This window comes from Canis lupus, chromosome 21, assembly GCF_011100685.1.
Source record: "Canis lupus familiaris isolate Mischka breed German Shepherd chromosome 21, alternate assembly UU_Cfam_GSD_1.0, whole genome shotgun sequence".
Classification (NCBI taxonomy): domain Eukaryota; kingdom Metazoa; phylum Chordata; class Mammalia; order Carnivora; family Canidae; genus Canis; species Canis lupus.
Genome location: NC_049242.1, coordinates 36,785,076 through 37,017,092, shown reverse-complemented (window position 1 = coordinate 37,017,092; position 232,017 = coordinate 36,785,076). Strand labels below are relative to the sequence as shown.

Sequence of the window (232,017 nt, the reverse complement as noted above, 5' to 3'; positions counted from 1 at the left end):
ACCCTGGAAATTCCTTATAAACTCTTCCTAATCACATCCCCTTTGATCTTCACCTCCTTACTTATACATTCATCATTATTTCCTTACTTTTCTTTACAGAAAGATCCTTTGATTAGATACATACTCTAATATTTTTTCAAAAGCATGCTGTTGCATAATATGGATTCTCTCTTTCCAACCTATGATATCTATTTTCTTACCGTCTACTATGGCTAAGCCCCTGTTCCACGGTTCTAGGTTTTTGCTAGTCAGCATGTCTTTAAATGTAAGTCATTTCAGGATTAGTTATGGTGAGCAAATTGCTGTAACAAATAGATCCCAAATGTATAACCACCTAAATTGAATAGAAGTTTATTTCTTATTCATATAACATGGGAATATCATTAGACAGGTTAACAGGTCAACAGAGTGGCTAGGGCCTCAATTTCTACCATGGTTAATATGGGGTTGTCTCCAGTTAGTTGGAAGTAAAAAAGGTAGGAGTGTCATGTGGAACATTTTTACCAGCCGGCCTGGAAACATGACATTATCTCTTCACATTCCATTGACTATAACATAGTTACATAACTACACCTAATATTGTAAAATGGAGTGGAACAGGGCAGTTTGAAAATGTAGTTTCTGACTAGGTAGGTACTTTTCAGTAATAACTGTATACTAGGAAAGCACAGGTTTTTGGTGGCAAGCTAGACATCTCTGACACAATTCCACACCTATGGAATCTCTTGTATGGATACATTTATATGTCTATATATCTATCTATATCTTATCCCATATATCCTTATATGGATATATCTGTATGTCTTCTCCTCCTATAGATAGATATATAGGTATGGATAGATATATAGATATAGACATGAATATATAAACATATAGCTAAAAAAAAAAAAAAAAAAAAAAAAAAAAAAAATAAACATATAGCTATATCCATGTTGTCACAATGGCAGGATTTCCTTCTTTTAAAAGGCTATATAATATTCTATTGGGTGTATATGTATGTGCATATGTAATATTTTCTTTATCTATTTATCTGTTGATGGATATTTAGGTTGTTTCCATATCTTGGCTGTTGTGAAAATGCTTCACTAAACATGGAGTGCATATATCTCTTCAAGATCCTGGCTTCATTTGTTTTGAATAGATACCTAGAAGTGCAGATTGCTCAATCGTATGGTAGTTCTATTTTAATTTTTTGAGGAATCTTTGTACTATTTTCCATAGTGGTTGTAACAATTTCCATTCTCATCAACAGTGTACCAGGGTTCCCTTTTCTCCACACCCTCACCAACACTTGTTACCTTTTGCCTTTTTGATAACAGTTATTCTAACAGGTATGAGGTGACATCTCATTATGATTTTGATTTTCATTCACTCCCCTGTGGATTAATGATGTTGAGCACCTTTTCACATACCTGTAAGCCATATATACTAAGGTAGGTCTCTCTCTCTATCTTTTTTAAAAGATTTGTTTCTTTATTTGAAAGAGAGAAAGCATGTGTTAGTTAGGGGAAGGGGCAGAGGGGGAAGGAGAGAGAATCTCAAGCGGACCTTGTGAGCTTGGAGCTTAATTTGGGGCTCAATCTCACAACCCTGAGATCACGACCTGAACCAAACCAACAGTCAGATGCTTAACTGACTGCACCACCCGGGTGCCCCAGGTAGGTTTCCTTTTGAGAAATGTCTTTTCAGGGATCCCTGGGTGGCACAGCGGTTTAGCGCTTGCCTTTGGCCCAGGGCGCGATCCTGGAGACCCAGGATCGAATCCCACGTCGGGCTCCCGGTGCCTGGAGCCTGCTTCTCCCTCTGCCTATGTCTCTGCCTCTCTCTCTCTCTCTCTCTGTGTGACTATCATAAATAAGTAAATAAATTAAAAAAAAAAAAAAAGAAATGTCTTTTCAAGTCCTTTGCCCATTTTTAAATTCGGTTATATATTTTTTGCCACTAAATCATATGAGTTTCAGAAGTCTTTTTATTTTATTTTTTTTAATTTTTATTTATTTATGATAGTCACAGAGAGAGAGAGAGAGAGAGAGGCAGAGACATAGGCAGAGGGAGAAGCAGGCTCCATGCACCGGGAGCCCGACATGGGATTCGGTCCCGGGTCTCCAGGATCGCGCCCTGGGCCAAAGGCAGGCGCCAAACCGCTGCGCCACCCAGGGATCCCCGGAAGTCTTTTTAGAAGGCAAACTAAGACAGGGTGATTACCAAAAATATGAGATCCAAAGAATTAACTGAGGTATCCAATCCCATAGCATTAATGGCCTTTTTCCTTTTTACATCTTTATTGAGGTATATTGTACGTAACGTTTATCTATTGTATGCAGTGATATTTAGTATTTATAGAATTGTACAACTATCTACCCATCCCATTTTTTTTAAGGATTTTATTTATTTATTCATGAGAGACACAGAGAGAAGCCAGAGACATAGGGAGAGGGAGAAGTTGATATCATTAATAAATAAAATAAAATAAAATAAAATAAAATAAAATAAAATAAAATAAAATAAAATAAAATAAAATAAATAAAATAAAAAAGGGAGAGGGAGAAGCAGGCTCCTCGCAGGGATCCTGATGTGGAACTCGATCCCCCGAACTCTGGGATCACGCCCTGAGCCCAGGGCACTCAACCGCTGGGCGACCCAGGCATCCCTACCCATCCCATTTTAGAAGGTTACCATCACTTCAGTATATTTCCTTGAGCCATTTGCAGTTGGTCCTTTGTTCCCACTCCAGCCCTTACAATCATGGATCAGCTCTCCTATCTTTATACATTTACTTTTCTAGACATTTCATCTAAATGAAAGTATGCAATATGTAGTCTCTTGCGTCTGACTTCTTTTCACTTGGCATCTTGTTTTTGAGATTTATCTATGTTGTAGTATGTATCAGTATGTCATTCTATTTTATTGCTGAAGAGTACTCCATTGTATGAATATATCACATTTATCTATTCATCAATTGATTATTTTTAGTTTTTGGCTACTATGGATAATGCTGCTATGAACAACACACATGTTTTTTGCGGACAGACTTTTTCATTTCTCTTAGGTAGATTCTTAGGAGTGGAGTTGCTGATTAGTATAGTTAAGTTTATATTTAACTTTAAAAAACTACTGTTATCCAAAATGGTTGTAATATTTTATGTTCACATTGGCAATGTAGGAAGGTTCAAGTTTATCCCGATCTTTGTCTACATTTGTCATTGTCTGATGTTTTATTAATAGCCATTCTAGTAGGCATGTGGTGGTATCTTAAACCACTGTGGTTTTAATTTACATTTACTTAATGACTAAAGACACTGAGCACCTTTTCCTGTTTGTATTAGCCATTTGTACGTCTTCATTAAAATGTCTATGTAAGTCTTTTGCTATTTTTTTTTTTTTTTTTTTTAATGATAGTCACTGAGAGAGAGAGAGAGGCAGAGACACAGGCAGAGGAAGAAGCAGGCTCCATGCACCGGAAGCCCGATGTGGGATTCGATCCCGGGTCTCCAGGATCGCGCCCTGGGCCAAAGGCAGGCGCCAAACCGCTGCGCCACCCAGGGATCCCCTCTTTTGCTATTTTTTAATTGGATTGTCTTACTGAGTTGTTAAGAGTTCTTTATTATTATGGACACAAGTCCTTTATATGATTTCAAACATTGCCTTTCAATCTGTGGTTTATCTTTTCATTCTTTTAATGCTGTCTTTTGAAGCTCAAGAAGTTTTAAATTTTACTGACTAAATTTATCATTTTAAATTTAATAATTAAATTTGTCAATTTTTTTAAATGGCATCTTTTGGTATCATGTCTAGGATTTCTTTTTAAAGGCTTTATTTATTTATTTATTTATTTATTTATTTATTTATTTATTGGAGTGACCATACCTGTGCTCTCTTAATTCATATTATAAGACTTTTGCATTTCTTTTCTTTTTCTTAAAGATTTTATTTATTTATTCATGAGATACAGAGAGAGAGAGAAGAAGGCTCCATGCAGGGAGCCTGACGTGGGACTCAATCCCGGGTCTCCAGGATCATGCTCTGGGCTGAAGGCGGCACTCAACCGCTGAGCCACCCGGGCTGCCCGACTTTTGCATTTCTATGTAATTTTTTTGATCACCATGTCAATCTGTACTAAAAAAAGCCTAACAGGATTTGTCAAAAGCTGTGAAAGTTTTGAGATTTTACCCTATTGCAAGCTAACAAGTTACAAAAAACTTTGCAGACCCCTACTTTAACCTAACATCTCAGGCCCTTGTGTTCCAATTCCATTATACTTTTCTTACATCCTCCAATGGCATTTCCAGTCACCCAGCCTTGCATATGCATAAACGGAGCACACAGTGGGCACACTTAGCTGATAAGTACACATTTTTTTTCCTCCCCTCTTCCTAAAATGGCAACTCTGATCATCTTCATGTATGAGCTTAAAATACAGAAAATGTTGAGGCAAATGGTTTGTAACTTTGTAAGTACTTACAGTATGGTGTTATCTTTTTGCTAGTGAATATTATGCATTATAACCCTTGTTTCTGTAGTTTAAATCTTTTTCTTGGTGTTAAAAAACAAACAAAAAACAAACTTCCTATTCATTCTTTTGAATGGCTCATTGTTGCCCCTACAAGATACACAGCTGAGCCATTTATATGCCTTTGTTGATCTCTCCGTAAGGTTGTCCTTTCCTGGGGCACCTGGCTGGCTCAGTCAGTAGAACTTGTGCGTAATCTCTGGGTTATGAGTTTGAGCCCCTTGGGCAATGAGCTTACTTAAAAAAAAAAAAAAAAAAAGAACATCCTTTACTACTATCTCTTCGTGCATGGATTCTATCTATCCCACAAGGACCCAGATCAAACATCTATCTATCTTCCCCCTTTCCTGCACTTTCATCTCTTCAGTTAGAAGTAATCTTTCCTATCTCTGACTTCGCACAACACATTATCTCTATCTCCTTATGACCTGGCTTGATTTCCCTTTGTTACTTACACATCTCATTTAAGTCAGTAGAACTTCCATATTAGTAATGCCCATATCTCCCCTAGTATTCTTACACAGTGTCTTAATCTATAAATATGTTTGATGCATAAGGATAGAATTCTTTGTGTTAATGTGATTTTCCTCTCCCAAGCCATTAGATGACAGTGCTCAAACCTTATAGTCACAAAGAAATCCCAGGCTTTAAAGTTAAATAGGGATTCTGGGTCTGTGACTTATCATTAATTTGTTGAGCAAGTATTCAACTAGAAGTCTATCTTATTCTCTGCTGTGAAACTGTCTTAGCAAGTTACAGGGTGCAATAATAATACAACCAAAGGAACGTATTTGTTCATTGCCTCTATATAAAATTTCTCTTTATTTGTAATCTTTTTGGTACCTATTGGGATTGAAATTGTAGAAGATTTTCATTGGGGTCTGAACCTTACCTCATTCAGTCAGCTAACATTTACAAATGATTGTACAGGCAGCTGGCATTACCTTCTAGACATATAGATGCTACCAGTGCTCCCCAAATTAATATTTGATAGGCTAACTTTTTAAAAGCAAATGGTGGTGATTGCTTTATTAGATTTTTAGACTTCCTGGCTTCTTCCCCTCTTACCTTCCTTCTTTCCTTCCTCCAATAACAATGAAATGAACTAGAGGCCTCTCAAAGCAGGATAAAATGTTTTGATTTCATTATGGAACAAAGTTTCCATATTTCATCTAAAATCTTTGCTGGCCTAATTCTTGCAATGTTTCCTGGAGATTTTCTGGAACTTGGACTAGAACTTGTGAATTTTGATAAGCAGAGCACCCAACTGGCCCATAGCAAGGTTACAACTACTTTTTATTTTCCTAGTAAGTGTTGGGCTTCTTTGTAGGGAGGATAGGGTGAGCCAAATGAAACTACTGCAGACATAAGTATATATAATAACTATGAAAACAATGTATCTAAAGTGAGATTGGTGGAAACTCTACAGACCACCAGAACCTTTGGTAGGAAATTATAGCTTGTTTTGATATAGGGAAACGATTCCTGTGTGACAGACCTCTCTAAACCTAACTTGGACTACAGAATCACCTCCCTTGACCTTAGCTTGCACAAGAAAATTTTGATACTAAATCAAGATTGGTGACTTTTTGTTGTTTTTTGTTGCCTGGGGGCTCTTCTGAAGCTTCTCCCTCAGAGTCCTCGTATTACAAAAGTTCTGTTAGATCCCTCCTTTTAGAAATCCTCAAAGATTATTGGGAATTTCCAACTTGGCAAAGGGTTGGCAATAATACTTTGACATACTGGGACAAAAACCTGTCTCCCTTACGTGTGTGATACGTGAGTGTCCTTAGATGAGGAAGAGGATAGTCACTATCCTGTATTGTGCAACAAGACTCCTCTCCTTAGCATAAACATGGGTTTGGAAAACACTTAGGTTATCGAACACGTGGGAGACTGGGAGTTTTTTTTTTTCTTCCTCTTCTGAAACAATGATTGCAAGTTTTTCTTTTTAAGATTTTATTTATTTATGAGACAGAGATGAGAGAGAGAGAGAGAGAGAGAGAGACAGGCAGAGGGAGAAGCAGGCTCCACGCAGGGAGCCCGACGCGGGACTCGATCCCGGGTCTCCAGGGTCACGCCCCGGGCCCGAAGGCGGCCGCTCAACCGCTGAGCCACCCAGGGACGGATCCCTGATTGCAAGTGTTTCAACCAAGTTCTTTCCGCGAGATCTGTTTTCATACCGAATTACCCAAACCAGGTCCTCTTTTCGCTTCCTGTGCTTGCAACACCCCCTCCCACGGCTCCTCCCCGTGCCCGAGGTCCGGCTGGGACCGAGCCTCCACGCGGCGGGCAGAGCTGCGGCGGGGCTCCCGCGGGTCTCTAACCTCCACCGCGGGGGCTCGCCGCGCCCGGACCGCCCCCCCCCCCGGGGGCTCGTGCGGCGGCTGACACCCGGCAGGCCCAGGGAGGTCGGACCACCTGTGGCCGGGCGACCTTCCGCCCACGGCGCACCGCGCGACCCGGGCTCCTGCCGACGCGGGCCGAAGCGCAGCTGCGGGAGCTCCCGCCGCCACCCCGGTTCCCGCCAAGCCGGCATTTAAAACCAAACCGCCGCGGCCGGCGCGCCTCGGGACGACCGCCCTGCGCGGGCCCGCGGAGCCGACCTCGGAGCCTGCCCGGCGCGGGGAAGCGTCCTCCGGAGCGCCCGGGGGTCCCGCGCTCTTGCCCTCGCCCCGGGCTGCGGACGCGGTCCGTTTTTTCCTAACGGTGGCAGGAAGGGGAAGGAAACGCGTGGGATTCAAAGGTTTGCGGGCAGGTCGGCTCGCGGCCCGGAGGCTCGAGCATCGCGTTCCGCCCCGGGCGGACCCTCGGCGACCCCGGCCCGCCGCGCCCCGCCGCGCCCCCCGCACGACGCCCACGCCCACGCCCACGCCCACGCCCACGCCTCGGCGCCCCGCCCACTCCCGGGCGTGGAGCCCCGCCATTCTCGCGAGAGCTCGGCGGGCCTCGCCTCCTCGGCCTCCGGGCTCTCGCGAGAAGAGGCTTCGGAGCCGGCCTGTAACCTGCCCGGGCGGCTCTGCTGGCCGCCGCCGCCGGAGCGGCCGCACCACACGCGCCTCCCGAGGGGTCCGGTCGAGAGGGGAGCGGGGGTGTCCCGGCCGCCGCCTTCGCCTCGGGCCTCGTGGACACTCAGGAGGGACCTCAGGTTCGAGGGTGACTGGACTCAGCTGGGGAAGTCGGTGGGGGCGGCGCCGGAGGCTGGGCTTGGCTGGGCGGCGGAGGAAGGGGGCGGAGGGCGGCTGTGGCGGCGGTCGGGGCGTCCCGGTCCCGGTCCCGGCCCCGGCCCCGGCGACGAGCCCCTGCGACGAGCCCCTGCGACGAGCCCCGGGGGGGCGGCTCCGGGCTCCGGGCTCCGGCCGCCGCCGGGCGCGTCGAGGGGCGAGGACGGGACTGGGGCTCCGCGGCGCCGCGCCTGGGCCGGGCGTCCCGCGGCCTTTCCCGGGGTGAAGGCGGTGCCGTCCTCATCCCTCCTTCCCCGAGCCCGGCGGCCCCGTGCCCCGCCCCCTCTGCTGTCACGGCGGGGCCCACGCAGCGGCGTCCCGAGGGATGGAGCGGCAGGTAGTGCGCCTCGGGGGCCGGGGAGCGAGCTCCCCTCAGGTGCCGCGTGCGGCTTCAGGCTGTCACAGCGTCGCGTACGGCGGAGCTTTTTGTTTTCCCAACACCGCCAGGAAACCTGCCTGCTTTTTATTTTCTCCTTCAGGTGCAAGGTCCCTAACACCTCTTTTTCTTTTTCTTTCCCCCCCCCCCGGGGTGCAGGGAGACCAGACGTCATTTGGTGACTTGTTAGCGTGGGGGCAGGGGGACCCATCCCTGGTCTCACAGACTTCGCACAGTACTTGTCAGAATTCAGAGTCGGTGATGAAGACTCACTAGTCCGCGCTTGCTGTGTAGCTGGAGCCTCGCTTGTCTCTTTGTGCCCTTAGCACGTGCAGGTTATTTGAAAATGTCTTCATCTTTAAGAGTCTTCGTGCTTTTTATTTCATCTCAAACAGCCCAGCACATTGACTTTTATTTGGACCATTAGGCATCCCCCACCCCTACCCCCCCCCCCCCCCCCCCCCCCCCCCACACTCAACACACACACTTGACCCAGGAGTTTTTAGAGACGAGGTTAAGGATACATTTCGAATGAAATAGACTGTAGAGATTGGGAGAATAGGTCTAATGAGGAATGAATGCAACTATAAGCCCCCCCCCCGCCCCCACCAAAAAAAAAAAAAGTTTCTGTGCTGGGGGAGGCCATCCAGGACTGAGGTCCAAGCCTTGAAAATGAGTATGCAGTTGTTTGAATGTAAAAGCGGAAAGCGGTGGAAGATACTTGGGAAAGGATTTGATGGTGGGTAAGGGTTAAAAAGTGCATGAGAATGATTTTTGAAGGTGTAAATGTGTGTGTGTGTTTTTTTTTAAAGTGGTTATTTATTTTTTTTAAAGATTTTATTTATTTATTTATTCATGAGAGAAAGAGAGAGAAAGAAGCAGAGACACCGGCGGAGGGAGAAGCAGGCTCCATGCAGGGAGCCCGACATGGGACTCGATCCCGGGGCTCCAGGATCACACCCTGGGCTGCAGGCAGGCGCTCAACTGCTGAGCCACCCCGGCTGCCCTGTAAATGTGTTTTATAAATTTCCGTGGCCTTTCTCAGAGTTTATGACCTGTCTACTATTGTTCCATATATATAAGGAGAAAGTAAAGGGAGAATCTGAAGCATGGAGGGTGGTAACAGTGCTCAATCAGGAAGGCTTTCAGTGTCTCAGCAATGTTTTGAGTTCCTTCCCCCCCCCCTTTTTTTTTTTTACCTTCCAGAAAAGGTTTCAGATAGGCTTTTTACCTTTATGCCACCCTTCTATCAGTCTGAATTTTTTTTCTTTCTTACTCTTCTATGCCTTGTGAAAAATTTTTTTCTTATTGACTGTCAAGTTGCAAACCAGCAAGATCTGCTTTGTGGTTTTTTTTTACGTTTACGTGACTTGGTGAAGTGTGAGAGCGAGCTGGAAAATATGCACCTTTTATAGAAATAGGTTATGAATAGCAAACTCGCATGCCTTCAAGTACCAGGCAGATGAAAATGAGTGAACTGCACTAGAGAGTTTATGCTTCATCTTAGACGGCCATCAGTTATCAGGTCCAGCTGATGAGTGCTGTACATGAATGTGGGTCCAGTTTTCAGCTTTATTCTTTTCTTTCTTTTTTCTTTTTTTAAGATTTTATTTATTTATTTACTCATGAGAGACACAGACAGAGAGGCAGAAACACAGACAGAGGGAGAAGCAGGCTCCCTGTGGGGAGCCCTAAGCGAGACTCCTTCCCAGGACCTGGGGATCATGACCTGAGCTGAAGTCAGACGCTCAACCGCAGGGCCACCCAGGTGTCCCAGAGTTTTCAGCTTTCTTAATAGAACACAGGAAATTTGATTTTTGCTTGAAGTCTCTTGCTTGTTAAAAATATTGACAGCTGCTTAAAAATAACTTAATGTGGCCCAACCAAACCCAAACCTGTCAGTTGTATCTTGTTTTCCAGTTTTGGACCCCTGTTATAGGTCAAAATGAATAAATTTTACAACTGGAAAAAAAAAAGATTTAAAGCAAATATGCCAATTAGTTTGAAATTTCAAACATAGGAGGAATTGAGAATAATGTCAAGTCTAATTGAAAATAGTAGAAAAATTTAATAGTTAAATTTAATAGCCTTGAAGTACAAATGGAATTGGTACTTTAAAAAAATGTTTTAATTATGGAAACAACCGCAGAAGAACTAAGGTTCTGTGTAAAGTTGATTTATAGGTATCTTGTATGGGAGTTGATTTACTGAGGGCCCTTATTTTACTTGTAATTAGTAAGTGAAATTCAGGAACCCTCTGTAACTCATCTATAGTTCTGAATGTTTATTGGTTGCTCTGCCATCCCACATTTCGTTCTCATTGACTTTTACTGGAAGTAATATTAGTTTCTTGAGTTCTGTTCCTGGCAGATGGGGTGAGGGGAAGGTATATAGGGGTAGTAAGAAATGGGATGGGGAGAGTATGATGTGAAGCAGGCACTCAAGTTCCTCTTCTTTACATTGTACATTAAAAAATTGATTCGCATTAGCTACTTTTTCTTGTAAGAATAGTAACTGACTAAACAGTGCATTACACATGGTAGAGCTTAGTGATATTTGTAGAATTAAACCCCATGGATTAAAGCACATTTACCCATTAGTGGGAAATACTTTAATCACATAATCTGATTCATATTTAGTTGGACTGAGGGGAACGGAAGTTTAGAGGTCAGATCAAGAAAGAGACCTTAGGCATATTGAAGGCAAGATGGAGGTCTTTGAAGGGGGTAAGGGTGAGAGAGGAGACTAGGTGAGGGAGAGAGCTTTGAAAAGGAAGATAAAATTGTCAAGTACCTTTTCATCTGTTGTCTAATTTTACAAAGAGCTCTGTTTTTTACAGCTAAATTTACTGTGACTCTTACAAAGACTACAGAGAATACTGGTTTTTCAAGAGGACCTCTTTGGTAGTTTGATTTTCTTCCTTTTAACCCAGTCTCCTCAGGTCAAACTAGTATAATCTCTCTTCATCCAATCCCTTCTCTCTCTAGTATGGGGAGTGAAACAGGAGATCTGTATTATGTTTGTGAGGTGTTGCTGTTAAGAGTGTAAAACATTCTGAAGAAACTGTTGTATACTTGTGGAGATTATGTTTATTGAAGGGGCAAACATCATTTTTCCCTCCCCATGTTTCTATCATGATTTGTAAAGTAGATCTTGGAAGTAGCTTTCCCCCTTTTTTTTTACCCTCTGAAATGCCTTCCAAAGAAAGCGTTAGGTGAATCTAAGAGAAGAGATTGAGTGTTTTTGCTCAGGGCCTCTTGGTTCTGTTTTTGGAACTCCCAGTTCTTAGGATATACATTCTCTGTTTGTATGGTGGATTTATCTGAGCAAGCTGGGCCTATGAGGGAAAGGAAAAGGAATATCTACAAATCTAAGTAAGTTTATTTGTTTTTTAAAGATTTTATTTATTTGATAGAGAATGAGCAGTGGGGAGGGGCAGAGGGAGAGAGAGAGAGAGAGAAGCAGACTCCCCACTGAGTAGGAAGCCCAACTTGAGGCTCCATCCGAGGACCTGGAGATCATGGCCTGAGCCAAAGGCAGACGCTTAACCTACTGAGCCACCCAGGTGCTCCTGAGTAAGTTTAATTTACGTTTGAAGTAATAGGAAGCTTTCTTTTGGCCACTGGTTTTAGCTGTATTTTTATCTTTATTTGTCTGACTCCTGTATTTTGCTTCTTTGTTGGTAATGAACCCACAGTGAGGGAGGAAGAGGTAGTTATAGATTAATAAAGGAAGAATTATTTAAGAATTTTTTTCTCCTTTTGGATAGAATGTTTATTAGAGTATAAGCTAATGTTGCATTTCTACTCTGGCTTGCTCTGGTTTACTTTGGCATCCTTGAAACACAATTCCTTGCTAAGCAGGTAGCAATCTAGAGCACAGAGATGGAAGGCAATCAGAATTCAGAGATCCTCACTGGGAGAGGATTAAGAGGTTTGTAAATGTTAGTTGTGGGTGATGGCAATACAGTGAGTTGAGTACTTGAAATAGTACAAACTCGAACATAGAAGAAGAAAGATTTTAGGTGGAGTATGTGATCTTATGTCATAGTAGATTGCTAAAGATGAGTAAGATGCTAAAAGATATCTTTGCCAGTGAAAGCATCTTTCTTTGTCCTTAATTGCTAGTTTCTATTTTTCTGTTTGAAATGTAGAATATCTGGTGCCTGGTACTTATTTTTATCTTTATAGTGAAATGAGTTATCTATTAACATTTTTGGTCACAAATTGAAATTAAGGTTTGGTATTTGGTTGGGGATGAGAGTCTCATACTGAATCATTGAAGTAATTGATTAGAAGGTATGAGTAACACTTCTGGGGTCATTTTAAATTGCAAATATTTCTGCTTGTAATACCTTATTTGGGATCATTTAGATCTGGATTTATTTACTTATTAAAAATCTTTTATTTATTTATTCATGAGAGACAGAGAGGCAGAGACACAGGCAGAAGGAGAAGTAGGCTCCATGCAGGGAGCCCGATGCGGGACTTGATTTCCAGACCCGGGATTACGCCCTGGGCTAAAGGCAAACGCTCAACCGCTGAGCCACCCAGGCGTCCGTAGACCTGGATTTAAAGCCAGTTGTTAGCTCTATGAGGTTACTTAACCTTTATAAGCCTTTGTTTCCTCACATGAAAAATGTAGAGAGAGCACAAATGTCAGGAGATTAAGAATGAAATAAAATATGTAAATGTACGATGTAAATAGTAAAGTGAATATCACTTGTTAGCACTTTGTTCTGTGTTTATGCTCAGAAAATAGCCTGTGATCTTGAAACAGATCATTCAGGCAAATTTGCTTGTATATCTGGCCATCTCTTGGAGGGAAACAAGTTCCAATGGCTGTTACAGCCTTGCCATATGACTCTTCCACTAGGAATTACTAATTTTTTTTTTTCTTTTTCTTTATTCTGGTCAACACTGAACGATAGAAAGCTCTTTTTCTTGCTTTTCTTGTTGGTGTCCATTGACCAATAGCTGGTATTCAATGTAATTTGAATGCCAAGTGGAATAGTGGCAAAAAGGGGAGGGAGAATACATTGAATGGGGAGATGATTTTTACACTTTAAAAGTCCTCTTGGGACGCCTGGGTGGCTCTGTGGTTTAGCGTCGCCTTCTGCCCGGGGCGTGATCCTGGAGACCTGGGATCGAGTCCCACGTCGTCGGGCTCCCTGCATGGAATCTGCTTCTCCCTCTGCCTGTGTCTCTGCCTCTCTGCTTCTCTCTGTGTCTCTCATGAATAAATAAATAAACTCTTAAAAAAAAAAAGTAATCTATTGGGATACTGTTATTCTAAATATAAAATTATTTTTATTAATTTGTATTATTTCCCTTTTGTTTCTACGACTGTTGCTACTATAGCAGGTGAGTAGAAAATTATCCTATGTTTTTATTTATGGACTACATTAAATCTCACCTTAAAAGTAAGCTTTAAAGTTCAGATACCTCAGAATCTGAATCTGAGATCTCAGGTGCAAAATTGTGCAACAAAATAGCATTTTCTTAATTCTTGAATGGTCGTACAAATAGTGCTTAATTATTTCATTCAGGGCAGTGTGCTTTATGCAATGCAAGATTGAATTTGATTTTCCTTACACCTAGAGAGCAAACAATACAGCGTGCTCTGTCCTTTTGGTTCTCATTTGTTAGAGTTTTCTTAAAAAGTTCCTGTAAGATGGTAACTGTGGAGCACTGTTGTTTCTTTCTAATGGGGTATTCCAAATTGCTTGAGTTTCTCCTTTGAAAAAGAATGTCGAGTTATTAGAAAGTAGTGGAAGTTCTAAAACCATAATACTCAAAGTACTTTAAATCACGAATACTCTAATTTTTGGAAGAGCAAATTAACCCTCTTTCTGATTTCAATAGAAGTTATTGGCTGGTAGTGGGGAAAGCTGAGACTAGAATACAGATCTGTAAGTCTCCTGATTCTGAGTGGTTTATATCAGCCATCTCCTTAATGGGCCATATGTACTTCTGGGAGTGTATGGAAAACTTATTTGTTGTGCCATTTGAAAGAATAAATAGAACTTCCATTTATATATTTTTTACTTAATCCCTTTTTCATTTCTGTTTTGTTTGTGTATTTATGTAGTATGTATGTAATACTGGTATGACAGTACATATGCATTATTTATATACATGTATATGTATATAGCTGTTAAGTTATTTGAAATCAAAACATAAGAAAGGAGAAAGTGTCATATTTTAGAAGAAAAGTGATATCTTCCATCATTGCTTTCATTTATCATTCATCAGTGAATGATATTTAACAGTAGTCTTGAACACTTGTTGGTTTTGAAATTGTTTTACAGTGAGTACTTTGAAAATTACTTATAAAAGTATATTTTTTGGAGTAATTTCTTTTCAGCTATAAAAGTATAATGCATTGCATGCGATTTGAGATATTTAGCAAAGAGCAAGGAAGAAAATGACACTGTAATACCATGGCCCAGTGATAATTGCTTCCATCCCCTCCCTCCCTTATCTCTCTCCGGACCCCCATCCATTCTCTTTTTCTCTCTCTGTCTCTCTCTCTCTCACACACACACACACACACACACACACACACATACAATTGGGATCGTTCTGTTTGTAGTGACTTAAAATTTTTATTTTGAGACAATTAAAAGAAAATTTGAATTATAGATGCATAGATTTAAAAATTAACATTTCCTTCCTCCTCTTTTCTCTCCCTTTCCTTCTATCATCATAAATGCTCTGATAAACTATTTGTTAGGATAAAATTTTTAAAAGTAGGGATTCTTGTGTGTGATATGATACCCTGTGAGTTTTATAGTTTATATTCCCACAAACTTGAGTAGCCATTTTCTCTGTACTTCAGCCATCACTGATTATCATTAAAACCAACCAACAAACCTTTGACAATTTGATAGGTTAAACATCTCAGATTTAACGTGGCTTTTTTATATTACTAGTGAGATTGAATATTTTTTCTTTTTCACCCACTCATATCCTCTTTATAAATTGCTAGTCCATGAACTTTGCTTGTAGTGTTCACATATTTTAATATGGATATGTAAATATTATATATTTAAGGTTTTAATTCTTTAATTTGTATTGTAAAACTTTTTGTAGTTTTTCATTGTTATTTTATTTGAATTTTTATATAGTCTAACCTAATGCTTTTTTTTTTTTTTAAGATTTTATTTATTCATTCATGAGAGGCACAGAGAGAAGCAGAGACATAGGCAGAGGGAGAAACAGGCTGCTTGAGGGGAGCCCAATGTAGGACTCGATCCCAGGACCCTGGGATCGTGACCTGACCCAAAGGCAGACACCCATCCGCTGAGCCACCCAGGTGTCCCTAACCTAATGCTTCTTGAAGCCTGTGTATAGTTCTAATTTTAATCCCTGATGAAATTTTCAGTAGTTTTTGTTGAGAATATTAGCATAATTGGCTGGCAGCACATTCCTGTTTCTCAAACTAGCAGTCTTTGGCTTGATGGTGTTTTCTTTGATTTGAGGCTTAGAAATTCCTTCTTTCCTCTGAGAGCTAGATAAGTATTCACTTAAATTTAAATTTTCTCCTTGATTTTTGTTTTGTTTTAAGATTTTATTTATTCATGAGAGATGCAGAGAGAGAGAGAAAGAGAGAGAGAGAGGCAGAGACACAGGCCGAGGGAGAAGCAGACTCCATGCAGGGAGTCTGATGTGAGACTTGATCCCCAGTCTCCAGAATCAGGCCCTGGGCTAAAGGCGGCGCTAAACCGCTGAGCCACCTGGGCTGTCCTTTTTATTTTATTTTTTTAATTAATTAATTAACTAATTTATTTAATTTATTTTTTATGGTTTTATGTTGTACTATGGAATTTTTAATGTGGAATTTGGGAGAGAGAACATGAAGAGGGAGAGGATGTTCTTTTTTTTTTTTTTTTTTAAATATTTTATTTATTTATTCATGAAAGACACACAGAGTGAGGCAGAGACACAGGCAGAGGGAGAAGCAGGCTACATGCAGGGAGCCCGATGTGGGACTCCATCCTGGGTCTCCAGAATCAGGCCCTGAGCCGAAGGCAGATGCTCAACCACTGCCACCCTGGCATCCCGGGAGGGGATGTTCTCCTCAAATAGTTAAGCAGTTAATTTATGTAGAACCTGTCTAACCTTGAATCTGTCTATAATCCACCTATGTATTTCTTATCGATTTGAAATGCTACAACCGGCACTTTTATTTTCTGGTATAGCATCTTGATGAGTTGTGTATTAAATTTGAGAGACAGTATAGTATGGTGGAAAAAAAATTGATTTTGACTACAGAGATGCGTATCTGTGTCTTGGTTTATTTATTAGTTATATGACATTAGGCAAATAACATAATCTCTTTAAGTTTAAGCCAATTTCTCATTGTTTAAAAAAGCTACCTCTTGTGTCTTATAGGATTGATATGTCGATTAGTATAGATAATATATATGAAATTCCAACTTATTACTCAAGATTCCCTGAATTAGGTGCATCTAGAAGACCCTGTGCCTCAATCCTACTTTAAAAACCTCACTAAATGGGCAGCCCGGGTGGCGCAGCGGTTTAGCGCTGCCTGCAGCCCGGGGTGTGATCCTGGAGACCCGGGATCAAGTCCCACGTCGGGCTTCCTGCATGGAGCCTGCTTCTCCCTCTGCCTGTGTCTCTGCCTCTCTCTCGCTCTCTCTGAATAAATAAATAAATAAATCTTTAAAAAAAAGAAAAAAAGAAAAATCTCACTAAATGTTTTGGAGTTCATTTAATGCTGAAACGTATTTAATCTACCGCCAGTCTGGTAAACTTCCCAAAGGAGGATGGCTTCACCATTTTCTTCATTTTGATTTGTTTTGGTCATTACTTACTATTCTAGATGGAGGTATTAAATAAGAAGAGATGAATGAATTTGAGTGACATGGCAGTCCTCCTTATTGCTATAAATCTGCAATTACATTTATAATGTACATCTACTGTTTATTTAAATAAAACCAAAGAAACACTAAATCGTGCAGTTTAGAACATGGTAGTTATAGGCTTTTTAGTTATTTATTTAGAATATATAAATACATGATTCAAGTATCAAAACTATATAAAATGGATACTCAAAAGTGTTGTTGCAGCTGTATTGCTTTCACTTCATTTCCATCCTGCTCCTGTAGGTAACTATTTTTATTAGTGTCTTATTTATCTTATTAGAATTCTTTTTGCAAAAATAAACAAATATGTGTATATTTGTATTTATGTATATATGGTTATATTTATTTAATTTATTCACAAAAGGTAACAAGCTGTATTACGTGTTCTTGTTTTTTTTTTCCCTACATAACAATATATCTTGGATACTGATCCATAATTATACATGGGGTCTCCCTTATTGTTTTTTGTTTTTTTTAAAGGTAGTGTGCACAGGGGCGGCAGAGGGAGAGGGAAAGAGAAAGAATCTTAAGCAGGCACCACCAATGAGGCAGGGCTCAATTTCATGACCTCAGCCAAAATAAAGAGCTTAACCAACTGAGCCACCCAGGTGCCCCTCCCTTCTTTTTTATTGTGTAGATGTACCACATTTTATTCATTTAGCCTTTGTTGATGCACATTCAGATTGTTTTCAGTCTTTAGCAATTACAAACAAGTCTACTGTGAATATTTTGATTAGTATTTGTGGAGTTGTATCTTCTGGATAGATTCTTAGAAGTGAGGCTGGTAAACATTTGTATAATTTAGATATTGTAAAATTCCTTTCCAAGGGGGTTATATCATTTTGTTTTTCATTAGCAGTGTATGAGAATGCAGAGAATATCTGTTTCTCCAGTCTCACCAGTAGAATATATGGTCAAAATTTGGGGTATATTCTTTCATTTCTCTTATGAGGTAGAATGAACATATTTTCATAGGTTTAAGGCTATTTGCCTTTATTTATTTTTAATTTTTTTTAGAAATTTTTTAAAAGATTTTATTTATTAATGAGAGACACAGAGAGAGAGAGTGCGGCAGAGACACAGGCAGAGGGAGAAGCAGGCTCCATGCAGGGAGCCCGACGTGGGACTCGATCCTGGGTCTCCTGGATCAGGCCCTGGGCTGAAGGCGGCGCTAAACCACTGGGCCACCCGGGCTGCCCTATTTGCCTTTATTTTTGTGAGAATTTCCCATGTCTTCTGTGTATCCTCTATTTTGGAGGGAGAATCTGTCTTTTTTGTTTCTCTTTTTAAAGAGTTCTTTATATAGTAAAAGGTATTTTTTAAGTTTTGTTATTTCCATCTATTTCTGGATGTTTTATCCTGTTCTTTTGGTTTGTCTATTCATATACCAGTACAACCGACTTTTAGTTTTTGAAATGAGCCTTAATCTCTGAATATAAGAAAATAAATTTTACTTTATTAAAGTTGAACACTACCTGTAATATTAAGACACAGATAGTGTGTATGTATGTGTGCAAGTATTTTGTCTCAAGGCAAATTTTAGATTCCTTAAAGTGAAGCATTTAGAGGAAAAATAACGTTTTTTTTTTTTTTCAGGGGGAAGGTGCTGAATTTTGCCTCTTACTGTGCTGGCATGTATGGTAGTTATAAGACACATACTGGTCTTTAAATTTAGAGTAAATAAAATGGAAAATTAAGAATTTCTTCAGTTGCAGAATATTCCAGGTGTTTAGCCACATATGGTTAGTGGCTGCTTTTTGAGTAGTGTAGAAATAAAACATTTTCATTATAATACAAAGTTCTTTTGGATAGCACTGCAGTCTACAACTTGAATCATACTTAGGGCCTTTTCTAGCCTATTGAGTTGGTGGCAGATAAACAAGCAAAAATTTGAAAGGAATAGAAAGTAATGGGAATAATGAATGGGCAAAATGGAACAGCACATAACTAAAGCTTATTTGAAGAAAATATGTAACTTATTTTAAAAGTCTCACGGAGGAAAAAAATTGATTAAAATTCTGTTTAAAGGGGTCAGGGAGGAAAAAAGAAAACATTATTTAAGAGTCTGACTTTGTTTAAGGATGCTGGTTCTTAGGAGTTGAATGTAATCTCCTTTGATTTAGGCACTTCATCAGCTTACTGGAGATTTGCCTATATTAAATTTTATGCCAAGGTGATTTGTTTCAATTAAGAATTTTCCAGTTTTGAAGGCAGTATTATTTGGTCAGAGAAGAAAAGGAAAAAGGGATGTAGGTACAGAAAACGAAAACTTAAGATTTCTTTAGAATATTAAAAAAAAAAATCATGTCTTTTAGTAAATTTAAAAATTCGGTACAGTAAACAGCATCTAGTGCTTTACAGTGCTATCCATGTAATGCAGCTAATTAGAAAATGGGTAAGATATGGAAAGATTTTCAAACATTGATCTGTTTAAGATGAGGAAAAACAAATGAAACATTTCTTAAAGTGTTAATATCTTGAATAATAAGTCAGCAAATTTGAATAGAAATTCTGTAAAAATTGTAAAGTTAGTTACCTCAGAGATTTTATCTCTGGGTCACTTCTATAAAAACAAGGGCTGATTGTGAGTTGACTTTGGAAGTCTTACATTTTGTTGGATTAGATAAGGAAGCCCTTTAAATAGATAATGTACCTTTAAACTTTTAATGAGAATTCCATGCAATCTTATTAAATCTCTGAGTTATCTCTAGCAAAATGCCTGAAGATGTGCTCAGTACTTAATGGATTTTGAATGAAAACATAAATCAGTTATACTTGATATCATGGAACTAGTTACACAAAATTTTGTCAGATATAATCTAGTATAAAAATATCCTGAATAAAGTTCTCAGTTTTATTTACTTGCCTTACTTTAACTTCAGCCAATCAGAAAACGACAAGCCTTGACAATTGAAAGAGCTTCTGTGAAATTGACAGGTAGCTTTGAGGAATATTTTGGGGAAATTTAAGGATCATTTGATAATATTTTTAAAAGTTTTTTAAAGATTTATTTATTTATTAGAGAGCGAGAGAGAGTGCACAAGCAGGGAGAACACAGAGAGGGGGGAGAAGCAAACTCCCCAGAGTAGGACCCGGATATGGGACTTGTTCCTAGGACCCTGAGATCCATCATGACCTGAGCCAAGGCAGAGGCTTAACTGACTGAGCCACTCAGGTGCCTTAAAAATGTTTTCAAGGATGTTTCTTATACTTTCCCTTTTTTAACTCCACTTTCTTAGTGTATATTTCCTAATAGCAGGTATTAGCATTCAAAATTGAATTGCTATAATTTTTGCACATTTGAGGGTGGGGTTCACATAACTGGTGCTCTTTACCATAACTAAAACATGGATATAATTATATGATACTATTCTTTTTTAAGACAATCTTCACAATTGGATTTCTTCACAATTTGGACTTCTCTCCTAGTGGATTGTGTTAAAATGAAATGCCTTTCAGTTTCTTTCATCTTAAATTTAATTAAAACATTTTGTAAAAGCTTACATATAAGTTATACTAAGCTGTGGGAACATAATGTGAATCATGCTTTGTTCTTGTCTTCAAGGATCTTACAGTTTAATGGGAGACATGTAGCAAGAAACTTCTACCAATGCGTAATGGTGTTTAGGACATGCTACCTGAGTATATGGCACCTTGGCATATTGAATACTTTAAGCTGAAGGAATTTGAGAATCAGCATATACAGCATGGACTTTCTGACTTGCCTCTGAAGCAGGTCAAAAACCCTCATGAGAGGTGTCCTCCCTTTACCCTGAGGGAAGGAGCATCCTTAGCTCTGAAGATGAAGGGACAGAGAGGAATCTGAGGAACAAGTCTTGCTATTGAGTTTCCCTTAGTTTGTTATACTCAGCTCATACTCTTTGTCCTGTTACATCTTTCCACAACTTTCCACTCTTCATCAAATAATAAAAAAGAACACTCAGGTTTAATCATTTCTTGAGGTTTTCATTTCCTTATGAAAGTTCCCAGGTCATGTAAAACCTTATTAAATAAATTTGTATGCTTTTCTTCTGTTAATCTTTTGTTACAGGGGTCCCAGCTGAGAACTTAGAACAGTAGAGGAAAAATATGTTTTTTTCTCTTCTACAATATGTATTCATTAGCAGTAAGAAACAAAAAACTACACTTAAGCAGTAAAATTAAATAGGGAAGAAAATTTCTGTAACAGTGCTACTTCCAAATACTTTATTGTAGATCCCGCTTCCATTATTATCATTATGCAGACAGCATGTGTTATATTCAAATAGTATAAGGAATACAATGAAAAGTCTCTCATTCCGGCCTTTCTGCAGAGGCAACCAGTTATAAGTTTTATGTGGTATTTATAGCCATTTTAAAAACATATGCACACATGGACGTTTGCATATCTATTTCATTTTATTTATTTTTTTAAAAAGATTTTATTTATTTATTAATGAGAGACAGAAGGGGCAGAGACATAGGCAGAGAGAGAAGCAGGCTCCATGCAGGGAGCCCGATGCCGGACTTGATTCCGGGACTCCAGGATCACACCCTGAGCTGAAGGCAAATGCTCAACCACTGAGCCACCCAGGCATCCCTCATTTTATTTATATTTTAAAGTAAGCTCTGTGGCCTACATGGGGCTTGAACTCACACCTCAAGATTAAGAGTTGCATGCTCTACCAACTAAGCCAGCCAGGTGTCCCATTTGTGTATATATTTTAAAAAAATCTTGGAATACATAACACACATCTGTATCTTGCTTTTTAGTGTAACTATATCTTGGAACATTTTCCTTATTAGTGTGCATATTATCTATCTCATTTTTACTGATTGCGTGATATTGTGCAGATTTTTAACCAAGTTTTTTGGAGTTTTTTTTCTTTTTTTTAAAGATTTTATTTATTTATTCATAGAGACAGAGAGAGAGAGGCAGAGACACAGGCAGAGGGAGAAGCAGGCCCCATGTAGAGAGCCTGACATGGGACTCGATCCAGGGTCTCCGGGATCATGCCCCGGGCCTGCGCCACTGGGGCTGTCCTGGAGTTTTTTTTCTTTATTTTTTTATTTTTATTTTTTTTCTGGGAGAGAGTGTGTGGGGAGAGGCAGAGGGGAGAATCTGCAAGCAGGCCTCCTTCTGAGCACTGGGCTCGATATTACCACCCATGAGATCATGAGCTGAGCTAAAACCAAGAGTTGAACACTTAACTGACTGAGCCACCCGGGTGTCCTTAACCAATTTGTTTTTGATGAATATTTAGGTTGGTTCTAGGTTTTTGCTGTGACAAATCTGTGAAATCAAAGAGAGAAAAGAGATTTATGCATTTTGTGTGTATGTCTGTGTTAGTATTGTGCTATGTATTATTAGAACCAGGGTTGAGCAGATCTTAAGGTTTTAGTGTAATACATAGAATGTATTGGACAATACAGGTAGTTCCTCTCATCCCTACTTGCTGGTGTTCATTCCTTTGTGTAATCTGCCCTTGTGCCTGAGCAGAATTTGTGATTTCCTTTTAACCAAAAGAATATGTTAAAGATAATGAGATGTTCCCTAATTACATTGCATAGAACTTCATTTTGCTAGCATGTTTGCTATATCTCCATAATTAGTTTTGCATCCTGCAACCGTGAGGAAGTAAATTATTACAATCTCCGTAAACTTGGAAGTGCATCCTTCTCTAGTGGAGCCTCCATATGAAGATCTAGTCACGGTTGACACCTTCATTGTGGCCTTGCAGAGGACCGAGCTAAACTATGCCAGATTCCTGACCAACAGAAACTGAGAAAATATATGTGTTGTAAGCCATTGTTTTTTTTTTGTTTTTTGTTTTTGTTTTTTTTTTTTAGCCATTGGGTTTGTGGTAATTTGTTATGTAGCAAGGAGGTTTTTCTCTCCAAAAGAGAAAAATTTTAAGCTTGGATATGGCAAGAATATCATGATAAAAATAACCGAAGGAATTTTTGCAGAGGTTAGAAACTAGGATGATTGTTTTTTCCATACATTAAAATTTACTTTTAAGCTAACAGTGAAATAAGTATTTTCATTTAAGCACTATAGGAATCACATAAGATTTCGACTTAGCTTCTAAAACTTATCAGCAATTGTGTCCAAAGTACATAGCTCTTTGATGACCCTGCATAGTCTAAGGATTTTTTTCTTATTAGAAAAAAGAGAAAGGGGGCAAAGGGAGAGGGAGAGACAGAGTCTTAAGCACACTTGCAGCCCTACGAGGGGCTTGATCTCACAACCCTGAGATCATGACCTGAGCTAAAACCAAGAGATGGATGCTAGGTACCCCCATCTAAGGTATTTTTGGTATTAAGTAGAATAGGAAGGATCAATTCCTGGAGAAATTAAGAAAATTCAAAATGTGTAGAAATACTATCCCTAATCATTCATATATCCCCTGCTCCTGTGATTGTTTTGAGGTTTTTTTTTTTTTTTTTGGCACCAGGACATGAATGATACCATATTTATCTTTTTATTCCAGCCGTCTAGCACATTATAGGTACTCAGTAAATCTTGAGCAACTATCTAGGAATTCTCATTGTCTTCTGTGATCTCAAGAGGCAAATAGAAAGTCATGAATGAGTTCATGAAATATTATACAAATTTTGCATTTAGTAGTCTGCTAGAGAAAGCAATGTGCCCAGCACTATGTTATTATTTTTTTTAAAGATTTTATTTATTCATGAGAGACAAAGAGAGAGAGAGAGGTGGAGACACAGGCAGAGGGAGAAGCAGACTTCCTGCAAGGAACCCGACATGGGACTGGATCCTGGATCCTGAGATCACGCCCTGAGCCGAAGGCAGATGCTCAACCACTGAGCCACCCAGGTGGGCGGCACTATGTTATATAAGGTTTCCTGACTCATCAATTTTTAAAAACAATTTGATTGGCAATTATAGGTAATTGATAAGATTATGGTAATGAGAATTATGTTATTTTCTTCTCATTTAAGGAAATTGAGGGCTTGGAGCTTATACAAAGTCATGCAATGTTGTATCTGATTCTAAAACCTTTTTGTCTTAGTCACTATTTTGACAGAAGTAGAAGAGTTCCAACCGGTTTTCATTCTCAAAAGTTTATGTGTACTTATGGCTGTGGGAAGATAGCTATTAAGTATCCTTGCAATGGTAATGGAGGCAATAGGATTCAGGTTTTTCTTTGTTTTACAGATTTTATCTATCTTTAGTAGAGAGGAGAGAGAGAGCATGCAAGCAGGAGCAGGGAGAAGCAGACTCCAGGCTGAGCAGGGAGCCTGATGCTGGGCTCCATCCCAGGATTCTGGGATCACCACCTGAGCTGAAGGCAGACACTTAACCAACTGAGCCTTCCAGGCACCTTGACTTACATTTTTTGATTAAAAATTGGTTTAAATATGTCATGCTGGTGGTGGGGGCAGCTGGGTTGCTTTGTCAATTAAGCGGCTGCTTTGGGTCAGGTCGTGATTCCTCTGTCCTGGGATGGAGTCCCTCTGTCTGATTCCCTGCTCAGCAGGGGAGTCTGCTTCTCCCTCTCCTGCCCCTCCCCCTGCTTGCTCTCACTCTTTCTCTCAAATACATAAATCTTAAAAAAAAGTCATGCCAATTTGATAATTGTTAAGTATTAATAAATATCTCAACTGATTTTTTTTTCTTTTTAAATTTCATTGTAAATTTAATCCAATAGAATTCTCTTTCTGGTTGATTTATAGGTCTTATGTTTTTTTTTTTTTTTTTTAACTCACAACCCTGAGATCAAGACCTGACTTGGTATCAAGAGTCAGATGCTTAACCAACTAAACCACTCAAGGTGCCCCCAGGTCTTACAAATTTTGACAAAGGCATGCAATTGCATAACTACCAGCACTGCAATCCAGGTATAGAATAGTTCCATCCCCCCCCCCCCCCCCCCCCCCCCCCGCCCCAGTTTACCTTGTGCTATCCCTGTGTAGTTCCCCAAGCCCTAATCCCTGGACCCCTGGCTATTCTGCTTCTATATCCCTGAGAATGTTATGGAAATGGAATTATCTGTAAGCGACCTTTGAGTCTGGCTTCTTTAGCTTACCATAACGCTTTTGAAATTCCATTTTGTTGAATGTATCAGTAGTAACTTCAATTATGCTGTCCTTTTTTGTGTCTACAGATACGTTCACTTGTTCCTCAGTCTTTATTTCTCTGTATTCTTTGGGTTGGATAATTTCTACTAACTTATTTTCAAGTTTTCTTTTTTATTTTCTCATTTTGTCTGCTGTTGTGCCCATTTAATTGAAGTTTTCATTTAAGTTATTGTCCTTTTCAGCTAGAGCTGAGTTTTTTCATTTTTTGATAGTTTTCACCTTTCTATTGAGATTCCCTTTCTGTTACTCATTAAAACCACCTTCTTATTTTAGTTCTTTGAATATATTCCCTTAATTGCTTACATATAATATGTGAAGTCATCATTTGCTAAATCTACATCTGGGCCTATTTGGAGTCACTTTCTATTGATTGCCTTTTTACTTTTTTTTTTTTTTTTTTGCATATCATAAATTTTTTTTTTAAGATTTTATTTATTCATAAGAGACTCAGAGGCAGAGACATAGGCAGAGTGCCAAGGGAACCTGATGTGGCATTCAATCCCAGGAGCCTGGGACACTTAACCACTGAACCACCCAGGTGTCCCTGTATCTCATAGTTTTTTTTTTTTTTGAAACCAGGGCATTGTAATGCTCTTATGAGCATTCATTGTTTTTTGTTGTTGTTATTGTTCTAGTGGTCCATTAACTTGCCTGGTCTCAGTCTGCAAACATTGTTTCCCAAGCAGTGTGTACCCACTGAAGTCTGTGCTCAGTTCTTCTTCCAGCTCCTTATTTTTTAGTTTAGTCTCTTGGGGAGTGGGTGGAGGAGAGTTTTCCCCCTCCTGTGTAATTTGGTGGTTAGCCAAATATTTGGGCTGACATTACATTCAGATTTTGGAGCTCACCCTCTCTGTGGTTCCTCCACTTCTGGGTGTTCCCTCTTAATTACTAGCTCCTCCGTCTCTGGTGGTTTCTGTCCTCTGACACCTGAAGCCAGTAAGACTTCTGCTGCTGCTAGGGCTGTGTATGATTGGGGAATGTACTCAGTTTAGAAAGCATCAAACTCCTAGATCTTATGCCCTGTAGCTTTCAAGGGTAAATTCCTCTGTAGTCTACTGCAGAGGCTACCTGGGGTCTCCCTTTCTTACATGTGTAATTTAGCTAAGCAGACCTTATGTGGAGATTTTGGGTCAATACCTCTGTGCGGTTCTTTCATTCCCAGTATGTATGACTTAAATTTCCAGCTGCACTTCCAGCTCTGAAGTCTTTTCTCTACTAGTTTGAGCTATATGGCTCTCTGGTTTCCTTCACCATATTTGTAGAGGATGGGAGGGCACTCAGCATAAAAACTTCCATCTGAACTCACAATTCAATTCCCTTTCAGAATACACTCTTCCACTGCTTTGTGCTTTAAGACATTTGCCAGTGCTTTTATTATTTTTTTATTTTTATTTTTAGAATTTATTTATTTATTTATTTATTTATTTATTTGAGACATGGAGAGAGAGGCAGAGACACAGGCAGAGGGAGAAGCAGGCTCCATGCAAGGAGCCTGATCTGGGACTCGACCCCAGGACTCCAGGATCACGCTCTGAGCCAAAGACAGACGCTCAACCACTGAGCCACCCAGGTGTTCCGTGCCAGTGCTTTTAAACAGTAGTTTAAAAAATATTTTATCCAGATATAAATGTTGTTATCTGCAAGGGGCTCACATGATCATTTCACTTGGCTGCCTTTGCAGGTGGTTTCTTTTCAAAAGTTGCTTCCACCTCTTGTTTTTCTTTCACAATCATCTGTAGCAGTATTCACTTTCTCCAGCCTCTCCACTTCTTGATGTAGTTAAAATATCTTCTGGATATTTGGCTTTCTGTGCAGCTGAAGCAGTCCTTGACTCCTAGCCCTGGCATCACTATGTGATTTTGTTCATTGTTTTCCCTCTTACTTATCAGGTCTTCTCTCTAGTTAGTAATCACCACACTTGAATTACTTTGTTTGCAAAGTTTGAGAGAGAAAAACAATTTCACATTATTAGAAAAGTTCTCATATAATGACCTTATTTAGAGTGAGATCTCAATAGGATGGATAAAGCCACAAGATGGCTAAAATTAAAAAAAAAAAATGTGCTGGCAATAGGAACAAACGTATGAATTTCTGTGTACCTAGGTTGGTACATTGGAAAGAACATGGGCTTTCTGTTAGACGTATGCAACAGGACTGTATCAGGTTGTTGCGACCTTTAAATAGGAGAAAATTAAACTTCCTAACTCGTTGATACATAGTAAAGACAGAATATATAGTTTCCATGTACTATCCTTTTTTTTTTTTTAAACTCTTCTATGGATGGTTGCCATTAATTAATACTATCTGGAAATAGTATCCCAAGAGCCACCTCTTTATTTATTGTAGTCCTGAAGATTCTGTTCCCCAACCCACCCCTTTTTAGATGGTAATATCCAAGAAAATAGAAGTAATCAATTGCCTTTTTCCTGGCTGACTTTTGGCAGTCTCCTGAATGCATGTCCTTAGCCAATAGGCCCAGTTGTTCCAGCCTCTACAGATTATTTCTAAATTATTTATAATTTGGATTATTTTTGTCATGCCTCAAAATAGCAATGAACTGTAACCTATTTTCTAAGAACTTTGTTTCCAGTAGTCCAGTAATTATCTTTTTTTTTTTTTTGATTACAAGATCTGTACAGTTAGTGTGCCTTATATGAATTAGACATTGGGGAGCCAAGAATCACATGTTATTTTTTTTAAGATTATTTATTTATTTGAGAAAGAGAGAGTGCATGAGCACGCACACACAAACAGGGAGAGTGGCAGAGGGAAAGGGAGAAGCAGACTTCCTACTGAGCAGTGAGCCCAACACAGGGCCGCAGGATCATGACCCAAGCTGAAGGGTCAAGACCAAGCTCAACCGACTGAGCCACTCAGGCACCCCAAGAGTCATATTTTAAAGGGACTTTTCATGGTAAGGAGTTTAGATCAGGAAGCGGAGAGCCATTACACCTTTTTAGAAAGATAATTTTGATTAAGGTGGAGAAAGTATGGACTGATTGGTTTGGTATAGAGGTCAACCAGATAGATGTTAAGGTTTTAATGAAGGCAGCAGCCTTACCAATAAAAAGGGAGAAGAGGAATCAAAACAAAGTTTTGAAGTAGACGATGTTGGGAAATGAGGAGTCAAGGATGACTTCAGGGTTCCTGATGTAGTAGAGATGACCCTAGCTGATATGGAAGGCCAAGATAGAGCCTGGCATTGTTGAATTTGAGATATTGAAGAACTCAGAGATAATAAAAACAGTATAGGTAGTATATAAAACCCAGTGTTATCAAAGGTTTGGTCCTCATGGTGTTTTTTTGTCTGCTGTCTCCCTGGACCCAGCAAATGACAATGAAATCCTAAAGAACACCCAAGCTTTGATAGACATGAAGAGTTGGGGTAATAGTGCAAGAACTATGTAGGTAGGAGAGAGACACAGGAGTAAATGGTATATGGAGCCTTTAACTGAGGCTTTTTTCCCTTAATAAGGTGAGTTTTGGAGCACAGGACAATGCCCAACTTGCTTTAGCATCTTATAAATAGCTCAGTGTATTGTATTTGGTGTTCCATAAGTGCTTGAATGAATGAATGAATGAATGAATGAATGAATGAATGAAAGAAAATGTCACCAACTATGGTGCAGAGATTAAGAAAGATTATTGGACATTTCAAAATAGTATATAGTGTGTGTCGTTTGCCTTTTATCTATTTGTAGTTTTATCTGTAGCTTATTGATAACATTTGAAACTACAGGAGCACATATAGGCAAACACAGACATTTTTTTTCTAGATAACTCAACTTGAATTTCACTTGTTTTTAGCATGTTTGTAGCCCTGACTATTGGGAGTAAGGACTGGGGAGAAATCTTTCACATGGTGATACCCAAGTTTTATTGACAATTGTAAATATGATTTTCCAGTTGACCTTTTTAATAGCTTTCATCTGAAAGTCTTTACTTTCTTGTGTCTAGCTGTAAAATACATGCTTATTAGGATTGATTAGTAAGACATATTGGTATTTCCATTCTGCTAGATACATGCTACCCATTATAAAATGCTGGAAAATGTGGATCTGAATTTACCTTATGCATTTTTTTTGTGATTGTATTTTTGTAGTCACTTCCTCCTATGGTTTAGGATCCTTCTTCTTTCAGTGGACATCTTTGGATATTCAGAGGGGTATGTCTTTTAGTTAAGGGTTAGGAGGAGATAAAATGCTCTTGTAAAGAAATATTAATGCCTGGAATAGCTTGCTGGATGACATAAAGAAAAAAATGCTCTAAATCTATCCTACACAACCTACTAAGCCTCTCTATATCTTTTTTAACTTTATATCAACTTTTCTTAATACTCTTTTTACCTTTTGTGTCTCACTTGCACTGTGACCACTTTTTTTTTTGACCACTTTTTTCTACTTCTTTATTTCCTATTTGTTCGTTCTCATCCTTCTCCTTTGCCTCATCTCTTCAGTACACATAACTAGATATAATATCAAGTTGAAGTTTTAAATAATTTCTTTTTTAGTAAGTACATTTTTATTTTTATAATTAAAAACTGAAGTGACATTGAGATTTTTTTGTTTTCAAAGTAATTTTATAGTTTTTATGTTCATCTGATATCTGATTGAATTTTTTTTTTTTTATTACTTGGTGATCCTTAAACAGGTCTCCTTTTCCAGGAGCATTCAGCAAATAAACTGGCATTTACTGAGCAATTTGAATTAGCCATTTTACAATTTTCCCCCTTCCCCTTTCTATTTTTTTTTAAGTTTACTTAAGTAATCTCTATACCCAGTGTGCGGCTCGAACTCATGACCCCAAGATCAAGAGTCTCATACTCTTCCAATTAATCCAGTCAGGTACTCCCTTTTCTGTTATTTTGATAGATCATTGATTTGCCTACATATTTATTAAAGTGCTCACTTATTGAAGGTTTTCAATTGTTTTTGGAAAGAAATTACTAATTAACCATGAAGAAAATTATAGCATTTCTCTAAAATGGAAATATTTATTTTACTTTTTATTTTTATTTTACTTTTTATTTTTTATGGGAGTATTTATTTTCTTTGAGCTCTGAGATAGACTCACAGTTTTAATAAGTTTACCTTCAGCATTTTTTGTGAAATCTTACTGGAATTTTTTTATGAAACTCAGTAAGATACAGTATTTTCCCAGTTCTGGATTCCTTTTGACTTTTATGCACAACTCCTCCTTTCCCTCTATCGAATGCATTTTGGAAAAGTCTATAGAAAGCATACAGGAATGGGTCAGGAAACCTGGGCCCTGGTCCAAATTATAGAACTTTGTTCTAATTGTTTCACCTTATTCGGTTTTTCTTTTGGTATTTGCAGTCTCTAAAAGTCAAATTTGACCTACCATTTCCAAATAAAATATTCCAGCCTGAGCATTTTTCAAGATCAACACTTCATTTTGTATTATATATTCTCATTGTTCTTTATAATCCTGCCATTTACCAACATTGTAACCTTTTGCAAAGTAACTGAACTACTGAGATTGTTTTCTGTTTATGGGGATTATAAAATGATTGTGAAGATTGTGAAGATTAAATTGGATAGTGAAATATACTTCAAAATACTTAGTTCAGGTATTCTGTAAAGCTATTGTTAAGTTAGTTTTCTTATAATTTTAAGAGAGTAGTAGAAATAACAGTCACAAGTCTCATAGGACAAGGCATGAAATATATGAATCCTATCAATACAATATTTTTGTGGTGACTACAATGTAAGGAAACATGATGTTACATTCTTTTATTTTTGAGCCCACACTAAGTTTCTATTCAGGGTCTTTTAACTTGGTTACAGAAATAACAACTTTATTATTTGATTATACTAGATACTTTATTAAGCCTCTTAAAACTTTAAGTAATTAAGAAATGTATTGCAGGTGAAATTCTGTCTGAAATAATAATTCTCTGGAATTGTTTTGCCTTTTTTGGTTTGATATTAGTATTTGGAAACATGAGGTATCCAGATGGCAATTAAGAATATTTATTAAATGTAAATAGCATACTATTAAACTGTTACATAGGGGGTTGCAGATTTAATAGGAGACTCAAATGAAAAGTACCTAAAAAGACTTCTGGTGTTTATATTAATCTCATTTGTGGCATTTTGTATGTCTAGTATTTTATAATCCTGTTCATCACTTTAAAAATATGTCACAGTAACTCAGAAAGTATGTAAAATTCTTGACTATTTTATTCTGCGTGGAATAGATTTAAAGGTCAACACTACTCTTTTATGTAGGTTATGGGTGCTACATATGTGCTTTCAGAGCAGTAGTGTGAGGAAGCTTGAAGTGGGATGGCAGGACGGCCTCATCCTTATGACAGTAACTCCAGTGATCCAGAGAATTGGGATCGGAAATTGCATAGTAGACCTCGTAAACTTTATAAACATTCAAGGTAGGTAGAAAATATGTATTTCATATATCAAAGCTCTGATAAAATGGACTTTTATAAAGAATCAAACTGCATCTGGTTGTGGCAAGTCCTGTCAGGATGGGGGCTGGTTTACAAAAAATAATGAATATTTGCATTTCTCCTTAAAAAAACTTTTACAGAAACATTTCTTCTTTTTTAATCTTCTTATATCTGTATTTATTTGAATTTTTGTTTGTTCCTCAGTAATGTTAAAATCTCCTTCGTCAACCTTAGTAATAAATGCTATAATTAATTTGACTCTGAACTCTGGCAAGACAGATTAGTTCTTTGTATTTAAAACTCTCTAATCGGAATTTATTTTGTGTTCTAAGTACATTGTGTGTATAGATTATACATAGTACTTTATAAGCTATGTCATACTGTGTTGTCATCTTGATACTAAAGGGAAAATCAGTCTTTTTGCAGTGACTCTTCTGGTTCATTTAAAGTTCGATGCATTAAATGAAATTAGTCTAAAAAATTTCTGCCCATTTTTATATTGTATGTAAAGCTTTCATTTTGTACTGTGTGACTTAATGAAGAAACCCTCATTTAGGACACTTTATGATTTAATATTTTAAGGTGTTAATTGACAGCTCATAAACCTCACATACTACAGGTATGTAAGCATGTTTTCATAGAGCGTTGTACTTTATAAATATTTACTTAGGGGATATTATCAAACATTTAACTCACTTGAATGTAAAATTCTATTCATTGATAACTGTTACCATTTTTCTTAAAAAAATAAAAACATGTGGTACTGAAATCCTTTTTGTAATTTTAAAGAAATAAAGTACTTTTTCAGGTACTTTTAAACTATATACCATACCTAGAAAATATGATTAACTGGTACCTTTTAAATCTCCTGACAAGATGTCTATCTTTATTGCGGAATTTTAATGTGGTGAGGAAAAACTTAAGTTGATGTATTAATTTATAAGTGCACACCAATGGTATGAGTGGTTTTGGTTTATTTCATTTTTTGGGTGTGTGGGTATGTATGTGTGCTTCAGCTGGTGCTCTAGTACTTTTTTTCCATCCTGCTTTATTATATGGATAATTTGTCTTTGAGATTAAAGAATTTTATCTGTGTAAGTGTAGGATAATTTTATCTGCTATGTTGTATGCATTTTTCCAGATGAACTGTTTATGTTATTCTTCCTAGTTCTTTTTTTTTTTTTAATTTTATTTATTTATGATAGTCACACAGAGAGAGAGAGAGAGAGAGAGAGAGAGAGAGAGAGAGGCAGAGACATAGGCAGAGGGAGAAGCAGGCTCCATGCACCGGGAGCCCGACGTGGGATTCGATCCCGGGTCTCCAGGATCGCGCCCTGGGCCAAAGGCAGGCGCTAAACCGCTGCGCCACCCAGGGATCCCTATTCTTCCTAGTTCTTAATACTTTTCTGCTAACGTAAAGTACTGCATTACATATGAAGGGATGACAAAGTGAAAATAAGCTGTTGTTTGCTTTATAAAAGGTAAATGCATACAATGAAGAAAATTTATAAAAACTAATAGTACTTTTTCATTCCTCTTATTTCAAAAATAACAAACATAGCTCTTCTGATATTTATAGCATCAGTAACTTTTTGGTGCTCTCCTTAGGTAGACTGCAGCAATATTGGTTAAGTAAAAAATATTAAAGAGAAATAGAAAATAAATATCAATACATTATTTGTTTTTAGTGTAAAGACCGTGAAATCCTTTGAGCTTATTTTAACCTCATTTATGGAAATTCTGCCTAAGGGAAAATAGCTTATTTTTAGAGACCTCTTGTTCTTATGCACTGATGATACTTTAAAAATATTTACAATTTGCCCTCCAAAAGTTTTTTTTAAGTTGATATTAAAATAATTGGGAAGTTTTAAAAACTAACAATTAACAAGTATTGTTGAGGTACTGCACTCATTTTAGGAGAGATTCAGAAATTTGTTGGTGTACCATCATGGAATGCTTTAATACCACATAGGGAACAATTAGAGGACAGCAGGGCACCAAACTGGTAGTGAGTTGTAGTAAAATTAGAGTTCAAAGAAGGAATCAGTATCAACTTGAGTAGATGAAAATGAAACTTGAACCTAATCCTTGAATGATTAGATAGATGACAGGTATTCCTGCCAGGGACTTTCTGGAGATAACTTTGACTAGATTTGAAGGTGGAGGTCTATGAATAGTATTAGAGTCCTATTGACAAATGAAAAAAAAAAAAAATGAGGTTAATAAATTTGCCCAAGACCATCCAACTTCTCAATGGCAAACCTAAAATTTATAAACAAGTTTCTCATTCTTTTTGTTAAGATTTTCAGTAACTTATGGTACATTTTAAATACATATAAAGTAGAGAAAACAGGTATAATAAACCTCTCTGTACCTATCTCTCAGCTTCAAGTTATATCAACTCTTGGCCAGTTGTGTTTTATCTGTGCTTCTACCCTTCTCTCATCCTTTATTTTTTATTTATTTTTTATCTTGTGTATTTTATTTAGGGCTATTTGAGCAGTAGAAGGCCAGATTAAACACTGGCTTAAGTTAGAGGTTTATTTTTCTTGTATGTAAATTCACAGATCGGCAATGAATGCCTGATGTGGATTTAGTGGCTTAAAGATGTTAGTATCAAAAAAATCTCTGATTTTCTTGGCTTTCTCTTGTGATCACAAGATGGCTTACTATAGCTCCAGGCATCATGTCTACCTTCCAGAGAGGAAAGGTAGAAGGGAGAAGGGACATTAAGAAAGGGGTTTCATTTATATTAGGGAATTAAATTTCTCAGAAATTTCCAGCAGGCATCTGCTTATAAATCATTGGCTAGAACTATGTTATATGGTCTTCTCTGGATCATAGAGGCTAAGAAATGTAGGTGGGCACATTGCCACCTCAAACAGAGTTGGGGATTTAAGTTTATAAAAAGAAAATGTCTCCATCTGTTTTGGCTGCTATAACAGAATACCATGGATTGGGCAGCTTATTTTTTTTTTTTTTTTTTTTTTAAGATTTTATTTATTTATCCATAGAGACACACATAGAGAGAGAGAGAGAGGCAGAGACACAGGCAGAGGGAGAAGCAGGATCCACACAGGGAGCCTGACATGGGACTCGATCCCAGGTCTCCAGGATCACACCCTGGGCTGCAGGCAGCGCCAAACTGCTGCGCCACCAGGGCTGCCCTGGGCAGCTTATAAACAAATTTATTTCATATGGTTCTGGAGGCTAGAAAGTCCCAAGTTCAGGGTTCTGACACATTTGATATCTGGAAAGGACTCGCTTCCTGGTTCAGATGACTGTCTTTTTGCTGTGTTTTCACATGGTGGAAGGGATTAGGGATCTCTCTGGGGTCTTTTTTATAAAGTATTAATCCAATTTATGAAGGCTTTGCCCTCAAGACCTAATTACCTCCTCACTTTCAAATACTATTATATTGGAGGAATACATTTCAGTATTTGAGTTTTGGGGGATACATTTAATCTTTAGCAGTTAAGAAATAAGCATACTTTATTGACTCTGTTTTTGTGCATAATTTTTGAAAATTGTTATGTAAATTTATATTTTGCTTTATTAATATTTGGGAATTTCCTGCATTTTCCAGGTTTTTAATTTTTTTCTTGTACTTTTCCTTACCTTCAGGGATAAAAATAAATTTCTTGAATTCTAAAAGTAATAATAATAATTACTATATATGTGTGCTTACTGTTGAGATTTGAGGGCTTGGTGGGTATTGCCTTATGAGTTCATTTCCGTCTAATAAACTTTAAGGTACTTTCTTTTCTGAATTTTTTTTTAATGTAAATTTGGTATGTATATAAAAGACAAGACAAGCTAATCTCAACAAAGATGGACTTCAGGGTGTCTGTGGTTTAAGCAAGTGCATACAAATAAATTAGTTAAAAAATTACTGAACTTTGTTTCTTTCTGAGTAGTTCTATAGTTAATACTTGTATGGAGAAGTTTGTAGCTTGCTGAGAGGTTAAGTATTTCAGTTGAAGTGTGTTTGGTCTGAATTGAAACAACTTTCTTTAAATTATAAGAGTTTTTGATATTTAAAAAGGAAAAAGAAAGCACCTTTTCTGTACAAGTGACATTACAATGGCTAGATTGACAATATGCTTAAAAGCTCTTGAATACTTGAATTGGGTTGAATACAATTATTTAAAACTCAGATCTGCAGTCTGCTCAGGTTACTAAAGATAAATGCATCATACATTCAATATCAGACTTTGCCGCAAGGTTTCATTCCCACATACAAGTACGCATGCTCCTTTCTTCTGAGACTGCGTGAAGATTGGGCTTTACAGTTTCCTTTTTAAGTCACTTGGTAGTTCCAGCAATAGTTTAGAAATAGAAAAGTTTGGTTGCTTTAAAAAACAGTTCTTGAGTGGATTCTTAAGTACAATATTTTTTCTTTGATTTTAAAGAGAAGCTTTACTGCCCAGAACGGGTGTACAATAAAACATCGAAAGGAAAAAAGAAAGTTAAGTTAGCTGCATCCTAGTTTTCTAAAACCTGGCAAGCTGGCACAGCTAGAATTAGCATTACAGATGGCATTTGGCAACATAGCTACATATCACTAAGCCCTCATCTCCTGAGTTTTCTTCAGCTGTCTATCAATTACAATATCCAATCGCTGCACAGAAATGGAGAAATGGGATGATCACAGCTCACACGATGCTGTTTGGTTAGAAACGTCAGTGCTGCACAACCCACGGCTGAGTCAGTGTCTGTGAGAAAATGAACTGAATTAATATATAGAGGGGGTTGTATCTGAACATTTACAGCCTAAATAACCGCAATAGCATTATTACACAGTAGAGGGAGGAAAGCTAGAGGAAGTCTCTGGACAGGGGAGGTAGGGGGAGACTGGGAAATTTTCTGATTGTTCAGAGGATTCTTGAAGATGATGGAAATATCAGATGTGCTAAAGTTTCCTAGTAATGCCCAAGGATGCTGACCTGGCTTTCAGTGCTGCATTGTTTGAAAAAGCAGAGTCCCTTTATACTCTGATTTCAGAATTTTTTTCTTGTTTCTGTGTGTCTACCTTGGCATATACTAAAGTAAGGTGTGTATTCATTTATTACAAGATATCACTGGGCTGTAATTCTATACATCTATGAATATGAGAGAGATTGAGAAAGATATGTTTGGCCTTTGTTTCATTATGGTCATTTACTTCTCTGGATGAAAAAGATCATATATCTTAATTGTCTTCTTCTTAATGGCAAATTATTTAAAAGAAATGGAGTGTGTTTTTATTGTTTTCATGGGTTTGATGCTTTGTTTTTTTTATCTTGTTTAAAGTCTTAGAATCTTCCTGTAACTTGAATGTTTGGTATTGTTTTTTATGAATATCATAAAAATTTTAAAGAAAGACTAATTTAAAATATTTTCAATATATTTGAAAATTTAATTCAAGATAGACAAATGAAATAGTTGAAATAATTTCCTAAAGAAGAGAGTAAATGTATTTTTACTTTTGGATGAATTAGTGATTAGTGGAACCACTTATGTAGTAGTATTTTACAGAACTGAATATATTTGATAAATTTTAATTGGTTAAAATGACTTTTTTCTTAGTCTCCTAGAATGTAGACTGAATAGATGATCTAGATGTTGCCATTGAACCAGAGAGTAAATCAGATAAGTTTTTGGATTATCGCAAATTGATTTTCAGTCAGACAGAATTTCTAAATAAAGAGAACTGTTTTTGCTTTGAGATTTTAAATCTTGACAAGTGACATTGCTTACTTTATTTGGAATTTTTAGCTCAATATTAAACACTTTGATTGTTTTCTTTTGTCTTTATCATTCCTGTCCTACTGACCCTTTATTTTGTAGGAATTTGGGAGAATATACATTTTAAAATTATTTTTAATATTTTTAAATCGTTCATAACAGCTTTTCCTTGAAATGAGAGGAAGTTCTTGTGATTTCCCCCATTTAATTTCTAGGAGTTAGAATGGTCATCTTGATGATTGTCACAACTTATTTATATGATTAAGGTATCTTGGGGTATGTTGTATTGGATTTTTAAAATTTTATTTTGTGGTTTGGTGTTCAGAAATGTTTTTCTAAGCTTGGTTTAGAAATAGTCATAAAAGCAGAAATCTTAAGCTAGACCTTTTTGTCTTATACTTTATAGAATATTTTTTCTGGTTTTGATTTTTAAAAAAATAATAATGCCTGTGTTTGTAAAAGTGATACATATTCATTACATGAATTTGATAAATATGGAAAGCACGTAAAAGAAAACAAAAATATTAAAGTATTTTTCTTTTGATTATAGCTTAAATATTTTAGCATATAACCTATTTTTTGTGTATGTATAAAAATATAAAATCACGTATATTTAAAACTGGTTTTGAAATATTACTACTATATGTCCTGTTATATAACTCATTTTTTTTACAATTAGTCATGAACATCCCCTATGTCAAAAAGTAGTCTTTTATAGCATAATTCTTAAGAACTGCATAGTGTTTTGTGTGTATATATTTTGTAATTTGCCAATTTGAGTTTTCCTGATTTTTGATTAAAGAGAAAGATCAGCATGATTCCACTGGGTAAATTTCTCTAAAAAAGGAAAAATGTCTTAGGGAATTAAGTAAAAATGTAATTTTGATATTTTTCGGGCAGAGAAAGATCCTTAGTGTGACTACACAATTAACTCTTTAAAGATATGCACTACTTTTAAAAGCAAGCAAATAGCTAAGGTTGCCATAATAAGTATAGAAAATAAACAAGAGCTCAGATGAGCTAATGAGACTTTTAAATATTGCTAAGATCAACCAAAAGAGTTTCTTATATTACATTTAAAAAGGTAATTAAGGAAAGTGTAATAATAATGCCTGACAATGAAGGAAGAAAAAAATTCCTCAGCTCTTATTTATAAGCTTCTTTGTTAAAAAGGAAGAGCAAATTACTACCACCAATAATTACAACAAAGTGGACATTGCGAAAGAGGACATAAAAATCAAGATAGAGATAGAAGATGAAGAATGTATCTAGTTAAATGAGTTTTCTAGGCCAGTTGAAACATATTTATAAAAGGAGTTGCCTGAAAAATGTTAAAGTTAATGTATTATTTATGATTTCTAAAGGTTTTAGGAGAATACCAGTGGAATAAAAGATGGGGGATTCTAGGTCTGATTTTGAGAAAAGTGGATTTTACAACAAAAAATGAAAAGGGTAGTTTATGACTAACTTGAAGAAAAATAGGTTAAAAATGATCCTGAATGGGTTTGCTAAAAATAGATTGTCAGAGCAATTTTCTGATATACTTAGTAGACTAGTAGCACTATAATGTATTTGGACTTAAGCTTAGTTTTTGGTAAAGTCTTTTTTTATATTCTTGGGTATATGGTGAAGGAAAAATGAATTGTTGTTTGTGTTAATCAGCACAGTTTTGATTTTGAATGACCCTACCCAAAGATTATTGATCTTGAAAGGTGGCTTTGTTCTTTGCTTTGCCTCATTGCACATCTGGAGAAGGCAAATTATCAAATTTATAGGGGACACTGAAAAAAGGATAGGAAATAATAAACTAAATGATCCAAAATGATCTGAGTTTGTATTGTTGGACTAAATTTAAATGAATTTTTTTGGAGTATACATAAGGCCTGAAAAACACTAATATACATTGTTAGCATGGCTTTACAACATCACACATGGAAAAGACCTGGGGGTGTTTTTTGGCAGTAAACTTGATACAAGAGTACAATATGGCATTTATCATTCCATTTTCTCTCCTACCCTCCCTGTTAAAAAGAAAAAAAAATCATAATTGATGGAAAAGATGGCTAGAGCCACTCTCTTGTACACCAGAATATTATTGTCTTTTTAGTTCTATGTATATTCAAAGGAAGGATGTGAAGAAAGTGGAAACCATATAAGCTTAAGGAACTGATTTGAGGTCTTGGGGACAGCTCTGATTGATATTAAGAAATTTCATTAGAAGACATATTTAGATATGTGAAGAGTTACCCTTTGGAAATGACACTAGACTTAGTTTGAGTCAAACTTGTTTGAGATTGAAAGCATGAGCTCTGAATTTGAACTGTTTAGTTCACATCTCAGACCTGCCATTTAATTTGCTATCTGATTTTAGGCGAGTTCCTTAGCCTTTAAGCTTCCATTTTCTCAACTGGGGATGGTTTTGAGGATTAAATGAAAATATATGTAAAATGTTCAGAATTATACCTGGCATGTATTAAATGCTCAGATCTTAGTGTTGTTGTTATTGTTATTTGTTCTAGCAGGGCAGTGGTTTTCAACTAGTGGCATGATTTTGCCCTTCATTGGGCTTTGGCAATGTCTGAGGACATTTTTGGTTGTTAACAACTGGGAGGAGGGAGTTCTACTATCTAGTGGGTGGAGGCCAGGGGTGCTACTACTAAACATTCTACAATACACGGGACAGCTCCCTGCAATAAATAATTAACTGATCTAAAACCCTGAACTAGGGTCCGATGACAAGGTTTATTTTTTTATTTTTTAAAGATTTTATTTATTTATTCATGAGAGACAGAGAGAGAGAGAGAGAGAGAGAGAGAGAGAGAGGCAGAGACACAGGCAGAGGGAGAAGCAGGCTCTGTGCAGGGAGCCTGACCTGGGACTGGATCCCGGGTCTCTGGGATCAGGCCTTGGGCTGAAGGCGGCGCTAAACTGCTGAACCACCTGGGCTGCCCCAATGACAAGGTTTAATTAAGCTTTAATGATAAGAAAAATTGTAGAAGAGTCAGAGCTTTCCAAAGATTGAACAAAACTGCTAAAAAGAAAAACCAGGTTACCCTTTCCTGTCATTAAAAGCAGTAAGTCAGCCAATTCATGGGGACCTGGTTAATGAGACTCAGAAATTGGAGAGGTATTTGGATTACATTTTCTAAAAGGGTTTTCTTAAACTTAGATTCTATGTTTCTGTGGGTATTTCTCAAGATACTCAAGTGTATTGAATGACCAGTTATAAAGTGTGGCCTCTGATGCAAATTCTTTGATTCTTTAATTTTATCAATCTAATTTAGTTTCACAGAGTAGATTTGAATTTTAATTGTTTTATTGCTTTTAAGTTTTAGTATGAGGATAGAGGAGGGAATTTAATGGAATAAGTTCAGTTTGTGTTTTTATAAGACCATTTAGAAGTACAAGTAATTGTGGAATTGCCATAATTTATTTCTAGAAACATGTTTTGTAAAACTAATTTGTTAAAATACTGATAACTGGACACATCTAAAATTAAAATTAAAGTCTTGTATTTGTATTTCATACCTTTTTTCCCACTGGTTTATTTGTCCCCCTTTAAGTAATAAGTAGGACAGATGCTCCAAAAGGTTTTTAAAAATAATTAAAATTTTTTGAAGCACTCTTAAATGTATATGATTATATATGCATTATATTCTCAATGAATAGCATATATAATATAATCATGAATATAATATAATCAGGAATAGCAACTTTCACGAAGTACCCAGTAAACATTTGAATGAATGACTATTGACTATTCAGTAGATACAAAATATATCTGACCATTAATTTAGATCTGTGCAATTTTTAATAGTGCTTAGCTACATGTATGTGTATATATATTTAAATTTGATTAATTGACATATGTATTACTAGTTTCAGAAGTAGAGGTCAGTTATTCATCAGTCTTATGTAACACCCTATGCTCATTACATCACATGGCCTCCTTCATCTTGTTTTGTTTTTTCACCCTCTACCCCTATGATCCTCTGTTTTCTTTCTTAAATTCTACATATGAATGAGATCATATGATAATTGTCTTTCTCTGATTGACTTATTTTGCCTATATTTTTAAAGAGTTACTATTTTAGAGGATATGGGGGCTAGAAGGGGTGAGGGAGAGATATTAATAGTGGTTAACTATCTATTTTTTAAAAAGATTTATTCATTATTAGAGTGTGTGTGGAGTAGAGGGGGGAGGGTGGAAGAGAGAATTCCAAGCAGACTCCATGCTGCCTGACTTGGGGCTTGATCCCATGGCCCTGAGATCATGACCTGAGCTGAAATCAAGAGTCCTGACATTGAATAGAATGGACCACCCAGGTGGTCCTAGTGGTTAGCTCTATTTTAAAACTATTTTAAAATTTTTTCTATGGTAGGGAGTTGCTTAATGTCACTCCTAAGTATTAGTGGTTTCCAATTCCCAAATTTTTATCCCTAACCTGGACCTTTCCCCTCAACTTTAGACTTACGTGTCTGACTCCTTATTTGATATCTGCATTTGGATGTTGAATAAACCTCTCTTTAACATGTCTTGATGTACCTACACTTTCCATACTTAATCTTCCCACTCTCATTGTCATACAATAATTGGAACTTCGATTATTCTGGTTGCTCAGACCAAAAATCAATCATACTCGACTTCTCTCTCTCACCTTGTACATTTAATCTCTGAAATTTCAAAGTCTTATTATTCAAAATGTATAGTCTAGTCCACTCTTTGCCATGTGCCCTGCTACGGCCCTGGTCCAAGTCACTTCTAGCTCTCACCTGAATTATTAGCAGTAGCCTGTAAATTGATCATTTGATTCTACATTTGCATCCTTTCTTCCATTGTCTACTTGATCTAACATAAGTTAGATTGTGTAACTTACACTTCACTGGTACCCATATCCTGCAGATCAGAAACAAAACCTATTTATTTATTTATTTATTTATTTATTTATTTATTTATTTATTTATTAAAGTTTTAAAAAAGATTTTATTTATTTAAGAGAGGGTGAGAGTATACACGAGTGAGAGGAAGGGGCAGAGGAAGGGAGACGGAGTAGCAGACTCCCCATTGATCAGGGAGCCTGACCTGGGGCTTCATCCCAGAACCCAGAGATCATGACCTGAGCCAAAGGCAGACATTTAATTGACTGAGCCACCCAGGTGCCCTGCAGAAACCCTTTAAACATTTTTTTGAAACCCTTCATAATCTGTTTCTAGTTTTATTTCTCTGACCTCATCTTTTTTTTTTAAAAAAAAGATTTGTTTATTAGAGAGAGAGGGAGGGAGGGTGTGTGAGCAAGGGGGAGGGGCAGCGGGAGAAGGATAAGCAGACTCCTCACTGAATGCAGAGTGCAGAGCCTGATGTATGGCTTGATCCCACAACTGGAGATCACAACTTGAGCCAAAACCAAGAGTGAGATGCTTAACTGCACCACCCAGGTGCCCCTGAGCTCATCTTTTAACATTGTCCTTGCTTTCCGTGCTTCTGCTATCCTGGCCTTCTTGAATGCCTTGAAAAAGTTAAAAATTACTCTTGCCATAGTGTCTTTGTACCCTCATATGTTCTCAAAGTTCTATTTCTCTCTTCCTTAGATCTTTACTCAGACCTCTTAGACAGTCCCACCTTGACCACTCTATGTAAGATAGAAACGTGTACTTCAAAATGAGTCTCTGTCCTCTTTATCTGCTTCATTTTTTCCTCATAGCACTTATCAGCATATAATATTTAATGTATTTATTTGTACATATTCTGTGTTTTTCTCCCCTAGATTGTATTAATTTTTAGGGCACAGACTTTCTTGGTTATATCCATCAGTACTAGATAGTAAATAGCATATTATTGGATAGGTTTGATAGCATATCCGCGAATATTTGGTAGATTGAATGCAGTTAAAACAAATTTTTAGGATAAAGGATAGAAGGGTAAGAGTACTTTTAGTTACTATAGTTTAGTTGTCATTGAATGTTGTAAGCACCTGATACCTATTGATGAATTAAAGCTATGCTATTTTTTAGAACTGAAAAAATTAGCAATATAACATTTAGATATAATTTTAATTCAGAGACTCCTCAGTTTGGAGAGGTGCTTGCCTAGCAACATCTTCCTTTATTAAAAAAGTTCAGGGGATCCCTGGGTGGCTCAGTGGTTTAGTGCCTGCCTTTGGCCCAGGGTGCGATCCTGGAGTCCCGGGATCGGGTCCCGCATTGGGCTCCCGGCATGGAGCCTGCTTCTCCCTCTGCCTGTGACACACTCTGCCTCTCTCTCTCTCTCTCTCTCTCTCTCTGTCTATCATAAATAAATAAATAATTCTTAAAAAAAAAAAAGTTCAAAAGCCAGGAAAAAAGTAATAGACATTTTGAAAGTCAAAAAATTTTCAAATTCCTTTGCTGTTTGCATGAAATTAGTTTTTATCAGTTCAAAAACTTTATTAGTAAAACGTTAAAGCTTTGCCCTTAAAGGGTACTTTCTTACAGAATTTTTAGTATCTAGGTGTTCATTTGACTTCACAGAGAAGATGCTCTTAGAATGGTCATGCAACAGTATACAAACTTTCTTTTATTAAAATTCAGGTATTATTAACATATAATGTTATATTAGTTTCAGGTGTACAATCTAATGGTTCAACAATTCTATAGATACCTCATTGCATGTCACGATACTCTCCTTTATCGATTTCTCCCATTCTCCCTACCCACCTCCCCCTCTGGCAACTACCAGTTTGTTCTCTGTATTTAGGAGTGGGTTTTTGTATTTTTTTTTTTGCGGGGGGGGGGGGTGTCTCTTTTTTTATCTTTGTTTTGTTTCTTAAATTCCACACATGAGTGACATCATATGGTATTTGACTTTCTCTGAATGACTTATTTCACTTACATTATACCCCCTAGGTCCATCCTTGGTGTTGCAAATGGCAGGATTTCATTCTTTTTTATATCCATTGTATGTATGTATGTGTATATCTATATACACCGCATCTTTATCTATTCACCTATTTATCTATTTATTCATCTATTCACCTATGCTTGGGTTGCTTCTATTATTTTGGCTATCGTAAATAATACTTTGGTAAACATAGGGGTGCATTTATCTTTTTGTATTTTCTTTGGGTAAATACCCAGCAGTGGAATTACTGGATAATAGTATAATTCTATTTTTAATTTTTGAGGAACCTTCATACTGTTTTCCACAGTGGCTGCACCAATTTTCATTCCCACCGACAGTGTACAACAGTTCTTTTTTTCTGTGGAACTTCCTTGCTTCTGCCTTACTAGAGTTGCTGACATGTCTGACAATGGGATTTTTAAGAAGAGAGAGAGGTTAGGACTAGTATTAAGGCTACTTTTGGGCTATATTTCTTGCTGTGGTTGTCTTTAGTGGGGAAATCTGGGATTTAAGTATCATTTAAAATATTTCTGTGGAAAAAATGGATCAAACCACATACTTACAGTTGACTTTTGAGAGCATAGTTCAGTCATTTGAGAGCTGCCCTTTTCAGTAATTAGCCTTTGTTCCTTGGGGAACTGATCATGTATTAAGCAGAACAAAAAGCTTATATAAAGGCTAACGGACAAAAAAGGGGAAAGATGAGAGAAGTTTGCATTAAATCTGTTGAAGGTAGATTTAGAAGTTTGATAGCATTTCTTCTATCATCCCAGTTACTGACATTTAACATAGGAATGGGAAACATTTTCTATAAGGGGTTGAATAGTAAATATTTTTGGCTCCGTGGACTACACAGTCTGTTGCAGCCACTCACTTTTGCCATATAGAGTGAAAACGGCCGTAAACCATGTATAAATGAATGGATGTAGTCGTGCTTTAATAAAACTTTATTTACAAAATCAAGTAATGGGTTGCATTTGGCCCATGAGCCATGGTTTTGCATCTCTTAACACCTTAAAAATGCTTATAAAAGCATATGCAAATTAAGTGCTTAACAATATATTAATATGAAATAAATTAAAAGGCTTAGTTAAGAATGCTAAAACATAAGATTATACTTGTTACAGTAATAAAAACAGCTTAATTTTCCCCAAAATAAAAATAGGATTTAAAATTGTTTAAGATTTTATTTATTCATGAGAGAGACAGAGAAGCGGAGACATATGTAGAGGGAGAAGCAGACTCCCTGTGGGGAACCCCATGTGGGACTTGATCCCAGGACCCCCACCCCAGGACCCCAGGATTACGACATGAGCAGAGGCAGATGCTCAACCGCTGAGCCACCCAGGTGTCCCAAAATACTGCTTTTTTTTTTTTTTAAAGATGGACTAATGGATAGGAACATGTAATGCAATTTACAAGGATGCTTACCTCATGTTAAAGAAAAAGTAGATGCTAAAACCTTGATTAAATGTTGAAAACAACTTGTAAAGCTCTGTATCTCAGTATGTGTACGCGCGCGCGCGCACACACACACGGTAGTGTTTGACAAGGAATAAACTCAAGGAGAAAATGCTTAGATACTATATATACCTCAAAACTTCAGCTAAATTCAACAGATGTTAGTAAGGTGCACCAGGTGATGACAGTTGCTGGAACTGTTTAAAGATATGTAATATAATTCCTCAAACTAGGAAAGTGCTACCACATATGGTACCATTTGTATTCTACATAAGGTGCCACATATAAGTGAATACGATTAACTTTGTAGGTATTTTACTTTTGTGTATTTGTTACAACTAGTGTCTGTTGGATAGCAGCAGTGCTTATTAATAGTTACTTCTGGAAATTTTTCATGTATAATTTCCTTCCATTTTCTCTGTTCTCTCTGACCATAATCATTTGAATGTTGAGCTACATTCATCAGTTCTCTAATTTTCTCACCCTTTCTTATTTTCTATTCTTTGTCTTTCTTTTATTCCCAATTTAATCTTTTGGTAACCTTCTGGTAACCTTTAAAAGCTTCTGCTCTTGTGTTTTGAATTTCTGAGAACTCTCATTCTCTTAACTCTCTCTCTCTCTCTCTCTCTCAACAGTATCCCTCTCCTTGTGTTAAGGAAATAATATCTCTTCAGATCAGAGTTTATTAATTGTAGTTTTGCTTTATTGTCTCTGCATTGTCTATTGCCTTTTTTGTTACGTTTATTAAACTTCTTCTTGTGAAACAGTTTTAGATTGACAAGAAATTGCAAATATTGTCCAGTGATTTCCTTGGTTCTCTTCACCCAGCTTCCCTTAATAACATCTCACATAAGTGTAGCACATTAGCAAACAAGGAAATTGACATTGGTGCAATATACAATACATATACTGCAGACATTGGTTTTTATATGACCTTCTTTTTTCTGGTGTATATTCTGTAATATTTTATCAAACGTATAGATTAGTGTAACTGCCTCCACAATCAGGATACAGAATGTTGCCATCACCACAAGCAGACTCCCTCATGCTGTCTCTAGAGGCACATCCTTTCCTCCCATTCTTAACCTCTGGCAACCCCTGATTTGTTCTCCATCACTATCAAAATTTTGTCATTTTGAAAATATTAAATAAATGTAATTAGATAGTGTGTAAACTTTTGGGTTTGGGTTTCTTCATTTCATATAGTAACCTTGTATCCATTCATATTGTTGTACATGTCAGTAATTCTTTTTTAATTTTGGAGTACTACTCCATTCCCTGGATGTACATAGTTTATTTATCCTTTCAGAGTGGCGTGGTTTTTGTTATATACTTTGCAATACTGGTGGGCTTTTCAATTCTATACTTATTACTTTACTATTTTTCCCCCTGCAGGAGTTTTTTAGTTTCATTGAACAAAATGAAGGAGCTCTTAAAATTCTCTTCAGTCCTTAGGAACTTGCCTGCCATTGGAATCTGTTGCCATAATTGGAAATTTTAAACAAATTAGGTGGCAGGGTCATAAGCAGAAATTCATACAAAATGAATATTCTGAAATTTGATATAAATAGATACTTGCTTTTGAGGGTGAACATTTTAGTAAGATTTAAGTATTTAAATCTCATTAAAGCAGTTGATTGACCTCATGCTTCAAAGCATGGTTTTAAAGTGAAAAATTGGTGTAAGATAAATAACATTATTAGCTTATAAAGTTGAAAGATTTAAAAATGGAAATGTTTTGATTTGGCGGTAGGATTTGTGGTTTATTTACATAACTAGAGGTGCTGTGAGTGATCTTTCTTATTAATGAAAATTGTGATTGTAAGAACTATTGGGTAATAAATAAATCTGTGAGGTTTTCAAGTGGTGATCAGTTGGAGATGGTAGTTGTTTTGAATCTTATTGTAGGAATGCTTTTGGTTTCATGAGGACATGAACAATATTATAAGAGGGAATGCAAGAATCTATGTTGGTTAGGGAAAGAGAATTCAAAATTTATTAGAAGAAAGGCATGACTTTTATAAGTGTTACTGAAATGATTACCTTTAAACTTCCTGGGAGAATAGCCTTAACCAAGCCATGTTTCAGCCAAGGGTCCAGTTCTGGTGTAGAATTTGGTAAATTTTGATATAGGTACCCACTTATGAAACTTCAGTGCAATCAGGAGATGAACATATTCATCACATCCAAAAGTTCCCCTGAGGACTTTAATTTTAATTATTATTATTATTTTTAAAGATTTTATTTATTTATTCATGGGAGACACACTCAGAGAGAGGCAGAGACAGAGGGAGAAGCAGGCTCTGTGTGGGGAGCCTGACGTGGGACTCGATCCTGGGACCCTGGGACCTGGGGACCACGTGCTGAGCCAAAGGCAGACAACCACTGAGCCACCCAGGCATCCCCCTTCTTTTTTTTAATTGAAGTATAATTAACATATGTTAGTTTCAAGTGTAAACATATTGATTCAACAATTCTATATATTCATTCAGTGCTCCAGGTACATACAATGTTTATATTTAAGATTTTATTCATGAGAGACACAGAGAAAGAGGCAGAGGGAGAAGCAGGCTCTCTGCAGGGAGCCTGTTGGGGAACTTGATGCTAGGATCCTGGGATCATGCCCTGAGCCAAAGGCAGTTGCTCAACCACTGAGCTACCCAGGCGTCCCAATTACTACAATATTATTGACTGTATTCTTTATGATGTACTTTCCATCTCTGACTTATTTTATAACTGGAATTTTTATCCCTTAATGCCCATTATCTATTTCACTCATCCCCCTTACTGACTCCCTCTCTGGGAGCCACCAGTTCTCTATATTTCAGTATCTGTTTTTTGGGTTATTTTCCATGTTCATTTGTTTTGTTTTTTAGATTCTGCATGTAAGGTATTTGTTTCTTTCTGACTTATTTCACTTAGCATTATACCCCCTAGGTTCATTCCTGTTGTTGCAGATGGCAAGATTTCATTCTTTTTTTTTTTTTTTTTTTTTTTTTTTTAAGATTTTTAAATTTATTTATCCACGAGAGACACAGATAGATAGAGAGGCAGAGACACAGGCAGAGGGAGAAGCAGGCTTCATGCAGGGAGCCTGACGCGGGACTCGATCCCGGGTCTCCAGGATCACACCCGGGGCTGAAGGCGGCACTAAACCGCTGAGCCACCCAGGCTTTTCCCAGATTTCATTCTTTTCTATAGATATATTCTGTTATATATATATAACCTGGGTGGCTCAGCTGTTTGGCGCCGCCTTCGGCCCGGGTGGCTCAGCGGTTTGGTGCCGCCTTCGGCCCGGGGCGTGATCCTAGAGACCCGGGATCGAGTCCCACGACAGGCTCCCTGAATGGAGCCTGCTTCTCCCTCTGCCTGTGTCTCTGCCTCTCTCTCTCTCTCTCTCTCTCTCTCTCTCTCTCTCTCTGTCAATAATTTATGTATTCATGTCTCTCATGAATAAATAAAATCTTAAAAAAAAGATATTCTGTTATAGTATGTATTACATTTTCTTTATCCATTCATGTATCATTGGATATTTGGGTTGCTTCCATATCTTGGCTTTTGTAAATGATGCTGCAATAAACATAGGAGTACGTATATCTTTTTGAATTAGTGTTTTAATTCTTCTGAGGAACATCCACCACTGTTTTCCACAGTGGCTGAACCAACTTACATTCCCAACAACTGTGCAGGAGGGTTCCTTTTTATCCACATTTTCAACAACACTTGTTATTTCTCAACTTTTTTTTTTTTTTTTTTTTTTTTTTTTAAATTTTTATTTATTTATGGTAGTCACAGAGAGAGAGAGAGAAAGAGAGAGAGGCAGAGGGAGAAGCAGGCTCCATGCACCACAGCCCGACGTGGGATTCGATCCCGGGTCTCCAGGATCGCGCCCTGGGCCAAAGGCAGGCGCTAAACCGCTGCGCCACCCAGGGATCCCTATTTCTCAACTTTTGATTTTAGCCATTATGACTGGTGCAAGGTGATATCTCACTGTGGTTTTGATTTGCATTTCTCTGATGATTAGTGATGTTAAGCATCTTTTCATGTGTCTGTTGATCATCTGAATGTCTTTGGAAAAATGTCTACTTCTGCCTATTTTTTAATCACATTATTTGGGGTTTTTTTTTGGTATTGAGTTGTCTTCATATATTTTGGATATTAATGCCTTATCAGATATATCATTTGTAAGTATCTTCCCCTATTCAGTAGGTTGCCTTTTTGTTTTATTGATGGTTTCCTTTGCTGTACAAAAGCTTTTTATTTTGGTGTAATTCAAATAGTTTAATTCTACTTTTGTTTCCCTTACCTGAGGAGGCATATTCATAAACATGATGCTGAGGTCCAATGTCCAAGAAATTACTGCCTATGTCTTCTTTTAGGAGTATTAATCCTTTTCACATTTTTTTCTTTTAAAGATTTTATTTATTTGCTCATGAGAGACAGAGAGAGAGAGAGAGAGAGAGAGAGAGAGGGGCTCAGAGAGACAGGCAGAGGGAGAAGCAGGCTCCATGCAGGGAGCCTGATGTGGGACTCGATCCTGGGTCTCCAGGATCAGGCCCTGGGCTGAAGGAGGTGCTAAACTGCCAGGATCACACCCTGGGCTGAAGGCAGCGCTAAACCGCTGAGCCAGCTGGGCTGCCCACCGTCTCGCATTTTGAGTTTTATTTTTGTGTATGGTGTAAGTAAATGGTTCCATTTTTTATTCTTTTGCAGGTAGCTGTTCAGTTTTCTCTGTACCATTTATTGAAGAGACTGTCTTTTCCCCATTGTATATTCTTGCCTCCTTTGTTGTAGATCAATTAACCATATAAGCATGAACATGTTTCTGGGCACTCAATTCTGTTCCATTGGTCTTTATGTCTGTCTTTGTGGCTGTACCACATGGTTTTGATTACTATAGCTTTGTAGTGTATCTTGAAATCTGGGATTGTGATACTTCCAGCTTATTCTTTTTCAAGATTGCTTTGACTATTTAGAGTTTTTTGTTGTTCCATACAAATTTTAGTATTATTTGTTCTGGTTCTATGAAAAATGGTATTGGTATTTTGATAGGGATTCCATTGAAGTTGTAAATTGGTTTTGGTAGTATGGACATTTTAATGATACTCTTCCAATCCATGAGCATGGAATGTCTTTCCATTTGTGTTGCTTTCAATTTCTCTCATCAGTGTTTTACAGTTCTTAGAGTATAGATCTTTTAGTTCTTTGATTAAGTTTATTCTTAGGTATTTTCTTTTTGGTGCAATTGTAAATGGGATTGTTTTCTTAATTTCTCTTTCTGCAGCTTTGTGTCATTAGTGTATAGAAATGAAACAGATTTCTGATACTGATTTGTGTCCTGCAACTTTATTGATTTCATTTATCAGTTCTAATAGTTTTTTGGTTGAGTCTTTAGGGTTTTCTTTTTTTTTTTTTTTTTTAATTTTTATTTATTTATTTATGATAGTCACAGAGAGAGAGAGAGGCAGAGACACAGGCAGAGGGAGAAGCAGGCTCCATGCACCGGGAGCCCGATGTGGGATTCGATCCTGGGTCTCCAGGATCGCGCCCTGGGCCAAAGGCAGGCGCTAAACCACTGCGCCACCCAGGGATCCCCAGGGTTTTCTTTATATACTATCTTGTCACCTGCGAATAATGAGTTTACTTCTTTTTTAAATTATTATTATTTTTTTTTTCTTTACCAATTTGGATGCCTTTAAATTTTTTTTCTTGTGTGACTGTTGCAGCTAGGATTTCCAGTACTATGTTGAATAAAAGTGTTCAGAATGGATATCCTTATTCCTGATCTTAGAGGACAAGCTCTCAGTTGTTGTTTTTTAAATATTGTATTTATTTGAGAGGGAGAGAGACCATAGAGGGAGAGTGAGAGGGAGAAGCAGACTCCTTGCTGAGTGAAGAACCCAATGTGGGGCTTCATCCCAGGACCCTGAGATCAAGACCTGAGCCAGAGGCAGATACTTAACCAAACTTAACCATTGAGGCTCACCAGGCTCTCAGTTTTTTACCATTAAATATGATGTTAGCTAAGGGTTTTTCACATGGCTTTTATTATGTTGAAGTTCGCTCCCTCTAAACCTGCTTTGTTGAGAGTTTTTATCCTGAATGGATGTTGTAGTTTGTCAGATGCTTTCTCTGAGATGATTATATGGTTTTTATCCTTTCTTTTGTTAATGTAACGTATCACACTGATTGATTTGCAAATATTGAACCACCTTCCATCCCTGGTAAACTTTACTTGATTGTGGTAAATTACCTTTTTAATGTTTTGCTGAATTCAGTTTGTTAATATTTTGTTGAGAATTTTTTGCATCTATTTTTATCAGAGATCTTGGCCTGTAGTTTTCTTTTTCTGCAGTATTTTTGTCAGGATAATGCTGGTCTTGTAGAATGAATTTGGCAGTTTTTCTTTCTCTTCTATTTTTTGGAATAGTTTGAGAAGAATACAAATTAGCTCTTCATGTTTGGTAGAATTCACCTTGGAAGCCATCTGGTCTTGCACTGTTCTTTGTTGGGGATTTTTTGATTACTGATTCAATTTCATTACTAGTAATTGATTTGTTTAGCTTTTCTATTTCTTCCTAGTTTTGAAAGGTAATATGTTTCTAGGAATTTATCCATTTCTCCTAGGTTGTCCAAATTTGTTGGCATACACTTTTTCATAATCTTTTATAATTCTTTGTATTTCTGTGGTGTTGGTTATTTTTCCTTCATTTCTGATTTTATTTATTTCAGCCTTTCTGTATTTTTCTTGGTGAATCTGGCTAAGGCTTATTAATGTTTATCTTTTTAGGGAGTCAGCTCCTGATTTCATTGATCTTCCTTACTGTTTTTTAATCATCTATTTTATTTATTTCTGCTCTAATCTTTATTATTTCCCTCCTGCTAGCTTGGGGCTTTGGTTCTTTTTCTAGCTCTTGAGTTGCTTACTTGAGATTTTTCTTGTTTCTTGGAGTAGGCCTCTGATGCTATAAACTTCTCCCTTAGAACTGCCTTTCTTGTGTCCCAAAGATATGGGCTGTTGTGTTTTCATTTTCATTTGTCTCCATGTATTTTTTAATTTCTTCTTTGTTTTCTTGGTTGACCTGTTCATTGTCTAGTAGCATGTTGTTTAGCCTCCATGTATTTGTGTTTTTTTCTGGATTCTTTTTTGTGATTGATTTCTAGTCTCATACCCTTGTGGTTGGAAAAGATGCTTAATATTTCAGTCTTCTTAAATTTATTGAGACTTGTTTTGTGGCCTAACATGATCTGTCTTGTAGAATGTTCCATGTGTACTTGAAAAAAATCTGTATGTTGCTGGTTTTGGATGGAATGTTTGTCCGTCTGGTCTAATGTGTCATTCAGTCACTGTTTCCTTGTTGATTTTCTGTCTGGATTATCTGTATATTGATGTAAGTGAGGCATTAAAGTCCCCTATTATTGTATTATTTTCAATTTCTCCCTTTATGTCTGTTAATAATTGTTTTATGCATTTAGTTGCTCCTATGTTGGGTGCATGGATATTTATAATTGTTACACCCTCCTGTTATATTGATCCCTTTATCATTTTGAAGTGCCCTTCTTTTTCTCTTGCTAGTCTGTTATTCTGTTCTCTTCTATTTTACTCTTATTTTACTTTACTACTTTTTGCTACAGTGTTTTAAAATCTTTTATTTGATATAAATAATGCCACCCTGGGTTTTTTTTTTTTTTTCCCCACTTCTGTTTGCATGGTATGTTTTTCACTTTTATTTATTTTTTTTTAATTTTTTTATTTATTTATGATAGTCACAGAGAGAGAGAGAGGCAGAGACACAGGCAGAGGGAGAAGCAGGCTCCATGCACCGGGAGCCTGACGTGGGATTCGATCCCAGGTCTCCAGGATCGCGCCCTGGGCCAAAGGCAGGCGCCAAACCGCTACGCCACCCAGGGATCCCTGTTTTTCACTTTTAATCTGTACATGTGTTTAGGTTTGAAGTGAGTCTCTTGTAGGCAGTATATAATGGGTCTTGTTTTTTATCCATTCAGTCATCGAGTGTCTTTTGATCAGAATCATTACTCCATTTATATTTAAAGTAATTATTGATAGGTATGTACTTACTGCCTTTTTGTTCATTGTTTTCTGGTTGTTTTTGTAGTTCTCTGTTTCTTGTTCTCTTCTTTCATCATGGTTTGATGGTTTTCTTAGGTGTTATGCTTAGATTCTTTTTATTTTTTGTGCATCTATTATAGGTTTTTGGTTTATGGTTACCATTAGGTTCATATAACATTTTACGTGTATAGAAGTTTATATTAAGTTGATGGTCACTTAAATTCGAACATGTTCTAAAAGCACTAGATTTTTATCCTTCGTCCACATTTTAGGTATGTGATGTCATATTTACATCTTTTTATTTTGTAAAGCCCTTGACTTGAGTTTTGTGGCTATGATTGATTTTATACTTTTGTGTTTCAACTTCCGTACTAAATTTATAAGTGATTAATCTACTACTTTTATTATATGTTTGCTTTTAACTATGAAACTTTCTTTGATAATGTTCTTCTAGTTGTGGCCTTTTCAAAGACTTCTCCTTGGGGTCCTTTCTAACTCTTTCCTTCTGCCTCATTCAGTCCCCATATCCGTGCTCATACAAGCACCAGTATATTTTCTGACACTAAACAGTAGTTTGTGTTTCTTAGAACTTGGTATAAATGTGTCCTTTTTTATTGTATGCATACAGCACAAATTATCCAGTTCATAAACATTTAGGTTGTTTCTAGTTTGGGCTGTTACAAATAAAGCAACTAACAGTGTTTGTATCTTTTTTGCGAGATATGCTTTTATTTCTTTTGAGTAAATAGGTCAGATGGAATGCCTGGTCATATGGATAGTATATATTTAACTTCTAAGAAACTTTCAAACTGTTTCCCAAAACAGTTTTTAAAGTTATGGTACCATTTTACATTACCATCAGGAGTCTGTGACAGTGTCATTTTATACAGGTATTCATCAACACTTGATATAGCATTCTTTTTATTTAGCCATTCAAATAGATGTGAAATGGTATTAAGTTGTGCTTTTAATTTGCATTTCCTTAATGAGTGATGATGTTCAGCTTCTTTTCATGTACTTATTTTTTTCATCTGTATATCTCAGATTTTTTACACAATGAGAGTGCTTTATATTTTAGATACACGTTCTTTATCAGATATGTGATTTCACTCTAACAGTGTTTTTTGAAGAGCAAAATTTTAAAATTTTGATGTAGCTCCAATTCATCAGTTTATTTATTATTCTTAGAGAGTAGAGAGAGAGAAAGAGAGAGAGAGAATCTTAAACAGGCTCTACACCCAGTGTGGAGCCCAATGTGGGGCTTGGTTTCACGACCCGAAGATCATGACCTGAGCTGAAATAAAGTTGGCTGCTTAACCTACTGAGCCACTCAGGTGCCCCTCATCTATTTATTTTTTAATAATTTCTGCTTTTTTCCCCCTCAAACTTGTATAATTTTAGGTTTTAGATTTAGGATTGTGATCCACTTTGATTTCACTTTTGTACAACACAAACTCTTCTCCTCTTGCCTGCAACACCTTCCTACCCAGATGCTGGAGGTGTAGTATGCATTGTATATTTGTTTGTTTCAGCACTATTTTATGAAAAGACTTTTAAATTGACTTTGAACCCTTGTTGGAAATGAGTATGTAGGCCCTTTTCTGGTTCATTGATCTCATTGTCATTACACCCATAATGCACTGTGTTCATTCCTGTATCTTTATAATAAGCCTTGAAATTAGGTTGTGTTAATGTTCCATATCTATTTTTTTAAAAAAGTTATGTAGGCTATTCTAGGTTCTTGCCACTTCTATATGAATTTTAGAACCAGTTTCTTTTGACTAAGAAACCACCAAGTTTTTTATTGGACTTATATTGTGGGTTTTTAAAAAAGATTTTATTTATTTATTATAATGATTTTATTTTTTCATGCGAGACAGAGAGAGTGGCAGAGACATAGAAAGGCAGAGGGAGAAGCAGGCTTCACGCAATGAATATGATGTGGGACTCAATGCTGGGCCTCTGGGATCACTCCCTGAGCTGAAGGCAGACACTCAACTGCTGAGCCACCCAGGCGTCCCAAAATTTTATTTATTTTATGAGAGAGAAAGTGAGAGTGTGAACACAGGCCGGGGGTGTGTAGAGGGACAAGCCGACTCTGTACTGATGGTGGAGCCCCAAGTGGGGCCAACCCTAGAACCCCCAAATCATGCCCTGAGCCAGTCAGTTGCTCATCTGGCTGAGCCACCTGGGTGCCCCTGGAGTTATATTTTATCTATAGGTCAACTTGGGGAGAATTGCTACCTTAATAACATTGAATTGTTTGTGAACACGGTAAATTTTTCTATTTCGTTCTTTTTAAATTACTCTCAGCAATGTTTTGCAGTTTTTAGCATGCAAATCTTCCACATCTTTTGTCAGAGTTATTCTTATATTTTTCAGATTTTGGTGCTATTGTAAATGGTGCTTTAAAATGTTAATTTCTGATTTTTTTTGTTCCTGGTATAGTTGATCCTTAACAGCATAGGTCTGAACTGCATGGGACTGCTTATATGTGGATTTTTTCCAAAAATACATAGAGTACTGTAATGTATTTTCTATTTTTTATGATTTTCTTAACATTTTCTTTTCTCTAACTTTATTGTCAGAATACGGTGTATAATACATATAACATGAAATATGTTTTAATCAGCTGCTTATAGGTAAGGCTTCTGGGAACAGTAGGCTGTTATAGTTAAGTTTTGGGGGAGTCAAAAGTTACGTGCAGATTTTCGACTATGCAGAGGTTGATTCCTCAACTCCTGTGTTGTTGAAAGATCAACTGTAAATGGAAATAGAGTTGACTTTGAATATTTATCTTATATTCTCTAATCTTGTTAAACTTATTAGTTCTAGGACTTTTTTGTACTAGAGTCTACAATCAGTGATTGTATTATCTTCAGATAAGGATGCTTTTGCTTCTTTTTCAATCTGGATGCATCTAGATCTTTTTCTTGATATATTATTTTGGCTAGATTCTTTAATTTAGTTCATTAGTGAATAAAAGTGGTGGTGAGAGTGGACATCTTGTATTGTTCTTGATCTTAGGTGGAAAGTGTTTGGTCTTTAACCACTAAGTATGATGTTGGCTGTAGGTTTTCCAGAGATATCTTTCATCTAGTTGGTGAAATACCATTGTATTCCTACTTCGCTGCTTTTTTATTTTTTAAAAAAATTAGGAATAGATTTTGTATTTTGCCAATACCAATTTTGTATTTTGTATGTATACTGAGATACAATTTTTTCATTAATTTGTTAATATGAATATTGATTGAGCAAAAGGTGTTTTTTATTGAAGTATAATTGACATATAGTAATTGATTTTTGAATATTCAAGCAATCTTGCATTTTTAGGGTAAATCTCATTAGATCATGCTATATTGACATTTTTATATACTGCTCTATTTGATGAAAATTTTGTTTAAAATATGCATATTCTGAGGGATATCTGTAATTATAAAGTCTTTGGTTTTGGTACTTGGATAATGCTGGCCTCATAGAAATATGTTTTCTTCAATTTTCTTTTTTTTAAGATTTTTTTTATTCATGAGAGACCCACAGAGAGGCAGAGACATAGGCAGAGGGAGAAGCAGGCTCCCTGTGTGCCTAATGCAGGACTCAATCCCAGGACCACGGGATCACACCCTGAGCCAAAGGCAGACAATCAACCACTGAGCCACCCCAGGCATCCCATGTTTTCTTCCATTTTCTTCAAGGAGTTTATGTAGAATTGGTATTATATCTCTCTTATGTACTTGGTGGACTAAATTTGTAAAGCCATGTGGGCCTGGAGTTTTCTTAGAGGGAAAATTCTTAACTACAAATTCAATTTCTTTAATAGAAATAGATCTATTCAGGGGTGCCTGGGTTGCTAGGTCAGTTAGGATCTGACTTCTGCTCAGGTATTGATCTTGTGGTCTTGGGATGGAGCCTTGGGTTTGACTATGTGCTCCCTTACTCTCTCAAATAAATAAAAACCTTTAAAAGAAAAATAGAGCTATTCACTTTATCTGTTTCTTCTTAAGTTTTGGTAGCTTGGAATTTGTTCAGTTTTTCTGAGTTGATGAACTTATATAAAGTTGTTTATGATACTCTTCTATTACTCTTTTAACATAGATGACCTTTGTAGTGATGCCAACTTTTTCATTTCTGATATTGGAATTTGTATCTTTTCAATTTTTCCCTCCAGTCTGGCTGTAGGTTTATAAATTTAATTGTTTTTTTTTTTTTCAAAGGAACTAGGTTTTGTTTTCATTGATTCCCCTCCTCCCCATTCTTTTTCTATTTTGATTTCTACTTTGGTCTTTGGTACTACTTTTTTCCACTTTGGGTTTAATTTAGTCTTTGTTTAGTTTCTTAAGGTGAAAACTGAAGTAACTTTTTCTTTTTTTTTTTTTTTACAACTGTCTTTTTTCTAACATAGGCATTTAATGCCATAATTTGCCCCCCAAACTACTGTTGTAATGTCATGCCATTCTACAAATTTTTATTATGTTGGGTTTTTTCTTCTGACTGAAGGCCTTCCTATAACTCTTGTAGTGCAGGTCTGCTCATGATGAATTCATTCATCTTTGTGTGTGTGTGTGTCTGTCTGAAAATGCATTTCCCCCTTTATTTTTGAAGGGTGTGTTTCTACTAGACATAACAAATATAGGTTCTCAGGGTTTTTAAAATTTGTTTTGTGTTTTATTTTTTCTCAAAATGTGTTTAGGATTTGTTGTGTGCAACAACACAAATTGCACAAATTGTGCAAATTTGTTACATGTGCAACGTTATAGTTCTTACTACGTTTCAAGATGTGATTAAAATATTTTTAAATTTTCTCTACCTTTCTTCTTTTATGGACTCCATTTATACTTATATTAGGGCATTTGAAATTGACCTGCAGCTCACTCATGCTCCATTTATTTTTTTATAGCGAATACTATATTTATTTTGGATATTTCTTCTTGCTGTGTCTTCAAATTCACAATTTTCTTCTATAATGTGTAATCTTCCATTAATTCCATTCAGTCTGTTTTTCATCTTAGATATCATTTTTATGTCTGGAAGTTTGCTCTGCGTCTTTATCTTCTTTATTTCTACATAACCCTTTGCAGGAATATGATTATAATAACTGTTTTAATGTCTTTGTTTCTGAGACATGTCAGTTCCAAGTTGATTTTGATTGAGTTTTTTCTCTTACAAGTTATGTTTTTCTACTTACTTACATGCCTCGTAATTTTTTATTGGATGCCATACATCCAATTTTACTTCGGGTACTGGAAATTTTTGCTTTTCTGTAAATATTCTTGAGCTTTGTTTTAGGATTCAATTTAGTTATGTGGAAACAGTTTGATTCTTTTAGGTCTTGCTGTTAAGATTTGTTAAATGTGACTACCTCAGTACCCAGTCTAGGTCTAATTTCCATTTCAAAGCTAAGACCCTCTAGATTCTTCCACTACTCTATGAATGAGGTTTTCCGGCCTGCCTAAGGGAAATAGGCCCTTTATGAGTCCTGGTGACTGTATTTTCTAATCCTTTAAATTGGTTCTTTACCCAGCATTAGGTGTTTGCTGATTGGTACTCAGCTCAGTATTCCACAAAGACTGCAGATCTCTGAGGATTTCTCTTTGTTCTGCTCTCCCCTCTCTGGTACTCTTTCTTAAGAACTCTAGCCACCTATTGTTCCCAAGCTCTTGAATTCCGTATCCTTACCTGAATCTACTAGGTTTTCTGCTTGTGTTTCACCTCCCTGTTTACTCTGGAAACTCTCTTAAGATAGTACTTTGGAGCAATTGTTGGGTTTATCTCATTTGTTTTTCATCTTTTAGGGTTCACTCTCTTTCTTACTGTGTCTTGCAAACCGCTGTTTTATGTATTTTGCCGTGTTTGGTGTTTTTTTTTGTTTTTTGTTTTGTTTTTTTTTCCAGATAGGAAAGAAAATTCAGTCCTGTTACTCTTTCTTGACTAGAAATAGATGTTGGGGCTGATGTAATCTTCATCTCCTTACCTGTTGTCAGTTCATGGATACCCAACTCTTAAATGAAGCAGACTTCTCTCCTCTGAACTTGCTTGTCCTCATTTTCTTTTACACGTATTATTTTTGCCCTTAGATTACTTTTCTGATCTAAAATTATTTAATTAAATAAAGTAGGACGTAATTAGTCTTCCATGACATCTGATTTTGAAGGTCTGTTTCAACGTGTATTCCATTTGGGAATGAAAAGAAAGAATAGAAGAATGCATTTATTTAAAATCTAAACAGTTTAGAACTGAAGCTAATATTTTAGCAGAATGAATGCTTGGAAGTATTTAATGTTTCAGTTATAAAATGTCCAGTGGAAACATTATTTCAATTAATCAGTCTCCTTGGCCCTTACTCAAACCGAACATTTGTCTTGCATATGTCTTAGTTGTAGTTGTGTTTATACCTTGTCCATTAGATTAACAGACTCATATTTAAGCTCATTTAAAACTTTAGAGCTAGAATAATTGGAGGAGTTATGTTTTTCAATATATAATGTAATCCTTTTTCTATTGGTGTAGATTGCCTTCTTTTTCCTACTTTTAGGACACAAACCAGAAATTCTGTTGTTTCTTCTCTGATGATTTTAACATAAATGGAGTGTAGGATCTTTTCTATTTGAAGAAAAAAATTGTGTTCCAAGGATGCAATCCTGTTCAGATCTTTTTCACTAGAAAGAAAGTGGGAGTAAAATTTTTTTTTCTCCGTAGGTTCACGAAAGACCAATAGGTGATAAAGGTTAATAGATTGCCTTTATTTCTCTGGAAGTAACTCATAGGGTAAACACAAAGTTAGCCTTATCTTTTACCTTTGTAGTCCGTTATAATGAGGTGATGACTGATTTCTATAATGAAAGGAAACGTTAGAATAACAAAGAATTGTAGATAATAAGCCAACAGAGGAATTGACCCAGAAGCACTATGGAATTTAAAATTGAATCAAGAAGATTTAATTTTTAACTAGTGTGGGTTTCAGTGATGGAGGGGGCACTGGAATGAATCAAGAGTCTTTACCTACAGTGTTATTAGCATATCCACTAAATACTGTGTGACTCTGAGCAGTCTTCTAATTGAACTTTAATATGTTCATCTGTCATAACTAAATAAACTAGGATTTAGTGGGTGATTCTGTACTGCTAGGTACTTTGTCTATTAGCATACATCTTGTTTTAATCCTCATATTAACCTTACAAAGTAAGTGGAACCTTTATTTTACAGATGAGGTAAAACTAAGGTTCCAAAATGTTAAGTAATATTCAACTTGTTGAACAATTAAGTACTAAAGTACAATATGTATTTCTGTATTTTTCTAAAGCCTTGAAGTTTCTTCTGTTTCTACTTATAAAAAACACTTCAGTATTTTTAAACCATGCACCATGGTATATGCTAAGATGGTAAATTTCCAAATGTATTAGGTCTGGCGCTCTCATTTTTGTTCCTGTCAGTTTTCCTACCTGCAATGTATTTTGATTATTAAAACCTTATCTGTTTTGGCAGCACTTGGTTCATCATTGATTAATTCGAGAGTCTACAGTGATGTCTTCTTCTCTGAGATCTTAAAGCATTTATTATCTATGGCTCATTTATTAGTTATGTATTTGAGACATATTTAGCCATTTTATATTTGAAATTTAGGATAACTTGAATTGTTTCAGTTTCTACATATTCATGCATTTACTAATGCACATGTATTACTGATACTGATGCATAGAAGTTCCTTGAGGGAGCTTCTCTATTGCATTGTACATATAGTACATATATATGACTTTATAAACAATTGTGTCTTAATTCTGTCAACTAGACTAGTTAATCATCATTCTCAGTTATTCACTTCTCCTGAGCAAATTTATATAAGAGGTTTTAAAATTTTAAATTCTGTAACTTTACACAGCACGATTAGTTAAGCTTTTTAGAGAAATACTTTTCAAAAAATATTTTTTTCAAAAAATTTGAAAGTTCAGTCAAAATAAGTTGATTAAAGTAAACATGAAGACTTATTTTATTTGGCAAGTAGACCAGTTACTTTGCCTCATAGCTCATTTTTTAAAAGTTCTGGAAGCTCATGTTCTTTCTCTCTGCCTCCCTCCCTGTACCCCTATCAAAGAGAGCAAAATACTTGAAAAATATTTAGGAGATCTGAGTGGTCTCTACTACTACTACTGCTATACTACTACTAACGCAAAAGTTAATTAACATTTCTGGGCTTTAGTTTTCTCGTTCTTAAAGAGTTGGATTAGGTGATCTTTAAAGATACTGTGTTCCAGCATTTGTAAACACGTTTAAGGTAATTACATTTCAGAATTGTAAAGTAGCATTTGATTCTTAAATTTCAAAATAGGTAATTATGTTTTTCTTTAAAAGCATTTGTGATCTCATGTTCTACTTTTATGGTTAATTTTCTCTTCTGACTTACCAGCACCCCCTCACGTGTTGCTAAAGGAATTGTTGACCACACCAAAATGAGTCTTCATGGTGCTAGCGGGGGACATGAACGATCAAGAGACAGACGAAGGTCAAGTGACAGATCACGAGATTCATCTCATGAAAGAACAGAATCTCAGCTCACTCCTTGTATTAGAAATGTTACTTCTCCAACACGACAGCACCATGTTGGTATGTAAAATCAGCTAATCTTCCTGACAGTTTTTAAAAGCATGCAATTACCTTTTGAAAACAGTAATGACTGTGAATTTTGCCTAGTACTTCAGAATAGAATTAACTTCTTACTTCTATTCAGTTGCTTCTATTTTAGCTTAGCTTCATTCTTGCTATAAAAAATTAACTTATTAAATGAAAGTTAGTGAATTTTTTAAGGTTCTAGGACAGTTTCATAAAAGAATTTGAGAAGCCTTTAAAACTGTGACACGAGATTTTAAAAATCTTTTTATTTTTTATTTTGTAATTTCTCAAAATATTTATTTGAGAGAGAGAACATTGAGTGGCAGAGAGAGAGGCAGAGGGAGAGGAAGAAGCAGGCTCCCCACTGAGCAGGGTTCCCAGTGTGGGGCTCCATCCTAGGACTCTGGGATCTTGACCTGAGCAGAAGGCAAACACTTCACCAGCTGAGCCACCCAGTAGCCCCTAAATCTTTCAAAATGATTTTTATCTTATGTGATACATAAGCAGTTTATTTTTTAAAATTTATAGTAAACTATCGATAGGAATTCTTGGTTAATTGTGCTAGAAAAGGAAGTGAAAGCTAGCATAACCATGTAATAATTTATTTTGAGTTTTGACAATATATTTAATTTAAGAAATAGAAGATAAAAAGGAAGGTGTGAGGTGTTGTTTTCTTGGCAAGTAGCTCAGTTCTTTTTCTTCCTTCCCACTGATTTATTATAAATGAACATTATTATATTTCAAGTAAATAAATTGACTGAAAAGTACCAGTCTGAAGCAGTGGTACATAAGCAATGTGACCTTGTTCAATTTCATTTGCTCTTGGAGAAGGGGCAAATTTAATATTTTATTTGAGGTTGTTTTTGATTGTTATACATCAAAATAATTCATCTTAGGGCTTAATTATACAGAGAAGTTGTCAGTTTTTAAGTAAGTCCTCAACATCAAACTAGTACTGATTAGCCAAAAATCCATGTGAATACAAACAGGAATTGACAGTTTGTTATATGCTAAGTTCAGTCCCTGGGAAGAGAATAGGAAGATATAATAAATGATTTTATTAATTCAGCAGATTTTGCTTTTGGGATGCTACCAGCATTCTGGAAACAGGCAATAAAATGGAGGTGTCAGAATATCTCTGGAGATATAGCAAACCTAATTATATAATCAGTAAAGCTGTACAGAGTGTTCTGAGTAGCCTGAGTCATGGAGGAATTTGGCAGAAGCTGATGAATCTGATGAGAGGAGGTACATTTTTAGGTCACCTTTAAAGTGTAGCTATCTAGCCTCTAAAGGGAACTTATCACAGAATCTTAGTTTTAATTCTCCCTTTGTAGAATATTGGAACAGCCAAAAAAAATCTTCTGAATTTTAACAATATTTCCTACCTAATTAAAATTATATATAGTAATTATATGATCCTCTAGAATTTGTGACAGTGCTTTTATTCCAACAAAAGTGAGATTGAAAAGAAAGCAGTATATCATCAGCTGTTGAAGCCATTTTATTTGGTAGACATTAAAAATCATTTGGGGGCACCTGGGTGGCTCAGTCAGTTAAGTGTTTGCCTTCAGCTCAGGTCCTGATCTCAGGGTCCTGGGATCAAGCCCCACATCCGGTCTCTGCTCATCAAGAAGCCTGCTTCTCCCTCTCCCTCTCCCTTTCCTCCTGCCACTCATGCTTTCTCTCTCTCTCTCTCTCTCTCTCTCTCTTTCTCTCTCTCTCTCTCCTTCTCTCTTTTCTCTCCCTCTCTCAAATAAATAAACCTGCTTCTCCCTCTCCCTAATCCTGCTTCTGCCTCTCCCTTTGCTGCTCCCCTTGCTTGTACTCTCTCTTTTGTTCTCTCTCAAAATAAGTAAATAAAATGTCATTTGAAAGAATAAATATTCCTTGTGTCCTTAGTGACCATTTTTTCTTCCTTTGGGATCTTGCTTTTGTGAGATAAATTACTAGTTTAGGGATGGCCTCATTAACATAGTGAGAGTCCAAAGTTTGTACTTTTGTGTTCTCAGGGTATTACTAATACTTTCAGTATTTAGGACAGTTAAAGTTGGCATTTTTAGGGATCCCTGGGTGGCGCAGCGGTTTGGCGCCTGCCTTTGGCCCAGGGCGCGATCCTGGAGACCCGGGATCGAATCCCACGTCGGGCTCCCGGTGCATGGAGCCTGCTTCTCCCTCTGCCTGTGTCTCTGCCTCTCTGTCTCTCTCTGTGTGACTATCATGAATAAATAAATAAAATCTTTAAAAAAAAAAAAAAAAGTTGGCATTTTTATTAATCTTTTACTAACTCAGTGCTTATTTGACTTGTAAGACTTCTGTTCCTTGGGTTTCATATATTTTTAAATAGAGTAATAACATAAAATTTAATTTTGATATTAGTCTGTTTAAGCATTAGTTATACATCTTTTTAAAAATGTACAAAAATTAATTTAGAAAACATTTCGACTTCTAGGTCTTATTCCTGGGAAATAATATCTATGGTGTTCTGTGAAAATGTTACTTTGAAATCAAAAAGCAGAAGTGCTGTGATTTGTTTATTTATTTCTTTTTATTTCTTTGAGAGGGAGAGAGTACAAGGGGTGGGGGTAGAGGGAAGGGCAGAGGAAGAGGGGAGAAGCAGGCTTTCTGAGCAGAGAGCCTGAAATGGGGCTCTGTCCCGGGACCCTAATAAGATCATGACCTGAACTGAAGGCAGACGCTTAACTGACTGAGCGACTCAGGCACCCAGAAATGCTATGATTTGAAACAACTTTTCTACATCGGAATTTTAAAAAGTTATGTATGGATCTTGAATTTTTTTAAAGGAAAATTTGCATAACTTTAACATCTTAATTTCAGAACGAGAAAAAGATCACAGTTCCTCTCGTCCAAGCAGTCCTCGTCCTCAAAAGGCATCTCCAAATGGTTCCAGTAGCAGTGCTGGGAACAGCAGCAGAAACAGTAGTCAGTCAAGTTCTGATGGTAGCTGTAAGACATCTGGAGAGATGGTGTTTGTATATGAAAATGCAAAAGAAGGAGCTCGGAATGTAAGAACGTCGGAACGAGTAACGCTAATAGTGGATAATACTAGATTCGTTGTAGACCCATCCATTTTTACTGCACAGCCAAATACAATGTTGGGCAGGTTTGTATAATTGCAGTTCTTTGCATTAAATTCTAAAGCACTTGCACATTATTTAAGTTTTAGAGTAACTCTTTGTTGGATGGTAGTATTCCTGTTTTACAGGTGCACTGAACTTTGGAGGTTAAATATAACTTGCTCAAGTTAATACAGCCAGAAAATGGTAGAGCCAGATCTTGAACTTGGTTTTATTTCTAACAATCTTTGCTGTATCAGCAGGAAAAACAAATATATTAGTTAATGAAGATAGGGTCCTTTTGTTTTGTTTTGTTTTGTTTTGTTTTTTTTTGAAGATAGGGTCCTAAATGATCTCCACAGGTTGAAACCTTAAATTGTATCTAACAAGGTGAATATAGCAGTAATAATATGCTTTCTTCACTTGGGGGCTCCTAAATTCAACCACCGAATATAGCAGTATTGTTTAAAGAAAAAAGTTTGGTTAGCTGAAAAGTCAGCAGAGTTGTTAGTTTGACATAGATACTTTAAAAAAGGAATGTTCTTAACAAGTAGTTAATAGAATGAAGGAGAGATACTTATAGTCATCTTCTAATTTCTGCTGGTCCAGAGTAAATGTTAATGTAAAGTTTATAGTTGTGGGAGCTGCAGTCTTAAGAATGATATAGGCAATATAGACTTGATTTTTCAGCATGTTCAAAACTAGGATCAAATACCTTTTCAATGTAAAATTATCTTTTTTGGTTCACTCTTAATATAAAATAGAGCATAGAAATGAAATAGAAGTTTATAGGATGTAAAAACAAAATTGTGATTTTTCCCTACATTGCATATGAGTAACTTTTTTGGATGCCTGTGTGTACACTTGTGATTACTCAGTATTTCTACATACAGAATAAAAGCTAACATAACAGCATAACATTTTGAATAAGTATTCCTTTGAACATTAGCTGTTAGACTTTACATCCGAGGCAAACAAGTAAGTATGGCTTTTATGTATTTTTAGTAGCACAGAGGAAGATTATTGATGGAAGGTGTCAGGAGGAGGACTTGACATTATTAATACTTCTAATTTTTATCTAAATTTTAAAGAAACACAGTTAAAAAGTTGATATTTGAAATTTTGCTTCGGTAGGCTATGTTTTCTTTAAAAGGAAAACAAAACAAAGCCCAAGAGATTTGTGTTTGTATATATCCATATTGATCTGAAAAGCCTAGCATTCTCCGTATTTTATCAAAAAATTTCAGGTATTTGAGAAAATTGCATGACATTTGGTTCCTGAAAGACTATCATTCCCCCCCCTTTTTTTTTAATCAGTGAAGTCATCTTTTCATGCCAGTTGAGTAAAGCATATCTTTGGGGATGAAAATTAATATTCATGGGAACTGTAAAAAGTAGTTGACATTCTTTTGGAAACTTTGAAATAAAAAAATGCTTTGTTCTTTATAGATTTCTATGTTACCAGCAAAAGAAAAACCTTTTTTTTTTTTTTTTTCAAAACCATTTAAATTGGGAAATTGTTGAGTAGAATACTTAGGAATGATGGTATCATTTAATTCTGAGATTCAGCTTGCTTTAACCACAATTTTTAAGTTGTCTTGAACGTAATGCATTAAACTTTTTTGATTTTGAAGAACATATTCTGTAACTTGTCTCTTTTCAAAATGGTTACTATTAAAGGGCCAAGAACATTACTTGATAAAGATTAGAAATCTGTATTTTCTTTCTTTTCTTTTCTTTTCTTTTCTTTTCTTTTCTTTTCTTTTCTTTTCTTTTCTTTTCTTTTTTCTTTTCTTTCTTTTTCTTTTCTTTCTCTTCTCTGCTCTGCTCTGCTCTGCTCTTCTCTTTCTTAGGATTTTATTAGAGAACATGCAGGGAGAGCATCAGAGGGAGAGGGAGAAGCAGATTGATTCCCTGGTGAACAGGGAGCTTTATGTGATACTCGATCCCAGGACCCTGGGATCATGACCTGAGTGAAAGACAGATGCTTAACTGACTAAGCCACCCAGGTGCCCCCAAATCTGTATTTTCTTATGTAAAAATTAATATTAAAGACTTTTTACTCATTTGTTTAAACTTTTGATTCATCTCTTAACTTCCTCATTCCTCTTTACTTAAGCATTTGATTGCTTATTTTTCAGTTTTAGGATGCAGGTGTAAGAATTTTGAGTGCTGTTTCTTACACTTATAGTTTATTTTTAAAGATTTTTTAAAAATTTATTCATGAGAGACACACAGAGTCAGAGACACAGGCAGAGAGAGAAGCAGGCTCCCCACAGGGAGCCCAATGTGGGACTCCATCCCAGGACCCCAGGATCACTGAGCCACCCAGGCGTCCCCACTTAATAGTTTAAATTGTAAAAAATGAAATAACCTAATCTGCCTATCTTTTTCCTCCTTTACTGTGTGTGCTGCACTATAGCATTAACTTTGCAGTGAAGGCAGCAGTTTTAAGGAAAAGGCACAGTTAACATGGCTTCCCTTTTCCTTTTTTTTTTTTTTTCCTTGTTAAGATTAGAATAAAAATCACCTTTCCCCTCGATTGATTGATTCCCCATTCCCCTTCCCCTGAGAAGAAAGGGCTAAAGGGATGCCTGCCTGGGTGGCTCAGCAGTTGAGCGACTGCCTTCCGCCCAGGGTGTGATCCTGGATCAAGTCCCACATCAGGCTCCCGCATGGAGTCTGCTTCTCCCTCTGCCTGTGTCTCTACCTCTCTCTCTATGTGTCTTTCATGAATGAATGGGTAAAATTTAAAAAAAAAAAAGACTAAAAACGTTCTTTAGCTTCTGAATTTTATCAGCTGATTTTGTTTGCTTGTAGGGAATCTATATTACTGTTCCCTCCCATTAGAAAGGAGGTATCTTTAATATTCCTTCATTTATTACATTTGCTGAATAAATTGCTGATAAGAATTTTTTAACTAATTTACTGATATATTGTAATTCCTTTTTACTTTTGTCCATGAGATAAGTTTTCACTTCAAAGGAAGTATCCTGTTATATTTCTGAATTGTTTACTAATATCATAGGATGTTTGGATCTGGCAGAGAACATAACTTTACGCGTCCCAATGAGAAGGGAGAGTATGAAGTGGCAGAGGGAATTGGCTCCACTGTGTTTCGAGCTATTCTGGTGAGTGCTTATTTCTTACCTGCATTGACTTAATCTTAACTACCTTTTTCAGTAGGTAGTTGATTGGAAGCAGAATTCTGTTTGAATATCTCTATGCAGAATATTGTTTTTTTTTAATTACCATTTTATTCATTTTTATTTTAGTACATAAAGATACAAATATAGGTTGGGGGATGATTCATCTCTTAGGCATAAATAGGCAGTTCTTTCAAAGGATTTAGTGGTAATAGCTCTGGAGTCGTGTTACTCTTCCTTCCCTAGTTCTCTTAAATAAGTTGATTCTTTTCTGCTGAGAATAAATGTGGTTACTTCAATTCTAATATTTTATTGCACGTAACTGGCAATGTGGACAGTTAACATTTAAAAGTCATCTCTGAAATGTATTTGTTAGCATCTTTTAAACCTTTTTTTGAGGTTTTTAACCTTTTATTTTGAGGAATACTTGAATTAGTATTATCGAGTTCCTACTTGTAATTTCAAATCAGTGACAAAGATTTGATTTATAGTGTGTGACATTTTATGCCACTGTCTGAAAATATTGTTAAAATTATTCCTCAAATAATTTTGAGGAAAGCAGGTAGGGGGGAGGATCCTGAGGTACAAGATAGGAATAGAAGTTGATCTTCATTGGGTTGGTAGTACTTGGCAAGTTCTAAGATGTCTTGCTTCTATTGGCATAGCAACTTTATTGTGTTATTGTGGCTCTGAATATCAAGAAGCTTGAGGCAGATCTTAATTTGTGAGGAGAGGGAAGGAGTGGTTTTTCAGCTAGCCATACTTCATTTAACCAACCCAATGGAGTTGACAAGTAAAAAAAAAATAATAATAATAATTATGACCCAGCTGTAATTTTCAGGCTAGCCCTTAATAATTTTTCAAGTAGATTTTGGAAATAAGCACTATTAATTGTTCATAATATGGGATACATCAAAGAATACTAGTTGGAAGAAGAATATCTGATTTTGTGTTCTGTTTGCATATTTTAATGGTTGGATATGACTTTGAAGTTCTTTACCAAGAACCATAAATTTTCCTTAATTCTTGAGGTAATGTTTAAGGTACCTTAGAATGTATTACTTAACTTTCTTAAGAATGTTTTGTTTTTAAGATTTTGTTTATTTTGACAGCACAGGGGAGCAGCAGGGAGAGGGAGAGTGAGAAGGGTGAAGCAGACTCCCATCTGAGCAAGGAGCCCAGTATAGGACTCCATCCCAGGACCCTGGGATCATGACCTGAATCAAAGGCAAACACTTAACAACTGAGCCACCCAGGCACCCTGAAAAAAGTTTTAAAATTTGATGGTAGTTATATAGAAAAATAACTTGTAGAAGGGAAAATACATATGAATTGGCATGATAGAAGAAATATATCAGTAATGAGAAGATCTGGGTTCTAATCTTTCCTCTGTATTAACTAATTATATGACTGGGTAAGTCAGTGAACCTATTTGAGTCAAAGTTTTCTTATTAGTAAAATGAAAAAGTGGTTAGGTGAACTGAGGTCTCATCTAACTTTAAAATTCCACAGTTCAGAAATCTCAGAGCTCCACTGTTTTTGAAAATGCTACCAGCTTAACCTTAATAGTAAGGTTTTGGCCACCTTGTGCTCTAGACTTACGCATTTTTTCCTTTTTTTTTTTTTTTTTTTTTATAGGATTACTACAAAACAGGAATAATCCGTTGTCCTGATGGCATATCTATTCCTGAATTGAGAGAAGCATGCGACTACCTTTGTATTTCTTTTGAATATAGTACTATTAAATGTAGAGATCTCAGTAAGTATGACGTTTTGGGTATGAGTGTTTTGTAGAGTTACATTATATTGGAATGAAAAGCCTGAAAGACTGATATTTATGTAGACATCAAATATTTAATTGAATTATAAAGCATTGTGAGAATGGTTTGTGGAAGTCTACAGAGATCCTTTTTATTTATTTATTTTTTTTAAGATTTTGTTTATTCATGAGAGACAGACACACAGAGAGGCAGAGACATAGGCAGAGGGAGAAGCAGACTTCCTGCAGGGAGCCCAGTGTGGGACTCCATCTGAGGACCCCGGGATCACCACCTGAGCCGAACATAGATGCCAACTGCTGAGCCACCCAGGGGTCCCTCTACAGAGATCTTTATAAGTTCCATGTGCAATTTTCCAAAATTAAAAAAAAATTGTTTATATATGTATGTATGTATTTTTTGATAGATTCTCCCAGATTTCCTCCTTGACCGCGTCTCTGTCATTTGTTGCATCTTTATCTTCCAGCTTGGGAGCCCTGGTTTTGGTCACGAATGGTATTTGGTTTCACTTCTGAGATCACATCAACCAAAAATTTATAATTTTCTTGTACTTCTGATGTAAAGTAATATCCAAAGCCACTATGGAAGATACAAATAATTCTCAAAAACAGTATTTGTCATTAAAGATCTTAGATTGAACATCTAACCCTTATTTGTACAAAGGGTTATGTGACTTTGTTTAAGAACCTCAAACAGCCTCAGAGCAGAGTCTAGAACTTTGGAAATTCTAACTTTTTGATCAATGTTTTCCCCTCACCAACCTGTTCCTCATCACCCGTCCCTCTCACCATTTTGCCATGCCTAAGGAAAGAAAGATGATTATACACAGATGTCAGAATAGGAGAATTTTCAAATGTTAACTTGGATGTTAAGTAGTTGGAGAAGTTCAGGAGAGGTCATTGTAGGCTAGAGGGATTGGGGAAGAGTTCAGAGGAGGCAGGTAGTAAAGAATAAATAGTGATTTAGAAAGAGTAGAGTAATGAGGTGATTCTAACAGCTGAGTTTTTTGGAATAAAGATGCAAAAAATATACTTTGGAAAGAACCTAGTTGGAGCAGAGACTGTCCTGAGCAGAGCAGGACATAAGGACATGAGAATAAACAGGTGGGCCACATCATGGAAGTTTTTTAACCCAAACCTGTGTTCTTATATTTTTTCCTATATGTGGTGAGAAGTCATTTTAAAAGCTTTCTACGCGTGGTTATAGCCTTATGTTAATCATGGACTTACAGTTACTTTACTATATTAACCTCAACTCAACAGTAGCTTGGCATGCCTTCTCAGAGATTAGTTTGTTGGAAACTGTGAATGGGAAATTTTTAATTATTTTTAAAAACAATTTTATTTATTAGCACAAGCAAGGGAGCAGGAGAGGGAGAAGAAGCTCCTTAGTAGGGAACCTGATACACAGGGCTCAACCCCAGGACCTCATGACCATGACCTAAGCCGAAGGCAGAAGCTTAACTGTCTGAGCCATCCAGGTGCCTTATGAATGGGAAATTTTATTTAAAATTTTAAGGCACCTACTGTATACTTAAATAGAACTGTTTTCTTCATGTTTATTTAAGAGCTAAAATGTGTAGTCTTATTAAGTCTTCCCGTAAGTACCACTTTATTATTGCTAAACATTCCGTAAAGTCTTCATAAAGATATCAATAGGTGGGATAAAGTGGCTGGTCCACCTCTGAGTATCTATAAATGATATTTAAAAGTTTAAAGTCAAATAGAACATACATAAGTAAACTTGAACAAAGTTTGTTTTTTCACATCTTAAAAAATGTCTTTATTAAACCATGAGCATTAATTATTCTGATTGTAGATCCTTGAGTTCAAGTTTTGTGGGTTTTTTTTTTTAATTCATGGGGACCATTTTAATTTCATTTCATATAATTAGATATTCTATTTTGGGGACTATCAGGTAAAAAATATGATGTGGATTTGGTTTTGTAATCCTTTGGACATAGACCATGTCATTATTATTAAGTCTCATTTATTTCTTATGGAACTAAAGGTGAGAGTCTTTATGTAAAGTATGTATAATGTTTTTCTAGACTTTTGGCTTTTAAATAATTACTTGTAAATGTTTCTAGAATACTTGTAATACATATTTTTAAAAATACAGAGATTCTCATAGACTTTATTAAAAACAAAACTACATAGAATTTGAAGAGACAAAATGGCCTTGTAAAAACATAAAAGGAGGGATGCTTGGGTGGCCCAGCGGTTGAGCGTCTGTCTGCCTTTGGCTCAGGGTGTGATCCCGGAGTCTGGGGATTGAGTCCCACATCAGGCTCTCCACAGGGAGCCTGCTTCTCCCTCTGCCTCAGTCTCTGCCTCTCTCTGTGTCTCTCATGGATAAATAAATAAAATCTTTAAAACAAAAAAATTAAAAGGATACTGTGGGTATAGACCTAGATCCAAAACTGAATTGTTTTCCTGCTAATATGTGCCTTTACTGAGAATTGAAATGGCACATTACACTAAGATGTCTGTGTCTATACCTTAACCTGAAATTCTACAAGTACTGAATGTTTATTGGATAGAGTCATGGGTTTGTTTCTTGGGCATGTTACTTAAAACCTTGTTTTAATTCCCTCATCTTTTTTTTTTTTTTTTAAAGACTTAGTACGTTTATTTTTTTTTTAAAGATTTATTTATTTATTCATTCAGAGAGAGCTGCGCCACCAGGGCTACCCTAATTCTCTCATCTTTAAAATGGAGACAATAATACTTATTTCACAGGGTTGTTGTGGAGATTAAATGAATAGTATTAAATAAGAGTTTGTTTTTTTTTTTAAAAGAGCAATATTAGGGGATCCCTGGGTGGCGCAGCGGTTTGGCGCCTGCCTTTGGCCCGGGGCGCGATCCTGGAGACCCGGGATCGAATCCCACATCGGGCTCCCTGCATGGAGCCTGCTCTTCCCTCTGCCTGTGTCTCTGCCTCTCTGTCTCTCTCTGTGTGACTATCATGAATAAATAAATAAAATCTTGAAAAAAAAAAAAAGGGCAATATTAGGAAATGTAAATTTTAAAAATATTCAAATATCATATTATACATGCTATTTTGTAACATTTCCAAGTGAATAGCTGTATTACTAAATACCCTTTAGTAACAACTTGTTTAACGGTTTCCAAGCTATTGAGAAAGGGTGATCAGAGGCAGATCCTGCCTGTGAAGTCACTGAAATGTAGAGACACTGAAATAACAGAGGAGTCACTTGTGTGTTCTCTCTCTCTCTCTCTCTCTTGCTCTATTTTTTAGTTTGTAGCATCAAACCAGTTTGAACTGGAGGATAGGAACTATCTATACCTTTTCAACTTTGTGGTTTTTTTTTTTTTTTAGATTTTTATTTTATTTATTCATGAGAGAGAGAGAGAGAGAGGCAGAGACACAGGGAGAGGGAGAAGCAGGCTCCATGCAGGGAGCCCGACATGGGACTTAATCCCGGGTCTCCAGGATCACACCCTGGACTGAAGGGGGTGCTAAACCGCTGAGCCACCCGGGCTGCCCTCAACTTTGTTGTTTTAAATTTTTTTTTTTTTTTTTTTTTTTTTTTTTATTTATGATAGTCACACACAGAGAGAGAGAGAGGCAGAGACACAGGCAGAGGGAGAAGCAGGCTCCATGCACCGGGAGCCCGATGTGGGATTCGATCCCGGGTCTCCAGGATCGCGCCCTGGGCCAAAGGCAGGCACTAAACCGCAGCGCCACCCAGGGATCCCAACTTTGTTGTTTTAAATAACACTTTACATATATATTTTTGCCTTAGTAAGTTGGCTAGAATATTTGAACAATGTTTAAAAATTTATTGGTAATTCTGGGATCCTTGTCTTTAAAGACATTTTCTTTAGGTGTCACTGTTAAGTCACTTCTTTCTTCTTGATTCTTCTTTTGGCTTTTTGACATTCTTCTTTTAGTCTTTATCTTTCTGTCACTTGCTCCCTGATCCTTGATTTCTTGAATGTCCTAAGTATTCTGTCTTAAGCTACCCACTCTCTCTCACAGAATCTATACATTTACTCTAAATGATGGCATTCATCATTGTGGCTTCAGACACTCCCTATACACTGTGGATTTCCAATTATTTTATCTCTAATTCTTAATATCAGCTATGTGTTTCTAGTTTCCTATTTAACTTGTAATCCCCCTCTCTTATTCAGACTTTTTGTTAGTTCCATGCATATAGTAAATATAGTAATGAATTAGACCTTATCCCTGCCCTTTATGGTGTCTACAGTCTAGTGGGGAAGATAGGCATTCGACAAGTAATGAAAAATGCAGTGAAGAAATAAGATGCTATTAGAAGTGTATGGTAAAGGGGCTGTGGAAAATCATTACCCAAGTGACATTAAAGCTGAGACCTAGAGCAATAGCAAGGGGGATAAGACACTGACCTTACCAGACAGTAGCAAAGGTATTTGCAGAGGCTGTCAGGTTGGAATATGACATGCTTAAGGAACTGAAAGAAGGGAAGTATGGCTAGAGTGGAGGGAGGAGTGTGAATGATGAGAAATAAGGCCAGAGAAGTAGGGAGAAAACAAAATTTATTAACTGAATAAATATCTGATGACTTAATTCTCTACCAGTCTGCTCCAGTTCTGGGGATACAGCATGAACAAACCAGGCAAAACTTAGTGTTCTAATGGAACTTACACTCTTTTGGGGAAGACGGACAAACCAGGTTAACAAATAACATATGGTATGTCAGTAATCAGTGCTGAAGAGGGGGGACATAAGGAAAGGACATAGAGTAGCCAGAGAAGCCTTAACTGGAGAGGAAAATTTAATTTCAAGCAGAGGTTAACAATGAGTATAAGGTTTGGGGTAGCTTGCCTGGCATGTATGAGAGCAGCAAAGAGTTGGAGTGAAGTAAATTTGAGTGTCCTCAGTAGAAGATGAGGGTAGAAAGGGATCTAAGTCATTTAGAAAGGGATCTAAGTCATCTAAGACCTTTATCTTGGCTTTCACTCTGAATGACATGGGAAGCCATTGGAGGGTTTTGAACAGAGGAGTGATGTGATCTGTGAGATTGCCAGGTTGTACCATTTCAGTTCGGTTCACACAGAATTCAGTATGGAGTTGTGCAGTGTTGTAGTCCTGATCTGACTATGTTTTAAAAGAATTACTCTAGGGCGCCTAGGGGGGCTCAGGTTGAGCGTCTGCCTTCGGCTCAGGTCGTGATCCTGGGGTCCAGGGATCAAGTCCCACATCAGGCTCCCTGCATGGAGTCTGCTTCTCCCTCTGTTTGTGTCTCTGCGTCTCTCTCTGTGTGTCTCTCATGAGTAAATGAATGAAATCTTAAAAATAAGAAAAATAAAAGAATTACTCTTGGCTGTTGTATTAGAACTGGATTGCAGTGAGGAGATTAAGCTAAAAGCAAAGAGATAATTAGGAAGCTATTGCCATAATTCAAGTGAGAGAGAGTGGTAGCTTAAATCAGAGGAGAAGCACTGGGAGGTGATCAAATTCTGGATATATTGGATAGTAGAGTTGTCAGGATTTGCTTGTTGATTGAATTATGGGATGGGGGAAAGAGAAGAGGACTTAATTAAATGGAAATGAACTTGCCATTAAGTGAGATGGGGGAGACTTCACAGGGAGCAGAAATTTAGAAGCTTGATTTGGGACATGTTAAGTTTGAAATACTTACTAGAAATCCAAGTGGAAATGGTTAGTGTGGCATTGGGTATACATGTTTAAAGTTCAGGAGAGATATATGGGCTTGAGTAAATTTATATGCAGGATATACACCCCCCCCACATACATATATACATATATAGGATTTATGTAGGATATATATTTATGTGTAGTATTTAAAGAAAATTTTTTTAGGGGACTCTACACATTGATCTATAATCTCCCTTTTCATGTAACAAGTCTTTATGGACCAAGTTGAGGATTTGGATAGTATAAGCCTTGAGAGAGTTAAACTAGTGGAGTTATATGATTTGGCTGCTGTGGGGAAGATGAATTACACAGGGGCAAAAGTAAATGCTGGGGGAATGTAATTAGTTTTATAGTAGTTTGGGTGAGAATTAAGGATGACTTGGACTTGGGGGCTTTGGGGATGGAATGTGTTCTAGTTAAGTATTGCTGTGTAATAAAGCATTCCAAACTTAGCATGAAGTATTTTTATTCTGTGGGTCAAGAATTCAGACAAGGTGGCTTGTGTCTGCTTCAAATATCTGAGATCTCATGAATAATTGAAGAGTTGAGATGATGCAGAAAGCTGTAGGATTCTTTACTCATATGTCTTCTGCTTTCACTGGGATGATTTAAGGGCTGAGTTCAGCTAGGACTGTCAAACAGAGAACCTACATGTGGCCTCTGTGTGCATCTTGGGCTTCTCTAAGTCTGTGTGCATCTTGGGCTTCTCTAAGTCTGGAGACTGAGTTCAGCAGGTAAGCACTTGGAGAGAGAATGTTACCCAGGACCAAGGCAAAACATGCACTCTCACCTCTGCCATGCTGCCCTGGTTACAAGCATGTCAGTATGACCAGCTTAGATTAAAGGAAGAGGAATTAGACTCCATCTCCAGGGAGGAGATGTCAAGGTCCCATTGTAGAAAAGCATGTGGTATAAGAGATTTTGTAGTTATCTTTGGATAGCATCTCCCAGAGAAGAAAATGACACAATTCAAGATGCATTTAAGAGGTGGACTTGATAGGGCTGGGGGAATGATTGAATTAAGAGATGAAAGAGGAATCGAGGATTCACTTTTATTTATTCTACAAATATTTAAGTTCCTACTATATGCCTAGTACTTTTCTAAGATGATTCTGAGAAATGAATGATGATGATGCTGCCATTTACTGATTTGGGAAACACTGCAGGGAAAGGCACATATGATTAAATTAACTTTTAGTATATTGAGTTTGAAGGTCCTGTGATGTAGCATCCCAATGGAGATTTCCAGAAGGCAGTTGAATATAAGGCATCTAGAATATAGAAGACAAGAATTAGAATAAATTTGGGAATTATCAGCATAAGGTAAGAGAAGGAAAAATTGTCTTGAGAAACATGAATATTTAATGAATAGCTAGAGGAGAAAAATTTGGCAAAGATGATTGAAGAAGAACATCCAGAGGAGAAAGAAAACTAGGGATAGTGGCATCAGAGATTCTTAAGGAAGAGAGAGGGTTTTAAGAAGGTGGTGGTCCCTATGAGAGATTGAGCCAGGAGGTCAGATAAGAACAGGATCAAAACATACTCATTATTTTTAACAATCTGAAGGTTAAAGGAGGCTATATTGAGAAATTTTGAGGAATACTGAGTATGGAAGCCAGATTGGAATTGGTTCAAAAGTTAAAGGAAAAAGACTATGTTGATATATCTAGGAGTTTGGCAATAAATGAAATTAAAAAGAAATCAGTGGGAATTAGGAATGCCTGGGTGGCTCAGTGGTTGAACAGTCTGCCTTCAGCTCAGGGCATGATCCTGGGGTCCCGGGATCGAGTCCCACATCAGGCTCCCTGCAGGGGGCCTGCTTCTCCCTCTGCCTGTGTCTCTACCTATCTTTGTGTGTGTGTCTCATGAATAAATAAAATCTTTTTTAAAAAATGGAATTAGCCAGCCTAGAGAGAGGCATGGTGAAATTATAACATATATTAATTATTTAATCACTTATATCACTATATATTATTAACAATTATTATATAATTAGTGATGTTTTAGGGGGAAAAGACTCTCCCTTGGGAGACTATAGCTTAGATTGAGTTCTAGTTTCTGCTCTAACTCTCCTTGTAATTCCTGAACTAGTAGTGCTTTAGGAGATAGGACATTGCCATTGTCATAGGAAAAAAAATTAGATCCGTGCAAGTGATTTTTGTGGCCCTCTTTGGGCAATTGAAGTTATTCACTGTGTCTATACTTAAGGAGGGTGATGTGAAATTATCTTTTACCCCTCTGAATTCTAGGGTCAGGTCTGCTACATAAGTCCTGTACCATCTTATATTTTGCTTGGCCTTTTGCCTGCCTTATCCCAAAGCCAATTCACTTCTTTTTCTACACTGAAATATTAATGTTGTTTGTGAATAATTTTTTGAGACAGAAAACATAGGAGAAGGAATTATGAGAGTTATTTTAGTTCAGTGGACAATCTGAAAACATCCTTAAGATATACTTTTAAGATATAATTGCATATATTGATGGAAAACAACATGAAATAATAAAAACACTACCCTGGGCTAAGTTGGGGGTGGGGACTCAATTCTGATTTTGCAAATTAATTTTGTAACCTTAGGTAGGTCACTTCCTAAAGTATAAAATGAAGGAGCTTATGTTAGATGCTTTTAATTTGCCCTTCTTTCTATAAGATTCGTTTCTGTAAAATCTCTTCCTAGGAAGTTTTGTTGACTATAGAATAACCACTGTATTTTGTCTGTAGGGCTGCAGAGTAGATGCCGAACTAATTTTAATATTTTGTGTGTGTGTGTTGCTTCTGCTCTTTTACTCATCAGTCATCAGAAAAATCAAGATATTTTTTGTTGGATTCATTTCAGGTGCCCTAATGCATGAGTTATCAAATGATGGTGCTCGTAGACAGTTTGAATTTTATCTGGAAGAAATGATCCTGCCTCTCATGGTAGCTAGTGCCCAGAGTGGGGAACGAGAATGCCACATAGTAGTGCTTACAGATGATGATGTGGTTGATTGGGATGAAGAGTATCCCCCACAGATGGGAGAAGAGTATTCACAAAGTAAGTACTGTGGCATGTTTTCTCTCTTAAATCGTCACAGATTCTTTATCTAATACCGATCAAAGGACAGTTTTTATAAAGAAAGTACATTGAACTCTTACCTACGCCAGGAGTCAGTAAACTATGAGCTGTGGATCAAAATCCAGCCTATTGCCTGTTTTTATGAATAAACTTTTATGTATTGTCTATGGCTGCTTTTGCGCTACAATGGCAGAGTTGAGTAGTTGCAACGGAGACCGCATGGCTCGCAAAGCCCAAAAAGTATTTACTCTGGCCCTTGACAGAAAAAATATGCCCACCCCTGTCATGCACAGAAATGGTTTGCTCTTTGTTGAGTATCTGGATCTTGATAGATTTTTTTTCTTTGCATTTAGAAAGAAGCCTTCTAGGGAAGTAGATCCTGGAGTAAATAGATTGTTAAAAAATCAGCTGTTTTTTTTTTTTTTTAAGATGAATTTGTATGTAAAATGAGAAGCTTCAACGCATTGATTTCTAGGGTGACTTGATGTTCTAAGATGTTCCTTTTTAGTATCATATGTGTTCCTGGAGGATATAATGACCCTTCAGAACGTTTTGTGGAACCATATGTATATCTGACCAAAACAGCTTATCTTGAACAACGATGATGACTTTCCTTACTACACTTTCAAACTTTTTCTGATTGGAGCCTTTTGATTTTTTGAGTTTTGTCAGAAAATTTATATTTTTCTTGATGAACTCTGTATAGTATTTTTGAGCTGTTTTATAGATTTGAGAAGATAGAGTTAAAAGAATGATTTGAGTAACTAGGCAAAATAGTCCAGCATCTTGTTCTGTATGCCAGCCTGTGTTGACTTGGTGAAGATGAGGGCTTAAGTAAAAAATAATAGGAATATAGAAAGTTACCAGAATGCTTTAATCTCTGATTTTCTCATTTTACTTATCCCTATCTAAAATCAAAACAAAGCAGACTCCAAGGGGTATTCCTTTTGACTTCTAAAGATTTTGAAAAGATTATTTTAACCTAAGTTATGATAGCACTTTTTAGAATCTACATTGAGATGTTGTTTCCTTTGCATGATACACTTAATGAGTGTTGTGATTCTTCTCTGGACAGTTGTAATAACAGACATTTTTGTTGTATTTCCTCATTCCTATCTTCTTTGCTGACAGTAGTTTTCTGTAATAATATGTGGACAAAACACAGGAAAAATGAAAGGCTAACAAAAATTAAAATAAATATACTACATTATTTTCTGTTAAGAAAAATGAATGAATAAACCAAAATAAATTATATTTTAGTTTTCAAAAAGTTTGACCTCCAGGAGAGTAGAGCCTGCTGTAGAACACAGAAATGACATTATAGCGATAGAGGAATTCTGGTAGACCCAGCTTTTCCTTTTCAGTTGTGCCACTTTCCGTGTCAGTGTTCTTTGTTTTCTTGTTTTTCATCTTAAGCTTTGAAGCTTAAAAAGGACTGAAAACATTTTTACATAATTTGTCTAAATATATTTCATTTTGTGCCAAGATGTTTCAACCTAAAGAAGATTCATTTGAGGAGACACAGCCTCTACAGTCTGATCTTCCTATCTGTGGCTTTATGACACCATCCATTCTGAGATGTCAGCAAATCTTTATCTTAAAAATATCAGTAATCTTAAGGATGTAAATCACAAATTTATCCCATGAGTAGCATCTGTATACGTATTTTCCTTTTATTGGCTCTTAAACCAGCATGTTTGGTTTGTGAGTGTGTTTTTCTTTTTTTGAAAAAACCTTTGCAGTTCACCTTTTAAGGGAGATAACTCCACCCGAAAGAGAGAAGGCGAGGAAGGTCCATCAGTCTAACTCCCTGAAGTTCCCAGCACATTTGGAAGACTCAACATGTTGTCAGTGGAATGTCTGTCCTTTGCAAAGCCAGTTTGCTCTAAACAGACTAACCTGGGCAGAACATGCTCGAATCTGCCATTTTTAACATCAGTATTAAATGGGGCTGTTCGCCTGAATTGAAAACAGTTTGTGGGGAGGGTCTTTGCCTTTTGGGGGAATTATTAATAGTTGCTCAATCCATGAAATATAAGATGTATCCATTTTGTACTCTGTGACAAGGCAGTTTTTTCTCTTCCAGACGAGGCCTTGTAGGTATCATAGCAAAGTCCTTTACTTTGCCTGCTCGATAACGATGTGATATTACCATCTTTTGGTTCTCTTATTTGAAGAAAGTGGGGCAGATTCTATTGCAATAAGTTTGTATATGATATATCTTTCAGAAGGAGATTCTTCCTATGGATTGGGTTACCTGATTGGTTATTAAAGCTTTTTTTTTTTTTTTTTTTTTTGTTTCAACTTAAGTAGACATTTGCTTATACATTAACTGTACTGAATTATCCTGTCATGTTGGCTAGTCATCCTTTTCGCATCACTGCATCCATTATTTGGGCTTTTAGAGTTGTCAGGCCCCTTTGATGATCAAGATAATTTTAAGTTCATCTCTAAGTACTTTGATTTTAATAAGAAAGTATTTTTGTCTTTTTGTTTCCAGTTATTTATAGCACAAAATTATATAGATTTTTCAAGTACATTGAAAACAGAGATGTGGCCAAATCAGTTTTGAAGGAGAGGGGTCTTAAGAAGATTAGATTGGGAATAGAAGGTAAGACATTTTCATTATTTTCTATTTTCTTTAAAAATAAAAAAAGGTTAAAAATTGAATCCCATTTAGAATATAGCTTGAGAAATACATACTTTGAGAAAAACTCAAATGATGATTGAATGAATGCTCATGCAGTACACCAAAAATAACAAAAATGAGCTTCCTTTATCTGAAAAGATAGAAAGCCATTAAAAATTGTTATTTATCCCATAAGATCCCCTAATAGTAAGAAAAAGTGAGTTTGTCTTTTCTGCCGTATTTCATCATCCCAATGCATTCTTGCCTGGTACATGTGTATACCTTTCCAAAAGATGGGCAAAGCCTTGTGCCCGTCAGAGATCATTGGTGTGATCAAAGCTCAACAGAACTTAAAACTACTATCTGAAAATGCATGTAAAAACATGTTAGTAGCTTCCTGGTTCTTAAGATATGATAATAGTTAACTTATTTTCACATTAAATACAGATTTCAAACTTATTTCATCTTGTTAAATGCAAACATTTTTGGATTTTTTTTTTTTTTTTTTTTACTTTATGATTTAAATGGATTTTTCCAGATGCCATGTCAGATACTTCTTTTAAAGTGCCCTTTTACTAAGAACAAAATATTTCCCTCGGCATAATGTGGCATAGTGTAAAGATTAAAGGTTCTGGAGCCACATTACTTGTGTTCAAATCCTATGACTTAATAGTTGTATGACCTTGGCCAGGGCACTTAACTTCTCTGTGCCTCAGTTTCCTCATCTAAAATGGGAGCATTAAAGTACTTTATAGGGTTATTATGATGACAGAATGAAAAACTTAAAACAGAGCCTGGCACATAGTAATTTCTCAGTATATGTTTGTGATGCTGATCATGAAGATCATGGTGTTGATCAATGACCAGTTGAGCTGTTGTAGATCGCAGTAATGGACTGCTGAGACATATGAGAAAGAAGGACCAGAAATAGGATTTTGCAGGAAGGGGAGGAGACTTTGGGCTTAAGAACATAGTGGAATTGCTGACACTTTAGCTTCACCATTGTCTTCTGTCATTTTGTAAGTAGTGGGATTTAGCTGTTTGATTTCAGAGCTAGAGAGAAGACATCTGGAAGCTACTATAGATTGGGGGGATGAGGAAGGCTTCTCTCAGGCAGAGATATTTGAGCTGAAGCCCGGTGACAGGTTGGAGCCTGCTTGTAAAAAAAAAAACAAACAAACAAACAAAAAAAACCTTATATACTATGTGAAGGACTTTGGACTTTCCCTTGAAGCAAGAGGAACTTTTTTGGTAGTTGGTAGTTTTTAAGCAAGGATGTAATAGGATTATACTTGTATCAGAGTGAGGATTCTCTGTGGAGGACAAATTGGACTATGATGAGATGGGAATTTTAAAGACTAATAGTCCAAGAGAAATCAAGGACAAGGGAATAGAGCTGGAGACCTTTCTGAACTCAAGTGTTGCCCTGGTAATTGACTGGAAGTGTGAAACAAAAAAGACATTCTACAAAGGGTCTTTAGAAGATTTTTAGCTCTGCTTGCCCGAGCCCCCTCACCTGAGCCATATTACATATGTAGCTAAATATACTAGCCACCAGTGATGCCAGCGTACTTCCTTTATGCAATAATTGAGTCCCTGATGTGTGAGGTCTTTCTAGTTTTTTTCTGATTCTCCTATAGTCCGTGGCCCATGAGCCAAATCTAGCCCATTGCCTCTTATCCCCTCCATTGCCCAGAGTTTTATTGAAACATAGACATACATGCTCATTCATTTACATTTTTCTGTGGCTGATTTTACTTTACAGTGGCATAGTTGAGTAGTTGCAAGAGAAGCTGAAATAAACTTGAAATATTTACTATCTGGCCCTTTAAAGAAAATGTTTGCCAATCCCTGGTCTAAACTAGCAATTCTTGCAAGTAGAAAGGAGGGAAGGGACTTATAATAATAGTTTTAAGGAGTTATGTCTGGAGAAATTGCCTTACTGGTAAATGACTGAAACTTTTCCCATACTAGCATTGTCTTCACTAATTGTTACTTTTCAGTAATTATCCAAGAAGAAGAAGGTATAATTAATCAGGGGAAGCTCCTTTGAATTGCCACTCTGGATGAACTGCTTGGTTGTTGGGAGTAGTGTTAAAATGATTTGGGGCTTAAAATATTGGCTTTGTTGATCTAGGTGCAAAAGTATACCTAGAACCAGTGAAGCTGGAGAACTCTATAGCTCTTTATATGTTAACAGAAAAATAAATAAATAAAGGAAAGAAAAAACCCCAAAGCAATATAAAGATGAGATTTAGGTTTAAGGAAATTAGAAGGCTAATGTGGCAATAAATTGCAGCCCTTGAGGCAAGATGATCCTGTGAAGGGGAGGGTTCAGGGATTTTAAGGGTATACAGGTAGGTAGAGTCCAATGCAGGAGACTATGAACCATTCTATTCAGGACTTCTCCCCCCTCCATGCTTTTACTTGAATATTTTACTGGGTTGGTATGTTGAGCGGCTGAGAGGATGGTGGAAGCTTGTGTGAATTGCATCAGTAGGATTCCGATTTCTGGCTGTTGAGCTGATGACTGAGGAGATGGATTATGGATTTCCTTTCTTTGTCTTAATTTCTGATTGTTCAGGAACTACAGCAGAAAAGCCTTCTTTAGGCTAACTTGGGTGAGAAGTTTATGGGACTTCTCCCACTTGGGTGGAAAGTTTGGGTGAGAAGTGTGTGCATGCTTGTGTATGTGTGCACCTCAGTTTTTAAAACTTTTCTGTCCTCCAGGTTATCCTACCTACAAAGAAAAAGTAAAGAAAAGGCCTGGAGGCCGCCCAGAAGTGATTTACAACTATGTCCAAAGACCCTTTATTCGAATGTCTTGGGAGAAGGAAGAAGGAAAGAGTCGGCATGTAGACTTTCAATGTGTGAAGAGTAAATCTATCACCAATCTTGCAGCAGCTGCCGCAGACATTCCCCAGGACCAGCTGGTGGTCCTGCACCCAACTCCGCAGGTGGATGAGCTGGATATCCTCCCCATCCATCCCCCTTCTGGCAACAACGACCTCGATCCTGATGCACAGAATCCGATGCTGTGATGCTGATGTTCCTTGAAACCATAGCATGCTACTCGTCACGGTGACGCTGCACTCTCCTCATTCTGCACTGCAAGGCCGCTCTCTTCATCGTGAGATGCACATGACCATGTTTAGGATATTGCAGTGTAGGCTTTTTTAAAGACCAAAGGTAGCTGAATGGTTTTTAAAATGAGTACAACTCTAGCATCCTGAGGTTCCAGTTATATAAATGTATTTGTTTACCAGTAGGTTTGTGAAATTGGTTCTTTGTATGGGGGACAGTCCTTTTTCACACATCTAGATATTTTCAGAAGTGGTAAAGATTGGCAGCTGGGGTATTTTCAGCTTATATTGATATTCATCACACCCCAGGTAAAATGTAGAATATTATATAGGTGCACTTTATAAATGGTGGTTAAATGGAACTGTTCAAGCCATTTTTATAGTTGTGATGCACAATATAACTGAAATAAGTGCTTCTATCAAAGTATTCCTTCAGTAAAATGTGTATAGTTTGCTGCCCATGATGGGCAAAAAAGGAGTATTTATCATTGGGCTTATTTGATTGATTAGGAGGAGATCTAATGCCCATATCTTATTTCTCTACAGTGCTGTTTTCGCCCTTTTAGAGTGAGTCACATGCAGGAAGTGTGAACATCAGAGGTGGTTTATTATCCAGTCTGCCTTACCCTTAATCTGTTCAGATATTTATTTACTAATTTTTTTTCTCAAGAGTTATGGGATAGGAAAATGAAGTGTTTGCTCTTCATTTACTAAATGATTGTAAACTCAAGTTTTTCATCAATAAAATTCCATTGTTTTAATGTTTCTGATCAGCTTTATAACCACCTTGACCAGATCCTTAGTCTCATAATTAATGGATTTCCTGTCTTATTGGTATCAATGAAACTAGAAACCACCTGGTAGCTCACAGAACTCCCGATTTAGTTTACGTGTAATGAAGCACTTAGATGCCTTACTAAATCCACAGCAAAGGTTGACTGAAAAAACATTTTCTAGTCAAACCTAAGAAGAGTGAAATGCCATTACTATGGTTATAGGGTAACCTTAAATTTCAGAGTCAATTTCTTACACTGGTTCAGTGCTTTGTCCATTATACTCTGCTGTTCTTAGCAAACTATTTGTGCAGATGCTTAAAAAAAAAAAAAAAAATACCCTGTGGTCCAACTCAAGCAGGAAGTAGAAATACTTAGGTGCTTTGGGTCAGGGCTCACTTAATGTGTGAAGCCATACAACCATGAGCAGAGTAGGAGTTGTAGGCAAGAAGCCCATTTGTTACAATTAATCTTATAATGTCATAGGATTTGAAATCTGTGTTTAAGCAGTAATACCAGCATACTCACATAAAATTGCAATAATAATAATTGCTCATACAACCATGAGCAGAGTAGGAGTTGTAGGCAAGAAGCCCATTTGTTACAATTAATCTTATAATGTCATAGGATTTGAAATCTGTGTTTAAGCAGTAATACCAGCATACTCACATAAAATTGCAATAATTTGGAGATTTAACTATTCTAACAGTACAGCTAAGCTATTAACAGGGAAATTATGTGAGTCCTGGAACTGTTACTGAAGGCCAGAAAGGCACTGTAAATGTCCTTGGCATGGCTTATCCTTAAACAGCCACTGTAGAAAACTGATCCAGCCCTGTAGCACACAGGATTTTTTTTTTCTATTTGAAATGTGAACAGTATTTATAGAACAAGGGAAACATTTATTAAAAATATTTAACTGTCTAATACATTATACTTTAACCCATATTTATAGTAAAGGATTCTTACAAGGAAGAATAAACGGCTTTATGATACAATTAGTATAAGAAATATCCACATGGGGGACTTCTTTGTAGTGTAAAAACACCATACATCTGAAATGACCATTTGCATATAAAAGCTACCAATGATGCTTCTGTGCACGATGATTAAAAAATTCAACACAAACAGAATCCAAAATATACAATTAATGCAAGCTATCCACAGCTAGCCCAATAATCAATGATGAGGAAACACTGGAGCAGGCTTAGTTCCACTTTGTCTGAAGTTACACATAGTAAGATTGACTTGTATCAATGGCTCTGAGATGGCTTTTATGAAGACAGTACATAAAAGCTGTTCTCTCCTTATCCAGTAAGCTTCACAGACTGTAAAACTCCACCAGTAATGCACTTTGATACTGTAGCTGTTGCCAAAGCAACACGTAGCGTTTACAGCGGCCATGGCAAGTCGCTAAAGTCAACAGGACCACCCAGCCCAGCATCTGCTTCCAAGAGACTCATAATGACAGCCATTGCTGCTTCATCATTACTGGGACTACTTGAGCCTTGGTCGTTTTCTATCATGTCTATGCCTATGTGAGGGTTCTCACCTGTGGGAGGAGAAAAAGACTGGTCAGTCCTAATACCAAAGCATGTTTAACTTTCATAAGCAGTTCCTAAGCACACTTTTAATAAGAATGTGGTACTTAACAGTACGGTGGGAATGATGGGAGAGACTGCTTTGGGGGCTGCATTGCCGTAATATATTTCCTTTAGTGTGTTTCAGAGAAAAGAACCAACTTTTTAGAAACAAGTGCTTAAAATGCAATAAAGATTGAAAGTATTTGAGTTGACCTCATCTTAATATTCTGACATAACCAGTTCTAGGGAGGGAGATACAGAAGGAAAGACAAATGGGAATGTAGGGATGAAGAGAAAACAAACCATCCAGAATGACAGAGAAGATGGGTGACATGGGAGAAGCAAACTCTTTACCACTTTTAATACCCGCTGAAACACTTACTGATCACCCTTCCAGGCTTTATTTCTGAACCTTCCTTCATCAGCCCTCCCACTGAAGAGCTGATGGCCCACATGGAGGGAAAAGCCAAGCAGCTTAGACTTGCTCCTTTGAGTTCCAGGGACAAATCTGGAGCCCCTCACCAGAACTCGACCATTAAACTCAACTTTGAACTAAAGAGTTAAATGATAAAAACTAAAGGTTAAAAATTTGCTTATCTAGAACTAGCTTATTTTATTCATTTAGTTCTTAAAACTGACTTTACGCCAGATATTGTGCAAGCTCATTGCAGTGGAAAGGAGTAGTAATGCTACTTACCAAGAATAGAGGAACTATCAGAAGAGTACGGATAACCTGGATTTTCCTGAGCCTGCCCTGGTAGTAGGCCACTGGAAGGAATGTCTGGAGTCCCTCCATTTAAAATCTACAAACAAAAGAGAAGTTTTCATATCAACAATTTCAATCAGTACTGTGCTCGAGATCGTCAAGAAAATGAAGCATGTTGAAAAGAGAAAGGTGGCGGGGAAATGTGCTCAGTTTCCCATTGGATGATTTCAAACAAACTTAGGAATGGCCACAGCGGAAAAAAAAAAACCTCTCCCCAAATTATTTTCTCTATGACTCAGCCCAGACACTTTAAAGGCCGAATGAAATCCCTAGAGCATTTGATTACCTTGGATCACATTAGTCACATGATTAAGGCCAAGGACTCCGTTACCTCAGTGAGCTGATTAGATTTCAGAAGAGGCAGTGATTTCAAGTCTTGCCAGTAGGTGGCATTACAAATGTATTTCCGCAGCCTAGCTTTTTGGTAGGGAAACCCTGACATTGAGAATTGAGAACTCCAAAAAACTTTTGTTCACATACACTATATCGATATTTTTTATATTTGAAAACTAATAAATTTCTAAAATCTAATAAACTGACTACATGTTAACATGAATAGCATTTTAATGAAAAATAACTTTTCTAAAAGAGCAAAAAAAGTCATTGTTTTACTTTTTTTCCCCCAAATCAAATGTCTGCCTTAATAGGATTTAACTGGATTCTCATTTTCTTCAGTCTGTTTAGATGTTTGAAGTATATGAGGGAAGTTACATATGTAGTTGGGAAAGGTTCATCTTAATAGCCTTTTCAAATAACTTTGGTATTCTTTGATATTACATCAAAACTCAACAAGTGGAAATTTCTTAAAGATTAAGTGCAAATGTGGCATCAAACCATATCAATGAAATCCCTGCACTCTACTATATAAAAATCCATTGGTATACCTTTGCATGATTTTGAAGTATCTTGCATTGGTCATTTGGAAAATATTGGCTGAGTGAAGCAGATCTAACTGTTAACACATTTCAAAACATCTCCATTGTTGTTAATATTACCTCTATCATCAGAAACACCCTTTAAGTTTTGGGAAGCTGTTGAGTTCAAAGTAGCAAATCCAAGTTTTCCAAAAATTCTAATTTTTTGCTTGAAAGCTAAAATTTTCTCATGGGCAACAAATACTCTCAAGCTGTCTTCCTTGAACTCACCAGTTCATTCATTTTCAAGAAAATATACGGTAGATACCCAAGTGCGAATAACCACAGTTTGCAATAATAAAAATGGTGTCCTTTGACAAAAGCAGTTCATTTAGCTCCTAACAGCCTGGCAAGTGCTTTTCCTTGAGACAACCACTGAACTTCAGTATGCAGTGTAAGCGCTTTACTCATACTTCCATTTTTTAACAGTGTTAAGATTTACTCAAGGATTTTATAGAATGTTTTTATTGCTTAGTAAGGACATTATTAAGTGAAACTGGCTTGAAAATTTGTGGTTTTGTTTGTTTTTATTGCGAGCATATGGTGTTGAAGAATACAGTGACTACTAGTACAGTTTGGTGCCACTGCCGTGATTTTCGCAAAAGCACCAGCAGTTTTACCCAACACTGCTTTTGCACTAGCAGTTCATGTATCAACACAGTGAGGAAAAAAAAAAAAACGTTTTAGATTATGAAAATAATTTTGACCTTGCAGAGACCCCTGTGAAAGGATCTTTCCCTCTCAACATCAGGGAACTGCTGCTTTAGCTGAACCTGCCGTAGTACCCCTGGATGTCCAGACTCTCCTGGGACCTAGGTTCACTTAGAGCCTCACTTTTTTAGCTTGACTCTGAATGAAATAACTGTCAAGCTTAATGGCTCATTTTTGGACCTGCCCAATTTGAAAGCAACTGGGAAGGGCTGGAAGCATGGGGCCACCTTTACTCTCATGGCTGCTATCATTTCTAACTCCCCATCTTGTTTAAGCTACTTTTACAAGTCCTGTTGCTGAGGACTCAGAATATATTCAGAATTTCTTCTCTCAGACCCATTTTTATAAGTCCAAAGAAAAAAATTTCTCATAAATGCTTCAAAAATACTTGGGACTTTGTGTGTGGAGTACATTAGAGCTCTGAAATTGCTGGTGTGGAAAGAATCAAAAGTCAAGAGACCTGACCTTAAGTTTGGGACTGTACTTTTAAATGATTAGCCCAGCATTTAATATTTGGGAGCTTCGATTTTGTCACAAAGTTGTGAGGCTAAGATTAGAAAATATATAGAGAGAAGTTCTTGGAGTAATATTTAAGCATTCTACTGGAGTGATACCCTTTCAAAACAGAGTAGTTTTGGGATTCTTGGTAATACAAGGAAGTCAAGCGCCTAAAAGTAGAGCTGAGAAGTAGAGAAGGGGAGACCACCCCAAGGAGATGGTGGGTCCAGTATGGAAGAAGGACCTAGGGATGAAACAGGAGAACAGACCGAAGAGCAAAACCTGCAAGCAGGGACTGGGGATGTACCAAGCCTAGGCTTTATCTCTTAGTGCTATCTTCTGAGTCCTTACCAAAGACCAGGCACTTTCACATATATTACCTCATAACAGGACTTAATGTGCAAAGATGCTGAGTGTCCTAACCTTTAGTAGCCCTTATATAAAACAACAACTAGGGCTAAATAATTCTATAGGGTCACACAGCTAGCACATGGCAAAGCCAGGCTTCAAGCCCAGGTCTTTCATTGACCACTCTTACACATTAATTTATTGACTTTCTAACTTTTGGTGGGGGAGGGGAGGTGGAATCAAAACTTATTTTCAAATAGAAATTTTTACAGAAAATTCATATGTAAAAATAGAGCTGCCCTAGTAGAAGCTGACCTTACACTCTCTACTCACCAGCTGTCCTTGCCCCATCCTACCTGGCAGCACCGCAACTCCTGGTAACCTGAGCCTCAGAGAACCTGGCCAGTGTTTCTGATGATAGAGGTAATATTAACAACAATGGAGATGTTTTGAAATGTGTCAACAGTTAGATCTGCTTCACTCAGCCAGTATTTTCCAAATGACCAATGCAAGATACTTCAAAATCATGCAAAGGTATACCAATGGATTTTTATATAGTAGAGTGCAGGGATTTCATTGATATGGTTTGATGCCACATTGCACTTAATCTTTAAGAAAGATTTTGAAGTTTTGAAAACCCATGTCCTGCTTTTGATATAATTTGTGTTCTAGGAGTCCTGTCTATATAAATTGCTAATATTTTTTTTTCTCTCTCTATGGTTTGGGAGCTAAGGGAAAGAAGACTATGTCCAAAGATGCTGGCCCTTGGGTCATCCTAACCTAAATTAACATCAGGCACTACAAAACAACAACAACAACAAAAAAAAAAACCAAAAAACCCAAGAAAACAAAAAACATCAGGCACTACAGATTTAGGATTTACAACTAATATGGCCCTACACTTGTAAATTCTCTGGCAAAGATGAAAACACATGAGTGGCCTCTAAGCCTACTGACAGTATAATCTTCTAGCCAACTCTTCATGAGGGCTGGTGACCGACACAGTACCTGTACCCAGTGCTGACACATCCCGGGAAACCCAGGCAGCAGAGCCCCATGCATTCTGCAGCTGTGAAGGCGTGGCTTGCCCTCCAAAGCACCCACGTGCTCCTGCTAGTATCACAGTTTCCAGTGCCTGCACTAGAGACTAATGATATTTTCTCCCTTGAAAATTCTTGGCAGAAAAAGAGTTTTTTACGTGACGTACTCACTAATCCTTCCTTCATGGGAGCTTTTGAATTGCTCCCTCCATTCCTTAGAACATCCTTTCTACCTTCCTCCATTCACATGGAATAAATTGTCTAAGGACGTCAGCAAGCCTCTCCAGCTCCACCAGTAAGCTTTATACCCAAACTCACACAGGTGCATTAACTTAAAAGGAAGAGGGTCCAACTTGTTTCAGCAACCACAGTGGTAATTATATACTCCCGACCCCAGCATTTCAGAACGTGGGCAAGAGGCTCTCTGGATTAAGAGGGGCCTTAGTCTAAGAGTCATCAGCCTTACCTTCTTGCCTCCTGGAGAAGAGGCATCAGGGGGAGGTGTACTTGTGATATTTAATGGGCTGGAGCCACAACTGGAAGGTGATGACCCTCTTATTCTGTCAGAGAAAAGAGGAGTTAGTTAGATTTCTTTCCTTCAGTGGTGTGTGAGGGGTAGGGTAAGAACTAGAATGGGGATTGGCCAGCTTTGTCTGTGAAGGGCCAAACGGGAACTACCTGTACAAGGCCGTACAGTCTTGGTCACAACTACTCGGTTCTGCCACTGTAGCTTGAAAGCAGCCATAGACCATATGGAAACTGATGGGAATAGCTCTGTTCCAGTGAAATTACATTTACAAATACAGGCGAGAAGCTGTATTTATTCTACAGGCACCGGATCTAGAGTGCAGACCCCGGAGTCCAGCATCTCACTGACAAAGCCCTTGGTTTAGGGTTTGGATTTCAGATTGTTGAGTTTCAAGTAAGTGGGCAGTTTCATTTCTTGTAGAATCCAGATCTCAGAGTTGGACGGGACTTTAGAAATTCAACGTCTATCTTTAATACCATGAACTAGAAGGCACAGCAAGTGATTTTTCCTTTTCCCTACAAATACTTTTTAGCTAGTGAATACTCTTAGGAAGTAGAAGGTGCCAGGGTGGCTAACCCACACCTGGAAAGTAGCCTTGCAATGGTAGGAACAGTAAGTAGTAATAGCAGTAATAGTAGTAGTAGTAGTAGTAGTAGTAGTAGTAGTAGTAGTAGTAGTAAGTAGAGCAGCTGTCCCTACTGCCTTTTAAAGGTGATGAAAAATGGGTCTAGGCCCTCTCAGTTGGTACGTTTCTCACTATAGTAGATTAGCAGAGAAAGTCTTAGAACTGTAAACCCCCACACATGCTCATCAGGCTGAAGGAGCTCAGGAAAGAAGCCATGGCCTGGCAGTGAAGCTGGAGTATGGTGGCAGCTGTGTCACCACCAGGCCCTTAGCGTCTACAGAGATGAATGCAACTTCCTGGGTCACCCAGGCACCCTGCTCTCAATGGCTCAGCAGTCCTCCGGCCATTGGCCTGTGTTGCCTAGTTCCGTAGACTTGGGAGTGAATAAGCTTTCTCTGTCCCAGAGCAGAAGCTCCTCACCGGCAGACTACAGCTATACGCCATGTACTCTTAGCATACAGATGGGTACGAACCGCTTACTGAAAAATTGCTGAATGTCTCCCATCTTCCCCTACTTAGGTCTATGAAGCCACTATTTCCCCGGGTTCCCCATTTTGGGATTGCCTTTTCATTGTTATTTCATCTTTGATTTCTTGTCCTTAAATTACTGATTTTTCTTTGAGACGGTATCATCACTGAGGAATGGGCCTCATTCCTGGGTTATTAAGCATGTTCACCTTCATCTCTTCTATTCCAGTCCAGCTTCCATAATGCTTGTTAGCACATTCTGGACATCTGCTCAGCATCCTACAATGAATGGGGTCTTAATTTTTTTTTCCAGTCTAAACTTCTCAGCATTATTTATTAGGATTCTTAGCAATCTCCCATCCTTGCTTCAGCTCATGCACTCTTCCTTTTTACTATTATCATAAAGAAACAATACACTTCTCAAAAGATTTTAAGATCCTTGAGGTCCAGGACTGCTTTACACTGTTCTTGGATGGTTTCAGGCAAAGCACAGAATATGTAGGTAGTGGCCAGTAAGAATCTGATTCTCACTGCGCACTGCCCCAACATCTTCCTGAAGTAGACCCAAGGGATCATATCCATTATTCCCAAGCGCTGGAGCAGAGCTGTCCTGCCCCCCCCCTGGGATAAGAGCCATCTAGAAAACCGGCTTTCAGCTCTCCTGAGAGAACCAATTCTGAGAGAATCAATCCAGCGGCAGCAGGGAATAGTTTATCCCTTTTCCTATTATGTTCCATTAAGTGTGCATTCCCCTAAGGACCTGGTTACTACCCTCTCCATTCCCCAAATTCAGTTGAATGTACAACTGCTTCCCTCTTAATCACGACTCAGATGTAATTACTCTGAGCACTCACCATATGTCAGTTTCTACCCTAGGAACATTCCTGAGACCTCTCATACTCCTAAAGCAATTCTTGGGAGATAGTTATTACCTGCCTTTTATGGCTTAATTCAACAGAGACCAGGAAGTTAAGTGAATCTCTTAAGCACAGCCAAGTAGGAGCCCAGAACTCAAACTCCAGTAAACTACTTAAATATGGAAAAGAAGCCCTCTCAAGAGAGATTCTGCGTGGGCTCTTATCGAAGCCAGGCAGCTTTGACTAGAAGCAGCTAATGTCGTGTTGAGGCCCAGATCACGGACTGTCGCCACTCCTGCAGTCCTGTAATGTTACAGTGTTCATCCATCCTCATGAGCCCCTTGAGTCATAATAAAGTAATGAGAAAACTGAGTCCCCAAAGAATTCCCTTTAACTCTGGCCTGTTTGGGTTTCACTCTTTAAGGCCAGATTTCTCAATCTCGGCACCATTGACATTTGGGACTGGAAAATTCTTTGTTTCGGGTGGAAGGAGATGGCAGGGAGGCTGTCCTGTGTCCTACAGGATGTTTAGCAAGCAGCATCCCTGGTCTCTATCCACTGGATATTTAGCAGCAACGTCCTACCCAGTTATGACAACCAAAAATATCTCCAGGTATTACAAAACAGCTCTCGGGGGCAAAATGCCCTGGGTTGAGAACCACTGGTTTAAGGGAGCAACTAGAAGGTGTTACTTGCCTGTGGATCTCCATGATTTCTTCAGCAATCATTCGACCTATTTTGCCTGCCCCAGCCCTGGTTCCCCCTGGAATCCCTGGAACAGTGGGGTGGGTCCTCTTTGGGCCACCTACAACAAAGGAATCTGAGAGTGGGAAAGGGGAACCAAGGAAGAAATGCTATTATGAGTTAAAACCAGTTCATCTTGTGATCCACTTGAAGTTTAACCTCAGGGTTATGCCCTAAGGGACAGCAGAGCTGCAGCTTGTCAGGAAAAGCCATTCCAGCAGAAGGCTCAAGTTTGCGTCCAGGATCAGAGGCCAAAGCAAGGGCTCTAGTTCCCCTCACGCGCTCAACATCCGTTTACCGACTACCGCTGTACAGCAAGCCAGGGTCCCAGAGGCAAGTCGGCAGCTCTGCCCTCAAGGAGCTCACAGTCTAACAGGGGGATGAACAAGATGAACAATGGCTGGAACAAAGTGTGGTAAGTTTGACAGGTAAGTACAAGGCACCCAACTCCTCCAGGCCCAGGTACAGCTTCCTGGGCAAGTTTAACACTGAGCTGAGTCTTGAGAGAGGAGTAGAAATTAGCTGGGCAGAGAGGTAGGGAGGGCAAGGTGTTCCACGCACAGCAACCAATGTACGCAAGAGCACTGAGGGAGGACACAACTTGGGAGACTACTCCAAGAACTTCATCATGAACGATGACGAAAGAGTGACAGATGAAACTGGAGGAGGTACCTGGGTGAAAGGTCCTGGATGCCATACTAATGGATTTAGACAGGATCCAGAGATAAGGCGTGCCAAACACTTCGCACAGAAAAGGCACTTAGGTTGGGTTACTGGGAAGTCCACTGCATGGAGCGTGAACTACAGCGGAGGAAAGGGGTTGGGTGGGGGAGTAAGACTACGATTAAAAAATTCTCTGCAACAATCCGGGCGACAGATGGGAGGGAGATGGAGAAGTCTAAGAGGGGCAGAAGGGACAGGACCTCGTGCTCAGATAGAACGGGCATGAAGGAAGAGTCAAGGTTTCTGGCTTAACCAACCAGATGAAGGAGTGCAGAGAATCGGTTTGGAGAGGCTAAATTTCAGGTGCTTTTGAGACTCCAGGTGGCTCTGTCCAGGAGGCAGGTGGAGAGACAGACCTATGGCTCCAGAGACAGAGAGATCAGATGTAAGAGTCGGTGGTGGAGAGGAGGGGACTGAAGGAAGCCATGCAAGCGGAGGTGGTGCCGTGGAAGGGTACGTCAGGTGCAGAGGCCAGGGCCAAGCCCAGAAGGGAGCCCCACTGACAGAGACCCTCCTCCCCCCCAGGAGCCAGTGACAGTACCAAAAAGCACCACATCCCAGCACTGGGCAACACGGAGGAAAGCCCAAGAGGAGCAACGAGTTTCCTATTCCAAGGGCTTCCAAGGTCCCGGCAACCTTGGAACGAGCTCTCAGTATTCCAGGCTCCACAGAGAAAGTGAGAGGACAACGTCCTTAGGGCTCATCTGCTTGAAGCCTCCCTTCCATAAAATATGGGGGCTGGGGACACCAAATAGTTGGGGAGGGGGTACACTGGCCACGAGCAGCTTCTCATGGGCAAGCCCCGATGCCCCTGCAGTACATAGTTACCTTCTCCAGAGGGCAGCATGCTGTCCATGCTGTGGGGGGACGCTGTGAGCTGCGGGAAGGTTGGGTCCCCGCCTTCCAGGACGTTGGCTCTGTGAACATCCCAGCAATAAGGAAACATGAGTCAGGCCTGCTCAGAACCGTGCACCTTTCACCTTGGCCAAGGTGTCCGGTGTCCACTCTGGACCTGGACAGGCCAGAAAATGAAGTGTCTGCCTGAGTGGCTCAGCAGGTCTCCTCGCTGTTCGAGAACACGGTGGACAGCATCCCGGCCTTTGGCCTCACTGCCTGCCTGGGCCTTCCTGGTTTGTAGAGGACACAGTCCGGCAGAGAAGGTGACTGCAGCCGCCCACTGCCATTGCTACGGGGCCTCCTCTCCTGCCAGTGTGCAGGGACCTAGCCCCGGCCCCTCACTCTGCTCTGGACACCATGGGGAAGGAGATGCGGGGAGCAGTCCTCGCCCAAGAGGGGCCCCTTCCCTGCTCGCCTGGCAGGTGGCGGCCTCTGAGGCGGGCTTTGGGCTGCCAGCGCTCGGGCGGCCAGCCCGGCGGGCACGGGGGCCCTGAGCCAAGGCCAGCATGAGGCGGCACCCGGGCGAGCCTCTCCTGGGCTGTCGGCCTCTGCACGGCAGCGCCCAGGCGCCCAGCGTGCAGGGCCTTCGGGCGTCAAAAGCTAACTGCCGTATCGGGAAGGAACGGTTGCTGCTCCCGTGGCAATTCCACGAGCCAGGGGCCTGCACGGCACGCACATCGAAGCGTGTTCTTGGTTACCGACCCCTTTGGCCTCTGCCCATCCCGAGGCCTCGCCGGGTATCGGCCGGTAGCCTTAGAGGGTGCGCCACTGGCTGCCGCCTGCACCCGCCTTCCCAGGTAAGGAGCCCGGGCATTTGTCCTGGAGGCAAGAGAGCTTCCCGGGCGGGGGGACACTTACAAAACAACAGTGTTGGTTGAGACGATGTACTCTACTTCCTTGGTCCAAGGGTTCATGAAACTGAACCATCGACTCCGGAGCGTGATGAAAGAACCATCTTTGATTTTAAACTTATAGCAATTAGTCGTGATCTTTTCTCTCGTCTGTAAAACTGAAAATGCAAAGAAACCATGAATATTGCTTCCTCAGACCAACACAGTGAACTAAGCAAACCCTAAGTGCGCCTGGACCCCGCTGCCGCCACCCTTCAAGGGGCTCGCGCTCTGCGACTGAGGCGCCCGGGGCCTGCCGCACTGCTCACGCTGAGCCGCGGGGGCGGCCCTCGGGGTGGGCTGCTTCTGAGGCCTTGACTCGCAGCCTTTCGATTCATCTGTGAATCTCTCGCTGTTGTTCAGTGTATGAACTGCAGGCGCCAGGGAATAACTGCAATTCAGACGCGTGGCCGGGACCCGCTGTGAAGGGAGCCACAAGTGTCCAAAGGGCTCGTGTTCCTTCCCCATCACAAAGCCAGAGGGCAGGGCAGCACTTTTAGGACATCTGAAGCCTGAGACGTCACTCACCTAGTCACATTTCATTATTTTATGTGACGAACATGGAACAAGCGCCTTTCGTGTGCCAGGCAGGCACTGGGGATGGAGGGGGGCGGTGCATGACCCCTGCCCTCAGGATAGGAATGAGGAGCGGCTACGCAGAGGAAGGAGGGCTACAAGTGTGTCAGAGGGAGGGAGGAAAGGACTCAGCAGTGCCCCACAAGTGGCAGGGCCTGGTGGGGGTGAAGCTGAGGAGGGCCTTGAACACTGGTCAAAGGCCTGGAGTCTAAAGGCCAGAGATTTAGGCAGGGATGTGACATTATCGAGCTCAATCTGTTGGGGCATAAATGGGACAAGTATGAAACATGGAAGGGGCTGGGGGCAGAAGGGAGCAGGGAGGCCTGCTAGGAGTCGATCACAATTATGGGTTGGGCACAAGGGCCTGAGTAGGGCTGTGGCAGCGGAGGTACAACAAGGGACCTCTTTGGAAGTGCAGGTCTGAGGTGAACCAATGGGACACAGAGGGAAGGGGTCAGTACCGGTCCCTCCCAGGAGGCTAGTCTGTGCCGGTGCCAAAAGTCAAGGGAAAATACAGAAGGCACTGCAGGGTTTTATGGAAAAGAGAATCAAGATTGTTTGAGCTAAATCTTTACAGCGTTCCTGTAAATCCTCTGAACAAGAGAGACTTTCCAGAAACTGCACTGTCCTAAGTACAGAAAACTGCTAGGCAGGCCGAGGTGGGCTCTCCTTGAGGGGATAAACAGGGCCTGGGAACACCAGCCTCGTCTCCTCAGAGACGTTGGCTTCGAGACCTCTGGGCTGGCTGACCCCCACGTCACCAGGGGCAGATTTCTCTGGAACGTTTATGCGGACTAGTTTTGAAGCAGGGGGACACCCTGACCTTAAGACCTTTCGTACAGCCCAGCTTACCTTGCCTGTGACATTCTGCAAGATGTCCTATGTCGTCTTGGTGAAAGTATTCATAACATGATGTGCCTAGAAGTTCTTGTGGTAAATATGCCAAAATAGCTGTTGCCCTAGAATATTAAAAAAAAAAAAAAAAGTTATTGAGATGGTTAACAGCCTCTGCTCAGTGGATGAACCCCGCCAGAGCTGATGAGAACAAGGTCCACCCTGGATGGCCTTCCAGAGGGCTTACTAGGTGGATGTGGATATGGAGATATATATATTTTTTTTTTTTTTTTGGTGCAACTGAACTTAACCAACACTATAAAAGCAGGGGGAAAAGAAAGGAAAGAAGCCTTTCAAAGGGGCTGTTTTCCAACAACGGAGGCTTAAAAATGTAACCATATTAGCCAAAAATGTGATAGAAATCCAAACCCCAGGGCAAACTTTCTCTATCTCACTACATTTTTTTTTTTTTTTTTTTAATCAGGATGATCAAACATCAGAAGCTCCAGTGGCAGGGGACACTAGAGCCCTGGAAAATGGTGGTGTTTTTTTCTAGTGTGTAGTGATTATTTCTAATAGCCAGAAAAATAATCAGCCGGTGAATATTCTCAAGGAGACAGCAGAGAGCAGTGGCAAACTTGGGACATCTGGGTTCTTGGCTCAGGTCTAGTACTGCTCAGCTGTGAATGGGAGGGGGCCAGTCGTCGGGGGGCCCCCAGTTCCTCATCTATTAAGAGTGAGACTGGACTAGGTCAGTGTTGCCGATGGAGCTTTCTGTAGTGGCGATGTGCTAGGCTGTGCCCTCAGCCTCATGTAGCTGAGCACCTGCAGTATGCCTAGGGGGCCGGACACCTCTGAGCGTAGTTTCAATTAAAACCTGAATAGCCGGGCAGCCCGGGTGGCTCAGCGGTTTGGCGCCGCCTTCAGCCCAGGGCCTGATCCTGGAGACCCGGGATCGAGTCCCATGTCGGGCTCCCTGCATGGAGCCTGCTTCTCCCTCTGCCTGTGTCTCTGCCTCTCTCTCTCTCTCTGTATCTCTCATGAGTAAATAAATAAAATCTTAAAAAAAAAAAAAAAAAAAAAAACGAATAGCCATGTGAGATTGCTATAGCCAACGTCCACTGTACCAGACAGCTCAGGACTAGATCATCTTTTCCAAGCCCCACAGTCCAGAATTCTGATCCCAGCTGTGGTCCTGAACCTTCCACCCACCCTCAGACAGCATCCCAGGCCTATCATTTCTCCCCTGGCCATGGACCTCAGACCATGACAATGTCTCCTTAACTGTCGCTACACGCCAAAGAGCATTAGAGAGAAAAATCTCTGTTTATGATGACATTCGGATGGGTCTCATTTTTTAGCAGAGATCCCCATCCCTTCCTTCTCTCTTTACCCTCAGGGAAGCCAGCTGATGGCCCAGCCTTCTCTGCTTTACTCAGAGGTGAAAATCTTGTACCATTATTGTTCAAGGGTAGTACGCAGACTCTTACCTCTGGTCTACAAAAACAAACTTCCCATCTATTGCGTGCCGAGACACATATTCCATGGATTTCACCCTGATGTCCCCGTTCACCGGCTGCGGGACCACGTGAGAATGCAGGCGTCCGATGGCGACAAGGCAGCTGAGGTTACAGCCCTCGTTGTCTGGTTCGCTGTCCTCGTCCAGCCCCATCTTTGTGGGTGGCCAGCTCTTCAGGTACCCTGTGCTGTGGATGGTGCAGAAGCTCTTTCGATCTGCTAGAAAGCAAAGTCCATGGTCAGTGACAGGACGGCTCTGGGCAAGCAGGCATGGGCAGCCTGCGGCGGCCCGGGATGTGGGAAGGGAGTCAAAAAGTGAACAAAGCTCTACTCTCTGGAAGGGAGAACTGGCAAGAGAGGAAGATTTAGAAGCAGACAGCTATCATCCTGGGGCCTACGTGTGGAGCAGGACCGGTTATGCCAAGGGCGTCGCATATACCAAGGAAGGAGTCAATCTACCTGGGGAGAGGAGAGCCGCCCAGGAAAACCACGTAGGAGGTGATCAAGAAGGATGAGCACTGGCTAAGGGACTAGGATATACGAAGGTTGAGAAGGTACAAAGCACAGAGGCACGTCCCGTCCCCGTACAAGAAACAATAGAGAGCTCCGTGTGGCTGAAGTGGAAAGGGAAGGGCTGGAGGTGGAGCTGGAACGGTGAGTTGGGGGCAGATTATTGGGGTCTTAGACTGTTTGCTAACAAATACGTGTTTATCACACAAGAAATGGAGAGCTTCTGAAGGTATTTAAGTGGAGAAACAGCAAAGGAAATTGTGGTTTGGATACCCTAGGAGCAGAGCGATAGGTAAACCGGAAGAGCAAGGAGCACACAGAGTAAGACAAGCACACAGCAAGAGGTGGTGAGGATGTGCTCTGGCCCCGCAGTGAGGACGAGGAGGCCGGGAGGTTCCTGAGAACTCGTGGGGTCTGGCGGGAATATCAAAACATTTGGCATGAAAGAAAGAAAACGAAGGGGACTCCACCTTTCTTGGATTGAATGTTTGCTACTGCTCAGGGACTCGGAGAAGAGAGGACATGGAGTCTGCCTTAGAGAAGAGGGAGAAGGATTTCACTTGGACACATTCCGTGCAGAACAGCTGTGGAGTTCAACAACGAGCACATCCTTATGGGGCGCTCACCGAGCATCAGGTCCGGGGTAGTCACCGGAAGACCAATCAGACGTGCCGCACTGAGCACACAGACTCAAACAAGCGTATGAATGAGTGACAGTGCAACTGCAAGAAAGTGCTAGCAAGGGCACCTGCAGGGGCTACAGGAGGGCCCGGGGTGGCCTGACCCCGACGCCCGGCTCTAAAGGACAAGGCCAGCCAGCTGGCTGAAGGGAGCCGACGGACAGGCGTGGGGGGCAGGCATTCCAGTCGGAGACCATGGCAGAAAGGGGGAGGAGGCATCGAAAGGAAGTCGCCACAGCTGAACACGTGGAGTGGGGGCGGTCGCGGTCGCGTTAAGGACTCCTGACTTTTCTCCAAGAGCAATGGGAAACACTACAGGGTTTTAAGTAGGGAACCAAAGACAGGTTTGCTTTAAAAAGATCATTCTGGCTGCTGTGTGGAGAGAAGGCAAGTGTGAGGAGCCTACTCCACCGGCCGCGGTGAGAGCGGCGGGTAGCCCGGGTCTGAGGGATGCGGTCAACGGGGAGGTAGGTGGATAAGCGCAGTCGGATAACTTCTGTAGGGGGTTCATGGTGGCAGGACTTTGCACCTGACCGGACTGGAAGAGGGAGTGAAGCGGGCTGAGGGCGCCTCTCCAGCTCCCAGGATGTGCAGCCAGGTGCTGTGGTGCCATTTACATCAGGGAGGAGCTCGGTGGTCACTTCCGCACAGATCAGGTTTGAGGTGCCCTTGAGAGGGCTGAGCAGATAGATTTAAGAAGCCGACTTACGGATCTGCAGCTCAAAAGAAAAACCTGGGCCAGAAATAGAAACTTGGAAGCCACCGGCATGGAAGTGGCACCGCAAACCAAGGGAGAAGACATGGCCTACGGATCACGTGTAGATAGAAAGGTGGCACAGGACAGACGAGGAGCCAGCAAAAGGAGGTGGGGAGGAGGCCTAGAGTGGCAGAGGATGGGGGAGACGAGAAGTAGGAGGTTTCATGGAATCCTAGGGGAAAAAAATACTTTAAGATGGAAGAAAAATGAAGTGTCCGTTGTGTTCGGCAACATGGAAGTCATTGGTGGATGCGGCAAGAGTAATTTCGGCGGGCAGCGGGATGCTCGGAGGCGGCGGGCATCGTGGCTCAGGGTGTTCCTTCTCAACCACATGGAAACAAAATTTAAACGGAGGAAGCTTTCCCACGAGTCTCTGTCACTGTGACAACCGTCGGGGCTTTCCAATCGCCCCTGCTCCCCAACGGCCCTACCCTGTAGGGGACAACGGCCCCCGGGACCTGCAGGGGACCACTGAGCCAACACCGTGCTGAGCGCTCCCGTGCACCGAGCCAGCCTCGCCTGTATCAGGATTTTCTTATTTTATTTTAAAAGATTTTATTTATTTTCTTGACAGCAAGAGAGAAGAGACGGCGTGGGAGGGAGAGGGGATCCGAAGCAGACTCCACCCTGGGCGCAGAGCCCCATGCGCGGCTCGACCCCACGACCGCGAGCTCGCGACCCGGGCCGCCCCGGTGGCCCTACAGGAAGACCGTGAAGAAGTGAAATGGTTACCTTTTTTCTTTGAACAGGTAGAGGGGAAGTCCTTGTCTTCCACCTTTACTGAAGGCCTGTTACACTTCATCCTACAGAAGAAAGAACGTCGTGCTCCAGAACATAATCGAGATGGCCCAGGGGTTATATCTGTTTTAACTGGAAGTCCAGCTGCAAATCAATACACAAAATGTGATAAACTGAGAGTAGTATTGTCTGTCAGGAGGGGGAGAGTGACCTTGAAGAAAGCCTCCTCTTTCCTGCCTCACTGCCTCATACCGACCATTCCTCCTCACTGACGCCTGAAAGACGCAACGCGGGTGAGCGGGCTGTCAATCTGGAAAGGTTTCCAGATCTCCTAGAAAGCAGCTACCGGTAGGAGCGGGACTGCGATCCTGCTGCGAACACTGGCTACTGGTCTGCAGACTGTCCGGGGATAACGAGCGCCCACCGTGGGAGAAGCCAGAGAGGGGGCCACTGCCGGGGCTGCTCCTGGACGTCACCCCTCCAACCTACCTCCCACAGGGCCTCCCGGCTGAGCCTCCCTGGAATGCACACGGCCCCCTCCCCGCTCCTTTTCACCCTAGCACACAGTGGGGATGCGTCTCCATCCTGAGATCCTCCCCCCACCCCTACCCCCCCGCCGCTCTGTTCTTCTCTTTATCACCTGGTGCACCCACCGCGACTCCTCCTTTCAGACCCACCCCAGCCGTCACCTCCTCGGGGATGCCTGTCCTCGGGTCCACATGAAAACGAGTCCTCTGTTCTCTCTGCTTGGCACTATTTCTATGGAGGTACCTATCACGTGGGGTGCTGGCCCCAGGTCTCCTCGACTGTATGGCACAAGCCTTAAAGGCAAGGACCAAACATCACCTCCTTTTTCTCTTCGTGTCACTACCAAAAATTGCCAGGGCCAGACTAGAAAAGGCAACAGGGACCGGGGGCCACGTTGAAGTTTTCGGAAGAGGAGTGCCTTAATGAAAAGGATGGTTTAAAGGAGGTCTCTCTGGGGACGTTTCCCTCTGGGGACTGACATGGGGGAGCGTGCAAGCAGGAAACTTGGGCCATGACCACACTGGCCGGTGAGCTCGCGGCACTGACCCCGTGCCCACTGTGTGCCAGGAGCTGCCCCATGTGCTTTATGTATAGTGATATAGTTAATCCTCGCAACCACCCCACGAAACCGGTACTATTTTGTAGATAAGGAAACGGAGGCACAGAGAGGTTAAGTAACTTGCTCAAGGTCACAGCTGACAAACGGTAGAGCCAGGAAGTGAGCCTGGCAACCAGACTCCAGGCTCCACGCTCCTAACTGCCGGAGCACACAGACTCCCCGGATGGGAGAGCCTGATGGGGGAAGACCTACAGGGCCTCACGCAGGAGGGACGGGGAGGGGGGACACGGGTGAGAGAAGCGGTGGGGGGGGAACGTGAAGCCAGGAGGGGGCCCCAACTAATGAGGAACCACTTTGGCCAAAGAAACTTCCAATTTATATTTCAAGTTTTCTTACTTTTATCTTAGGAGGCTGCATGAGTGTAACTCGAGTAAATAGAGGGAATTTTTTCAGGGGGCACAAATCAAACTGGTGTGAGCCCTTTAAACTCAGGGGCACACAACTGGGAATTTATAGATTCTGGGGGAGGGGGGGCGAGTCTAAAACCCAGAAAGAATCAAAATAGCTGTTTTTCCTCCCTGTGGATTTGGACATTACGTAAAGCAAAACAAATACGAAGGTAGGTGGATAACCGCATTGAGCCCGGGAGAGCACGTGTGACCCAGGTAAGGGGCAGAGAGGAGGGAGGCCGGGGGCTGAGCGCATCGGCACACGCTGCGGTCCTCGCTCAGCCGTGCGGGCGGGCCCCGAGGAAGCAGCCGCGGCCTGCTCCTGGACTCACTTTTTGCATCTATGAGCCGCTCCCGGGGCGCCGTGTCCGAGGAGGAGAGCTGCTCCTTCACTTTGGCGATATCTTTAGGGTGCAGGTAGTCAAACAGACTCTGACCGATCAGATCGTTCTGTGGGGAGGAAGCGTGGAAACCACACGTCAACAGCACGTGGAATACAACTTCGCCAACAGGCGCTCTGCGTTTTAGTTTGTATTTCTAGGCATGGGAATTTCAAATATGTCCAGTGTGAACAAGTAACCTGTCCAATCGCTGTGCCTAGGGACACACAGGACAGGGAGCGAGGCATCGGGACTTTGGTGTCCGTGACACAGGAGGGGGAAGGGCGTATATTTATACTTCTATAAATAGTTCACGCTCCTCGAAGGCAGGAGTCTTTCAGCTGTACGTGTTCCCTGTTATTTATTCCGGATGCCACAAGTGCCCTGCTAGGAGCACAGGGTGTGGGCGGGGACTCTAGCCCCACTGAGCCCTCGTGGTGTTGTGTCACACCGTGTGCCTCCACGGCCTTGTGTGGCAGCAGGGAAAATAAGAACTGCCTTCATAACTTTGCCCCAAGACCAAGAAGAGCAAGACACTCTGGATACATTCAACTTACATTCATTCTAGTTCACACAAATATCCTTTTGATTCTTCAATTCTGCTGCCTTACCAGCTTCCCATGCAAACACCAGCAGGTGAAGGAATGAGTGAATAAGTGGATGCATGGGTGGATACGTGAATAAGAATGCTAGGGACAGAGTGTCCCTGCTTAAAAAACTTTGCTCTAGAAGCTTCTGGGCATGCTTATCTTACTGCATCCTATGAACAATCATAAAAGGTATTATTACACTCTTTTTTTTTTTTTTTATTTTTAGAAGGAGCCGAGATTCAATAGAACGAAAAAGGGATACATCATCACAAACACAGTATGGGTGGATCCCCATTGTTTCATTCTCTGGTTATCATCTGCCTTTCCTGGTCAGGTAGCCCCTTGCCTCGTGCCTCCCCCGCTCTCTCTAGCTGCGGGATATTCACTGTGCAGCAATAAGAAAGTATAAAGCTGCTGATGAGATCACAGTCAAACCTTCCAGTGAGGGAAGCATAGAACACATACTAAAAAGATTTTTTCTAGGGGCACCCCGGTGGCTCAGTCGGTTAAGTGTCCAACTTTTGATTTTGGCTCAGGTCATGATCCCAGGGTCATGAGACTGAGCCCCATATCAGGCTCGGCACTGATTGCAGGCTGCTTAAGATTCTCTTTCCTTCTGCCCCTTCCTGCCATGCATTCTCTCTCTCTAAAAAAAATACATAAAACTTAAAAAAAAAATTTTTTTTTCTAGGTTTAAATTTACTTCTCTGTTAAGAAATTACAAATTTTCTGGAAGAAGCATTGGGTATGTGTGTGTGTGTGTGGGGGGGGGAGTTATAATATAAGCCTTTTATGTGTGGCTTGTATATTATAATTATTCTAAAAAGTGGGGTGACCTTTCTGGCAGCCGTGAGGCTGCCCACCACCAACAGAAGCATAAGCAATAATACCTGGCTGTAGTTGAGGATCTTGAAGACAGACTCTGAGACGAAGAGTATCTTCCCTCGGTCACATCCTACGACAAACAAAAATCCATCTGCTGCCTAATCAGGAGAAATGGATAATCAATTTACCGCACTTTAGGAAACACGGTTTGTAATCACTCTGATAGCAACTAAGGATTTGTCTGCTAAGTATCCAAAGCACAGAACTGTACTCATCGAGTTTCACAAGCATCCTGAGCCCAGGACGCTCAAAAGGAACGCCTCATGAGAAGAAGAAGATTCTCTCAAAGGCAGGTATGGACATTTGGATCATCATCGTCGTCGTCGTCATACGGGGGACGGTCCAACGGAAGCAATTTCAGTTACAACACTGAATTCATTTTAAGAATTTTCCTTGGAGTATATCAAGGTCTGGAAATGTCCTGTTTTATTTTGTTACTTGTAACTATGTAGAATCATAGAATCTGAGATCGAAAGGAGCCCTTACATCAAAACCCCCTCCCGATATCCCGGCCACCCTGGCCCTCAGCCTGAACACTGCCATTTACGGAGCGCTCTCTCCGATGGTTCTCAACAGCTGGAGCGGCGCGTTGTGTGTTTGTGCTGCTGCTGTTTTCGCGCTGATGGCCTGGGGTGGGGCTGGGTCAGGAGTATCGTTCTCACCCCCACCCCAAATGATTCTAATGTACACAGGATGGAGAACTACTGCTCTCAAAGATCATTTCTGGATCCGGGGCTGGGCTGCCTACATCCTAAGTAAGGCAAGCAAAGCAAAGCAAAACTTTCCCCTCCGTTCTCTTTCCTTCTCCTTCACTTTAAATGCAGGTAAAACATCTCAAGTCCCAGGAAAGGCAGATACGGAGACAGGATGCTATTTGTTAGACTGAAGCGGATAAATACCAAAGCTGCAGAGTCTGAGAGCTGCAGCTCGTGGGGTCTAGGTGCACGTGAACCCTACACCCAGGGCTCTGAGGACGGACAACCGCTCGGCTCCAGCCGGGGGCCTCCCAGGGATGCGGAGGGTGCTCCACGCTCGGTCACGTGCTTGCTTTCAGGCTCAGCAAACACAGTTCTAATCTTGCTTTATTCACCAGTCCTCAGTCTGTTCTTTGGAAAAATCTAGAGAAACCCAATTCCCTTTTCCACAGAGGGGCCTCTGGGGATGTAATTTAATTCAAAGAACTAAGAAATGAATTCGTGTGCCAGAGGCAAAATAATGGCACAGGCACCTGTGCAGACAGGAAAGCAGTAGGAGGGGAACCACTGCGCTGAGAAGGCGCCAGGCCCCTCAGCCAGAAGGGAGCTGGGGCCGCTCCCTCCCTAAGCTGGCCCCCTAAGCTGGCACAGGGCAGGGGAGGACAGTGGAGAGGAAGAGACTTTCCAAGCACCATCTGCTGGAAGCCTCGTTCTGTCAAAAAATAGGGTATTAATAACTTGCGCACCACCTTGCAGACAGTCTCACATCTAACACGAGAAGTGTCTTGAGGCTTTCGTTGGTGCAGGGAAGCAGCACAAAAGGTAGGTGACTCGGAAGAGGTGCCTGCGACATCCTGGAGGGAATGCTGAACCCCTGATGGGAACAAAGTGGGTTGCAACCCATCCAGGGCGAGAGAGTGAGCTCCCGTCAGCCTATAGGGAAGGCTCCAAACATCCTGACTCTGTTTCCCCCGGGCAGATAAACACCACCAGGTGAAGGAGCCAGGGCCTAGGGGCCACCTGACAAGTGGAGATGGGTGGGGTGCCGTGGGCACACGGCGCCGCAGAAGACAGGGCAGGCTCCCTGGCGAGGGAGGACGGGGTTAGCGGGGGAGGCAGGCCAAAGCTCTGGGGGCGCCTGCCTAGTTTTCAGAACACGGGAGGTGGAGCACCCAGGCTGGCCCTGACACGCCACTTGCCAAAGCCATTTGAAAGCTCTTGGTGGAGAAGTCAGACCTGCACTGGTGAGGAAAAGCACAAGTCCAGTTCCCGCTGCCCACCCCTCCAACACCACCTGAGCGGCCCCCGCCGTCTGTGCACAAAAGTTCTGGGAAGTGGACTCCCGGAATGGCAAGGGATTAGATGGTGCCTCATGGCCACAGGCAGGTGCCAGGGGTGGGGCAGGGGACAGAGAGGTTTCATCGGGGGAGACCCAGCACCACTGATGCTGCAGGATGCAGAAGCACAGGAAAGGCAAGCCTGAGATGAAGTATTTAGCTTAAACGGCATGAAAATCCTTGGTCCATACCCTGGCAAGTGTGGGCATGTGACAGGAAATTCAGAAAAGTAGGAGCAAGTTATTAAACATTTGCTGTTGCAAAGGGAGCTTCTTTATATATTACATGTAGATCTATAAAGATACATACAGAGAGAAACCTATAGAGAACACAGGCTTCGTACACTTTATAGGTGTTCAAAACCAAACCCGTTTGTGTATATACACACATTCATTTTTTTCCCCTAAAGACATCCAATCAGCAGTACGGCAATCAGGCCCTGTCCCGGGATTGCGGGGCCCAGTGCAGAATGGATATGCAGAGGCCCTGGTTCAAAAGTCAGGATCTTCCAGACAGCAAGAGCAGGACATTAAAACAAGCGCTGGGCCCCGTGTGGCTGCGTAGGGTGCGTGCCCATGAAGCCAGCCCTGGTGGTTTCTCCAGAGCTGCTGCCGACACAGTTAGTAGCTTAACTGCAGCAGGTCCTCCCTGAGGACCGGGCCAGCCTTATGAAAGGAGGATGGAGAGGGCAGTGCAGAGCTGCGTCAGAGTAACTGTGCCCTGGCAGAGGTGGCCCAAGGACCATCCCAAACTTGCTGGGACACCCCCCCCCCCCCGCCCCCAACGTGTTTATTGTGGACTTGGATTTTCCAAGGGCCGTGCATACAGAACTAAGTCTCAAAAACGAAAGACACACCAGGCCTGCCTGTGGGATCTACCTATCGCAAGCAGCTTCGAAGGATCACTAATGACCACCTGGAACATAGGGCCACCCAATAAATAGACTTTGGTAGAAACAGAAGTTCAAAAAACCCAAGTGCACCTATACAGGATGGACAAAACCTGACCTAACAATAATCCATGTACAGGAATGGGAGGGATGGTATCACAGTGGCCCAAAACGTGGCACTAATAGGATGGCTTCTGTGGCAAGGAAGGCACCAGGCCCATGCCATCCCAGGCCAACCAGACCACAGCTGACGCTCTGTACTGGGTGGTGAGAGCCACTTTCGGAGGAAAATCTAGCAAATGGCTGTGGCTCTGGAAAGTGTGTGTGGCAAATGCTGATGGGGGACCCTCGCCTGCCTCTACTATGATGGCGGGAAAAATCTAAATCCTTGCCCTGAAGCTAGGGGTCATCAGGTAACATCTTCTGGAGAAGCTGACATCTACAATCGGGCTTTCAGGAAGGCACAGCTTTTCTTGAGAAGAGGGACAGCTGGGCTAGACACTGCGCTGCCCCTTGTGTCTGGCTGGCGTGGCTACACTGAGGAAGCAAGCTGTACACTAGCTCAGCAGGACTGTTCTCGAAGACAGGAAGAGCCTGGTTCTGGCCGCCCTCACGGAGCCACCACCCCCTCATGGCCTACCCCAGGACCAGCTATATTTGGGAAACAAAACCCCATTTGTTCATCAGGTCATCTGTTCCTTGCAGCTGAAAGCTTTCCAATTAAGATAACACGCGAGGCAGGGATGGGTAGAGAATGCTGGAGTGAGCACACAGGCCAGACGTACAGAGGACCGGAAGCCCGGCAGAGCTGAAAGTCAGGGTGACAACAGAGTGGGCCTGGTGTCCCAAGGCCTGGCAAATGTCTGCTCAAGAGAGGTGCCCAGATACTGTAGGAGCTTAGCAAGCAAGGTCCACCCTGGCTGTGGGGGGAAGGAGGCTGGTATAGTTCCCTTCAGTTAGGTTTTTCTGTTTTTCTTTTTATAGTTTACAAGAGGACAGGTTTCTGAATCCTGTTTCTTTCCCTTCGATTTCCAAGTTGATCTCACTCTACCCAGAGGCAGACCCAATCCCACACGGAAGCCAAGTTTGCATGGCGCCACCTCGACGGCCTCTCCGCAGAGAGGAGCAAGATGAAGTGAGCGCTACGGCCAGGAGGGGAGAGCCTCGCATCCCCCATTTCTTTTCCTCCTTGGCAAGAGGAGTCTTTGGAAGCTTTGTTGCTTTGATGGGGTTTTGGCGGAAGAGTAGATGTGGATGTTTTTGCGCCAGCGGTTAAGTGAGAAGACGACAAATGCTCAATTATCGGTGTCCATCCTTTTCTAAAGCCTTCATGCGGGAATGGGATTCTTCACTACCTATTTTTGACAAAATCCTGCATCCTTCTATTTAAAAACCACAGTAGCCTGGGCCTTCCATTTTTGTCTAAGCAAGCGTGGAAGGGGAGGAGGAAGACCTCAGGGAAAGAATGTGAAGACTGTCCAGACAGAGGTGGAGACCCAAAAGACGAGGGGCCTCAGAAGGTCCAAAGGTTAGACATCAAATTCCCACAGGCTGGTACCTCACCCAGAAATTCATAAAAGTGTGTACAAAACAAGCTCGTAATTGCGACATACCCTGAGAATGAGGTGTTTCAATTCATCATCTGACAGGAAAGTCGGCTTATAATTTGCTTCTGTGTATGGATTGGTGGCACCTTAGGGAGAAGAAAAGAGAAAGAGTTGGTCCACTTTCTATTCAGGTAACGTCTCATTCCACTTCACCGCCTCCACCCTTCCAGATGCGGCCTGGCCCCTGCCACCTGGAACTTCAATCTTACTTTCTTTTTCCTTAACAGAGACAGGGCTAGATCGGGCCTCGGACAGAAGCCATTGAAAAAACAACACTGTTGCCCACAGGGGACCTAGCGAGTTTGCTCTGGCCACTGGAGGGGAGCCAAGAGGTAATAGACAGAAGGAAAAATCTGTTTCAAAGAGAGAAGGCAGCACCGGAAGCCAAGCGGCAGAGGGTCCTGGGAGGATTCCCTCCTCCCAAGATTGACATTAAATGGGTTGACCAGCAGTCCCTCAAATCGTCACGCTGAGCCTTCCTGGGAAATCATCCAGGCTGCCAGGCCCTGAGTAAATAAATACATTGTAGACGGCGTTTGGTGGGAGTGCTTCTTCATCGGACGAGGCAAATGAGCTTGGCAACCCAGAGAAATGCATCACTTAAGTGACTACAGCTCTGGGTCCTCGGGCTGAGAGGGGACAAGATGCTTAAAAGGCCGTCAGTCTGGCATCGCATCGGAGAACAGTAAGAGAAAAATGCCAGCAGCAAATGACCTGGAATCCGCAAAAACAGAACAGTGAAGAAATAAAACAGAAAAGGTCCATGATTCACAGCACACGGGGAAGGAGGGTGACAGATGTGCCTGGGACTTTCACATCAACTAACCAGGCACAGGCTGAGCCACATCCCGGCTTTTTATGACTCGAGATGTGTCACTCGTTTCCTTCCAACTTAATAAAAGTTAGCTTGTAATAACCTAATCTCTATCACCTTCACTAAGAGGAAATTCTAGTGGACACGACGCAGACAGGTCTGAATGGGGATCGCAAGTCAGACAAAACCGGCGACTGTGCCCTTCTGGTGGCTTTGTGGAAACACGAAGACACAATCCTTGTAGCACGCGGGTCAGAGGTCTGAGCGGACTGAGCACCCACTTTCCAGTTCCCTCCGAGGGTCCGAGGCCCCACCGGAGCGCCACTTCCACCTTCCTGCCCCGCGTGCTCGCCCGCCCCGTGCTCGGAGAGGAAGGAAGACGCTGCCTCCCTCGTGAAGACTCTATCTGGTTTGGGAATGTTCCAGGAACATGAAAATACCATCAGTGTTCATCCCTGACAGTAAAATGCAGCAAGAACCATCAGCCGGTGACTCACTCCTTAAAGGAGCCATGGTGAATTTTCCTCTGAAAGACAGGAAGGGACCCCCCCACCGGCATCCCTAGGTGCACCCGTCCTTCTGACAGCCGGCACCCAGGCCACCCTACATGCAAGATGTGTGGCCCCCTCGGCTACACACGGCACCCGAGGATCACAGGCACGTGCAGACACGAGCATGCATCACAGCCTCTACCCCCTGGGCAGGAGGAACGGCTGCAAAACCCCAACCGGACCCCATGTAAGCTCAGTGATCACCCCACGTGGCACCAGGCCTGTTGCTCAAGGCTGCACATTTGTCAACTGACACACACTGTACTGGGGACTCAGGCACAACTGAGGCGAGGGAGGCAACATGTGCGGACAAGGTCACAAAGAAGATGAAGCCCGAGGTCTCACCTCGTAACGTCTTCATGTGCTGAACGGCCATCCTCAGCACGGTAAGCTTATCTAACTTCCTGGACATGGCGTTGCACGTGGGCACCAGGGAAGCCAACTCATCAATGAAACTGTTCATTTTATCCCGACGCCTCTTCTCAATCTGACTGTGAGCTTCCCTGCACAACAAGGGGAAAAACGATTTCTATAAAATGAGGCCGAGCCTCAGGGAAACGACGACAAAAATAAGCCGTAACTGGTTTTGACATTTCCCCTGACAGGCCACCTTTACAACGTGCACCAGGTTTTGAACTAGACTTTTTGACTAGTCACCAAAATAGTGGCCTCCCTGCCAGGGGTCACTACTGGGGTTTTGTAGGCCTCCCTCATACTTAGCATGAAGGAGAAATAGGACAAAACAAAAACAAAAACAAAAAAAACAACCAAAACTGTCTGCTCAGAGCAAACTGGATGGCTGATTTCTCATTTCTTTTCCTCTCAGCCTCTGTAAGGTTGCATTTTAAGGTAAGCATGAAAGGAAAGAGAAGGGAGGTGGGGTCTGCAAAGAGTGAAGCTTCTGGAATGGCCACTGGGGGGATCCTGTGATCCCGAAGTGGTCTCTGAGGTTGTGAGGAGCCCGCGGTGCACCTGTCAGAGACTCCCTGACTGAGTCACTAGGTAACCAATGCCGCCATCTTTGGACCAACCGCGACCCCACCAAGATATAGCAGACGCTGCATCTGTCCCCGAGAGCTTCCTCTGAAGAATGTTCTACTCTTCCCTCCCCGGCGTGGCCACGCAGCAAGGCAGGAGGGTGCTTCCACAGGTACGCACTCTCCCCGACTACTTTGTACCTGCCACTGTGATTGTCCCTATGGAGGTGCATCACCCTTGGAAACGCAGTTTGCTGCCATAGCAACAGAGCCACCAAGCAGGACCCCCCACCAAGGCTAGGCTGTGCAGGAGGGGGAAGCCAGGAGTCTCAGGTCAGTCAAATTCTATGGCATGACAGCCTCAGAGGGCCCTGGAGCTAATGGCAGGAGCGCGGAAGACCCACGTGGATGGGGGCAGCACATGTGGCTGGAGGCAGGAAGGACCGAGTCAAAGAATCTACTCAAAGGAGCCCCATGTCCGGCCTCACAGTGCAGGGAGGGCCACTTTGAGAGGGGAGGCCCAGCCCAAGCACGAGTCACTGAGCCAGGTCTCCTCTGGGGGCCCTCGAGTCAGGAAGCAGCAACCTGCTGAAGACAGCTGGGGAAAAGCTTCAGCCTTGAAGGACTTCCTGCTACTCCAAGGGCCCCTTCAGGTTTAATGGGCTTAGACAGCCAAGAGCGAAGGCCACTCCAGTGTGGAGGGGACAAGGGGCAGGCGGCCACCTCAAGCGAAGGCCCTCAACCCCTTCCCCATCCCCGAAAGGATGCTCAGACCAGCAGGGACCAGACACAGAGCCACCTCAGCCGTGCTCTCAACACCCAGAGCCAGGACGGTTTAGAGACAGGCCCGCCCTTACCTTGCATTTTTTATCCTTCCTTGGTGCTCTGTGTAGTCTAACCTGGAACGGAAGAAAAAAAAAAAGCAAAAGATAAAACACGATCCCTAGGAGACTAATGGCCAAGTTACAAAGCTCTCTTTTCTTCCCAGCTTCATTCATTTCCCGGCTTAATCCCTGTCCTCTCTCTCAACACACAAGGGCTCCTGATGTTAGCTACGCCGGGGGCCAGGGGTGACCATCTTGAACTCCCCGGCTCACAGCCTCCCTCTTATCCCCAGTCAAGGACATGGGTGAGATCTGCGCCAACTAACAGAACACGTAATTATGCAAGGAAAACCACTAGCAGGATGAAGGTCACGACTGGGTTCATGGTACCTTCCGTGAGGGTCGTCTTTGTCTGTGTCCATGCTTTCTCTGAAAAAAACAAGAGAGAACGTGAGTTTTTGTTAATCAAGACATACGAAGCAGCTTCTTACAACATGGAAGGCTCTCATTTATCCAGAAACCAAATAGTCAGAATGTTCAAATGGCCACAGTACTGATTATCGACACAGGATCGTCAGACACACACAGCTTGCACCTACTACGAAACTAGGACCGGGTTTCTGGATGACCAAACAAAAGCTACGTATGGTCATCCACAGAGCTTGCATGGTAATATTTTAGGCCATATTCTGAAGATCGGGAATACACAGCATTTATGGACATTCTTAATCAGAGTATCCAAATAACCAGAATACCTCATTGTTCCCATCATTCTGGATAAATGGAGTTTATTCATTTGCAGAACATACCAAGCCTCAAATATACCTGTGCATATTTGGTGGGGGGGGGGGGGGGGAGACGAATGTACCCACAGAGAAGCACTGAGCGGAGTCCTGAGGCAGCTTCTCAAAGGCACTGATACCCAGTGTTCTGGTTCTCAGCCAGGTGGGAACCTCCTCGGCCTAAGGAGCTGGGATCCAGGGCACGAGTGGGGCCAAGGGGCATGGAACCCTGTCAGGCCACAGAGCGTCCTGGGGTCACGGCAGGGATCTACCTCCCTTTTATAGACTCCAGAGGTCCCAGTTTCATGGCACTTTATGGTTCAACAGAAAACAGACTAGAATCCTCCAAGAAGGGGGTTCCAAATCTCCCTGGGGTCAGCCCACACCCTTCTCCAGCCCCTAAGCTTATCAGCAGGAGGGCCCTGACTGGCACCTGAGCCTTTCCTTCTTTTTTGTCTGGGAAGAACAGAGGGACATGGCCCTTCAAGCAATGGAGCCTCAAGGGCAAAAGCCACTTTTCTCAGGAGCACTAAATCACATCATGGGCATTCTGGGACAGTGGTTCCCAACCAGGAGCCCTTGGCTGCCTCACAGGCAGAGAACTTCTCCAGCTAGTCCTAAAGCACAGCAGAGAAACCATTCAGGCCACAGGGGAAAATGAAAGCTCTCCCTCCCCTTCTGTCTTGGCTCGTATCTGCTCACCAAGGCCTGGATCATCATCTCAGGTGAAGAGAGCTCCGCCTGACAGATCAGATACATTCAGCACATTAAGATGACCGGGAAGGGGGCTAGGGGTGCTTAATATGGTCTCCACAAATCACAGAAGATTTGCAAGGGGTCCATGAGGGAAACCTGGAGGTCTTGGGTGGGGACACAACAGGGGACCACAGGTTTAGATCGCAGAGGTCTTAGAAGGCACCGGTGACTCCACGAGAACTTGCTCAAGACAAGAGGTCTGTGGAAAAACTCCTGGCCTCCCTGTGGGGGATGGACTGGTCCAGAAGAACCCTCTCAGGCCTCACACCCACTCTCCATCCCCTGGGAGTCGCCTGCTCAATCATCTGGGGTCACTTACACATTAATCATAGCATCTCCTAGTGGGCATCTGACCTTCGGTCACTGTGCTCCCCAAATTCGACCTGTGAACTTCAGCAGAAAGGACATCTGCTGTGGGGGAGACACCTCCTTGGAGATTTTTCCCTCATTAAACAAAAGAAAACCTCTCCAGTGGACGTCGGGATAAGATTGCACGCAGTTGCCTCAACAAAACAAAACGTGCCTTAGAAGGTTCTCCGCATCGCCCTATCCCCTGGGTGTGTGTACAGATATACAAGAGTGGACTGTAAGTGGGAAAATTTACTTACTCAAAAGAAAAGTCATCAAGTCTAAAAAGAAACAAAAATACTATTTAATATAACAGGTACATAGTAATTGGAGTAATGTTTCAGGGTGGTGTCAATGCTCCTACGGTGCTTTGGGAGAGGACCTGCACTCACACCTGCCACAAACAATTAAGCAACCGAGGTCTTCCTCAGAGAGGCCTTCAGGCAAAGTTCTCTTTGAAACCATGAGGTTACACCCAGGACAAATTTGCACTGGGCTAAGCCAGCTGGCTCAAGGGAGCCAAGGAGGACAAAGGAAACGGTAAAAGGTAGACCTTGGCTTTAGGGCTCTTCCTTTTCCCCTGATGTGGGACAATTTGGGGACAGGAGGGGGGATGTGGGTGCCTCAGCAGTGCTGGAGGCTCCATCCTGCTTGCAATCCAGTGGGGAGATAAAAACAACAACAACAATAGACCCCACTGTATGGCCGCCTAGACTTGTAGCTTTCATTTCCAGCCCTTTCCACAAAGAGGACCCCTTCTTCCAGGAGGAACAGGAGCCAGCCCTTCAGCGTGCCAGGAGTAGACACCAAGTTCAGGCAGAGGAAGAGGAGCCCAGAAGGCCTTACTGGTAGTCGGTGGAGCTGCCTTTCCGCTTCCGGTTGCAATCCATGCCACTGGTGCCGAGGGGGCTGGAGAGGAGGTCGGTGGGGCCTGGGGACATGAAGTCACTGATTGTCGAAGAAATGTCCATTCTCTGGTCAGCCATTGGAGGTCTGCAACTGGCACAAGGAGGCACAGAGGTGATTTCTAGGCGCCCTTCTAACGTGGTGGAGAGCGGGGTACTGGGCTGTTGCGCCAACACGGCTCCCACCCAGCAGCAGGAGTAGGGACACCGCAGACTGGCGAGAACAGGATGTGCCTTAGGAGTTAGCATAGAGAACGGAGGTTGACCTGCTCATAGCTCTGATGAAGACACAAAGTTCAGAGCAACTGGGTGGCTTCTCCTGGGTGCCCGTGCTAGGGCATGCAAGAACGATTCCAGAACCCAAGGCTCTATGGACTTGGAGCCCAGTGCTCCTCCCATGAGGGGACCAGATATCCTCTGACAGCTCTCATTTTATTTTCTTGCAATCAATAAAATAAACACAATTCACTCGTTATCTTTGTATTTTTGTTACAACTCTTGTAAAAGTCATTGGAAAGCAGAAAATATCCTTTCTCCGGCCATGAGTCTCTCTTGGGAGCTGGGGAAGATATGGTCCCCCGTCTATCACGGGGCCGGGCAAAGTCTGTCCTGACTGCCCTGACCAGCCTTTGCCCCCAGCATCCCCTGCAAGGAAAACCTGCATGATGACACAAAGACAGTGCAGACAAATTTGCAAAACATTTTGAGAATCCACATTTTATAAGCGTGGGGTAAGTCGGCCCAAAAAAGAGGCTGATGAGTACCTTGCAAGGGACTCCAACTCCAAACCAAGTCGAAGAGGGAGGGCCCGTGCGCTGCCCACCCACACGGGGGTCCCAGCTCCACACCAGGTGACTGGGGCGGTCACTCCCTCTCCCTGGGCTCAAGTTTCTTCATCTGCAAAGCAAGAGGGGGCTGTGAGCTCATTTGCCTGATTTCTGTTCCACCCACAGATGAGTGCACCAGGTTAGGTGTGCGCCAACTTTTCACTTTCACAACCACAGCCAGAGGGAGCATCTTTGTGTTCTAACTCCAGGCACTTGAGCTATTATCTCTCCGTCTAAATGTCTAAAAGCAGGACAAAAGGGAACACACATAATATGTCTTGGTACATTCTGGAACACTGTGCTGCTGAAAAGCTCCAATAATTTCTATCCCCAGCAAGAGCTCCTGTCAATCTGAAGGAAAAAACAAAACCCCATTGGTTTTTACTTGCATTTTTAAATGATTACGGATGGTGTCCCTATGTTTATAGACATGTGTCTGGTTTCCTTTCTGCCCACTCATGTCCTGTTTTCCTACCACGTTTTCTTCAGTATGGATGGGCCTCCTAACTCATGTTCACCTGGGCACCGGAACCTGGTGGCAGAGAAGCACACGGTGAACCGGCTGCTCTCCTTTCCCATCCACCGCCTCGCGCACCTCCAATGCCAGTGCTGCCCGCTGCTCCTTGGCTCCCCTGCTCCGTGGATTCCCCCATCTGCCACCAAGCACGTCATACCCTCTCTTTTCTCCTCAAGCCTCCAACAGCTCCCCATCCTCCCTCTAGCAGATACTTTGCTTTCTACTTCATGGAGAAAAGGGAGCGCATCCACTGGCCCACCTAGACGCTGCTGGTTAGGAGCCCCCACCCCCTCTCACTAGGGCAGATCATTGCCCCAGGATTCTCTCCCTGCCACGCACCCTGCACTATCCACTTTCCCCACCCTACTGGGTCACTCTCACTTGGATAAACATGAACAACAACCCTCATCTTGGGGAAAACACACACGCTTTTCTGAACTCCATTCCCTTCTAGCTGGTACCCCCATTTTTCTGTTTCCAGTTCTTTTCCTCTTACTCTCTATAAAGCAACACAAATTGGGCTTTTGTCCCCATCATTCCGACAGAATAGCCCTGTTAGGTGCCCCAGTGGGCTCGTCATTGTCATTGCTAAGTCTGGTAGCTGGTTCTCCAACCTCCCTACCTGCCCCATCCTGACATCTGCTAGAGCTGATCTGTCCCTCCTCACTGTCTCTCAGCTCCGGAGAGGCCACCTCCTCATTGTCCCCTTCTATTTCAGTGGCCACCCATTCCTTGCGGGTCTCTTTTGTGGCTACTTCCTCCTCCCTCACCTCTACATGAGGGTCCTGCAGATGTCCTCAGACTTCCTCGGCCTATACCCACTCCCCAAGAGGTCTAATTTTGCTGCTTCAGATATGATCTATGCTATGAGAACTCCCAAATTTATCCCTCCAGCCTGGACTGCTCTTGAATTCCAAACTTACACGGCAAAGAGGCCTCCAACTGAAATGTCCAAACCAAACCCCCTGGTTCTCCCCGAGCCAAGCCCCTTGGTGATGCTCACATCAGTAAGTGGTACTTCTGAATGCTCGGGCCCCAAACCTAGAAGTCATCCTGACTCCTTGCTTCCTTTTACAACCTGCACCCAACCTGTTAGAAAATCCCATCAGCTCCCACTTCTCTCCTTGCTCCTTTGTATTTCTGCTCAAATGTCACTTCAGCAGTGAAGCTTCTCTGAATATCCATATACTACAACACCCCACCAGGACCAATCATACCTAACCACCCCCACCTGGCTTCATTTTTTTCCCATAGCCCCTAGCAATAATCTACTTCTTTATTTACTAGCTTCCTCTCCATTAGACCATTAGACTAGGAGCATCAGAAGAGCGGGCATTTTGTTCAGTTCACTACTTGCACCTTAGTGGCCTAGGACACTTTCTAGCATATGGAAAGTACCTAACAAATAGGTGTTGAATGAATACGTAAATTCGTATATTTGGGATATTCATTCCTTGTTTGTCACAGATGTCATAAATACCCACCCCCTTTTTGCCTTTTAACTTTGCTTACAGTATTTATAGGTGATACTAGAAGTGACATGTTTTTTCAAAGCCTTTTTGCACCCTAAATTATAAATATCCTCTTTACTAATATTTTTATGATTTACTTAGCTCCTAATCCATCTGGAAATTACTTCTGGTATACTACCTACGGTTGGAGGTACCTACCTATTGCCCTTCAGTGGACAGGTAACTGTGCCGACACCATTTACCAGACCAGACCATTTACCAATCATCTGAAATGCCACCTTTATGGATTTATGGTCTATTTGTAGACTTCCTCTTCTGGTCCTTGGATCTAGTTACTTCCAATCCAGTACCACACTATTTGATATTGTGGCCTCATAATACATTTCCACTATTAGGTAGAACAAACCCTCTTCCTCTTCAGACTTTTCATTTTCAGAAATTTCCAGGTTATTCCAGTGGATTCTTTGAGGAGCGTTCTATAATCATGTAATCACATCGAAGGCCCTGACAGGTGCTGCTAGGAGCTGTTATCACAGATATCAGGAGTACAGAGCCCGACCCTCGGGGTCTCGGTGAGCCTTTGGGCTGCCCAGCAGACACGGGGGTGCTACCTCTAGCCCCCACTCCCTCTTTTTGAGCAGCTGGACAGTTGCAGGAGGTGGACTACCCCAAGCTTCAGGGCTGCTGGGAGAAACCACACTTTCTGAAAGAAGAACTACCGTGGAGGCCGCCAACGATAGCAGGTGTGGGGGGCGGGGGGAGGGGGCTTGGGTGTGTGATTTTATTACCTGAAGTTATAGTTCTTAAAGCTCAGATCCACCCTGGGCGGAGCAAGGGGCCACGGGACTTATTGGTCACCTCAAAGCGAGTCTCATGTTTTGTAGTTTCCTTTCAGGCAGTCAACTTCTTCCAGAAACCTACAGCGGGGCCCACAAGGAAAGAAAACCCACACAGGTCACTTGGGGGAAGATACACCGCACAACCCACTGGCTCCGCTCGAGGCGGCCAGGCCGGTGGCTCACGTCCTCACCGCCGGCGCCCGCTCAGCTAACCTGCCAACACGTGGAGGAGCTCGCGGGAGGGCTTCTCTGTGGAAGACGCTGCTTTTTATTTATTTAATTAATTTACTTATTTTATTTTAAAAGATTTTATTTATTTATTCATGAGAGACACACAGAGAGAGGCAGAGGCACAGGCGGAGGGAGAAGCAGGCTCCATGCAGGGAGCCCGACGTGGGACTCGATCCCGGGACTCCAGGGCCACACCCTGGGCTGAAGGCAGATGCTCAACCGCTGAGCCACCCAGGGATCCCAAGACACTGCTTTTTAAAGGACTAAACATGGATCCTTGGACGCGGCCTTAAGGGACAGAAGACAACTGGACTTTTCATTTCTCCTACTGGGTCAGGCAATAAAAATAATAGCGCCCGCTTCTTGAGGGAGTGCTGGGTGTCAGGCACCGTCCCTACTGCAGGTCCCTACTGCAGGTCCCTACTGCTTCACGGCCTTGGGCCCGCACACAACTCTGGGAGGCAGATCCTCTGGTCTTCGCCTACAGGAGAGGACGGGGCAGAGAGAGACGAGGCAGAGAGAGGCTGTGGGGGACAGCAGGCGAGGTGACACGGCGGAGGCGCGGGGCCCCGGGACAGTGGACACTAAGCCACCGCACGCACGCGGCACCCGAGAGCAAGTGAGGCCTTTGGAGAGAAGGGCCCGGAAGCTCTGGGCACCCCGGGCACCCCGAGCTGCGGGCACGGTCGGCGGGGAGAAGGCTCCGAGCCACGCGCGGCCTGCGGCCCGTCCCCCTCCCGCGCAGGGCAGGGTCAGCTCCCGACAGCCGTGAACCTCCCTGAAGCAAAGGTCCCGGGGCTTCCTGCGGCCTCGGTGGACCTGCGGCTTCCCCACTGCGAGGCCTTCAAATGGACGTCCTCCCGACGCCCGCCCCTCTGCGGTCTGACTCCGGGAGCCAGTGTGGACACGGCCTTGGAGCCCTGCCCCCAAGCCCCCGGGCCGAGCTGCCCCGCCTCGGCCGGCCTCCCCACACTCGCCCCACACTCTTCTCCGGCACCCAACCGGGCAATCCAGGGCCCACGCGGGCGCCCTCTCCTCCCCTCCCCACCGGCCCTCTGTCCCCTGGCCACCGACTCCATCCAGGCTGCTCCGGTCGCACACAGGACACCCCCTCACTTAAACACTCCAGGGGCTTTACTGCTCTGCCCTGAGCCTTCCAGAAGCTCCCTGCCAGGACACACCAAGCCTCCAGGGCAGGCTGGCCCGCTTGCATCCTGCCCCGCCATCTGCTCCCCAAGGCTCTGGGCCACCGGGAAACGTAAGTTCTCAAGCACACGTGGCCTCAACTATGCCCACGCCGTTTGCAGGTGTGGCTCCCTTTACCCACTGGGCACCTGGTGAACTCCTGCTTTCCTTTCAAGTGCCCCCAGGTGGCAGCTCCTCAGAGAAGCCTTCCGGCTCTCCCCGTGCCGCTCTGACCCTTCTCTTGGCACCTGTGGCCCTCTGCCTCCGCCCCACGATCTCACTACTAGGGTGCTCCCACTACACCCCTCACTCTCTCCCCCCCATGGCTCCAAAATTTAGAGGAAGGCTCTCAGTGCCAGACGCCATGTAAAATGTATTATTTGGACCAATTGTCCCAATACTCAAATTTACTTTATAGACATAATGAATGCTAACATAAATCCTGGCACTCTATCTTACAAAACAAAAACCAGAAGGCCTTGGGGCACCTGGGTGGCTCAGCAGTTAAGCGTCTGCCTTCAGCTCAGCGTGTGATCCCCGGGGTCCCAGGATCGAGTCCCACATCAGGCTCCCTGCTCAGCGTGGAGCCTGCTTCTCCCTCTGCCTGTGTCTCTGCCTTTCTCTGTGTCTTTCATGAATAAATAAATAAACTCTTTAAAAAAAAATCAGAAGGCCTTGCCGGGCTCTGGGCTCCCTGCTCAGCGCGGAGCCTGCTTCTCCCTCTGCCCCTCCCCCTCACTCGTGCTCTCTCAAATAAATAAAATCTTTTTTTAATTAAAGATTTTATTTATTCATGACACACACACACACACACACACACACACACACTGAGAGAGGGAGGCAGAGACACAGGCAGAGGGAGAAGCAGGCTCCATGCAGGGAGCCCCAACACAGGACTCGATCTCGGGACTCCAGGATCACGCCCTGGGCCGAAGGCGGCGCTAAACCACTGAGCCACCCAGGAATCACCATAAAATCTTTTTAATAAAAATCAGAAGGCCTTTCTTATATGCTTGGACAAAGTAAGGGAGCTGAATCAGCGGTGACAAGTATTTCTGGAAAACTGTTTTCTCTCCAAGACGGTGTTCTTAGACGTAAGACAATGAAACAACAAAAGAAAAACAACAAAAACCCCTCTCTTTCTGAGCTACTTCCCAAAGAGAACTGAGCCCAGGGAGGGGCTCCAAGAGGCCACAGGGAACTGGGAGAGTCGTCCTTGCCAAGGGGAGCTCAGGGCCAGCCCTGGTGCTGCCATCCGAGTGACACAGAGTGAAGACACTCCTGGGAGAGCCTGGCCCGTGGGCCTGGAATCGGGGGCCACAGGTGTGCCCACTTCTGAGCTGGAGCCTTCCAAAGGAGGGGGAGGCTCCCTGGATGTCAGAGGAAGCAAAGCACGAAGGGACTCGTGCAGTGTGCCCGGGGAGGACTTGGTGGTACCCTCGGTGCCTCCACAGTCCCCTCGCGCTCCTTGGAGTTCAGGGAGAAGGATCTCAGGGGCTCACAGAGAAGATCGGGGCAGGGAGGCTAGACGAGAAGTCCCAGCCCGGGCTGCCCCTGCAGCTGAGAAGGCTGCGGATGTCACCCAAAGCACACACAGCTGCCCCTCTGAGCAGGGGCAGAGAAACGCACACGTGTCATCTACTGGGGGGTGACCACATAGAAGACCACCGATCGCAGACGAGCGTCTCTCTCTGCTTTCCCTCCTCCCTGAGCCAGCACCCCGGTTCAAACTGGTGGCTGCCCTCCCTGCGAGGACAAGTCTGCAGGACACCCCCCGGGGCCGGCCCGGCCAGGTGACTTCCTTGGACCGATGCCTGTGGGCCTGAGCGACAGCCTCGACTTTGGAACAGAACTTTTACCGTGAGTTCCTTTGTGCCAAGACTGGCAATTTCCCGGCTGGAGGCTCCTTTCGCCAAGGTCCCGGATGGATGAGCAGCACCAGCGGGAGGAAGAAGCAACCCTTTGCTGCTGCAGGCGTGGAGGTGGAGAGCGTGTGTGTCAGCAGGGTGACCGGCCCTCGTCGCCTCAAACCTTCCCACTTCTGCACGGGAACCCCCAGACAACCCCTTAGTCCCAGACAGACGGGACGGTGGTCCCCTGGCTCCTGCCGCTGGCTCTATCCGTCGCCCTAAGCTGACCCCCACCGGCTGGACGGAGGAAGCGCAGACGGAGGCCCGGAGGCGGAGGGAAAGGGGATGTGTTCACCCTGGCCCAGCTTATCTTCACAATAACCTACTGTGATCACTATCCCAGTTTTCCAGGGAAGCACTGAGGAGGCAAAGCTGCGTGGCCCTAGATGACACAGCGAGTGGGCACGGGAACCCGACGTGTCTGGCTCCACGCTGGTCCCTTCTGCCTGCCACACCGCTGCCAGTCCTGTCTCAGGCCCTCCCCAGCCCCCAGGGAAGGCAGGAGGGGGATGAGGAGCCCTCCCCTACCTGCCCCCCTCCTGTCCCTACCCTCGGCTGGGACAGCTGACGGAGTCCTGTGCAGACCACCTTGCAAAGCCCCAGATGGCCCTGGGGTGGTGGCTTTTGATGGTGCATGTCCATGAAGGGGAAATCAGCATCCTTGACCACCCTGTCTGCTGGCTGCTTACCGATCTGCTCCCCCCAAAGCCCCGAGCTCCCCAGGAAGGGCTCCTGTGTGGCCATGGCTGCATCCCACAGCCTTCGCGGGCCGGCCAGGGGCACAGACGTGCTGTAGGCCTCGGCCCCGAGAGCCATGGCAGGTGGCCCGCTGCTGGTGGCGGCTCCAGGCTTACGGAGGGAATGGATGAGGGGCCGCTCTGGTCTATCCAGGTGCTGGTGGTCCGAGGCCAGATGCTAGAAGGGCTCTGTCTCGCTGCAAGTCCCCCCCGGGCCCCCCACGGTCACTCTGACAGCCTGTGGGGGGTTCGGCTGCCCTGCTGTGGGCAACAGATGCCACTTAGAGAATGTTCGCCCGGGGAGACCTGATGTCTGCACCAAGGTAACAGGTGTCTGTCTCGGGATCATTCAGCAAGCCTTTCTCTAGCCTCTGGGGCACTGGGGACACAGGGAGGAAGGAGCAGTCCTAACGTTCAAGACTCCCTCAGTCTAGCTGGAGAGACAGGGTCTAAGTAAAGAGACAGGCAGGGACACGCTTGCGGCTGCGTGTGCAGCGCGTTGCACAAGCCCAGGATGCGCCTCGGCTTAGGCTAAGCGGCCGAGGTTTGTAGGGCCATTCTGACAAATTTCCAGCAGGTGGCAGCCAAGTGACTTGAGGAAGGAGGGCCCTTCTCTTGGCCATGAAGCACAGGTGAGGCACAGGGGCGGACAGGAGGCGAAAATAATTGATCAGCTGGTGTGTGTGGTGGGGGTAAGGGGAGGAGAGAGAACCAGGGAGGCGGCGAGACCCGAACTGGATGCTGCAGGTGCTTGCCCGGTGCACGGGGTGGTCAGAGGTCTGTCCTGAGCCAGGGAGAGAAGTGCTTGCCGTGGCTGTCAGGGGCCCGGGGAGCCTGTTTGTGGTACTTAGGGACCCAGTCCTACTGGTAGCTCGAGAGGCTTGGGAACCCCGAAATCAAACACAGAGCAAGGAGGCTGTGTTTGGAAGCTCAGGACTTGGAGGGCCAGCTCAGAGGGTCTCGCGGGGGCAGGATTTGTAAATCCTTCAGCATTTCGTAATGCAAACCAGGCTTGTTCTTGTAGAAAAGATCTCCGATACCACCGATGGAGAATTCCCCGGAATTCTACAGAATTCCGGGCTCCGGGGGGCTGCCGAGGGTGCTAGAGGGGTTCGGAGATGTCGTTGAGAGGCTTGGCACCAAGCATGCAGCTAGCGCAGCACAGTGCTTAGTAGGTGTTTGTTGAATGAATGTAATAGAGACACCGGCTTAGACCTTGGCCAAGTCTATCATTGAAGTATAGGAAGAAGAACCTTTCTTCTTCATTTTTTAAGGTATAGAGTAAGAGAGCCTGGCCCTAAAGACTTAGGGGAAGAACATTTGCCACCAAAAAACTTACTGCCTGAAGTTGAAGAAAGTTCTGGAAAACATCTGCATCTTGTTCTAAAGGAGACAAAAGCATGCACTGCTGTTATTTCATGGTCAAATGCAGGCAGCTGGCGTGAGGGAGAGCACGGTCAAAGATGGGGCGGCCCAAAGGCGCCTTGAGTCTCAGGTTGGGGCTGCAGATGGAGGCACACGGGAGGTAAGGCAGGGCAGCAGGGGTGGGCCCCAGGAGGGCTGGGACTCCGAGAAGAAAAGGGAGCTGCCTCCTTGGAGAATGGGGGCAAGGTGGAGGGGAAACGGGAAGAAGACAGAGCTGGTGGGCCAGGCCTGTGGGGTCCCCAGCCCCTCCACAGACAGGAGCTGGGGGAGAGCTGCGATTCTCCCCCGGGCACGGGGCAGGTGGAGGTGTGGACAAAAGGGTGAGATGATGGGCACACGAAACGGCAGGACAGAGTGGTGGTCAGCACAGGGTGTCTGGACCCAGACAGCCTGGGTTCAAATCCCAGCGGCACCACGGACGAGGCGTGCATCCTGGGCCAGCTCCCCGGCCCCTGGGAGCTGCCCCTGGGAGCTGCCGTCTCTCACCTGCCGGGGAGGAGCCTGCCTCCTCACAGGACGAATGAGCTGCATCTCTGAATGCTCACAGGTTAACTGCGCTCACTGAGATGGATGACCTCACGCTGGTGGGAGGAGGGTAGAAGGCTGTGGAAAGGTCAGCTTTGATGTCAAAGGCGGCACACTCAGAACGGAAAGTTTGAAATGAGGAGCTCAGAAATGGCACTGCTGGGGATTTACCCCAAAGATACAGATGCAGTGAAACGCCGGGACACCTGCACCCCGATGTTTCTAGCAGCAATGTCCACAATAGCCAAACTGTGGAAGGAGCCTCGGTGTCCATCGAAAGATGAATGGATACAGAAGATGTGGTTTATGTATACAATGGAATATTCCTCAGCCATTAGAAACAACAGATACCCACCATTTGCTTCGACGTGGATGGAACTGGAGGGTATTATGCTGAGTGAAATAAGTCAATCGGAGAAGGACAAACATTATATGGTCTCATTCATTTGGGGAATGTAGAAAATAGTGAAAGGGAATAAAGGGGAAAGGAGAAAAATGAGTGGGAAATATCAGAAAGGGAGACAGAACATGAGAGACTCCTAACTCTGGGAAACGAACGAGGGGTAGTGGAAGGGGAGGTGGGCGGGGGGTGGGGGTGACTGGGTGATGGGCACCGAGGGGGGCACTTGACAGGATGAGCACTGGGTGATATGCTATATGTTGGCAAATCAAACTCCAATAAAAAATAATAATTTTTTTTTAAAAAAAGAAGAAATGGTAAGAGCCGAGTACACAGGCTTGGTGGACGCAGAGAAAGTTACCATCGAGGGGGCCCAGCCCGGGGCAGGGAGGGCCTCTGGGGACCACCAGGGTGTCATTGAGGGGGGCTGGGGAAAGGCCAGAGTGAGGGACCTGGGGTGGCGCAGGGAAGGGGGCCAGAGATCAACCCAGAGGCCAACATTCTGCAGCAGGAAGCGCTGAGGACTCCTAACAACTGGCAAGCTGAGTGGCATTTCAGGGGCCCAGCCCCTTCATTTCACTTCAATGAAACCGAAATACAGAGAAATAGCTCCTCCTACAGAGAGCTGGGAATAGGATCCTGAGGCACTGAAGTCCATGTGTGAGAACAGGACTTTGCAGCTGCCCGGGAAGGTGAGACGGAGAAAGCACAGGACAGTGATTAATTTCCCTACGGAGACGGACACCACAGCTGAGCTGACAGCTGTGCCCAGAGCTGGGCTGCCCACCCTCCGGGGGGAGCCCTGGGGCGAAACAGCGACACCCCAGAAGTGCCGGGGGACAGGAGATCGATGTCCCCCTGTGGCCCACCTGCAAAAGGTTTTGCTGACAGGTACAGAGGCCTCAGATGGCTACCAGGGGCCCGAGGCCCTAAAGCAACCCATGCAAAGCAATTTCCCGAGCACCCATACACGCCAGGTCATTGGTATGGGAAGAGAGTTGGGAGTCTGAGTAACTTTCCAGCACAAATTGCATGTGGCAGTCAAATTTCGATCGAGGACAATGTTGTAATAATGAAGACACTGTTAGTGTGTGAGTCCACAATCATTCATCACTCTTTCAACAAATATTTGCTGAGGGCATCCAAGTGCCAGGCACCGTTCTCCACAACAGGCCCATGGGTGAAGACACAAAGATCCTTGTCCTCATCTGGTATACATTCTGGCGAGGACGGCAAGCAAAGGAGACAAATAAGTAAGTGATGCTGGGACGTGGTGAGTGCTGGGGAGAGGCGTCAGCATCGGGGCAGGAGGTGGAGGCAGTCAGGTTTGGGGAGGTGAGGTTGGAGGGAGGAGCACCCTAGGCCAGGAAGGGCCCATGCAAAGGTGGGGAAGGAGCCGAGGGCTGCCAGGGGACCAGCCCTGGGCCAGGATGGGCACGGACCACATGGGGCCTGGCTTTGACTGTGAGCAAAATAGGGGGGTGACAGGCTCCCACTTGGGGTTGTCTGGCTATGGGGTTGAGAAAAGATTGTGAGGAGGAGGACCTGTGTGTGTGGGCACATGTGGGGCAGTGGGGTCTCTGTGTGTGTACAAATGCACGTGTTGGGTGGGCACACCTGCAGGTGAGCTTGCACATGTATGTGCCAGAGCGCGCCTGTGCATGCACATATATGCATATGAGCATGTGTGTGCACACATGTGCAAGTGTGTGTGAGTGTGCACATGCATGCACGAGTGTGCTGTGGGGGAGGCCAGTGAGGAGAGGACTATAATAATCTGGGGAAGACACACAGCTGGGTCCTGGCCGGGGAGTGCAGGAAACCAGGAGCCCATAAGAGGGCTGGGGGCTGAGCGGCCAGGCAGGGTGAGGAGTCACCTTCAGTTCCTGGCATCTCTGGAGGAGCAGCTAACCGGACTTCTGATTTTTTTCTGGCATGAGGGGCAACAAAGGGCCCCAGCTACGGGGACACCTGGGGGTGGCAGCCCAACCTGAGCTCCGCTTGTCAGGCTGCATGCCCAGTGTGTTCACCTAGAGGCCAGGGCTGTTGGTCGGGACCTGCTGAGCAAGAGGCACACAAGGCATCTAAGTTACAGCACAGACTGCCCGGCTGTGCGCTGTGTCCCCGCTGCCCGCAGGGACTCAGTTCCTGGGTATCAATCCTGCTGAGGATGCCACTAGCCTGGACGAGGCTGAGTTGGTTCTCAATGATCTTTCAGGAACGGCATTATTAACAACACCGTGTATAAGATGGCACCGAGGCTCGGAGAAGTACAGCAACTTGTCTGAGATCGCACAGCCAGGAGGCGGAACAGGGACGCACCCCCAACGTGTCCAACTCAAGAGCTGGGCTCCCACATGTGCTTTGTGTCTTTAGGGACTTGGAAGAGAAAAGTGAAAGCTCTGTCCCAAGTAGGAGAAATCGGGCGGGGCCAGTGTGTGCCCGCGCCACTCCCTCCCACAACACAAGGGCGTCAAAACACGCAGCAAGGCCATGAATGGACCCGAGTGCTGGGGGACTGGCTGGTGTGTTTAACAGATGGTCCCTTGCGTTTCAACTCGCAACAACTGGAAACCTTTCTGAAATGCACTCGTCCGCATGCTGTCCTGGTGAGCACTGGTTGAGGAAGATGATTTAACCTTGCGATGAATCTCAAGGCCTTCCCCCAGTGCTCCAGATCTCAGACGTTGCTCGGAGTGTATCCTGACCCCAGGAGTGACCCCGCAAGTTCCTCTTTTAGCTAAAACGGAATCAGCTTGTTTTCTTTCATTCCTACGCAAGGAATAAAACAATTATTTCAGTGATTTCAGTTTCATTTCTCTGAGCTTTGGTTACAGCAAGGGAGCGTTCCATGTCCAAGGATCTGAAAGCGCATGAGTTCTTGAGGTACTGTTTTGGAGAAAATATTCAGTGCAAGGATCACAACAAAAGCAACAATGCAAAAGCTATGGCAGCTGAAACCACACGCTGGGCCTTGATTTTGTGCCAGTCAGTGTTGTTTCATGTTATTTCCAAAGAAGTAACTAATTTTCAGAGATGTTAAGTAAATTGCCTGAAATTCTTAGCTCATGAGTGAGAAAGCCAGGACTCAAACCCAGGTCAGTCTGACCCGAAAGCTCTGTGACAGGTGAAGGCCTATTATCCTTTCTTAGTTAAACGAAACAAGAGAAAAACCTCCTATGAATAGATAAAAAGACAAATACCTCAGTGGAAAACTATCTAAAGAATAGGAAGAGGTAATTCACAAAATTCACACAATTAATTCATGCAGAGGCCGTAAAACAACACAGTAAAGAGGAGGGAGGCTGCTGGCTGGTTCTCCTTTCTCTAAAAATCTACACATGGATGTTTAAAAAAATGTTTGTGCAGGTGGGAGAGGTGGAAAAAAAAAAACCAAATGGCAGAGATGAAGAAAGATGACGAAAACCATGTTTCAGACTCCTTAAGATATACATATTTTCTAAGATGGATGGGGGCAACATCAAAACACCTTATTTCTCTAACAAAGGATGCAATTAAAAATTCTGACTTCTATTACATATTCTTATGTAAAAGGACATTTTAAGGGAAAGGAAACCATTTTTTTAGATTTAATTTTTATTTTTTTATGAAGCTCTTTTTTTCCCCCCAGGACCTATTTAAAGACTCATGAAGTTCTACAAAGCTATTGGAAAAATATCTGTCCACAGGTTCTCCTGCCCATTCTCTTGCCTGTTTCCAGAGGCAACCAGTTACGGAAAGCGCCCCCACCTTTCTGAACAACAGCTTATGGTACCACTCAACGATATTCCAGTTTCAACCAGGATCTATTCACTTCTCACCATGGAAGAGGAAAATGTACCTCTCTTCCATTACCTCTGTCATTACAGACACACGTAAGAACCTACCCTACCATTCAGCCAATAAAGTTACATAATTACTTGGGTTAGATGAATATTCGGCTTTTATATTTACTGTGATTAAGCAAATCCTAGGCTCAGTGGAACCTTGTAGGATATTCTGACCTCATTCCTTTGTTGCATACCTCTGGTTCCCTTTAGCTGTTAACCTGTCCTTTCTAATATTAAAAAATATGTATATATATGTACATATATTTAACCAATCCTCTTGCATTTGCCTACGTCTCCCTTCAACTTGTTCAAAGAAGCCATTTCTTGTCATTTCAGATGTATCCTAAGGTTTCTCCAGCTAATTTATAAGCTAGTACACACACACATGCATGCATGCTCCCTCTCTCATGCTTTCAAAGATTCAATACAAATATTTTTAACATTCTTTTCACCCTCTTTAAATTTGTAAATAATATAGCCTACCAACATTTATAATTTCAAAAGCAAGCAACATGATACCCTAACTATAATACAAAGGAGAAAGAAAGGTTAGTTAAAATAAGATACTACGTATGGAGTCAATATGCAAATATCGGGTTCAGCTACTCAGAAGACATGGTGAAAGATATAATGAGGTGCCGGGGCCTATTTATAACGAACACGTAAACCTCATATATTTGGTAGCTGGGTTCCTGGAAAATTTAGTATATATTAAAAACATGCAAAAATTATGTGTGTTTATATTTAAAGTGGGAGTCCGATTCCAGGCTCAGATCATTGTAAACAGAGTTCCAGCTACGTGAATGCCCACTGGACGTCAGGAGGTTGTGCAGGATGCCAGACACTCCTTTGTTCTCCATAGGTTGTTACACCTAGCAAATCTGCTTCCCAGTCCACAGCCCCGGCCTCCGCACCCGGACAGCCAAATCGCCCTGCACGTTCCCAAGGTGTCCTATAGGGGGCGCCACGTACCCATTCAGTACGGGCAGCTGGTTCAACTCTCTTTTTTTACAAAGAGAAGGGGTAAAGAGGTTAAGATATCTACCCAAAGCCATATAGGGAAGCGACAGCAGTCAGGACTAGATAAGGAGAAGGGGTAGACAGGAAAGGAGAAAGGAGAGGATTCAAATATTCATATATATTCATTGCTAGACACGGTGCCAGGTGCCTTTTGTCAGGCTCACACGTATCTCATCTAATCCTCCTAGCCTCAGGGGTTAGTTCCAGCCCCAATTTTCAGACATGGACACCACATTTCAGGAGGTTAGGTCCTTGCTCAGGGCCCCATTTTTGGTAACAACAGAATTTGATTCTCTCCAGTCTTTTTTCTATTGGTTCAAGCTGCTTTCCCTCCAGGTCTTGGGGCCCATACCTTGGGGTCCCCTCACTTTGCTACTTAAATCTTTAGGAAATAGTACCTAGGGTGTAGGCTGTCTGAGAAGCAATGAGCAAAAAGAAAGATGGTTCAACCCCAGCTTCTCGGCCCTTGTGGTTGAGCCGGTGTGTGGCCGGTGCCCTGGGGTTCCTGAGCACAGGAAGCCAACTCTTGATGAAGTCATATGCTCCCGGGAGAGCCCAGCCTGACCTGCCAGGGGTCAGGCCAGGACACCCAACGTGACTGCAGGGACTTCTCCCGCCCCGGAAGGCCCAGGCCTCCGCCGTCCGCCCCACACTCCGCACGGTGGCAGGCAGCCAAGGGGCTGGAGCTCACACGGCAAAGGCAGGAAAGGCCAGGCAGTAAACGAGGACTTGGTCACCAAACCTTGAGGTGTCAGGTGTGGGGAATGCTCCAGAACAGTCACTGCAGCTTCACGACATGTCTGCCTCTGCTTAATTAAGCTCCAAATCATCCCTCTAAGAAGACAGTGTTATTTCCACCTTACAGAAGAGGAAACCAAGACCGCAAGTGACCGGCACCTAGTTACACAGCTGGCAAGGGGCAGGGCCCGGTGCTCCCACCCAGGCCAGACCAGCCGCAACCCCCTCCCTCTCCTGCACCTTGCAAAACCCTTCCTGATTTATGCATTGCAAACCAATGCGTATTTGGCACCTTACCATCCAGCTGTGGAGGGCAGGTGGGCATCGTGCCCCTCCACCCCATCAGTTACGACCGACAACTGGATCAGGTACTGGAAGAGGTGGTCCCATCTGGCAGTCCTCAGGCACCTTTCTCTTTCAGCTTTCTGGCCACAAAACCATGACTAAGCCCTTTAAACGAGGAACCCATTGCATCAGACTTCATATTCAGGAAAAGAAAATACACACAGCCCATATTTGTCACCCTGATCTAAATGCACCCCACAGGGCCCAGCAGAGCTTGATGAACCCATTTGTTGATGACAGTGCACAGGCCTCTGCCCCGCAGTCCACTGTGTGCAAGCAATCTCTGAGGAGGTTTCACAGAAAAGGGTTCACCTCGGGCTCTGGTCAAATGATTTTTTGCAAAATAAGTCAAAGGAGGGCCAGCCCCAGTCTCTAATGCATCCACATCTCTGCTCTGCCACTTACTTGCCTGACTCTGGACAAGATCTAATCTCTGTTCCTCGGTTTCCCCATTAGCAAAAGGAGGATACTGACAGTCCCCACCTCACAGAGTGGCTGTAGGCAGTAATAAAGACATCGATCTAAGAGCTTAGAACAGTGCCTGGCACACAGTGTGCCCTCGCGCTGCCCTACCACTGAAATTAACATTGACTGTCACATCTGAGCAAGAGTGGTTGATGGCCCTAGAGGACACAAACCCTAGCAAGGGAGATAAAGGGGTTGGTAAGGGGAGGGGAAGGGGTCCATGAGCACTACGTCCAAACCTCAAAAGTAGAAACTAGCTATGCCCGCGGACCTTTGTTCTGTGTTGCTACAAAGGGCTGACCTAGGTCAATGAGGAAACGGTGCCAAGTGGCAGATCTGGATTGGAATAAAGAAGGATTTTTGGACAGGCAGACATATCCACAAACAGGGAGCAGGACGCCTGGTGCGTGGGTTCCTGGGGGGCTAGGGACCTGCCTGCCTGTCACGGACAGTACACATGGGGTTTTCCTGCACAGGAAAATGGCCAGGGGAAATGGTCTCTGATGGCCCTTCCCACTGGACCATTCTATCACTCTGATAACAAGCAAGTGCTGATAGCCAGGGTGTGGCCAATCAATCAGCCTGAAGGAAGGAGGAGAAGACTTTGGAATATCTCAATGTACATAACCTTCAGGACTTTCACTTCATTCTCAGCACACCAGCAGGGGTGGTGGTGGTGGTGGCTATGACCAGCAATGGCTCCATGGAATTCAAAGCGTTTCCCAAGCACCTGCTGGGTGCCTAGCAAAGTAATTTCGAGAAAGAGTAAGATGACAGAGCTGTGCCAACAAGCTATCAATGTTTTCTCAGAGAATTTAAAGACTGCATCAATGACCAAAGCCACTGTTATTTGGGGCACAGGATACAAGTCATCAGCAGGGTCTGGGGGGCAGGAAGACGAGGGGGGTTGTCGGTCCAGGTCACAGGCAGCTTCCCAGCCATCTCTCTGGCAAGGTTTCAGCATTCTTCCCCACCGAAACTTGTACTGACACAACCCCCTGACCTGGGTGTACTTGGTGCTCCAGGCTGACCCCCACACAGAAGGAGATGCTGGGACACAGGGGAATGGCCAGAAGCCAGGAACGAGAGAGGAAGGGGCTGATCTGCTCGTTGAAAACTGATTCGGGAAGTATCCTCCATCATGAAATATTATCAGCTTTGTCAAATCTAAAACTTAAACAAAATATATTTTTAAAAGTAGAAACCATTTTGTCATGGAAAGATTATCAGACTGTATAAAAACTCTGACAGAAATCCAAGAAAAAAATTGAAGATGCTAAGTAAAGCTCATCAGCTATTTCCCAGGTATTTCCCGTACGGTTGTTACTGCTAATTCATATGTTCCCAGCTCTGAGGACTCAAAAGCAGGTCAGCAGCTGGAGGCATCAAAAGATTAAGGAAAAACAATTTACGGAGATGACACCGGAGACATCCTATGTACTGACTTCAATTCTTTGCACCTCCTGGAAATGTCTGCATATATTTCTGAGAATCCGTGTCTGGAGCGGTTAGGGACTTACTGGGCAGGAAGATAGTCTCCTCTCAGAGAGAAGGTACTCGATCCTCCACAGGCTCCAGCCCGAGTAACTCAGGCCCCCGAGCCCCTGGTCTGCCCAGAACGGCCCTCATTCCTCTCTCCCTGCCATGAGCCTCCTCTGCCTGGTGGGCTCCTGTCCCAGCAGGGCGCTGTCCCCCACCCCCTGGTTGGCCAGCTGTCTGCAGCTAACCCCCACTGCTGCTTCCTCCCTGTCATCTCTCCTCCCTGCTAGCTTCTCTCCAGGCTGACTACTACAGCCTTAATTTAGGCCCCGGGCACCCCCCGCCCTGGCCTACTCACATCCTCTAAAACCACTGGCCTCTAGCACTGCCAAGAGGTGACTTTTCCAGAAGCATCCACAGTCCATCCTTCCTCATAAAGGTTTCTCTCATGCCCTCTGCCTCCTCCCAGCCACAAAAAGAGAACTAACCCCCAGGGTGCACTCTAGCCAGACACTGAGCAGGGCCAGTAGCCCAGGGCAAGACAGGGACAGGTTTCGGCTCACCTGCCAGCTCGAGTTCATGGATATTAGACGCCCAGAGTGCTGCACAAAGAAGGATTGGGAGGGTCGGAAAGAAGCCACCAGGAGCAGTACCTGGGAACCCGAGGACTGGGAAGAACTGTGCTGTGCGGCCCGCCTGCCATCCCAGCACGGGGCAGAGCCTTCTGCAGCACTCCGGACCACCTGTCCCTGGCCTGTGCCCCAGCCTTGCACTCCCTGCGGTATTCGCATGAAATCTCCTCAATGGTCCGCTTTCAGGGCTCCTCCCAAAGTGTCATACCTACCTTTCCCGGCACCACCACGCCACCCTAATTTTCTTCCCTTGATACTCAGCAAATGGCTGCACCTACTTCCCTTAGAAAGGGACGGGTTAGGGAGCCATAAGGTCCCTATGGCATCCCTAACACTCTTCCAAGTGGGTCAGAGAGCAGCTGATTTTACCTCTGCCTTAGTGTCCCAATACACAGATTCCCAAATCCCGCCTCACCATGCCCTCCACTCGTCTAGCCGGCTGTTGTACTCACACAACCCTGTCTACTTCAGCATATGGTGGCCCCTGGACTGTCTTCATGTCTGTCTAAGACTGTGAGCCCTGCAGGATAGAAATCAGATCTGTCTGGTTCCCTGGCTCTGAGCCTGGCATAGAGAGGACACTGTTAGGGAAAAGCAGGGAGCCCCCAGCCCCAGCCCCAGCCCCGCTGTGCCATGACTCACTGCGGGGCCCTGGGAAAGCCACTCCCCTCTCTGGGCCTCAGCCTCCCCACCTGGACAGGGATGTACTTGAGCTAGAGGATCCCTGAAGTCTTGTCCAGCTCGGAGACGCTCCGAGAACGCAGGCCAAAAAAGCACTGGATTTGTGCCTCTTGTGATGATGTGGGTAATAATCACTGAGCGAGATACCGCAGGAGTGGCCCAGATCCACCATTGCGAGGAGTGAACTCCCTCACGCGGATACCGAGTGCTAGGGGATGTGTGCTTGTATAGCTAAGGAGAATGGACAATGAGGAGTGATTTTATCTCCCTTTGAGAACATAAGCACACTCTTCTATATTTGTACATACCATCTCCTAATTTAGACAGTGTAGAACTTTTTCTGATCAGCACTCACTTGCCAATAATTTCGCTCTACATCTAAATGAAGAATAGGAGTCATATAAGTTCACAGATTGAATGGATGGCTGATTTACAAAGCCCTTAAAATGTGGCTGCAGGCCGACGCTGGCAACCCCATAATTAGATATGGCATGCTCTGCGATGATGTATTTTTTACTGTTTTTTAATAACTCAGTTCTCCTTCTGGGATGAGGGGAAAAATGGAATTTGTTAAAAATAAATCGAGATTTAGTGGCTTTTCAGCCTTCTGCTGCTTGTTGCTCACAATATTCTATAAATAAAAGAAGCCCTGCCCTATAGTGCACTGTAAACACCCACAGACACTCAGAGCCAAATTCTTCCAATTATGACCCTCTGCCAGTTGCCAAGCTACTGCAAGGACCCACTTGAAAGGCGGCCATCTAGGCCATCTCCTGATTAAGCCGCCCGGCAGCAAGGAGGAAGGCCTGCTGCTTTGGCACCATATCTAGTCTGAAATAATTGTTCCATTTTCTTGAAATTAAGCCCTTTCCTTGTGATCGAATTACAATTCAGAGGTAGATGAAAAACGAACCACCTGTCAGTCCGTCCCTCTGCCCGGGTCATGTGTGCATCGAAGATCTGGGCTGTCACGTGTTGGACTTAAATCAGGCGGCAGAAGTGCCTTCACGACAGTGTCTTTAGCTGCACCGAGCAAATCAAGGTCAAATAAAAGTAGGTCAGCTCTGAACATGACAGGTGAGTCACAGGCAGCCTGCCCTTCTGCTCAGCAGCTTTCCTCGCTAATCAGTTCGGGCCCCTCTTGTTCAATGGAGCAGACTGAGATGGTCCTTTAAGAATCACTATTCCACCCCGGGAGGGACGAGGGACAGGGACAATGCGGTCGGTATCGGGTGTCAGGCTGACTGCAGGGTGGTTCAAATGCCACCGCACAAACGGAGACTGCCCGGCGGCCGTGTGGCCCCAGCCAGCCCTTAAAACACTGCGTGCAGAGGATCAGGCGATTGGCGTGTGCCACAGTCTCACTGAGAGAGAAATCACTTCCAGTTCCTTAGAAACCGGAATGCTCAAAGTGGCACTGGAGCAAAATGGGCTCCGGCTAGAAACTAATCACCCTCCTTCAGTGTCAGCTCCACTGGGTGAGCACAAGGCCCTGTGCTATACAGTTCCAGCCCCAGAAGCTCGCGCTCTGAATGCCGAGCCAATTAGAGAACAAATGCCACCCCAAAGAGAACGGGTATGTGCTCTGTGGTCAGATTTTCCAAACTCAAAACTGAGGCCTATCCTTAAAGGGGCAGGATGTTCAATGCTGGAAAGCCTGGGACTTGGGGGTGGGGTCACAAAGCATGAAGTCTCATCAGAGAGGGCTCCTCTGGGTAAGCATGGGGGGCTCAGTCGGTTAAGCGTCTGACTCTTGATTTTGGCTCAGGCTGTGATCTCAGATCTCAGAGCCGTGAGATCGAGCTCCCCACACCGGGCTCCACGCTCAGCAGAGAGTCTGTTGGAGATTCTCTCTCTCCCTCTGCCTTTCTCCTCCTCTAAAATCAATCAATCAATCTTCAAAAAAAATAGTATTAATAAAATAAAATGGCCCTTACTGTGACTCACCCACCACCTGTGGGTTCTCATTTCTTAATGTCTGAAATGGTCTCGTTTCTTTGTGTCTCCTCAAATTAGAACATGAGCATCAGGAGAGTCTTGTTCTCGAGTATTTCCAGAGCAACCAGAATGGTCACTGGCCCATAGGTGCTCAATATTCACTGAGTAAACGAATCCACACCTAGCCTCTGGAAGAGCAGTCTATGTACCCTCGATGCTCACAGCAATCTGATGAGGTGAAATCATTACTTCTTCTGTAACAATGAGAAAATCGAGGCTCAGAGAGGGTGCATGTTTTTCCCAGGGCTGCACATCTAATGAGTTCATGGAGCTGGAATTCCAAGCCAGGCGTGAAAAGTTCTAATCCTGGCTTTGAAGTGAGCATCTGTTGCTTTTATAATTTAGAAAAAGCAAAGGAGAAAAACTTTAGCGGAAAAACTACGTATCAGAAAGAGCTTTTCATCAAATGATCTAATACATGACAGATTTGGTTCCTATGTCCCCAAACATCAGCCCCCCTTCTATCTGCAGAGGGCATCGGCACCACAACCCCACAGCCAGAGCGGGAGGAAGGGTCCTGGGGCCCCCATTATGGAAGGTTCATTCCTGTCTTTCTGTGGAGCTCTGAAGGCCAGGTTGGGGAGGGGAAGCTGTTGGCAGTGGCACCCATGACTCCTATCACTTATTCCATAATTTGCTGCAAAGTTTCCAAGCAGAGGCCTACGAGCAAGTTAGAAGATTGTATTGTAGAGTGCTTGGCATGTGCCTTCCCCCATACTCGTGCCTTGAAAATTGGAATAAAAACATAAAAAGGAAAGGAAGCATACTTTTAAAGACTGAAATTTCAAAAATCGTATTGAAAAGTAGAGATTTATATTTCCCTGAATTTCGAACACTGCGAACCATGCTGAAGGTAGGCAGATGCACCTTTATAATCTGTATATCACAATAAAGTTCCTGTTAGTCTGATATTTGGGGCCAAAAACTCCTCCCCAGGCTGTCTACTCGATGCAGGCTACGGCTTGAATTGATGTACAAACCAGCAGGTCAGTCTCGTCAAAATGGCCAGCTAATTCTAGTGTGTAGATACACTTCTCAAAAACGGGAAAGAAATGAAAAGGGCAAGTAGTATCAATAAAACAGGCTTTCCCAAATGCTACCAGGATGGCCTAACAACCTGTGAATACAAGCATCCTACAGAAACAGAGAGCCCTTCCTGATTGTGAACGAGGGGTGATAGGACAACAGAAGAGCTAATAACCTTTTGGATCTGAATTTCTTTTTTTTTTTTTAAAGATTTTATTTATTTATTCATGAGAGACAGAGAGAGAGAGAGAGAGGCAGAGACACAGGCAGAGGGAGAAGCAGGCCCCATGCAGGGAACCTGACACGGGACTCGATCCCGGGACTCCTGGATCATCATGCCTTGGACCAAAGGCAGGCGCTAAACTGCTGAGCCACCCAGGGATCCCTGGATCTGAATTTCTCAGCTAGAATTCCTGAGTGGGCTTCAGGGCAAATGTCTCATGAATAAGGTTGGTCTTGTGAGAAACTGTCATGTACATTTTTTGGAGAGAGGCTCCATGAATCACCAGAGTCACAAAGTGATCTGTGACCCCGTAAGATAGGGACACCCACAAGCCCTTTCTGCTGCCACTCCTGTTTTCTTGGGACAATCCTGTGACATAAACAAGGACATGTGAAGCCCCCCTGGCTTGCAGAGCAGACAAGATGACATGGACAACCAGGGAAAATTGTCCAAGCTCTTGCCTGAACGGCCCAGCTACTGGGACTGCTCAAGTGAGTGACTGAAATGAAGTCATTTTCTGGAAGGGACTGAGGAATGGCTGAGCTTTAACTTGAGCCCAGGGCCCAGGCACAACCAGAAAAGACCAAGAGAGCAATGGACACAAAGTCTTAGGGAATATGAACTTGGAAACAACAGCATGGGACAGGAGACAGGACAAGGGCCTGGCAGCCAGGCAGGGCTACATTCACTCCTGACCCCATCCGCGTACTAGTCACGTAGCCTTGAGACAGGGATGATGACGATGGTGGTCATGGTGGGATGATGACGACAATGGTGACGACCATGACAATGAGACACAGATATCTACGATAAGCTATTACCTTCTGACGGCACAAAGCCTAGCATATAGCAGGCAAATGCTTACACGCTTGTGAAATAACACGTCTACTTTTCACAGTGACACATGACCCCTCTCTAGATTTTTTTTTTTGAAGATTTTATTTATTTATTCATGAGAGTCACACACAGAGAGAAGCAGAGGCACAGGCAGAGGGAGAGGCAGGCTCCTTGCAAGGAGCCTGATGAGAGACTCAATCCCAGGACCCCAGGATCATGACCTGAGCCAAAGGCAGATGCTCAACCACTGAGCTACCCAGGCGCCCCTGACCCCTCTCTAGATTATCTGTGTTTTCTAGATGTGGGGAAATGAAGGTTAAAAAGGTTACATAGCATGCCCAAGGTCCACAGTTAGTGGGGATTCAAATCTGAGTCTGTTAGACTCTAAGCCCATGCTCTTAACGCCTAAGCTCCACTGCACTGCCAAGTCTCAGCTTCCTCATCTGTAAAAAGGTTAATAATACTCACCCTGGCAGGGTGGGAAGGGTGAGACAGAAAGCATGTGAAGTGTTTAGCACAGTACCTGGCACCCAGGAACTCTATAGTGTAGCTATTAATGTAATGGAATGGAATGGCATCTGGACCTTTGGAAGAGAGACGGAGGGTGGGAGGTGGGCATCTGGCTGTACAGATGGTACAGCATTTCACTTCACGGGGCTCGACAAACAGGATTAGGAACTTTGGACCACGGCTTAAGAGCCTGGGATGGCATCATTTCAGGAACAGAGAGGGGACACCTCGGCAAGACGGACAGGCATGTATTCGCTCAGAGATGAAAGGCTCCCCTTTGAAAGTTGGAGAGGATTGGGGACTTCTGGAAGAAGGAATAATTCAAGCTCCAAAAGAAAGTTTTCAAGAGGCGGTACCAAACAGCATGGCTATTCCTGGGCTACGGATGTATGCCCACCGACAAGCCGACTCTCCGCTGCCCCAGGGAGAAGAGTCCCTGTGTGTGTTTGTGGTAAGGGAGACGCCGAACCCCCAAGGTACTGGTAAACCCCATCCGGAACACAGGCAGAGGAGGGGCATTCTAAAAAAAGGAGAGAATTTGTTAGAGCAAGTCTCCTTGGGAGTTAAACAGGAGGAAATGTACCCGCTGCAAGAAAGAACCAAAGACCTAGTGTGGCCTGTAGTGTGCAAGAGCAGAAAAGGGCCCGTATGCAGGAGGAAGCATGAGCCTCACTGATGCCACCACCCTGACCGCACTCCTACTCTGCAGAGTCACTCCTCCGAGAGCCATCAGCACTGCAGAGAATGTGCATCCCAGAGCTGACATTTGCCTGGGGAAAAAAAACATCACGCAGGATTGCCAGCCTGCCACACCCCCCCCAGCCCCCCGAGAGCCGCTTAGCCCCTGCATTTCTAATAGAGGAAGTGCTCCACCGAGTTATCCCGATAGGAACCAAAGACACGCACCCTGTCATCGGTCCCCTCCCCGCCATGCCCGCGGCCCTACACAGGACTCAGCATCAATTTCCTGGACCATTTTAACTGCTTCTAACTAGTTCTGCTGCCTCCTCCTACAGTCCAGCCCCCACATTGCCACCAGCTGGCTTTCTAAAATAAAAGTGCTGACCACGTCACTCACCTCCTGAAAGATGTCTACTAGATTTGCACTGCCTACGGAATAAACGCCAAAGTCTTAACTTGCATTAATTCATTCATTCTTTTCCTCGCCAATCGAATGTGTGATATTCACCTCCTGGGTGCCAGGCTCTGTTTTAGGTCCTGGAGATAGAGTGGTGAATGAGACAGGTGAGGCAAGCAGCCGTCCTCATGGATTTACATTCTAGTAGGGTAAGCCAAGCAGTAAAGAAGACAAATAAATAGATCGTATGAAGTCAGCTAGTGAGGAGTGCTAGTGGAGACAAAGCAGGGTAAGAGGACCGAGTGATGGGGTAAGGGATAGAGGAGGACAGTGCATTTCTAGTCCTTGAACACAGTGACTAGATGTCTATTCCTCTTTGTGCCCCATCTTATTTGAACAGACACCAGAATGGAATGAAGGTCAGCCGGGCAGGGATGTAGGGGAAGACTGATTCAGGTAGAGAACAGTAAGTGCAAAGGCCCTGAGGCAAGAAAGAGGAACAGCAAGAAAGATACAGTGGCTGGGATGGAGGGAGCAAAGCAAAGAGTGCTAGGAGATGAGACCAGAGAAGCAGGAGGGGCTGGCAGGCCATGGAAAGCAGTTCCGATTCTATTCCAAGGATGCTGGGAAGCCATCGGAGACTTTTGGCAGGGAAATGACACGATCTGATTTACTTTTAAAAGGTCACTCTGCCTGTTTCTGTGGAAGACTGACAGCAGTAGGGACGGAGCAGAAACGGAGACCGGCTGCGAGATGGGGGGACATCTGGACGAGGGTAGGGAGATGTGGTGGCTTTCAAGATACACTCCGGGGGAACAGCTGTCAAGAACTGCAAGCAGACGACGTGAGGCGCCAGGGAAGGAGCAAGACGATGATGCCTACATGTTGGGCCTGCGTAACCAGGGAAATGGTTCTGCCTCATAAGATGGGGAAGAAGGGGGAGGAGCAGGGTTATATGTTTTCCTTTTTTTCTTTTCAAGAGAAAAATATCAAGACTTGTATTTAGTTATCTTAGGTCTAGGATGCCCATTAAATGTCAAAGTGGGGATGCTGAGTGGGTAGTGGGTATGTGGGTTGGGGCTCAGGAGAAAGGTCCAAGGTCATCATTGTACCGATGACCACTGGGTCCTCCACCTCCGGACAGGCACCCAGGCGTCACCTCCTCCAGGCTCTGGCGGCTGCTCTGTGGCTCCTCCTGCCTAGAATGCTCTGTCCTCACTTCTGCAGTGTAGGCTCCTACTCGTCTCTTGAGACTTGCTCAAGAGGCACCTCTTGTTTAAAGGCCCCTCCTGAGTGCCCAGGGGAGAGCCCCTCAGCCCTCCCTTCCCCTGCGGTGCCCTGTCACATGCCCCAATAGCCTTGTGTCACCTCTATTTGCACCTTTCCTCCTCATGAGCATCTTGAGGGCAGTGACCAGAAGACTATTCCTCCCTGTACCCCACCTCCTACCATAAGGCCGGGGCACGGCAAACATTTGCTAAATGAACAGAGATGCCCTCTCTGTAAAGAGGCCCAAAAGAAACGACATGCGTGCCAACTGACCCACACGGCAGCCGCTGTCTGCGAGGAGTAAAGGGGGAAATAGGTATTGCCCCTGCAGCGCTAGGGGTAGAATGGTATCCACCTTCGAGGAGTTTCTTAACAATACAAAAGAGCCTCAAGAAATCGAAGAGCTGGGGCACCTGGGTGGCTCAGTGGTTGAGGGTCTGCCTTCAGCTCAGGGCGTGATCCCAGGGTCCTGGGATCGAGTCCCATGTTGGACTCCCTGCGTGGAGCCTGCTTCTCCCTCTGCCTGTGTCTCTGCCTCTCTCTGTGTCTCTCATTAATAAATAAATAAAAATCTTAAAAAAAAAAAAAAGAAATCTAAGAGCTGAGTATCTCAGGATGTCACACGGTGTACTGAACACCACATCTGAGAAACGCGTCTCGGGTCTCCCTGCAGAAACACCCAGCGAGTCCCAAACCGAAGCACTGAGGAGTCCGAGACAGAAGGAAGCAAACCGCCCTCGTCTACGTGGCCTCCTGCACTCCTGAGAGTGAGCCTGGAAGCAGGTCCTACTTTTACAGAAATAGATGGGTATCAGAAGACGTTGGGTGATCCGCCCAAGGTCACAGAGCTGGGCGGTACAGGAGCCGGGAGCCACACTCAGGTCTTCCCGAAAGCAATGCCTGCGTTCCTTCCAGCACACGCCCCAGCCTCCCCCTGTCATACCAGGTCACAGGGCTGGCGGGATCCTTAGGGACCCCCTAAGCCCCAGAGCATGCCAAGGAAATGGAACTCTGGAGAGGGGCTGTGATGTGCCCACGGCCACTGAGGAGTCCCCAGCAGAACTGAGGTTGGAATCCCAGCCCCCGACTCCTGAGCCGGGCTCTGGGGGCGCGGCACCTGCACCCTGTCACCCATGTCTCGCAGTGCAGAGCCAGAGCCAGAGTTTTAACAGTCTAATCTCTCTGCTTACAGGTGCCCTAGAGGTAACAGCGAGGGGGAATGGGAAATCGTGTTTTGTATCAGTGATTCCCGCTGCGTGATTCTGGGACCCCATGGACAGGTGAGACGCTAAGTGAGGAGCGCTGTCCCCACATGGGTAGGGTTACATGACCAGCTGTGGGACGTGAACAGACAGCCGTGTGGCAGCTCTCTCATTCCTTTGGACAAACATTCGCTGCCCACCTACTGTGTGCAAGACACTGAACAAAGCAGCGGAGGCCACGGGGAAAGAGGCCCGGAGGTGAACCGTGACTCCCCGGCTAGTGGAATAATCAGCATATTAACCTCCCTAAGCCTCCGTTTCTTCATTGGTAAAGAAGAGTCCCTGTTTTCACAAAGTTGGTTCTGGCCACTAACTGGGATGACACATGCCCCTGGTATACAGAAGTGACGCAGTAAGCATCAAATGGCTGGTAGTCTTTTCATTGCTGAGAAAGCAAAAGAGCTTACTCATACTGTAGGGGAAAAAAAAAAGGATGGAAAAAGGTAGCTACACCAGAGCTCTTGTAAAAACTTAGCAGAGTGAAGCAGCTAGCATCAATCCTCTGAGGGTTTGCCAAAGCATAGAGAAATTCTGAGGGGCTGAATATCTTCAGGCAGGGCGGGGAGAAAGTGTGGCAGAATGAGAGGAAAAAGGAAAAGAGAGAGGATGAAACTGAATATATCAGTGCGTTGGTAAGGGTCAATGAAATTAAAATAGTCACAAAATAATGTGACTTGATTGCTAATGAATAGAGTTTGCTGTTCATTACCTACAGCCTCATCTTCTCCATCCAGCTCCTGTTCAATCTGCAATACCCTACTGGCTCGAGGACTTCTTCTACTTCACTCCAGGTTCACTAATCTCTGCTCTATTTTTTTTTTTTTTAATCTCTGCTCTATTAATTGATTCTTAGCAACGTACACATTACATCGTCTCTGCTTGTTGGGCTTCCCCTACTGAATAGGGAGCTCCTGAGAGGACATATTGTGCATGATTCACCTTGGTGGCCTTCCTCTGACCCCAGGATCCCCAGCCAGCAGCCAATAGTCTGGAGCATCCCCGGAGGAGACCCTTCTCTCTAAAGCAGGAAAATGAGGCAGGACTCATTTATAAGTGTGCATTCTGTGCTGAACATTTGAGGGGCCACCTTTTAGATCTTAATTCATGTATTCCTCAAAATGCCCCCGAGAGAATTATTATCCTGATTTTGTAGAAGGGGATGCTGAGGCTCAGGGAGGTCAGGTCAACAGCCAAAGTTTCATACCACTAGTGAAAGTGATGAGACCAGGTTTTGATCCTGGATCCCCTGTTTTCACTAGACCAGCCCACCTGCATGGGTCTAATGAAGCTGAGGGCATCCTGGAAGGATGAGTGGTCTGGTCATCGAATCTCCCTGCAGGCTCATCAGTGAGGTTAGAGTTAAAGAGCTCTGGCCAACACATCGTAACCTGTTAGCAAAAGCCAGACACCAGGTCAGAGAGGCAGAGAAGAAGCCAGAGAAAACGGAATTCAAAATTTCACCTGCAGTTAGCAGGTGGTAAGTCCACCATCTCTCCCGACCCATCCTGTCTAAGGGGAAGAATACACATTCTGGGTCAGTAGTTCTCAACTGCAATGTGAACAGTTAAATCTCCTGGTGGAGAATTCACAGGTCCTTCCCAATTGCTGGGGAAACCTTCGAGAACACAACTATCAGCATTAGCACTCCTAGGAGAAGGCTGTGGACATAAGTGACCACAGGAAGTCTGGGAATGTCACTTCCTTTTCCTTTCTCTGCCTCCAGCTCAGTAAAGGAAACTTCCATGATGTGCTGTAGGTAAAAAGCTATGTCTCAGCCTCACAGAGGTCTGACTCCACTGCATTTGGAGTCAGAAGACCTGTGTCCACGGCACTGTTCCTTCCTTACCAGCTGTGCAACACTCAATACGTCAGATCTTCTTTGGGCCTAAGTGTCCCGAGATATAAATAGGGGAAGAGGGGAATGCCTGCTTCCCAGAGAGGTTGTAGGGAGGGACGCTATGAGATAATACATGTGGGAAGAATCTGCCCATGTAAAAAGGTGTTCAGATGTAAAGAAGGGGTGAGGGGTGCTGGGGACCTCAGATCCCTCACTACCTCACCTGCTGCCTCCCCTCCCCAAGCCTCCTGGGCCTAAGGCTTGGCACTACCTGCTGCAGCTCATTTGAATGCAGACCCAGCTTCTATACTGAGGGCTCTAGGGAAAAATACAAGCAGCCCTGATAGAGTACTGGAAAAGGAAGCTGTGATTTGGCTGTTAGTCTTCCAAAGGCTACCTGGCACAACTACAATCCTTAACTAAGTTTTATTATTTTTTAAAGATATTTTATTTGCAAGAGAAAGAGAGAGAGAGAGAGAGAGAGAGAGTGAGCAGTGAGGAGGAGCAGAGGGAGGGAGAGACTCAGACTCCCCACTGAGCAGGGAGCCAGATAGGGGCTCGATTCCAGGACCCTGACACCTGAGCCAAAGACAGATGCTTAACTCATTGAGCCACCCAGACGCCCTTTTAAATAAGTATTTAATAATTAAATTGGCTACAGCAGTTGAGAAACAGTTTTGTCATCACATACGATGATAATCATCACCAAAATCAAAATATAAGTCATTTAATTAAACCTATATACTAAGACAAATGTGTCATTTTGATGTCGTATGTATGACTTTTTAAAGGTTACTTTTCTTATATGTGTTTAGACAAAAAAAAAAGCTAGATTATTAAAGCCGTAATTGGATACTCTTGGGAGGAGCATGAGTTGGTACAGCCTTTTGGGAGGGCAATTAGGCAATATGGATTCAAATTTTAAGTGTAAACTATTTAAGCCAGAAGTCCCGCTTCTTGCTATCTATACCACAGAAAATCTCATGTAAAAGTTCATAAGCGTGCACAATGGTTACAGCAGCAGTGGTTGCAATGGCAAAAGATTGAGACCTGGGTGTCCACCAGTACAGGAATGATTAAATAAACTTGAAATGTATCCATACCATGGAAAACAGCGGTCATATTATTTTTGTACATTTACCTGTACATATCAACTTGAAAAGATGACCATAATTATTGACAGTTGGCCATTGAAAGGAAAGTCACAGGACAGAACAAATAGAGAAATTTCATTTTTACAAAACAAAAGTAAAAATGAGTATATTGGGGATAAGGGCAAAGGAGGGAGGAGGTACACAAGCAAGTTAAAAAGTCCAGGACTGTACCCAACAAAGTCTCAAAAGTGCCTATCTTTGGAGAAGGTTGGAGGTGGGGAAGTCATGAGGACTTTCTTCCTTTAGTGAATGCACTTCAGTGTTGTCTGAATTTGTTACAAGCATATACTCTTTCATAATGCCAAAAGCAAAAACTAGATCTGAAAAGTCACAAAATAATGATTTTTAAAATTTCAGTATTTGCAAGGCATCTCCTAAAGTGACCACCACGGGATATGACACCTCCTCTCCCATCTCCGTATGTGGCCACCGGTCCTGGGCTTGCCCAAGAGATCACAGATGGGGATGATCTCCGGGACTGAGACTCTCAGACCCTCTCCTATTTGCAAAAGAAATCTGCCAAATTACAGCTATTTCAACAAGATGGCTAATAAAAAGGACTAAGTGCCTTGTTCAAATTTACAACATCATAACTTGCTGAATTCAAGTTCACTCGTCTTCAACCTTGCTTAAATAGGGGCAATCAAAATTTATATCCTGCATTATCCAACATTTTATGTTGACTTAGTAAGCCTTGCTGAAGAGTTCTTAACAACTGCTAATGAGGAAATTCCATGGGGAGGAGAGAAGGTGACTCTCCTAAATCCAAAAGAGCCTCAATGAAACACTATCGCCACTTGGATTCTCATAAAAATGTCAACTTATGGGGTGAAATGACCTTCTCATCTATGGGCAAAGTTGCTAATGAACAGAACTCTAAATTGATGCAGTGTCTGAGAGGTGCCAGTTTCGTTTAGCAGAGACTGCCCGCTCAGTTACCTGTGGGCCCTGTAAAGGTGCAACAGCTGGGCAGGAGGGACAGGTCCCCCCAGGACCACCACTCTTCAGCACTGCCATGAGGGAAGATGGACCCAATGCTGCAGGTTCTCATGCAGAGCCAGAAATCCAGATTTCTAGACACCATCTACCACCTTTCAGATGCTAGCCACTAACTGTAGTTTTAGAATACTGTGAGCGCTGAACCAAATACATCTGCAGGCCAGATGTGGCCCGTGAGTCAAGTTTTCAACCTCTGCTTGAAAGTATCTACATTTTCTTAATGGGTAATTTTTGTTCAATTTTATTTTCAGGAGGACGGCAGGAGGCAGGGAAATAATATGGGATGAGAGTCAAGCAGTTGATACTAAGAATATATTCCTAACGTACTTGACAAACAAGGGTAGTGGTCCCTAACAAAACGGGAAGAAACTGTTGAAATTGACTCGCCTCTACCAGGCATAAAACCCTCGAGAGTAAGGATTTCCCATGATCCAGAGCGAATTTCCACAATTTGCTATCAATGAATCGACAAGAACTTACTCCACTACTACGTATTAACCGTTCATCATAAGACATTTAAAATAACAACAGCAAGCACAGAAATGCTCCTCAGTGCCGGATGCTACTCAGGCATTTGGCACCCGGCAGCACCAGTGTGGGTCACACAGGCTCTGGGCAAGATTCCAGGAAAGGCCTAACACATCTCCCTCCGAAACGAAAACCAAAAACAACCCGGAATGTAGACATATCATAAAATTGTGCTCAGTCGTTTTTTTCCCCAAAGCCCAAACAATAAGATATATTTGTGCTACTAACAGTATCTGCATGTAATCTGCAATCCACAAAGTGCCTTTCTTATATCCTATCTCACTCCTCGGGGCCTTTACTGCACTGTAGACCTTGTATCCTGTCTGAAGTCCTCTCACGGTTGTTGTTAAAGACACGACTCTTAAAGAACCAAATACATCCACATTTTCTTAATGGGTAATTTTTGTTCGATTTTATTTTCAGAAGGATGGCAGGAGGCAGGGAACCACAGTAACAGAGCACAGAGCCGTGGCGGTTTCCACGTGCCAGGGCTAAGTACATTTTCATTTTGCCCTCACAAGAACCTCATGGAGGGGGTGACCATCCTCACCACCCCATTTTACAGGTGAGGGAACCGAGGCCTGCAGAACTTGGGTGGGTGGTCCGAGTCATACCACTAGCAGGCACGGAGCTGACATTCAGAATTGGGTCTGCCCCCAGGGCCTGGGGCCAGCACGCCAGTCCCTTTCCAAGGCGGAGTCTGTGCTTTCAGCCCAAGTCAGTTTGCTGCTGGCAAATTTAGCTAAGGTGTGGCCAACGTCCTCCCGCTGCTCCTCCCCCATGCCCACTTTCCCCACTTGGTCAGAAGCCATTTTTTTTTTTAATTTTTATTTTTCCCACTCAAAACCAGGGTGAGTCACTCAGAGATCAGCCAGCCAGCCCCAGAGGGCCCCGGAGGCCCGGTGAGGTGCCCCTGGGGGACTGGCCTCCCTGCTGCCAGCCTAACCTAAGTTGGGTAGCCCAGCCTGCTGGGGTGTAGATGGGGCTTGCAGGGTACTGCTTTCTGAATGGGGTCTGAGAAGCGGTGCTGATGGTCACAACAGCCCTGTGAAATGGTCACTGAGGTACCAAGGGGGGGTTGGGGGGCAGCAGGGGAGGTGCCTGCAGCTTGGGAGCGGGGGAAATAGTTATGTAGCCAGTAGCTATGAAATGTCTCTTATGCAAGGCCCCACATCAGACCCCCTGAGAGAGGGAGACATGGTCTCTAATGTGCACGGGGATAAATGACATGAATAAAAACACGGAGCAGGAGTACACACACCCCTCTACGCACGTACGCTCGCCGGCCCAGCACACGCATGCACACGTGCACCGCAGAGCAGCTGCTCCTAAGGTAGCGGCTTCTGTCCTCCCTCACCTGCTTCCGTGGGTCCCTCAGCCTGTCTCTGCAAGGTGCTGCCCTGCCACAGATGCCATGCCGTGGCCGGTCCCCGGGGGCTCCGCAAGGACCAAGGCAGCAGGCACACAGGTCACGACAGCCCTTGGTGCGCACAGCCGTGCTCAGAGTGCGCGCAGGCCCAGAGGAGCGGAGGAAGGTGCTGGCTCCACGCTGGGGGAGGAAAGGGGTCTGCTTGCCTGCGAGGGCGAGGGGGGCTGCAAGCCGGAGAGAGGGACCAAGGCGCTGGGCCTCAGGGTCTGAGAGGAAGGGACCCTGCGGAGGCCCAGGTGCCTCCTCCGCGCAGCAGCGGCTCCGACACAGAAACAGGGGAGGGTAGAGGCCAAAACATGCCAACAGGGGGCCCAGGCACATTTTATGCCTTTTTAAAAAAAAACGATTTTATTTATTTATTCATGAAAGACATAGAGAGAGACGCAGAGACACAGGCAGAGGGAGAAGCAGGCTCCATGCAGGGAGCCTGACGCGGTACTTGATCCCAGGACTCCAGGATCACACCCTGGGCCGAAGGCAGACGCTAAACCACTGAGCCACCCAGGGATTCCCACGTTTTATGCCTTATTGGTGATGGTGATGGTAGGACCCAGGTCTCTTACAGGGAGGTTGGGGGAGACCTCCCAGGAGGAGGCAAGTCAGGGGTAATGGGCACAGAGGAGGCAAGCCAGAAGGCAAATACACCCATGCAGCAGGAACAGCTTCTGGAAACATCCCTGAAAGGGAGAGCAGCATCCTAAGTCTTTCTAGGGGAGGTCCTGGAGCACCCTAGCCTACAGGACACCTCTGTGGTTAAGAATGGCTCCTTCCTCTAGGAAGCCTTCCCAGATTACTGTGAAGCCCCCTGCAAAAACCACATTCTCAGGAGTTTCCCAGCTCTGCAGCAGAACTAGGAAATGGAGAAGGTGCAACAAGCATTGAGCTCACGGCCCCACAGGGAAACACGAGCACATATACTGGTGACTGCCCAGGTGCATGGTGCCGGCTCCCGTGGGGGCTACAGACACCGCCCTGGCCTCTTGGGTCAGAGCCCCTTCCTGTCTGCCACCTCACAGTGTTCACCCAGGACTCGAGGTTCCAAGGCAGGTAAAGAAGCCCTTGGGCATCTCCACAAAGGACCACTAGCTGTCCTCATCCCCTACCCAGAAGAGCATTCTCAGCTAGGGGAGAATGGGGGAGAAAAGCCGTCAGCACTTAGCAAGAATCATTATTTTGGCTAATGTAGGAAGTGTGGGACTCGCCCAGGATGTAGCTGGGTAGACCTGACTCCCGAGAATTCCTTGATAGACTCTTTTTTTTTTTTTTTTAAGATTTCATTTATTTATTCATGACAGATACACAGAGAAAGAGGGAAGCAGAGACACAGGCAGGGGAGAAGCAGGCTCCATGCAGGAAGCCCGATGTGGGACTTGATCCTGGGACTCCAGGATCACGCCCTGAGCTGAAGGCAGACGCTCAACCACTGAGCCACCCAGGCATCCCAATGGATTCTTTTTCATTTTGAATTGCTATTCCTATTCCATCAACAACAGGAGCTTTGTTTTTTTTTTTTAAGTCCAGGGCAAAGACTATAGGGCAGTTACATTCCTGAGGCCTCAGTATGCCAGGAGACATGACAGGTCGCCACAAACCCAAACCCACAGCAAATGCATCCTGCGCTCAAACCTGAGGGGAGGGGTGGCCCTGCCGAATGCAATGGCCAATGAACCTTCAATTCCAAATACATTTGATCACATTATAAATCTGTTATTTATAACAGATTTGACCATCCCTATTCCTTCAACAAACACTTCCTGAGCCAGGTGTGCTGTTCTGGCACCGAGAATCCAGAGACAGTGTGTGTGCATGTGTGTGTGTGCCCGCACATGCGCACATGTGCAGTCCCCACCCTTAAGGAGTGTGGTTTACCGAGCATAACAAGTAGTAAATCAACAGTTATGCTGATAAGTGCTTTGGGAGAGAGAAATGCAGGGTAGTCTGGGAGGCGGGAGGAAGGTCACGTCCAGGTCACAGAGAGGAGCAGGGTGGGAAGGAAGGTGTTCAGAAGAGTGGAAACCTGTCCTGAGCCACTGAAATGGGGACCAGGGGGTGGGTCATTCCCAGGAGGGCCCAGCAGTGATGGCTGTCAGGAGGCTGGGCTGAAGTTAGAAATCCAGGTTAGGGAAAGAGTGAAACAAGGAATGTGGCCAAAGGCCCGATCATGAAAGACCACAGGCCTGCCAAAGGGGCTTAGGATTTATCCCACCAGCAACGAGGAGCCCTTGGGGAGTTTTAAACAGAAGAAAGCCATGATCAGATGCGGGAGTTATAAACATCATGCTGATAAGGAGTGTGGGGGTGGAATGAGGCAGGACAAAAATGGACACAGGAAGACCAATTAGGAGGCTGTTGAAAGAAATCCAAATGATGAGTCCTAAGGGAAGGAGTGGGGAAGGAAGAGAAGGGAGTGGACAAATCAGAAGATGTCCTCTTCAGTAGGACGCTGTGACCGACAGAACGTGACAGGTGAGGGAAAGGACAGAGCCAGGGACGCCTTGTGCAGGAGGCTGCAGGGGCAGGCAAGGCAGGAGACATGGGGAGACAGACGCACCTGGGAGCAGGTCCTAGGCCGGCTCTGCAGTTCTGGGTGACTGCCGGGAGGAGGCGGGCAATGGAGGGGCTCACCCAAGCACAGTCCTTGCGGAGATGAGAAGGGACCAAGGAAAGGCGTACTCGGGGTAAGGACAAAGGAAAGAGAAGTGGCAAAGCAGGCTGCGGAGGCGAGGTCTCTGAGGCTGGAGGAGAACCAGGAGAGGCAGGCCGGGTAAAGAGACTGCGTACCTACCAGGGAGGGGAAGGGAGCACTCCGCGGGCCACAGACACAGGACCCGGAGAGGACGTCCGCACTGCTGGGAGCCGTCAGTTAGCTGTTAGCAACCGTGGCCCAGCAAAAGAATGAAGAAGTGTTGACAGTGCAGCTGACGTGTGTAGAGCCCCCAAAGAGAATGAGTATGACTTCGCCCCCAACAACCCCTTTCATCTGGCTTCATTCCTTGGTGGGGCTTTCCCCGTGACCCTAATTAAACTACTGGCCCCTTCACCCTCCACCCCCCTCCCTCACTTTATTTTTCTTCAGAGCATTATCATGCCTGCCTGACCTTACATTATACATCTCACATATTTATTGTCTCCCCTACTGAAATTTCCTCATGAGGACAGCGAATTTGTCCTGTGTCAGCTCCACAGTCACAGTGTCAAGAGCAGCACCTGGCACACAGAGGTGAAGCACCTTGTCCAAACCTTTCTAGCTCATTAGAAACAACGAATATTTACTGAGTACATCCTCCATGGTAAGACCATGCTAGAAGCCGAGGGACTGGTGGTAAACAAGACAAAATAGGACCCTGCTCTTGGAGCTTAAAGTTGGAGGTAAGCAGAGAGAAATACCAAATATTTCAACAAAAAGTAGACGATAATTGCCATTGTGCTAGGACTGGGATCTGACGGTCATGACTTCCAGTGCTATTTCCTTTCCAAACCCAAGACTGTCACCTTCTCCAACTAATGGAAAATTTTACCTGGGGAAAACAGTTAAAGTATTTGAGGTTTGGTCTTGTTTCTTCCAGAGAGATCCCACGCTTCCTCCACCCTTTCAACAGACTCATAAAAAGTAGAAACACCCGCTAGAGGCTCTGAATATTTAACCTGTACAGCTCAATCTGTCTCTAGTCCTTCTACATGCGTAGGAGGAGATATCCCAGACTTAGGTGAGAGAAAACAGGGAGCAGTATCAATCAGGGGTCAGATCTAGGTTCCAATCACTTATGACCTTGGGCAGGTTACTCAACCTCTTTATGATAGGATTTCCTCACTGCTGAAGTGGGAATACTAATTCCCCGTGTTGGAGGTTGTTGCAGAGATGACATAAAATGACACCTACAGAGCACCCAGCACCGTGCCTGGTACATAGTGAGGGTTCAATAAATGGTGGCCCTAACCAGTTATACCTGTTGCTTTTATGAGCAGATCTCAAATGGCTATATTCACACAAATCAAGCCAAAAACAACGCAGAATTCAGACTGAAGAATGTATACTCAAAATAGAGCACAAATTGACATCTGGTTGGATGACCTGAGGAATTATCTCGAAGTCCCATATGTGGGAAGACTCAGCAGTAAGAAGCCTCATTTCAGTTTCTTGGTCTCTACCTTCTTTTCTCCCTCAATTTAGACAAATGCAACCATTTCCCCAACAAATCACATCTTGTCTTATGGCAAGAGTCCAGACATGGGCTGGATTCCGTGGTACAAGTTGTGGCAGAGCCAGGAGCACCACACCTTAAAAGGAACATAAGAACACAATCACAAGCCCAATGTACACACAAACCCCCAAACAAAGCTTGGCTGTGGAGAAGGAAATGAGAACTGGTCGCAGCATGCTGTGCCTGCCTCAAAGCCAAAGAAAAGGTAACTGTGACATGCAAATGTCCAAATTGCATGTGTATCTCCCTTCTTTTACCACCCAAACTTTCTCTGAGTGGTCCATTTCACTAATGTTTCTGATTCTTGATTCCTCATTTATGTCCATCCCTGTGCGGCCTGGAACCCTCATCCTTATCCTCCTCTTGTGGCATCACGTTCCTGTGACCAACTGGTCGCCAATTCAGCAGCCTTCCTTCAAGTCCCTTATCCATAGTCTCTGCTGTCCCCTTCTCTTCCCTTCATGGGACTCTCCCCTCCTCCACCTCGGGTTCTCTTCCCTTCATCTTCCACCCAGAGCTATGCACACTCCCCAAAGCGCAGCTCTCTGTTCATCCTGCGGAGAACTTATTTCATCCTGTGGCTTCCCTTCAGCATCTCTGGGACCAAACCTTCTCAGTCCAGGCTTCAGCCCCGCATTTCCAATTGTCTCCTGGACATTTCTTATGGTTGACCCACGGTCATCCCAAATTTAGTGTAAAACCAGATGCATCAAGCATCAACCCCTCTCCGTCTCCAGTCTCCACATTTGTTGATGGTACCACTGAGAACTATCAAACTTTCATTTTCTTTGGCTCCTGTCTTTAAAGTCTAAAAAGACTATAAATCTTATGGTTCCCCCTTTGCAATGTCTCTTCTCTTGGTCCTTTGCTCCCATATTAACCACTGTTAACCACACAATGTCACACATGCATTGGGGCTCCTTGGAACAGGCCTCATGCCTCCTCTGTCTAGCTATCAGATGAAAGGTCTTAGCATATCATTTTTGCCATTTCACTTCTTTGCCCAAAATAACCTCAATGGCTTGCCATTGCCTCCAGGACAAAGTCCAAGTGCCTTAGCCTGACATTCAGGGTCTAGAGAAGGAGTCTGAAAACTGGAGCCTACAGACCAAATCCTATCTACCACCTGTTCTTGTAAATAAAGCTTTTCTGGGATCCAGCCACACCCATTCATTCATGGATTATCTGTGGCTGCTTTCATGCTACGACAGCAGAGCTGAGTAGCTGTGACAGAGACCACATGGCCTATGAAGCCAAAAATATTTACCACCTGACCCTTTACAGGAAAAGTTTGCTGAGCCTGGCCTAAAATAATCATATCCTGCCAAAGTTCTTGCCCATGACTCCTCTGGATGACGCTCTTGCTCCTGTGCGTCTGCTGCTGAGCCCACTTTCTTTGTATCTTACACCCAACTTCTCAAGCCCAAGAAGCTTATTTCACTCCTCTCTGGACTTTTCCTTCAAAACACAAAGCCCCAGCCCTCCATGAGGCCAGCTGTGTCCATCCCTTCTGCCCCTGGATGTCCCTCTTCTGGCCTCCCTCTCTGCATCTTTCACAGAAACAGTGAAGTTTTACTTCTCTCGTGGGTCCTTTCCACCTATACTACAGGCTTCTCTAGAGTCTAGGCTTCGTAACCTCCACAGAGACGTGCCAGCGATAACTTCCTTGCTGTTCATTCCAAATACTGATCCTCAATAGCATAATTTGGAAGAAGGCATCAAACAAACTTACCAGTGAAGGCCTAGGATTCCACATTTGAAAACTTAACTTTGGATCCAAAAGTGTGTACTCTAACCAGCACCACCTAAAAGCCAACGAAATAAGAGTTTAGCCTTAAGACAGAATACTTACACATGGTCTTTCCATTTACAACCCCCAGTAAGTTTTGATTTACCATCCTTTCAGGATGCCCAATGCTATTACTTTGCCTAGAAAATCCTGCTCATCTTTCAAATCCCGGCAAGCCAGGCACCTCCTCCTCTCAGTTCCCATGGAACTCTGGTGAGACATTTATGGTAACACATTACACATGGGAACATAATTTCTTATTTAGGAATGGGGGGGGGGGGGTCGCTAGAGTATAGGCTTTTCAAGAGAAGAGACCTATTAAAGTTACCCCTTTTCTTATTCCAAGAACACTGTATTTAGGCAGTCCTCAAGAAATATTGGTAAAATGGGTAGAAAAATAACTTAGTTCACATGTTGAAAATTCTGCTAGGCCACAATTTTCCCTAGACAAATACATGCCTCAATCCCACTGCTTTTAATAAGCAATGTTTTAACAGGAAGGATTAATGAGATTAATCTGCTAAATGCACACCTTTGGAATGGCACTCCCCTGGGCAGAGAGCTTTCAGAGGCTCCCAGAATCTAAAAAGCAAGCCCAACTCCGTGAGCAGGCTGCCAGGCCTGCACCAACTGGCTCAGTCCGAGTCCACAGCCTCAGCTCACATGGCCTCCCCCACTGACCTCACAACCCAGACAAACACAGCTAATAGCAGGTCCCTTCCCTCTCTGCATTCCCTCCAGCTGGATGTGTTTTTCCCCTTCTTCTCTTATTTCCTATTGAAATGCCATCCATTTCCAACATTGTATCCCAGATCAAGTGCATGATGGAGCCATCAAGTTTTTTTTCTCCTCTGATGGTAAAATGCACATGACATAAAATTTATGATCTTAACCATTTTCAGGTATACAGCTCAGTGGTATTACGTACATTCATGTTGTTGTGTAACCGTCACCACCATTCATCTCCAGAACTCTTTTCCATGAAACTGAAACTCTATACCCATGAAACAATGAACTCCACTCCCTCCCTTCCCCGCCACAAGTCTCTGAAACCCAGTAAGTTTTTGTGGAATGCATAAATGATGAATGAAGACATGAATGAATGTGACCTCAACCTTCCCCACAAAAGCCAGAAGTGCTGTCCCCCTTCTACTAGACTCCCACTGCACGGTCTTCATCTTCCCTGAGTTATTTCAATCTTAAATGATCTGTTTTGCATAACTGTATTCTTCAGTGGAGGAAACTGACTTATTTGAAAGGTTAAGCTTGGGTCTAAAAGCCTGCCGTTGGTCTGTCCTCCATGTTGCCAGATCCAATGAGCAAGTCTCGGACCTTGTCTCAGTCTTTGATACTCATACACCATTCCCGCTTGTTTGAGGACTCTTCACTTGGCTTCCAGGTTAGCACTCTTGGTTTTCCACCCACTTCATTAGCTCTTCTTTCCCTTTGCTGGTTCTTCCTTATCTCCCCACCTCTTAATGTCAGAGGGACCCAGGGCTCAGGCCTTGTTCTCATCTCTTCTCTGTATACCCTCAGTCACCCTTGCCTCCCACCCCAGTGGTCTCACCTAGTGTCTGGGATTCATATGTCATTTGTATGCTGAGGATGCTCAGATTTCTCTCCAAGCCTGGAACTCTCCTCTCAACTCAAAGGCTAGTAGAATATATCCAACTGCCTGCTTCAAGTAAGATGCCAAGTAGACAGGAGCTCTGCGTAAGTCACATTCAATGCGTCAAACTGAACATGTCCAATGAGGAGCCCTGGCCTTCTCCCAGGCCTGCTCCTCCAAGCCGTCCTCATCTCAGCTTAAGACAATGCTCTTCCAGTCACCCAGGCCCAAAAGTTTAGAGTCATTCTCATCTCCTCTTACTCCATAGTCCAATCCTTGCAACATTGGTTTGTGCTTCAAAATATGACCAATTCTCACTCCCTCCACCATTGCCAACATAGATAATTGCAATGGCCTCCTAACAGGTATGCCCGCTTTGGCTCCTGGTGTCACTCCTCCCTCCATCCATGGTCTAGTCCTGGTTCAGGAGGGAAGTGGTCCCAACATAAGTCAGAACAGGTCATTTCTTTGCTTAAAATCCTGAAAAGCCTTCCTAGCAAGGGCAATACCAAAGGGATAAATGTTTCTAAAGTAGACCTGCAGGCCCAGGGGCAGGCTTGTGGGGAGGAGAGCTCTTCAGGTCAAGGTCCTCCTACCATCCATCTCTCAACTAGCAGTCCTGGCTGCAGCTCCTATTAGCTGAGTTCGTAAAGAAAGGAAACATTTTAAAGGAAGAAAAATACAATCAATCAGCTTCCTTTTCCAGTTAAGAAACCACAAAAAACCAACAACACTCACATTTCTCAAGAAGCAAATAAGATAAGTCAAGTCTGCCACCACTTAATAACTAGTTTCCAAAGATAAATCTAGCCTTTCAGGGGATAGTTATTACCCCCTTGGTGGCGGTGTTGGGGTGGGGGGTGATCCTCCTTAAGCCCCTCTTCTTCCTGCATCCTCCAGCTGGTCATCAAGCCCTGGTTGCCTGATTGTCTCTAGACTTTATCCCACTCATCCTCTTTACCAGGGCTGTGGCTGGAGACGAGGTCCAAAATGAAACAACTAAGGCTTTTAATTAGCTCAGCTGGGACGCCTGGATGGCTCAGCGGTTGGGCGTCTGCCTTTGGCTCAAGGATGATCCAAGGATCCGGGATCGAGTCCCACATCGGGCTCTCTGCAGGGAGCCTACTTCTCCCTCTGCCTGTGTCTCTGCCTCTCTCTCTCTCTCTCTCACTCTGTGTGTGTCTTTCATGAAAAAATGGATAAATCTTAAAAAAAAAATTAGTTCAGGTCTCATTCGCTCTCCTTGGAGCTCCAGCGACAACCTCCTAACTAGTCTCTCCACCTCTAGTCACTTACTTATTTCCAACCACAACCCCCAGACACAGTGTCTGAAATGATTTTAATAAAACCTAAATTTGATCAAGTCCCCTGCTTAAAATTCTCCAAAGAGTTCCTACATTGCTGTACTATAAATTCTTCAAAACATATTATAGTAGGCCATGATGAATATTCTTTTTTTTTATCTTCCATAGACACTTTTCTTCCACCTTCTTAAAAAGACCAAGAATACCCCCAATAAGGGTGGGCAAATGATCCAGCCCAGATTTGAGCATTCCACTCCCTGGCAACAGTGATTGGCCCCAAGGATAACCACAACACCCAACCTAAGCAAGTCAGATACTTTCTCTAGAACTGATACACAGATGTAGCCATATCACCACAACTGTTAAACTGGGGCTGTCAGCAGTGATGCCCCCAGGAGGAGGGTGGTCTGTCTGCAGGAGGAAACACTGATGCGAACATACAAAAACAGAAGACAGGCAGCTAAATGGACCCCTATTTAGCTCCCATTCCAGAACCTCTTCCTTTTTTGAACTCCTACAGCATCCTGCCCAGTTATGGAACCAAAAACGACCCACTTATGCGTCAACTAGTGGGGGTCTTGACAGGCCCATCACGGCATTACTAATACCTGTGTCTTTTCCCCACACTGCTTCTTCTGCCCAGAATACATTCTCCTTGGATTTTACATAGCAGCCAGATTTTGAGCTCTATGGAGCCTTCCCTGAAGGGCAGAACCATTAGTCCAGTCTTCCAGAAGTGCTCTAAAATGCCTGGAATATGCCCGCTCTATTGCACTTGGACGCCTCAAGGCCTTCCCAATCTTAGCTGGTTGTCCAAGCTAGAAGCCTCACACTCAACCTAGTCTCCTTGCACTTGCTTGTTGCCATGTGGACTCTCCTCTTCTTCCTCTCCACACCATGTCTACCATCACAGCACAGGACCGGGTTATCTATGACCTGGGCCTGGACAACAGCCTCCCGTGTCTCTGCCACTTCCCCCATCCCATTCCTCCACACCACCATCAAGCCCCCCAGCCACCTACCGAATCAAACCCCTGGGATTTTAAGGGCCCCCACAAACTGGCCCCAACCTATACTCTCTAGCTGCTCCCAACCACTTCCACTTCCAAGCAGATGGAGTGCAAGTAAGACTCCTGGACACTATGTATAAAGCAAACATAAGAAATGTCTGAAAGGGCAGAGTGAAGAAGGCAGACCTCAGGACTTGAGGAATGACACCATGGTGAGTTCCCAGAATTTTCTTTCTTTTTCCTTTCTTTACTTCATCTATCCCAGACTTGGAACTGAAGAAGCCAGCAACCTAAAAGTATAAAAGGTGCGCACATGCGCACGCACACACACACACACTTTTAAAAAGCCTGAACAAAAGCTTGTGCCCTCTAGCAAGACAGAAAACTTTTAGATAGTAAGCCCTCTATTATCGCCAAACACCAGAGAAAGCCTTATTTCACCTCCACCCATACCAGCAAAGTGCACATGGCATCTACAAAAATCCCTACAGTGAACAATCCACTTGAAGGTAGAAGACTGCCTTCTCCCCTAGACTAGGAACAGACAATGATGTCCACTCTGACCCATCATATTCAGCACGGTACTAGAGGTCCTGGGCAGCACAAAGGACAACAAAGAGAAATAAGGAACAGTACTGTTTTGCTCTCCAGTGAAAACAAAATCCCTAGCCAGTGTCCAGCACCTAGTAGGCATGCAACATCTGTTGCCATGACTCACACTCTGCTCTGTTTAAGATAGATTTTCTCCCCATTTATGCTCCCACTGCGATCACTGCCTATTAAAAAGTTCTAGCTTCTGCCTTGGCAGGTCATGATTGCCAAAGAAGGACCAGAGAAGCTGTTTCCATTCTCACTCCCAAACACACATATGCTCTTACATTGCAGGCAGCAGGGATTGGAAGTGGCTTCTATAGGCATCTCTCAGCCACCCAGGGGGAACATAAGACCCTTCCACATCAGTCCAAAGTAGCCCCAAGGCTTGGGCCAAAGACTCCAAATGGTGACGTGGGACCACTGCTTATGTTGCCTCATCCAGGTTCTGTGCTGGGAGGACCACAAGTGCCGTCCCTCTGTCTGAAAGCTCAGTTAGAATGTGATTTGGGGCACCTGGGGGGCTCAGTCTGTTAAGCGGCCAACTCTTGGATTCAGCTTAGGTCGTGACCTCAGGGTGATGGGATGGAGGAGCCCCACATGGGGCTCTGTGTTCAGCGAGGACTCTGCTGGAGATTCTCTCCCTTCCTCTCCTTCTGTCCCTCCCCCCTTCCTGTATACACACACTCTCTCTCGAAAATAAATAAACCTTAAAAAAAGAGAGAGAGAAACTGTGAATTGTCTGGCTGTGCTAAAGAAAGCACTAAGCAGGAGGAAAGCTTACTGTGAGATGGGTCAGGGCCCAGAGAACATTCAGGTATTCTTTTCCCAAAACCTTCCCCTCTTCTTACCTCTCTGGGGTGGGGGGTGGGGGGCAGGGAGAGTGAGATTAACAGTCATTAGGCAAAAGCCAAAAGCTCAGAAGAAGCCTGACTCCTCTCTTTGTCCCACAACCCTCAACCTAAGCCCACAGCAGACCTGTTGCTCCACGTCCAGGACAGATCTCAAATCTGGCCACTTCTTACCATTTCCCAACCACCACTTGGGACCTGGCTACTCCCACCACTCATCTGGACCAGCCCACCGGACTCGAACTGCCCTTCCCACAGTCAATTTTCAACACATTAGCCAGAGTGATCTTTTCAAGATGTAACTCAAATCACATCAGTCCTCTTTCAAGACTCTGCAATGTCCCTGGGCTGCCTTGTCACCCCCAGTGCAGCCACGTCCTGATAATGATGCCAATGGCCAGGCCCCCGTGACTTCCCTGCCCTGACTCTCGGCCACTCTCCTCCTCGTACTCCAGCCACCGTGGCCACCTTTTACCCTGCTGTTCCCATTCCCTAATGCTCCTCCCCCAGTTAGACACATGACTCACTTCTTTACTTCACTCACTATGGCAGACAGTCTGCTACAAGTTCACAAGAACCCATTTCCTTTTTCTTGGGGGCACACAGCTAGGCCATAGTTCCCAACAGCTTCCCTTGCACTTAGGAGCAAACACAGGACTGAGTTCTGGTCAACGGGTGGGTGAGATGATGGTTTCTTCCAGACTGCCCACAAGACCCTCTCTCTCACTCATCTTCAGCTTTATGGGAAGCAATCTGAGCACCTTGAAGAAGGCAGAGTCATAGGATATAATGAGGGTGGGTCCCTCTATAACCACAAGGAAGGAGCAGCCACACTGGAATCTTCCTAAGAAATAAAATTTTATTGTAAACTAAAAAATAAAGTTTCCTTGGGTTGATATACTGAGATTTGGGGCTTTGATCGCTACTTAACCTAACGGTTTGGTCTCCTTCCGAATGAGACCTTCTTTTGCTACTGTAAAATTCTCCCAATGCATCTTAGCCAACTTCTTCATTTTATTTTTCACCATAGTCTTTATTATCATATTGGATAATGTACATTTTATTTATTATTTCTTTCTCCATCTCTCCAATTTTAAATGTGAGCTGAAGGCAGGATATTCTTACTTTTTTCTTTGTTTGTTTCCTTTGCTGTATCCCCTGAGTCTAGAACAGTGCTTGCCATGTTGTAGACAATCACTTGTTGCTGAATGAATGAATAAATGAATGTATGAATGAAGTACCTGAGGCTCCAAGGTTGGGTGAGGCCCAACTCTGCCATTTATTAGGTGTGTGACCCGGGGCAAGCTACTCTATCTCTTTAATACTCATTTTCTTCATCTGTAAAATGGGAGAAGTAATAGTATTTTATTTGCAGAGACTGGGAATAATTGAGAATCCTTTAGTACAGGGCCTGGTAACAGCTCAGTTCCATAAATGCTAATTGCTGTTGTTATCAACTCAAGGCCAGAGGACAGGACTGGGTGTCAGGCCCTGGCAAGGCCATTGGTAGGAGTTGAAAGGATATGTACGTGCACAAACTCTTCTGGAAGAAATCGTGACAAACACCTAGGTAGTGAGATTTAAGAGCTGCCTAAAAGTTCTCAGTAAATTGCCAACGATCAGAAAAACATGACAACTGGTGTCAGGGGTGATGAAAAGTGTGTGCAGAGTCTGCAGAAAAGTGCTACTATGGAAAGAACACCACCCAAATGATGAGAGATCACTTTGTGCCTTTTAAGAAACAATTTTCACAGCAAAGCTCAAGAAAAGAGAGGCCTCTTGCATCATGGGGACAAGGTAATAAGGCTATAAAAATGGAACTCAAATAAACCACACACAGGGCCCACACGGGCCCAATTTTCCAGGAAAAACAGCGATTGCTACAGCATTCAGATAAGGGAGTCACACTTGGGCCTCAGCATTGCCAACAGCTTTCAAAAGTCATTAGGCTGCAGAAAAGCCCCTAGGTTTGCCAAATTAGCAGTGCTAGCTCTCACCTGCCCCTCTCTCATGCTCACCTCTTTCTACTGACACGAGGACACAGACAATGATACCTAATGCCTGTGCCTTCTTCACCATCTTCAAAACACAGAATTATCCGGAATGAATAGCACCTCGCAGTCTGCAGCATGGCTGCCCTCTCCAGAGGCCCTCCCGGCTGTCTCTGTGGCTCAGACCTGCTCTTACAGCTCACCTCCTGGAACTCCGCAGTGCTGGGCCTTGTTGACAAACCCCTTCCTTGAGGCTCTTTCTTCCTGTGGCCCCTCTTGGTTCTCAGCAAACTCCCCCATCCCCTACCCCTGCAGTCCCTCTATCTCCACTCTGGCCCCTCTTCTACCTGTGTACCCCTAATCCCTGGCACCCCAAACCTCTGGTTCTAATGTCCGTTCTTCCCCTCTATCAGAGGCAAGACAGCTTTGTGGTCAGAAGCAGAGATTCTGGAGCCAAATCAACTGGGCCTCATCTTGGCTCTCCAGCAGTACGATCTTGGGCAGCCAATAAACTACTTTATGTCTATTTCTTCATCTGTAAAACAGAGGCAGTGATAGTACCTCACTTGGGCCACTGTAGAGATTACATGAGTTAATATATAGGAAGTGCTTAGAACCATGCCTGGCATCTGATACACACCCAAAAACACCACAGCTTCAGCCAAACCCCAAACATATCCCCATGTCCTCCATCTCCTCCGTCAGCCTTTTAGCTTTGCCGGGAATGTCCCGTCCCCAACTCAGCCAGTCCTTGAAGGGCTGCGTAACACCCTTCCTGACCACCCCCCATCCCCCCTCCCCTCCCCAGGACATGGAATTCTCCCCTTTGCTAACAGGATGGGGCTGCCCACCCCAGGACCCTCTTCTTAGTCATCCTTGAAGGATCATCAGTTTTAGATGTGTCTTATCCTTCCCACTCCCAGTTCATGAGCTCCTCAGAAACAGGGTGCCTTGGGTTTTCTCTTCCCTCCATTTTTTTTTTTTTGGAGGTTTTATTTTTTATTTATTCATGAGTGACACACAGAGAGGCAGAGACACAGGCAGAGGGAGAAGAAGCAGGCTCCCTGCGGGGAACCTGATGTGGGCGGTACTCGATCCCAGGACCCTGGGATCACACCCTGAGCCAAAGGTAGATGCTCAACGGCTGAGTCACCCAGGTGCCCCCTTCCCCAATTTTTATTCCCGGCAACCTTATGCACTGCAAAGACTCAGCTGACATTTGCTGGATGAGGTTGAAACGGTCCACGTAATCATCAACCGGAGACTGAACCGGCAACAACAGAGCAGCGGGGCACAGGAAGCCTTCCTCACCACCCCGAAGCCACACGGATTCCAGGCTAAAAAGAGCGCTGGGAACCAAGTCAGTGACGCTGCTTTGTCAGTTTCATTCTGGTTGTTTCCTTGCGGCCAAACAAAAAGCCAAACCCTTTCAGCAAGTTTGCAACCTGCTTCCACTGCTAAGAGCACTTCCTGACAGGCTCATTCTGGCTTAAGGAGACCCGTTTTTTTGTTTTTCAAAAATCCCATTTACTTTTTCTTGTTTTAGGGCATTTCTTACGAACACTGTTAAGAAGAGATCACTGTTTATTTTATTCTACTGTTTTAATCAAAGCATCAAAGCTATAGGGATACAGAATTCCTCAATTTGAGCAGATAAATTAGTCCTTAAGAAAATGTACTGAAAAAAAAAAAAAGAAAGAAAATGTACTGGCTCACCTCCACACTTAGGAACAAATAAGTCATTTATTACTTGTAAATATGCAGTCGTTCATTTATGTCTCATTTCACGTTGCTGTTACCCCGCTTCTTCGTTCACGGAAAATACAACAAAAACATTCCTAGCATTCAAAGTAAATTTTAAATATATCCTCACAACATTTTTCTTGAAAAAAAGAAATCCTGATTCTCCGTTTGATCTTGGGCCATTGCCATTAGCTAGATAAATGCCAACCTAATAAAATGATTCTGGAAAACGCAAAGATGGCTAATGTAGCATTAGCTGAAAGAACAAAAATTAAAAGCAATCTAAATGCCCCATAACAAACTCAAGGCTTCTTGAAGGCACTTCCTTGAAAGAATATTATGCAGCCATCTTAAATGGGCATGATAAAAACTAGGGAGCCACACGGAACGGCCTGAGGATACAATCTTAAAGAGTAAAGGGAGTGCAAACATGCAGGCATATATGGTCACGCCATCAAGGTTGCCCCAGCTGGGCAGATGGGGCCCAGAGATTGAAGTCAGATGCAAAGGAAGGTAGAAGAGAGCTAAGGGGAAATCTCATGCAACAAGGCCAGAGAGAAAGGTAGGAGCCATCTGAGAATGAGGCTCCTGGGCACAGGGGAGGGACCATGTTTAAGAGAGCAGAACAGGAAATGGAAAAGACTCCATGAAGCCAAGGTCATTTCAGGAATTCCATCCCAAAGCAGGCAAGGGGAATGGGAAAAGAACCCTCCCGAGTTTTGCACAATGAATCATTCCCTGAGTAAGAGAACAATTTTCAAACCCCTAGATGATGGGAAGCTTGGTCCTCTCCACAGTGTGGCCACCAGGACTGCCGCCTGCAGGGTCGGCCCCACCCAGGCCTCCAGGGCTAATCTTGACCCAAGGCGGGAGGGATTTAAGAAACTTGAGCCTGTAACCCAGGGATTTGGCGTGGTACTAACCTGGCAGATAAAGAAAGCAAACCCCCAAGACAATGAGCATCTTGACAAAGGCCCCCGCAGAGAGTGATGAGCTGTGCTCACACTGGAATCTGCATTTACCAGTCTCTGGGTCTACAGCTCTACTGAAGAGCACCCCGGTACACAAACTGACTGATGAGTCAGGCTGATTGGCCTGGCACAAAGTGTAGAAATCTGGCTGATTCCAGAGAAACAGTGGCTTATGATTTAGTGAGTCCAACCAGAGCAGGGCAGGAAAATCCCAGTGACCCCGGGACACTAGCAGTCCCAATCAAGGAGAAACAGCCTGCTCCTGCACATTGTCCATGCTGAAGCCCTAATTCTAAGTCCTCAGGCCCCTGCACTTTGTTGTATCAGCTGAAGCTCTGCTGCCCTGTGGGTGCCAATGCTGATCACTAACGGCATGGCCTCTGGCACTGGTATGCTACCTGTGGGCCTCACAAGGCAACTATCTCTGGATAGAAGACAAATGACTCCAAAGCTCCTCCCCACCTCCCCCTGAACCCCTTGGTTCTTATACTTATCCCATCAGAATCCCTACTCTGGACTCTTCCTGCCAAATACAAGAGGCCAAACTCATTGCCCTGGCATTGAAGATCCTCCCTCATACGGCCCAAATCACCTACCTATTCATGCCTCCCAAAGCACCTACCCTTCTTCCTGGACTGGGCAGGAGCTACTCTCCTGTTCCTTAATCCCCTCCAGAAACCATGCTCTCCTCTCCACCCCAAATTCCCTAAGGATCAGCTCAAGCTTTCTCTGCTTCTCCCTTGCCTCTTCCAAACACACTGGTATTGCTCACATTGTCCCCATTGAAGGAGTGAGTGTAAACTGAATCACACTGTCTCCCTAGGGCCAGAACAGCCAAAAGGCCAGACTCTCACATGTAGAACTAGCAAGTCACCCAGACATCGTCATTCAAAGGACTACGCACAAGAGGCCCTCTGCTCCCCCAAATTTGTTCTAAACACACTATGAAAGATTTCATCACCGAGTGGTTGTTAGACTCTCTCGATGCCCCTTGGGAGGAGGGTGCAATCATGAGGCAGTGATGCTGGAACCAGGACCCGAGAAAGGGACTGCAGAGTCCTTTCCACCTGTCACATGTCTGCTGGCAGTAGACACTTCCTGAGCGCCTACTACATACCACCACATGGGTGCAGGGTCCGTAGGATACAAATCTGAACAAGCCCATCTTTGCCCCACAGGACTTTGGGCTCATACAGAGAAAAGAGAGAGACAAGTCCCACTAACGCAGCAGGACAAATGCCACAGACAGAGAGGGCACAGAGGGAAGGGCAGCGGGTAGCAGCGGTGGCCATGATGCAATTCAACCCAGGGGTGGGCTGGTCCCTGAAGGATATCGACACCAACCATGAAAACACTGGCAGCCAGCACTCGCTGGGTGCTTCCAACGTGGTAAGCACTACACCACAGCCTTCACTTGCCTAAGTGCAAACTCATTCCACTCATTCCTTAGTGAGACCCTGCTACTTCCAGGCACCGTTTAAAGGCACTGAGGTATAGCCGTGAATGAAATAAGCACTAGTCTCTGCTCTCACAGCTTACCTTCTGTTGAGAAAAGAGACAATAAATCAATTAAGTAAAATGTAGACTATGTTAGAGGATAGGAGTCAAGAGGAAAAGTAAATCAAAGGGGAAAGAGGGAAACATCTGGGAGGCAGTGGGCTGAATGGTACAACGTTAAACAGGGTGACATTTGAGAAAAGACCTGAAGAAGGTGAGTGATCACAACACACGGATATCTGGGGAAAGAACTCTCAAGGCAGAGGGAGTCAGTGGAGGAAACAGCCTGAGCCCGAAACAGGCCTGGCGTGTTTGCAGAACAGCAAGGTCTCTGATGTGGCTGCAGTGGAGTAAGAGAGGGCCAGGTGGGATCAGTGCGTCCGGCCACATGAGTTGTGCACTGCATAACTCAGGAGGGGTGCCACCCGCACGCACCACAGTGAGCTCCGCACAACTCAGCCTGTTTGGTTACCCACCAGATCCTAGGGTGGGGGACCGGGTCAGGGAAGCACCGGGGAGCCTTGCTGAGGATTTGGTTTTTGCTTTGACTGAGACAGGAAGCTACTGTCAAGAGGGCTCTGGGCCAGAGCACGACTTGGTTGGACCCCTCCTCACGGGGTCGCTGGGCAGAGAGCGTATAGAGCGAGGCAAGTTCGGAAGCAGGACACCAAGGAACGCAGAGGCCTGCAGGGATCACACTTGAGTGCATACTGTGTTTCCCTCCCAATCCCGTGAGGTGGTTCTACGATCACTCTTTCAGAGATGAAGAAATTGAGGCTCAAGAGAGATCTGGTGACTTAGCCAAGGTCACTGCCTTGTTTCACTGAGTGAAACAGTGGCAGAACCAGCAGAACTGGGAAGCCGGGGAAGAGAACCTTCCAGGTGGCATGAACACCACAAGCCACGGAGCAGGAGCTCAGCAGGGCCTGGCATGCTTACGGAAGGGCAGGCTCGTGGTCCAGGGGATCCGGGGCCTGAGGGCAAATGGCAAGGGCAGCCCGTGAAGTCTGTGCCCTGTCTGCTCACGCAGATGCCAAGCCAGCCTGGCTGCCTGGACCAGAACAACTGCCTCTGAACCCTTCCCCCGGCTTCATGCTTACCCTTCCCATTTCAGCCCCCAGGCAGCCAGGAGAGCCTTTAAAACACATAAATCACATGTTATTTTCTTGCTTTCAATGCTCCAGTGGCTTCCCATCATACCAGACGCACAGGAGACCCTCGATTAACGCTGAATGAAGAGCTGGCTCCCTCATCCCGGCAGCCTCGTGCAGCCTGCTCCTGCTTCAGGCCAGGGAGAAGCATGCCTTCCCGTTGCCCTCCCTCGCAGAGGGAGGCAGAGCCATGCTGAGGGGTGCAGGGGGGCCCGCCAGCCAGGAGTGGCCAGGCAGACGAAGCCAGGCCGCTGTACGAGCTGGTTGAAACGCACAGGGAGAGAAGGGTAGCCATTCAGACCACCTAAGAGGCAACTTTTGGATTAAACTTGTTTTAAATGCAATTGCTTATTCCAAAGCAAACTGGACACACTCCACCATGCTACGGCCAAGTAAAGGAGGCCTGCAGACGGGGGCCGTAATGACAGTAACAGGCACACTCTGAACAGGGGCCCTGGCCCTGAGGCCTCAAGGCTCCCAACGACATTCTAGGTGAGGACGATGTGTAAGAGATGCCAGAGGCCTCAGAGCCACAGGCGTTAGGCAGGTCACGGAAGGCTCTCCTCACTGAGTCTGTGTCTTTAAAGGGTGGATCCAAATGACTGCATTCTTCTCTGGATCTGCAAACAGTGAACCCCAAAGCTACCCCAGAAACTGGGGAAAACTACGAAATGAAGGTGAAATGAAGGTCGAAAGAAAACTTTACAAAGTTCAGCTGGTTGATAGTTGGAACAGAAGGATATATTGCTCAAAGGATCGTGACCACTCCCAGGGTCTAAATCCAGGCCCTGTGAGGGCCACCCTCATTCCAAAGCCCTTTGCTAAATGTAGAACTACGTAAACACACACACACACACACACACACACACAGGCACGCACGCGCGCGAATATGCAGATATATTTTTAAAAGAATGGTGACAACACCAAAAGGATGAGAATAGTAACAAGCTCCCCTCACCACCACCACCCGAGACAATTAATTTAGTAACAAAGAGCCTTCCTGTCAGCCCTGGTAGGAATGTTAAACGATCACAGCGTGAATGACTTCGTCTCTGGTTAAACATCACAGCTCATGGGTGGGAGAGCAGTGAGGGGAGCTCTGGAAGCCAAGTGAGTCCCAGGCCTGGAAGTTACGCATCCTGCATCAAGCCAGTGTGAGGCAAGCTTCAAAGGCTTTGTTCTTTGACTAGGATGATGGGAGGAGAGAGGTCAGAAAACACAGTCACTAAAGGTCTATAGGAGGAAGGGTGCGGAGTCTCCATAGGAGTGAGGGTCCTGCTCGTCCGGGTTTTTCAGAAAGATGGAGCAGGCCAAATGGCCAATCTGACAGAGAAGTATAATGGAAAAGAAGACTCAGCAAGGGAGCTCAGGAAAATCACTCACAACTACCCAAAGTCCAGCTCTTCTGGGCAGTCGAAGGCCAAGCAGTGATGCCCAAAGGCCCTGTGGGGTATTGGTGATCAAGAATTTCAGAAAAGGCAATGGCCCAGTAAAATGGCCTCACTACTTACGAGGCTGGACTCTGAGCCACCAGGAAGAGGTCTGGGGGTGGTTGAGGAGGAGGCAGCAGAGAGGAGCTCATTAAAACTAAAACAACAACAACAACAAAACAGAAAACCCGAGCCCTAAAAGGAACAGTCCAATATCCTGCTGGAGGGACACTCCAGCGTCCAGGAGGACCAGCACCAGGAGAGGCTGGTCCTCATTAGAAGTTATAAACGAGGGAGAAAACACCAGGTCGGCCTTGGACATGGCTGCAACAGGCACAGATGGGGTCTTCTCTGGGCGAATTGGCTCATCACTCAGAAAAGAAGGATGAGGGCAGCCCAGGTGGCTCAGTGGTTTAGCGCTGCCTTTGGCCCTGGGCAAGATCCTGGGGTCCCAGGAATGAGTCCTGCATCGGGCTCCCTGCATGGAGCCTGCTTCTCTCTCTGCCTGGGTCTCTGCCCCTCTCTCTCTCTCTCTCTCTCTCTGTGTGTGTGTGTGTGTGTATCTCTTAAGAATAAATAAATAAAATCTTTAAAAAGAAAGAAAGAAAGAAAGAAAGAAAGAAAGAAAGAAAGAAAGAAAGAAGAAAAGAAAAAAAGAAAAGAAAAGAAAGAAAAGAAAAGAAAGAAAAGAAAAGAAAGAAAAGAAAAGAAAAGAAAAGAAAAGAAAAGAAAAGAAAAGAAAAGAAAAGAAAAGAAAAGAAAAGAAAGATAGATGTGACCAAGAGGGCCAGTCCCGAGCTCATGCCTCAGCTTTAGCTCCCTCCATGGGTCTGCAGGCCCAGACTGGGCCCAGGCAGGCTGAATGCAAGCAGCAGCTCAGCTTTACTGAGAGACCTCCCGATCTCACCCTTCACCACCAGAAAGCACCCCGTCATAGAAGGAGCCAGGCCTTGGAATCATCCCGAACCCCGGCCCTCCCGCTCCACTACAAAAGGGCACATGTAACCATCTCTGATGTCGTTCTTACAATCTGTGATGAGCTTCATTTATTTCCCGGTGAACCATTTCTCTCTGAACGAGAATGAAAGCTCCATGACAGCAGAGGGCAGGTGTGCCTTGCTCATCACTAGGCCCCCTGACAGCATCTAGAACGGTGACTGCCACAACACAGGACTTCAACAGATCAATGCACGGCTTCAAACACCAGGCAGTCGTCTGCAGGAGCTGTGCCAGAGCGTGCCCTGCCAGGTGGATGGCCCAGGGACTTCTCCAACGTTGTGCAGCCAGCTCAGGATCCCCACCCTTTCCCTACAGTCCTGACCCCTCCTCTTCATTCTGTCCCAGGAGCACAGCTCAGGCCCCTCACCTGAGCAAAGACCAGGGCAAAGGGACAGCTGTGACAGGGAAAAGGACACCGACTAGTTCTCTTCAGGCTATAGACGTGGTGGTGGAAAGAAGCCACGACCAAATCTGCAGTCACAAACAGACAGAGGGGAGCATGCAGAGAGGACATTGGAAAAGGCAGGGCCTGAGAGAACAAAGGACATGGTCATCCAGTCCCAGGATGGTGGAGTTGGGGGTCCCCAAGGAACCCAGGAGTATATGATGAAGTGAAATAGTCCCAGGGTGAAGGGGAACATTGCAAAGTTCATTTCCACAAGTGACTGTAATACAGGCTGGTCACATTCCAGGCGCAGAGCTCCTCAGGACATCTTTCCTGACATATTACCAAACAATTGCTTTCTGTGTTGATTTCCACAAGGGAAACATCCTCCTTCTAACAAATTCCTTAACTTGTCAGAAAATAACCTGGCGAGCTCTGAGCGAACATGAGAGCGCACAGCCCAGGCCAGGCTGGCAAAGAGAAAAATTCTTGATTTGGCTGGGGAGTATTAATTTATGAGACTCATTTTCAACTAGCCGTTTGTGATTATAAGAGTAATGCATCCCCACCTTTGAAAAACAGAAAACCACAGAGAAGGAGATGAGAATAAAAATCACCTCAAGTTCAACAACATGAGAACCACTGCTACCATTCTGGTCTTTTTTTTCCCTCCTTCTACGCACGAGCCTTTAACGGAGTCAGGACCATACTGTGAATGTAAGTTCAGTTCCTGCCTTTTTCCACTAAAGTCCATTTAAAAATACTCCACTGCGTTCTCAGAAAGAAGGTCACCCTTAGTGAATAAACAAATTAAATAACAAAATGAATCAAAGTTAAATTTTTTTTTGATTATCCACTGAGCCCCTATTTCTCCAGCAAGAGAAAAAAAAATAAAATCACTCCAGCCAGCACAGAAACTCCCAAAGGATAGAAATCACAAGCTTATCTTATCTCTTACCTCTACTGTATTTTCAGTAGACATTTATGGTTTTGAACAAGCCACATAATTACTTTTTTTCAAATCAACAAGGGAATTTTATATCTACATCTTACTATTTTGAAGCAAGCCTTGGGAAGGCTTCGTCTTCTAATCTGCAGGTAGACCAGAGCATTTAAAAATGATTAGCTCACAATCATGGACCATGACACCCAACTGGAAGTCCTAGCTTGGGTTTTTTTATATCATGTCACCTATTCAGTGGAGTAAGCAAACGGCCTTGCCAGAGATGTACTGTGTGTCCTGAGCTACCTGGTTGGGAGCTGCCCTGATGTCTGCCCATGTCCCAGTGGAGTACCTAGGTGTTCATGTAGGCCCAACACTTTGGCCAGTAGAGAGCAGAAGAACCGCTCTGCCTAGCAGAAAAGACCATCCAGGATTAAGATCTGTGCACAATGCATTTTCTTTCCTATCTCTCACATTTTACACTTCATTCAACAAGTATGAATGTCCATGCCAGCCCTCATACCGGGTGCTGGGGACACAGGGGAGCAACACAGACATTCTGCCAGTTTCCATGGAGCTACAGTTTCCAGAGCATCTTCCCTTCCATTACTCTCACAGCCTGGGAGACAGGAAAGGCCATCACCGTTATTCCCATATTGCAGACAATAAAGCAAACATTCTTCAAAGTACTTTGACCCGTGTGATAAGGCAGAGGGGTTGGACTCAAACCTAGGTCTTCTGACTCCTAGCTCAGTGCTCTTTCTACTGTATCACTCACACCAATGAATTTCCTCTAATAGGCAACTGAAGTCTTTGGGATTATTCGTAGTCCCTCCGGCACCTTGGTTCTAACCTGGCTGCCTAGTTTCTGAGCCATGAGCCACCTTGGCTTCCACACAGCTGTATATGCCCTGATTTCTGTGTCCCTGCCTAGATTCTGACCCCAGACTTAGGCATCTTCCTGGCTCTCAAGAGAGCTTCAAAACTCTACTGAATCCTTCCCATTGGTACCATGATGCAACACACTGGAAGCTTCTCCTTATGTTCAATCTCCTCTCCACTTTTTAAAATAGATTTTGTTGGACTTGTGATCTCCCACCTAAAGATATTTCTCAGCCTCCTTTGCAGTTAGATGTAGCCATATAACTAAGTTCTGGCCCCTAGGGTAAAAGAAAGTGCTACTGCCAGGTCTTGTCCTTAAAATGACTACATGTGTCTCCACTTCTTTTCCCCCAGGAGATGGTAAAAATAGAAGCTTCCCCCTTCAACCACCAAGTGGAAGCCACATGATGAAGACTGAAGGCCTGAACCACTACCTACTATGGACTAGTTTCAGCCATTGTGTCTGTGGATCTCTTTAATACAGGAACTTGCAGTGTCCCAACTAAAAAGGTTTGAGTGACAGTAGTTCTACATTCTCCAAGTAAAGCCCCTCACTGCCAATTAAATACTTTAAAGAGGAGATTCAAAACACTTTTATAAAAAAAAAAAAAAAAGTGTTCCATCCAGGTTTATTTCGGGGAAAACTTCTAAAAAATAAAACTACCAGGACCTCAAATATGATTTATGTACAGACCACAGGAAAAACTGAGAGAGCCCAGAGAAGCAAATCAGCCCCCTGTCTGTAATAACAAGATGGTAGAGAGGTCTAAGTGACAAGCACGACCAGTCCTCTCTCCTACAGCAGTTCACTCCATTCCTGGAAAAGGTACCAAGAGCTAAAATGATGTGAGCCAAGGCTAATTTCCCCATGGAAACAATGTGATAGCAGGAGCTTGTGTTCCTAACCAAGAACTTGATGGTCAACTTTTAAAAGACATGACATAAATTTCATGTTTAATCATCTCTTAAAGCTTTTGGACCTTTTTTTTTTTTTTTTTTTGGATTTAATTTATTTGAGAGAGAGAGAGAGAAGGAGAGTGAGCACGCATGTGCAGTGCATGAATGGCAGGGGGAGCAGAGGGAGAGGGAGGGAGAAGCAGACTCCTCACTGAGCAGAGAGCCCGATTTGGGGCTCGATCCCCAGACTCTGAGACCATGACATGAAACAAAGGCAGATGCTTAAGCAACTGAGCCAGCCAGGTGCTCTAAAGCCTTTGGGCTTTTAAAGCTAGAAGGGCTGTTGGTCCAAAAATATACCACAAAAGATATATGTGTATTCTATGCCATACAAAGCAGGTGCAAATCAATTAAACCCAACACAACAACCAATTACATGATCTTTTATTTATTCTGATTCACTAACAGTATATAGCACAAAATACTTCAATTTAATAATTCCTGCTGATTTTTGAATACAGTAAATCAGGTTATTTAACAAGATCTTTTTTAAAAATTTTATTTATTTATTCATGAGAGACACAGAGAGAGAGAGAGAGGCAGAGACACAGGCAGAGGGAGAAGCAGGCTCCATGCAGGGAGCCCGACATGGGACTCGATCCCGGGTCTCCAGGACCACACCAGGGACTGAAGGTGGCGCTAAGCCACTGAGCCACCCGGGCTGCCCTAACAAGATCTTTAATAGAGAAAGCAAAGAGAATCTTGGGAACAGAGTAAAAGTTAAAGTCAGGAAAGCAGTGTGTAAGTCCTGGCTGTGCCACTGATGACTAGCTTTGGGATCCAGGGCAGTTGCTTAAACTCTCCAGATATGTCACAGCCTGAAAAATGAGTCTTTATAAAAACCTCTCCTCATGGGGCCGTGGTGAAGACTAACAAGAGAACACATGTAAAAACTACTTTGCAAATCACACACACAGAGGTAAGCAGTATTATCACAATCATGACATTTGCAAAGACTTTTGTGGGGAGATTTTGACAAGCATCATGATGAACACTGAGCAGACTACAAGGTAGGTGGCTACTTTTTGAAAAACTGACCCAGAGCAATCCCTTGCACTGTCTTCTTCTTGCCTTAAAATTCCCACATGCATTAGGCAGCAAGAGTTGGTCAATCTGCTGCATTCAGTGTTAGCATCCATTTGCTCGTGGGCTGTCAGCAGCTGGTGAGAGCTGCTCGAGGTCAGCCATGGGCTATGAAGAAGAGAGAGCTACAGTGAGCTGAGGTCACTGTGTGACGTGTCATTTATCAACCAAAAATGCCTTCTAAAGATCCACTGTGATGTCAGAAACCTCAAAACCAGGGTAGGGAGCATGTGGGGTGCCAGGAAAAGGTAGAAAGAAGATGGTAGTGTTGAGAGTGTAGGCTCTGGAGTCCTGGGTTTGAATCACAGCTTTTCTGTCCCCTGTATGTTATCTGAAGCATCTCTGGGTCTCAGTCTCCCTAAGCAGAAAGTGAGACTAACAGTATCCACCCCACAGGGCTACTGTATTAAATGGGTAAAGACACAGAAGCACTTTGCACAGTTCTTGGCAGATGGCAAATTCTCAAAGGTTAGGTATTAATAATAATAATATACAAACCTTACAAAACTAACAAAAATTAAGATTTGGCACATCTCCAATCAAAACTTTGCTACAGGCTTTAGAAGCAGGTATTACCTGGACGGCACGCTGGCTCACCCTTTAGCCCCTAGGCTAATTGAGGTCCTTCTGGATTTCTGCCTCATGCCCCAGAAGAGGTGAAACATCCCAGCATACCCCACTGGCCAGCTGGCTAGATCCTGACACTTGTTTTTCAGGTTCACAGATGCCCATCACTATCCTGAGAGGTGTGTGCAGAGGAGAACAGATTAACTTGAGTATCTCCGCCTAACCTTTCCAGCCATGCCCAGGCAGTGGTTTCCCATCTCTAAGAGTGAAATATAGCATCACCTTTAAAATATGGCCCTACTCAGCAAAGTGAGGCCCGTCAGCACCCATCTGGTGGACAGCGCCACATCCCTAAACATGCCCTAGAGGCAGGGGAAACTTCCTTCGATGCCCTCCAGGCTATCCCTGCAACACAAGCACCCCTTCACTCTGAAAACCTCAACAGGGCTCCCTTTAACCAGGGAGCAACTTTATAGCTTTCAAAACCCTTATTCTTTCCTTATCTCATTCCAGCATCAGACCCACACTCTAAGGGGTTGGACAAGAATTGTTACGACTGTTCCACAGATAAGGAACCAGCCACAGTTTGAGACGTTTATGTCATTTGACTTAGGCTACCTGGTGCTTAAGTAGCAGAAGCAGTCTAGAATGCAAGTTATCTGGTTCCTCATCTCGTATTCTTTCCAGAAAATGTGGGTATTTGTTTTTAAACATTCATAATGGTGCTTTGCTTCTGGAGGATTCATTAACCGAGGCATCTCGGTCACAGTACACTGCAGATTCCACATACTTGAAAGACACACAGGCAGATGTTCGCTGCACTCTAGAAATCTAAAGGGTGACGGAAAACAGCCATGTCAATTAACATAATTGACAATTCCCAGCTCCGGCTCCCTCTAACTCTCTGTCTGGATTCAGCTAGCAGCCTCCTAACAGGTCTCTACTGCAGCTAGTCCCCTCTTTGCTCTGATACAACTGAAACACATAGCTTTAGGGATAATTATTTCACATCACTGAAATCGTAATCATAACCACAGTAAAATGAACTTTAGTGGTTCTCCCTCCACTGCTTACCAGTCTCTACCTACCTCACCAGGTAAACTCTGACTTGCCACTTAGCCTCACAGGGTTTCTCAACCTACAAAATGAAGAAGTAGGCTAAACAGAGCCTTGTCCACTTCCAGCTCATGACTCTAACACCCCAACCAAATCCAAATCCTGCATGTGAAGGACACTGAGAGATAGCAGGGTCCAATGGTCAAGAGCTTCCATGGCCTGGTTTTTAAGCTTACATCCTCAGCTTCTTAGCTAAATTGACCTTAGGGAGGTCACTGGACCCCTATGTGCTTCAAGTTCCTCATCTCTAAAATGATGCTAATAATAGTACCATTTCATGGGGTTTTACAGGCATTAAATCAGATAATACATGTGAAATGCTAAGGACATCATAAGAACTCTCTATATACTAGTAATTACTATCATCTGAAATGATGTGCTTCATGTTTAGGCATTGACTGATCTTCCAAACTTAAATTCTCACCACTGTTGGAGAACCCTCCATTCTAGGCAAGTCTCCGTTCCTGAATAGAGGTTGGTCATTCGTACTTCTGTGCTTTTAATTGTGCTATGTTCCCACCCATACACTCCCTGGAAATACCTGTGCTATCCACCCTTGTCTGTGAATCTGAAAGGTATACATTAATCCTGATCATTTCCATGAGGCCTCCTCCTCTCCATGAGAACTCACAAAAAGATCTCTTTGGTCTCTGAACTCCTGTAGTACTTACATATAGTCTAGCCCACTTCATTGGCTTTATACATGGCCTTGGATTATCTTCTATCAACAGATGAAACTGCAGGCTCCTTGGCTACAACTCTTTCTTTTTAATTTTTTTTTAAAGATTTTATTTTTTCAGTAATGTCTACACCCAACATGGGGCTTGAAACTGCAAATCTGAGATCAAGAGTCATATGTTCCACTGACTAAGCCAGCCAGGCGCCCCTATAACAACTCTGCTCTCCTTCTTGGTTTAGCCTGAGTGCCTGGCATCTGGCCCTTCAGAGATGTGTTGACTGAATAAATGTGTAGTACTTATGCCCAAAGAAATACACAGTAAGTTTTCTTTTAGTTGACGCAGCTCAGCTATTGATTTGTGGCACTTTGAGGCCAATTAAAGATAACATAAAGATGAACATCAGCCAGGCTGGGACAACTGTGGCCAGTTAAGTCCCAATCATCAATAAAGATACTGATGTCTGGCCAACCTGAAGAAAAGAAGAACACAGATGTCAAAAGGATGTGGTAACCTAAACTCCAAAGTATGCTGGCAAGACCAAGCTCATGAGGGTTAAAGAGGGAAGGAAAGTTGAGGTTTCCCCAGGCTGAATTCATTCATTTAGTAAGTATTTATTAAGTAACTACTCTGTGCAGACACTGTCTTAGTTGCTGGGATTACATACAGCCGAGAACAAAACAGACACCATTCTCTGCTCCTAGTATAGCATCTAAGGAGGAAGGCCAGGTATGATGCCACCTTCCAGCTCCAAAGTGACAAGCAGCAGAAATTTCTTCCCCCAACTCCTTGCTGTGCCTTCACATAAGGAAAAAAGAAAAGAAAAGAAAAAAAAAAAAAAAACCAAAACAATAATCAAATATCTCATTCACAGCTGACCAGAGGCCATGCTGAAAATGCTGTTTAAATCCTGAGGAGGCTTCCTTTGCTCAAATCTGGTGGGGAAATCTGCAGAAAAGCACCCTGTGCCCTGAGCCATGTGAGCTCTAACTCCTCCCTAACACCCTGCATCCCAGAGTCCTTTAAACAGCAAAGTTCTCAAATGGCAAATGTGGCTCATGACACCAAAGCCAAAGGCAGGGAGAGGAAAGGAGGAAGGGAGGGGTGGTCGTTAGCTAGTTTTCACCACTGCCAAACCTGAGACTCCTTTCTCCTTTGGAGCAGAAACCTCTTCTATCATCGAAAGCCTTAAAAAAAAAAATTTTTTTTTTTCCTCCAGCAGGATACTGAAAATAGCTTTGCATTTAACATTTAAAATTGTTTTTGATCCCACACTCTTTCAGCTCTGCTCTCTCCTGCAAATTCGTTTCATTCCCTAAGGGCACTTAGAAGTATAATTCATAAGTAACAAACCATAGTCACCATTTTTATCCCCAAGAGTTAAAAAGAAAAACCAGTTTACATAATTATATGGAAGATAAGTTGGCCAAGAACACAGGAGTCTTATCTGGACCCAAAGTTCTAGGACGAAATTTCTTTCCACTCATTAAGAAAGATAGCAGATCAAACTGAGGGTGCAGACAGAGTGCGCAACTGCTGAGTAGCATACACCAGAGCTTCTTGAGCTCCTCATTATTTGCGTACATCTACTTCTTCAAGAAGAAATTGGAGGCAGCCATTTGGGGGCAGGTGCAAAGAGTGAAATATATGGATGTTTTCCCATTGTGGTGTGTAAACAGGCTCTTCTAACCAAGAAGGACCTGAGAAATCAAAGCTCAGTGAGGGCAGCTTACTCAAAGTTATTCAGCAAGTCGGTGGCCAAGACTGGGCCCCAGGCTTTCCCAGCTCCCATGGCAGGTCTCTCTCCCTTCTGCACGCCACAGGCTCATTTATAAATCTCAAAGGCAACAAAGGCAAGAATTCCTTTCATAAAACTTTTTGACAGACTGGAAAAATAGTAGGAGATGGGCCCCATTGATGCTAATAGTAAATGACCTATAATGCCATCTAGATGAGGGAGTCCGGCTGCAGAAGGCTTACTTAATTCATGCTGAGGATACTTTAGTACTAAACAGGATGGCTTCAACCACAGTCAGCAGGAAATGGTGTTTGTGGGCTCGCCTCGGAACTAAACCATCTGTTTCTATAGAAAAAGTTATCCCAGGTTTCAACTGCCTGACAAGTGAACTTTGGGAACAGACCTGTTTTTAAGATGGCTGTGCATGTAAAATAGAATTCTGAGGGCTGAAGCTCTGCACTAAACACAACTGAAACAGCGATAGTTGATGGTACATGCTAGGTGTGTATTTATGAGAAAACCCTTCAAGCTGTTAATTTATGTGAAATCTAAAGTTTTATTAAAAGCCTTTCGGTTGCAGAATGTAGTTAACTGCTATTTCTATAATACATAACTAAGGGCAAATGCTCCAATTCTGTATGCGAATATTTGCAGGGACCTTCTGGCACTGGGCCCAGGTCACAGGGAGGATAAAGTATCTGTACACAAGGAACTCATAATACAGTTACACAGGCCTCTACTTTCCTCAAAAACAAGCTACTTGCAGCCTCAGGGCCTTTGCACTTGCTGTTCCCACTTCCTGGGACACTTTCCCCTCCTCACCCCCAGATCTTCCTGCAGCTAAGCTTAAATATCACCTCTTAAGAAAGGCCTCCCCAGGGGACCCAGCTAAAGCAACCTCTCCCCCACCATTCATCATCACTATTGCTTTACTCTGTGTGGTTGCTTTCCACACATCTATCCACTACCAGAAGTGAACGTCTTCAACGTTTACTATCTCTCTCTTGCTGGGACTCAGTTTTGTTCACTGCTGTATCTTCAGAGCCCATAACAATCCTGTGCACACAGTAGGCATCCAATACACTACAATGAAGGAGTAAATGAGGAGAGTTGGAGAATGGGAAGTGATGACAAGATATTTATTTGTGAAACGATTAAAAAATGAGAGAACCAGCCATCCTGATCAGATACAATGTGATAATTTGCTAATTATGAAGTCCCACTGCTTCTGAATGAATGGCTGGCAATCAAAAGTGAAAAAGACAGAGTATGTACTATGTACGTAAAGGGGGCAAATGGCACCAGAGAAGGCTGCACAAAGAAGTGACATCGGAGGCAGGCTAAGACAAAGAGGACATACCCCTCAGGTCAAGGAGGGTTATGTAAGCAAAACAGACAGCAGAAAGGAGCATGGCATGGGTGGCCCAGGCAGGGGAGGGCAGAGACAAGCAGCACTGAACCTCTGGCTCCGGGCTTATTCTGGGAATGGGGGTGGGGATGGAAGAGCAGGGAGGGCGAGGGGGAACAGGGTCAGACTCTGGAGAGTCTGGAGCACTGAACACAGGGGTGTCAACCACAGGCTGCAGGCAACAGAGCTGTTTTTGGAAGGCAAAGTTGGCCATGTTGTATGGGAAGAATGGAAGGAAGCAGAGGGTAGAACAGAAACCTGGTTAGAAATGACCTCACTGGCCCAAGTATGAGGGGCAAAAAGAGCTTCTTCCCTCTACTTGGATATGAGGAAAACGGAAGTAAGCAAGATGTCAAGGAATTTATCACCCCCCGAAAAAGACAATTTCCAGAGTATTTCACAATAGCATTCCATGGCAGATTCAGGTCAACTTCCCATACATCCTACACTTGGAGCGCTCAAGGAGGATAACAGAGGTTCCAAACAATAGCTCTGAGGGCAGAGCATGTCTTTCCAGGCTTTCCAAATCCGAGATTAATTACATTCAGTATAGCCTGTGTTTATTATCTTTCTATTCTTTGGGGGAAAAAAAGTGGTATCTAATTCCACTGTGCAGTATATATTTGAACATTATATAACACATTTTTATGTAACAGGTTCTTGACACAAGACAATGTTTCCCTTACTATCTAAATCTATTCGGGAAACAACTGGCATTAAAAATATATATATACACCAAGGCTGTTGATGCCTGTCTTTGGGTTAAGAAGCTGGGGAGAGGAGGAGGGAGGTGAGAGACTCTTGAAAAGGTCTCCTCCCCAGCGAGGAGCTCTGCAGATGGCTACAGGGGGGCAAGGGGTACCGGGCTCCATTCTGAAGTTCATCTCACGCCCGGAGCTGCCAGGGGAACGGCTGGCAGAGCCACACAAGGCTCATGTCAGATCAATGCCACAGACAGGCTTGAAGATGCAAGAGAGACAGAAGTGCACAAAGGGATGTGAGAAGAATGTTCACAAGCCCTCGGAACTGCTCCTGGGGTGAGATCGAAACCGCCATCGACTCCTGTTGCAGAGGACTTCAGTCCTGCAGGAGACAAGGTGCACAACCACATCTGTCAACAGTAAGACTAGTTACCAATCGGGGCGCCTGGGTGGCTCAGTGGTTGAGCATCTGCCTTCAGCTCAGGGCGTGACCCCAGGGTCCTGGGATCGGGTCCCACATCAAGCTCCCTGCAGGGATCCTGCTTCTCCCTCTGCCTGTGTATCTGCCTCTCTATGTGTGTGTGTCTCTCATGAATAAATAAACAAAATCTTAAAAAAAAAAAAAAAAAAGATTGGTTACCCATCACTGCCTCCCGGCACAGGACTAGCCACTCACTGCACACGCACCATTTCATCTGGTGGCTCCCCCCAGCAGATCCCAAGGACGGTGCTTAGAGAGCAGACTCTGGAGTCCTCTGGCCATAAATCCTGCCCCGCCCCACACTAGCTAAGTGACCTTGGGCAGTTTCCAAAACCACTACACTTGTAAAAAAAAAAAAAAAAAGAAAGATAATCATGTACCTACCTCATGGGGTTGTTGGGAAGGTTAAATATGTTAAGAAACATAAGGTGACTAACATCTTTGGCGCACAGAAAGTGTTCAATAAAATGTTAGCCACTAATACCATCAGTACTATTATTTCTATTTTGCAAATGAGGTAATAAGCAGCTAACTAATTTGCCCAGGTCACATATTTCAAACAGTAGTTGAAGATGTAAATATATGGAAATGTTTTACTTGGTATACATACAAAATCCAATGGGTAGCATATTACCCAGAATAGGATATCCAGCAGACCTCCATCCCCTTCTTTAACCAGGCTGGATGAACATGAGTTTACGCTGTTTGAAAGGACAGCATGTACTAACGTAAAAATCATTTCTCATCATATGCCAGCACTCGACATTCCCCTAAAGCAAAGATGACTAAAGCTGATCCAATCTCATCCCTCTGACCACATTAAGTCCCAAACTCAAATCTCTCCTCCCTGTAGATCTAACTACTCCTGGCCATGTCCAACGCACGTCCCTGATGCACCCCATCCCCTCATCTCCTCCTCAAAGGATCATTAATTGAGATTGGACAAGCACATCCTGAAGGCGACTTGGGGAAATCAAGACGAATTCCCCCCCAAAGTGCTTAGCCTGAGCAAGGAGGGGAGCTAGTCCCCGAAACAGCCCAACACATGCAGCAGTGCCTACCAATTCAAGCTAAATCCAGGCCTTGGGGACACTGCTGCCAGGTGTGAGGAGGAAAACAACCACAATGAAGAAATAGCTCCTGGAGGACCAAGCTTTGAGCTGGGTCTTAGAGAAGAATAAGATTTTGGCATGAGAGAGTTGGAACATGGAGTGGGCCAAGGGCTGGTCCAGGGAACAGATAGCCCCTCAGTTTGACTGGATAGTCCTGTGCACACAGCCAGGCAGGCTGGATATGCAGAGGCAAGAAGGAGAAGCACCAAGAGCTAACACTCACTGAATGCTTGTTGTGTGCCATGAATAGCTTCATGTATTTTTAAATAGTTTTAACTCACTTAATCTACACCACAACTCTTTGAGGTAAGGACTCCAGCGATCCCAGGCTTATCACTGAGGAGACCAAGACCTAGCAAGCAAGGAACTTGACCACAAATCATAAAGCTGGTAAGGAAGAGTTAGGATGTGCAATCTGCACTTTTCACCACTCAAACAGACTGCCTCTTGGGACAGCTTGGGGGTCGAGGGGTACAGGCACCAGTGCGATGAGACAGCACTTGCAAGTAGCATGCAGCCTATGACTCCAAGATCACAAATGCTGGCTCCAGGGGCCATTAATGTGTACGATGAACCTGCTAGCAGCTGAAGCAGGAGAGACAGATTGGGACTGAAAATGGGACCCTGGGTGAGAGGAACAGTATGAAGAGCAGTGGGCAGGGCAAACACCCACCTTTAAGGGTGTGCAGGAAGAGGACCAAGAAAGCATCATGACCCAAAGGCTGAAGGAAGAGGGAATTTGAAGACGGATGGAATGAAAGGTAGGGGAACAGCTGCAGAGGGACCCAGAACAACCATTCTGGATTAAGGACAGGCCCCTGGAATTCAAGACTTAAAGTTTTTGGAGATCTGTGAGAACAACAGAGAAGGGTTGTAGAGAGAGCAGCCAGAGGGTGGGAGTGACAGACAGAGCAAATGAGAGAGTGGAAGAGGTGAACGTTCACAGCCCTGCAAGAGGCTGCCGGGCAGGGAGAGGGGAGACAGACATCCAGATTCAGGGGTACCCTGTACAGACAAGTGAAAGCTGCCTGCTGCATCACAGGCCCACAGAAGGGCTGTTTTTCCCCCCCTTCTGTCCTTCCTCTACTAAATTGAGATGAATGCTTTTCTGGGGTTGGTGAGGAGGCTGAGGACAAACAGCATGGAGGATATTCAGGGGGCAGGACCCTGGCAGCGGTGGGAGGGCGTGGCAGCAGGCGCTGAGGGAGGGCTTCCTGTGTGCCAAGCATTTTACATGCACCATCTCCCTTGATCCTCACGCAGACTCCATGAGACAGGCACTGTTGCTACACCACAGGGGAGGAGCCTGTGCGCAGAGGGGTCAAGCACTTGTCTAATCAGAACCCAAGTCCTAAGTCCTGGCACCAGAGTCCAGGCTCCCGCCCAAAGTGAAGGTCCAAGAAAAAGAAACAGAAGAGAGAGATCCAGTTGCTTTTTCTGAACTGGAAAGAGAGGAGGAGACATGAGGGGGGTGGGGGGTGGCAGGACATTTTGAGCAAGAAGGAAGAGATGCTGACAGTTCAAGTCGGAGCAGGTCCTGTTTTGAGAGAGAAAGAGGAGAAAAGCCAGGGTGGGTGTTTGGGGTACTTTTGTTGTGACAAAGTGGCAAAGTGGCAATGAGGAAAGAAAAGACTGCAGAGGGTGGCGTGCCTGTGTTTCTGGGCTCTTCACTAAACCTCAAGGTCTAGAGAGGATTTTTTACTTCCCTGCCAGTATCTACCGTGATGCTAACTAAAATCATCCTGTAACTGTAACGTCGTAAGGGGCAGAAATTGTTTCTTTGATACTGACTTTCTCTAACCACCCTCAGAGCTGATGTTGCAATCGCAAACAGAAGAAAGCTCACAGAAGGAAAGCAACTCTTACACCAAAGAGAGATATTAAATATTTAGTTTTTATATACTCTCATGCAGTTTTGTTAACATAGCCAAGTCTTTCCACAGTGCTCGTTCATCGTGGAATACATAAATTGCACAGAGATTGCTGGCGTGGAAGGATAAATCTGAAAACACGGCCACTTCCTTTTCTTCCATGTGGTATGCAAACCTCTTCTGCAGAAGGCAGACAAACTCCCGAGTAGTCATCATTTTATAAATCATTCGAAATGGATTCTTTAAAAACCCCATCTGTTGTTCTGTTTAAGTTTCCTGTGAAAATAGGACTTCAGCTCAGATGTTCTGGATGTAAATACCAACCTGAACTCAAACGTATTAAATATTAAGAGATGTAGAGGACTCTAGGGCAGGAGGTACCTTTGAGATCACCTATTTCAACTGCCTTACTTTCCATCTGAGGCAAACAGAACCCAGAGGGGTTCAGTGACTTGCCCCAAGTGGCACAGCCGTGAAAACCCAAATCTGGGCCAGAACCAGCATGTTCCGACTCTCAGGCTAGTGCTCTTCCACCGCTTGTTCCTTTCTCTCGCCTTCTCTTTAAACTTGAGGGGTTGGAAAAAGGCGTACATTTAACTACAGTTTAAATTATTCTTCTTCACTGGCTACATCTAACCATCAAAACAAAATACCTCCACAGATCCAGCTTCAGATGATATAGGCAATTCCAAAGCCTTCCAAATAGCTTCAACAAACTGTTTTGAAAGACTTACCAATCAAGTGAACTCAGTAACAGATCATGGACCAAAAAATTCAATATTTATGTTTGAAAAAAATATTTTTGGAGTTTCATTGATATGGAAATGTAATTTAACAGCAGTGACTTTTTTTTTTTTTTTTTCCTTTTACTTGCAAGCACGAAGAGCATGAGATTATTCTAAACTGCTCAGGAGCAGCACTGATTATTTTAAGCTCATGATTCAACCAGTACATTAATTAAAAACTCCACCAACCCAAATTGACAGATCCTGATATCAATGGGACCAGAAGAATTAAAATAATAGTTGTCACATAAAAATAGATTAAAGTGGGGGAACAGCAGCAGATGTCAGAAGGACAGGCAAGCCTTGTGGGAACCGAGATGCATCATCTAATGGGCAGCGTTTGTGGATTCTTAAAAAAAATAAATAAATAAATAAAAACGAAGACCCTGGAAATACAGCTACAGTCAAGACATGCTTCCTCACAAATACCGAATCTTATTTCTGGAAGCTAGGTGAGAAAACTCGGCTAATAACTCCAGGCTGGGGAGCAGCTCTGTAAGCAGGGAGCAGAGACTAGCAAGGCTCCTGGGCCGGGGAGGGGCCAGGGGCCGAGCAGAGGAGGGAGACGGGGATAGGGACGTGGAGGGAGGGTGTCAGCCTGGTCCCCCGTCGGCCGGGGCAGGCAGGGCCACCCGACGCCAAGGTCCAGGGCGCCCCTTCCCCCCCCACCCCCCGCCCCGCGCCGGCCCTCGGACACCTGCCCGCGCCCCGCGCCGCCGGCTCCCGAGACCCCTCCGGGGGTCGCTGACTCAGGCCCCGCGGTCGGCACCCACTCCCACTCTTGCACTTGCACCGCCCGGCACACCGCAGCTCTCGCGGCCGTCAGCGCCGGCCCTCGCGAGCGGGAACCTTCCTTTGCTGACATCTGTCAAGCCCCGCGCTGGGGCCGGGCCGGCTGCGCCCTCCGCGGGGCTCCGGGGCTCCAGGGCTCCGCGGGCGGGCGGCGGGCCCACGCCTGGACGCCGGGCGGGCGGGACATCCCCGAGCCGTCGGGCACCTGCTCAGAGCCCCACGGAGGATGCTCCCGGGGCCGCCGGGGACACGGGCGGCGCGGGCCGGACGAAAGTTCGCGGGCTGAGGTCCGCCCCAGCCGGGGCCCCACATTCCCGGGGGGGGGGGGGGGAGGGACGGGGGGGAGGGCAGCGCCCGGGCCCCGCGACGGGACAGGGCCGAAGGGGCGAGCGGACTCGCGCTCCCCGAGCCCGACGGAGACGCCCTCCCGCCCCCTCCCAGCCCCGCAGGCTCTGGAAAGGGAAGCGCAGGAGATGGCGAGGAGGGAGGGCAGGAGAGGCGCTGCTCGCCCAGCGCCCTTGGGGGTGCAGCCGTCAAGAACGGTCCACTCGGGGGTCCCCCCGGCCCCCCCACCCCCCGCCCCAGCTCCCGGGGATACATCCTGAGACGCGCCCTGAGCCGGATCCTGGCTCCCCAAGGGCGGAGCTGCCCCTTTAAGAGGCAGCTGGCGGCTGCCTCCCGCCCCGGCAGGTAGCGATGCCCGCGGAGGGGAGGTGGGCGCTCCCGCGGACACTCTCCGGTCCCTTTAAGGGCGCCTGCGGCACCTCTGCCCGCCCTACCCTGCAGCGCCAGCCCCCGCGGGAGAGGATGGGGGCGGCCGCGCGCGGCGCCTTTAAGGGGCGCAGCCTCCCCGCGGCCGGGTGGGGGCATGGGAGCGGGCACGGGCCCTTTAAGGCCGGCAGCGGGCACGTCGGGCAGGGCGCCCCGGCGGCCGGGCTGCGCCCCGGGGCGGTGGCGGGGGCGCCGCGCCTGCCCGGGTGCTAACGGCCCCCGACGGGGAGCGCGGGGCCGCGCCGCTGGCCGCCGCCAGCCCGACACTCACCGAGGCTCGCGGGAGCGCCCGCGTCCGCGCCCCCACTCGGATCCCGCGGCGGCGGCGGCGGTGAGTCCGGCGCGGGTAAACAGGCACCTCCGTCCCTGACCTACTTTCTGCCTTCCCTAAATGTCGCACCACTAACCTACTTTCCGACCAATCCGCTCCCCGCCGGCCCAGGCCCGGCCCCCCGCCCACCAATCGCGGCGCCCAACCCCCCTTCCCCGCCCACCAATGGAGGAGCCGCGGAGCCCGGATACCTGCCTCTCCCCGCCAGCCAATCCGGGCGCCCGAAGGGAGCCGGGCTCGGCGGCCGGCCCCGGCCAATCGGCGCGCGGCTGCGCGGCCCGCCGGCCAATGGCGTGGCAGCCGGGCAGCCCGCCGGCCAATGGCGTGGCAGCCGGAGAGCCCGCCGGCCAATGGCGTGGCGGCGGGGGGCCGGGCTACCTGCCGCTTTCCCGCCACCAATCACGGGGCGCCCGGGAGCGCACGCCCCGACCAGCGCACCAATCGGCGCGCCTCCCCCGGATTTCCTCGCCCCGGCCGCGTCCCTGCCCCTTAGGGCTCGGGCTCGGGCTCGGGCTCGGACTCGGGCTCGGGCTCGGGCGGCCGCTGCGGGCGCGGACGCCGCGCTCCTCGGGGCGCCGGGGCTGCCCCTCTCCGCCCGGGGCCCTGGCGCGCGCGCTCTGCCCCCTCCTCCTCCCCCTCCTGCCCTCGGGCACCCTGACAACAACCAAAAAAAAAAAGAAAAGAAAGAAAAGAAAAGAAAAACCCAGCAGCGCCTCCTCGCTCGCCTCCCTCCGACTCCATCTAGGAAACCAGTCTTGGGAACGCAGAGCGCCGGACCCCGAGCAGCCGGGCTTGCGGGGTCCAAAGGGAGCGCGGCCTCGGGGTCTGCAGAGGCGCCCCGCCCCGGGCCCCCGCCCCCCCCCCCCCGCCCCCGCGCCCCTGCGGCCGAAGGCTGGCCCCGGGAGCGGACGGAAGGGAACGGCTACCAACAAAATGAACGGTCTCCTCGCAAGGACCCGTCGCAGGTGCTGAGAAGACGCGAGCCGTGGTTGTGCACCCCAAGCACTTAGCAGAGGCCTCCAGCGCGAACACCTCCACCTTCCAGATGTTGGGCCCCCCGCGCGGGACGGCGACGTTCTTCCCCGCCTTCCTCTCACTCACCCCGCGCCCCTCGGGCGCCTCCGGGGAATGGGATGGACGGCTGGGGGCAGGGGCCTGACGCCTAACCGAGTGCTTGAGGCAAGAACCAGTGGATGCAAACCTCTGCCCTCAGCTCCATGACCCAGACCAGCCCCTCTGACGCTGGAATTGTAGCCTCTTTCCTTGAACACCAGACACTGCCTTTCAATTGTAAAAATCCTTGCTGTCCCCAGCTCACTGCCAGGCACGGAGTGGTTGCCCAGTACGCGCCTGCGGCCGGTGTATTGACTGTTGTCGAGGTCACCCAACTTCACTGGTAGCTCACTATCTTTCCTAAATTTATATGCAGCTGGGATCTGATTGCTGTTTACGTCGTCCCCGCCCTGATCTCCTAAGGAAACCACTCTACCGAAGTGGCATTTCTAGCAATGCACTTAACAAGATATTCGCGGACAAGATGAAGAAATATAGGCCCGGGTTCTAGTATATAGTTGATTGTAGTATATATACTAGCCCGGGTCTAGTATATTAATTGGATGAATAAGTGGTTAGGTAGGTTAAGTAACCATAACCTACAGACGCTGACTAATGAATCCATGTGCTGAATGCTTTCCCTGCAGCTTCTCCCTTGCCCCTCACAACCCTACCTTACAGATGAGGAAACTGAAGCTCAAAGCGTTAACCAGCTAGTCCAATATCACGCAGTAGGTGGCAGAACCAGAAACCAAACCCAAGTTTATTTGACTTCAAAACCTTCATACCATACCAGTTCCCATCAAGAATGACAGACGGACTGGGTGACGGGCACTGAGGGGGGCACTTGATGGGATGAGCACTGGGTGTTATTCTATATGTTGGCAAATTGAACACCAATAAAAAATAAATTATTAAAAAAAAAAGAATGACTGACAGCTGTCTGCAGGGCCTAGGCTTCAGGACTTTTATCGGTGCTCCGAATGAAAACCCAGACGGTTTGCATCACATTTCTAGATGACACAAAACTAGGAAGGGAAGAGGTGTTGTTGCATAGCATCAGCCAAATGCAATCTGGGAGCAATGGGCTAGCTCTCCCAGGGATAAATGTGGAGGGGGGGGTCCCACCCTGGGAAACTAAATGCAGAAAAGCAGAGGTATCTAAACAGATGCTTATAAGAGCAAACCTAATGGGTCTTAGGGGGCAGACAATGCGATCTGAGTCCTCAGTATGGCTGCCCAGATAAATGGATGCTTGTCTTAGGCTGCATCGATAAAAGTCTGACATGTGAAAGCAAGTTGGGTGTTACAGTACCACCCAGTGTTGGTCATCACACACATAGTGTCTCCAGTTAAGGTCTGGCAAAAGAAAAGTAAAAACAGGCACAAGGAGAGAGACCAGGAAGTCAAGAGGCTGGGAATATGTCATATGAGGAAAGATTAAAGGAAGCAGAAGATTTTTGCCCCAGGAAGTATAAGATAACTGTCTTCATACATGTGAAGGGCTGTGAAAGAAGAGAATTAGGCTCATTCTTCAAGCCCTGAAGGGTGGAAGGGGGACCTGTAGTAGAACCTCTAGAATGAAACAATATGAAGAGTTTTCTAACTAATAGAACCTCCTCTGCCTTGATAAGTTGAATCTCCTGTACAGAAAGTGTCTACATAATAATTGGATGACCATGTGGTGGGACGGGGCCTGGAACAGGTGTCCTTCCAGGGCTCTGCCTCTCTGAGATGACATGGTTCTACCTTCATACCTTGGTCCTCCTCTTTTAAAGTTTATCACCCTGACTTTTCAGTGTACCCTCAGTACCCTCAGTACTTTTCAGTACCCTCAGTGGCCCAGCTACTGTTTCTCCTCAAGTGACCCTGTTCTCCCATAAGTAGCTATAGTTGTGTTTATTTGTTTGTTTTCTGTTGGAGATCCCAAGCAACCTCCATCTTCCACTGGGACTCACTTCCCTTTTATTTTCTACCTACCAGAATACTGGTTTTTAATTTTCTGGGCACTGTTAAGGTTGAAGTATTGTCCTGAATCTAAAATTCAGTGGGCATGAATAAAATTATATAGATAAAAGGAAGGGGATAGGGAACATTTATTGAGCACCTACTGTGTACCATGTGCTTTAGATACATTATCTAATATACTATCCTCATTAAGTCCAGCAGTTGATATGCTTACTCTCCACACTTGCCTAACTGGATGGCTTTTATCAAGCAACACTAGTTTCCTCATCTGTAATATGGGGTTAATCTAGTATCTACTTCACAAGATTGCTGTGAGAGTTAAATGAGACAATAGATAGAAAATCCTTAGCATAGTACCTGGCACACAGGAAAGATTCAATACATACTAGGTTAGCAATTTATGAAAGAGGTATTTACTGCACCCACTTTACAGATAAAACCAGTGAGGATAAAATAGTATAATCCACAGTAGTTCCCCAAACTCTGATCCAATGGTCAGATCCCTTAGAATTAACTGAGGAGGTCTTTTTTGTTTTGTTTTGTTTTGTTTTGTTTTAATACAGATTCTCAAGTCCTAATTTGGAAGATTCTGATTCAAAATCTTTGGTATCTGAGAGGCAGTCCTATTTGGGAACTGCTAGTCTAATGGAATAAATCCAGACCCCAAAGTCAAACAGACATGAAGTCAAATTTCAGGACTGCTAGATTGAATGGAGGAGCCAATAATAGGACCAGGAAGTTAGGTAGTTGTGGTCTCTTTGGAAGGAAGCTGAGAAGTCCTAAGACGGACGTGTTTTTCTGTAGAAAGCCAGGTAGGAATGTGTTGCTAAAAATAACATTAATAACAAAGAAAATTTAAAAAATAACAACAATATTTACTACAGGTTTACAATGTGTCAATGCTATACTAAGAGCTTTATATGCATCAACTCTTCAATTCTCTCAAACCCCTATAAGGTAGATTCTTTTCTTATTCCTATTTTACAGATGGGAAAACTGAAGCACAGAAAGGTCCTGAGATCCCAGGCTAATTAGGCAATCAGAACCCAGAGCCCACACTCTTAACTGCTTCAGCAAATCACCTCTTCCTTTAGACAATTCCTTTGAGACAATTCCTTTGGAAAAGGAAGAAACTTTGTATTTTAGAGACACAGATTTAGGAGTCATCAATTCAAAGGTGGTGAGTTGCTTGGGTTTCTTATAGAGAAAAGAATGCCCAGAACTATGCCTTCGGGATAAGGGTGTCACCGCACATTTAGGCAATGCGAGAAACGGAAGCCTCTTCAACAAACTTAAGCCCAGAGGGGGAGGTTTATTGGGAGGAGATAAGAATATTTCATGGTGTGAAGCACAGCTAGCCCTTCGAAAGGACCAGAACCGAGGTGCCATTGGCACGAAGCAGTTCCCATCTCCTCCTTCGTTCTCTTCACCTCCTTCTCCAGGGTCATGCATCCTCTGGACTTGTCTTCCCTCTGTGCACTTTATGATTCTCTTTCCCTATAGCTCTTCACCCTCCACCCCATTTGTACATGGCCCTTCGTGAATGCTTTCAACGACTGGCTGAGAAAGGGAGAACAGGAGAGGCTCAGACAGGTCATTCTCAAAGTGGGGGACATGGACTGAGCAAGATTCCCCAAAAAGTGCCTACTGAAGTGAAAGAAGAATCAGAACAGGAGAGAATAGAGTAAGAAGAGCAAAAGACGAAGTGAGTAAACAGCTGGGTTTGGGAGACTTCAGAAGAAAGTCTCAGCAGACAAGTTTAGAAGATCAAGGAAACTTATGACTGGCACAAAGGTTTTGGGTAGAACACCTAAGAGGTCGACCGTAAGAAAGCTATATTATGGGACACCTGGGTGGCTCAGCGATTGAGCATCTGCCTCTGGCTCAGGTCATGATCCGGGGGTCCTGGGATTGAGTCCCACATCGGGCTCCCTCCAGGGAGCCTGCTTCTCCCTCTGCCTGTGTCTCTGCCTCTCTGTGTCTCTCATGACTAAATAAATAAATAATCTTTTTAAAGAAGAGGAGAAAGAAAGAAAGAAAGAGAAAGAAAGAAAGAAAGAAAGAAAGAAAGAAAGAAAGAAAGAAAGAAAGAGAAAGAAAGAAAGAAAGAAAGAAAGAAAGAAAGAAAGAAAGAAAGAAAGAAAGAAAGAAAGAAAGAAAGAAAGAAAAGCTGTTTTGCTAACACTGCGTCTTGACCCACAAGATCTACCCTAGGAAATGAGGGAAATCATGGACAGAAATGAGTGAAGACAACATGGTGCCAGAGAGTACAGATCACTTTTTGAAGATTTTTGTTATTCAAGGAGAAATTAGGAAAAGAATCATAGCTATCTCAGCAGCTAACCCAACCAAAAGTGGTTTTTGCTTATATGTGTCTGTGTGCCTTTTTTTTTTTAACCCAGGTTGACTATCTGGGCAAACGAAAATGGAACTTCTAAAAATCAGGCCTCAGTGGGCTGACTGGTGTTTATCACTCTTTCAGCTCCTTTTGAAAAAGAATTTCCTTGGCTCTTTTTTGAATAGGATGGTCATAGCAGCCCAGAATGGGGGAGCAGTAATACCTCATTTGGAATGTGTCCTAGACCGTGTAATCGGGCTTTAGGCTAGATCTTGCTTGCAGACATGGCCAAGATTCCAAGGGATCTTGGTGCTCAACTGTCAAAGGGGCCTTTCCACTTGGCTGAGGGGTGTTTGCTAGAGGGAGCTAAAACACCAGGGACCACATCAGTTCTCAACAGAAACCCTGAAGAACAAATAGACGCTGTCTTCAAAAAACTGGCATAATTTTTGCCCTGCTTTGCTAGAATGGGCAGCACTAAAATTCAATCTCTGGATAATATATTTACATGCATATTATATATATTATTATTTTAGTATATATATGTGTGTATGTTTGAATGTGTATGTGCATGTGTGTGTATGTGTGTGTGTGTATCCCTTCAAGTTAGTAAAGCAAAGTGAAGTGTTAAGTCACTTAAGAAAAGCATTAACTAAAAAAAATTATAATATGCTTTTGAAAAAGAAAACGAGATGGATTGAGGGATTTGACCTAACATATTATCAAAGAATACTACCATGGTCATTAGAATAGTCTGGTATTGGTTTAGAAACAGATCAAGAGGGACACTTGGGTGGCTCAGTTGGTTAAGCAGCGGCCTTCAGCTCAGGTCATGATCTCAGGGTGTCTGGCTCCCTGCTCAGTGGGGAGTCTGCTTCTTTCTCTCCCTCCCCCTCCCCCAGCTTATGCACGCATGTGCTCTCTCTCAAATAAATAAATGAAACCTTAAAAAAAAAATAGATCAAGAGATGAATGAAAAAGCATAGCATCTAGAAACAGACCCAAAAGATGTGAAAATTGAATATAATATAAAGGTAACTTTTAAATTATTGAAAAAAAAATGTGGAGTTTTCGATAAGTGCTATTTAAACTAACTAACCATATGGAAACACATCATTTGCACTCTACCCTAATCCTTACACTAAAATGTAACCTACCGTTGTTTAGGATTTAAATGTAAAGAGTGAAATCTATAAAAACACTGGAAGAAAATATGGGTACAATTTTTACAAACTTGAAAGATCTTTCTAAGCATAACACAAAATCCAGAGACCACAAAAATGAAAGTGGATTACACAAATGCGTACACACAAATGCCATGAACAAGAGAAAGGGACACCAGCAAACAGGTCCATAACACACTGTTAAAGAAGGCACCATCTACATTCCAGTTAAAAGGTCAGAAGTTGGGTAATGAGATATAAGCAATGCTTCTAAGGGCGTTATTTAAACCTGTCATTCATAGAAGACTTATTCCTCCTTGGCAGGCAGGGGGCGGGGGCTGTGCAGGGACAGAGGGAGAGGGAGAGAGAGAGTCTTAAGCAGATTCCACACCCAGTGCGGAGCCCTGCACAAGACTCTGTCTCACAACCCTGAGATCATGACCTGAGCCAAAAAATCAAGATTTGGTCACTTAACCAACTGAAACATCCAGGTACCCCAAGAATTACTCTCCTTAAAGCGTTACTCCTTGTAAAGTTGTCTTATTTCCTTGGCCTTCTCTTTGGCTTTTTGGTTGTTGCTGTTGTTTTAAATAAAAGCCAATAATCCCCCAGCACTAACCCAAGCAACAAAGCCTGTTTCTGGGTCCTTTACTTCACTCCCATCTATCAAGGATGTGTGTGTATTATAAGAATGATTGCTGCTAAAATCCCTCCTTTCTCTTTGCAATTAAAAAAAAAGACAAAACCTCCATTGCTTTTTTTAAATTCAGATTACAAAACTAATACATGTTTGTGACAAAATATTGGAAAACACATGAAGAAAAAAGCATGAAGAAGAAAATAATCTATAATCTCATTAAGCAGATATAACTCCTATTAAAATATTGATATATTCTCTTCGCCCAGTGTTCTTTGTAATTATATTGTGATTGAAGTTTTATCACGCTGAAATTTTTTTTTTTTGTCATCCTGCTTTCTAAAATTGACCTACTGTGAATATTCCCCTGTACCAGTCACCCTTCTACAACATAATGTCCGAATGGCCATGGTATATTCCATTGCATGGAGGAATCATACACCATTATGAAATACTCTCATTTCTAATTGTTGTTCATTCTAAACAGTTCTGGGTAGACTAAAGGCTTATGAGATGGTCCCACAGCTTTCCTACCCTACGTCATACTGGGTTTCAAAGAATGACTCAGTATTGCCAGGGAATAAAACTTACATATTTTTTTCTTGATGGTTTTTGTGTTTTCTCCTCTTGGTGCTGCTTCTTTCTCCCTAAGTCATAAATCACATGTTAAAGACACAAGAAAATTTATACGCGGTCCAATTAAAAACAAAACTGGAAATGACTGTAGCTTGATAAGTGGTCTTTATGAAATTTATTACCCCAATTCTGCGTTTCAAAGGGCACTCCAGCTATCAAAAGGATTGATTTACAATAAAACTTACTGTTAATAAAGATATCCAAATCTTGAGTACAAATAGGGTCATTGAGTTTTGATTGTATTATTATTTTTTTCCCTTGTGCTGTGTCTTTTCCTTTATATCCCTATTGCTGAATAATCTCTTTGTGCATTTGTATTTCTGCCAGGGAGAGGCAAGGAAATATAATCAAATGCTATTTCTTCTCAGACCTTCGGAGATTGGGTAGGTGGCAAAGTTGAAAGTCATCAGCAAAACAAAGTTGTACAGTGACCCCAGGGCTTGTAAATCTCTCTCACTCTCGATGCCTTTGTCCATATTAAACTGGCTCACACCTGCTTCTCTGCTTAAAGGTCACTTCCTCAGGGAAGCTTTCCCTGACCTCCCAGTCATAAAAAGCACTCTGTATTTCCTCTCTCAAAGCGCTATCACACTTGTGATAATTTCTTGTCTTCCCAAAGACTGTGAGCCGGATGCCATGTCTCTGTGGTTCACTCATCTCTCCGATAGCTATCAGAGTAGCAGCACCTTCACAAAAGTGAATCTTGTTTGGAGGAATGAATAAACACCAATGAAGAGACATAAAAGTACCTGTTCCATGCATAAAAGAGCTGTACCTGTTCCATGCATACGCACGTGTCCTTCCATAGGCAAGCGAAGACACAGGAATCACTCCCTCCAAATTCCCACTCCACTTCAAAGAACACTTCCCAGACTACCCTTTCTGAAACAGAAGCTTTCTTCCACTCATGGCATGAAGAGCCACAGGGAAGAAAGGCAGAGCCTTGGAAACATAGCCAATGGTATCATAACAGGGCTGTACGGTGACAGATGGCACCTACCTTTGTGGTGAGCCTCATGTAAGGTATAAACTTGTCCAATCACCCTGTTGTACACCTGAAACTAATGTAACAGTTTGTGCCAACTAGCCATCAGTACAAAAATACATAAAAACTAGCAGCTGCCCCATTTTACCCCATCCCTGCCCTTCTCTACCCCTTTACCTTCTTGACCTTTTGTTGATAATACTTACCACTACCTGACATTTTGTTATGTACTTAATTATGGTATGTTCTCTGTGATGAGGTGTGTGAGTGAAGGGGCATTTTTGCTACTCTCTCTTCCACACCTAGAAGAATCTCTAACATACCGTTGATGTGTAATAGATGTTGGCAGAATGAGTGAATGAATAAATGAGTGGGTGAGATTCCACAGTGTAGCCTTATTGGGCCATTGTGGTCTCTGAGTGGCCATGGACTTCAGTAAAACTCATTACATGATAATGCAGGAACAGATGAGCAAACACTTTTTTTTTTTCATTTTTTCCCCTTTAATCAATTGCACTGTTCCTGCCACGTGTTAGCCATTTATACAGTTGTCACTACTAAAATTGTTGATTTATCACCTAACCACGAGGTGACAATACACCCAAATCAAGTATTTCACGTAGTATAAAAAGAAACAAGAACAAGGGGTTCCTGGGTGGTTCAGTTGGTTGAACATTGGACGCTTGATTCTGGCACAGGTCATGATCTCAGGGTCATGGGATTGAGCCCCACGTCGGGCTCCACACTCAGTCGGGAGTCTGTTTGGGATTCTGTTTCTCTCTCTATCTCCCTCTGCACCCCTGCACTTTCTTCCTCACTCTCTCTAAAATGAATAAATAAATATTTTAAAAAAGGAAGAAACAATAACAAACTTTTCTGAAAGTTATAAGGGGAATGGTTTGTGTGTGTGTGTGTGTGTGTGTGTGTGTTGTGTCCTTTTATTTTTTGTCAGAGTCCAGCAAGAAGGGGTAAGAAGTTGATTTGCCTTTGAAAAAATACATAGTTTTATCACCAGGCTAAGATATCGTGCCATCCTTTAAAATGTTAAGTACAAAGTTATAACATAAGTACATAGAAAAAGTCAAAGAAAATGATGTTATAAATAATGCTATATGAAAAGACCCCCATCACATACAGAGTAAAATTTTGTAAGTAAGATGTATACATATGGACCAATTTGCAAGTGTCCATAGAGATATGTTAATAATTTTATTGAAGAGTTTATGGGACAAACTTTCTGCAAAGTTGTTTATAATAATAAAAATGATTTTAAAAGGAAACCAGGAAAGCCAAGTGTTGCAGAATACTTCATGTATTCTCTGGCATCACTTCATGTTATTCTGGTTTTGTCTCCTTAAAGTCACCAGTTATCCAAATTGTACAGCCTTTGAGATAACTTGCCCTGGTTGAGCTGGGATCCCTGAAAAATCATATGTGATCTATTCTTAGGTGTTGGAGCCTCCTTTTGTCTCAATAAACTAATTGGGAGATAACAAGAGTCACATTTTGAATGTCTAGTTCCAAGATGAAATTGAAAATAACTTATAGCATATTAGTGGTGCTTAGATTTATTTTTATCTGCAGATATTCTCTACCCTGAAGCCCTCTTTCTGGCTGTGTAGGAAATAAGGGACCTGTTAAAAGAGCTACAAGACCTCCAAACTATAAAACCACAATCCCACACCCCACACTAAGTCATTGCCTTATCCAAGGGTCCCAGTCTGGGCCCAAGAGAACAAGTTACATTTTTTCCCAGGGGCCATGGTCTCAGAGACTTCATGCTTCCTAGGGGCAGCAGGTTTTAGAAAAGGAAGGCGACTAGCTCTATTCATGGAACCCATACCACATTTATGCCTCCACTCTCTTTCCCTATCATGGGTGCCACATTGGCATCTTGGAGAACTGGCCATAATTCCTGGCTCATTACAAAGTTTAGGAGTTAACCTTTCCAGGTAGGTGAAGCTAAAAGAGTTGGCAACCTCCATGTTAAAATCACCTTTCCTCCCCTGCCCCTGCCTAATCCTAGGATTTAATGATTTATCTGATAATGATTTCATTGTAACCAGGGGAAAATACATTACGACTCTCAATCTATTTAATACTTCAACCCAGGTTTTAAGCATCCAGCTGTGTTCAATTGCAAGGCATTAAATATTTTCATATTTCACAAATGGGGCTCTTTGACAATGATGAATGAATGAAGTACAATGCAACTATTTTTAGTATGGTAATTGTAATTAAAAGGCAGTGGTATGATAATCTTGCCCAAGCATGTCTGAGATCTCCCTTCCATTTTCTCAAAACAATACTTGCTATGTCTGTTTGCAGAGACTTGTTGCTTGTTTTCCTTCTGGTAAAGAATAGGTAACTCTTGACATTCTTCTATAACAAAGTGATTGGTGTGTCTGAAATTGTGGTTTTGGCCAGACACAATACTCCTTTTCTCTATTACTTCATTTGCCCCTTCTGAGGAATGAAATTTCTTTTCCACATATAGTGGTAAATTACCATGAACCAAATCAATTTCTTAGGAAAGTAATTCTACTATATATCTATACATTTTTTAAAAGAATAAACAGGAAGCATACCTGATAATAACAGTAACTGGGGTGCCTGGGTGGCTCAGTTGGTTAAGCATTTGCCTCTGACTCGAGTCATGATCTCAGGGTCTTGGGATTGAGCCCCACATCAGACTCCCTACTCAGTGGTAGTCTACTTTTCTTTCTGTGCTATCCCTTTCTATATATAATAAATAAATATAATCTTTAAAAAAACAGTAACTAACACTTTTGCAGGGTTTTATATAGTCTCTATATATTGATGTAAGCCAACACAACTGATACAACAACTCTAGAGTTTTTATTTCATCTTCATTTTATAGGTGAGGAAATTGATGAATAATGGCAAGGTTAAGTAACTTGTCCAAGGTTCTCATCAAGCAAATGGCTGAGCAAGAGTTCAAAACTAGGCATCCAGCTCCAGTCTCCAACCTCAATCTACATGCTGTCCTCACAGCAGCAACCCCAACATCTAGGCATTGCCCCCATTTGATGGATGAGGCCACTGAGGCTTGGAGAGATAAAGTTATTTGCCCAACATTGCAAAAGTGGTAAGCAGCTAACCTAGATTTCAATCCAGGCTTCAGGTCTCTTTGGCTCCAATGTCTGTGTTCTTTCCATTACCAAAATAATGCAGTCCAGGCTGGTGTGAAACTCAATCACCACAAAGAATTTTTTTCCCTATTAGAAATATTTTCAGACTTCCAAAGGATCATCTTCAAAATGACTGGCTGCCATTCATTACATCTGAAAGTTAAGGATTAATTGAGATTGGAGAATAAGACCCAATTCTAAAATGTTAGGCACCACAGTCTTTTGGAAAGGTAAACAAATATTCCATTTTGTTTCTTTTTTAAGATTTTATTTATTTATTCATGAGAGACACACAGAGTGAGAGAGAGAGGCAGAGACACAGGCAGAGGGGGAAGCAGGCTCCATGCAGGGAGAATGGACTCAATCCTGGGTCTTCAGGATCTCGCCCTGGGCTGAAGGCGGCGCTAAACCGCTGAGCCACCTGGGCTGCCCTCCATTTGGTTTCTTACTCTGCCAAGGGCCTACCAGGTTGAACTAGCAAAATACATTTTCTCTAAAACAAAACAAAGACTATTAAAAACAAAACACATAAATAACGTTTTGATTTTTTTCTTGATCCGTTACTAACCATGCTTCTAAACCGTGCTTATCTTCTGCAAAGCAAGCAGTAAGAAGCCATTAACTGCAATGCAGAAAGCTTTTTTTTTTTTTTTTTTTTTTAAAGCTTCCCTCTCCAAGTTTTTGTTTGCAGGAAAGTCCTTGGTGCACACTTGAACACACTGGGGAGACTGCACTAGACGAGCTTGCCTCAAGAATCGAATCTGAAGATAAAAGCTCCTTGAAAAACAAGCAGTCAAACCTGATTATCATAGAACCCCATAGAATAACACATCACTGATATTTTTTGTACACATGAAGACCCAAAAGGCCTTGTATATGTTTTTATTTCTGTTTCAGCAAATTTTGAGCTGAAGTGTGATTTCCATGTTCAGCATTAATGAGGCTTTTGCTGTGCTTTGAAAATTGCTGTCATCCACTTCCTGTGCATTACTGTTTTTGAGACCAGCTCAGCCAACAACAAGCAAGTCCTGCTTGCTCTCTGCTGCCCAGGTCATTAGAACCTGATTTACTGAACAGTGGCTTTCCTCTCATTGGTAAAATGATCTACCCTTTAAAACAGCTACAAACCTTAACATAGAAACATCTGAAGTACTGGTTAAAGAAGATGCTTGGAAATCCATTGGTAGAGGGACTGTTCTTGTGATGAAACATTAAAATGAGCTATGTGTGTAGTTAAACATTTATTTCACAGAATGTAAAGAAAAAATTGTTGGAACTTCAGATTTAAGAATGCTTGATACTTTGTGTTAAAACCATTTCATATATATATATATACACACACACATATACACAGAGAGACACACACATATATGTATATGTGTGTATACACACAGAAATGTCAACGGAAACATTTCCTTTCTATAGATACATTGTTCAACAAAAAATTGCTATTCTCTTTCTCCCTCATGATTGTTGACACACTTCTTAAAAGAAGTGGTCTATATTTGTGGCCTCCTGTCATTCATTCAAAATCCTTCCTTATCTTCCTACAGACCCATTTCTCTAAATGACATCCTAAAGTCAAATGACTTTTCCTTCATCTTCAGTCTCCCTGACTTGAGAAGAACACAAATGAAAAAAATTTAATGTTGGAAAAATAATTGTTGAAGTTGATTTGACATATATTAAGTGATAGGCAATGTAGTATCTTGCTTAGTAATTAAACAAAAATATTAAGTAAACATTAAATAGTTTTAACTGACAGCTTTTCCCAGCCCAATCCATTTTTATTTTTCAGTTCTTTTTGCTTTATTTGATCCACTATTGAATTTTATTTTATTTTATATTGTTTAGGCACTAAACACCATGCTAAACATTTGGCACATATTATTTTTTTTGTTCTTTTTTTATTTTGGTACATATTATTTCATTTAGTCCTCACATATGTGCTACGATATTTGTCACTTTACCAGTGATGAAACAGAGACCCAGAATGATTAAGTAACTTACCCAAGATTACATGGCCAACAGTAGAACAAAGATCTGCACCGATCTTTGTTAGATGAGAAACTACTTGCTCCCAGCTCTCATTATCTATACACACTATCAATTGTGATTATTCTTTTCTGGTACCATATACATTTGAATTCTCAATGCACATATGCATTTATCCAATCACACAACAAACATTTAAGTGTTTAGATTCCAAGTTAAAGACAATATTCCAAGATAAAGACACAGTCCCATCTATCAAGAAAGTCATGATGTCAAAAAAAAAAAGAAAGAAAGAAAGTCATGATGTCTATCTTGTCAAGAGCAATAAACAATGGCATAGTGCAATGGGAGAGTCATCTTAATAGAAATATATGAAGTGCCATGAGCGTGGGATCATCAAAATCTGCTGGCGGAAGTGAGGAAAGTTGTCAGAAAATGGCTTTGATCTTAAGAGAGGCTTGAAGGGCACAGAGAAATTTGCAGGCAGAGAAGAGACAGACTAGGCTCAAAGGCAGCTGGGCTCCAGCATTCGGGAGGTGACATTCCTATGCCTTCAGGCCCCTCTGTCCCTGTGAAATCTCTGGACTTGGTGCACTTAACTGGAATACCTCTCAGTTTTTCCTCATCAAGAAGAACAACTTATTGTATAGATAAGAGGTATCAGATTCTTCAGACATAATACTTCTTTATACCTTATCCCCATTCCTCCTTAATAGTTTATTCCAGTTATTCTCAAAGTGGGACTCCTGGCCCGGCAGTAGCACCTGGGAATTTGTTAGAAATGCAAATTCCTAAGAAACAAAAATGAGCAAAGGGACAAAAAAAAAAAAAAAAAAAAGAGAGAGAGAGAGGAAAACCAAGAAATAGACTCTTAAGTATAAGGAATAAACTGATGGTTATGAGAGGGGAGGGTGGTGGGCGGCTGGGTTAAATCAGAGATGGGGATTATAGAGGGCGCTTGCGATGAGCACCAGGTGTTGTATGTAAGTGAAGAATCATTATATTGTACACCTGAAACTGATATTATACTGTGTGTTAATAAAATTTAAATAAAAACTATAAAAATGCAAATTCCAAACCCCACTCCAGATTTACCAAATCAGAGGCTCTGCAAGTAGGCCCAGCAATCAGGTTTAACAAGCCCTCCAGGTAATTCTGATACATGCTGGAGCTTGGGAACCACAGCTGCACACTTACTGTCCTCTCTATATTTTAGAACAGTTGAGCTGAGTTCCCTAAAGAGCTGGGAAGTGTGATGCATCTCTTTCATTCACCCTTGTATGTCCAGTACTTAGGCCAGCATTGGACACATAGTAGATGTTCAATAAAATGTTTGTGGAAAGAAAGAATTAGCATTTGCTCAGCACTGGGGGCTTTTCAGAGGCTTTCCAATAACTTCTGGCAACCTCATAAAGGAGCTGTTGTCCTCACCTGAAAGACTAGAAACTAATGTTTCAGAGAGGCAATGTTCCCAGAGGCACAGAGCTGGTGGGGGTAGTACAAACCCAGGGCCAGTACTCTTTCACCTCTCCATGGCCCCTCTATAGCCCACCACCAGCAGCCAAGGAAGCTCCAGTGAGAAATACAAACTCCATGAACCACTTTGCCAGGCATCATTATCATCACCTCAACACATTTGTTCAGGATACAGAGCCAAGCAGAGGCTTGGCTGTTAGCAATGGGTTCCTAGGCATTCTGTACCATGCCTGGTCATCTTCAGAACCCTCCTCCCCTCCACTGGCGGAGGCATCATACCATCTATCATCTTCTCCTGGCTGAAGGAGCCCTTGCAGCCACCTTGCTGCGCTGAAAGGAGATGTGAGTCTGCTGAGCCTTGACTGGGCTGGGTCCATTCAGCTCTTCCTTATCCCTTAGAGACGTCTTCCTTTTGGAGAGCTTCAGTGACATTTTCATGACTCTCCAGCACCTGGCCCAGCCTGGTCCTCCACTACTAGGCCTATCTATCTGCTGGATGTGGCCTTTGGGTGTCCCGTGTTCACTTTAAATACAGTGTGTTTGAACTGAACTCACCCATTTATGCTCTAACTCTATGCTTCCTCCCAAACGATTGCTGTTTCTGTCATTGGCACCACCTAGGCTTTGAACCTAGGTGAGTACTTAACTCTCCCTTCCTTTGTAGTCTATCTCTTTCTCCCTCCTTGCCTTTGTCCCTTCCTTCTCTCTCTCCTCTTCCTCTTTCCACAAGTAGGTAGTGAGCACTTGCTATGTGCCATACCAGGCATTGTCTTTGCCTTCCTGGTGCCTACATTCTAGGAGAGAGAGAAAGCCAACAAGCAAGCAAATAAACTAATTGTAGCTTATGATAAGTACCGTAACATAAATAAATAGGGCACTATGTAGATAATGTTCAAAGAGGGTGGCCAGGAAAGGCCTCTTGGGGAGGTGACATCTAAGCCAAGAGCAGCAAGGGGGGGATGGGGTGAGGTGGCTGTTCATGCAAGGCCTGTTAGGACCGGAGCTCCATGAACTGGTGGGGACAGGAGCAGCCAGGGGGACAAGTAAGGAATTCGACTTCACTCAAAGTGCTGTGGAAGCCTTCAGGAAGATTCATGGAGGTGGAGGCCGGGGGGTGGCCCAGACTAACATACACTTAGAGGAAGTATGGAGTGGACAGTGACCTTTCCAGATGCTCTCAGAAGAAAGGATTGGAGAAGTAGGGAAGCCTGTGGATTCACTTTTACCTTTCAGTGTCTTCCTGATAGAACGTCCTTCTAACTAGGAAATGATGCTCTACCTCCCATCAAAATGGTGAGAGTTACAGTCTGTACCTTTCAATGGCTATGTTTCAGAGACAGAGGGTCTCGGGCATTGGTAGTGAGCAATATCATCAACAACAACAATATTAGTAAAGCTACCAACAGTCACTTTGTGCACTCAATATGAGTACTTACATCTATTACATGTTTTGATGCTCCACAGTACTCTAAAAGGTGTATAATTACCTTCAATTCCCAGGTAGGGAGGGACAGAGAGGGTAATTAACTTGCCCAAAGTCACATAGCTGTTAGGACAAAAAAGAATAAAGAGACCTTTTTTTGAGTAAACATGGGAAGGCTTTGATTGTTTTCTCCTTAGTGTTTTCCATACTCCCTGTGGAAAATTCAAGTCGTACAAAGCTATACAAAGTATAGGAAGTTAAAGCTCCCCTTAATCCTGCCCCTAAGGTGTGACTTTGAGCTTTCCTTGTGGTTTTGCCCCAGAAATGCTGAAATGCTTCATATTGGCAGTGCTGAAAATCTCTCAAATACCGTGTCCTATGAAGGGGCTAGTCCCCTGGGAAGCTGGCATAGAGACACAGCGATATGGAGCCACTTGCTTACCATCTCTGCTACAGGAAGTGGACGCCAAACTGTTCTGGTTCCAAAAGGAGCCACACCCACCGAGGGTGAAAGAACTTTAGCCAGTTTTTATCACTGCTTAGAAGGACAGGCCAAGAACAGCAGGAAGAGGACACGGAGAGGTTACCTACACCCACGACAGAGCAAGAAAAATTCAGAGGTGGAAATCTGGTTGTTCATTTCTAATGTTCACGTCTCATTAAGAGAGATCATTTGAGTTTCCCCTGTAATAAAAACTACAATTCAGCAGGAAAACTAATCACAACAGGATAATATTCTGGTGTCATTTTAGAATTCTGAGTAAAAGCTGGAGGTGTTCAAATTTCTAAACCCCACTGCACAGAAGGCAGTTTTCCAAGCATGGCCATGCTAACTGTTGAATAGGAAAACTAATTAGCATCCTGTGTGAATTATCTTGTCTTTTTTTTTTTTTTTTTTTTTTTTTTAAGGACCGGAAATCAAATGGGAAGGGTTCCCTCCTATTCCAAGTGAGTTCCAGAAGAATTACTCATGCTCCTTAACCTATGAGTCAGACAGGAGTCTAGGAGAATGTTTCCAAAACAGGCCGACAATAAGATAAACAAAGCAATTGATATGTGACAGTGTGGAGCGGCAAGGCTACAATTGGCCAAAGCCCCCAAAAGTGATGGGGTCTAGAGGACACCAAACCCGGGATGGCTGAGCTGCCCCGGAGAAGCTCTGGAGAACTGGAGCTCTGCGAACCAGCTCAGAGCATTTCCCTGAAAGTGAACGTCCACCAGGAGATTTGCCTTCAGATCCTTTATTCAATTTCGTGGACTTAGTGTATGGAATTATAGGATCTTCCCCTCAAATGACTCCAGGGGCTGATTGCTATCACACTGCACCTCCTGGCTCTCCAAAAGCTTTGGCTGGCCATGGGTTTTGACATTTCACAACACAGGATATTAATCATTTTGGGCCTCTGGGCCTGTTCCCAGTGTCCATGTTTGCCATTGTTGATCTGCAGCCAGAAAAAGAGCTCCTAAATGAACAGAGGCTTCCCCGAATCGAAATATAAATTAATCGAGAAAGATCAGCCTAGGAAATCACCCAGCACCAAGCAGGATTCTCTCCAGGGAATAGAAAAACTAAGCCTCCTCTCTGCTCCCTTAGGAGAGGGGCTGAAGCCAGGTCTTGGCCCTGCCTGAGCCTGCGAAGGGCCCACAGGCATCATTATATTGGTCCCGAAGCAGCAGCAGCGGAGTGGTACGGCCTCCTGAGGACCTGGCCCCTTGGCCTGACTCCTGTCATCTCTAGAAAAAGCAGCAGGGTAGGTGTGCAGGAGGAAGAGCGAGGCCTGACAGGTGTTTTTCTTCATCCCTCGTTAAACCAAGAGGCCAGGCTGGGGTGTGGGGCGTGGGGGTGGGATGTCTCCGTCTTCCACAAGCGGTCAGTGATCTTCCCAAGCACTGCCCAGATCACCTCCCTCTTCCTAGAAACCTCTGGGAGAACCTTCCCCCCACCCCCCAGCTACAAGGAGAAACGGTTCATAACCACTCATGGCCCTTCACCCCCTGACTCCCTGCCCAACCCGGCTTCCTTGGCAGTCCCTCCCTGGCCCTCTCTCACTGGGCTACTAGTTATTTCCTGATCCCACCCCAGCTCTGGTTTCCTCAGTAGCCCGGCTCCTTCCACCTGGAATGCCATCCTCCTGCTGGCTACTTCTGGCCCAGCCCCCCCTCCCAGCACCCCCTCTGCTCGAAGGAGGGCTCTCATGGTGGTGTGTCAGGGGTATTAGCTGGTGTGGGATTGGGCCACCTCACTGTCCTCCCCACTAGACTGGGAGCCTCCTGAGCACAGGCACTGTGTCTGCTCTATCTTTGGCTCTCGAAAAATCAACAGTGTCTAATCAGGTCAAGACGACGTTTACAGGGCAGTTGTTTTACCCTTTGCTTTTAGAGAATGGCCAGCGATTCCAAAGAGGCTGTGCCCAGCAGTGGGGAGGCTCCATGCTTTTCTTCCTTACAGCTCTTTGCGATTTCAGTTTGACTTTCAGTAACATTTGCTTGCACCCCGAGACTGATGGTATTCAGTTTTTGAGGGTAGTGGCTTCAGGGTGCACTGATTTCTGTGTTTAATTGTTTAAGATAGGGACAGATGGCAAACCTATATTATACTCCAGATCCCTCTCTCCGTCTCCCCCTGTCACACACATTCACAGCCCACAGAGATAGAAATTCCTAACAGTCTGTGAAGGAGGCTGATGGTACAGAGTTTCACGTATAATAAAATTTCTTAAATGTCACTTAATGCAGAAAGCTGATGAGGTGTTTACAGGAGGGCATGGGGGGTCCCTGGCAGGCCTAGGTGCCCTAAAGGGATCCCAAAGGAGGCGAACGCATTGTGGTATCGTGGCAAAGTCTCACTCACTTGGCTTTCATTGCAAAACAAGCTTTTCTTTCCTAAATGTTTGTACGTGCTGTTCTCTCCGCCTAGGAAGGCTTTGCCCTCCACCCCTAGCACCTTCACTAAGTAAGTCCCTTCATCCTTCAGGTGTCAACTTAAACAGAGCTGCCTCAGAGGGGCCTAGAATCAATGTCCCCGTGCTCCCCCTTTCTACATTGTTGGTATTTTCCTCAAAGCCCCTGCCAATGATAATAACGACGATGACAGTGATGATTTTATGTCTACCTCTCCAATTAGGCTGAAAAACCTGAAGAGAAGAGGACTCGTGGTTTTATTTATTAGTGTATCCCCAACATTTATTAATGTCTCCCCAACCCCTACAGAGTAGGGGTTCAGTAAGTACTTCAGGGTGAATGAGGGCAGTCTAAGCCAATGTTCCACTTGGACCCGAGGGAGTTGGTTGGTTTCCTGGACTCACTGCCTATCCCTGCCCTCTCAGTTTCCTGGCCCCCCCCAACTCCACCCCTGCTCTCCCCAACTTGGTTCCCAGGAGTCCACCTCCCTTATCACCTTCTCCACTTAACACATTCCTGCTGGCTTCCCAACACCTTTTCGTGTGTCCCCTCCCTCCGTCCTGACACTCTTCCTGGGCTGTTAGTGACTCTTGCTTCTGGGTTGCCCCAAACACTTGGGACTTACTTCCACATTTTCCCATAATGGTTTCTTTTCTATTACAAAAACTTGAGGGCACTTTTAGAAAACCTTGAGCAAACATTATAGAGGCGTGTAAAGTTAAAAGTGAAATTCTTCCTTCGTTTCCAGTTGACCTTTGGCACCACTGAGTTCTTTTCTCTGCATTTACAAGCATACATTAGATCTTTTCTTTTAAATAATTTTTAAAAGGGACCATTGTGTACTTCTAAGAAGTAAAAAGTAGATCGTATAATACCATGTTGTGATATTTTTACTGTGTTTTATTTTTCTTTCCACCTTAGAAGAGAGAGAGAGCCATCTTGATTTTTCAATGGCTGGTTGCTGGCCTCTGTGTGCTTGCACTATCATTTAAAAAAATCAGTTTGTTCACAACTGTTTAGGTGCTTCCTATTTTTGTAAGTTCCAAGCAGTCCTGAGATAAATCTCCTTACACATTTGAGTAGTTATTTCTCCAGAATATGTTCCTAAGAGTGGAGTTGTTGTATCAAATGGGCTCCCATTTTGTGTTTTGATAGCTAGAGCCTGACTGTCTGCTACAGAAGCAGGGCCCGGTTACCCTCCCATGCATGGTGCATGAGAATGTCTGAATCCTCACAGCCATGACTAGACATCATCACTGTACTTTACCTTTCATATTGGTCAAATTTTTCCTGTCCTCAACCCTTGAAGTTAAATAGACTTTAATCACCCCTGTATCGTTCACCTGTACACTATTGTTTATATCCATTGCTCATTTGTCTATTAGAGTGTTCGATTTCATTTTTTACTCATTTCTAGTGGGCTTTAAAATAATTATAGCAAAATACACACAGCATAAAATTTGTCACCTTAACCAGTTTTAAGTGCCTAGCTCAGTGGCTTTAAGTACATGTATTTTGTTGTGTAACCATCACCACTGTCTAGCTCCAGGGCTCTTTTCATCCTACAAAACTAAATTTTCCCTTTCCCCCAAACCCCAGCCCCGGGCAACCACCCTTCTCTTTTTTGGCTCCATGAATTTGATGACTACTTGACTTTTAAATACTTTTTTAAAGGGTATGCATATAAGGGTGCCTGGGTGGCTCAGCTGAGTAAGCTTCCAACTCTTGATTTCAGCTCAGGTCATGATCTCTTGGGTCATGAGATCGAGTCCCACATCAGACCATCAGGCTTCACACTCAGTGGGGAGTCTGTTTAACATATTCCTTTCCCCTTGCCCCCTCCCTCTGATCTCACTCTCTCTGTTTCTCTCATAAATAAATAAATAAACAAAAATAAATAAATAAAATAGTATGCATATAAACCTTTGTTTGTTATAGAGGTTCAACATATTTTTTTAAAGATTTTATTTTATTTTATTTCATGAGAGACACAGCGAGAGAGAGAGGCAGAGACACAGGTAGAGGGAGAAGCAGGCTCCACACAGAGAGCTGGACGTGGGACTCGATCCCGGGTCTCCAGGATCACGCCCTGGGCTGATGGCAGTGCTAAACCACTAAGCCACCAGGGCTGTCCTCACTGCCATATTTAAATTGGATTCTTAAAGTCATGAGAATCAAGGCCCTTGATTCTTGGCTTTCCTTGGTCTCAGCCTGCCACACTCAGCTGCAGCACTGGACAGTGCCAATGCCATGCTTCTACTTGAAAACACCATCTTGACCTCATTCCATTCTATGTTTTTGCTTTTCCTCCCATGTCTTTTGCTACTCTTTCAGCTCATTCATTTAACATGTTTTTATTGAGCATCTGCTATGTATTACACCTGATCTTGGTATTGGGGACACAGTGGTGAACAACACAGTTATCATCATGGACCTCTGGAGCCTGAAGTGTGTGGTTTAGGAGGACAGACATGAGACAGTCATATATATTCTCTGTATCAGCCACCTGTTGTGCAGGTGTGCACATGTGTGCATGCATGTGTATGTCTGTGTGCATTTACACATTTATAGAGTGTTAAAAAGCAAGTAACAGGGATCCTTGGGTGACTCAGTGGTTTGGCGCCTCCCATCAGCCCAGGGCATGATCCTGGAGACCCGGGATCGAGTCCCACATGGGGCTCCCTGCATGGAGCCTGCTTCTCCCTCTCCCTATGTCTCTGCCTCTCTCTGTGTGTCTCTCATGAATAAATAAATAAATAAAATCTTAAAAAAAAAAAAGCAAATAACATGGAGGAGGTGGCAGAAAGGGGAAGCCAGGGAGAGACAACTTAAGGGATTTTTAAGCTGAATCCTTTAGGATGAAAAAACTGTTAGCTGCATGAGCTGTGGAGAGTTTGGAGGAGTAACTTCCAGGAAAAGAAAGGAAAACTGGAGAGATTCTGAGGATAGAAGGAGCTTGGCAAATTCAAGAAGTTAAAAGAAGGCCAGTATAGCTGGAGGGCAGGCAGCAAAGCAGAGGACAAGGTCAAAATCATGAACAAAGAACCGGGTCATGCAGGGTCTTATGGATGCATGGAGAGGCCTTGAGATTTACTCCCAAGGTCAATGGGCAGCTATGACAACCTCCCTTCCCCTGCTTGTTCCCCCACCTTGGATCCCCCTCATAGGTGGGTCTTTGGTGCTCTGCCTTTCTCTTGGCTCATTCAGTCTTATGGCTAAGTAATCACCTCTCTATGGCTTATTCTTGAATCCTAATGCCCTCCTGAATTCTAGTTCCTTTCCCAGCTACCTCCTGGGAGGTATTACTAGGAATTAGGTATTACTAATTACCCTATTACTAGGGTTATTACTAGGGTAATCCTAGGGTGTCTTGCTGGTTCCATGTATGTAAATGTTGGAGCTGACCTCTTTTTCCTTTCCAGAATCCTTCCTTCTTATGTATTTTCCATCTTGATCAATAGCAGTTCCCCCTGGAGCCCCATTTTCCCAGATTGGATACATGTGTTTCTCCTTGACTGCCCCCTCCTTTTATTTACTCATTTATTTATTCCGAGGATACACCAGGGACCACTGGTGAAACTTGCGTTCTATGAAGAAGGCCAACAGTAAACACATCAAAGGATATTATAATGCCAGTAAATGACGAGTGCTAATAATAAAAGTAAAGCACATAGAAAGTGATGGGGTGGAAATGCTGTTTATTTTCATCAGAGAAGGGCTCTTTGAGGAGGCAGATTTGGGCAGAGGAAAGAGCAAATGCAAAGGCCCAGAGGTGGGAGCATGCTTGAGATGCAGCAAAAAGGTCAGTAGCTGGAATGCATCAAGTGACAGGTTGAAAGTAAAGAGATGAAGCCAGAGAAGCAGCACTTACAGACTGCAGGCTGCTGAAAGGTATGAAAAGGGGATTGGAATTTAATTCTAAGTGAGGTGAGAAGCCTTCAGAGAGTTTTGTTCAGAAGAGTGACGTGATCATAAAGATCAGAGGATCCCTCTGGTGCTAGATGAAGGATAGACTGTGGGGGCAAGGTGAAGATCACCTAGTAATCCACGTCCTCGCCACACTCACAGGGTTTTGCTCACATCCATCCCCTTCTCCCATTCCCACAGCTACTGCCTAAATTAATCCCCTCCCTCTCATACCTGAATTATTACTGGGTTCGCATTAATGATCTTCCTGTATCCTTCTGAATTTATCTTCCAGTTGCACAAATCTGAGCAAGTGCTTCCTTTGCTCAAGCCTTTCGTTGCTCCCCACCCCATACAAATGTAGTGCAACCTCTTTAGCCTTGTATGCAAGGCCCCTCCTACCTTCCCACCTTATCTCCCACTACTGCCTTTCACATAGCCCACAGTCGAGTCACATTGCACTACTCAGTTCCCCAGAGAAGCCTCTTGCCTTCCCACCTCCATGCTTTGGCCCAACCCATTCCATCTTCCCATAAAGCATTCTCTCACCATCCCCCATCTCTGTAAGACTCAGACTTCCTGAATCCTGCCTGATGGTCGAGGCAAAGGGGATTCTTCTTGCCTTTGGACTTTTAAACTTTTCCAATGACACTAATCACTCTCTCCATGGTTATAATTCTTTATTATACACATCTTATCTTTCTCATGAAATTATAAGTTTCCAGGGGTCAGGGTCCAAGGACACTTTCCATCCACACTGCCCAGTCCAATGCAAATGGGGAGACATACCAAGCATTCGTCAAACAAATGAATGCTGGTTCCTGAGTATTTAAGCTATCTATTGGGAGAGAAAACCAAGTCCTAAGTTCAACCAACTGAATAATATAAGACTGTATATAATGGAGGGACACCTCAGGTAATACACTCTGTGGACTATGGGGATTCAGAGGGGACATCTATAGAAGACAGATTGGTCAGGAAAGAGCTGATAACAGCTGATGTTTCTGGGGTGTTTGCCCCGTGCTGGGCTCTCTAGGCTGAACACTTTCCTGCATTATCTCACTCCTCCCCACTACCCTATGCTACTGATATACCTAGCCACTAATATGATGATACCCCCCTATGGATGAGGAGACTGAGATAGCAAGACGAAGTGATTTTCTGGAAGTCACACCATTACAAAATCTACAGATGTGGGATCTGAACCCACGCCTATCTGGTTTGCCTGTACCAATCCCTCCAGCATTCTGACTTTGGAAAGTCTCTGCTAAGAGAACAGGGTTTGTGTTTTATCTCCTGCCTCATTCCAAAATGGATTTGAAGCAGTTAAATATGAACTGAGCTATGCCAGAGAAGATGACGAGGATTTGAAGATGAGGTAGGTGGTTCGGGTTAGGGAAGTAGCTATTTGTGGGCTATCAGACAGACTCGTTCCTGGATGGAAGCAGAGTGTGTTGACTACATTGGAGGATGTATCTGGAGTCTTGTTGGAGACTAATGTGTGGAAGGTGTTGAATGCCAAGGAGGATTGTTGAATGTTAATGTCTTAGGACACCAGGAGATGTTGAGGGTTTATGAGCAGGCCAGGATATAACTCCATTCAAAGAACATTCATTGGGATAGATTTTGCACTGAGCTGATGAATGGAAAAGTACTATTCACTGAGTAAGCCCTTGCTCTCAAAGAGCTGATCATCTTTTGGGAGAAACAGCCCATAGGATGCAAACGAGGCATGGTGGAGACAGAATGGGAGAGACGGTTTTTATGAAGGACGAGGGGATCGTCCTAAGGTTGTGGCATTCAAACCAGGCCTTGCAGACAAGTCAGGATGGAGAACAGACGCGGGTGGCTGCTTCTGGGTCAGGGGAAGAGGGGGGAGGGCGGCTTTTGTAGTGTTCCCTGGGAATCTTAGACAGGCGGGGTCATAATATATGTCTCTAATATGAGGAGGAGATGTACTCAAGGCCAAAAATCCATCTGCACAGGCAGAGGCACCCCTGAGAAAGACTCAGGGGTCTTAGTAAGTTGAGTGAGAGAATGGGGCCGCCTGACTGTCAAAGGAGCTGAAGTCATCTGTAGCTGCCTTAAAAGGTGGTCAGGGGGCAGCCCGGGTGGAGCAGTGGTTTAGAGCCGCCTTCAGCCCAGGGCTTGATCCTGAAGACCTGGGATCCAGTCCCATGTCGGGCTCTCTCCATGGAGCCTGCTTCTCCCTCCTCCTGTGTCTCTCATGAATAAATAAAATCTTAAAAAAAAAAAAAAAAAAAGAGAGAGAGATGGTCAGGGCTGCGCAACCGGCTCCCAGACTCTAGCCTGAGAATTTTGTCAGTTCTGGGGGCCACGTGCTAGACCAGCAATTCACAACCAGCGGTGATTCTGACCTTCAGCAGACATTTGGCAATGTCTAGAGACGTGTTTTGGTTGTCACACTGGGAGGGGATGCTACTGACATCTAGTGGGTAGAATCCAGGATTCTGCTAAACATCCTACGCTTCACCGGAGAGCCCCCCATTCTCTGCAACAAAGAATTACCCAGACCAAACGCCAATGGTGCCAAGCTTGAGAAACCCTGCTCTAGAGGACGAAGCATGCAAAGCATGGGTTGAGGTTTTTACAACAGTGTCATTAGGAGCAGTTGAAGTAACTGGGAATGTGTATCCCAGAGGAGATTTAGGGGCCTGATAGGTATCCAAGAAAAGCAGAATATCCAGAGCAACTGTCCAAACATCCCCCAACACTCACCTCGACTTTTGTCATCAGAGTCCAGCCAGACCCAACATTTGGAAGATTAAGAAAGTCAACCTCCTAGCAAATGTTTACAGAGCATTTACTGCATTTCGGGTACTAAGGTAAGAGCTGTACATACGGCAACGCATTCAATGGTCCCAGCAAACCCATCTCAGCCAGTTTTCAAGTGGGGAGACTGAGACACAGAGAAGAGGGCAAGTCACTTGCCTAAGATCACAAATCTTAGTGAGTAGCAGAGCCAGAATTTGAATCCTTGTGGCTTGTGCTCTGAACCACTGTGCAGTATCGCGGCGCCGCATTGGAGAGAGCTATATTTGAAAGACACAGATCTGAGCTCCCAGCTTTACCACTTACTCGCTGTGTAACCAACCCCGGGCAGTTTCTATCCCTGCGTAACAGGGATAGTAAGATGATAAATGGCCCCTCGCTCTTCTGCTCTACTCGTTCTCGCAATTCAAGGAGATATGTGTTTCGTACCCTCATTTTACATACATGAGGCTTATATGGCTTAGAGAGGCCAAGTGACTTGCCCAGGGTCACCCAGCTAGGAAGTGGAGAGTCAGGATTTAAACCCACACCTGTCCAATTCCAGAACTTGTTTTTAACCACAAAGCTGTTTGTTCGCAAGCTCGGGGTGAGGGTAGCAGGACAAAGCCTATGGTATGAAAATTCCCTGGAACGTAGAAAGCTAATTAACAAGAGCTATTTGTGATTATGATGGTAATCGTCGTTTGGATCTTCATGACCAGCTCACTCAGGTGTGCAGATGGCAGCGCAGTACTCTGTCCAAGAGAACGAGATCTGCGGAAGCTGAATGATGCAGTGGTTTGTGTGCGGATCACAAGCCCGCAGCCAGTATTCCATAATCCTGAGCTCCAGTCTCTCCGGTAAGGTGGTGTCACTTTTGATCCATTTGTCCTGCTCTCTGCACAGCCTACTATTCATAGAACAGGAGTGGGAGGAGCAGGGACAGTGTGAGGCTAATTTAATGTCAAGGTTCCATAGCCCATACATTTCATAGATTCCTCTTAGTCATAAAAAAAAAAAAAGATGAATGTAGTGTCTTGTGCAGAACCGGAAAAGCCACCACACACTCACATTCTGCTCTGCAAATAGAACCACAGCTCACCTGACAGTTAATTCCATCCAGGAAGGATTGCATTTTAAAACAAATGCCTGATTTCATTGTGTGGAATGCTGTGTGCGTTTTCCACAGAGAGGGGGTGGCATCTGCCCCGTTGGAGGGTTGGCAGCACACGGAATCTGCCTGCAGTGGATTCTTAAACGTGGAATCCTGGCCAAAGGGATGCCAGACAGGAAGAGATGAGAGAATTGCTTGGGTGATGGACGTGGGCATGCAGGGCAATGGGGGCCCTGGGCAGGGGACCCCCAACTGCCTCCTGGGAGAGTGACCAGAAAAACTTTCACAGACAGGGGATATTTGAGCTGGATCTTGAAGGATGAATAGGAGCTTGCCAGGTAGACAAAGGGGGAAGGTATACAGACAAGAGAGACCAAGGGCCCTGCAAAGGTCGTATGGCCTGGGAGAAACCAGCCACTCCTGAAATGCTTTGTGGGCTGGTTGTGGCCAGAGCTCAGGGAGAGAGGGCATGGAGCGAGGGAGAGGAGGCCAGACGTGTGGGCTGGCGTCAGCTCATCAAGGGCCTGTAGCTCTACAGAGACTTCTGGGCAGCGTGGTGCAGTGGAAAAGATTCCTGGCTGTGCAGTATGAGCAGAAACAACCCGGCGGTTTGGAGTGTGTCAAACCTGGTTTTGAATCCAAGTTCCATTACTTACTGGCTGTGTGACTGAGATCAGGTTACCTTACCTCTGAGTCCCAGCAGCCATGTTTATGTGATGGGGACACGATGCCCACCTCGCAGGGGTGTTGTTAGGCTGAAACAAGGCAGAGTGCAAACTCCTGGCACAGTCATAGCAGAGGTCAGGCTCTCAATGGGTGTCAGTCCCCCTTTTCTGGAGAGGTGAGGGGCTGTTGTTTCCAGCACGGGTGGAGTTTCAACCCAGATCTCTATTTCAGAATGGTAACTCCGGTGGATTGTTCTAGGGGGAAACTGAAAGCCCAGAGGAGACTCGACTCTGAAAAGGGATTATTTTGCTAGGATCAATCTGTAAATGTGGAGTTTTAAGAGCTTCAGTTTTTACATCCTCATTATCAGGTACCAGATTCTGGGGCTATAGCCTGTGGCTCCAGTATCTGAATCTCTCTTTAAGAGGACCCAATAATGGACTGGCTTAGCTGCCTCAATTTCCCCAATGTGGTGAGAGCAGTTTGGAAGGACACAATTCAAGCAAGCTCAACTTTATATGGCCATGTACAAGCTGTCTCACTTCTGTTCGTCACATCATTTATTCGTTCATTCATTTGGCAAATATTTATTGAGTGGCAACCAATAAGTGGGCTGCACAGGTGCTGCGGATACAACTTCCATCCTCCCATCTGTGTGGTCATATATGATCATTTAACATATATGTTAAAGAAACAGCAATGCCATCCCCTCCCAATGCCCATGTGCTGCCAAGGCTTCCCAATGGTCAGTTGCATGCATCCCCGGCCTTTGTGGAAGATAATTAACTGGTCAGAGAACATGGTCCAGTGAAGACAGTCCTGCTGGAAAATCACCGCACTGTGCCGTTTTCTCAAGTTTCATTTTCTAAGATCTCAGCACAGAATTGTGAATCTGAGATCACAGCTCCTGAACTCTTTCTGAGAAAGAGGCTGGGGAAAGATAGATGAAAAGAAATAACTTGTGGGCCACGCTGGCTTCATTACTTCTGGTTGGACTGGAGGTAATATACCCAGAGCGTGAGGCAAGTTCCTCAGTTTGGCAAATCAAGAGTCTTGGCTCAAGTCAAGAGAGTTGAGAGATTTAACCAAGAAAATCTCTATCAATGAGGTTAAACAAGAATGCTGTCACCAAAACAAAAAAGAGTGGAATCCGTGATGCCCAAACTTCCACACCTCACTAAGACACCCTCAAACACTTGCTTTCCCCTCCTGAATCCAGACCATTGTCTTTTCCTCTTATGGACCATTCTAAGAGCCTCCCAAAGGGTCAGCCAGCTGTGGGTCTGCAGAGCCATCCATTCTCCAATGGTGTCTTCGGATTGCTCTGTCTCCAGAAGGAAAGAAGGACCCCAGCTCCTCTTTGCTTAGATATGTCTCTGAGTCCCTGGCGCCGGGTGGGGGTGGGTGGGTGGGAGTGTGTCAGGCTGTTAGCTGGGAATCAAGGCTGCTCCTGGCCCCTCCTGAGTTCCACCTTCTGGTGAGTCTCCCTGTTTCACTCAATATGTATAATTATTAGGACAGGACTGGGGACCGATGGTGTTGAAACCACACCCCACAGGGTTAAACCAGCAGAACATCTAAAGCTTGTTTTTCAGGGAACTATTTCCTCCTAATCAGTTGTTATGTCTTTTCAGACCCCACTAATGAACTCACTGGCTGTCTCTGTAAAAGCCTGGACTTGGGGTCAACTGATAGGGTTCCAGCAGAGGAACAAGCGAGACCCTGCATTCCTTACCTGGGGTAAGAGCCCGGGGCCCCATCCAGTTTATGCGGGCTCTCTGAGCTTGCCCATAGCCCCTTCCCCTTGTCCTGAGATAACCTCCTGACGTCATGGGCTGAATTTTGCCTCTTTCTAGTGTTGTCTCTACCCCAAAGCGAACACACGGGATGTATGTTACATGATGTTTGCTAAATGTGCATGCTCCACCTTTCCTCATGACTAGTCATAAGTTACCCTGCCCCTTTCATCAATCTGGTGTCAGCTCCTACTCTGAATTTCCCCTTCAAAAACCCTGGTTGATCCTTCACCTGGAATCTCAGAGATGGTCTTTGCACATCATCAGTTTGCCCTCTCCCCAGGTAGCTGGCCTCCTGAACAAAGCAACCTTCCTTTCCAGCCAACACTGGTGTGTCAAGTATTGGCTCTCAGTCGCTGAGCAGCCCAACTCGGGTTTCCATAACACTGTAGCTTTCTACCTTAGACTTAATTTTCTTTTGTATCCCCATCTCCTTCACAATCCAGCCTAGTTCTCGTTCCTCCCAGGGACTGCTTCTTCCTTCTCTCTCCAGAGAGCCAACCACTCCCTCATCTGCAGGGTCACTTCTGTATTCCAGTGCCTCTCAATGTGTTTTCTGTGTTGAGTTATACCTGACTGGATACTGTGTCTTGCTTGCCCGCAGTGACCTTGACACACCAGGGCATGGACTCTGTGGCGCACAGTGCCCAGTGAATGATAAACAACTGCATATGTGATTTTTTTTTTTCAGTTAAGTGATGAAATGGAAGGGAATAAGTATTCCGAAATAGAAGAGGGGAAGTAAGACCCACTAAATCTGCCTTCTTGGCCAACAGTCAACACCACTTCATAGTGAGGAGCTTCCTTGTCTCCGGGGCTGGGGATTGGGACCTGAGAACAATCCAGACTTTGCCCTCATGGAATATTGCTGAAGAGTGCAGGCCTTGGAGCCAACCCTCTGGGTTTGAAAGCCAGGTCTCTCACTCGCTGTGTAATCTTAGGCAAGTGACCTAACTTAAATCCATCTTGGGTTTTCATCTCTGGGGTAACGATGGACTTTATCATCCAGTTTTGTCATGAGAACAAATGAAAAAGTCCTCGTCTAGCACTTCGAGCAGTGTCTGGCATAGTGAGCATGGGGTAAATGTCAGCTTTTAGTAGAGAGCTCACAGTCAAGCAAGCTTGAGGTAGCATGAAGATCAAAAGAGTCATCACTGAGAGAACACGATTTCCTTAACAGAATCTGCATGCTGGCCTGCAGAAAGGCTCAAGATCTGTTGGGTAGAGTCTGCTGAGATGCTCAGGGATGGGGCTTTGATGCTGGAGGCATGATTTGGGGAAGGACAGATGTGGTGGTTGAGATACTTGTTAACCAGCTCTCAAGTTTTTGCGGGCTTGTTGAGGACGCCAAAAAGGAGCTGGTGGTCTGCGAAGAGAGAGGTGAGACTGTGAGCTCCTCGGGCAAAGAACTTTGCAAGGCAAATGAGTTTTCAAAGCCCCGGCTTCAGAGCTACCTTTGTGTGGTGTGTGATGCAACCCTTTCCTCAGCCTTCTCACAAGGTCCTCATGGTCCTAGCTGCTGGAGTTGGCTTCCTTTCTTCCCCACTCTAGAAGGTGGGGTCTGGGCTCAAGGTAGTTGGTGAGAGCAGTGGTGCCCCCAGGAGGCCAGCGACATCTGTAAAGATGAGGGCAACACAGTGTGAGAAGTTCCATGAGAAAGGCAGTTTGGGTACACTGAGGCAAAAGAGGCAAAAGCAGCCTTGGGAGCAGTGGGAAAGGATCAGCAGATTGCCATTGTGAATGTGCAGTTCAACAGTAGGATAGAGTCAAGTTCAAGTGCCTTGCAGCCGCCCCTCAGGAGTGCTCGCACCAGATAAACTAACACTAAACACTGTATGTCTCTGGGAAGTTCCTGTCACCTCTCATGTTATATCCAACCATGCCCTTTTGCGTGGGGACAGGTAAAGAACATGGCACCTGCCCGCAGACTTGGCATGGATGTCTCTGTGTGTCTGAAATGCCAACGAGGCCCAAAACACAGCACTGGAAAACTTCCAGAAGCCTCCATGATATTATATACTAGTTCATGGATCAAGCATTTGGATGCCCTAACTCCAATTTGAGACCTCCAAACCCAACTACTTCTAGACATTGTTCAGTGTGTCCTTTTTGGTTGACTAGCTTTGAGCACTTACTACCCGCTAGATGCTATGCTACATGCTTTACTTGAACCATTTCTCTTCAGCCTCCCTGAAACCTGGTAAGTCCGGGGAAATTATGAGCTTCATGCCACAGATGAGAACATTGAGGTTGAGAGAAGTTAATTGGCCAGCGCAAGATCACACAGCTTGTAAGTAGTAGAGTTGGGATATGGACCCTGCCAGGTCTCTTGGAATCCAAAACCTGAGATCTTAATAACTATGTTAATTGGTTTGGAAGGGACCAGAAATTATCCAGTTCAATCAGTTGCATACCTAGAGGGTGCAACTTGCATTGGCAAGTGCATGGGACCAGGACACTGCTTTTGCTTTGTCAGAGACGCTGCTGCTATGCCACACTGAGCAAGTTACTAAACCTTCCTGGGCACCAGTTTTCTTTTCCAAGAAAAGGGATGGGAAGGGAAGACAGGGGTGGGGAAAGGAAGGGAGAGTAGGGAGGGGGAAGGCGTAGGAGGGGAGGGAGGAGAAGACATAGGAGAACAAGGGGAAGACATAGGAGGGGAGGGAGGGGAGAGGAAAGAGTAAACTGTCTTCCTCATAGGTTTGTTTTAAGGAGCAACTGCAAGTAAAAGCCTAATATAAAGAGTGGAACAGAAGGAAAGCCACCACTTTGTCCTCCTAAACAGACAGCAGGCATATCCTAGTCATCTTTTATGGGGTAGCTAATTTCTGGTACATCTAGCCAAATGTGATTAACAAGGAAAAGTTTAATATAGAACCACTCCCTTTTCTGACTCACTAAAAAAATGAGATAATCTTGAATATTGCATTAAAATAAAGAATTTAAAAGTTGAATTTGATTTTTGGCTGCTCTGTGCTAAGCATTTTCATATGCATTTAATCTCCAGTAATGCAGAATGAGGCTCCCAGATGGTTAAGTGATTTGCCTCCAAACACACAGCTAGTAAGTAGTGAGGATTTGAACCCGGCACTGCCTGATTTTACCTGCAGGCACATTTCCACATAGCAAGGGCTCAGCGCAGATCCATTTGAACACAGAAGCGAAGTGAAGTCACCATAACATCCTGGGAAGGCTCCTAATGTCTCCACGTACCCCAAATGGAAGAGTTTCCTCTGCCATGTCCAAGTCTAAAACCTTACTAAAACCCAACTGCATCTAAACAAATTAACCAACCTCAAAATATATAAAGGGCCAACAGACAAAAAAGGATATATAAGTGATAAAGTATATCACTTGCTGAAGGATAACTTTACCAGTCTTGAAGTAAAGGAGGAATTAAATTTTTAAAAATCAAGGGCTGTATTGAATGTGAAACTTATTTAAAACCATGACATGAAATTAAAAGGTAGACAACAAACTGAAAAAGAGAAGTCTTAAAATGATTAAATATTGAAGCATACGATATGCATGTATGAAGAAATATGCAAATTTTTAAGGAAAGAGACCAAGATCTCAATAGAACAGTAACCCAAGGACACAAAGAAAAAAATTACATAGAACAAAAAACAAATACTAAGCACGTATCCTGGTAAACGTTTGTCCTGAGTAGTAATCAAAGAATTATAGTTTAAAATAATCTTTATCATCAGAATAACATGTAACAGTTTTATAGTTCTTAATATTTACTAAGTACCTAACATATAGAAATTCATTTAATCCTGAAAACTGCCTTAGGAGATAGTGCTATTTCCATTTCATAGGTGAGGAAATTGAGGCCCCTAGAGGCATAATAACTTGCTCAACTCAGAACAAAGTCAACTTTTGTTTAATAAGCTCACGCACAGACATGCAGATTGGGGAAATAATTCAAGAGAAGCAGAAATCTCTATGAAGGCAGTTGTTCACTGAACTGTTATCCAGCTCAGCCCTGTCCTATATAAGTGTAATACAAACCGCATATTTAAAATTTTCTAGGAAACGGGGCACCTGGGTGACTCAGGCGGTTGAGTGTCCAACTCTTTTTTTTTTTTTTTAAAGATTTTGTTTATTTATTCATGAGGGACACAGAGACATAGGCAGAGGGAGAAGCAGGCTTCCTGTGGGGAGCCTGATACAGGACTCGATCCCAGGAGCTTGGGATCACGACCCGAGCCGAAGGCAGATGCTCAACCACTGAGCCACCCAGGCATCCCAACCAACTCTTGATTTCAGCTCAGATTGTGATCTCAGGGTCGTGAGATCGAGCCCCATGTCGGTCACCACTCTGGGCATGGAGCCTGCTTGGGATTCTCTCCTTCCCTCTCCCGCTGCCCCTCTCCTCACCTCCTCACCTGCCCACACCACTTGCATGTTCTCTTGCTCTCTAAAAAACAACAAAAAATAAGATTTTCTAGGAACTATATTCAAAGATTGTTTTAAATGTGAGATTAATTTTAATAATTTACTTTCTTGAACCTAATATTTCCAAATAATAAAATGTCAGCATCAATAATCAATATAAACATTTACAGTGCTTTTTCTTAGAAATCTGGTGCATATTTTAAAGATTTTATTTCTTTATCTGAGACAGAGAGAGAGCAGGAGTGGGGTGAGGGGCAGAGGGAGAAGTAGACTCCCCTCTGAGCAGGACCCTGGAACTCTGGGATCATGACCTGAGACAAAGACAGATGCTTAACTGATTGAGCCATGCAGGCGCCCCTCGTGCATATTTTATCTTCAAAATACACCTCAACCCAGACTAGACACATTTCAAGTGCTCAATAGTCACATGTGGCCAGTGGCTACCTATTCAGATAGCACAGATCCAGAATAGCAGAATATAGAAAATATTCATTAGGAGAATGGTTTAGAAAAGTATAGTCCATCAGTCTCTGGAATTGTATAAATACATAGAAATATATAAAATGTTTATGCTTTGTTAAGTACAAAAAAATCTAAGAATATAAAATATTAGGTCAGTAGATATTTAAAATGTGTCTAAATGCAGACCACAGATGAAAGAGAACGTACAAACATTAAAATAGTTGTGTTAGCATGCTGGGATTTAAGGTTGGTTTCTTTGTCAAATTTTCTTTTCCTTTAAATAGGCATTCAACGTTTATTTCTAGAAAGAAACTTTCCTAAACAGAAGAAAGGCAGGGAGGGAATCTTTCATACAAAAATACAAATACTTGGATATTTTTAATATTTTTTTATAAACCGTATATCCTCATAAATTCCACATACTAGTTATCATATGAGTTTATTCTTGATAAACCTCAGTATTTTTTTGACATAGAATTTAGATTTTGAGATTACTGGCCTCTTTTGTTTGTTTATGTTAATGTTCAAAAAAAGAAAGCTCAGTTACTTAAAAAAAAAAGGTCATTCACAAACCTTTGAATAATACATTATTTGGACAATGGGATGCTAGGACCATTGTTCACATCTAATATACATTTTTAATAGTACATTCTTTTCTTTGACCTATGAGCTATCCTGAAAGCTGACCCAAAACCATGCCATTTTTCTGTGGATTCCTAGAGTTAGAAACCAGTAAATAAAACCCCAGCTACTGCAGAAAAATATAGAAATTTTGATTTCAGTTTTCATTAACATGCCTAGCTCAGAAGTAGAGTCCGGAAAGAAATGTGTGAGTTAGATGAAGAAGGATGACTGGAATCACAAAAATGATTCCAGGATGGAATCCAGATTCATCCCGAATTCAAAAAGATTCCAGAAATGGATGGGTTGGATAAAGGATGACTGGAAGCACAGATGGCCGTGATCCTGAACTTGGAGAGGCAGCCTCTTCTGGGGAGAGGGCATGAGTTTAGGGTCAGAGAAAACAATTCTGGCTCTGCCTTCTACTTTCTTGGAGAACTGCATCTTTGTTTCCAAATCTGTAAAATCAGAGGTCATAAGCTTAATCCTATAGGTAGAGGGTTAAATAAGAGAACCCATTTCCCTAAAGATCTGTGATTCTCAGAGATCATGAAGTGCAACCTCTCGTTTTAGCAGCGTGGTGTAAACAGGCTGGAACCCAACCAGTCTGCCTTGCTGGAGTCGTGGTACTTTGAGGACAAAGGCCTGGAGTCCAGGCTCTGAAGTCAGAGCACTGAATTCCAGTGTCAGCTCCACCAGCTTCTGACACTATGACCTTGAGCAAGTCATTTACACTGTCTGTCTCAGTCACCACACCTCTAAAGTAGGGACAATCATTGTGTCTATTTCTAGACTGATTGTAGTGATTTTAAAAAGTCACACTCAGTAAGGTGTCTGGCATACTGCAAGCTCTTGGTGTTATCTGTTATTCGTAGTAGTCCCTGAAACTTTCTTTGAATGCTTTCAGTGTTTGCAAACCAATTCTTATGATCAGCCTTATTTTATAGTCAGCATGTATATTTTACTCCTCAATTGGTGGAATCTTTACAGTGTAAATGCTAAGGAATTAAATTTTGATAATTCTAGAAAATAAAATAGAGTTGGGGGAGGAGGGGGTGGTATAAGACCACCACTAGAGGGAATGTTGGCAAAGATTTTATCTCTGACTTTCCGGGGCAGGTGGGTTCCACAGAGGGAGAGGCACAGATAGAAGGAAGGGAGGGGAGGAGGTCACAGGTGCAGATGGGTACAGAGGTGTGGTCCTGGTTGAAGGAGAGCTTGCACAAGGTGAGCAGGAAGGCAGGGCTGCACCCTGGAAATCACCATCATTTATTGAGCACTTACTGTATGCTGAGCCCCGTGCCTCGTCATTATTAGTTTGTTTCTGAGAAATGGGAATAATAGGATCTCCTTTATAACCATTGTTGTGAGCACTTCAAGAAATACTGTGGGTCAAATACTTGAACAGGTATTTGACACAGAATATAAAATTAGTTGTTACTATTATGATCATGATGAAAACCCTCCTGTTTCAGATGAGGAAGGCTAAGTGGGCAACATGTCCCAAACCATGGAGCTACTGAGTGGCAGATATCACCCTCCTCTGATTCTGAAACTCTTCACTCTATAGAGCTCACAACTCAAGCCCAGGCTTCCAGCCTCCTCCTGCCCAGCCCAGCCCCACCCCTCAGACTTCCAATGAGGTCACGATGGGCTCTGCTATCACATGGGCCTGGGCTGGGACCCTCATTCTGCCTCTCCCTGACTATGTGACCTGGGCCAGTCACTTCGCCCCTCTACAACTCAATCGGCTCATCTGTGAGGTGGAGGGTCTTTCATCTCACAGGGATTTTATGGGGATTCAATAAGGTTTTCCAAGTAGAGTGCTTAGCTCAATGCTTGGCACATGAAAAGCACTAAGTGGATATTAAGCTATTATCATGAAGTGGGCACCTGGGTTCTTTGTAACCAGAGTTCCACACCACTGATATTTCCACACTCAACCTTTATTCTGGAACAGTCTGTGACAAAAGAAAAATATCCGAAACCTTGGCTTTGACAGCTCTCTCCCTCTTTGTAATATGCCATTTTCTTAATTCAGCACTGTATGAATCAACGTGGCCATCTCTCTGGCCTCTAAATTCATTGATGGCGTCAGCGGGCAATGAAATGCCAGGGCACTTGGATCCAACCGTCTCCCTGCCGTTCTCTGGCTTTCCCTGGGTGAATGGTAACATTTTCAAATGGATAAAAATCTCCAGCCAACGTCGCTCTCCTCCTCCAGAGCAGATTTATTACAGAGTGGTTGGCATTTCCACATGCTCCGCATTTGTCAGTGTCAGATTCATATGCATTCTTAGGTGTCTATACATATATAGGCATAATTTCAATCTCCAGTGAACAAAGGCTATTTTTCTAACTTGGAGATCTTCCAAAAGATCCCTGCATCTCATCTATTTTTAAATGTTTGTGTGATTTAAAAGTATGGTAATATCAAATGATACAGAGGAGGGCTGGATACTCAGCTTCCAGCATCGGATCATGTGCCACGCGTCAGCCGCTTCTATATCCAATATTTACTTGGACGGGTAGGCATTATTCTTGGTCTACAGGGGAGGAAACCGAGGCTCAACCTGATGAGCTATGTGCTCAAAGTGGCACCCGCTCACGACCCGCCAGCTGAGAGTGGGGAGGGTGGGGTGCAAACCACCCTGCTTCCAAATCACATGCTCCTGCATTTATCACAGCTGCCTCTGCAGACTCACTCATGCATTTCAAAGCTATTTACTGAGCACCTACTGTGTGGCATTTTGCCAGGCGCTGGTGAGACAGCGGTGGGGAAAATAAGCAAAAATTCTTGCCTTCAGGGAGCTGACATTCTAGTGGACACACCACACAGATCAGTTCTGTGACTTGGCTTTGTCTTCGTTGGATGACTTGGGGGTGAAGGAACAAGGCAAAAGTGCAAGCGTGGCTGAGGGGTGGTTCCTGTCCTTCCCCAGATCACGGTGGCATGGGACGTGTCCAGGGCAGGCCTTTGGGGAAGGACCGAGGAGAGAGATGGCACATGAGGCTGTGCCTGTTCCTCCCAGGCTTCTGTTCTCTCCTCTGCAGTATTTAGGTCGCTTTCCTCCGGGACTTGGGGCTTTGACAGCACACACTGCTGCTTTAGAGCAAGTCGAGATAACGTGGGCTGTTGAGCAGCAGGCCATGGGGCAAGGCGTTGTTAGGATGGGGAGGATAGAGGAGTTCCAGAATGTTGGGAGCAGGTGCTCAAAAAAATAATAGTGGGCGCACTGTGACCACACATACTCCTTTCCTCAAAATTCCATAGTGGCATCAATGGGAGAATGGTGACTTATCCTCCTGATGATCTTTTTTCAAAAGCAATATCGTCAGCTACCATTCATTCAACAATTCCTGCAGCAGGCACCGTACTACGTTCGTTGTGTGTGTTGTCAAATTTAATTTTAAAAAAAGAGAGAGAGAAGGGAAGAAAGTGAGATTCGGAGAAGCTAGTGAATGGAGAAATTGAGATTCGCAACTGAATTTGTCCTGGTCTCAAGCTTTTGTCCTTTCCCCCGACACCCAGCTGCCTCTGTGGTTCCCGACAAAGCTTTAAGGAGAATGTGGGATTAATCTGTGATTCGTTCTGAGTCTTTTATACCACCTGGTATAGCTTGCGCACCACCTGGGAGCTTGTTAGAAATGCAGAGTCTCAGGCTCCAAACCAGACTTACCGACTCTGAATTTGCTTTTTAGTGAGACAGGACATACGCGCTCCGAAAGGTGGTAGAGAGATGCTTCTCTCCGGCTCCAAAAATCATTACATCTAGAATTGAATTGGTGGCTGCTGTTCAATTTAATCAAGAAGTGGCATTTTTAAAACTTGTTTGGGTGCCTCTTCAACAAAATTGAAATGGAGGAACCACTGAGTGAGCTAAGAAGTTAGCTTTAGAAGAAGAATTTCTGCTTCAGAGATGTTTCCATAGTCTTTCTAGGGAAGGGATGCTCATTGTTAATGACTTTTCCCCCCTCGGTGGGAATTGAGATCACATAGACAGCAGTTTAGAGGATGAATAGTACGTGGGGGTGCAGCCCACTAACCTGGATTTAGGACAAGGTGTATCTTTTATCTCACTTTATGGTCTTAGGCAAATCATTTAATCTATTTATCTAGTGGTCTTGGCCCCGGAATATTCAGAGTAGTAGCTGGGTGTTCTCATGCCATTATCTTGATAATTAGGGAAACTTGTTTTTAAGGCAAGAATATTAAGTGGGCTAATATTCTGGAACCTCAAAAATTCATAGGTGTTTACTAAAATTATTTGTTAGACCCTTCCACCAACCAATAACCCAATCAACCAAACCATTAAAAAGTATTTATTGGGAAGCTGCCATGTGTCCTGGAGTACAAAGGGAATAATGCTCCTGGTACAAAAAATAGTAATTATGAATCCCTTTCTACCTGCTCTCGGTTTCACAGTGATGAGCATAAGAAGCCGAGATGAAGGGCCCTGGGCATGGGGAACTAGGTGGGTGGCAGGGAGAGGACTGTGGTTTGCTTTGCATTTTCCTATTCACCCTTAGCCTGACCCACTTGCCTGGCACCCAGAGCAGAATTTCCAAAGGCCTATTGAGCATCTACCCCTGGAACATAGAGTTGAGGCGCCATGCTGCAAGGCAGAGGAAGTAGAGAGGCCTAGGGTCACCTTAGCTCATTCTCACTTCCATATCCCATCCCAGAGTCCTAACCACTATACCTTGGGAATATCTTCTCTACTGCCCTCCACATTCTATTCATTAGCCCAAGCCTCTGTTTGTAGGCTTCCTAACATCCAGAACAAATCAGGTCCCCTGCTCCTTCAACAACCTTTAATGGCTCCCATTGGCTTCAGGAGAAAGTTTCCACCTCCTTAGTCTGGCATCCATGAGCCTCTGTGATGTGGCCTCACACTGCCTTTCTAGCACGTTGTTCCCCCCATTCATCTCTTCCCAGTCTTCAGGCAGAACGCTGTCCCTCCAAGTTGACTCCACGCCGTGTGTGTAAGCAACCCCTTGCCTCGGTCCAGTCATTCTACACGGACTGCTCCTTCTGGCCCATTCTCTAGCTCTCAAAGATCATGCCTCTCCCTCAAGTAGATTAACCCTTGAAGTCCTTGAGGACGTTCTTAGTTTTTACTTATTACTTGTCAGAGTCTGTCAGGCATTAGGGTTTATCAAGATGTTTTCCTCCTTCGCCGGGTGGCGGGCTCTCTAAGGACAGTGGTCATGTTGTAATCATCTTTGTGTCCTCAGAGGCTCATCCAGTCCATGCTTCTTAAATGAAGGAGATTCGTGAATGGGGGCCACCACCCACAGATGCTGCAGGGATATACTTACTATGAAGAGGTGTTGGGGGGTCTCTTCATACTAAGGCAGAATGGCTCCATCACTTACTAGCTGGGTGATAAGGGGAAAATGAAGTAACCTCTCCATGCCTCTGTTCTCCCTAATAAAGTGGAGATGACAGTAATGTCTGCTTCATAGGGTTGTCATGTGGATGTCAACGAATGTAAGCTCAGGAATGTGTACTTGCTGCTGTCTGAACATTTGTACTTCTGTGACCTTTGCCCTTTCTCATCCCCATGACCCTTCCTTTCATCTGACTTCTCCCACCAATTTCTCAGATCCTAACTTCGATGTCACTTTTTCTGGCAAGCGTTCCCTGACTCCCTAATGTCTGGAGTAAGTGTCCCTGGCATGTCTTCCTGCAAAACCTCACCTTCTTCCACCACACCCTCATTTCACTATGGTGCAATACTTTGTTGATATGTCAGTAACTAGAGCAAGAGCAGTAATATTTATTGGGCTTTTAATATATGCCTGGGGCTATGAGAGGTGTCTCTCAGGCATTATCTTATTCAATGACCCTGTGAGATAGGTTTTGTTTTTTGTTTTTTTTTAAAGATCTTATTTATTTATTTATTTGAGAGAGAGAGACAGCACAAGCAGGAGAGGGGCAGAGGGAGAGGGAAAAACAGATCCTCCACTGAGCAGGGAGCCTGATGTGGGGCTCCATCCCAAGACTCCAGGATCATGACCTGAGCCAAAGGCAGATGCTCAACTGACTGAGCCACCTAGGTGCCCCTGAGATAGGTTTTATTATTCCCATTTTATAGATGAGGAAACAGGACAGAATAAATTCAGGAAATTGTCCGAGATCACCCTGCTGGTGAGTTACAGACTGGGATTCAAACTCAGCTCCGTCTGAGCTTGGGCCTATGTTCTTAATACTATGCTAAATGCCCTCGGCACCAATGGCTGGCATGTTCTGGAATATGCAATAACAAACAAACCAAAGCAAAAAAACAGAAGCCTAAACCATATTTAAAACAAAGTGCTTAGTAAATTGATTAGCATCGCAAGGCTTCTCCACCATTCCTCCTTTCCTTCTCCGGCAGGGAGGGGCAGGGGAGGAGGGTCTGGAGGAGATAGAAGAAGATCATCATTCCCTGGTTTGCACAGTGGTTGAGGGACTGCACAACCCTGCTGTAGTTAACTGAGCTCATTAGAAACCCACGGAAGTGAGTTAAAGAAACATGACTTGTACCAGCCTACCTAGCCACATTTTAGGTTCCTGGGGCATATGGGCACAAGCTCATTTAAAAAGCATTTTTAACAAAAGCACACAACAGAAATGTTCAGCATATGTTAGAGTAGGTAGAGATTCATGGAATCCTAAATCGACTTGCTTTTTATAGCCATTCAGAGAGGGGCGAATTAGTGCGAACCATTTCTTCCATCAATGCACGCTAAGGAGAGGCCAGGCTGAGGGGCAGATGGAGTCGCCAAAATGAATGCTGTGCATTGGAGGGTCCCAAGCCTCCAGCCCCCATCCTGTGACGACCTCCCACTCCGCACCCTCTCTCCCTCCTACACCACTTGAAATATGCCCTTACGTGCTCATCCTCTCCAAGGCAGTGCCAACTCCAAGAAACTCCCCCAAAACCTTTTTTTTTTTTTTTAAAGATGACATAAATAAGACATCTTAATTAGAAAATAGGCTTAGGGAAAAAAAATTATCCTCACTCCCACTTTCCTAAAGAAAACATTTTGGTGTCTATCCTTCCAGGGTTTTTTCAGGTGGTTGATAATAGATATGATATTATGCATATATACACATATGTAATACCCACATTTATACACACGTACTTACATGTATCGACATGTATGTATGTGTTTACTTCCTTTACCAAATTATGATTATACTAAATGTTTTGTACTTTGCCCCCTCTCATGTAATACCACCATTGCGAGTCAATGGTGCACATCTACATCATCATTTTTAGCAGTTCTATGGTATTCTATTGTAAGGCTTATTGGAATTTATTTAATAATCCAGTGTTGTTGGATATTTAGGCTGCCTAACCAGCTGCTGTTGTCAACAACACCTCCAGGAACATCCTCATACATACCATCCTGAACACCTGTCCCATTATTCCTTAAAACAAATTCCCTAGGCACTATATCTTAAAAACAAATTACTAATTACCACTGGGTGTTGTCATCACTCCTTAATTGCCTGGTGTGAATTCCTCCAAAGGCTCCTTTCTCTATAACAGGAGGTTTGTTGGAGGTGAGGGTGGGTGGGTGTTAGGGAGAAGAAGGGGGCGGGAGAAAGAATGGCTTGGGGATATAAGACATTACCAGAGGAAAGGAGGACTTGGTGCCATAGGATTGAGAATTGTAAGGTCAGACTGAGGATGTTGGATTCAAAACAAAACAAAACCAAACCAAAACAAAACAAAAAACAAAAGCTAGAGAGCAGAGATGGAGAGGTCCCAAACGTTGCCTCCCTGCTCTGCAATTTCACCAACGCTGGATCCTTGGCATAAAATCAAGGAATGGCCATCTTTGTTAGCCTTTTGGAAAATATTTCAGCAATCAAGACCCACAAAAATATTCATACTGTTTGATTTAGGAATAGTACTTCTAGAAATACTTCTTAAGGCACCAAAGAAAGTAAAAGCCGTGTGTACAAAGATGAAGGGACAACTTTAAGTACTGAGTTACTTAAAGTAACAGACACTTTTACTCAATGAAAATAGTCAACAGTTAACTAAATTACAGTACAGCTACCTGATAGAGTAGCATATAGCCATCTGGTACTAGCTGTGTGATCTCAGGCAAATTATTTAACCTCTCTTATCTATTAAATGGGGGTACTAATATTTATCATTGCAGGCTTGTTGTCAAGATTAGGCCAAAAATTTTTAAAAAGCCCCCGTAATGGTACACGACACATGATAAGCAGTGAATAAACAGTAGCTAAAATATGTAAAGAATATGTCACACTTTTGGAAATGATTATGATATAAACAAAAGGATACCCACGAAAGCATACACATACCGGTTTGTCATGGAGAACCCCTGCACCTGGAACCATATATCTTTTTGTCTCAGTGCGGGCTTGGTGGCTCTTCAGTTTCAAGACCTGGAGACTCAGTCTTGTCAGTGCTCAGGGGTGTCAGGCCCTGAAGATCTGTCCTTACCCTCAATTAACAAGAGCCTAAAGTGGGCACTAGAGTGCCAAGGTACTGATTTACTAAGAGAAATATAAATATGGTGTGGAACAAAGATAGCTGTCCCAGCATTGTGATGCTTTCTCTTCCCAGAGGCAGAGGGCAGAGGGAGCCAAAGCAGAAGCAGAAGCCATGATATAGGACTAAATCACAGGGAGCATTAAACCCTAATGAGAGGGATGCCTGGGTGGCTCAGCGGTTGAGCATCTGCCTTCAGCTCAGCGTGTGATTCCAGAGTCCCGGGATGGAGCCCCACATTGGGCTCCCTGCATGGAGCCTGCTTCTCCCTCTGCCTGTGTCTCTGCCTCTCTCTGTGTGTGTCTCATGAATAAATAAATAAAATCTTTTAAAAAAAATCCTAG

The 232,017-nt window shown here is 43.7% G+C and overlaps 2 protein-coding genes and 1 long non-coding RNA gene across 24 annotated transcripts; 2 read left to right on the top strand and 1 right to left on the bottom strand.

Annotated features, from left to right (window-relative positions):
* The first annotated feature begins 7,490 nt into the window (after positions 1-7,490).
* BTBD10 (BTB domain containing 10) lies at positions 7,491-85,451 on the top strand. Of its 5 annotated transcripts, none has more exons than XM_038569091.1 (9): positions 7,491-7,658; positions 31,337-31,494; positions 62,050-62,246; positions 65,091-65,376; positions 68,358-68,460; positions 70,114-70,234; positions 78,755-78,952; positions 81,474-81,584; positions 84,333-85,451. In XM_038569091.1, the coding sequence occupies exons 2-9, from the start codon at positions 31,394-31,396 to the stop codon at positions 84,641-84,643; spliced, it is 1,428 nt and encodes a 475-aa protein (XP_038425019.1). In that variant the 5' UTR covers positions 7,491-7,658; positions 31,337-31,393; the 3' UTR covers positions 84,644-85,451. The 5 variants fall into 5 exon arrangements, with proteins under 5 accessions (XP_038425019.1, XP_038425022.1, XP_038425020.1 ...); XM_038569092.1 differs by lacking the exon at positions 7,491-7,658 and adding an exon at positions 23,759-23,820; XM_038569093.1 differs by lacking the exon at positions 7,491-7,658 and adding an exon at positions 24,738-24,845.
* Positions 85,452-86,339: 888 nt separating this feature from the next.
* Positions 86,340-187,783, bottom strand: ARNTL (aryl hydrocarbon receptor nuclear translocator like). 16 transcript variants are annotated; one of them, XM_038569070.1, is made up of 22 exons: positions 187,627-187,783; positions 155,883-155,955; positions 120,145-120,273; positions 117,305-117,437; positions 116,482-116,634; positions 115,896-115,916; positions 114,140-114,178; positions 113,783-113,824; positions 112,294-112,451; positions 110,590-110,669; positions 106,061-106,153; positions 104,533-104,650; positions 102,659-102,808; positions 99,952-100,195; positions 98,480-98,586; positions 97,020-97,170; positions 96,093-96,181; positions 95,522-95,626; positions 94,494-94,602; positions 91,785-91,878; positions 87,739-87,844; positions 86,340-87,010 (listed from the first exon to the last, which is right to left on the bottom strand). In XM_038569070.1, exons 5-22 carry the CDS (start codon positions 116,619-116,621, stop codon positions 86,850-86,852), a joined length of 2,007 nt encoding a protein of 668 aa, XP_038424998.1. In that variant the 5' UTR covers positions 116,622-116,634; positions 117,305-117,437; positions 120,145-120,273; positions 155,883-155,955; positions 187,627-187,783; the 3' UTR covers positions 86,340-86,849. The 16 variants fall into 16 exon arrangements, with proteins under 16 accessions (XP_038424998.1, XP_038424995.1, XP_038424997.1 ...); XM_038569067.1 differs by having other exon boundaries at positions 99,952-100,198; positions 187,627-187,781; XM_038569069.1 differs by lacking the exon at positions 120,145-120,273 and having other exon boundaries at positions 99,952-100,198; positions 187,627-187,781.
* On the top strand, positions 136,571-148,880 carry LOC111091562. Of its 3 annotated transcripts, none has more exons than XR_005375770.1 (5): positions 136,571-136,875; positions 142,154-143,506; positions 143,932-144,019; positions 144,736-144,792; positions 147,350-148,880. It is a non-coding gene; the product is annotated as an uncharacterized LOC111091562 (long non-coding RNA). The 3 variants fall into 3 exon arrangements; XR_005375768.1 differs by having other exon boundaries at positions 144,717-144,792; XR_005375769.1 differs by having other exon boundaries at positions 142,154-143,522; positions 144,717-144,792.
* Positions 187,784-232,017: the final 44,234 nt, after the last annotated feature.

What these genes read in the sequence shown, in the direction of transcription:
- BTBD10 (XM_038569090.1), top strand. Translation starts at nt 36,441, where the DNA reads ATGCCCAAGGATGCTGACCTGGCTTTCAGTGCTGCATTGTTTGAAAAA. An exon ending in TATTAAATGTAGAGATCTCA is followed by an intron (nt 70,235 to 78,754) that starts GTAAGTATGACG and finishes GATTCATTTCAG; the next exon opens with GTGCCCTAATGCATGAGTTA. An exon ending in GGGAGAAGAGTATTCACAAA is followed by an intron (nt 78,953 to 81,473) that starts GTAAGTACTGTG and finishes TTTTGTTTCCAG; the next exon opens with TTATTTATAGCACAAAATTA.
- ARNTL (XM_038569067.1), bottom strand. Translation starts at nt 116,621, where the DNA reads ATGGCTGACCAGAGAATGGACATTTCTTCGACAATCAGTGACTTCATG. An exon ending in CTTGATGACTTTTCTTTTGA is followed by an intron (nt 114,179 to 115,895) that starts GTAAGTAAATTT and finishes TGTTTTTTTCAG; the next exon opens with AGAAAGCATGGACACAGACA. An exon ending in GCACATGAAGACGTTACGAG is followed by an intron (nt 110,670 to 112,293) that starts GTGAGACCTCGG and finishes CTTCTCCCTAAG; the next exon opens with GTGCCACCAATCCATACACA.